Source organism: Phyllostomus discolor, chromosome 6, assembly GCF_004126475.2.
Source record: "Phyllostomus discolor isolate MPI-MPIP mPhyDis1 chromosome 6, mPhyDis1.pri.v3, whole genome shotgun sequence".
NCBI lineage: Eukaryota > Metazoa > Chordata > Mammalia > Chiroptera > Phyllostomidae > Phyllostomus > Phyllostomus discolor.
The window spans coordinates 135,864,860-136,153,217 of NC_040908.2; the positions used below are offsets into that span (position 1 = coordinate 135,864,860).

At 40.7% G+C, this 288,358-nt stretch overlaps 8 protein-coding genes, 1 long non-coding RNA gene, 1 other non-coding gene and 3 pseudogenes across 31 annotated transcripts; 7 read left to right on the top strand and 6 right to left on the bottom strand.

Annotated features, from left to right (window-relative positions):
* Positions 1 to 5,374: 5,374 nt before the first annotated feature.
* Positions 5,375 to 42,942, bottom strand: HPS5 (HPS5 biogenesis of lysosomal organelles complex 2 subunit 2). 6 transcript variants are annotated; one of them, XM_028514323.2, is made up of 23 exons: positions 42,567 to 42,942; positions 37,170 to 37,333; positions 35,374 to 35,484; positions 35,139 to 35,203; positions 34,493 to 34,685; positions 33,051 to 33,184; positions 29,054 to 29,266; positions 28,667 to 28,738; positions 24,458 to 24,546; positions 22,978 to 23,156; positions 22,457 to 22,615; positions 21,707 to 21,893; positions 20,911 to 21,034; positions 19,902 to 20,051; positions 18,411 to 18,488; positions 17,539 to 18,116; positions 15,253 to 15,373; positions 14,864 to 15,019; positions 14,007 to 14,126; positions 12,613 to 12,726; positions 10,912 to 11,018; positions 8,520 to 8,790; positions 5,375 to 6,169 (listed from the first exon to the last, which is right to left on the bottom strand). In XM_028514323.2, the coding sequence occupies exons 2-23, from the start codon at positions 37,275 to 37,277 to the stop codon at positions 6,109 to 6,111; spliced, it is 3,390 nt and encodes a 1,129-aa protein (XP_028370124.1). In that variant the 5' UTR covers positions 37,278 to 37,333; positions 42,567 to 42,942; the 3' UTR covers positions 5,375 to 6,108. The 6 variants fall into 6 exon arrangements, with proteins under 6 accessions (XP_028370124.1, XP_035885007.1, XP_035885005.1 ...); XM_036029114.1 differs by having other exon boundaries at positions 20,911 to 21,013; positions 21,713 to 21,893; positions 42,567 to 42,669; XM_036029112.1 differs by having other exon boundaries at positions 21,713 to 21,893; positions 42,567 to 42,669.
* An 89-nt stretch (positions 42,943 to 43,031) lies between these two features.
* Positions 43,032 to 79,064, top strand: GTF2H1 (general transcription factor IIH subunit 1). Its single transcript, XM_036029119.1, is given in 18 exon segments — positions 43,032 to 43,170; positions 51,473 to 51,641; positions 54,444 to 54,467; positions 54,470 to 54,549; positions 54,551 to 54,632; positions 56,154 to 56,251; positions 56,253 to 56,324; positions 57,390 to 57,483; positions 59,103 to 59,252; positions 59,714 to 59,793; positions 65,965 to 66,092; positions 66,204 to 66,291; positions 68,185 to 68,273; positions 68,614 to 68,731; positions 72,297 to 72,387; positions 72,842 to 72,957; positions 76,133 to 76,225; positions 77,976 to 79,064. Coding segments are annotated over 17 exon segments (1,644 nt in total). The 5' UTR covers positions 43,032 to 43,170; positions 51,473 to 51,487; the 3' UTR covers positions 78,063 to 79,064.
* A 6,298-nt stretch (positions 79,065 to 85,362) lies between these two features.
* Positions 85,363 to 85,469, top strand: LOC114501098. The gene has a single exon (XR_003684871.1). It is a non-coding gene; the product is annotated as a U6 spliceosomal RNA (small nuclear RNA).
* A 6,526-nt stretch (positions 85,470 to 91,995) lies between these two features.
* LDHA (lactate dehydrogenase A) lies at positions 91,996 to 103,557 on the top strand. 2 transcript variants are annotated; one of them, XM_036029121.1, is made up of 8 exons: positions 91,996 to 92,110; positions 94,172 to 94,318; positions 96,840 to 96,957; positions 97,964 to 98,137; positions 99,362 to 99,535; positions 100,223 to 100,340; positions 102,150 to 102,273; positions 102,851 to 103,557. In XM_036029121.1, the coding sequence occupies exons 2-8, from the start codon at positions 94,193 to 94,195 to the stop codon at positions 103,013 to 103,015; spliced, it is 999 nt and encodes a 332-aa protein (XP_035885014.1). In that variant the 5' UTR covers positions 91,996 to 92,110; positions 94,172 to 94,192; the 3' UTR covers positions 103,016 to 103,557. The 2 variants fall into 2 exon arrangements, with proteins under 2 accessions (XP_035885014.1, XP_028371510.1); XM_028515709.2 differs by lacking the exon at positions 91,996 to 92,110 and adding an exon at positions 93,646 to 93,953.
* LOC114500966 lies at positions 98,538 to 99,354 on the bottom strand (annotated as a pseudogene).
* On the top strand, positions 100,479 to 101,274 carry LOC114500968 (annotated as a pseudogene).
* A 4,564-nt stretch (positions 103,558 to 108,121) lies between the features above and the next one.
* LOC114499746 (L-lactate dehydrogenase C chain) lies at positions 108,122 to 146,075 on the top strand. Its single transcript, XM_028516186.2, has 8 exons — positions 108,122 to 108,367; positions 108,641 to 108,775; positions 120,025 to 120,142; positions 124,181 to 124,354; positions 129,357 to 129,530; positions 138,099 to 138,216; positions 142,426 to 142,549; positions 145,025 to 146,075. Exons 2-8 carry the CDS (start codon positions 108,650 to 108,652, stop codon positions 145,187 to 145,189), a joined length of 999 nt encoding a protein of 332 aa, XP_028371987.1. The 5' UTR covers positions 108,122 to 108,367; positions 108,641 to 108,649; the 3' UTR covers positions 145,190 to 146,075.
* A 16,831-nt stretch (positions 146,076 to 162,906) lies between these two features.
* TSG101 (tumor susceptibility 101) lies at positions 162,907 to 203,515 on the bottom strand. Of its 2 annotated transcripts, XM_036029126.1 has the most exons (10): positions 203,351 to 203,514; positions 194,270 to 194,354; positions 192,346 to 192,415; positions 189,814 to 189,976; positions 187,174 to 187,300; positions 183,374 to 183,440; positions 180,194 to 180,285; positions 165,998 to 166,200; positions 164,467 to 164,706; positions 162,907 to 163,245 (listed from the first exon to the last, which is right to left on the bottom strand). In XM_036029126.1, exons 1-10 carry the CDS (start codon positions 203,390 to 203,392, stop codon positions 163,156 to 163,158), a joined length of 1,179 nt encoding a protein of 392 aa, XP_035885019.1. In that variant the 5' UTR covers positions 203,393 to 203,514; the 3' UTR covers positions 162,907 to 163,155. The 2 variants fall into 2 exon arrangements, with proteins under 2 accessions (XP_035885019.1, XP_035885020.1); XM_036029127.1 differs by lacking the exons at positions 180,194 to 180,285; positions 183,374 to 183,440 and having other exon boundaries at positions 203,351 to 203,515.
* LOC118501309 lies at positions 174,612 to 180,176 on the bottom strand. The gene is made up of 2 exons (XR_004903943.1): positions 179,323 to 180,176; positions 174,612 to 176,524 (listed from the first exon to the last, which is right to left on the bottom strand). It is a non-coding gene; the product is annotated as an uncharacterized LOC118501309 (long non-coding RNA).
* LOC118501021 lies at positions 196,721 to 197,669 on the top strand (annotated as a pseudogene).
* A 2,396-nt stretch (positions 203,516 to 205,911) lies between the features above and the next one.
* UEVLD (UEV and lactate/malate dehyrogenase domains) lies at positions 205,912 to 254,898 on the bottom strand. Of its 5 annotated transcripts, XM_028517579.2 has the most exons (12): positions 254,755 to 254,897; positions 246,004 to 246,088; positions 244,487 to 244,552; positions 236,132 to 236,295; positions 233,447 to 233,582; positions 232,424 to 232,542; positions 228,757 to 228,859; positions 218,633 to 218,803; positions 217,471 to 217,644; positions 210,799 to 210,862; positions 208,541 to 208,664; positions 205,912 to 207,754 (listed from the first exon to the last, which is right to left on the bottom strand). In XM_028517579.2, exons 1-12 carry the CDS (start codon positions 254,794 to 254,796, stop codon positions 207,587 to 207,589), a joined length of 1,416 nt encoding a protein of 471 aa, XP_028373380.1. In that variant the 5' UTR covers positions 254,797 to 254,897; the 3' UTR covers positions 205,912 to 207,586. The 5 variants fall into 5 exon arrangements, 4 of the variants coding, with proteins under 4 accessions (XP_028373380.1, XP_035885016.1, XP_035885018.1 ...); XM_036029123.1 differs by lacking the exon at positions 208,541 to 208,664; XM_036029125.1 differs by lacking the exon at positions 236,132 to 236,295 and having other exon boundaries at positions 254,755 to 254,814.
* A 43-nt stretch (positions 254,899 to 254,941) lies between these two features.
* SPTY2D1OS (SPTY2D1 opposite strand) lies at positions 254,942 to 279,394 on the top strand. 10 transcript variants are annotated; one of them, XR_004903937.1, is made up of 5 exons: positions 258,775 to 259,287; positions 259,710 to 259,798; positions 261,478 to 261,515; positions 262,178 to 262,275; positions 278,654 to 279,394. XR_004903937.1 is itself a non-coding variant. In XM_036029129.1 (4 exons), exons 1-2 carry the CDS (start codon positions 259,219 to 259,221, stop codon positions 259,800 to 259,802), a joined length of 162 nt encoding a protein of 53 aa, XP_035885022.1. In that variant the 5' UTR covers positions 258,775 to 259,218; the 3' UTR covers positions 259,803 to 259,810; positions 261,478 to 261,515; positions 262,178 to 262,558. The 10 variants fall into 10 exon arrangements, 4 of the variants coding, with proteins under 4 accessions (XP_035885022.1, XP_028372858.1, XP_035885023.1 ...); XR_004903938.1 differs by lacking the exons at positions 258,775 to 259,287; positions 278,654 to 279,394 and adding an exon at positions 254,985 to 255,260 and having other exon boundaries at positions 262,178 to 262,192; XM_036029129.1 differs by lacking the exon at positions 278,654 to 279,394 and having other exon boundaries at positions 259,710 to 259,810; positions 262,178 to 262,558.
* On the bottom strand, positions 266,256 to 285,676 carry SPTY2D1 (SPT2 chromatin protein domain containing 1). 2 transcript variants are annotated; one of them, XM_028514561.2, is made up of 6 exons: positions 285,469 to 285,676; positions 274,349 to 274,463; positions 272,078 to 273,580; positions 270,392 to 270,560; positions 268,815 to 268,892; positions 266,256 to 267,860 (listed from the first exon to the last, which is right to left on the bottom strand). In XM_028514561.2, exons 3-6 carry the CDS (start codon positions 273,501 to 273,503, stop codon positions 267,767 to 267,769), a joined length of 1,767 nt encoding a protein of 588 aa, XP_028370362.1. In that variant the 5' UTR covers positions 273,504 to 273,580; positions 274,349 to 274,463; positions 285,469 to 285,676; the 3' UTR covers positions 266,256 to 267,766. The 2 variants fall into 2 exon arrangements, with proteins under 2 accessions (XP_028370362.1, XP_028370360.1); XM_028514559.2 differs by lacking the exon at positions 285,469 to 285,676 and adding an exon at positions 284,956 to 285,286.
* Between the last annotated feature and the right edge of the window lie 2,682 nt (positions 285,677 to 288,358).

A 288,358-nucleotide genomic window follows, 5' to 3' on the forward strand; every position in this document is an offset into this window, starting at 1 on the left:
GGCACCACCTGGGACCCTGTCCGGAATGCAACATCTCGGGCTCCACCTCAGATGCACTGTGGCAGCCAGGGCCAGTTACAGAACGTGTGGGCACCAGGGCAAAGTAAAGATGTGGGGACCTCTGCTCGGATATGACTAAAAATGCCAAGATGCTGACAGCAGGGCATTAAGCCAAGCACAGGGCTCAGCCACACTGGGGGCTCTGCATGGCGCACGGGCCTCAGGCCCTGAAACAGGCCCTTCACTAGAAGCTCCACGGCCTGAGAACTAAGAACACTTCGACCATGTCCCTAAAGCCAGGCTTTGCCTGCTAATCTGAGATACAAGTGGGCCTAGGGCACAAGGGGAATACAGAACCTGAATATGCAGGCTGAATCAGAGTCATCCATCAGGAACGATGTATTACTTGGCCGAGACGGAAGCCACAACCCAGGAAAACAGCCTCTACTTAGCACAGGGCTGTGCCAAGTCCCTGTTTTTCTCAGCCCCTGGAAGAACCACCCAGTGGGAATTCCCCAGGCCTCACTGTCCCGTTTGGCCCACAGACCGGGGTGGACCGTTTGTCCCACAGACCGGGGTGAACTGGAAACTCTGGGCGTGTCACCTCAGCACAGCAGCTCGGCGTTGAAAGTCCGTGCTGTTCTTCAGCAAGTTGCCTGGTGTCCAGATTTCTTCTAATCAAAGGGTGGGAAGGGCGGGTTGTGGCTCTGACCTCACTCTGAAGTTACTGTTCCTGACTGGCGTAAAGATTTCAGCCCCCTGTTCTGCCACAGAAGGGTTAAGAGAGTAGATTTTATGTGATCTGTATTTTACAATTTAAAAAAATCCTTGACATACAGAAGCTGAAGGCTCAGACCCTGGCAGAATTTCAGCAGGCGGGCACAGGGGCAAAGGACACATCAGGGTTGAGCAGGGCCACAACCAGAGGGCCAGGTGCAGGGTGGGTCCAGGAGCAGTTAACCCCAGGCGAGAGGCAACTGTGGGCTCTGAAACTGAGAAACTGCATTGGGGAACAGGTCAGGAGGGCCTCAAGTGCCAAGCTCCAGCACTGGGGTTTCCTCTGGAGGCAGAGGGAGCTGCTGAAGGTTTCCTGTTGGGAAGAGGCTGGGCCTCAAGAGGACAAGGATTTTCACAGTCAATCTCTCATCAACAGAGTCTCACTTCCCATGAGACCAAGACCAGCACTCTTCCTTGGGCTCCTCGGTTTATCTATAAATGAGGGTAACTCTCTGAACCTACACCTAGGAACAACACGGGGCTGGGAGGCAGGGTGCAGCAGGTTTAGTTCCTAGGTGTGCGGGCACCAGGTCTGGGCAGGATCCCTGACACCCGTAGTTTTCAGAAGCTCCTACGGTGATGCTGACGTGTAGCAGTCTGTGAAGCAGCTGACTGCATGATGCCTACAGCTGCTTACATATTTACGTGTGAGACTGCCACATGTTCATGTGCTGAGACTGCCAGGGGAAGGCAGCTCTTAGAAGGGAAGATAATACTACTGTAGCTGTCTAGGTAGGAAGTGACGGGAATGTGGGTGGTAACGACAGAAAACGGAAAAAAATGACCAGTAGAAACCACCACCACCACCACCACCACCACGTACCATTGAGAGGGTTTACAGAGTAATTGGCAGTGTTAAAAAACAGAATCATGCCCTGGCAGGGTGGCTCTTTTGACTGGAGCAGCATCCCGCACACTGAAAAGCTTGCAGGTTCGATCCCCGGTTGCAATGTGTACAGGAGGTAACCGATCTATGTTTCTCATGTCAATGTTTCTCTCTCTCACTCCCCACCCCCATCGTCTCTCTCTACAATCAGAGGATAAACATATCCTCAGGTGAGGATTTTAGAAAATAATGCAACATTTAAATGAGTTGTGAGTGGACCAGGACGTCCTTTTTAGGGGAAGAGATCAAGAAGGGTTTGTAGGATTCGGATGGTGTTGACCAGAAAATTCCAGACTAGTTGATTAACATTACATTTCTGGGAAGAGCTGAAAGTAAAATTTGGTCAGTTTTTACATCTAAGTTTGGTATCATGTGCTTTTAGCACGAGCGATGCCATGTTGAGCCTGCAGTTTTCTCTTTAACAGTTCCCCTCTTTTGACTGGACTCTCAGCTTCACGAACAGATATGGTCAAAATGAAGGCGTTAGCGCTACTCTCAGCTACCACTCGGCAGCTCCACTGACCCTGGCTGTGCCTTGATGTTTGCTGCATCTCTGTGACATGGGCTTGTGGCTTTGCCTTTAACAGCAGTGAGGGTTTGGAAGAAGGACGAGGCAAGGATGACTGCAAGTGTTGAGCCTTGACCAGGGCAGTGACAAATTTCATACATGCAAGAAACGTACTAACTTCAGTTTTTGTCTTCCCACTTTCACTGAATCACGTAAAACAATGTGCATGGGTCTGATCACTACTGGGTAAAAATAAAACCAAGATATTCTAGTCTTTCGAACAACAGCCAACATCTATCGCCCACCCAGCATGACACGGCGCTATGCCCTGGAGTTCAGTCTCCTGTGATGGTCACCAAGAGGCAGCTCCGTCCTCGCTCTTCCTCTGTGCCAGTCACTGAGCCATGTGCTTCACATTCATGATCTCATTCATTCCTCACGACACCTTCAGTGGGCGCTCGTGTGATCCCCATCTGATAGATGAAGAAACTGAAACCTGGAGAAACAAAGTAACTTCCCCAAGTCTGGTTAAGGAAAAGACAGCGCAGACACGCAAAGCCAGACAATCAGCCTCAGGACCCAAGTTCTCCCAGACGATGCTGCCCTGCTGTCCTGTTAAACAACGGTAACGTGTATAAATGAGAGCAAAAGAGGGCAACCATGAATCACAGCCTGTCTTGCTTTCCTAGGGCAGTCATAGATACAAGCTGTATTTGAAAACACTGCTGAGTATCCAAGTAGACTTCAAATTTTAAAATTTAGCTGAAGCTTGTTTTGTTTGCTTGTTTGTTTGCCTTGGAAAATGAATTCTGATGACATGATATTTTTAAATGCTAGAAATTTCTCTCTCTACCCTTCTGGTAACTGGGGGTTGCTGTAACATGCCCCAGAAACAGCTGCTGGGAAGTGACTGCCCCACTGGGCCGGGTCAGGCTGTGTCCTTCTTCTGAGGTGTCCCTCGGGGCGGCGTTTGGGACAGTCTCTGTGTAAGGACAGAAGCTGACACTGGGGGGCAGGCTGTCGCTCTCCACCTTGGTCCAGACTCACATTCAACACAATCCATAATCTAGCTGATGTTACAGGGAAGGTGTGATGTTGCGATCTGTAAGGAGAAATGTATATTTGGTCTTGGTTCCAGCATCTGAAATTGAGCTCCTAAAACCCTCGAAATCTCCGAGGCCATGAGTGAGGAAGAGGCTGCTTTTTTGTGTTAATGAAGTGACTTTGGACTGCAGCTAGACTGGGGGCTGGCTGCCAACCACTGGAATTGAGGGCTGCAGCTTTCAGCCCCGCCCTGCCCCGTACCCCACCTTCAGAGACCAGAGAGGGGCTGGAGACTGATTAATCTCCAGTGGCCAAATGATTTCATCAGTCGTGCCTGTGTAATTAAGCCTTCATAAAAACCTAAAAGGACGGGGTTCCAAGCTTCTGGCTTGGTGAAGTGTGGAGATTCAGGGAGCATGGAGCTCAGCCAGGGCATGGGAGCCCCTCGCACTTCCCCCACACCTTGTCCTCTGCATCTCTTCCCTCTGGCTGCTCCTCATGCTATCTTTTCACAAGAAACTGCTAATCTAGCACGTACAATGTCTCTATGAGCTCTGTGAGCCACTGCAGCAAACTAATGAAACCAAGGAGGGAGCTGTGGGAAGGAGCCACTGTTTCATGCCAGTCAGAAGCACAGTTAACAACCTGGACTTGCGACTGGGGTCGAAGTGCATGGCAGACTTACGGAACTAAGCACTGGCTAGAGAAATTCTGAGATATCAAAAGTAAATTACAGTTGGCCCCGCCGTGAGTGAAAAAGACCACTGGAGTTGCTCAGTTAAGAGCTGTAAGCAGAGACTAACCAAAGACCTCTCACATTCCTGAATGTGCACTGAAACTTCAATCAACTTCCTGCCGGACCACCAGATGCCAGCACACCACTGCTGTGCACGGCCGATCCAGCAGAAGCACACGGTTCTTCCCGACGGACTATGCACCTACCCAGAACTGCCCACACTTTACCTTTTCCCACCCCCGTTTGCAGTAGCCAATGTAAATTCTTTCAAAACAGCTTGCATCTTCCTTCCCCAAACCATTCTATAAAAAGGCTACAGATAGCCCTGGCTGGTGTAGCTTAGTGGATTGAGTGACATCCTGAGGACCAAAGGGTTGCCAGTTTGATTCCCAGTAAGGGCATATGCCTGGGTTGCCAGCCAGGCGCCCTGGGAGGCATGTGAGAGGCAACCACACACTGATGTTTCTCTCCCTCTCTTTCCCATCTCTCTAAAAATAAATAAATAAAATATTTTTTTAAAAGCCTACAAAGAAGAATGTTCACCTCCATCCCACCCTTGTGCCGGTGGCTTAGACTGTATATCCCAGGGCCTGGTCCTTTTTCTGACTAGCAAATGGCTCAATAACCGGCCCCCCACTTTTTTTTCCTTTCAGAAAAGCTTTTGGCTGTGAAGGTTTTGGTTTAACATCCCTTAATCAAGTAGATAGTGTAAGAATTCATTTGAATCGGACACCCAAGCTGGTGGAGAATTGCGTAGGATGGAGAAATCACACACATACACACACACACCACCACCACCACAGCCACGGCCACCGCACAGTGCTGACCAGCCTCGTCAGGTTTCCCAAAATTCTAACAAGTGTTGTGAACCCTCCTTTCTCTAACAATTTTTAACCCATCAGGTTATATAACATATACAAACGTCATGTGAAAGTATGACAGCAATTTCTGTCTATAGATATCTGGCTGTGTAATAAATAGAAAAAAAAAATCATTCAATGTAGCCAACACTTTGCTTACTCTACACCGAGTCTCCCCTACTCCGCCCTGCAAGTTGCTCACAATAAACTCTGTGTCTGTATGCTATTCAAATAAAAACTTTGATCATATTTTACATGCCATGTAAATGTAAGGGAGCCTGAAAAACAGCAATCTAGTACTTGGCTTAAATAATACAAGCACTGCCCTGACCGGTGTGGCTCAGTTGGTTGGGCACGGTCCGACAAAGCGAAAGGTGGCCAGTCTGATTCCCCATCAGGGCACATACCTGGGATGCGGGTTCGGTGCCCAGTTGAGGGCACATATGAGAGGCGACCGATCAATGTTTCTCTCTCACATCAATGTTTCCCTCCCTCTCGTTCTCCTTCCCCCCTTTCTAAAAATAAATAAATAAAATCTTTAAAAATTAATAATAATACAAGCACTTGCTTCAATCTTTATTAGTACTTAGACTTCCTTTATTGTAACTTTTAAAAATAATTTCTGAAAGTGCATGATGTCTTTGAACTGCTCTCTGTTCAGGAAAGATTAGAGATAAAACACTTCTGGTAATGAATTAGTCAGTTGGATATGGGTTCAGGTTAGAAAATGTCAAACACGGGAAAAAAATATGTATTTAAATTAGCTCAATTTACACATGGGGCTATTTCATTTAAATATCTAAATTCAGTCTTCTGTGTTTTACTCATTTGAGGTGTTAATTCCATTACACCTGGTCATATTTCAGTAATTTCTCAATTGTCCCAGACAAGATATAAAAAGAATTCAACTCCTGATAGTGTAATGTCAGTTACATTATCTGTCTCCATGTGGCCGCAATGAGAAACTTCTGCTCCCCTGGCCCCCCAACAAGGAAGAGGTGACACTGCTGGTCAGAGTCAGGACTCAGAGCTGTGAACACTCACATTCTGAAGCCAGAACACTTCGTGGCAGTAAACAAGGGCTGATTCCTTTCCAAGGTCACCTTTGGTAGAGAAACACTGAGGCCACAGAGAAGCCACGAATGCAGAGGTTACAGACACCAGGCAAAGTATTCCCAAGAAGGTGGCAAGGTTTTCGGGCAGTGCCGTCCCTTCAATTACACACACATTCAGGACATTCAGGAGCATGATTCCGTTTTCCTCAAAATGTCAGGACATCCTGTTCGATCTTCTTCCACTAGGCCTGCTGAGACCAGAGAAACCGATCACACTTTTCAAGCATGCTTTGGATCAAGGCTCTGAAATTCCAAAAAAAAGAAACAAGTAAATTTAGTTCTCATTGTTCATTCTTTACCAAAAAACCTTTTGAAACCACAAATAATTAGAGGAGTCAAAAAGCTGACTGACTCTGTAACAGGGAATGAAAACTTTATACTACTCTGACTTACCATGACATGGAATTAGAATAAATAAGATGTACTAACACTGATAAAAAGAACTCACATACTGACAGTTTCTTTGAAAGCATACTGCAAGTGCGAGCAGTTCCAGTCCCTGTTTGTACAAGAAAGGGCTGTGACCATGACTTTGGGTGATGCAGGGAACCCAACTGCAGGAATCTGAGGGGCACTGACCAGCTCCAGGAGGCTGATGTTAAAGATCCATACCAGGACCAGCAAGGACACTGCCTGCATTCCCACAGCCTCTCCCCTACCTCTCTGTTCCCCTTGCCCCTCTCCCTCCCTATGAAAACCCCCGGCCCCCACTGAGATGTTAAGATGGGTGTTGAGATGAGAGCCCCTCTTCTTCCCGGTTGCCAGCACCTGAATATAACCACTTTTACATCAGCACCTGCTTCTCAAGTATTGGCTTTCAAAGCAGCGGGCAGCCAGACCTGTGTTCGTTGGGTTACAAGTCTATGCAAAAGACACAATCAACCCTGGCTAGGTGGCTCAGTTGGTTGGAGCACCATCCTGTACACCAAAAGGTTGTGGGTTTGACCCCCAGTTGGGACACATATGAGACGCAGCTGATTGATGTTTCTCTCTCAAATCCTCTCTCTCAAACCCCTCTCTGTAAAAATCAATTAAAAAAAAAATCCTTGGGTAAGGACTGAAAAATGATAATTTTAAAATTAAAAAGTAAAAATTATATATATTTTAAAAATGTAGCCTGGCTTGTGTGGCTCAGTAGACTGAGCGCTGGCCTGCGAAACGAAAGGTCACAGGTTCGATTCCCAATTGGGCACATGCCTGGGTTGTGAGCCAGGTCCCCAGTTGGGGGTGTGCAAGAGTGTTTCTCTCTTACATCAATGTTTCTCTCCCTCTCTTTCTCCTTCCCTTCCCCTCTCTAAAAATAAATAAATAAATAATTAAATAAATAAAATCTAAAAAAAAAATAAAAAACAGAGTGAACATGCATACTGTCCTACAGAATAAGAGAAAATATTTGCAAATCATTTATCTGATTATGGGTGAACATACGAGTATATAAAGAACTCATACAATAACACTACTACCAACAAAAAGTCTGACTGAAAATTGGCAAAAAGATTTGAATAGTTATTTCTCCCAGATGATATACAAATGGCCAACAAGCATATTAAAACGATGCTCAGCATCACCAATCATTGGAGAAATGCAACTAAGAACCACAATGAGATACCACTTAACACCCATTAGGATAATTATCATAAAAAAAACACCAAACACACAACAAAAAATTAGTGATGTGGGGAAATTAGAATTCTCATGCACTGTTGGTATGGAAATAAAATGGTATAATCTCTGTGGAAAGCAGTATACTAGTTCCTCAAAAAATTAGAAATGAAATTACCATACGCTCCAGCAATTCCACTTTTGGGTACATATTCCCCAAAGAACTGAGAGTAGGGTCTCACAGAGACATCTGCACGGCCACGTTCACAGGAGCATTACCCACAACAGACATGAGGTGGAAGCACCCCAAGTGTCCACTGACCGATGGATGGATAAACAAAGGACACATGTAGTGGGACACTATTCAGCCTAAAAAGGAAGGAAATTTTGACACGTGGGACAATATGGATAAACCTTGTGCCCATTACGCTAAGTGAAACAAACCAGTCACAAAAAGGCAAATACTTGATGATTCCACCTCAATGAGGTACAGAGAATACTCAAAATCACAAAGACGTAGTAGAACGCTGGTCGCCCAGGGCTGGGTGGAGGGGACATGAGGAGCTGTTGTTTCACGGGCAGGGGGTTTGGCAAGAGGAAAGAGCCCTGGAACCGGGCTGCACAATGACATGGGCACACATAGCACTTCTGAAACAAGCACCTAAAAATGGTTAAGATGGTTCATTTAATGCTATCTGTACTTTACCAGAACATGACTGAGACAATTAGGTATTTGGTACCAATAATATTCTTCAAGAACTGAGTACATCTCAGGTTTGGGTATTCATTCACATTAATCCAAACAGTGTCTTGCTCATGACTGTGAAAAAATATTTCTTTAGCTGCTTCTCTCAATCGACAGGTGAGTCTCAGTCCTCTCAACCGTGAGGGGCTGGGACCAGATGATCTCTCTAGTCCCGTCCACCTCGAAAATCTTGGGGTTCTACACTTCCCAGGTGCCTATGGAGAGGGCGTGACAAACAGTTACTACCTCTGCCTTTTCTCGGCGATCCTTAGGATGTCGCAGGTTCTGGTGAACCTCTCTGACAGCTCGAGGGTCAGACCACATTCCTGCAGCAGTGACCAGGCCCGATCTGGACCCATGGCCTTAGCTAAGAGCAGTGCCACATTCTCCACGTTGACGGGGGAAGGCCCATCACTGAAGCTCCCATTTGCTGCCTTCTGGGGCACTGGCTTTGTGTTCTTGTTCTGCACAAGGTGAAGGAGAAGCTTCCATTCCTCCGCGGTCTCTGGGACCCAGCCTGCACAGACAAACACAGAAACGCTGGCTCTGACTGCTCTTGGCACTCTGCCTGCATACAGGAGACAGTCTAAACAGTTTGTGAAAACATTTCCCAGGGAAACATACAAATATTATTAGAGCATATAATCTCACCACCTGACACCAAGTTGGTTTTCTGTACATCTGCTGAATAAATAGTTCGTGATAAGGAAACACCATAAAATTAACCTCCGTATTTCACTGACTTAGTAATATTCACCCAGGGCATATTCATTCTATGCTGCCCACTGGATATGCAATAAGGAACTCTTGTGAAACTTATAGTAAAGGAGATAGAATTTAGACGAATGCACAAACGTACTGTACTTATATAGTTACAAGTGCTGTAAAAGATCAAAGAACAGTTAGAATGGTAGGTGTCTCTGGAGAATCTGAGAAGGGTGCTGTGATGAAGTAACACTGAAGCAGAGAGCTGAAGGAGGAGAGGCGAGCTCAGACAGGGGGCATGGGCATGTGGCCCACACACGTGCAGACTTGGGGTGGGGAGTGTCAGGAATGGAGGGTGAAGGAGCCTGCATTTCTGGCAAAGGAAACATAGAGATATACTGACACAGGAATAAACCTGAAATCTGGGAACACCAAAACAGGCCTATAGTGCACAAATGCCGTAGTGAGTAGTGAGAATGAGAGGACAAGGCCAGGCCTCAGGGGTCTACCTTAAGAACGTGGATTTGATTCTGAGTTCAGTATAAGGGGTTTCAAAGAGCGTGCCACATGATCTAATTCTTGTTTAAAAGAATCACTTTGGCAACTGTAAGTAAAATAGATTAAAGAATGGGCAAGAATGGAAGCCAGATGACCAATTACGAGGGTAAGGCAGTAGTCTAAACAAGTAGCCAGGACCAGACTGATGGTGGAGTAAACGAAAGCCAAGAGATAGAAGATACGTATTTGGCAGTAAAATCAATAAAACTTGGAGTGATTAATATGAGTTAGGAGAGAAAAGTATCAAGAAAAGGCTCCATTTAATACACTAAGGACAAAAACAGCTATTATTATTTTACATTAACAAAATATCAAGAGTACTTTTATCTGGGCAGGGAGGATATTTTCTTTATACTTCCTGAATTTTGTATTTTTTCCTATAATAAACATCATGTCACTTCTTTTAAAATATAAATCATTTATATTTTAGTTCTTCTGGTTATTGTTCAGAAGTGCATGCACGTCTCTAGCTCTAGTCCTATAGAACCACCTGGCCCTCTGGTTCACTGCTGAAGCGAAGTTGATCTCAGTGTTTTTTGCTATAGCTGTGACATCTGAAGCTAACCCTTGCCAGTCAACCAGCCTCTTTGCTCTGTTCTTACGTTCCCGTCCCACGCAAGCAGGGCTGGAAAAGACCGCAGGTCACACTGTAGGACGAAGCGGCCTAAGGTCCTGCTGGGGCGTCTCTGCCCTGAGACACATAAAGCAGACCAAAGCCATCTCTCTGAGTGCAGGACGGACTCTCAGACTTCAGGTACCAGTGTGTCCAAGTCCTGGCCTCCCAATGGCCATGTAATCTCTGTTAGATTGATAAAAACTAAATGTTTTTTATAAGTACCTAAATAGTGGTAAAAGCTCAGGGGAATCAGATGGCTACTCCACTTTAAGTTCATCTGAATGATCTCCAACTTTTGGCTACATAAAAAATCAACATGACACAGAGAAAAGTTGACCACAAGCTTTGGAGACAGTCAATCGGGGGTCTCAACACCAGCTCCACCAGCTGTATGATTTTGGGAACTTACATAACTATCCTTTCTCTGGGCCTTAGTTATAACTTCTGTAGAATAAAAGTAACAATAACTACCAAGGGTTTGTTATCTCATGTAAACAGCAATCGGAAAAACACCTAGTACAGAGCCTAACACGTAACAGGCACTCATTAAATAGAAAACTTGCCTGTAGTTAATGCCTGGTTATGATTTTATAATTACCAAGTGGTACAGATTAAAAAAAAAGAAGACTCTACAACTTTGACAGCTATTCTAGAATTATATACATAGTCATTGACATGTTCACCAAATTTCTTTACTGAAAGGTCTGAAGTGACTTCTAAAACACTACAACCCACAGTAACCAACTGGTGTTTACGCACCATTGTCCCCTTCCATCAGGCTCATGTCATTCAAACACACGATGTTGGCGAAGGCTTCCCTTCTCCTCTCCAGCTCCAAACAGAGAGTGAGGTATCCAGGCCAGAAACTTTAAAGACACCAAAGTTGAAGAAAGGAATAAAAGGCAGTGAATTTATTTGGAGCTGTGCTATCCATTACAGTAGACACCAGATACATGTGGCCATCTCAATTTAAATTAAAGGAAATAAAATTTAAAAGTAAGTTCTTTGGCTGACCAATCCACATTTCAAGTGTTTGGTGGCCACATGGGGCTAACGGCTATCATGTTGGACAGTGCAGTAGAATATTTATTTCCATTATCACAGAAAGTTCTGTTAGACAGTCCTGACCTGGAGTGTTAAAGAAAAAAGAATAAAGGCTAGTGATAAACACTGACATTCAAGGTCAAGCACCAATTATGATATATATATAAGCTTATGAAGTTTGTAAACGTAAATATTGAATCCATATTTCTCTCCCAAATATGAAAGTTCTCCTTGACTCTCCTTCCTCCTTCATTTGCCATATCCAGTTTCATAAGGCCCACTGCCATTTCCTTCAAAATGTCCCTTGGATGAGGTCCTTTTGCTGCCCTACTAAGCACCAATTCAGTCAAGAATGAATTACCACAGCAGCTTCCTACCTGGCCTTCCCGTCTCCAACCTTTCTCCTGTATGACACCAAAAATGATCTCCAGAAAGCTCCATTATTATCGCGTCATTTTCGTACCAAAAAGTCTAAAGGGTCTCTACTGATGACTAAATTCTTCTGACCAGCTTTCAAGGTCTTCCATATCTCAACACCCCACCACCTGGCTAGTCTCACCCTCATTATCAACCAATAAACACATACCAAGTCCCTGCCATTATGAGGGCAAGGGAAGAAACAGGTCTCTATCTCCAAAAGATTAATAATCCAGGCGGAGCCATTAAACAGCGGTGCCGGGCAATACATAACTGACTACTATGTAGTATAGGTAAAAAGCAACGTCAGCCCTGGCTGGTGTGGCTCAGTGGATTGAGCACCGGCCTGTGAACCAAAGGGCCGCTGCTTTGATTCTGAGTCAGGGCACATGCCTGGGTTGCAGGCCAGGTGCCCAGTAGGGGGCATGTGAGAGGCACCTACATATTGATGTTGCTCTTCCTCTCTTTCTCCCTCCCTTCCCTTCTCTAAAAATAAATAAATAAATAAAATCTTTTTAAAAAGTTTAAAAAACAATTAAAAAGAAAAAGCAATGTCTGTTTTCATGCCGTTATTCTTATTTCTTTCACCTTACCTACCTTCCTCCGACTCATTTTAAATACAAATCCCATCCAGCCTTCAGGGCTTATTTCTAAAAAGCCTTACCTCCTCCCTGAGTCCTTCACCAGCAATTCTATTGAGCATCATCCCTATTCGGACAACCCAAAGCTATTATGACTCACATAAGAGTCTAGTGCTTAGTTAAATACCACCTGCATTCCTGGGGTTAGCAACTAAGCAGAAGGGGAGAGAGGAAATTAGCAAGGGCCAGTGTCTTCCACAAAAAGAAAAAATATGCACAAATTTAAAAGGAAAAATTTGTGTACTATCACTTAACACAAAAAGATACTTTCCCATAACAAAGAGAATTCACAAATGATCCAGTACAGTAACTGAAATGATTCTAATCTTAACTTCAGCTTCTCAGAAAATTCTCTTACCCATGAGACCTGCAGATGTCCGTCATTTTCTCTTTGGTTGTAAAATCTGCAGGCAGTTTGATTAGATGAAGGATCAGCTGATGATAACCCCAGGAAAACAAGTGTGAATGAGGCCTGTGAAATGAAAAACTCCATACATTAGACAGCAAATAAATTCTACAAAATGCTTACTAGTCATCTAATAGCTAAGAACAGAGTTTAACTAGATTTGTTCCATTATTACATTTTTCAAAGATTTCCACTTCGTTTTTGAAAAATTAAAAACAACTGTTTTTCCTGTAACAAATACCTGTTTATTTTTATTATTATTTCTTTAATCCTCACCCAAGGATATACTTACTGATTTTATTATTATTTTTTTATCCTAACCCAAGGACATGTCTATTGAGTTTAGAGAGAAGAGAAGGGAAAAAGAGAAGGGACACATCGATATGAAAGAGAAACATAAATTGGTTGCCTCTCACACACGCCCTTACTGGGGACTGAACCTGAAACCTAAGCATGTGCTCTGACCAGGAATTGAACCTACGACCTTTTGGTTTGTGGAACGACAATCCATCAAATTGAGCCACACCAGCCACGACTACTTATTGATTTTGGAGAGAGGGGAAGTGGGGGAAGAGAGGGAGAAACATCAAAAGACCGATCAGTTGCCTCCTGTGTGCGCCTGACTGGGGCCTGAACCCCCAACCTGGGCATGCACCCTGAGTGGGAATCAAACCCACAAACCTTTAGATGTATGGGATGATGCTCTAATTGAGTCACCTGGCCAGGGCAATATCTGTTTATTTCTTTAAACAAGACACTTTAGTTAATCAAAATCAAAAGAAAGTGGCCTCTACTTCCATCATTCACAGAAAGCCATTGTATGCCCTTCTGGACCGCTGTCTGAGCATGCAAGATAGGCATTTGGGGGTTCTAAAGGCTCTCCTGGAGGAAAACACAAGAATCCTTTCTGATACATTTTAAGTATCAATGTGTATTTTGGAGAGCTTTTTGTGATTTCTATTTTTTTTAATCCTAAATCAGGTTATTTGTAGGAAGAAAAAGCACACACATACACATACAATTTTTTCCCTTCCAACAATTATCATGGGCTCTTAAAAGTGGGTCCATGCAAGAGCTTAAAAGGGGATCAGTTTATATTCTGAAATCATATGCAAAATTTTGCATGGATGTGCATTTTTCTGAGAGAAATCATCAGGTTTCAAGCTATAGGATCTGTAACTCAAAAACTGTTCAGAACCATCAAGAACTATACTTAATCTCATTACTACCGAGACTTGGCTCAGTAGCTTCCAGACCTGTTCCTGAAACCAGCCTAGAGTGCTGTGTGTGAATAAAGCAGTCCCATTCCAAAGGAACAGCACAACTTCGAAAGGGGACTTCCATACCTGGGGTTTCCTTCCTCATCCATAGTGCTTGTGCTTGGGGGAGCATCATGGGACACTGCCAAAAGCAGCCAATCCAATCTTACAGACTCTCGTTGTAGAAGGGACTCCAGGAAGGAGGGCCTAAGAGAAAGTAGGGAGAAAAATCACCAATCCCTATGCTAAGAAAGGAAACATAAAATGTGGGAATGTGAAAATGTTACTGAGAGATCAGTTTAGTGAATGAAATAACTTAAAAATCTTCCTGCTACAAAATGTCTAGAAAAGCTGGTGAAAATCTAACAGCCTTTTAAATGAACAGTTGATCCCCATGATAATAAGGAAAATACTAAAGGGCCAAAAATAAAAAGAGAAATAAGAGCCAGTATGGCAAATGGGAAGCAATCAGAGGAGGGGAGAATAGCCAGTCTCAATACCCAGGTGCCATGTGGAGATAGGAAATGCGGCCTCTGTCTAAAAAAAGGCAAAGAGCTAGAACTGAAACCCACCTGTAAAAAGCTAGGCTATCATCAATAAAAATGGTGGCAATAAACTCACTGGCAGAGACAACAAGGAGGCTTATCTGTCTTAGCCTGGACCCTGAAGCAGGGGTTTAATTTTATACTGATGATCCGAAAACCCGAGAGGAAGAAAGAGCAGAAGGGAAGAGGAGTGTGGTATATGCGCATTTATGGTGTGTATTTTGAACCCTCAAAGGATGCACACAACTGCCCAAATCCTCCTCTTCTGTAGGAGACTAGATACCTCAATTCTGTGGCAGTTGAGAGTAAAAATGGTACAACTGCTCGTACAAAAAAAAAACAAAACACAGTGCCCTATGGGGAGAAAGGGGAATTGGCAAATCTTCTTCGCCTTCTCACCGTTGATCTTCAGGCCTTGACTTCACCAGACTGTCTAAGTAGGCCAAAAACCGTGCAGGATGCTGATGACAAAGCTGCATCACATCCGAAGGTGAAATAGATGGGTAAAACTTGATTAAGGATCGAAGGGCAGATTCCCCGAACTTCTCATACAATCTGCATTTAGAAATAAAACATATTAATCTCTGACTTCAATGAGGTGTTATCAGTTGGTTACGTTATCAAAGTACTTATTAGAAATAAAAATAAATATACTAACAGGCAACTGACCAACATGCAACTGAGTCAAAGTTTAGAAACTAAGACAAAAAAAAAAAAAAAGAAAAGAAAGCAAACCACCCCACATGTGCTTTATTTAGTTCATATAAACGACATATACAACAACTTACCGGGTAGCATAAGCAATCAACAAAGGACTGTCAAAAGGGACTGAGTCATCCACAAACTTTAATCTGGTTGGTAGGTCTCCTTCTTCCATCTCCAAGTATGTAGGACTGGAACTTGCCATTTCTGAAAGATAAAACATACGCTTTTTCCTTCATTCAGAGCTGTAAACAACATTCAATTCATGAACACATTCGTTCAACAACCACACTCACGTACTGCTGTGTGGAAGGCCCAATGATTGTTAAGCATTTTAGAAGAAGAAAAAAAGAACAAGATACAACCTCTACTTTTAAAAAACCTTAAAATCAAATTGGAAGGCAGAGCATACTGCAAGTTTTAAACAAGACAAAGTAACAAATAACAAATTTGTAAGTGAAAAAAGAATGTATATATATAGTTTGTTCCAAAAGATAGAATAGGAGCACTGGGGTTTCTCCTAGAATCAGTAATATAAAATGTATTTTAACCTCTGATTATCCACTTTTGGTAATGAATGAAAAATGTGCTTAAAGTCTAAATCAATTATTAGACACACGGCATCTTTTATTCAAGCAGAATGTTGAGTTAGGGACATGTGCCTCTTTACAAACCTGGGCCCACGCAGTTGGAAAGGGCATGCGTGGTCTCTGGGGTATGAGAGCTGGTTTCCATATGAGGACAACAAAGAGTGTGAACTTCAATCAAGTGTGAAGGAGAAACCTTGCAGGCAAGAAGGGGCTGGAAAGAAGTATCTGCAGTCATGAAAGGCAAGGACCTACATCAAGAATACTCTATCCAGCAAAGCTTTCATTTAGAATGGAAGGGCAGATAAAGTGTTTCCCAGATAAGGCCGGCCTAAAGGAGTTCATCATCACCAAGCCCTTCTTATATGAAAAGTTAAAGGGACTTATCTAAGAAAAAGAAGATGATCAAAAATATGAACAGTAAAATGACAACCAACTCACAACTATCAACAACTGAACCTAAAAAAAAAAATGAACTAAACTAGAACAAGAACAAAATCACAGAAATGGAGATCACATGGAGGGTTATCAGTGGGCAGGGGAAGTGGGGAGAATGGGGAAAAAGTTACAGGGAATAAGAAGCATAAGTGGTAGGTACAAAATAGAACAGGGGAGGTTAAGAACAGTATAGAAAATGGAGAAGCCAAAGAACTTATATGTACGACCCATGGACATGAACTAAGGGGGGGGAAATGCTGGTGAGAGAGGGGAATAAAGGGGAGAAAAAAATGGGACAACTGTAATAGCATAATCAATAAAATATATTTTTTATAAAAAAGAATTCTTACCAGTGGAGTATGAAGAGAAGAGATATGAGCCACTACCAGGGCAGGCCTATGTGAGTCCTATATGCCCCTCCCATATGCTTTCCCCAGGACTAACAACCCAGGCTCAACCACTAACCCAAAGAAGGACGGAACTCAGAAAAATGGAGGGAACTCGGAACTCTGGATTCCCACATGGAGGAGAGCTGCCCACTGACCTGAAACATCTGTCTTAGACTAGTATATGAGCAGAAAGCAAACTTCTGTAATATCTGACTTAGTATTTCATGAGATATTGCAGCAGTATAGCCTATTTAACTATTATAATTTCTCTGTGTGTGTTTCCTCACTTGTTAAATGAAATAATACCATCTACTCTGAAGACTATTGTAAGGATAAAATGAAACAAATGCCTGTAAAGTGTTTAGCATAAAATGTGGCAGACAGTAAGTACTCAATACGTGGTAAGTATTATTTCAGTATTAGTAAGTTACTAGGGATTTTCTCATTTTTATATATCTGCAGTTACAAAAATCTTACTTTAACCCCAACTTCTCCAACACTGCTATGTCATTTTCTGAATATGCCTGAGAGAAAGAAAACTAATTTCTTCTAATACAGCTGTAAATCACACCAATACTTGAAGAGCTATTAAAAAGTTAAGTGGAGCCCTGGCCGATGTGGCTCAGTGGATCAAGGGTCGGCCTGTGAACCAAAGGGTTCCCGGGTCAATTCCCAGTCAGGGCACATGCCTGGGTTGCAGGCCAAGTTCCCAGTAGGGGGCACGCAAGAGGCAACCACACTTTGATGTTTCTCTCCCTCTCTTTCTCCTTCCTTTCCCCTCTAAAAATAAATAAATAAAATCTTAAAACAAAATTGAGTGGAAAAAAATACAAAAAGGACAGAATAGAAGTTGACCAGAACAGAAGTGATTTTCTACTTAATTCTCATATTTTAAACTCAAAAATGCCAAGGTGCTCTATACCAACTTCTATCTTTGTTAAGGCAATCTAATTATTACCTTTCAATCCTTCAATAAAAGTATCCCAAACACAAGGAGTGTTAGTGTAACTAAGCTTGATACTCTCCTTTGCCCTCTTCAAGTCCAGGAGAAAGAAGTACTTCTTTAGGAACTGACAAGCCAGAATTTCAGGAGAGCACAGTTGCAAAGTGTTGTCCATGTGTCCATTTGTGCTTTTGGTCTCAGAATTCAGTACATTCAGTTCCAAACACAATGTTGTCAATTCAGCCAGGTCCTTCCGGAGACCATCTGCTATACTGCATGGGGAACATACTCGAAAAAGGTCATCCAAGGGCTCCCTCAGACTGTTTGCAGATTCACATGCCATTTGAGCAAAGGTTTCTTCATTGCCTAAAGAGTCCCCTTTTTCTTTTTCATTATCTTCATCTAATATTCCATTTTTTGACTCTTCAAACAATACCACATCCTCATTTGATGTCATGGATGAGCTGCCAGTGTCTGAAACGTCTGAGAAGTCTTGCGTGGCAAATGTTTTTTCTAACTGTGGAAGCCACTCCTGTAAAACCATTCTCAGAGACTTGGGTTCAAATAAAACCAGTGGGTCCTGCAGCTTGGTCCTACACAAGACAGACAAGTATAAAATTTGTTTCCTGTGTCTTTTTTAAACAAATTATGTCATGCTAAATAAACCTAACAAATGCAACATGCTTATCCAGAATAAAATGCTACTTTTCTACTCCTTAACAATTATTTTAGCAATAAGACAATACAAAAAACATCAACTGTGTACTAATTCTTGAATTTCAATTCCAGATGAGACTACCTCTGCCCCACATTGTCTCAGGACTACTAGCGATGATCTCAAAGTCATTTCCAATCACTATAAAACTTCCTCACTCATAAATACTCACATTGCTTCTGCTGTTGCTATTTTGAGCTCTTGGAGTTTATCTTCTTCTGGAGGTTGACTAGCTACTTCTTTTTTTTCTCTAGAGAAGTGTGAAAAGAGTTAGAGAGGATTACAGCTTCCTTAGACAAATGTTTCTAAGTGCTTACTAGCTGACAGGTATTACACTTAATGTTACATGACATGAACGGATGAGTCAACAAAAATGGTCAGTGGCCTCAAGATGAGTAAGCTCAACTCAGAAAGCATGGCATGCAAGCAACTACAATATACATGAGAATAAGGTGAATGCTCAAGAGCAACACAAGCACTGTGCTACGAAAGCACAAAAAAAAAGGGAGTAACTGTTCTGACTAGGCAGTCAATGGAGGCTTTCGCGAGGAGGTGGTATTTGTGTCAGGAAAAATGGGGGAGAAATACGGCGAGTACAAGAAACAACACATAGAAAGCTAGTGAGGTGTACACACCAGCTCCCTGACGGCTGGAATTTAGAGTGGTTAGAAGGATGTAGTTAAAAATGAGGCTGGAAGTCTGGCTGGTGTGGCTCAGTAGACTGAGTACCCGCCTGCCAACCGAAAGGTCACCAGTTCGATTTCCAATCAGGCCACATGCCTGGGCTGCAGGTTGAGTCCCTAGTTGGGCGTGAGTGAGAGGCAACCAAGTGATGCATCTCTTGCACATCGATGTTTCTCTCCCTCCCTTCCTCCCGCTCCCTCTAAAAATAAATAAATAAAATACTTTTAAAAAATGAGGCTGGAAAAGTGAGCTAAGGTCAGATTAAGAGCTGTCTTAAATGCCATAACAATATCTGCTATGTTTTTCCTATAAATATATGGATTCACTAAGTTATTCTGAGGATAACACACCTACTTCATCTGACCATCCAGATACACTGGGCCTATGGGCCTCTCTCTCAATCCTGAATGAGTGCTGGAGCTTGCTTGCCTATAATGCTCAGACCCCCTGAACCATAAGATAAGGCACAGACCAGATGGAGAAGACATTCCACACTGTGCCAGAACATCATACGAAGTATACATTGTAAGAAGGCACATAAGAAGTACATCATAAGAAGGCACAAGGTAAGCCATCAACACCAATACTCCCAAGTCATTGGCCAGAAAACATTAATGACTCACCCAAAGTCACGTATTAGTCAGAACAGAGCCAAGACAAGGCCTAGATCCTCGGCCATCTTACTCTGAATTTAATACTCCTCCTCTAACATCCCAAAAGACTGAAGAGATTTAGTGGGGAGGAGGTTGTGCAGGAGACAGATGGAAGAGGCACTATATGAAAACTCTGTTATAACAGATTTGGTTTGTGTGGATGTAATTTTCCAACACTTAATTCACTGTATTCCCAGTGTGTGAGCCACATAAACAATCGACAGTGAACAGAGTCGCACAGGTGCCTTCTCTAACGGCCTATGGCTGTCTGCAAACAGACAGATGAGGCCTCTAGAATTTACACAGGTTCATACACAGGAGCTTACTCAGTGTCCTCCTCCTTTGGGCAGGTGACTGAGCTCACGTCTTCTTCACATGGCTGCTCATTGCCCCTGGGTTCCTGTCTCACCTTCAGATCAGGGCTTGTGTGAAGGGTGCCAATCTTCTCAGTAGTTTTACGCACAAAGCTAGAAACACTGGAAGTCAAATACCAAAAAACTAATTTGAAAAAAACCTTATTACTGACAAAAATGGAAAATTCAGTACCTAGTTCTCCATGTTCCTATTAGTCCCAGGAAGGCCACTTGAATTTAGTAAAAAGAAAGACTCTGCTTACAGCAACTTCCCTAACCAACTACATAGTTCACATACAGTCCACAGAAAATTTACAAAATTATAAGGATTCACTGCATTTACTAAACTGCCTTGATTAGGTGCTAAGAAAAAGGCTTCCACTCTAGTTGTGTCTGCAATGTTTATGTCAACTTAGGCAAAGCAGGCCATGGGACCACCTGCCCCCAGCCTGGCCAGAGAATTTCTTCATGAAACTCAGCTGCCAACTAGCCACAACATATCCTTCTTAATAAGCAAAATCTGTATCCAGTGAGACAGATAAGCAGTTAAGCAGCTGTACAAGGTCTTCTCTCTCTGAGTCAAATGCCAATCCTGGTCCCATGGAGTAACTAGAAAGACTTCTGAAGTCTCCAATTCTGAGCCTAAACTGAGAAAGGATCAAGAAATGACCAATGATATATGGAAACTGCCTCTATGAGGAATGAGGAAAAAATCAGATTTTTAAACTTTTGCTGTCTGTGGGTTAAAAAACGCATCTGGAACAACTCAAATATCCACCTACTCAAACAAAGAGGGAAGCTAAATTCCCCAAGATGGTGATAAGTTAACAGCTCCATACAACAAACAGGTGATATGAGAAATAACCTAGAGACTTTCTTTTTTCTCATTTAAAATGTTTTTCCATTCTCAGCACAAAAGTACCTATGGTGACAAGTGAAGTAAAACCGGAATGGGATTAAATGGCAAGACTGTTTAGTTTACCTTTCCTTGACAGCCTGAAGAGACACAAGAGGAGATGGAGAGCGAAATGATAATGGAATGCCGAAGGGGAGGAAAGTTTCATTCCTATCTGTCTCAAACGTCACTGGAACATGAGAAACATTGTCTGATGAATGGAATAGGGGGAAAGAAAAAAAATCAAATCACATGGGAGTTTTTTAATCTTTAAAGAAATTCTGAAATAAATAAACCAAAGGAAATGAAGGATTCAATGCTCAAATCACAACTGACCCAGATACAAATGAGCAGAACACAGGTTTGTAAGATGCATGGGATGGTCCACAGGTAAAACACTCAGGCAGGTACATTCATTTTCCTACTAACCCTGAATCCCCGTAAGTCAAAAAGGAAGTTTAGAGTCTCTACTAATATCTCCTCAACAGTTCGGTCACGGGAATGCTCAAACATCAAAAAGTGTACGCAACGGCCCCAAAACTGTAGTAATTTTTCATTCCTGATGGAAAACAATTTGGTTAGTCAGAATAAAATTGTCCTACTCTTTTGGTTAATAATCTCCTTTCTTAACCTTGCCAGCATTTTGATGTATGATTAAAATAATCAGGTACTTTACCAATGTTAGCCTAAACCTGAGAGGAAAAAAATTAAACACAAATCCATTTTTCTACTGGTGAGCAGATCTATAGGTCTGAATGGAATGTCTATCAACATAATTATTTACACTTTATAGAAAATTCTATGCACAAGATAAGCCTGGCAAATAAAAATGGTAGAAAGTAAGTGCTTCACACCTGCAACCAATAAAAGACATACTCATCACCTTCACTTCCATGTGAGCCGCAGCACTGATCTGGCTGGTCCTCTTCTTGCTGTGAGGTGAATTCTCTAAGTCTCTCGTCTTCTGAGAGAGTTTGGCTGTGAAGGGAGCAAGAGTCTTCATCTGACTGACTGCCTCTTCTACTACTAATGACACGATAAATACCAGAGTCCAAGATGCTGAAACTTTCCTAAAAATAAAAAGAATTCCAAAAAAAATCAAAGCAAAACTTTCCTTTATAACGCAATATAGCTTTTTAAGAGAAAAATCAATGGTAAAAGCAGCAAATCAATAACAACAACTATGGCTAATTAGGACAAGGTCACAGCTCCTGGCAGCTGGGCTACTCCCCCATGCTGGTGGCATCCTGCTACCACATTTCTCTGGCTCCTCCCCATAAAGCCTGCCAGTGAGAATGGGGGTTGAACGAGGAGTTGAGTTGTGCTGAGACTCAAATTAAGAATCTGAAATCACATATTCGGAGCAACTTAACTTGTGCTGGAGGCTCCATGAGGTGCATTTGCAAACACAACTTAATTAAAAATGACAAAAAAAAATGTGGCTCCAAGACAAAGCGTAAGGGAGGCTACATGGGCTGCCCAACAGCTGAAAAAAAGCCCTCCTGGGCCCCTCCCCCCCAAAAAATATACTAAACAGAAAGGAAGACAAGTTTTGGGGTCCTAGAGGTGAGTGTAACCTAGTGCAGAAAATCTTACTGTATAGAAAAACCCTTTTAAAAGTGAGAATACCTACATGGGATGAGATGGAGCTTCTCCTACTACTGCAATCTGAATCCAACGGTTCAAATTTTAGGATCAATTCTTCCAGTTGAGAAATCAAATCACTATTGGTTGTGAGGTCCAGCTGAGATTTCAAATGCTCCAACTTATCTACAGTCAAAGATTTTCTTCCCTAATAAAATAAAATTTTAAAAAGTTTAACAAACTAGTGAAAGACTTAATGAGAATTACCTTAGGGATTAAGAAATTAATTAGAAATTACCATATGCACAATCACCCCGCTTAAAACAAGGTCTGAAAGTCAAATCAATTTGTGGGTAAACTTGGTATTTTTTTTTAATGGAAAGTATACCCTTTTTCTTACCCTCCACCCACACCTGGATTTATTTGTCACGCTTCCTTTGGGAATTCACTGCTGCTGCTTCTTCTGTAGGCCACAGAGAAAAAGCTAGTAAAGCCAACCAGTTTTAAAGCATAGTCTTGCAAGCCAGGATGGTTTTAACAACCCGGATAAACATGCAAGCTCTGACGTACCCTGCCCGCAATGATGGAATTTTGGAAAAGACAGCAAGTGCGAGCAGCCAGGTTCCACAGCCCCCTCCTCAGCAGGCGTTCCACGCAACGTTCCACAGACACGAGGGACAGATGTGAGATTTTCCCGCTTGGGTGCAAACAGAACAGCTCGTTCTTGCAGACAGCCACATCCTGAATATCTGCAAAAACCGCAGGGGCGAACGCACAGTGTTGACCAAACGTTCCTTTTCCATTTTCGCAAGGGATGAAGTTATTCTAGTAAATTCACCATTTATATAGGTTTGGCTTGACTCAACTTTATCTTTTCATATTTGCATTTCGACAAAGAAATCATATTTTAGACACTATTCTAAAAGGAACAAGAATAAAAGATACAAAGAAAGAAACACATCTCTCAGATCTAAAAATCTTACATTTAAAATGCTAATTTCTGTGAAAAAGATTTGGGACTTTAAAAGAGGGAGCGCTCTACATTAGAGACCAGAGTGGGATACTTCTGAGAGTTACAATCTAATGTCAATGAATGGATTTTAACATCGTGTGTCAATCAACAGTTTATGGAAAAACGGAACATTATAAAAGTATCTCAAGGTAGGATATCTTGAAAGGATTTTACAAACTAGTCTGATATCACTTATATGTGGAATCTAAAAAGACAGTCTCAGAAACAGCAGAATGGTGATTTCCAGGGACTGGGGATGTGGGGGAATTGGGGTAACATGTGCAATCAGAAGATGAATAAATTCTAGAGATCTAATGCACAGCATCATGATTATAGCCAACAATACAGTGTTATACACTCCAAAGTTGCTAAGGGTCTAGACCTGAAATGTTCTCACCACAGAAGGTGGTAATCATATTGCAATATATAAAAATATCAAATAAATATTTTGTATAACCTTAAACTTACTCAATGTATATGTCAACTTTAAAAAAAAAACCCAAAAGAAAGACAAACTATTTTTCATGGGACACCCTGGTTGGCATGGCTCAGTGGATTGAGTGCCGGCCTGTGAGCCTGGGGTTGCCAGTTTGATTCCCAGTCAGGGCACATGCCTAGGTTGTGGGCTGGGTCCCTGGTGAGGGGTGTGCAAGAGGCAACTACACATTGATGTTTCTTTCTCCCTTCCTTTCCCCTCTCTAAAAATAAATGAATAAAATCTTAAAAGAAAAAAAAATTCATGCTAAGTAGAGAGAAAAAAATTTACCCATTCAGTCCTTAGCAGTGTTTACTAATACTTAGGAATAAATAAAAACTCTATTTAAAAGTTTAAAAAGCATGAAAAACTAAATAACTAAACACAAATTCACAAATGTATGTTTGTGAACTACCTCACAAAGGGAAACATCTATGATGTTGATGTTTAAAAGAAATGTCACCTCGTTCTATTTTTCTACATTTTATACGAGAGAATCCTCCTATAAAATCCAAACTTTCACAAGCATGAGATTATAAGTTATGTAAGAAAAATGTAATTACCTTTGACTTCACTCCAAAGGAGAACTTGAACACTCTGAGGAATGAAAATATAAATTCCTCTTTCTGTCCAAGTTGACACACAATGCTCACTGCAAGGGAAACAGGACGGAGTCAAGAGAATTCCAGTGTGCTCAGATACAGAACTTTATAACTCCCTGAATTCAAACATTAGCTACCAAAGTAAAATCAGCCTGCAGAAAGAAAATCAGTCAATCAAGTCCAAAACCTCTTCTCTGTCTATAACATACCACTAAAAACGAACAAACAATACATACATTATATGATGCCAAACTGGGAAATATATACGTGCTAAATATCTTCTAGACAAAGAAATGGCTGGTATCTTTCCTGATGTCTGTTAAAGCTGCTAAACTTCCTGTGTGGTACAACGGGGGTACATTTAAAACAAAGACTAAACATAATGTCTCATCACCAATCATTGCCACTCTTAGGGATGGTAACATTTTGACGTCCTTAGTTGTGTGTGAACAAGGAAAGGACCTTTATTAAAGACTCTACTTATATTATCTAACCATGTAGCAACTCATCAAAGCAGATGTGTTACCCCTACTTAAAACAAAACAAAACAACAACAACAACAAGAACTAATGAGCCCTGGCTGGTGCGGCTGAGTAGATTGAGCACTGGCCTGCAAACCAAAAGGTTGCTGGTTCAATTCCCAGTCAGTGTTTTGATGCCTGGGTTGCGGGCCAGGTCCCACACTGGGGGCATGAAAGGGGCAACTTATCAATGTTTCTCTCTCTTTCTCTCCCTTCCTTCCCCTTCTCTAAAACTAAATAAAATCTTTAAAAAAAAACCCAAAACCACAACAATGACAAAAACACACAGAAACATGAAAATATATGCCCAAGTCCATTCAGCAAAAGAGTCAGAATTTATACCAAGAATCATCTGGCTCCAAAACCTAGACTTTTTTTCTCTCTGTGTCATAAAACCTACTTTTTCTTCCCACCTTTATCCTGACTAGCCCATCTACTGTTATCTGGAATCCTGACTATTCCACATAGCTGCATTCTCAAAAAGTCATAGGTTTCCTAAGTGCCAAACCCAATACCCTTCCTCATTTCCCTTCTTGTTCCCCAAGTAGGAGCCACCCGCTGGCTGCTCCTTCCTTCCTGAATCTCGCCCCTTGGACACTGCACTTTCCCGGTCCACCTTCCTCCCCAGCTCCAGCCACGGTACTCTTCATCCCTGCTCATCTCTTTCTATACTCCTTGGCTCACATATCTCTCTTACTCTCTCAAAGTTGCTACTACTTTTTGTGTACACTGGCAATCTAGGCTTCTTACCCCTCACCAGGGAGGTCCCCAGCTTAAAATGTTCTATTCTAACCACCTCTCAAGGATCAGCAGAAGCTGTACTCCCCTCGGAAACCCCTCTCTGATGGCTCACAGCAATCGCTCTTCCATACCCAGCCTGTCTCTTGCCAACCCTGCTCACATGGCACTTAATCATGTACTGCACTGTCACGCTCTTATTTTTTATTGTTGTTAAACTTTTTGCAAAAATAAACCACATCTTTTCAACAAAATATAATCTTGAGAACATGGGTTTTTTTATGCACTCAAGAGTACTAAAAACGGTACCACGTAGTAACGAAACTAAGAGTGATATTTAACACAAATATTAAACACTTTGCCAATGTAAGACCAGACCACATGAAAAAGTAATCTATGCCACAAAGATGGAAGAAATGGTCAGAATCCTAGTCCACGGAGTAAAATTGGAAGGCTATCTTCAGAAGTCAAAGGAGAAAAAATGAGAGGCCAGAGGATCCCTGAGTAAAGAGATACAGGATCATGATTTTGATACTCAACTTGATATTCAGCTTGGAAAGATTCCTTAGGAATAGCAACCTAGATTAGACGGGGAGGATAGGGGTACAGAATAGATAAGAGCTGATACTTTGTAATTTCTATATCCCTCATCCCCTTTCCCCTTCACTGATAACAACAGACTGGGACATAAGCCTAACACATTGTTGAAGAAGGGAAAGTATATTAGTGTACCCAAAAAGAAACAAAGTATGTCAGTTTGCTTTCTTGTGGGATCTGTGGGTGTAACAGTAAAGGTTACCAGGAGACACAAGTGTACAAGTAGGAGATGATAAACAGAAACAAAAGCCCTCCTACTCATGGTTTCTCCAATCTCTGTTGAATTCTTGGTTTTATTTTTAAGATTTTATTTATTTATTTTTAGACAGAGGGAAGGGAGAGAAAGAGAAGGAGAGAAACATAAATGTGTGGTTGCCTCTTACATACCTCCCACCAGGGACCTGGCCCACAACCCAGGCATGTGCCCTGATGGGGAATGGAACCAGCGACCCTTTGGTTCACAGACCGGTGCTCAATCCACTGAGCCACACCAGCCAGAGCTGAACTCTTTTTTTTTATTTTTAATTCTTTTTTTAAATATTATATTTATTTTCAGTGAGAAGAGAAGGGAGGGAGAAAGAGGGAGAGAGAAACACCACAATGTGTTATCTCTCACACACCTCTCACTGGGGACCTGGCCTGTAACCCAGGCACGTGCCCTGACTGGAAATCAAACTGGTGACCTTTCGGTTCACAAGCTGACGCTCAATTCACTGAGCCACACCAGCCAGGGCTTTTGAATTCTTTAATTTAGCTCTTTTTTGACAGCCTTTTGTGTGTGCCTAGCAGTGCACCCACAGTAAAGAACTGACAAGCTGGTGCTGGGATGGGCGTTGGTGGTACAGTGAAACAGAGCGGATAGTGAAGGAATGAACACGGTGTGACCACAGCGCACAGCAATGACTGCCCAGTCTCAGCCGCATCAGGAGTCAGCAAAGGCTTCAAAGTGGCATTCATTATTGCTTATGCTGAGAAGTAGGCAGAGCCAGATCACGAAGGGTTTTGTTTGCTATGGCAGAACCTGTAATGGGAGCTCTAAACAGCTTTAACTCAAAGGAATAATCACTCTACCAGGAGAAGCAAGCAGACTGTGGCCTCACCGTGAGAAAACATACTTTTGGGTAAGGGATCTCCCCACACCCCACACATCACACTACAGTCACAAATATTTATTAAGTGTCTCTATACGCCAGGCACTACACCAAGCACTGAGAATAAAACAGTGAATAAAACGGACGTGTCGCCCTTGCAGAATTTACAGTCTGAGAGAGGAATAAATACTGCATGAATATGTAATTTATACTGTAGAAAATGCCATGAAGAAAATGTTTAGTATGCTTTATCTAATTATGGGAAAAACATAGCTATCTTTCTCCAGTAACTTTCAGGATGCATTACAGGTTTATTAAAGTGTCATATTGTTTACAATTGACTTTTAAATACTTCAGTTTAGATGCTGAGAGATACATATACATTAGTTAGGGGCAATTAGGTAACATTTCAAGTGTTGAAAAAAAATGACACTCTAAGAGCAGTTAGTTAGCCTTTGAAAAATCCCAATCATCCTCTGAATCTGCATTAGAGATCTTATGCATTAGCCTAAGGGATATTAGAAATAACTTTCCATTGTTGAAATTAAGTGGAACTCCAGACACATAGATTGGCTGGAAACCATACTGACACCTGCTGCTTGCTGAACAAGGTATAAGAATTGGCAAGACCAGCACCCCGTGTTGCCACTTAATAGTGGACTTTTGCATTGAATCAAACTGAGAGGGCTAACTGAACCCTGACACTAAAATATGGCTGTCTGAATCTACCTCAGGCAGATCTTTCATGCAAGGCACTTGTCAGAGTAGCTAGAGACAGATAGCCGAAATTTCACCATGCTTACAAGAGCAAGTTCTGTAACTACTTTTGCCCCTGCCTGCTAAGAAACATCCATGTCTGGCAGACTTCAGACTGAGACTTGCTTTCACTGTAACATTCCACCAGCTAGGGGCAGTTATGAACGAACCATTACCTATAACTCTCAACTCTGCCGAAGTTCCCCAGCAATTCTAAACTGTCCAGTTAGTTTAGGTCAGCTCAAAACGGGAAACAAAGCATATTTCTATGACCTTTTCATTCCTCTTATATACAATATACAGAACACTGCACATAGCACAATCTTTTCCTAATTTTCTAAAAATAATTTAATATAAAAACAATCTTGAAAAGATAACTCCCCTTGAACAAGAAACAAAGAGAAAAAGTTGTGTGTGTGTGTATGTGTGTGCGTACGTGTGTTTAAGGATCAAAGAGAGAAACTTACCTCAGATGCAAAAGTTTGGGAAAAGACAAAGACTGGGAGGATCCAACCGTATGATCATACTGAGGTTCTGATCTAGTAAGTAAAGACATGTGTTAATGATTTCATCACAACATAACAGTATGCTTTTCCCTGTAGAGGAAAATCTTTGCCTCCAAACAAACCCAAAAGCCTAACTGCATCTGCCCTTACTCAATTTCCTTTAAATCATATGAAAGATAATTGATGGAATATTTTTTGGAGTCTCTGAATCTTTTAATAAAAATCTTACTTTGTTATTAAAAGACTTAATAAAATCTTTAACACATACAGAATATAAGAGACTTCAACTCAACCCCTCCATGTAAGTTCCTCAAACACTCCCTACCAGCCATACGAATCACATCTTACCTTACAGTAATCACAGGGAGAGGTGGCGACGAGAGGAGTTTCTTAAACTGATGTGTACTTATGACTTCCCCATCGAAGTTCACTTCCCACATCCTAGAGCCAGGGCGGGCACAATATATGAGGGGTTGCTGGCCCGTAGAACATCTTCCAGGGAAGAAACAAGCTCCGTATTCTCCATCTCTCTCCTTGTTTCCAATTTTCCAAAATTTTTCTCTAATACCAAAAAAGGAAGAGAAAGGATGTTTACTTACAAAAAAGTCAAACACAATGGCACTACAGATCAGCATGGCCATGGCAATCCCTCCCACAAAGTCCTCTCTCTATTCCTATCAGCAGCATACTACTGCGCAGGACAACACAACAGGAAGGTCAAACAGGGTTCTAGCTCTGATTTGCCTCAGACTCTTTCTGTGACAGGAAGCAAATCATTTCACATTAATTCATTATCCACACAGAGAGGCTCAGAATTGATCTGAATGCCCCTTTCAAAACTAAAAAATGAGTGCCTGACGTCATTTCATACATCTGTAAATGCCACTGATTACTTCCCAAATCACCTTCTTTGGCCACTCCACCGAACAGCTAATCTACATCTCCAGCTCTGTCTCCAAGCCACTCCTCTGCCACAAACGCCCAATAAACTACTCACTCTTTCCTCAAAATGCTAAGTCCTTCTGAAACTGTACCTTGGAACACTCTGTTCCTTTATGATTACATGAGCTAGATATATAAAAGCTTAGCACACTGCCTGGGAACATGCACGGTGATAATGATGATGTCTCTTCCTAAAAACTCCCTTTCTCTCTCTTCACAACAGAGCTCCATCGTTCTTCCTCTGAGAGTTCCCTGACTCCCGCAAGCTGACTTACGTGCTTCCCTGCTATATTTTCATAGCACCTTCCACATTATACATGGTGATTGTGTCTATTTGAACAGATTATGACTTTCTCCAAAACGAAGGCCATTTCTCCTTCCTCTTTACTTGAATTCTCAGCATACAGCACAGCATCTGGCCCACAGAAAGTACTCAATACAAGGTAGTGCTCTATTCACCCAAACCTTTTTTTTTTTTAGCTGCAGAGTTGTTGGCTTTGTCATTGGACGAATACACTCAAACCCTTTTATTGGAGAACGATCTAATATACTCTCTAGTGAATTTACTATGGGACCTTAGATAATTCAATAAATAAGCCTGTGCTATTTCCTTCATGAATAAAATATAACATCAGCTTTACTCTCAGAACGTGAATGTGAAAGTGCTTTAAAATGTGCAATATAGAAAGTTACGGTTTTACTACTTACATTCCTTATTTGGGAAATAAAATACATTCCTTGCTTATTTTATACCCTCTGTGATGCTTAACACAGTGATAAGGATCCAGAGTAGAATAAATGTTTGCTGAGTGAACAAATACAGTCAACTCATTTGTTTACTCATTAATCTTGTTTTACCCATTTCAAACAATTCGTGACAGGCACGAGGCTAAGCACTTCATACTCATTACCTTAGTTAATCCTGAAAACTATCTCTACAATCTGGAAGCAGGAGCTGATGTCTGGTAAGGTTTAAAAAGTGGCAGAACCGGAACTCGAAGGCACGCTGTCAGGCTCCATTACCCAGCATTCCCTCCACTACACCACAGCTCTTTGTTTCTGTTTGCTCTGCTCCTTCCCAGGACCCACCTTGAGCATTAACAGTACTGAGAGAAACTAGACAGTAGCTGGCAGGAGAAGCAAATTCGAATCTATCATTCCTATTAGCTACTAGGAGCCTCAGTTAAAAAAAAATAAATAAAGTTTGCTGGGAGGGAATATAGATTAATGTAAATAAAAAATTTTAAACATGAATAAGTTTTTTAAATTATGGTACTAACCATGCCCCCCCCAAACTGAATTCTAGCTTATAGAAAGTGGACATTTATAAAATACGCTATTTTAGTGACTAGGTCTATGTTATTCTCATAACCAACTCTAGCCACACTCCTGTGAAATGGGAAAATAATGATTCACAACTCTACTACAGGGGGAAAAAGGAAAGCTCCACTAATTTGGCTCTTAATTCTTAAAGGCCTTTCAGATATATCATTTTATCAAATCCTTAAAGCAACCCTAATAGGGAGTTTTCGGTTCACTATTCTGATCACTTATTAGAATTCCAGCCAAATTTCTGAATTGGGCCATTTGGTAAACTTAAAAAACCTACAGGTAAAAAACAGTTAAGAACTTTGGGAAAACAACAAATATTTTACCAAAATCTCAAGGGTGGGGTTAATGGCCAAAGGTTCAACGTCAAATGATGTATTAGAGGTACGTGAGGTTACACGTAGGACACAGAATCAATACAGAAAGGTTCTAGCCTCTTCCCAGCCAGGCCTAGGCTTTCTGGTCTACAAGCATGAAAGGGCGACACCAGATGATGTCCGGTTCTAGAAGTCTAACTTCATCGCTGAACTATAATCTGAAATAACTCAGAAGAAAGTGCATCATCCTTCCCATAACTGTGTGTAAACTGACCACTTGTATCTCGAAGCCTTGCCTCTCTGCTGTCCAGCTAGGTTCTCTGGCACCAGACACCTGCCACCTGCTATAACTGGCCTCCTTCCCAGGTGCCTTTCCCATCCAGAGGGAAAACAAAAACAAAGCATATCCCTCCTCATCCTTTCCTCTACCATCCCTGACAGTCAGCACACATTTCTTCAGACCTTTTGGAATAGTCTCATGCTTTCCCGAACAACAATCTCCTGAGATACATGAAGCCGTGGAAATAAACTTTTCAAGCCTGGATAGTTCTAAGGGCATCAATGTCCAAACCCTGATTTTTCTATATGTACACTTTCTCAGAATGGTCTGAGACCCCATTCACTTAATCAGTGTGACATTTAAGGCTGTCACGCTCAGTGTGGTGCGACTTTTAACAACTGGATCTCCCACAGCTTCTCTACTGAAGCCAGGCTGGCAGGTTCTGGAATATGCTGATGTCTTTCTCACTTTCCCTCACAGGGCTGTCCCTTCCTGCTAGAATATCACTCCTGCACCTCGCCCTCCAAACTTCAGCTGCCAATAATCCTCATCAAAATTACTGCTGCTGGCTAATGGATTCATGGGGGTTCATTAAACATTTCTTTTCACTTGTGTATGTTCAAAATTCTCCCAAAAATATTTTTAAAAGAGGGAAGGTCCTGAGGAATATGGGGTAGGGTGAAGCCAGTGAAAATTTCCCTGCAGTGAGAACAGTGGAGAAACTTTAGCACAGTGATGCATAACATTCATGTAAGATGTTTCCATTCTGTTCTGGTATTTCACAGCTACCTCTAATATACTCCCTTGCCATTCACTGGACCTTTGGCTCTGCCCTTGAGATTTTGGTAGAATATTTGGCAGCTTCACAATTTCTTCAATATTCTTCATCTAATTTTACCCTTTAGTAAAATTTCATTAAATACACAACAAGTTTAGCCCTGGCTGGTGTGGCTCTGTGGATTAAGCACTGGCCTGCAGACTGAAGGGTCGCCGGTTTGATTCCTGGTCAGGGCACATGCCTGGGTTGCAGGCCAGGTACCCAGTTGGTGGTGTGTAAAGCAACTGATTGATGTATCTCTCGCACATGTTTCTCTCCTTCTCTTTCTCCCTCCTTTCCCCTCTCTCTAAAATATAAATAAAACCTTTAAAAATAAATAAATACACAAGAAATTGAAACAAGAACAAATCCAATTACGGAAGACTTTCTGATTCCCCACATTAAAACAGGCCTTTGTTTGGCCTTCTTTCATGGCACTCAGACCATGTTTCATGTAGAGCTAATAGAATTTGTATTAGCCACCCACTGGAGTATCTCAGTATCCCTATCTCTTCTCTACTCTCTACCGTTGGCTTGCACACAGCTGGCTCCTTATTAATATCTAAATAATTAAATTGAGGAGTTTGGGCTACATGAATTCTAAGTCCCTTCCAATTCTAAAATTCTGTACATCCTACGACCCACGGTTGGTCGATGTACCTCTCAGTGTCACACAAGAAGGATCGAGTGAGTGAAGATATAAGTAGTCTTCCGTCCAAATAATCTAACTGGACAACACAGGAGTCAACTGTTGTTATTGTCTGAACAGGAAACATCACAAAGGTAGCAGCTGCCTAAAAGCGACATGAGAAGGAAACAAAGTTTATTGATCATCCCATATACACATAATCTCCTCTTCTTTACCTTTTAAATGAAAATACCCTGGATAGCAAAATAAAAACTTTTAACGGGCCAAAACTAAATTTTGTCTATTGGGATATCAAAGCTATGTGAAATAATTTGGTATACAATTGCAGAAGTGAAGTCTTTTTTTATTCTTGTATTATTATTTATTAATTATTATGTTTTCTCTCTTTTTTTAACTGTTGTTCATGTACAGTTGTCTCCATTCTCCCCCTACCCCACCTCCACCCCAACCATCCCCACCTCCAACCCTCAATCCTGCCCCCCATTGGCTTTGTCCACGTGTCCTTTATACATGTTCCTTGATGACCCTTCCCCCCTATTATCCCCTCCCACCTCCCAGAAGTGAATTCTTAAGGCTCTGTTTGTGATGATGTAATTCTAGAGGTTGGAATAAAAATGATGAACCAAGTTTTCAAATATGGAAAGGAATTTTTCACCTGTGAAAAATACTTCTCCCTTTGGAAGAAAGACAAATTAGGGCTAACTGTATTCTGGATCAAAACTATAAGGAATCAAGTGATAACTCTGATGGGTCATCATGACCGAACAAGATCTGTTAATTAAAATAAAGTAATTTACCAATGCTAGTAGGAGATTCTCTTTTCTGCCAGGATCCTACATGGAAATAAGCCAACGAAAGACAAGTTCCCCACTTCCAACATAATAATAATCTTTGGAGGAGAGAGGCATTGCGAAGCTGGCCTAATGACAGACTGGAGCACGCTGGTAGGGTAACCAGAACTCAACCCTTCTATTCCAACAGTGACTGATGGGAAGCCTGGGACCCTGCACAGCGGAGCACAATCCAGGAGGTGCCTTTAAGATTCCATTTACAGTAAGCTACAACATCATCAGAGAAAATATACCTCGACCATGAATTTCTTCTACCCTTACAAAGGAGCCTGGGCATCTGCTGCCACTTCTGTTTGGCATTTTATTCACACAGCTAATAAACAGGTATCTTTCTTAATAGACTAGTATTAAAGGATGCTTTATTTAAGTTAGCCATACAGGTGAATTACGGAGTGCTATGGACAAAGGGTAAATTACTGAAGTTAGCTCACAGAAGCCATTCTGCAACAGCATCAAACAAGTCTCCTCAAAATTAATATTCTGGACTCCAGATCAGTGTCCCAGGAAATTCAATAGATGAAAATTGTGCCCTTTATTTGAAATTCTGTGAGATAACACCCTTTATCTTGCCCACATACAAAAAGAACTGGACTGGTTCTCACCTTTGCTTGTTTAGAAGTGTTGAGTTTGATGGCCGAAACTTTCCCCATATGATCACCTACAAAAACTCTAAGAACCGCTGTATCCCAACAAAGAGCTGTGACTCTTCGGCCCTTGTGTTCTGAAGACACATAAATTCGTTCTGGTTTCCCACGACGCTCTTGATTTAATTCCCAAACAACTACAACACCTTGACTGCAAGAATTGAGTTACAGAAGCAAATTTTTGGCAATGGTGAAAAAGGTATACTTTAGTTGCATCACAGTATCAATTATACTAAATATATATGTATACTTGTTCTTTAAAAACAGGAAATACAAAGTCAAGGTATTAATTTCCTTAAATTAGTCCTCTAATCCAGCATGACAGGATTTAGATGCTCTACATTATCCGTCCCCTTTCTCCTTTAAGCCCAGTGAAATGTTGTTGCCACATACTGGCATTCCCCACAAACACTAGGGTGACCAACTATGCCTCCAGGTTTGCTAGGGACTGAGAAGTTTCCCAGCACACAGCACTTTCCGTGCTAAAACCGGGAACAGTCTTAGGCACATTAGGAGGGTCAGTCACCCTAACAAACACACAGCTACATTTGTTAACTTAAAATGCACTTGGACAAGATCAGATAGTTTTAAGACAATTTCTTACCTGGTAGCCACAGCAACATAATCGTCATCATGTGGACAACAGGCAACCTGAGAAATCGCACCTTCCTAGAGGACAAAAAGAAACATTTTAGGCAGTTTCTCAAAAATGGTATATTTTTCCTTTTAAATGTCAAGTTTTACATTTTTCTTTTATTCCAAATGATTACTTATAGTGGAGGAACTGGCACTGGTGAGATACTGCAAGTGGTATACGACGGGGCTACCCCCAATCTTACCCTGTGGGAAAGAAAAAGCCTGTGCTTCCAGCCTTCTTTCTGAATGAGGTTGAGACCTCCGCCCGAACTGCCCAAAGCCAGCCATTTCCGAGACACAGCTATGCTCGTGCACTAAAAATGTGGAAACAGACAAATGTGAGATCACCAATCATTTAATCAAATGAACTGTCCACTGGAGAAAAACACTGAGGATCTGTGTACCAGGTTCCTCCCCCACCCCACCCCTGCCCAAATGGACACCACGCAATGTCACCTGGGCTCTCATTCTCGCATACTGAAAAATACAGAAGAAAGAACATTTGGACTTTAAATTGTTAACTGAATCTTAAAATGGATCGATAGGCTCGATTATATAAATGAGTAATCTTCTTTGGTCAAAGCCAGTTACTAAACCATTCATCTTCTGTGTAGTTTAGCTTGGTCATTACAATGCTGACCATGATGATGGAGGATCAAGTAAGTCTCCATGGGATAAAACCACCACTCTGATCATCTGCTCACTTAAATAATTTTTCGTTTATGTAATCAGCACAAAGCACCCAAAGCTTTCAGAGCAGGCGAGACTGCAGAGGACATGGACGAAGGTCACTGTACCATGTCTCACTACACCCTCGACCCTATGATTCCTCTCCTCAGCCACCAGAGACAGCAGTGGCCACACTGTGGCCCCGTGGTAAAATATGTTGGTTGGCTGACAAACAGATATTCCCAAACCTCTTCACTCTCGCTGCATCTTACCACAGAAGCTAGAAAACCTAAGTATTCACTTACCCAGTTTCTCTTGAAGTTATAGGGAGCTATGTGGCTTGAATCCAGCTAATAAAACTAAGATGATAGGGCTTCTTGGATAGCTCTACCTTCCCAGATAAAAGGCAGAGTCTGAAAAAAAGAAAGCCTTTACCTTTGACCCCTTTTTCTTGCTTGCAATACTAATGGACACACTTATGGACCAAGATTGGAGTCAGGACACATATCTTACAGCTCTAACTAAAAACCAACATGTGGATGGTGGCAGAACAGGAAGATGGAGGGCCTGGGTCCTCAGGGCTATCAGTGCACAACACACTAAACCCAGAAACACTAACCTCCGACAAGGTTAATAACACCTTTAATACTTATGCCATTATTGGTAAGGTATTGAATAACTTGCAGCTAAAAAAATACCTGACATCGACCTCCATAATTGTTCATATTACTTTGCCTATTACTTCCTATTCTCCCTTTGCTCAGAGGCTAGAATGGTACTTTGGGTGAGAGCAAAAGCATAAAAATTAAATTATTTTGAAAATGGTAATGAGACTTGTTCTTCACTACGTCATCCCTGAGTTTATCAAAAGAACTCAGGATCTGAGGGAAGCACGTACAGATAACGTTCACAGAGCTGATAATTTTTGCTGTTCCCTAAAACAGATTATCCCACAAACTCCTTGTTTTGGAATGAAGTTGGTTTAATAGCAGAGGTTCATGTTGCTCAAAATGCAATGTTGCTCAAAACTCATTTATACTGTTTTATCTTCAAATATATTACTTTCTGAGAAAAGACAGAAAAATTACTGGGGAGAAAAAATCAGCAATCAATATCATGGTTTTCAAGGAAATGAGAATTCAAATAGTTCAAAAAACAAATCAAGAAAGAGCTATGGACATGTTACTTCTCTGTAAGGCACAGGTAATAACCAAGGTTCCATAAAACATAAAGGACTAAAGGGCTGGGGGAACATGTACTAGAGAGCACGCATGCATGAATATGAGTGTGAATATGAATATGAAACTGATAGAAGGATCAAGAAATTCACCTTTAGACGACTCGAGTCCAGCCTCAGGGCTGAAAGTAATGGATCCAGAGATTCAAACTCTGCAAGAACATGGGTGTAGGGCTCCGGTATCACTGGCACAGAAGTCATTTAGCTGGAAAGCTGAAACTATGTTGACTGATAGGCACAGTATTCCTGCATTAAACCTGCAAAAATATAATTTAAGAAGCTCACCAGTCATTCAACATGCATTTAGTGAGTATGTGGAAAACATAGGGGATCGTGAGAGAGGGACAGGGACCCCTCCTCTGGAGGTGCTCAGAATCTAGGCTGAAGAAAACATGCACAGGTAACATGCAGACCTCAGCTTGTACTGCATCATTCCCTGACTAAACTTCCCGCAGAATCAAACCAGACTCTCCAAGCCCTCCATAATCCTATCCCGCTCTATTTAGCTAACAGTGTAAGTAGAATAGGCACTGCAAGATATTTAAGAGGAAAATTGGTCAAACTCCTCTATGGTAAAATACCAGCCCCAGCTTAATTTCTTTAAGTTGTAAATCTTCTTCTGTCATTAAGTGTCTCTTATTAAAGGCCAATTTTCTGTAAAGACCCCTAACTATAAACCCTCATAAACAAATTCAATGGCTGTCAGCCAACAATTTAATACTGCGTAAAAGGAATACACCTCTGGATCTTGCTCCTGCCTATCAGGGGCTCGGTGAGTATCTGCTGAATGAATAAATGCACCTACTAAGTAAGTGAGAAGTAAAGTGCAGGTAATTAGAACTTGAAGAGGAATAAGAGCTACAATAAGAGACCTGATAGGAGGGTAGCCAAGTGCCAAATACCCAATGAAGACTTTGTAAACTAACACGAGAGTTCTTCACTGTCCAGCAACTCTCAAGTATATAGTTTTGTCAAATTGCACCAATTTCAAAAAAAGGAAATTAAGGAAAACTTAAGAAAATTCTGCCCATTAACTTTCCTCAATCCTTTGTTACCTGCCAAATTAAAAGAAAATACTACAAAAAATAAAAAATAATTGCTTATACTTATTTTTTCATTATTTATGCTTTGTTTTTTTTTCCAGAAACACATGAAATCACTCATTCACTTACTTAACAAATGTGTGCCTAGCGCCAACTATGTGCCAGGCATTGTTCTAGGTCCCAGAGGTAACAACAGAGAATAAAATAAAGTCCTAACATTCATGGAGCATAACTTCTAGTGGCAAAACACATATAAACTGAAGATATTGGGTTGGCCAAAAAGTTCATTTGGTTTTTTACATAAGATGGCTCTAGTAGCACTTACTTGTCTTTAACTTCAATCACAATTTCGTTAGATTCTATTGTGACAGCAGTCATATCAGCATACGTTTTTTAAAAACTTATCAAAATTGGTGAATTTTTGTGTAGCCATTTTAATATTGAAGATGGACAAAAATAAACGACATTTTCAGCATATTATGCTTTATTATTTCAAGAAAAGTAAAAATGCAACTGAAACAAAAAAAACATTTGTGCAGTGTACTGAGAAGGTGCTGTGCATGATGGAATGTGTCAAAAGTGGTCTGCAAAGTTTCCTACTGTGCTGGAGATTTCTCACTGGACAAAGCTCCACAATCGGGTAAACCAGTTAAAAACGATAGCAATCAAATCGAGACATTAATTGAGAACAATCAACATTATACCACCCAGAAGATAGCTGACATACTCAAAATATCCAAATCAATGAAGTTATTGGTGAAAATGAAAAATGTATCTTTTTATTTTATGGAATAAACCATCCAGATTTTTTGGCCACCCCAATATTTGTATTGCATACACATAATATAGTCTTATTTTCTAGTAGTAAGTACCTAGTACCTGCTAGTAATACTGTTCTTACTACAACTTTACCTCTGCAAGAATAATGTTCTGAAAAATGAAAAATCTTTAGGAGTTGTATACAAGCATACTTCAAAGACATTGCAAGTTTGGTTCACAATAAAATGAATGCAGTAATAAAACGAGTCATAATCTCTTTGCTGATGGAAGGTCTTGCCTACAATTTGTTAAAGAAAAAAAAAACGCAACATCTGTGGAGCACAATAAAGCAACGTGCAATAAAATGAGGTATGCCTGTACTTCAAATATTTGAGAATTCCTGACCTAAGAAAAATCTAATTTTTTTCCACTAGTTCATTTTATTGAGTACCTACTAAAATATGAGGCACAATGGAAACAAGAAAAAGTACTAGCAGAAATCAATCACTTTAAATTCAAGTAGGGAAAAAAAAGAAGAAATCGCACACACACACTCCCTATAAGGAAAACATAAGCAAGGTCCTATTTTGGAACTTAGAAGGACAAAGAGTTCCAAGGAATCGTGGAAAACTTCCTAAGAGAAGCAGCACTGGAGCTAAGCAGGCTTTTATCAGAAGAAGGGTGAGTGGAGCAGGTTGGGCAGCAAGAAGCAACTATACAGATGATATATTTGGAGAATAAAAGTTTGGTATTTGGTTGAATCACACAATTCTAACACTGGAATAAAAAAAATAAAGCTAGAACAGTAATTCGAGCACAAGTTATAAAACAATGAATCTCACACCAAAGAAGCTGAACACATGTTTATCTGGTGGGCAACAGAAAGGCACTGATGGATTTGGTGCTGGGTGACCACATAATTTCTGTGAAGTCCTGTGGGCAGATACATGAAAACAGGGTACTTGGTAAGGAAGTAAAGATAAGGCGTTTTTAATTACTAAAGATATCTGGTGGAAATGACAAAACTCTCTGACTTTTTGGCCAGACAAAACTCAAAACAGGTTTGTAAATACTAGTAAAAGAGTCTCTAAAATGAAAGGAACTGAAGATACAAGAAAAATATAAAACCACAGCATAAGATCCTAAAGAAAAAAATGAATGACACCAAGACCACAGTGTCTATCTCTTCCACTCGCGATCTTAAACTCTGAAGTTGATAAGTCATTTGCCCTCAATCTCAGTGAATATGTCCTGGAAATTATGGTTTAAGGGGGTAAGAAACCCAGTTTTTTCTTAAGATTTAATGCCTATGGAAAAGAAACAGCATAAGCAATGTCAGTTCTCAAGAGATGTTACTGGGTGATACTGTTAAGCCCACTCCAAATGAATACTTTCTTTGTGCTTACCCTCTCCCCGAAATGACTCCTTTCCCTCCACATCTACTTATCCAAATGTGCTTAGCCTTCAAGACCAATAAAAGTCCCACTTCCCAAAATTCTCAAGGTGGAAGACAACTCAAAGATAGTTCAGTGCATATATAATATATCCACCTAATTCAGAAGTTAGTTTTACCTAGGATCTCTGAAAATTTTCAGCAGTGAAAAGGAAGTACTTCCTGTGTTGAGGCTGCCCATTCCACTTCTCCACAGCTGTTACAAGGTTCTTTTTTTTTTATTTTTTTAAATTAATTTTAAAGAGAGAAGAAGGGGGAGAGGGGGAGTGAGAAAAGCATCTATTTGTTGGTCCACTTATTTATGCATTCACTGACTGCTTCTTGTATGTGCCCTGACCAGGGACCAGACAGACAACTTTGAGGTATGGGGACAACACCCTAACCAACTAAACTATGTGGCCAGGGCCATGAAGTCCTTTTGAAAATACTGGGTTGAAACCTGATCATTTAGAGCTTTTATTAAGTATTCCTAACTGCGGATTCTACAGTTTCAGGGAATAAGTTTACTCTTTACAAAACAACCCTTAAGTATCTGAAGTGTCATCAGGTCTTCTAAAAATTTAACACTGCCAATTTTTCAATCATTCCTGACATGGAAATTTCCCAGTTCTGGTCAACTTTCTACACAGGTCGTCATTCACCTGAAAATGTGTTGCCTAAAATGAACACAATACTCCTTAACTAGTTGGATAACACAGAACAGAGTAGAAATACTAACCTCCCTCATCTGGACACTAAATTTCTATATTACTACCTAAAATAGCATCAGATGTGTATTTAAAATGGCCACATCACACTTTGATTCAACAGAGCAAGTGGTCAACTAAAACTCAAAGAAATTTTCACATTAAATGGCCAGTACCTAAAACTCAAACTGACAGCTATTCATCAACGATGCATATAAAAAGTACCCACAAATTTTAAATCTCTGTACAAACAAGAACAGCAAACTGTTGATAACTGTTAAAGTTGTGTACATGAGAGATCATTATATTATCCTATTTTTACGTTTGAAATTTTCCACAAGCTTTTCAATATGTACTTAAAAAAAAACCCCTCTACACAAACCTTCAACTGCGACCCTTCTAGCATAATCTATGCCTCATCCCTATTTCTCCAGTTTCATCTTCCTCCTTATCCTTTCTCCTATTCTCCAACTACACAGAGCTATCTTTTGTTCCTTTCACTCTATAAACTTTCTGTGTCTCCATGATTTTAATACATGCTTCTTGAATCTTCCTGCATCTAACAATATCCTACCTTCCTGCAAATCTACGTTTAAATATTTCTTCCGTTAATTCTGTCCCATCTCTAGCCTAGCAAAAAATAAGCAACAGAAGGTGGCCCTGGAAGGTGTGGCTCAGTGCATTGAGCGCCAGCCTGTTAACCCAAAGGTCCTGGTTCGATTCCCAGTCAGAACACATGCCTTGGTTGCAGGCCGGGTCTCTGGTTGGGAAAATGAAACAGGCAGTCAGCTGATGTTTCTCTCTTACATTGATGTTTCTCTCCCTCTCCTTCTCCCTCCCTTCCACTGTCTCTGAAAAAAGTAAATAAAATCTTAAAAAAAATAAAAGAAAGAACAGAAGGTGGTCATAAATGCTCACCTAAGTCTAAGAAAAAAATTACTAAGGGGTTAGCTTGCCCAAGGTCAGAGGTCTTAAAAGACAGAGTTGAGACTATAATCCACTTCCCCATAGTCCAAATCTAATCCTTTCCATTTCCCCGCATTACTTGGTGGTAACAACTGCGTAGTAGGATCAAGGAAAGGTTTTCTTATCGCCCTAGTCCTGTACACATTTTACTAATGGGCCCGTGTTTGTTGCTCACACCAAATGCAAATCAAAGCATTCTCTTTTCGCACGGCAGAACAAGGCGAAAGGAAGTAAAAATTAAAAGTTAGTATGTGAAGGGAAAGTAGATTAGATCTTTCTAACCCAAGAAATAGTCATCAGAGAACTCTCCACCTCGGAGAAATGGCCACTACACTCATTCATGCATGCAATATGCATTGTACATTCAGAGGAAGACAGTCCCTGCTTACAATCTCCGCGTCGAATGGAACTAGTAACTTTAACTGCTAAACTTTAATGCTGTATTAGTAAGTCTAAGGGAATTGAGTAGCGATAACCAATTTCCAGCGCTAGGTCCCAGTCCCAATCCACCAACTCCACGCCAGTAACCCCCAATTTCCACAGGGTCACACGATCTCTCCTGGCAGTGCGCCAAGACACTCACCGAGCACCTAGAAGCACACCGGAGTTGGTCTCTGCTCTCGCTCCTCCCCCCCTTGGCTTACGTCATCCCGGAGCGCCGGGGACAACTGTATTAACGGTACTTCCTTGTCACGTGATGGGTTACGCCCCTGCTTGTGCGTGGTCCCACCCCCTCAGGCCGCCGTCGCAATTACGCTCTCTGCGGCCTGCAGTTCTCGGGCCGCTGCCGGCAGACGACAAAACGTCGGTCAGGAGCTAAGGCGCTATAGGGCAAAAGGGTGAGCCATCCAGGATCCCAGGACCCTTCACCGCTTGAAGCCGGCAAGAGGAACTGAAACAGGCGGGAACCGGCGGGGAAGGGAGGGATCTAGCGGAAGGTGTCATGGCGGCCGTGCTCTGGGATCACGTGCCCCGAGGGCCTGCTTTGGTACTTCCGGTCACGTGCCCTCAGAGTTCTCGCAGCCAGCGATGGAGGCGAGACCCCCCAGTAACAGAGGCGGTGGCGGAGGCGGCGGAGGCTACTGGGTTTCAGCCTCTTCCCGGCAGCGTCTCTGAGAAGCGCAGAGGATCTCCATCCGACCCAGCCCACTTACTTATTGCCCGCCTAGGGCCGTAGCTCCCACCTGGTAAGTTTAGACCGAAGAATGGGGATGGCTGAGTAAGTGAATTGCTGACAGGCCCGGGGGCCGCAGGACGGCGCCGATTCTGCCCCTTTTACTTGTGTCCCTGTCGTCCTCCTTTCCTACAACTCTCAAGCCTGCCTTCTGGGGAGCCCGTTATTCTGAAACGGGGAAGAGGCTACTCTTAATCTGCTTGCCTGTAGGAAGCCTACCCCTCTGCCGAGAGCGGAGACCAGAAGATTTACCCAAAGCCAGGATTAGACTTGGTTCCGGAGAGTGAAGGACATGGAGGCCTCTCCCTTGCAAAGGAGCCCTTCCCCTTAGAAAATGTGCTGTTGAGTCTTTCGGTTTCTGTAAGAGAGAAAGCGTTCACCTCAGCGTCTGCACGCTTTTTGCTTTACCTGTCAATCCTACCGCTCTTAAAACCTTAATACGAGTGTTAATCCGCACATTGCCTCTCCTAGTTTTGGACTGTGTCCAATTTAATCATCTTAAAAATAGACCACCAACACATGGAATATATAATTATTGACTAAGAAGGTGTATCCTGTTGACTCTTAAATGCCCGTTTTAGGGTCTGTAAAATTGTAGAAGAAATTTAAACAAAAAAAAAAAACCTTTTGCCCATTAGAAGACCCAATTCTAAAACACACAAAAACGAAGTGCTTTGAAATAACCCTTTCATTAAGTATAGACTCCATAAAGGAGTGAAACAGTTCCTCACCATGAATTCTTACCAGAAATCCTAATATATAAAGCAAAGTCAAAACTCGGAACAAATGAAATGTAACTGTCACAGCAGAAAAGATGACCTCCAGTATTAGGCCTGTGGCTTACAGAAGGACTGGGCTGTAGAGGGAACTTTGTACCTTTAGCAAACCTAAATCCCTCATTTGGGAAGGAGAGAGAGATAACTTGGGGCTAGTAAACCTGTTCTGCTACCCTCACTAGACGAACATTTAGCACTAACAGATTGATGTGATAGTCTCTCCTGGGTGGTATTAAATGATTGATGTGATAGTCTCTCCTAGGTGGTATTAAATGCATATGGTAGTGCAAATATAAAAAGAACAATAATCCACGCAAATGCAAAGACAGCTTTTGAAAAAGGCTAGGAAGATTAGTGCAAAGAGAAAGGCATCAGTTAAAAGTGATGAACAAAATGATGGGCTCCAGTCAGTTATGCCTGCTTCCTGTATGTACTGCCCTAGAGGCTTACAACTTCTCCCTACTGGTCTGTCTTTACACCTTTCAGCCCTGCTTTTCTGTGCTGCTGGGCTCCCCCACCACCACCACCACCACCAGCAGAATGTTATTTAGTGTCCTTAGCATTTTGACCACTCTGCCTCCTGGATACTGCTGCAAGAGGTAGCTTTGTGCCCTTCCCCCTTTTTCTTTTTCCTGTCTTCTCTAGGCATTGTTAGACGTCCAATAGACCCTCATTTCCCCATTTTGATTACCAGCTGATTGTCCTCTCAATTTTGGTATTGTACTCTTTTCAGCATGCGGTATTTGAGTTAACACGAGCATGGTTTTCCCTCTGTCTTGCATTCTGCTATTGCATTCTCCTCCCCCTTCCCCTTCCTTACACTGTTGAAAGATTTTTTAAAAAGTGCTTTGCCTTAAATTGCTACATTAGTTATTCTCTCAATATTTTCCTTGTCTGACTATCCTTAAAACTGTAGTACAGTTTGGTCACTTTTTACATACTTCCAAGGTCTTATTCCCTGTAATGTCGAATTATTTTAAAAAATTTTAGGTTACCTAATGGCAAGCAGCATTCCGAAACTCCCATTTTGTATGCTGGCAGATACAATAAGCTCTTCTTTTAGCCAGTGATGAGGTGTTTATATTTCACTTGTTACTTCCCCCCCGCCCCAGCTCCATTTACATTGGACATTGGAAAAGGGGATGTAGGTGATGGAAATGCAGAGATTTGATAGTTTTAAAGATTTCTGCTGAATAGTTTCAAATCCTTCCTATTCCTCTTCCCTTACAAGCTGGTTACTGGAATTTATGAGGAATGGTACTCAGATCTGTGAGTAGAAAACTAGTGATTCCTGGAATTTAGCCACTGGTGGATGTGCAAAGGTTTCTTGTCTTACCAACATTATATCCTTTTAAAAACAAATATCTTATTTAAATAGGTGTCACAGATATTTCTTGAACCCTTCCTGTACCCCAGAATAGGCTTCTGGGTGCCATATTGCACTGAACACAACACATGCTATCTCTGCCCTTCTTTATGAAACTTGCAGTCCATCAGGGGAATCTGACATTAGAAAAATTACTTTAAAAATTAATTGGAGTTGTGATAAGTGCTATAATGAGAAGAATAGGAGAACTGACCTAATAACTTTGAAGCTAAGAGTAGGAAAAAATTAGTAAAAATTAGTTAATGGGAAGGGAGGAGAATGTGCCAAGGCTCAGAGCGAGGCATACACACTTAGCTTCAGGCAAGTAACTATTTACTTGTGAATGAATTAATGTCTTCATCAGAGGATCCTGCTATTTAAAGAAGTCTTGTGGCAGATTATTTCATTAAGTAAATAAGCTTTTAAGTAAAGCCTGATCTTCATCAAGCCAATTTGCTTAAGTGTAACTACACAGAATTTTTTTGTAAACTAAATATTCTGTGGCTCTCAACAGAGGTGTACTGGGAAGAAGTTTTTGCTACCCAAGGAACCACCTTCAAGAAAAATCTAGAAATCGAAGTTATTGTTGGATACCCATACTGGTTCTATTAAACTTTCTAAAACTGGTCCTAGTACAATGAATAGAGTTGCTATAGATGACCAGGGAAATTTGCCAAGCAAGGTAGCCGTGAGATAGTTGACTAGTCATACCCAATGTTCAATAACTTATCTCAGACTTATTGTTAAAGTAACTCCTGAATGGATTTTCACATGAATGGTTTTACATACTTCATGCAGGGTAGGGCAAAAGTAGTTTAAATTGTGAGTATGCAAAACACAGTTTATTCTTATATTAGTACTTACTAATTACTGTACTGATTTACATATGAACAACTGTAATCCTACTTTTGTCCCACCCTGTACATAAGAGGCTTTGTTTTTCCCAGTTGATTCAAAGTAGCTAATAAAGTCTGTTCTGTCAGTCTCATTGATTCTCCACTTTACAGTTTCTCTGTGTTCACTGTCATCTTTTACGTAGTACAGATCTTTAAAACTTTAATAATCGTGTTTATTAAAATATTAGAAAGTTAATACTAAAGTATTTAATGGTTCCGTAGATGTTATAAAATTTCCTTTATAAGTTTTTAAAGTTAAATAAAAAGTTATATACATATATTACAGACTTTGAAAATTGTTTTAATTCTTACCCATACCAACACCCCTGACACTTTTCCATTTTACCTGTATTATAAACTTGTGGTTTGATAAGGAATAAACTCAAACATTTTTAATAACTATTTTTCTCATTACAAAACATTTATTTATTGTACATAATCCAGAAAACATAAGGAACATTCAAATCGTCTATAATCCTGTCACTTTAGGTAACTACTATTAAATTGGGTATGCATCCCTCCAATCATATGTATATATTCACAGAATAGCATAGTGGAATTCCAAGGTCAGGCTGACCCAGATTCAAACCCAGTTCTTCTACTTCTTGATGTTTTAGAAAAGCACCTTGATTTCTCAGACCCAGTTTCCTTTGTCCGCAGAATGGAACTAATGATAGAACCTACCTCAAGATTGTCAATCAGGAACTGAATGAGGTAACACCTATAAAGAATTTAGCTCAATGCCTGGCACATGATATTAAGAATTCAGTAAATTTTAGATAAGAGTTTAAAATTTAAGTGTATGGAATCAAACTTCAAACTCTTCAAGGGGCGAATACCCTCCAAACAACATCTTAGGAAGACATAAAAAAAATCGGTTAAATTTAACAATGGCGTCCATCCTGCAGCCCAGGATGGCTATGAATGTGGCCCAACACAAAAATCATAAATTTACTTAAAATGTCATGAGATTTTGTGTGTGATTACATGTCACAATATATTTACATGTGTCCCAAGACAACTCTTCCAATGTGGCCCAGAAAGGCCAAAAGGTTGGACACCCCTGGCCATTCAAAGATAGTATTATATATTGAGAATTCTAACCCTTTATTATACATGATATATAGATACCCAAACTGTGGAGATTATAAAACAACATGGGGAAATATTTTCATTGGTAAATGAAAAACAAGGTAATTAACTGGGATGTATTTAAAGACTCCATTTGTAAGGTGGGTATAGATAAGGTACACACAATTTAAAATTACGAAAATTGATGTTAAGGTTGTGAGATTATGGAATATTTAAAATCCCATTTTACTGAACTCTTTAGGCTCCATCCCAACATTTACAAAGGCTCACATGGTATAGACTATCTCCACCTGCATGGCTCAACTGCACCTCACATTCATGTGTCCAGAACTTAATTCCTTGTCTTCACTTTCAAACTGGTTCTTCCTTATTTCCATAATTGGCACCACTTTACTCATGTCAGCGAGGTATGAGCAAGCATCTGACACCCTCTTCAGTATTTACAGTGTCTATTATCCTGCTGCTTCAGTATTTCTCATATTGCCCAGAAATTAATTTCATAAAGCCCAAATCACATCCCTATTGAAAAGTCTATAGAGGTTTTCTGCTGCATAGGGTGGCATTCTTCACTACGTGCCTCCAGCTTAATCATCATCTTACATCCACTGATCCCCATGATGATCTTGATGCTACATCCAGAGCAGGCAGCTAACCATTCCCAGAGATTCTCAAGCCTTTGCCCCAAACCACTCCTGTTGCCTATAATGCCTATTTTCCTTTCTCTGCCAAAATCTGCATTCATTCAAGACCCTATTCATAACCAACTTAATGTATTAAAAAGAATAAACTGATACATGTAATATATGGTGAATTTAAAAAACATTAAATGAAAAACCAAATACAAAAGAATACATACTGCATGTTTATATGAAGTCCTAGAACAGACAAAACTAATACATGGTGATAGAAATCAAAATAATTGCTGGAGGGTGAAGGGAACTGACTGGAAAGGAACATGAGGGAATTTTCAGGAGTGATGGAAATGCTGTATGTCTTATTTGGGGTAATGATGTATGGGTTGTACACACTGTATCAAATGGAACACCTAAGACTATTTTGTTGGCTTGTTGATTATACCGGTTTTTTTAATCGAGGTAATCAACTTCAGAGAAATTAAGATTTCACTTTTTTCTTTTAACTTGTATTTTTTCATTTCTAAATCACTGCTTGAGTGAATAAAAAATATTAGTATTTTAATCCAATGGTATTTTTCATTACTCCAAAGAGTTGATGGTTTAAGAAGTAATTTGTTTTTATTTTTCAAATATTTTTATCAAGAATTGCTGATTTGTATGCCTGCCAGTCTTCTTAATGCTTACTTTCCCATTACATCCAAATATAAGTTACCAATTTTTTTAAATAGCTAATGGCAGATCCAATATTTCATTGTTTCTATTTGTTTTCATTTTCAGTTAAAATGTTTCCCTAAAGCTTCACTTGTTTGTTCAAGGCAAATTTAATTCTGAGATGACACCTAGATATGCTAACCTCTCTAGAATTATACTTTATTTCTGAAGAAGTTTTAAAATTATATTTTGAATTGTTCCTTTAGGAATGGAAACTAGTCATAACTTCAGAAATGGCATATATGTGGCATCTTTTCTACCTCTTTCCCCATCCCAGCCCATAGTAGACATCCCATCAATCATGGCATCTTTCCTGTTGAGCCCAGACAGCCTCAAAGTCCTTTTCATCCACGTATTCCAGAAATAAATGCTCAAGCCTCTGGCCTTTGGGTTGGACATTTGAGATTCCCAGGATTTAGGAGAAGGGTCACAGTGTGGGTGGGGGTGTCAGGCTGTTTTCTAGGTAACAAATTGGCCATATATGCCCAGATATGGAGAGCAGTCGAAGACATTTGATTGTTAAAAGATGGGGGAAGGGCATCTGAAGTCCTAAGTATTAAATTCTCCCAGTTTGGTGTTGTGGCAGCTGGGGAGAACCCTACAGGAACAGCAGCTCAGGCTCCTCTCTGGAGGAGGACTGAATTATTATTCAGTCCCCCCCCCCCAAAGAATTATTTGGCCAGAGTGTCAATAGTACTAAGAAACTTCACAAACCACTTTTGATACTGTTAATCAGTCACAGCACCTTCTCCATACACTACACAAATCTTTTTTATGTTTCAATTGTGTTTTTATCTTTATTGAAGTAAGAAAGCATAATATGCCAGAAATGTTGTGTATCTGCCTCCATCTTCAATATTAAAATGGCTGAGCAAAAATTCACCAATTTTGATGTTTTTTTAATGCATGCTGATGTGCAGCTGTTACAATGTGAAATTGTTTCTAATGAGGTTAAAGGCAACTAAGCACTACTAGAGCCACCAAATGAAAAAAACTAAATAAACTTTTTGTCTAATCTAATACAATAAAAAACAAAGCAGAACTAGGAGAACCAACAGGAGATAAAGTAGAAAACAGCAAATGACAAGAATTTTTACACTAAAACATGCTGAAGTTATTTGGTTTTTGGCAGAAGAGTTGATATTGTACATTACTGTGAAATGACATCTCCATTAAAATACATGTTAGTTAACTAATGAGTATTGTTACAGGAAGTTTCCACTGTAGAAATCATTTTTTATTTAAACCTCAAATGGTGACTTGTGATTGTGAAATTGACAACACTTGGAAGCATTCTTGCTATCACATAATTGATGACATGCTTTGAGAGTTTCGTCACATGTTGGCACACCAGTGTTCTATGAACCTTCTATAAAAGAACATTTTAAAGTAAATATATTTTACTGTGAATATATTATAAATATATTTATTATAAAATATATGTACATTATATATTTGCAAAAATGTACTGTGAACTTGTAGGGTGCTTTTCAGCAGTGTTTCTACAGTGTAAGTAGATCATGGAAATAAAATTACTTATTCAATATTGCTATTACTGCATAACATTAACATTTGAACACGTCTGACAAATACCCTCTTTGCCATGTGATATTTAAATAGTATGTATTACCACTTAGGGAGTGCTTTCTTTTGTCTTCCTGGTGCTTGGTGCATACATTATCTCTGATCCTCAACCTAGTAAAGCAGGTATTAGTGGCCTCATTTCATAAGAAATTAATTTATCCAAGTTTACACAGCTAGTGAGCAGTGAATTTTGGGCTTAACTAAGGACAATTGAACTTCAAAACCATCACACTAAGCCATCCATCCACTAATCAAAACTTAGGAACTGCAGTTAGCATCTCTTCCAGGTGCTCTACTGTGGCCGTTGAGATCCTCTGATTACCTGGTTGCTTGTATCACTGCGCTTATTTATGCCTTTCTTATGAAACTGCATTGTTTGCTGGAGATATGGATCTGTAAGGAGTTGCCAGATGTAGCAAATAGAAATGCAGGAAACCCAGTTAACTTTGAATTTTAGATAAACAACGTAGTGGCTTAGTATATGCAATATTTGGGACATAGTTACACTAAAAATTTGTTTATCTGAAATTCAAATTTACCTAAGCATCTTATATTTTATCTGACAACCCTACTTCTCTACCCAGCTGCTGTCTTAATGCTTTGCATATAGTAAGAAAATCAACAAGGTTGTAGTCAGGAGTATAATCTTTGACTATTATAATCCAAAATGCAATGCTGTTATCTGTAACATTTTGAACAATAAAAAGAAATTTTCTAAAAAACTGAGTTTCATTTTCAAGCATACTGGAAGAGACCTAGACTGGGGATTAGGGAATGTGGGTATAGTTTCAGCTCTGGGAGTGGTTCTTGGGCAGCCACACAAACCCTGCAGCCCCTAGTTATTTCAACTAGTTAAAACAGTTTGAACTAAATATTTACAGGGTCCTTTGTAATTCTGAAGTTACACAATTCTAAATATAGATTACATAAAAGACCACGTATTTGTAGTCAAGTCGTGCAGTTAAGATTTAAGGATAGAACAGGAAAATAAAAATAAGTCGAAATACTCTGATTAGCACATATGGGAATGGTTTAAACACTGCCAGATGTTAAAGGCTGTGTTATGTAAATGCATACCTATAGTATGAGAAAAATGAAGTTTGGCTTTAAAAAATGCCATACAACTTTATCTTCAAATTTGAATGAGGGAAGAGACTTTTCCTCCCTCATTATTTAGGTTTTGAATTTGGAGGGGACTCTAGAAGTCAGTAATTCTGACCCTAACCAAGATGTGAAATCTTTTTGTCTCTAGTAGCACCTTGTAGCCATCATGGCAACTTCATCTGAAGAAGTTTTGCTGATAGTAAAGAAGGTGCGTCAGAAGAAGCAGGATGGAGCTCTATACCTCATGGCAGAAAGAATTGCTTGGGCACCTGAAGGCAAAGACAGATTTACAATCAGCCATATGTATGGAGATATTAAATGTAAGTCATATTTGTTGGTAATTTTAGAAGTTGCTTATAAAAATCTGTGAGTTTTTAATTGTAATGTCCGAAAAAATGAACCATACAAAAATAATTACAAAGCGGGACCAGCTAGTCCCACTTATATTACTGAATATGTGTAATTCTATAATAGCCTTTGCCACTTAATAGCGTATGTAGATATATAAATCTCCCTCATGTAAAGACCTCTCTGTATACCTTCTTTTAAGAGTTGCATAGTAGTCCACTGAATGGATGTACAGTTACGTATTTAACCAGTCCTCTGTAGAAGGTCATTTAGGAAGTGTCCAGAATTTTGTTATTGCAAACAGTGTTGTAATACCGATCTGTGTGCTAATACCTTTGTGAGGTGGTACATACAGAATACATCCGTGCAGTGAATTTACTGGTTCAGATGGCTCATGCATTTAAAGTGTTGATGAGGGATACCAGATTGCCCTTTAATAAAATTATATCATTTAAGCAAGTTATCTAATTAATTTTTAGTTAGGTGGCCATCATCTGTTGAGAAGATAATTCAGTTTTATACTGAATGTAGATGGGAGAAATACAAAGCATTTTTTAATGATTTTCAAATATGATGGCAAAATTCAAAACCATTTCTCTTTCCGAATTTGCAAGATTAACTCTGAAACATTACCCAAAGTGTTTGGTACTCTTGCTCAATAGTAATTAAGTTTAAAAGCACTAAGCAAATTCTGAGACTTAGAACCTTTGCTCTGAAAGGGAGTTCTGCAGTTCACCTCGCTGAAGGTCTTGAGTGTGAGAGATTCCAGGGGAGTCTGAGCAACATAGTCCTTGACAAATTGTGGTTATCTTAACTGTGACCATTAATACAGATTTTAGTATTTTCCTGGATATAAGATTCTTCTCCTGGATAAAATTATGTGTAGATTTCAAGGAACATGACATTTTGAAAAATAGATAATTCTCAACCTGCAAGTGCTCAATTTATAAATGTCCTTGGTGTATGAATAGTTGCCCAAAGACTTAACCTCTACTTGCTGCTGGAAATGGTCAAGATCTTCCTCTTTCTCCACTGAAATAACTTAGAATCTTACATTTTCAACAAAAAAATATTATTTATAATCTATCATAATTCAGTACTGCCTAAGCTATTATGTCATTTTCCCCACTATCCTGGTAACATTACCTTCCTTTAAAACTTCGTTTTTGTTTAAAAATAAAAGCTTTACAAAGTTCCTGATAATAGTCCTACAGACTAATATTTATTCTACAATAGACTCATAAATTAGTAACTTCCTCTGTTAGTCTGGAGCCCTAAATATCTGAAAACACACTCATTGTGATATCCTCTTAATATACCTGCCCTTGCCAGTATGGCAATGCACTAAAAGGTTGGGGGTTTGATTCCCAGTCAGACATATACCTCGGTTGTGGGTTCAGTCCCCAGTCAGGGAGCCAGTCGATGTTTCTCACGTTGATGTAATGTTTCTCTACTTCTCTTTCTCCTTCCCTTCCCCTCTCTCTAAAATAAGTAATAAAATCTTAATAAAAGAAAAAAACTTCAGAAGTAGGCCTCTCAGAGGCAAGAGCTAACTAAGCTAGAGCAAGGATAAAGTGGTGACTAAGAAAAGAAACCTAGGAGTGTTTTGTAGGAATGGGATAATAATGGAACAGCTGCTTGGCAGTGTAAAGCGTTCCACATCGCTGCTTTTGGCAGTAAGGTACTCCATCTAAACTGTTGGTGTGGAAGCAGCATCTTCATGGAAAAAAGTTGGTTTGGGCTGAGAGTTCTAGACAGCACGTCCACACTACCATGAGTTACCCCTTTAACGGGACAAAGCCCCTCCAAAAGATAAGCACCTCTCTTGAGAATACAGGTTCTCTGTTGTGTAGTATATATTGCCAGTCCCAGTCCCGATTTTCTATGAAAATCTTCAAAGTCACAGAAAAATATAAAGAATGCTACAATGTATACCTATATGACATCCCACCTAAGTAGTACAGTTACTGTTTTGCCATATTTGCTTTATTTTGTGTGTATACTTTGACTGCTTATATTATCACACCACAAAAATTTTAATATTCAGACGATTTTATATTCCCCCAGTTGTCCCAGTAATGTATCTTAGAGTTGTCATTTTTTTAAACGAGCGTACAGTCTGCATTCATGTATGTAATTGTAGTTCTTTAGTCTTTTCTTTAAGAGTGTAGGTTTATAGAATATTATACATTCTGATTGTGTTTGATAGTCTCTTAATATATAGGTGCTGGTGTTTACTTCCTATTCTGTCACCTCAGAAAGCCTACTGTATCAACTTGTCCTGCTCTTAATGAGACTAATTTGATCACTTGGTTAAAGTGGTGGCACCAAATCTCTCAAATGTAAAATTACGTATCTTCCTTTGCAACTAAGTAAGCAAGCCATCGGCTGTGTTTTGGAGTTTTTTTTGAGTCATGATGAATTATGTTGTTTGAAAGCAGCTGTTCATTTTTATTTTTATTAATGATAATGTTGATTGAAGATGGCTGTTCAGAGTATATTTGGGACTCCTTGCTGACTATTTAGAAAGCTTGAAAGATATCTGCCCCCTGTGAATGGAAACAAAAGCCCTTTATTATCTGGAGGTGGAGGCCGTGGGTGAGAAGTGCCATAACATAAAGAACACTAATGGAGGAAGCAGAGTGTTAGCAGTGATTTGTAGAACCATGCTATAGATTATTAAGAAGAGTGCATTTCTGCAAAGTAAGTACCTATGGATGGCAGTTTCCACAGTGTGCGTGTCCTCATCTGATTAACCTCATATTTCTTTTTAGGCCAGAAAATCAGTCCAGAAGGAAAGCAAAAATTCAGCTTCAGCTGGTCCTACATGCAGGGGACACAACTAACTTCCATTTTTCCAATGAAAGCACAGCAGTCAAGGGAGCGAGATGCAGTGAAAGACCTTCTTCAGCAGCTGCTTCCCAAATTCAAGAAGAAAGCAAATAAAGAACTTGAAGAGAAAACAGGTGAAGGAGGAAAAGAATAGCATAGCCTTTTGAAGAGATACTAGGTTCTCTGCAGTCTTGTAGACTAATAGCTTGCTATTTCTCATCCCGAAAATACAAGCTGTGGTATCATTACCTCTGTGTATGGTTTTCAGCTTCAGCATCTTACGAACTATGAAGCATTGAGCAAATGAGAATGTATAATTTTGCCAGTCCCAGTCCCAATTTTACTATGAAATCTTCAAAATTACAGAAAAATTTAAAGAATGGTACAATATATACCTATATAATATATCTCACCTAAATAGTAGTTATGATTTTGCCATATTTGCTTTATTTTGTGTTACAGTATTTTGCTTTTTTGCTGTGTATAATGTGCTCCTATGTATAATGCAACACCCATGTTTGTGACCCAGACTTCAGGAAGAAAAACTTTTGTTTCAGTTTCTTAATTCAATTTTTATTTGTTATATTTAGAAACAAAAACTGATTATTGTATGCCAGAGTATTGTTTTGCATACAGATATCATTGTTGCTTTCTAGAGTACACTTTTAATGAATAAGCATAAATAAAAAAAATTTAAAAATGTATATAGATACGGAATTAGTAATACCCATGAATAAGGTATATCCTTATCTTTCCTTTAAAAATTTGGGCAAGAAAATAGGCATTATATGTGGTAAAATACTGTAAATTAACTGCCTTGAGCCTTAACATCTGATAAGGAACAGAACTGAGACCAGAAGGTGCTAATATGTCCCTTAATTCCTTTTCCCAGTTCTCTGTCACAGAGATATTGAACTATCAGAAGTATGTTTGCACCCTGGCTGGTGTGGCTCTGAGTTGAGCACCAGCCTGCAAGACCAAAAGGTCGTCAGTTTGATTCCCATTCAGGGCACATGCCTGGGTTGCAGATTGATGTTTCTCTCCCTCTCTTTTCTCCCTCCCTTCCTCTCTCTTTGAAAATAAATAAAATCTTTAAAAAGAAGAAGTATGCTTGTGAATAAGAAACCTGAAGTAAGTTATAGTGTTAAAAACTTGAGAAAACATGTAAAGCGGTGAGAATTTCTGGTAAGATGAATTCTACCACCAGTATCTTTCAGGTGATCTGTGCTTATGGATCCAAGTGCTTATCACCATGAAAAATTAGTTGCTAGAAAATCTCAAGCATACTTCCTCTCTTCTCCATTCACCTTTATTTGTGAAAAAGAATAGAGTGCAATACAAGTACAGATACAGTGACCTTTTTATTACTGGGATACAGAGATAGATGAGTGGGACCAAATTCATACCCTCAAAGAATTTAGTCTTGCTTCTTCAGACTTGCATTTATCTCCAGTTTATTTGTTCCTCCGAAAATGTGGGGTTATTTTGGTTTTATTGTTTGTACTTTCAGTTACTAACAAATGATGTCTGTTGCTCAATCATCAAAAAATGAAAGTTGTGTGTTTTGGTATTTCATGTTGTTAAAATCTTTAAAATGTTACCTAAATGGTGTTTTGTTCTAGGAAGTTCAATGTATTCAATATGTTCTATCCCCAGAATGCTGCAAGAAGATCCTGTTTTGTTTCAGCTTTATAAAGACCTTGTTGTGAGTCAAGTGATAAGTGCTGAGGAATTCTGGGCCAATCGTTTAAAATGTAAACTCAACAGAGAGTTCTTCCACATCCAATCATAAGCAGGATGTTGGCATTTCTGCAGCTTTTCTGGTATGTGACCCTTTAGATTCCTGAAGGGGGTGGGGGTTAAAGAAAACCCTGATTGTGTATATAACAATGCCATTTCTTTTAAAGTTTAGTATTTCCTTAAAGTAAATTAATAGACACTTCGGTATTCATGGTATTCTTCTAAAGTATTTTTAAGTACATGCAGTATTTTTTTTTAATTTATATTTTCTCTAGTTATTTTTCTTGGTTTCTGGACTAGAGCCTAGCATGCTGGACACCAAATGGTCTTTTGAAAGAGAATCTTCTAGCAATTGGACTAATACTTATTTCCCCTAGTTCTTTTAAATTTAGGGCTTTCTGCTACCTTTCTTTTTGGTTGCTATACAATACAAAGGTAAATGTATAATGACTGTCATATTATAGAAAAAATAAGATTTGTAATATGTGTCTTAGAGAAAAAGTTGGAGTACCTTACCCGTGGTATCAGAGAATGGGATGGTGGAACCAAAGCAATAGTTATAGATTTTACAAAAATTTGAGTACTGATTATGTGTCTGTCATCTTTCTGTGTGCTTGGTAATGAATTAATGATATCATTCTTAAAGAAACCAGTCAGATGATACTTCCATATTTAGTGAGAAAGGTGTGTTTTAGTTTTATGACTGTACAAGTTTATGTTAAAGCTCCCATAGCTCTCTGTTGTTGGCCACACATGAACAGGTCTGTTTGACCAGGTAGGATTTTCAAGGAAGCAGATTTTATAGGTCACTCTGATTACATGAAACCAGGCCAGGCTTCTTTGTCTCTGCAAAGTAGGTGAGGGACTTACCTCTGTCCCTAATTCATTCAGAAAATCTTTTTTCCTACCTTGTCCAGTGTCTGTTGCATGCTTAAACATCTTCCTCCCATATTTTAACAAATACAGGGTTGGCAAAAAGTAGGATTACTGTGGTAGTAGTACAAACAAATAATAGTACAAGAGTAAACTCTGTTTCACATACTCACAACTGTAAACCTACTTTTTTTCACTCCTGTATATATACATGTATATGTACGTGTACATATGTATATGTATACATGTATATGTATATATGGTTTTTATTTTAGGCTGATGTCCGGCCCCAAACAGATGGATGTAATGGTTTGAGATACAATTTAACCTCTGATATCATTGAGTCCATATTTAGAACCTATCCAGCAGGTAAGAAGAATCAGTTCTTTCAGATAATCAAAATATTTGTTCGGATAAATTCAGTGTTATATCAATGAAAAACAAAAGGTTTAAGTTTTATTCCTTATCAAGTGCAACAAAATACGTGAAGTACATTTTCTAGCCTCTGACATGTGGTAGACATTAGGTTTTAGTATAAATTGTGCTGTCATCAATTCATTGATATAATGACTTTCCCATTCTTCTCATCAGTGATTCTTAAACTTTATGTATCCTTAGCTGTACCTGAAAAAGATCTCATCATCTATAGGCATCAATAGATGAGTTCTCCAGAGCACTAACTCAAATCGTCCTTCATGTTCCCTCTAACAGTAACCTTCCTCACAAAGTTCCCCTTGCCATTCTAAAAGTATAAATGTTTTGATCTCAGCCTTAATGGTTTATGATGTACAGCCAAGGTTGAGAGCTACTGCTTTAGTCATTTTTCTGACCAACCAGTGCTCTTTTAAACCAGTTCTTTCTCCCCACTTCCTCATTCCTGCCCCTGCCTCTACCACAGGACTTCGTTCAAGCATCACCTCATTGCCGCCTCTGTAAAATCCTGACTTCTTTGGACAGATATGAGCTTCTTCCCGTTTCTTTCTGTGGGGCCTTGTGTCTGCCTCAAAGAGTTACCACATTGTAATGTAATTATTTACATACCTTTCTGATAATAATGTAATTGTATAGTGTTTAGGTGTGCCAGACACCATTCTAAAGCCTTTAGATATATAAACTCATTTAGTCATCAAAAAATACCCCATGAAGTAAATACTATTGTTACCCCATATTAGAGTAAGTGTCATACCTAGAATTTTAAACCCAAGCTCTCTGACTCAAGAGGCCATGCTCATAATAACCTCTTTTCTCACTGAACTATGAGCTTCTAGAGTGCTAAACTGATAGTACAGTGGGTGTTGAGGTCTTTATTTCCCTAGCACCTAACACAGTGCCTTAGATTGGAAACGCACATGCTATATATAGATAATCAAAGAAAATCCCTGGACAGGTAGCTCAGTTGGTTAGAGTATTGTCCTGATACACCAAGGTTGTAGGTTTGATCCCCAATCACGGCACATGTAAGAATCAACCAGTGAGCCCTGGTTGGTATAACTCAGTGGATTGAGTGCCTCAGAACCAAAGGGTTTCTGGTTCAATTCCCAGTCAGGGCACATGCCTAGGTAGCAGGCTGGGTCCCCAGTGGGGAGGGCACACGTGAGGGAACCACATGTTGATGTTTCTCTCCCTCTCTTTCTCCCTCTTTTCCCCTCCCTCTAAAAATAAAAATGAATATAGTCTAAAAAGAAAAAGAATCAACCAGTGAATGCATAAATAAGTGGAACAATAAATCAATGTGTCCCCTCTTTCTCTCTGAAATCAATATTTTTTTAAAAAATGTGTTAAGATTCTTAAAAAGCTAGCGCCTCACCTAACCTCTCAAGTTATATTTCATATTTATAATTAGATTATTGTATACAGAATATAAAGTTGAGAATATGAAGTTTATTTACAATCTAGTTTTTGCTACTAGTCTATATTTCAAATAATTTGAGGTTTTAAGAAGTGGAAATGTGGTGTGTAACTATTATGGTTTTTCTTCCATTCCACAGTAAAAATGAAATATGCAGAAAATGTTCCACACAGCATGACAGAAAAGGAATTCTGGACACGTTTTTTTCAGTCCCATTATTTTCACAGGGACCGGCTGAATACAGGGTCAAAGGACCTCTTTGCAGAATGTGCCAAAATAGATGAAAAAGGTAACTTTATATCTGATACATTCTACCATTTAATTTGCTCTTCTCATTAGTTCTGTTAATGTGTTTTAATTTCTGGAAAGGTAAGACCTTTTGGAGGGGAGGGGTACATTTATTAAAGCTGGGGGTAGTGGAAACAAGGGCTTAGGTTAGAAAAAGCCACAGGAGAGAGCCCAGGCAAGGCTGCTTTGGCTCTCTAGAAATGTTTAGTACAGAAATGCGCTGAGATGGGGTTGTTTTGGCCAACTGGGAAGTCAGAGAAAAGGGGGCCTTTGGAGACATGTTCAGAGGGTTAGTACTGGACAAGCTCCAGCTGCCCATTGGTCCCCTGGTTGCAAGTCTCATGGGGTCCCTGAGAGTTTGGAGATGCACGCCTGAGAGGGGAAGGCTCAGGGTGCTCCTGGGAAGGGGAGCGTGCCAAGAAAACTAAAAGTTGATCGAGTTTTATTTCATTTATTTTCTAGGGTTAAAAACAATGGTTTCATTAGGAGTGAAAAACCCATTACTTGATTTGACAGCTTTGGAAGATAAACCATTAGATGAGGTAAGTAATAGTAAAGGATTTACAAGAGAAAACAGTCTTTTCCTAGTCTTCAACATTTTTATAGTTCTAATTTGCCTTTAGTGAGGAAGTTCTAATTGTGAGAATATAAATCAAACAAAATAATGTTGTGTGGAGTTACTTATCACAAGCGCTTTTCAGTAGTACTGTTCACAATTAAAATTGCCTTGGAAAACAAATTCCTATATGAGTTGCTAAAGCTTTTTAAAAAGAATTTCCTAGCTCTCCCATCAATAGTTCTCCAGGTAATAATGAAGGCTTAACATGTTGATGAGTCTGGCTTAATGCTCTAGCTAATGTTAATCTCTACAAATGTGGATAAATATTAGTAGACAAGGAAAACATAAACATTTGTTGACTGCTATTATTTACCTACCGTGAGTGAGCCCTATACTCCACGCTACCTCTAATCTGTTTCAACAGCCAGACCATCAAGTATGAGCTACCTACCTTAACATTATGGCTCTAGACTTAAATGTTTATCAGTCATGGAGAAAGAGGTGACACCTTCTGATAATGAAGGGGAATTCCATCCCTGCCTGCCCTTCCCTCCCTCCCTCCCTCCCTCTCCCTCTCTCTCTCTCTCTCTCTCATAAAAGAAACCTACCTTCCTTGGTTATTTTTACACTCTTACATTTTGGTTTTCTTCCCCTTTTCTGGCTCCTTTTCTGCTGGTTGTGTACAGATGCTCATACCTTCTTTATTATTCTGTTTTGTTTTTTCCCCTTTTCTGAGGCTTTATGATTTTTATTTTTCTAATTATATCTTATTGATTATGCTATTATAGTTGTCCTGATTTTTCCCCTTTGCCCCTCTCCACCCAGCACCTGCCACTCCCTCAGGCAATCCCCCACCATTGTTCATGTGCATGGGTCATGTGTATAAGTTCTTTGGCTACTTCACTTCCTATACTGCACCACTTTACATCCACATAGCTATTCTATAACTACCTATTTGTACTTCTTAAACCCCTCACCTCTACACCCACTCCTCCATACCCCATTCCCATCTGGAAACCATCAAAACGCTCTCTATCTATGATTCTGTCTCTATTCTTCTTGTTTCCTTAGTTTGTTTTTAGGATTCAGTTGTTGATAGATAGGTACTTTTTGCCATTTATTGTTCATAGTTTTGATGTTTTTCTTAAATAAGTCCCTTTAACATGGTTTGGTGATGATGAACTCCTTTGGTTTTTCCTTGTCTGGGAAGCTCTTTATTTGCCCTTCACTCCTAAATGACGTATGTCTTTGCTGAGTAGAGTGATCTTGGCTGTAGGTCCCTGCTTTTGATAACTTTGAATATTTCTTGCCAATCCTTTCTAGCCTGCAAAGTTTCTTTTGATAAATCAGCTGATGGTCTTATGGGAACTCCCCTGCAGATAACTAACTTCCTTTGTCTTACTGCTTTTAAGATTCTTTCTTTATCTTTAGCCTTTGGCATTTTAATTATAATGTGTCTTGGAGTGGGCCTTTTGCATCCATCTTGTTTGGGACTCTGCTTCCTGGACTTGCATTTCTATTCCCTTCACCAAATTAGGGAAGTTTTCTTTCAGATAGATTTCCAGTCTCTTTCTCTTCTTCTGGCACGCCTGTGATATGAATGTGGACCTCTTGAAGTTGTCCCAGAGGCTGCTTACACTATCCTTCTTGTTCCGAATGATTGTTTTGATTCTCGGCTTCATCCACTCTACCGTTGATTTTCTATAAATTGTTTACTGCTGTTAGTGTATACTTTGTTTCTGACTGGATCTTCTTTATGCTATCGAGGTCCTCACATAGTTCTTTGAGCATCCTTATAACCAGTGTTTTGACTGGCATCTGATAGATCGTTTATCTCCCTTTCATTTAGCTCTTTTTCTGGAGTTTTGATCTGTTCTTCCATTTGGGCCATGCGTTTTATCTCCTCATTTTGGCAGCTTTCCTGTTTTTGTTTCTATGTATTAGGTAGAGCTGCTTGGCCTCTGTGCCTTGGTAGTGTTGCCTAATGTAGTAGGTGTCACATAGGGTACAGTTGCACAGCCTCCTCTGTCTCCAAAGCTGGGTACTTGACATGTGCCCTCTGTGTGGGCTCAGTATAACCTCCTGTTGTAGTTGAGCCTTGGTTGCTATTGGCAGATCAATAGAGATTTACCCAGGCCAGTCAGTTGCAAGGACTGGCTGTGACCACTTACCACCAACCTCCAACTCTGTGTAGGATTCAGCTGAGCTGGGTCAGGATGGTGGTGCTTCAACCATGGTCTGTAGTTGTCCACTGGGTGTGCTGGCCCTGGGGTTTCTCGGGTGGTACAAGCCAAGGTCAGCCCCCACCTGTTCCTTGCTGGGGGCAACCATGCCTGAGCTGTAAAACAATCTGAGATGGCTGCTACTTGTGCTGGGCTTGGAGATTCCCAGATGAGGCCAAGCTATGAATCCAGGCTGGCTACTGCTGATGCCAGGGCTGATGCCAGGGCTGATGCCAGGCCTGCTGCTCACTTGAGGCCAGCTGTTGCCTGTTTGAGAGGATTTAGGAAGTTGTGAGGGGTGAGCTAAGACCAGCCATTCATATGGAAAGGCAGCTTCGGAGGGCCCATAAGTTGGGTGGGGCATAGTCTCTGGGGATCTCCAAGGTGGGTCACAACAGTGTTAGCCAGGTTGATGGAGTCTCAGATATGGCACCAGCTTGTAAGCTCTGTAGTGGGAGGGTTTAGAAAAGGGACAATAGCTTCTGCTTGCCTTGATGCCAGACACTTCACTTTCTCCCTGTACACCACCCATGCCTTTCAAGCTGCTATCCCAGTGCTGGGATACCCCTCAGAGGGAGTGAATCGGTCTAAGTGCATGTGTGAGTTCTTTAAGAGAAACTGCTTGGGGCTCCAGCAGTTTCTTCCACCCTCTCAATCCCCACTGGTTTTTGCAGCCAGAAGTTGTGGGGACTTATGTTCCTGACACTGGAAACCTGAGCCATGGGGCCTGGGACTCCTCAGTCCCAAGTTATCCCTCCCAAACTTCTATTCATCACACATGGGTAAGGGACCAGTCTATTCCGTGTCTGCTGCAGTCCTGCCAGTCTGGATGGATGTGGTTTCTTTAATTCCTTAGTTGTCAGACTTCATTGAACTCAATTTCTGATGGTTGTGAATGATTGCTCTATATTTTAGTTGTAATTTTGATGTGGTTGTGCAAAGAGGTTGTACCATGTCTGCCTATGCCACCATCTTGACTGGAAGTCCCTCTTCCCCCTGCCCCCCTCAACTTTCCTCTAATTTTAGTATATTTACTCTCCAGGTGAGAAAACCAGTGTTAAAATTGTGTCGCACAGTCTAGATTATATATTTTTAAAAATTACTTTTGGTCCCAGGTAAGTCATTTCCATGATGAAATTCAGGTTTTTCTTGGTGATTCTCAGCACTCAGTGACTTCCTTGATGAATTTCAACATATTACAGATAGAACCCTCTTAATCATCCTGAGAGAATAAAATTTAGAGAAGCTTAGAGATTGTAGCTTACTTAATGTGATGAGAAAAAAGATTTTGTGCTTTTTTAAAAAATAAAAGTATGGTATATTGTTACATGTATATGTGTAACTTTCTTCTTCACTTTGCCGATTTCCAGTATCAGTCCATGCTAAATATGCCATAATTGTCAAGTTCATAGACTTTAAAACAAATTACTTGGCTTAGACTCCTTAATCATTCTTTTTTTAACACTGCTAAATCCAGTTTTCCTATAAAATGAGGTTAATAGCACTGACCATGGAAAGGTGTAGGAGAATTAGGAAGATGTTTAAGGGAACAAAAGGTTTTGTAGTACTAATGCACAACACGATCAGCAGTACTGTGTTACATATTTCAAAGTTGCTAAGAAACTAGATTGTAATTGTTCTCACCACAAGCAAAGAAATGATAATTATGTGACAGTGATAGAGGTGTTAGCCTCAGTGAAAATCATATTGCAGTATTTAAATGTATCTAATCAGGCCCTGGCCAGGTAGCTCAGTTGGTTAGAGTGTCATCCCGAGACATCAAGTTTGCGGTTAGATCCCTAGTCAGGGCACGTACAAGACTCAGTCTGTGAATGCATAACTAAGTGGAACGACAAATCTTAGTGTCTGCCTGCCTGTCTCTGTCTCTCTCACTGTATCTGTTAACTATTATTTTCATTTTTTTAGTGCCTGCATCTTATTCAATTGTATGGATGTATAAGTGATCCATCCCCTTAAAAGAAATGTTGGTTGATTCATTTCATTTTTTCCTTTGGTTGTGTGTCTTCCCTTATCATCCTCTAGTCGTTGTAACTGTCCCAGGATACTGTCTTGGGCCTCCTTCTAAATGCATTCTCTGTATTCCATTGCCTTAAATACTAAATATACAATAACTAATACCAAATAGTGCTGGTCTGTCTAATCCCAGAACTCCAAAATCATTCAATTGCCTACTTGATATCTTCACCTAGATACTTCACAGACACCTAAACATAACATGTCCAAGATGGAACCTTTGATTTCCATCATCACAAACCTGTTTCTTCCTGGGTCTTCCTTATCTCAATAAAAGAACATTACCATGAATTCATTTGCTCAAGCCAAAACCTAGGAGTTTCCTTGATTCCTCCCTGCCCTTCACCTCCAGCAGATCTGTCTTCATCTCTTTATCTCCACAGATACTTACACCCTCTTGCTTTTAGGCTGCCGCCATCTGTGGCTTGATTGTTTGCTTTAGCCTCCCAATTGTTCCAATTTCTGCTTTGTTCCCTACAGGTCATTTCTCTCTTGTCAGTAAGAGTTAAAAATCAGATCATAACATTCCTCTACATAAAATTCTTAAATGGCTTCTTATTGAACTGAGAATAAAATCAAAACTCTTGCAAGGCCTTTCTTGATTTGGCCTCTGCCTACTTCTGCCTCAGTCTGGGCTACTTCCACTCATCAATGCTCCAGACACAATGGCCTTCAAAACTATCCCAAGCTTTTTCTACCTCAGGGTCTTTACTTCTTCTTCTAGTTTTTCCAACTAGCTTCTACCCATCTTTTAGATACCTGTTCTAATGTCACTTTTGCAGAGAGACTTTTTCTAACCTCCCAATCTAAAGTAGCTCCCCCTCCCAATCCAGTTACTACCTCATCTCTTTCTCTTTATTTTCTCTATGACATTTGTCATTTACAAAAGTGATCTTGTTTTACTTGTCAATTGTCAGCCTTATATTTCACCAATGTCTGGCCCACTTTTCATTGCAGTTATACTTAGCTACATATAACTCATGACACATTGTGTATTTCATTATATCTTTAAGTAGTTTGCCCATCATGGAATGTTGTCTCCATGTCTGCCTTGCAATATGGTACTCCACAAAACTTTTCAAACTACCCCTCCTCTCCTCCAGTGGGCTTGACCACTTGCTCATAGCACCTGTCAGTCTTAACTGTGTGTATTGGCTTGTTACAGCCTAGCATCCCACTAACTAGTATTTTGGCTCCTTTGGCACAAGGTCTTGTCAACTTTGTAACTACAGGGCCAAACCATAGCATGCACTCAGTATACATTTGAAAATATCCCATTTAATTCTCCAAATAACCCATTTTATAGAGGTTGCCTAGACTAACATCATAAAACTGATAAAGCCAGAAATTGAATTCATATCTATCTGACTTCAAAAGTTAATGCTTTTTTTCCCACTGTATTCTGTTCTTTAATATTTTGCTAACTAGGTCCAAAATTACTCTTCAAGAAATGCAGAGCTCATGTTAATATTTTTTAAAGGTTTTATTTATTTATTTTTAGAAAGAGGGGAAGGGAATTCGAAAGAGAGGGAGAGAAACATCAGTGTGTGGTTGCCTCTCCTGTGCCCCCACTGGGGACCTGGCCTGCAACCCAGGCACGTGCCCTGACTGGGAATCAAACTGGCGACCCCTTGGTTTGCAGCCCGCACTTAATCCACTGAGCTACACTGGCCAGGACTAAAGTTAAAATTTTTTGATGATGGTAAAAAGAGTTAGTGGCATTTCTTAATTTTTTTATGTGTATAATTTCACTTTTAATGTTTCACTATAAAGATACAGTAGTGCTCAGACTTAGTAAAATCCCATCATCCAGAAAATTTTTTCAGTTAAACATGTATCTTAACAGATAAAATCAGAACTTTATTTTGATTTTTAATCTACTAAATTGTTTCTTATAGGGTTATGGCATTTCCTCTGTGCCATCCACTTCTAATTCTAAATCCGTCAAGGAGAACAGTAATGCTGCCATCATCAAGAGATTTAACCACCACAGTGCCATGGTCCTGGCAGCAGGTCTCAGGAAACAGTTAAGTACACACACAAGGTGCAGTGCCTGGGCTTTCCAGGACAGCCAGGATGAGCTGCGGTGGTGTTCTGCCCATGATCCTTAACATGCATTTCTTTTCCTTGTTTTTAGAGAAGCACAAAATGAACAAAATGGTGAGCCCAGCAGCGTTGATGGAAATTCCAGAGATGCAGACTGCTTTCAGCCAGCAGTCAAAAGGGTATGGGTAAAAAGTTGGGAATATTTAAGGCTCAGATTTCTCCAGATACCTTATGTAATTGTTAGTATTTTATGTTGATTCTTGATTATTTCAAATGACTCGGTACTTCTGACCACATTAAACATTTGGCTTAAATTCTAGAACATTTTAAAAAGTACTTCCTCAGTTTTGTCTTGCCAGTCAACCTTCCATGGACTCAAGTCTTTTAACTATTTTTATTATGGTTTTTCTCCGCCTTCACATGCACACATATGCACATATTGATGTATAGTCCTGTTTTCCAGGGGAAAGTATTCAACAGTGAAAGAAAGAAAAACTGAAGGTTTGTGTATAATGATTTTAAAAGATAGGATTTGGCCCTCATATTAAACCTAGCATTTCTTTTCTTTCTTTTTTTTTTTTTTTTAAAGATTTTACTTATTTATTTTTAGAGTGGAAGGGAGGAAGAAAGAAAAAGGACAGAAACATAGATGTGTGGTTGCCTCTTACACACCCCCAGTTGGGGACCTGACCAGCAACCCAGGTATGTGCCCTGCCTGGGAATCGAACCGTTGACTCTTTGGTTCACAGGCCGGCACTCAGTCCACTGAGCCACACCAGCCAGGGCTAAACCTAGCATTTCACAGCTACACAGGTCTTTTCATTAAATATTGAAGAAATTGCCTTGGCCAGGTAGCTCATTTGGTTAGAGTGTTGTCCCAGTAGGTCAAGGTTGTGGATTTGATCCCTGGTCAGGGCACATGCAAGAATCAACCAGCAGCCCTGGCTGATGTGGCTCAATGAATTGAGTGCTAGCCTGTGAACAGAGGGGTCATTTTTTCAATTCCTAGTCAGGGCACATGCCTGGGTTGTGGGCCAGGTCCCTAGTGGGGAGGTACATGAGAGGGAACCACACATTGATGTTTCCCTCTTTCTCCCACCCCTCCCCTCTCCCTAAAAATAAATAAATAAAAATCTTTTTTAAAAAAATCAATGAGTACATAAATAAATAGGACAACAAATCTGTTTCTCTTTCTCAAATCAATTTTTTTAAAATTGAAGAAATTGCACTGACTGGTGTAGTGCAGTTGATTGGAGAAAAGAGATCAAGAAGACCAAAATAAAAATTTCAGAAGTACCTGGTTGGTTATCTCTTTTGGTTAAAGCATCATCCCAGTATACCAAGGTTGCAGTCAGGGCACATACAAGAATCAACCAGTGAGTGTGTAAGTGAGCGGAACAACAAATCAGTGTTTCTCTCTCCCCTTTCCTCCCCCTCCCTCCCTTCTCTTTTCTCTTAAAAAAAAATAAAATAAAGAAAGAAAGACATAAAGAGTTCAAAGTAACCCAGGTACATGGAGGATTAAGAGTATGATAAACATGGCATTTCAGAGTCAGTGTGAAAAGACAGATTATTCTACAAATGGTGTTAAGATGCCTGATAAATAATTCAGTAAAAAAGCTCAGATTCCCTACTTTACTCATTATTCTAAAATAAATTCCAAGTGGATCAAAGATTTAAGCGAAAATTAATCCACAGATGAAGCAAAAAGGGAATAATTTTTTTTAAACCATAGAAAAGTATTTATAACACATACAATAAAATTAGTTTTTTATTTATTTGGTGGGGGGGAGTAGAAAAATATACATTTTTACCTATCAGATTGTCAAAAATTAAAAGTTTAATAGTAATTACAGTGTAGGAAAACAGGTATTCTCTGTAATTGATTGCCGAGAAAATGGGCTTAACATCTGTAGAGCAGTCATCTCTAGGAAATGCAGCTCATGGGGGGAAGACTTCATAATTTACCCTCTGTGCAGTTTTCCTTTTTAGTCATATGTATTACTTTTAGTCATATTCATTACTTTTATAAGGGACAGTTATATTAAAAGGTGTTGTATTAATAATTATAGGCGAAGTTACAAGAGTCCATTGAATATGAAGACTTGGGAAAAAATAATTCCATAAAAACGATTGCACTAAACCTCAAGAAATCAGATAGGTAAGTTTGGTTGATACAGCACAAGTTATTGCAGAATATATTCTGCTAGAATAGCATTCAAGTTTAGTCAGTTTGTTACCATAACAGTACAGTATTTTTATTCCTTAGAAAGGTACTTTGTGCACCTCGGGAAAAGATCCTAAATGATCAAAGCCAAGAAAATAAATACTGTCTCTCTCTGCTTTTTGCATCTTATTGCCCTTATGTGAAGTAAATCATTTTATTGAAATCTCTCTATCTTTTTTGCTTTGTAGAAAATGTATTGAGACTGCTAAAATATATGGAAAACAAATACTGAGCAACTTTATTCTGTGTAATTTCTTTCTTTGCTAACTTTCAGGTATTATCATGGTCCGACCCCCATCCAGTCACTACAGTATGCGACAAGTCAGGACATTATTAATTCTTTTCAAAGTATTAGACAAGAAATGGAAGCTTATACACCCAAATTAACTCAGGTGGGTAACTTGTAGTGTTTGAAAACCAGAATTCCCACACACAATTACTTCCTCATTTTATGCACACAGCCAAATTGAACTATATAACTAATATTTCATTGCATTTAAAAACATAATTTTGCTAAATTTTTAAAATCGAGAGGTAGGGAGGGAAGGCATTTGGCATATTCAAGAATTATCTGAAGATAAGATGATAATGAAAAATAATGAGTTTTATGGTTGCTAGAATTTCCCTCCATACATGTACACAGTTTTATTGTTAAAATCTTTCCAAATTCTTCTGGCTGTCACTCTCTAGATAATCTGCATGGCCTCACAGCCCACTATTCTTCATTTTTCCCTGTCCTTATTTATCCTTTAGTTGATCTTCAATTTCTGTCAGTTTTTCAGTATTTCTTAATCACGTTGGTTTAAGCGAAACCTGATCAGTTTTTTACACTGCCACTGCAAGTTATCTTTCTAAAAACATAAATATGAACTTACCACTCTGCAGCCTGAAAACCTTCACTGCCCCCACTTTGTTGCCACAGTAATTATCTGAATGCCCCTGTCTGGCATGTCAGACCCTTTTCAGTCTGGCCTAACCCACACCCACATCTTCAGTCCCAGCTCCAGCCATATCTCCACCATCCCCTTCCACACATAACGAAGAGTCCTGTACTCCAGCCAAACACACTAAACTACCCAGAGTTGTTTAATCATATTGTCATCATGCTTCCTATGCTTTTTTTGCTCTTGCTTTTCTCTCTTCTTAGAATGCCCTTAGCCTGTTCTGTCCATGGTGAATTAATAATAATTATTCAAGACTCAGCTCGGATTTCATTGCCTCTATAAAGCAATCCTGAACATGCCCAGTAATGAGTTTTTTCCATTTCTGTTTTTATAAATATGGAGGCACTGACTTCATACCTGTATTATAGTGCTTATCACATATTGGCACTTACATTTACTCTTTATTTTGAAGTAATCTCAGATTTACAGAAAGATGAAAATGTTTTCTGACCAATTTTGAGAGTAGATCCCTTTACTCCTAAATATTTGTGTGTATTTCCTAAAACAGGACATTCGTACAAATAATACAATGAAGTTATAGAACAGTAAGTTAACAATTAATAAAGTATATCTAACCTAAGAACTTACAGAAATTTGCCAGTTGTACCACTAAAGTCCCTTACAGCAAAAGAAAACTCCTTGGTCCAGCATCTAAGTCAGGTTCATGAGTTGCATTTAGTTCTCATGTCTCTTTAGTCTTCTTCATGGAAGAGACAAAATGGAATCATGTCTCAGTTGATTGGGCATCATCCTGCAAAGCCCAAGGTCACTGGTTCAATTCCCAGTCAGGACAAATCCTGGGTTGCAGGGTTGGTCCTCAGTTGGGTCAGGGCATGTGTGAGAGGCAAGCAATAAATGTTTTTCTTTTGCATTGATGTTTCTCTCACACTTCTGTCTCCCTCCCTTCCCCACTCTCTGAAAATTAAAAAAAAAATAAAATGGAATAGTTTTTCAGTCTTTCTTTCCCTTCATGACCTTGATATTTGGAGAGTACAAACTAGTTTATTGTAGAATGCCCTCAAATTGAGTTTCCCTAATGTTGCCTTAAAATTGGATTCATGTTATGTATTCTTGGCAGGAATACCACAGAAGTGATGTATAAGTGATATGTTATCCTCACATCAGGAGGCACATACTTATTTGTCCTAACTTGTTATATTAACTTGGATCACTTCGTTAGGTTAATATCTGCCTAGTTTCTCTACCAAAAAGTTACAATTTTCCCCTTTGCAGTTAGTATCTTGTGGGAAGATACTTTAAGGCTATGTAAATATTTTATTTCTTTTCAAACTTCCGCCCACTAGTTTTTTTAGAATCCATTGATGATTCTTGCTGAAAACAAGTATTACCATGCTGGTGGCTAAAGGATGATTTTCTAATTCTATTATCCATTCTACATTTATCAGTTGGCATTCTGCTAAAAGGAAGAGTTTCCTTCCCTTCTGTATTTACTTATATCAACATAGATCCGTGGATTCTTACATTACTCTGTGGGTTATAAATTGTTCCTTTCTTTTTAACTAAGGTATAATTTACATATAATAAAATTCACCTTTTTTACAGCTCTCGTTGTCTCTTGTTCTGCATTTTAATAAACATACACAGTTGTATAACCACCAGCACAATCAAGATAAAAAAGTTTTGTTGTCCCCAAAATGTACCCAGGCCCCTGTAGTCAGACCCTTCCCAAGCCTTTCAGACTGGCTTCTATATTGGTCTGGTAATGTCCTTATCAGTTTTTGAGCACCTCCTTACTTTCCGGCACAATGAGATACATGTTCCAGATTCATCTTACACTTTCCCTGCCCCAGCCACAAAATCTTCCTTGTATTACCAAGTAGATTCAGAAACCAAGATCCCAGTGTTGGGTGGGGTGTCAGTGCTGTTGGGTTGTCATTTGATAGTGGTGTTAGAGCTAGGAAATGCCAGTACTCACATACATGTACACACAGTAGATTGGGGCTTATTTGACTACTATTCCTTCTAGACTGTAATTGCCCAAATCTGGCCCTTGGGCCCAAGTAGACCCACCTAACTTTACACTCTCATCAGTCATATTAAGTATGTAAGTAAGATTGTCCTCACATCAACCTTTCCACACTCCCCTGTACCCCAAAGATGTGCTGTTATCTGAATATGTGCATTGAGTCTGAAGGCCCAAGAAATCTGTCCTCATGTGTGTGTACCTGAGTACAGCCAGGAGCTAGTCAACGAGCTCAGTCAGCAATTACAGAAGATTGTGGTTACAATGTGTTACAAGTTTTTGACGAAATAGGAGTAAAGTGCACTCCCATGTCCCTTTGACTCGTGGTTGTCACGTGCTGTACACTACACCAAGCTTAAAAATTTGTTTCTAATCAAGCCAATTTATATGTGGATTCATACTTACTACAACTCCATTGAAAAACTTGAGATGCACTAACCCTGCACTTGGGCCATTCAACAGACGATTTGTTCCTCGCTATAGCCACAGCACCTAGCACTTATAGGCACCCATTGAATGGATAGGTGAGTTATGTCCCTAAATGTGGATACTGACACAGTGAGGAATATGTTCTTTCCTCTTTTAGCTCAGTGTATTTACTTCTTTAAAAATGACAAATGATGTATTTCTACTCTGTTGGGTGTATTGTTTTTTCCCAGCTGCCAGCAAGTATATGATTAACATGTTTTACTTAGTTCCTTTCTTTAAACTCGGTTTTACTTTCAAGGGTAAGAGTTCACAAGTTAAGTTGAATTGATGCTCAAGAAAAGGCTTGACTAGGCAAAAGATCACATGAGTTTTGAGGTACCTGTAAACTTGCGTCCTATTCCTAGAAGATTGGTAGTTATTCTCTTTCTACACAGACTGTGTTTCTAGCCTCATGGAAAGCAGTTCACTCTGGTGAACTTGCTATAAACTGCGTATTTATACAGTAATAAAGACTTACTGGACATTTTGCTGTAAAGCTGACGTGTTATCTAAGAAAGATGTCCAAAAAAGAGAAAAACCACTTTTTGTGTTTCCTTTCAGGTTCTTTCAAGTAGTGCCGCCAGTAGTGCCATCACAGCACTGTCACCCGGAGGAGCACTTATGCAGGGAGGGACACAGCAAGCCATAAACCGTATGTGCTGGGCTACCTTCTGTCGCTATCCCTTTACTTAAGTAAGCTCTTAAGTTGAGAGGAGGCTAAAGTTTTGTTGGCTTTGCTTTGGAACATTTCTGGGGGTTTTGTTTGTTTTCGTGCATCTAGATCCTGATGTCTGGACAATAACTTAGGTTTCAGAATTATCTTAATATTACCATGGCATGTTAGTGGTCTCTCTGTATCCTAAAAGCTTTCTTTTTTTCTCACCCAGCTCTTAGAATGAAGAGCAACCTTAAAAGTTTTTCCAAAATCCCAAAGGAATTTAAATTCTGTGATCTGTCAGCAATTATATTAGTAACTTACCTCAGAAGAGCACATCCTGGTTTGGCATCAGCAAAGAGTTAATGTGAAAATTTCTTCTCTGAGTGGTCCTTTCAGAAACTGTCCATACTAGAAAAGAACTTTTATCCTATGGATCTTTCTTTTGCAGAGATGGTGCCAAATGATATTCAGTCTGAATTGAAACACCTGTATGTGGCTGTTGGAGAACTACTTCGGCACTTCTGGTCCTGCTTTCCTGTTAATACACCATTCCTAGAAGAAAAGGTCAGAACCAGTTCCAAACACAGCCAGCTATTAACAGTGGTGTGGCTTGATGGAGTATTATTTTGAAATTGGAAAATTGTATTAAGTGTTTGCCATGTGCTAGACATGTGATCACTACTTTGCATACATTATTTAAACCTCACAGCATCCTGATGAAGGTAGGTATTGATACCAATTTTAAAGTTTAAGAAACTTGAGTGTAGACCAGTTCCATAACATGTGATCATACATCTTAAAATTTGTATTTACATCTAAGCCACTGGAATGATAAAAGAACAGAGACCCAAAAGAAGTCACATCAGTAAAATTTTTCAGTGTGTCTTTTTTTTTTTTTTTTTTTTTTTTTTTTTTTTTTTTTTTTTAGATTTTATTTATTTATTGTTAGAAGGGAAGGCAGGGAGAAAGAGAAGGAAAGAAACTATCAGTGTATGGTGCCTCTCGCGCACCCCCTACTGGGGACCTGGCCCAGCAACCCAGGCATGTGCTCTGACTGGGACTCAAACCAGTAACTTTTTGGTTCACAGGCCAGTGCTCAGTCCACTGAGCCATACCAGCCAGGGCTAAAATTTTTTATTTGGTACATAATTTAGGGGTAGTTAAATCTAAACCGAGATTGACAACAGATACAGCAATAGCTCTTTAACACTAAAACCCCTTTAACCAATTAAAGGCTAGTTGCCATATAGAAAAGTATTTGAAGCATCATCCCATGCACCAAGAGGCTGTGGGTTTGGTCCCCAGTTGGAGAGCATATGGAAGGCAACCAGTTGACGGTTCTCTCTCATCCTCCCTCACTCTGTAAAATCAGTGAAACATATCCTCAGGTGAGGATTAGAAATAATTATAGTAATAATAGCTTTGCTGTATAACTTGCTCTTATAATCAATTTTTAAGAGAAAGATAAATGTCCCATTAAAAAAACAATAGGCAGCCCTAACTGATGTGGCTCAGTTGATTGGGCATGATCCTGCAAATAGAAAGGTTGCCAGTTTCATTCCTAGTCAGGGCACTGGCCTGAGTTGCCCGTTTGGGGACATGCCAGAGACAACCGATCAATGTTTCTCTCTCACTTCGATGTTTTTCTCCCTCTCTCCCCCATCCCCTCTCTCTAAAAATAAATAAAATCTTTTTTAAGAAATAATAGGCAACAGAATTTTTTCAATTTAATGATTTTTTAAGGAGGGAGGGAGGAAGAAAGAGAGAAACATCAATTTGTTCCACTTATTTATGCATTCATTATTTGCTTCTTGTATGTGCCTTGACTGGGGATCAAACCCACAGCCTTGGCATATCAAGACAACACTGTAACCAACTCAGCTACCCGGCCAGGGCAACAAATGATTTTTAACAGGCATCTGACTAAAGAATGCAAGTGGCCCAATAAACCTAAGGAGGAAATTTTCATACTCACTAGTATTCAAGTAAATTATCTTTAAAGATACAGTGAAAGAACATTTTTACCTATAATCTGCAAATGAACAAAAAACTTAAAATGATCAGTGTTGGCTGAGTTACTAAGAGTTCTTTCTTTCACTACTACTAGTACTGCCTTTTTAAAAATGCCTTTACCCAGAAATTCAACATTTAGAAATTTAATTTAATTAAGAATGTGTATAGATATTTAGCCATAGAGATGTTCCTCTACCACTGTCTATAAAAGAAAATGTGGAACTAACCTAAATATCTACCAGAAGGTGATTGGTTAAAGAAGCATTTGTTATGCTCATACATTGAAATACTATACATCTATTTTAAATGATGACTAGGGTGAGTTTTTAATGACTGATAGATATTCATATTAAAATAAATGAAATTTTAAAACAGTATATACAGTGTATTTTCTACATCTATGCTTTTTTTTTTTCTTTTTGCACTTGTGAGAATTTAATAAATTCCCATCCGTGTGGCTTCAAGCTACCAGCACACAAGCCCCACCAACAATCTTAATCTTCTCCTCAGCTCTTCTGCTAAAAAAATTTATCCTTCAGCCCTGGCTGGTATGGCTCAGTGGATTGAGCACTGGCCTGCAAACCAAGGGTCACCAGTTCTCTCCCAGTCAGGGCACATGCCTGGGTTGCAACCCAGGTCCCCAGTGGGGTGCACAAGAGGCAACCACACATTCATGTTTTTCTTCCTCTGTTTCTCCCTTGCTTACCCCTCTCTCTAAAAATAAATAAAATCTTAAAACAGAAAAAAAAAAAAAGAACTCATCCTTCACAATGGCAGGCTGCTTTGGGAGCTTTCCCTTCCCCAGAACTTTGTAGTAGCCCAATCGCACTACATCAATAATGGGAGCAGCTCCAGTCTTGTTTTTGGCAGCGTTGACCTGTGTCTGCTCACTGTCCAAGGTCCGCAGTTTATCCAGGGTGATAGTGGGGCAGAGGCTCTGGTTCCTCTTAAGTGGTGGTGCCTCATACCAACTTTCCCAAAGTAAACTGGGTGATATTTGTTGTTGATCCTGTGATGATGCAAGCCCCCAGCATTTTTTTGGCCTTCTGGGTGCTCCCTGTGTTTGGCGATGCTGCCGTGGCCGTGGCTCAAATGGCCCCAACGTTTCCCTGTCTTCCTCAGTCTGGATGGCGTGTTGGTGGCCAAAATGCAAGAGAGAAGCCTCCACAAAGTCTCCTATATCTGTGCATTTACACACACGAACAAAAAATGTTGAAAAGGATATGAGTTATGGACCAAAGTGTTAATGGTCTGTGAATGTTGGGATGTAAAAAGAACTTTTTTTTTTAGATTTTATTTATTTATTTTTAGAGAAGGGGAAAAGGAGAAAGGGAGGGAGAGAAACATAGATGTGAGAAACATCCATCGGTTGCCTCTTGTAAATGCCCCAGCCAGTGATTGAACTTGGAACCAGGCATGTGCCCTGACCAGGAATTGAACCAGCGACCATTAGCTTTGCAGAACAATGCCCAGCCAACTGAGCCACACCAGTTAGGGCAATTGAGTATGTTTTTATTTTCTACCTTTTGCATTTTCTTAATTTTTCTGCAGCAGCCATTGTTTTAGGGATAGATTTTATTTTAATCTAATTACATTAGATATTGCTTCTCTGCCTGGTGGAGCCAATTAATCAAAAAATAAATGAATAACCTTCCTATGTGTATTTTGATTTCTGTAGACACTTTGAAATTTCTCTGTAATTTATTATTTCTCTCACCTTTTTTAGGTAGTGAAAATGAAAAGTAATTTGGAACGATTCCAAGTCACAAAGCTCTGCCCATTCCAAGAAAAAATTCGAAGACAGTATTTAAGCACAAACGTAAGGCAACAGTCTGATTTTGACCTGGTTTTCTGTGTAGCAAAGTGATTAAATTAACTTTGTTTTCCTGTGAACGAATAGATACATTGTTTTTTTCCTCCTGTTCAGAGTGTTGTTTTTAACTGTAAAATAATAAATATCTGTGTGCCCACCAGTCACGGTAAGAAATAGAATGTTTCCAGGACCCACAGGTATTTCTTGAGGGTCCCTGTCCAGTTCCCTACCCCTCCCTCACTTTCCCAGGACCATGACCAATAATCACCTCCGTGCTTTTCTTTAGAGATTTGCAACCCATGTGTGTGTTCCTTAAAAATATTTATTTTGAAAACGTGAGTAGTAAGCACAAACCTAACAATGTAAAGAAAGGAAGACTTGCCCTTCTGTGGTAGTAGATTGAACAGTTCCTGGGTTATGGTCTGTCTGAAGCTTCCCAGATTGTTTACATCAGGGTGGGCAGTCGATAGGGTACTGAGAGAAAAGTGTCCCTTTATGCCCAGCGTGTTTAGCTTTATTTTTATGCAAGGCTAGAGCAATCACAAGACTTTTTCTGTATGTGTCATGCAAATCCTCTCAGAGATGATGGGAAAAAATAGTATATACAAACTTAGGATTCAGTATTTCAGTAAGGTAGAGTTTTACAGTTGAAAGCTGAAAAATCTTCGTAAGATTATACTCAAATGTTCTAAGTGGGTTTTCTCAAAATATAACAGTATTATAAACAGAAAAGTGGCTTGAAGTGTCTTCCTGCAGCGGTGCAAGGATGATTTTTATATAGTTTCTCAACAAAACCAAAACACACACACACACACTCATAACAATGACAGGTGTAAATCAGGGTGATTTTTTTTTTAAACTCTACCTCAGATTGAATGAGTCATTGACACGGTGAAAGGATTTAGGACTTCCTGATTTCCATCCCTATGCTGCCGGAATCACCCGTGGAGACTTACAAGACTTTTACTTGCAGCCACATAAACACTGTCTGCCTCCAAGGAAACAGATATTCCAAAGGCACTCTACCTCAGGGGTCTTTATTAGCTTAGACCAGTGTGGTCCTATTGACTTTCAGTTATGTCCATGGTGAGGGCAAATTTTTTTCTACTCAGAAGATACAGTGCTGACCTAAGTAAGATGTGGCATACCATTGTGTGAAGCATTCAGACGATTTAGATTTTTTGTGACCCACTGAATGATACTGGCATCCTGAAGTGTTGGAGCTGGAAAGGCCATAGAGGACGTAGAGGAGTGCTTCACAAGATAGGCTGTGCGGCACGGTTAGCTGCGGGAGCTTTGGAAAATCAAAGGTTCCTGGGTTTCCTCACAGACCTGCTGTATCAGAATCTTCAGGGGATGTAGGCACTTTCCCAGTGTTCTGCAAGGTAATGTGGGTACCACCATCCTGGCCTTAGCCAACAGACTGATGTTCAAGTCTAGAAACCACCAGTTTAACTATTCATGTCCCTCATTTGACAGAAGAAACTGAGGCCTAGAGCACAGTTAGGACTCTCATGTTGTGCCATAACTGGTGATGACGGCATCACAGCCTCTACTGTACCCCACCATCTCTCTGACCTTTCTGTACAAAATGCGTCTGATAACACCTTCACAGGGGCTTGCACGTTGCCTTATTGGGGAAATACAAGTGAGCTTGGAAACTACACTGTCAAGTACATGCCAGATCTGAACTAGAAGCATTAAGTTCCCCAGCCTTTGCCCAGTTGTTGTTTAAGTGTCTTGCTATGTTTTTCAGTTGGTAAGTCACATAGAAGAGATGCTCCAGACAGCCTACAACAAGCTCCACACGTGGCAGTCACGGCGTCTGCTGAAGAAAACGTGAAGTGTCTGTGGCTCGCAGGTTGTGTGAAACCGAGAACCGTGGCCTGCAGTGTCTCTGGAAACCTGGCCTGAAGACATGCAGATGATCACCCACAAGTGACAAGAAACATCTGCACCACGCCAACTTTCGGAGCTGATGCTTTTGTACTTGCACATTGTGAACTGAAAGGAAAGGGACTGATTAAACTAATAGCTGGGGAGGTAAATTAAGGCAGAACCAAAATGAGCTAAGTTGCAAATATATATATATATATATGAATATATTTTTAAAAGACACTGTTTACTGCAGTTACTCAGGAACTGCTTTGATTCATATTAAGCTGCTGCTTTCGGAAATTTAAAAAAAAAAAACACTTTTTAAAAGGGTGCATTGATAAAATCTGAGGTTTTTGTTGTTTTCTGTGTAAATTTTTTTTCTAAGTTTATGGCACAGGGTACACCTTAAGTATTTCTCCTCCATCCTCTACTTGGATCCTCAAGTTTTAGTGAATTCTAATTGTACCTTACATCAGCAAGCTAAAGAGACTGCTTTAAAGTAAGCCAGAGGGAGACTGTTGCTCAACCATCAGGAAACAGTTGTGCTCAGAAGACATCATGGTCCTGTGTTTCCTACGGAAATAAGAAACAATAAATATTGCACTGAATGTGGTTTGGAGTCCCTAAACGATAAAGAGGGAACATAATTTGCAGAAAGTCGTGTGGGGGTTTTATGCAGAATTTTGTCAGAAGACAATGGTGCTGCATGTTTTTTTTTTTTGAGTGCAAATGTACATTGCTAAGTTTTTTTTAAGATGGCATGTGCTTTGAAAGAAGGAAATTGCATTTTTAAGAGTTTAAAATAATCTTATGAGTGAGAAATATAAGAAATTTTATTTTCACCTCTTTAGAAAAAAAATAAAAGATGTTTCTCATATCTCCTTTTCTGCAGTATCTGACTGTTACTATCCTTGGCGATTTGATAATCATTGCATAGTGACTGAAAAGCCTAAGCAAAAAAAAAAAATCGTTCTTATGTCCTTGTTTATGGAATTCGTGCTGTGCCATATTTTGTTCCTAATAGGATCAACTGTTTAAGACTTTAGATGTCTTGTATTAAAAGTTACAGAAAAAAGTAAAACTTTTTATAGCTGCTCTTTTATCTGTAACACATCTTGTGGTTTCTCCTTATGTGTGATTTACTTGAGTGGACTGCTCAGAGCTACTCGTCCTTTTTTAAAGCCATTATATTAGCTGCTTGTCTTTCAGATAACAGCCACAGTAAGTCACGGCCCGTTCAGACTTTTCAACTGGCAAAGGAAAGAACGTCACTTTCCTCATTTCTCTTTCAGATCAGTGTAGTATGGTGTGTGACCCTTTACACCTTACAGTTTTACAGAGTGCTCTTCCAGTGCGTTACCACCACAGCCACTCAAAGGAATGGCGATAGAGCAGATAGAAGAATGAAGTAGCAGGGTATGTCTCTTGGCAAAGGTAGATGTAAAGAACTAAAATGCTTTTTTAAATATGCTGTTAAAGGTTAAGTGATAGATATAATGGAGCCTGAAAAAAGGAAACTTGGGGAACTGAGTAGGTTTCACTAAAGAGGTAACATTTTACTTAAGCCTTGAAGACGGAATAGGGAAAACGATGAAGGTATGAAGGCTCTGGAAGACTCCAGTGTGTGAGGAAAATAGTTTTAAATTGATGGCTTTGTATGTGAAGGTCAGAGACTCAGACCTTACCCATTAGGCATAAGGGATCCTTTCAGAAAATTGCTCAAAGTGTTTTTTCTGAAGATTTTTTTTTGTTTTGATATTTTTAGATAAAAAGTTCAGCTGTTGGGCCAAAACCTAAAAGGCTTTTGCAGCAATATAGACTGGAAACTAGGTCCAAATTAGAATTCTGGTAAAAAGAAGGGTACCGAGTAAAGACATTCCTAAGGTATGTGACCAGGTCTTAAAGAATGAGGACTTAAGAGGGTTTATACCAGAGGTAGTTCAGTTTTATGTCTAGCTTGCATTTGAAATATTTAGTCCTTGGAGCCCTTTAAAAATGACCTTTGACAGCCATTTAGACCTACTGTGGCCTTGCCTTCCCACTGTGGAAACCATAGCTGCTGGTGAGGGCTGCTCCAAGCCAGCCCTGCAGCAAGCACCTCTCCTGCTATCCCACTTGGTCCTCACCGCAGCCCGTGCATCAGGTGGGTGCTGCAGAGTATGAATGTTTAGACAGTGATTTATCTAAATTCACACAAGCTTCTGTTTTCACTGATGGATAAGATGCTTGTGAGGTCAGAAGCTTTTATTCCACAGCTCGTGTTCCCATTGTCTAGTTTGCTTGTTTTGACTGCCCTGTAGGTCTCCTGCTTCTGTTTCTATTCTGTGCTGCTTTTATGGCAAAGCACATTTTGGGGTTAGTCTTCCAAGTGGGTCCCATTAGCCCAGAAAGCTGCAAAATGTAATGTAATGAAGCCATATTCTGCCTTAGGAAAATGCATGTGGCCTAAAAAGAAGCATAAAATCAGTAGTGCCATTCTTTAGACTTATAATGCGAAATGAGTAGAATACCCTATAACTACCACAGTCTGGAAAGCCACAAAAATGCCTCAACATCTGTACCTAGGAAGGTAGCCCACTCATTCAGACTAAGGGTTTAATCCAGAAAGTGACTTCCTGTTGGTGCATATACCACCTGGAGCCAGCAGTGGCCCTGAGATGGAAAGCTGCCCATTTTAAACTTAGGTTTGCTGTCTCTAGTGTCAAGACTTGCATGGGATTCCTCAGTGCATTACCTCTGCCCTTTCCCAGTTTAGCTTCTTTAAGACTCAGCTGTTCTCCCAGCTCCTGAGGCCAGGGGAATCTTTGGTATTCTCAGCTCAAATTGTCCAGAGCTGGAGTATTGCCTAGAACCTGGTTCGGGACTGATCGGCCTTAAGTTTGTAGTCCGTATCCTTGATTGTGCATTAAAGGCACAGAGAAGACTTGGGAATTCAAACTTTGTAACCACAGAACTCTGATGTTTGGTTTTTTTTTAGTCTCACAGAATTAATCCCTAATACGTGTGACAGAGGTAGAATCGCACCTGTTGAAGTGCAGCCAGAGACAGGTCCTCCCACCCCGCTAGCGATACAGTGTGAAAAACCAAAACCGTCTCTCGACACCTGGTAACCTGCGTTTAATGGGAGGGCACTGAAGTGGAAGGTGAAAAACACCGATCGGGCCTGTTCCCTGAACACATATGCCTCACTGCAGCTGTCTGGACATGTCATGGCTGCCTCTGCAACCTGTGAGGAAAAGAATCCATGCAAGGGGCAGAGACCAGCCAGTGTGCAGCAACGGCCAGGCAGCACAGCCAGCTTACGGTAGCCAGAAACATGTGTGCTTTACATCATGGACTAGAGACGCCATAGGAAACTAGAAAACTGGTAGCCTCTCCCTGACCAGCCCAGTTGTGTATATAATTGACTGTAGTACTAAGTAATAAGGCATTTCTATTAAAAAAAAAAAAGATAAGGCAGGCATTATATGCAGGTTCCAGAGCAGCCCTCACCTAAGGAATGAGTCGGGCTAGGCCTATGTGCAAGGCCAAGAATTCCACAAACCAATTACAGTCTGAAATAGATGGAACAAACTGTCAAAACAGTAACTATAACTCCCCTCTTCCCTCAGCTTGTTTCCTGAGAGAGGATACAGTTTGTTGAGCAATTCCCCTATGCCAAGTCATGTTGTTGGCATTAAACCTATTAGGTGGGTACTACGATTTTTTCTACTTTCCAGATACAGAAGGCTTAGAAAGTCACTTGCCCACGAACACACAGGTAGTAGGAGCAGAGTCAGGGTTGGAAATCAAGTCTGCCTGGCCCCCAAACCTGAGGTTCCCACTGAGACCCCTCATTCTGAACAGCTGTCAGTTTGCTGCAACACAGAGGAATGCAGTGCAGATGGAGCTCAGCTATCTACCCTCCCCCCCCACCTTGTCCCTGAGACATGAGAGCATCTCTCCAAGTGGTGGGGGCTGAAGGGGCCTGTCTATATCCTGAAAGGCCTCGCCAGAAAGGTGAAAAGATAGGGTCTCCTTAGAGGAGGGGTCACTCTGGGCTTTGTGTTCCCCACTCCTCCACCCCCAAAACTTAACAAAATGTCACAGAAACAGGCTGGCAGGAGCTGCCCCAGATGGTCACTTCGCCCCAGGCACATTCCTGCTGCGCAGCTCAGTGAGGGAGCAGCCTCCATGCAGAGGCCTTGTGTAAACCTCATTGATTTTTTTGCTTCATTAGGTCAGTGAGAGTCTGTGGCTCCCACAGAGAGGCCTCATCAGCAAGGTCTAGCAATTTCCTGGAGAATCTGTAGGGGCAGTAGCTGCTCTCGGTCTCCAAGCTGGGAGCCTACCCAGATGCCACCGGGGTTTCATGAAGCCTGGCTACAGCCCATCTGGCTGCGTGGCTCTGGATGGGTGCCTTTACCTTCCTAAGACTCAGTTCCTGTTCCTATAAAATGGGCATAACGATGTTCCCTAGTCCACAGGGTAGTTGCAAGGATTAAATTAAATAATGCAAGAGTGCTGGCTACATATTAAATATTCTGTAAACATGAGAATGATTGTTATTGCCATTCTCGCAAAGCCTAGACCCACAAAGTTTGGGGTTCCAGCACTGACCAAGAAGCACCCTTCCGCAATTACTAATAATTTCAAAACAGCTCAAGTCTTTGGCTTGCCCTTGGCAAAGTGAGAGCTGTGAGTACAGCAATGCCTACAGCAGTATCTACCAAAACTCCTTTCCTCTCTAATCCACTTTCATCCATCTGCAGAAGTCAGAGGCACCTCTTTGAAAAATCGCTCACCCGACCCTGGCTGGCGTGGCTCAGTGGATCAAGTGCCAGCCTGTGAACCAAAAGGTCGCTGGTTTGATTCCTGGTCAGGGCACATGCCTGGGTCGCAAGCCAGGTCCCCAGCTGGGGGCACGTGAGAGGCAATCAAGACATATCTCTCACAAATCAATGTTTCTCTCCCTCTCTTCCTCTCTCTTCCCTCTCTCTAAAAAATAAATAAAATTAAAATCTCCCACCCCTACTACCTCCGCAATTACCTGGAGATGTTTTCTTCTTTATTATGTAGATTAACAGCCTGTGGACCCAAAGCCTTCTCCCCACCTACCATTCCACTTATTTTTCCCCCATCAGGCATTCTCCATTCTGTATCACAAAAGCTCAAAGAACAAACTTAAGCAAAGACCAAATTCCCCATAGAGATTGGGAAAGTTGGACAGTATAAAAAAAACAAACACCTAGAGAGCAGGCTGTGACACTTCACCCAGTACAGTATTTTTACAGTCAAAGTTCAGGCTCACTCCAGTCCTTTGCCACAAAGCCCAAGCGCTGTCGCTGTCGTTGGAAGCAGAGCAGTGCCCAGAAGGCTGAGAAGGGGTGGGAGGAACCAGGAGCAGCTCCGCCTCGCATTCTGTTTCCTTTAGCTACTGGATAGGGACTCTCTCAAGGGACCTTCCTGGCTTTGAGTTGTGGCAGTGAGGTCAGCTCCATCTCTGCTCCTGGGGTGCCCTGCCAGCCCCCTGCCTCCCTTAGGAGAGCACACAAGGGAGCAGGTCTGTCCACTGTGTCGCTCTGGAGTCTTTGACTCCATATTGATCAATAGCACCCCCTGGTTGAGAGTCGGCCAGCTCCTCAACTGCCCCAGGAGCCACTTTATGGGATGAGGGGATGGGAGTGGCAAGGAACTGGGATTATTGCATAATCAATGCAGTCTGTCTTCTGCACTACCAACATCCCCTCGTTTACCAACTCGAGGGAGAACAAAGTCTGAAGCCAACTAACACACTGAGATTTTCAACTTTCACCTATTGCCCTGAGGAGATTTTAACACTGAAGCCTGACAACGTGTCCCCACGATCAATAACAGGTGGGAGGCAGGGGGCAGCCTCCAAAGGCGGGCCTTCCCAGTCTGCCCCGTTTCAGGACCCTTCTCAAAGAACCCCTGCTGGGTCTGAAGTCTCCCAGGGCAACCCAGCTGGGCTGCCTCCTTAGGCTATTCCCAAGTTTCAGGGGTTGACAGTGGAGTGTGATGGGGCTGCAGCCCTCCTGGAGGCTGCAAGGCAGTCCTGGTACTGGCTCTGGATCTTTGTCCAAGGCAGGAAGTTGTGGCCCTTGGTTACCATGGAGATGCTGGCACAGCCAGTGCCCATCTGTGGTTGACAAGCAGCCTCCCTTAAGAAAGGGGGAAGTTGCTTGAGAACTCGCTGAGCTTGGGGTGGGGATAGTCTGTGACATCATGAGCCTGCCACTGAGGGGGCTGGAGAGGACAGGAGGCTGGGAGCTCTGGGAGAACAGTGCTCCACTGCCGTGGCCTCCTGCCAGTCTTGGAGCTTTAATGGCTGGGGTATGGCTTCCTGCAGAATGAAACCTTGCTGCCAAGCTGCCAGCCCTAACAAGGGCTGTTAAGAGAGGCTCTGATACAGTGGAAAAACCCCAGGAGTAAGAGCCGGAAGTGATAGCCACACCCATAGGATAGAGCCCAGCCTGGTGGAGAAGGTGTCTGGTGTAGAGGAGAAAGCACTGGACTAGATGGGAGGGCCCAGTGCCTTAGTCACCAACTCTGAAACACTAAGGTAGTCAGAGCACGTCCACTCTCCAAGCCCTGGTTCCCCGCTGTGAGAACAATGTTTGCTCCCTGGGCTGAGTCGCTGAGAGCCCCCCACACCCACTTCCTGCAGTGTAAGCAGGTGTGAGGGGCAGGTGGTCTCTCTCTGATTCAGTGGGTAAGGGAGGGCCAAGGCTGTGAGGGCCTCTCCTAGGCTTTTATCCCTTCTGTGGCTAAAACCAGAGGATGAGCTAAGTTAAAATGTCCTTTGAGAGGGCCTGACTCTGCAAGTGTGTTTGTGCAAAGGGCAGAGCTTGGCCCTGCGTGCATGTGGGCTGTACAAGGCCAGCAGAGCAAGCGCCAGGGAGAGGGAGGAAGGCTGGGTAGGACCCTGGAGCAGCCCTGCGGGCAGGTGAGCTCCTGGGCCTTCCTGCAGCTCTGGGTGAGGGGCTTGAGGATATCCAATACATTTGCCCTTTGATATCCAGGGAGCAAAGGGCAAACTGCTTTCCCAGCTGTGAAGCACCTCAGGAAAGGCAGAGAGGCAGAGTGGTGCAGGGGAAGAAAAACTGATCTGGGGGTTTTAAACCCACCTGGCAGCTTTCCAGCTGTGCGGCCTGAATCAATTACATTGTTTAAGGTTTGGTAGTCTCATGGGTAAACTGGAGTACAAATTCCTATTCTGCTTTCCTCTTAGTTAAGGTGAAAATTCTTAGAAAAGAATAGATTTGGCTGCCACTTTGGCAGCACATAGACTAAAACTGGACCATCGCAGAGAAGATTAGCATAGTCCCTGTGCAAGGATGATATGCAAATGTGTGACGCGTTCCATACTTTTTAAAGGGGGTCAAATATACGGAGATAGAAGATTTGACTTTGGGCTGTGGCAAATAATGCAAGATTCAGATGATGTATCATAGAATGTACACTTGAAACCTACCCAAATTTGTTAACCAGTGTTGCTCAAATTTTAAAAATGGACATTAAAGCCACCATAAAAAATAAAATAAAGCCACCACAGCCCTGTCCAAGTAGCTCAGTGGGTTAGAGTGTCATTTCCATATGCCAAGGTTGCAGGTTCAATCTCTGGTCAGGGCACATATAACAAGCAATTAATGAATACATAAATGAGTGGAATGACAAATTGATGGATTTTTTTCTCCCTTCTTCTCTCTATAAAATCAATAAATAAATTTTTAAAATTAAAATAAAATAAAAAGCCACCTAAGCTGTGCATAAATGAAGGACCCAGTGAGCTTTATCTAGATGCAGGGGGGACCCTTCTCCATGTCTGCACTGGCCCCAACACAGCCTGTATTGGGGCCCTCCTGTATTACAGGGGACCTTTCCCTCACCTGCCTTCCAGTACCCAAGAAAAATGAGGTAGGGTTGCCTTTTCAGACCAAACAGGGAAGAGAGCCTCCTTCTCCAGCAGAACCTGCTTTGTGAGGAGTGACTCTGTACAGCAGTTTAAACAAAACCCCCCAGGGCTGTCCTGGCAGGGTGGCTCAGTTGGTGGAGCATCATCCCGCACACCATCCTAGGTCGTGGCACATATGGGTGCCACAGGTGCCAGGGTGCAAATGGAAAGCAACTGGTTGTGATTGGTTGTCTATCGCACGTCCCCAATCCGGACCTGGACCCAGCCTTGGCTTGCAACCCAGGCGTGTGCGTTGACTGGCAATCAAACCAGCGACTTTGGGTGTTGTAGGCTGGCACTCAATCCATGGAGCCACACCAGCCAGGGCTGATGTTGCTTTCTCTCTCCCTTCCTCTCTCTCTAAAAATCAATAAACATATCCTCGGGCGAGGATTTAAAAAAAAAACGACCCAGGGCCCATCATCCACATTTCTGAAGGAGCCCTGCAGTCAGCAGCTGCACAGGAAGACCTCCGTTCCTCCCCACACTCCCGCCCCGGGGAATCACACGCAGTCTCCTCTGGCCGCATTCCCACTTGTACTTGCTTTGATCTTCTTGGAATTTTATAGGAAATTACCCTCCTTCTTTTTTGAGCTAGGACTTGGGATGCAGTTCTCCATTTGGTAAGGTTTGATGGTTTAAAACTATTTACACAGGAATCAGAGAGATGGATTTCTGTTAGCAGTAATCAGCTTTCAAAATCCTGTGAGACTGTTTTTAAATAAATTCTGCCCCCACAGTGCCTCGGGAATTTCGGATCCAGTTTGGAACCAATATAGGGGACAAGAGAATGCTAGGCGTGGATTCCCTGTTCCCGTGGGTGGGGCTGGTTTTCCCTCCTTGACTGCTTGTCTGTGTCCCAGGAGCATCCCTAATCATTGCCCAAAATGGGGTGGGGGGCAGCGTTGCCTCCGAGTCCTCCTGAGCTACTGTGAAAAATGAAGGGGTGTGTATGGAAGCCTGGCTCACTAACTCGAAGCCTCCCTGGATGCTGGAAGTGGAAGACAGAGACACTCTGATGTTCACCGTCAAGGATGCTGAGGCTACAGAGGGAATGTGGCCTCTACAAGGTCACTTAAAGGTCTATGGCAAAGCCAGAGCAAGAACCCCGGTCCCCTTACCCTCTGGTCAGTGTCTCCACTCCGCCAGGCTGCTCACTCATCTTTGCTAAGCTACGCCTGTCACTGTCCTCGCCGCCTAAGGCAGCAGAGAGAAAGGCTGTCGTAGCTTCTGGTGGTCCTCCTCTGCTGTAACTAGGCAAGGGACACTTTCTGTCACATTGTCTGGCTTGAAGAAGCCTCGGGACTCCGTCTGTGGCACTGATTTGCGGCACCCTCAGTTTGGAAGCCCCTTAGATTCTGGTGACGGTCTTTGCCTTGGAATCTATCAAAGTGATGGGAAGCTTGAGGCCTAACTCCCTGGCAGAGAAAGATGGAGCAAAAGGGACACAGATATTATCTCTTTCCTGGGGTAGGAAGTGGCTAGAAGAATATCTCAGTCCATATGGATGGCTAGAACAAAGTGCCGCAGGCTGGATAGCTTGTAAAGGACAGAAACGTATTTCCCACGGTTCTGAAGGCTGGGAAGACTAAGACCAAGGAGCAAGCAGGTGTCTGGTGAGGGCCCACTTCCAAGTTCATAGATAGTGATCTTTCCGCTGTGTCTTCGCGTGGCAGGAGAGGTGAGGAATCTCTCTGGGGCCTCCTCCTTTATAAGGAAGTTCCACCCTCATGACCTAATCACCTCCTAATGGCCTCACCTCTAAAACCATCATATTAGGGATTAGGTTTAAACATATGAATTTGAGGGACACAAACATTCTGTCTACAGCAAAGGGAATCTAGACTTTCTGAGGGTGTGTCCACCCCTCTGCCTGCTGGCCGCATGCCGCCCAGGATGGCTGTGAATGTGGCCCAACACAAAATCATAAATTTATTTAAAACCTTCTTTTTTGCTCATCAGTTTTCATTAGCGTTTGTGTATTTAATGTGTGGCCCAACACAACTCTTCTTCTAGTGTGTCCCAGAGATGCCAAAAGGTTGGACAGCCCTGTAAGGTCATGTGAGGAATGAACTCTGGAGGGAATGACAGTCCAAGACAAAAAGGGAAACAGAGGCAGCTTCTAGTACCTGAGGGTAAGCCCAGGCTGGAGGAGGAAAAGGAGGGGGGTGAGGAGTTGGGGCGGAGGTGGGGAAGGCACCAGGAGAATCTGGGGAGTTGGGTGGAGTCTTTGGCTTCCCCGCCCACTGTGTGAGGGATGGATGGGGTTGGGGGGATGACAGTACTTCCTCCAGGACCCAGGGGAGGCGCCTGTTGTCTTGCCAGAGAGAGAACCTCTGCTTTAGCACGTACACAGCAGGCCCTGCTGGCCAGGGAAGGACACCAATGAGGCCATCTGTACCCTGGGCCCTGAGACTCAGCAAAGCCATCAGCTTTGCAACCATGAAGAAGGTGAAAACGTCAGGCTGTCAGTGAGTGTTTGGAGGGGCTGTGGGGCTGTGTTGATGTGTCAGAGCAGTGCATATTCTATGCCCATGTGGAGCTGTATATGCTCTGAACTTCTTGTCATGTATTATTAAAAACCAGGTGACCCCTTCCCCACGATCTCTCAGCCACCTTGCTTTCACCCTCTCCCTCTCCATTCTTCAAAAACGTCAGTGACTTCCACTGACCACCAAAAAACAAAACCCCCAATCTTCTTATCCTGGCATTTAAGGCTAAAGGTTTACCAGACACATCTTGAATTTCCTGCCTCTACCTGTTTACTCACGCTATGTTCTCTACTTTCTCATCACCGGGTCTTCCCCAGTTGAGATCCTTTTCTAGGCTGAGCTCAGATGCTACCTCTTCCAAGAAGCCTTCTCTGACATCTCCAGCTGAGGGCCCCTCTGCTGAATGCTGGCGATTTTTCTACCACTTTTGTGGCAGCGTACATTCTATCTTGCATTTTAATTATCAGGGGGGATGCTGTTTGTCTCAACCACTAAATGTTAAGTCTTTGAAGGCTTATGTATTTATTTTTATTTGGTTGCTGCCCCCAATCAGGGATCTGGCCAGCAACCCAGAAATGTGCCAAATCTGACAAAGAATCAAACTGGTGACCTGTTGGTCTGCGGGCTGGCGTTCAATCCACTGAGCCACACGAGTCAGGGCTGAAGGCTTATTCATTTGTCTTACTCATTTTGTGTTCCCAGCACCTAGCACATTGCCTTTTACATAGCAGGCACGCCATTCAACATACATTTATTAAACAAATAAATGTAAAAAGCTGGGGATATAGAGACAAATAAGAAAGTTTCTGTCTATTAGGAGCTTATAGTCTAGTGTGAGAAAGAGATGAACAGCAATAAGAATGAATTTAACATAAAGCTCAAGGAATAGTCCTTGAGCTATGAAGATGTGGGTTTTGGGTGGGCAGAGATGTTGGCAAGGGGGAGAACATTCAGGTTGAAGTCACGGCCTAGGTGGATGTACATGGCACACTTGGGCAACGTGGTAAGTAGCCTTGGGACCGACATACAGGAAGCATGAAGGCAAATAGGAGATAAGGCCAGAGAAGGTAGGTGGGCACTGGATCATGGAGGCCTTGTGAGCCTTTGCAAGGAATTCGGGTTTTATTCTGGAATAAGGTGGAATGAGGGGCCAGTGAATGGCCTTGAGCAGGAGTGTTAACAAGTACATAGTGGGTGGAGGAATGACTCAGCACTGTGCTTTGGGTGGACACCATTCTTTGGCCAGGTCTGTTTTAGGAAAATTTTGTGTTGGGTGCTGAGGAGCACCCATTCTCTAAGGCCGGGATACCCCGGTCAAACCACCTCTTCGTGAGATTTTCTCTTTTAAAGAGGTCACCCCCTAAGAACACTTAATCGGGTTAAGAAATCTGTTTTACCCTCTGAAAGAGTGTTTCCTGACCCTTTCCATGGTCCCTCCCTTTGCTTTGGTTTTAGTACGGAAATTCTTCTGTTTGGATCGTATTAGCCAGGGTTCTTCCAAGAAACTGTGTGTGTGTGTGTGTGTGTGTGTACATGTGTCGAGATTTAATGTAAAGAATTGGCTCATGTGATGATTCTTGGCTCATGTGATTTGAGGCCTAGAAGTCCCACGATCTGTCATTTGCAAGACGGAGACTCAGGAAAGCAGATGGTATCAGTTCCCACCTGGTGATGGGAAATGGTCAATCTCTCAGTTCAAGCAGACAGTCAGAGACACTCACTGATATCCACCGCCTCTCACTGACAACTGAACTTTCTGAGCCTGGGGCTAGCCTGAGCCCCCTACATAAGTCCTGGACCTTTGTGGAGTGGGGGGGTGAGAGAGAGCATCATACAGAGAAAAAAAAATCATAGGCTTTGGAGTGAAGTCAGCCCAGGGTTAAAGTGCCTGCTGAAATCTCTTATTAGTTGTATGACCTTGGCAAAGTCATTAATCTCTCTTAGCCTAGGTTTCCTTATCTGAAAAACAAAACAAAACAAAACAAAAAAACAAAAACCAGTGGGGATAATTATGCCTATTCCAAAGAATTAAAGTGCAGATGAGCATGGGAATTGCCTAGCTTGCTGCCTGACACATAGGAGGTGCTCGGTCCATACTTGTTTTATTCATATTTGCAGTTAAATAGATGCTATTGTTAAATAGATGCAATAGATGCTATTGCATAAGAAAGGAGACTCTGTGCTTTGAAGTGAGCTATTGTTACGTGCCTTAATTTAGGGGACAGCAAACCCCTTGCCTAGATTACCTTCAGAGGTCATCCCAGAGCCCTCCTGGCGAGTGGTTTTACCTGCGTCCTTAGCCTAACTTCCACTCCGAGTTCTGCCCTCCTCCTCTCAGGAGCTTTGGTCATGTTTGGTAAGCAGGCAGGCAGGGGCCCAGGCCTAACTGAATGAGGACATTGTTGCAAACACTGAGGAACCACAGACACTGTTGTAATCTTCCTTGACCCCAGGAACCCGGGAGAACCTGTGGCTGGTCCTCACCCCTGCTGGCTGTGTGTTTTAGGTGAGAGCCTAGGTTTCTGGGCCTTCTGGAGTGATGTGAAAATTGTTAGAACATGCTAGAGAGATGCCCTGCTTTTCTGGAGCTGAGGTTAGAGTTTTCCCTTTAAAACCAAGAAACTCACAACTATGGAGCTTTCTGGGAGCTGGGTGCTAAGGTTATGGTGCCCTGGGTGCAGGGAGGAAGTAGACCCATCTATGCCCTGGAGACTCACTGTCAGGTAGGAGAGCAGACACACACCTCTAATGCAAGAGGGTTTGAAGGATGCACAGACCAGTGAGGTGGACGCACGTAGGAGGTACCAACTCTGTGGGTGTAGTAGAGAACCAGGAGACTGGTAGTTTCAAGAGGAGATGGAGGAGGAAGGCTTGGAATGGAGGTAAAAATAACATGTTAACAAAAACAGAATACCCCTGACAGTTGAGTGTGGCTGGGCACTAGGTGCTGGGCAGGGCGGAGCAGTGGGGACAGCAGACTGGAGCTACTGAGGCCTCACTTTGAACTGGGACTTGGAAGGTTTTGCAAGAGGAAGAAACGCAGCGTCAAATTGGTAGGTCACTGGTCTTAGGTAAGGACAGACTGACCCTGTGCTAGGCACTTCTAACAAATAGTTGTTGAGTGATTATTTCCTGCCAGGTGTTCTGGGCAATGAGAAATAGCGGTGAAGATTCAAATCAAGCCTTTTCTGAGGGTAATCACCACATTTCACGCAAGAGGAATTTGAGGGTCGGTCTGACCCCAGCTGGTGGCTCCCTCAAGCGCTTTTGTGGGGAGAGGGCACAGTGGCTCCGGGCGGCTCCCAGCGCACGCGGTTAGGTCCGCCCGTGGGTCGCCTTGTTGCGCGCGCTGCCTGGGCCTCTGCACTGCCCTGCCCTGCTGGGAGCCCGCCCCCAGCCCGACCCACACGTGGGATCCCGCACGTCCGCCCCACTCCCCCCCTCTGACGTCAGCCCCACCCTTCTATTTAAGGCCCCTCCCGTGCGACTTCGGAGTACCGGAGCCGCTGCCGCCAAGTCCGGATCCAGCGCCGCGCGCCACCGACGCCCGTCTGCCGTGCACATTCAGTACGGTAGGGCCCGGCGCTCTCTGCCAGGCAGTCCCTACTCCCTGGGGGTGTAGGCGCTGCTTCCTAGAGCCCTAGTCTGGAGACCTGGGTGGTGTCCCCCGACCGGTCTGGGCGCGGAGCCGGCTGCGCTCTGCTTTTGCTCTTAGTGGGCACCATTGCCTCTGGCCGTGCTGGGGAACCGAGGAGGTGGCCCTTACCTCATCTGGGGTGGAAAGCCCAAGTGGGTGCATTAGGACAAGGAGAGGACGGGTCTGAGCGGTGGGGCATAGTTCTGGGCTGGAACTCGGCAAACGGCGCAGACCTCGAGGTCCGCTTCCCGGAGCTAGTGAAGCGGAAAAAGCCTGAGCAGCCTGGGCGGGTTCCTGGAAGCTAGAAAGCCGCTGAGCACCACATGCCCGGGTCGCATTTTAACCCTGGGACTCTCGAGAGGTGGGCGGCCTCTGCCCGCAGATTATAGACTGCTCTTTGTGCCAACTATATTTATTGAGTAGCTACTGGTGTATCTGTGAGGCGCTGCAAAGATGAAGCTGGAAGGGTGTTTCAGCCCTCCCGCATTTCAGACCGTCTGTCGAGATAAGAATCGTACGGAGCAGTCTCCTTCCGACTTATGGGGGAACCTAAAGCTGGGAGAGGGTTAAGGCATCTCTAAGATCACAATTAGTGGTGGCAGAGCTGGGGAGTAGACCCTCTTTCTGCAGAGTCCCTTCTTCTACACGTGTCCCCACATTGAAGGGAGCCCAGGAGTCCCGCGCTTAGGTTTTGGTGAAACCAGGTGTCCGCAGGAAGAACGCCCTTCCCCCTGCTAGGCTGCAGAAACCTTACAAGGATGTCTAGAAATAGCGGCGATTTGTAAGGAGAGACCCGATTCCAGCTTGGTGACCCTGGGCTCCTTGCCTGTGAGCCCTCTCGGATATTTTTGCCCACTGGAGCGCTGTCAAGACTAGATCCAGGGCGTGCAGTGCAGGGTTGGATTAACAGTCGAAGGTTCGTTCCCTCCCCAGCTCTGGAAATCGAGGGTTCCGCCAAGTATTAAGATCCCAGGCCTCAGGCCTCTGAAGCTGTTTCTGCACTTCCTGTACTGACAAAATTTCCCCAAACTGGGCCTCACGCCTTTGCAATAAGGATCGCAGCAGAAGCCACACCAGGCACCTCCCTCCGGGTCGGTTAATCGTCCCTGGCATAGCGACTTAAAGCCTGGCTCTGGCCCTGCGCCAGGCCAGGGAGGCTGCCATCCGGGCTTCACGTGGCTCGCGTCTCCTTGGGAGCATTAGTTAAGTCTAAAGTGTGGCTCCGAGATATTTGCCTCCGACCTCACTGGCAGGTTAGGTACTAATGCATTCCGCTCTCGGGCGGGGCCAGTATCCACCCCTGCAACCGGTGACCTCTAGACCACTCGCGTCCACTCCCAGCGCTCTGAAATGCGCATGCGCGCGAGTTTCGCGGGACGGCGGGTGGGGGAGGGGCCGGCGGTGGTGTCTCGTCTTCCGGGTCTGGGCGGGCCTTGAAACCCCAGGGCTCGGGGGACGCAGCAGTTGGTCTGGTTTTCCGCTGCTGCGGGCGCTGGTGGGGGGAGGGGGGGGAGAGTTGAGTGAGCGCGCATGAGCAGTGGTCACGACGGGCTTTACTGCTTCATGGTTCGGCGGAGAGACAGTTAATGGCACTTTCTGCACGCACCTCTCTGGTCCTTACTTGAGGGCCTTGGCAGGAGCCCGGAGTAGACGGCTCACACTCGTCTTGTTTGAAGCGAGGCTGGCCCAGCCTGGGCTTAATAAAGCAAGATGAGCGAGCCCTCAGGAAGCTGTACTTACACCCACACGTCCATATTATTTTTCCATGCCAAGGTGAGGTTCTTCACTCCAAGACCTAGCCAGACCGCAGACCCTGGCATTAGGCCTCTCGGCTCGCCTTTGGCTGTGTTTAGGTTTTTTCCCCTCCCTCTTTTTAGTCGTCCCTTGTGATTTTTCATGGCAAATACCCCAGAAGAAATTGAAATAAGCTTTTTTCAGAATAACTTTTGGTTAATAAGTGTTAAAGAGGTTGTATGCTTTCCCCCCTACAGATTCCTTGTTCTAAGTCCAATATGGCAAGTCTCAAAGATCAGCTGATTGTGAATCTTCTTAAGGAAGAACTAACCCCCCAGAATAAGATTACAGTCGTTGGGGTTGGTGCTGTTGGCATGGCCTGTGCCATCAGCATCTTAATGAAGGTAAGTGAGAGACCATCACTCTGGAGGCCAAGGATACCTTGACCCCTCTGGTCCCTCTACTCCCTCCCTAGCAATTGCGTTATTACATTGCATATACAAATATTGAGGTTCATTCACAGAACTTTATATAAAACGAATTTTTGAAATATGATGCTATGCAAAAAAAAGTATCAGAACTAAAAAAAAATTAAAAAAATCAAAGTTCATTAGGCTGACAACCCAGTTTCTTAAATTCACTCTGCTGTATTAACATGCATGTTACCATGCATGTGTCTACCATGAGAGCATCCCTGCCTTTAAATAAACTAAAATTATTATTTTTTAAAATGATTTTATTTCATTGCCCTGACTGAGAATCGAACCTGTGACTTTTTACTTCTCAGCTGGCACTCAATCCACTGAGCCACATCAGCAATGGAACAAACTAAAATTATTTCAAAGTGATTTTTGAAGTGAAATAATATATACTGTGGTAAAATGAAAATCACATTAAGCCCTGGCCAGTGTGGCTGTTGGTTGAAGCATGGTCCCATACACTGAAAGGTTGCTGGTTCAACCCCCCATCAGGGCAGCACCAGGAGGCAACCAGTTGATCCCTCTCTCTCTCTCTCTGTCCTTCCCTCTTCCCTTTCTCCCCCCTCTAAAATCAATTAATAAAAATATTTTTAAAAAGAAAATTACATTGATTGTGGGAGAATCCTTTTTATTTTGTAAGTAAAGGGAATGGATGTTTTTATTTTTTAGAATTTGATTTTTTTGCCCTGGCTGGTGTGGCTCAGTGGATTGAGTGCTGGCCTGCAAACTAAAAGGTCACCAGTTCAATTCCTGGTCAGGGCACATGCCTGAGTTACAGGCCAGGTTTCCAGTTATGGGTATGTAAAGACAACCAATCAATGTTTCTCTCCCTCTTCTCCCTTCCCTTCTCTCTGAAAATAAATAAAAATTTAAAAAATAAAAAAAATTAATTTTTTTAAGTTTTTATTTTATTTTTCATTTTTATTCTTTTGAATGTGGGAAATCTTAGAGTCTTGCTTCCATACAAATCCCCATTGGGTCCCTTTTGGATAGCAATTTGGCTACCAATTATGGAACCTAAAGTTTAATTAGAAAAGAAGAACTTGTGCATGAAGAAAGAACACTTGTTAGTAGAATCAGGCCTGGTTTATATACAGCAAATTGAGGCAGCTTGCAATATCAAAATATTTTAAGTTCAGATTTGTGGTTTCTAGTGTAATGCAAGAGGTCAAGTGAAATGGTGAGTTCTGGGTTCTGAACAGAGAAGGACTCAAGTGAGAAGAGTCTGACCATAGAAATGAGCTCTACAGAAGTTGCAGAGCAACACTTAACTCTATCTGTTCTTAGGAAAGGCCACAAAATATACCCACTCTTATTTCATTCCCCTCTGAATCAGAAATTGGTACGTCTTTCCTATACCACCCATGGTCTTTTTGAGAAGCCCTCTAATTTAGGTGCAGGTAAGAGTAACTGCCCCACCACTCATTATATTGCAGATAATTTGGGGGTAGATCTGCAGCTCAGCTATACAACTTCTTTGGTTATGACGGTCCACATACCATTTGTACTAAACTATTATTATTGGTGCTCCTGGTCTGAGATGCAAACCTGCATAGGTTCAACTGAAAAGATATTTTTCACTAATACATTTTAAAATTTTGTATTCATTGATTATTAGAGAGAGAGAGAGAAAGATATCGATTTGTTGTTCCCCTTATTTATGCATTCATTGGTTGATTTCTATATGTATTCCTAACCAGGGATTGATGACATTCTAACTAACTGGGCTACCTGGCCAGGGCTTCACTAATATTTTGAAATGCACAAATCTATAAAATTGTCATTGTCATTAATATATGGAAATTTAACTAGAGAATGGTCCAAAATATCACTTTTTAATTCCAAGTCTTTTTTTTTTTTTTTTTTTAGATTATTTATTTATTTATTTTTAGAAAGGAAAGGGAGGGAGATAGAGAAACATCAATGTGCGGTTGCTGGGGGTTATGGCCTGCAACCAAGGCATGTACCCTGGCTGGGAATCGAACCTGGGACACTTTGGTTCTCAGCCCGTGCTCAATCCACTGAGCTACGCCAGCCAGGGCTAATTCCAAGTCTTAATACTGGTCCATATCACCTATTTAATGAATAACAACCTAAAATCGATATGTACAACTGAATTGGACAGAGAAACTCAAATTGGACATTATCCTAACTATTGCCAATCCAGTGTTCCATCTCCACATAGAGGTGGTTTGGCTGCTGCAGAGATTACAGCTGTGAGGAGAAAGGGTTGGGGAGAAGGTCAGTGCTTCTTACTATGTATAGATCATCTGTGCATCAGCTTTTAAGTGGGGGCCTGCTCCTATGCCAGAAATACGGAAATTTTGCAGGCCCATCTAAAACTTTGGAAGTAGGAATTTTTTTTGGTAGTTGAAAAAGTTTTATTTTTGAGATGTTTGTTTCCTTTGGAAGCAATTTTGATTTAACTAAAAACTTTGTCTTTTAGGACTTGGCAGATGAACTTGCTCTTGTTGATGTCATGGAAGACAAATTAAAGGGAGAGATGATGGATCTCCAACATGGCAGCCTTTTCCTAAGAACACCAAAAATTGTCTCTAGCAAAGGTTAATTTCAACACGTTTATACTGTAGTCCATGCTAGACCTAATTCTTTATCAGGCTCAAAATCCCAGCTCTTCAAATATTTCTTTTAAACAGGATGAAAGAGCCTTTGAACAATTTTGCGTTGGTACCTATTGATATCAAAGTCTCAATTTCTAGTAAATGGTTTAAATGGAAATCCAGCTTGGCCGTGATATGGAAAGCATATGAATTAGAATGTAATTAGAAAGCTTCTTAGGTCCATATTTAACTACATTGCTTCAAATACTTAAAATAAATACCAATCCTTTCTCTGTTTCCTTTCACACACCAACGTAATGGTGAGAGTAGGGTAACTGAGCCTGCTCAGCCGATATTCTTGGCTTGACCCTTTCACACTTAATGAGCATCAGCTAGGAACCCTGGGCATGGACCCAAATAGTATCTGTTTTGACACTTGAAAATCACGGACCATTTATCTGATAGGCGACTCTCTTCATTATCTTCATCCCTGGGTTAAATATCCTGTGCCATGGGGACCTAGGAGCAAGATATAGTTGATAAGTGTAAAGTTAGCTGCCTCTGCTTTTTTTTGATAAAGGCTTGTTGCTGGGCTGATACGACCACAATTAAGTATTTAAGTCAAAGTAGGAGGGTGGAAGAGTGTGAGCATTGAGCTCAGGTAGCAAAAAAAGATTTCAATGTATCTCATTTGATACAAGACTCAAGTTTTATTCCTTGCAGCTCCCTGCCCCCAGTTGTAGTTACATAAAGTCACAATGTGACGAAAACCAAAATACAAAGAAGGCATTGATGTACTTTTCCTTCATGTGAGTGGCCAGTGATAAAACTCCAAAACCTAAAGGACAGGAGTCTGGAGGGGGGTGGCATTAGGGACATTTTTCTGCCGGATACACAAGCCACGTAAAACTGTCCATTAAAAAAATTGTTTATGGGAAGAAATTTTCGCTGGCTAGAAAATGGAGATCTCTTAAAAGCCTTAATCTGATTATTGTTTTCTTGTGTCTAGACTATAATGTGACTGCAAACTCCAAGCTGGTTATTATCACAGCTGGGGCACGTCAACAGGAGGGAGAAAGCCGTCTTAATTTGGTCCAGCGTAACGTGAACATCTTTAAATTCATCATTCCTAATGTTGTAAAATACAGTCCCAACTGCAAATTGCTTGTGGTTTCTAATCCAGGTGAGGTTTTTAACTGCATAAAAATGAGCTGGAGTAAAACTAATAGTATATATTATATACATATTTATTTCTCATCTTTCATGTTCCTCCTGGAGTGGAGTTGTGTTTTTGTAAAATAGTTTAAAACACGAAAGGGGATACAGTGCCTCTGAATGTAGTTGAAACATTAAAATTAGTTACCTGTGCAAGAACATCTCAGATAAGGGATAAGTTTATGGATAATGTGTTATTCTCTTAATTGATGCAGTTTATTTTCATTAAACTACATCTCTTGGATACTTAATGTTTTGCTATATTAGACATATTGTAGAGGTTTCTACAATATCAACAAAAACATCGGCCATGATCATTATCAAGAAGGTCCATACAGAGGCATGTATCTTATTGGTCCTTGGAAAAGGGATGCAGGCAGCCCCTACCACCTGCTGAGGGTGTCACAGCCCCTCTCTCACTGTCCCATGGCCATTGATAGGGAGGTTTATGTGCTATTGGTGGGGGGTGGGGAGGGTTGCTCAGGGAGGCCTTGAGCTTGGGTCAGGCACTAAGGCGAGCCAGGTAGGCTGAGAGTAGGGGGAAGGAGCCCAGGCCCCCAGTGGCAAGGACCTGGTGATTCAGCAGCAAGCCCAGCAGGTTGTAGTCCTCGAAGGAGATCTGGTTGCTCACGATGAAGGCCTGGCCCCCCTGGTTCTGGGACAGGTCTCGAAAGACTTCAAGTGCTCAGACAGTTCCTTCACATAGCTCTCCTTGCCTACCTTGTAGTTGGTGGAGATGAGGGTGCTGTGATTGCAGCAGAGGTCCTCCATGCCATCATTCATAATACCATACCCACCAGGGCTGCTCCTCAGAGGTCCTTCCTGTGTAGCCCGAGGGGAGCAGCTCAGGTGCCGCAGGATGGCATTGGACTGGTAGAGGGTGAGGCCTCTGATCTGGAACTTGGGGAGCTGCCTATACAGGCAGGTGGCCTTCAGTGAGCCCTGTAACCAGGTCACCTTGGTCACCACCTCCTTCCAGCTCTGGCCCTGGTCAGCCAGCCGCGTGCGATGGCCTCGCTGCGCCCGTGAACAGGGAAGTAGAAGATGGTGCAGGGCGGCATGGTGGAGGTGTGGACAAAGGCGGTGGCGCTAGCAGCGGCTGAGCTCAGGCGGGCCTCCACCGGGTATCTTAAGTAGCCAGTCATTATCTAGTGGTTCACCTAGTGTCTTTGCCTACATGTTTGCTTCATAGTGGATGTCTTGACCTACGTGGCTTGGAAGATAAGTGGCTTTCCCAAAAACCGTGTTATCGGAAGTGGTTGCAACCTGGATTCAGCCCGGTTCCGATACCTAATGGGAGAAAGACTGGGAGTTCACCCATTAAGCTGTCATGGGTGGGTCCTTGGGGAGCATGGAGACTCGAGTGGTAAGCATAACTTATTTTTTCTTTCTTGTTTCCAAAAAGAGTATGTAAAAGTTGACAGTTTTATTAAATAAGGGCCTAAATCAAATATCCATTCATCAAGGTAGGATTGTTTCCAGAAATCTATTGTTTTAAGATTTTAGCCATTTTGTATGATATTTATCTGGCATGCAGGATGGGGAGTGAAATTCCTTTTACTTCTTACTGTGGAGATATTAATAGTTCTTAGGGTGACCTAAATCATTTGATATCTTAGTTGTTTGTACTTGACTTGCACTGTTCAGCCCTGAAAAGTTCAGCCAAGTCAAATGGATAGTGTGAAAAAATTCTATTATTTTCACAGTTGAAAGGTGTTATAATTTGTGCAGAGTTCTGTTCCCAATGCCAAGATAATTCCCTTCAGGATCTTGTATTATCTTTATATTCAAATATATATGGATTAACCATCTCAATAGGTTAGGAAAATGGGTTAGAATATTAGAATAGGCTAGGAATATGCGTAGGTGTGAATTCTTAGTTTTATAAAATTTAAACAAATGAATATCTGTAAATAAGGGCATTGGCAGTCTAGAGTATCTGCCAAAAGGAGGTAATCCTCCCCAGATAAAAGAGCATTAGAAACGTGGGTCACAATTACCAGTCTGCTGGCTGGGGCATGGAAACAAATGCATTTTGTGGTCTTTCTTTCAGTGCCTGTGTGGAGCGGAGTGAATGTTGCCGGAGTCTCCCTAAAGAGTCTGCACCCTGCCTTAGGCACTGATGCAGATAAGGAGCAGTGGAAAGAAGTTCACAAACAGGTGGTTGACAGGTAATATGGAAGATTAAGTTTCACTATTTTTATTTAAAAGATTAATAGTTGAATAGCATTTGCATTTGAGTACTTTTTGTTAGAGAGAAAGCTTGTTTTCTAAAGCCTTGTTAAAGATCATATTGTAAACTGAGGTAAAGGTATTGTTACTGTTTCTGGGGACGGTGTCTTCAGGCATTCACAGTGGTCCAGTGTTTGACATACCATCAGAGGCCATCCTATAATACAGCCTCTCAAAAAATAGGCTGTCCTGAACCCCTGGGAACAGAGTTGTTTACCTTATACTGAGAAGGCTGGGAAAGTACCGAAATCTGTGTGTGGCACCTGCCCAGGCCAACTTCACAGAGTTCATGCTCTGAGACCTGAAGTTCTGATGCAGTTGTCTAAGACAGAAGAGCCTGCCAGCAGGGCCTGTGGTGGGTGCCTGTGTCCTAGCTGTGACTGTGGCAGGATCAAGTGTGTTTTCCTTAGTAAAGAGCAGAAAATTGCTGTGAAAGTCTGGAAGGCATGCACAGAGTCAGCGAAATCTTAAATATGCAGCTTTTTTGAGTAATAAAAACAAGATACTGAAAATTATAGACATTTATCCATGCTATAGTCTACCTTTTGTGTAATTCCCAATTTATAGCCTGAGAAATCTTTTCGTGCTTATATTGTAAACTATTAAGATAGAAAAATTACATTAAGTCTACCCTATTTGAGATTCAGTCTTTTCTTCAACAGCATATATGATCCATTCATTTAGGAATAAGAAGTTTAAGTCCAAGATCTTTTTATATAGCTTTTAGAAATAGAAACACAGCTAGCTTTTTATTTAGATGATTATACAGTTTTAAGCAACGGCTACATTCATAATGGTATTAAAAATGTAGCCCTGGCTGGTGTAGCTCAGTGGGTTGAGCGTGGGCCTGCAAACCAAAGGGTCACTGGTTTGATTCCCAGTCAGGGCACATGTCTGGGTTGTGGGCCAGGTCCCCAGTAGGGGGTGTGCAAGAGGCAATGACACATTAATGTTTCTCTCCCTCTCTTTCTCCTTCCCTTACCCTCTCTCTAAAAATAAATCTTAAAAAAAAATTTTTTTAATGTAAATACTTATTAACTGTAGGTGAAATTGGAATGCTTTCTACCTGGTGGCATTATTTACTTATAAATCATACGATCATGCGTGGACCTCAGGTCTATAGAATCGAATAATGAATCATGATCAGTCTAGGCAAGGCACTCTTATATTTGTTTAATTAAATAAAACCTGTGAACCCACCACCCAACCCAAGAAACATTGGCAGTAGCTATCAACTAACTGTAGTGTTTGTTGGGTCAGAATTACTAGTCTGCTGGTGCTTATAAATGAGTAAATTCTGTGCTCCCCCATCTCCTCCTGTCCACCCCACCCCTACATACTTGAGATAATCACGAGTAAGCATGCTATATGTAATCTTGGATTTACTTTTTAAATTCAGTATTATATTTTAACGAGTCATCTATTTTGTTACATCTCACTGTGGTTATTTGTTTTGATAGCTATGTAATAGAGTATATGAGTAAATCGTAGTTTATTCTGTTGGAGAGCATTGGGCTTGTTGCTAGGTTTTTGTTATTACTGGTAATAGTGTTGCAAACATCCCTGTACATAATATCCTGGTATACATGGCAAGGTCTACTCTTCTTTGTATAATGCAACTTTGTGGCATTATTAACTATAAAGCATATGCTCAGTGAAAATTTTGTTTTTCTTTGTTTCTCCCACCTTACTTTTTCCTGCCCGTCCCTGTCATTTCCTGTCCTCTCCCACCCTTCCCCACCCTACAGTGCTTATGAGGTGATCAAACTGAAGGGCTACACATCCTGGGCCATTGGACTGTCTGTGGCAGATTTGGCAGAAAGTATAATGAAGAATCTTAGGCGGGTGCATCCCATTTCCACCATGATCAAGGTAGGCCTATGTAGTGGTATCTTGTACTTGAATGCCATTATTTCCTGTTTTATTTTCAATTTCTCCTGAGAAAGCAATTAGATTAAGTCTTCAATCATTGATTTAATAAATTAATGCATCTGCATATTTCTTTTTTGAAAAAAACATGGTTGAGCATTAGGATTAATATCCTCTAGCACTGTGTTCAGCACATAGATACTTGGTAACTTATTGACTAAAATAACTATTCAATTATGTTGAGATGGGTGGAAGACTATAAAAGAAACAGGTTTTTTTTTATTTTCCCACAGATTTTCCTGTGGGAAACCACACTCAAATTAGAGTTACCAAAGTGTTATGCAATAAAAATTAGAAAGTACTATGGATAATAGCAATAGTTTAGGTTTTCTTTTAGAATAGAAGTCTTGCTATTTTAGTTATTTTATTTTACACTATTCATTACATCCTAACTGAAAATCTGGAAAGGAATTTCTATGTATTAAGCTGTATCAAATAAGCTTCATAATGTAGAGAATGAAAGTTTTGGGAGACCCCAGAATGCATTGAAAAAACAAAATTTTTTTCATTTTGTCTTCAGGGTCTCTATGGAATAAAAGAAGACGTCTTCCTCAGTGTTCCTTGCATCTTGGGGCAGAATGGAATCTCAGATGTTGTGAAGGTGACTCTGACACCTGATGAAGAGGCCCGTTTGAAGAAGAGTGCAGATACACTGTGGGGGATCCAGAAAGAGCTGCAATTTTAAAGTCTTCTAATGTCGTACCACCTCACTGTCGAGGCTACAACAGGATTTTAGTTGGAGATTGTGCACATTGCCCCTTTTATCTGATCTGTGACTAAAAACACCAATTTCCTAAAGATAAAAATAGTCATGGTTCACCTGTATCTCTGTCCTGATGCTGGGTGGTACTTACCTTGCGTAGTCCTAACCTGGTCAGTGTGAAACAGTTCCACCTCTTCAAAGGCACCACTGCCAGCGTTGCACACACTGCAGTTGCCCGTCAAACTAGATGAGTGTCCACTGTGTGTTACGTAACTTGTGGTTCCTTTACCCAGTGTGCCTAGTCCTACTTTTTCTCTCCAGTCAATCACATCCTGGGATCCAGTGTATAAATCCAGTGTTGCATGTCTTGTGCATAACTTCTTAAGGATCTTATTTTGTGTACTATATGAATCAGATTAGTGTACCTTGCCATATAAGGTAAAAAGAAAGTCTACATGTAAATAATGCAGCCAACTATCCAAGTGTCATACCAACTAAAACACCAAATAAACCTTGAACAGTGACTACTCTTAATTTATTGAGATATAAAGTCAGCATCCATTACATTATTGGGAGCTGTTAGGTTATTTTTGGACAACTGCAATGATTTTTTTTAATACATTTGAAATTAAGGAGGGAACATAAGGAAGATTACAGGAGGGCGAGAGAAAGCAAAGCGGGGATCAGATTAAATGTACTTTTTTTTTTTTTTTTTTTTAATTTTCAGAAAGGAGGAAGAAAAACGAAAGAAACAGTTGGTTGCCTCTTGTACCCACCCAACCAGGGACCTGGCCCACAACCCAGGCATGTGCCCTGACTGGGCATTGAACTGGCAACCTTTTGGTTTGCAGGCCACCACTTAGTCCATTGGGCCACACCAGCCAAGGCTGCAATTGAATTTTTTTTAAAGGGTAGTATTCACTTTTTTTAAAGTTGTAATTACTGCTGAATTACTTTGCCCCAAATTATTATTCTTTATTGTTGGTACTATTTACTATTGGTCAGACTTCAGTTTAATATGAATTAATATATTAAGACTGTGACTAGATTGACTAGGTTATTTTAGTACCATTCCCATTATAATTAATTGTTTTAATATACAAAGCCCCAAGGTATTATTTATAAGATAACTTGGTAATAGTGCTAATCATAATTGATACCCTACAATTCATGTAGATAACATATTACTCACTAGTGTAAGATACATTATTTGCCAGCTGAACATAAGGAGTGGTACTTTGCCACTACAGGGGAACATAGGTGTTCCAGAACTTGTGCTCTCTAAAGGTCAGTAACATGGCACAGTAGTCCGTCCCCCTCATCCATGGGGGATGCATTCTAAGACTCCAGTGGATTCGTGAAACCACAGGCAGTACTAAACCCTTTATGTGCTTTTTTTTTTTCATATGTATGGGATATGATAAAGTTTATAGATTTAAGCAATGGGATTAATAAAACAGACTAAAAAGTTATGAATGTGGCATTAAGTCAAATAAGGGTTACTTGACACAACCACTATGATACAGTTCGTTTTTATTTTTTTAAAGATTTTATTTTTCTAGATGGTAAGGGAGGGAGAAAGAAAGAGAGAAACATCTGATCAGCTGCCTCTCAAACATGCCCCAACAGGACAGAACCCTCAACCCAGGCATGTGACCTGACCAGCAATCTCACCAGCAACCTTTGGTTTACAGGAGGACAGCCAACCAACTGAGCCACACCAGTCAGGGCTAGTTGATCTGATAACTGAGGTGACTGACTAAGCGAGTAATGGGTAGGCAGTGTGTACAGCATGGATAATCTGGACAAAGGGATGGTTCATGGCTCAGGAGGGATGGAGCAACATGATGCAAGATCTCATGTTACTTGGAATGGCGTGCAGTTTAAAACTTAGAAATTATTGCTGGAATTTTCCATTTAATATTTTCAGACTGGGTAACAAGCCATGGAAAGTGAAACTAGATAAATGGGGGGCTACTGTACTTAATAATTTTAAACCAAATGACCTGGTGGTTGTTTACACAAAATTTTTCTTTAGATTTCTTAAAATATTTCTGTAACTATGACCCTTATCCAGGCCTAAAAACTGTACTTCCAGAGGTTAACTAGAACAACTATGGTTATCACTTCTTGAGAATCTCTCCCAAAATGTCCTTCCTGAGAGCTAGGAAAGGGAAAGAATTATACTTCTTTGTTATGTGTCTTCAGTGTAAAGTGACAAGACTTACACTGTAAGCCTTGACAATTAACAATCACAGAATTTGCTTTCCTATAGGCTCTCAAAAACAGCTTTAAGATGAAACGTACCATAAAATTTACTCTTAAAGTATACAATTCTGAGGATCCACATAGTTGTGCACTATCACCAGTATCTAATCTTAGGACTTAAATTTCCCCATAAAGAAATGTGTACTTATTCCCAGAGCCTTTTAAGTTAAGCACATTTAGTCTTTTTAAAAAAAGATTTACATTATTAATTTCATATTACTTGATGCAATAAATTAGTCAACACCAACATGAGTGAAAAATAATGCTTAAGAGTAATCTTTGATAAATTTTCAGATTTAATCTTGTACAGCTTTCTTGCTTTCTGTCATAATCAGTATTCCAGGGACACCTTGAATCTTCCTGTCTCAAGCAAGGAATAGGCCAACTCTTCAAGGAGACCCAAGTCTTTTTAATGGAATATGATCTTATGTTAGTCTTAATACCCTGGGATGTGGAATAAGCAGGTCTTAGCCCCAACTCACAAAAGTTGTCAGTTAGTGATGAAAGCAAGTTAGAATGTTCAGAGCATGGTCCTCCTTCCATGTAGGCCTATATCTGTATATGTATGTGTATGTGTAGCTTTTTTTCCCTCACTAAAACCTATACTGAGAAAATTATCAGGACTTCTGAGCCACATTCTTTCAAATTGTTTTCTGAGGACCTACTATACTTTGGCAGGTGTTGGAATATGCCAGACGAATCTTGGCACTCCTGTATTTACATTGCTGTGGTACAGCAAAACAATAGGTTAGCTTGGATCACAGCCATCCGAGAACCCACTCTGCCAGAGAGGATGTCAAGCTCCTGCCAATGCCCTGCACCTTGGGCAGGTATGAATGAAGTCTTCAGTTAGAGCAGTGTGGTCACTACCAGCTGATATCTCCTTAAGCAAATAAGGGCATGAAGCAGGTGTAGAGCCTGAATTTGGGGGACATCCCTTTCAGCAGGATCTCCCTTTCAGCCTCATGGTAAACGAGGTGCAAGGGTAGAGTTGCTGTGGAAGGAAGCACACAAGTTATGTGGTAGTACAGGACCCACAGCGCCTGCCACTCCTGTCTACCACAGACACCTGCTTGGGGCTGGCAGTAGGTTGTTGAAGTGCCACAAGAAGAATAGGAGGTTTGTAGGGATGCTGTGGCAAGTTGACACATTGGTCAAGGAAAACTAAAGGAAGCAACGTTTATGCTCAAGATGGAAAATGAGCAATCAGCTTGGAAAAGGGCTGGGAAGAACTTTCCAATATAGGGAACAGCAAAGAGTCTTAAAAAAATTTTTTTTTAAATTGTATTTCTTTCCATTAGCATTTACCCCCTTATACTCCCCTCCCCACTGCAATCACCACCCTATTGTCCATGTCCATGTCCATCAAAAAGTCTTGTGCCAGCCCTGGCTGGTGTAGCTCAGTGGATTGAGCGCAGGCTGCAAACCAGTGTCACAGGTTCAATTCCTAGTCAGGGCACGTGCCTGGGTTGCAGGCCATGACCCCCAGCAACCGCACATTGATGTTTCTCTCTCTCTTTCTCCCTCCCTTCCCTCTCTAAAAATGAATAAATTTTAAAAATCTTTAAAAAAGGTCTTGTGCCAAGAAAAACATGGCAAAAGCTGGAGAGAGTGTGATGAGAATGTTTTCAGATGAAATTGCAGAGGTAGAAGGAGGCTAAATTTTGAATGTCTCTTAGGTTGTAAAAATTGGTTAATTTAAGTGGAATGGAAAACTATTGAAGGGTTTTGAGCAGGGTTATTGCATGATCTGAAGTACATTAAAAACATGCCAAAAATACAATAAAAAACAACAAAGGTTTTGATTCAGAAAATTACCCCTTAGATTTTGAAAAGGATTCAAATGCAAATGACAAAAAATGACAGAGGAGGTTGTGTCTCCTTGTGTGAGTTATGAATAAATTCTTTGCATAAATTAAAATACCCTTTGAAAATTAGACGTGGCCTTTCCTTTTCATTATTACTTTGTTTTTGCAACAGAAATCTGAACATTATTTCACCATTCGATCCTGAAATTAAGGAGCTTAATAATAAATTAAAAAACTCCTGCCAATGAATGTTTGGACAAGGGTGTGATAAGCACACTCAAACCGTATGTTCCACAAAATCAGGTTGGTCACTCCCAAGCCCACACTTCACTTAAATTGCTATCCTTGCTGTCCAGGCCGCCCCCCGTTTTTTTTTTTTTTTTTTTAAGATTTTATTTATTTGCTTTTTAGAGAGGGGAAGGGAGGGAGAAAGAGGGAAACATCAGTGTGTGGCTGCCTCTCCTGCACTCCCCACTGCGGACCTGGTCCACAACCCAGGCACGTGCCCTGAATGGGAATCAAACCGGCGACCCTTTGGTTTACAGGCTGGCACTCAGTTCACTGAACTACACCGGCCAGGGCTGGGTGGGCCCAGGTTCTTTTAGCAAGCCTTTGAACTACACTGACGGTCTTCCCAAATTAATTGCCAATCTTCGATCTCACCTCAAGAATTGGAAGCAATTCCCGCAAGATGTTGTTTTAAGCCAGCAAAACCCTAAGAGGCGCTTGCTCCCAAGAAGGATCTTTCTTTCCTATGGGCATCTGGACCCTGCCCCGACGGTTGTGGGTCTCCGAAGAAGCCATAGCCCTAAAGTCAGTCCCAAGCCTAGGCCGGCTGAAATAAACGAAACAACTCTCAAAAAAAAAAAAAAATAAATAAATAAACGAAACAACTCTCTAATTACCTCTCTTGCACACGCTTCGTGAACGTCCGTAATTCTTCACACAGACGTCTCGAGGCTGTAGCCACCGGTAGCCAATGATGTTGCTTACAGGCAGAGGCGTGAAGTGTCCTCCAATGCGCCTGCGCCCTGTAGCCCGGAGGCGGAGCCTGCAGGCTGACGTACAAGGGAGCGCGCAGGCGTGAGGGTTCAGAGCAAACCGTCGCTGGCCTTCGCACGTGGCCTGCTGTTGCTGTTTTTCCTGACGTTATGCCGTTGGTGTTCTTTTCTGGGGTTACTGTTTGAAGTATCTTCTTTAAAGGCTGTGTGTTATGCTTTCGGGGGGTCTCTACTGAGTTGCGCCAAGCAGAGCATTTGTGAGTATTCGGTAGAGGGGCCAAAGTGGAGGGTGAGGTAGGGAGAAATCAAAAAGCCGTTTGGTGCCCCAACTGCTTGCAACTGACAGACTGGCCCTTGCTCTACCGCTCCACACCCCTCGACCAGGCAAGTCTTTCTTTGGCCTCCCAGCAATCTCCGCTCCAGCTTTCTGCAAACTCAAGAGGTGTTCAGTGTGATGAAGCCCAACAGTATCTGTGAGAGTGATTTATTTAGGGAGTTCGATTCCGCTGAAATTGCATTCTCTCTCTCAGGTTCTCAAAATGTCAACGGTCAAGGAGCAGCTTATTGAGAATCTAATTAAGAAAGATAAAACCTCCCAGCGGAAGATCACCATTGTTGGAGTTGGTGCTGTAGGCATGGCTTGTGCTATTTGTATCTTAATGAAGGTAAACGATAAGCCTGTTTTGTGGCTGAAAGTCAAGTAAGCCCTTTTAGGTTTTGTTGGTGAGTTCAGGGTTGCAGGGCTAATCCTTCGATAGCAAATAGGTTTCCTCTCATGTGATTTTGACACAATTTTAAAAAACATTTATTTGGAGTTCACCATTGTTAGACTATTTTAAATTTACTTGTAGGCACATTGACTGGATTACTTTGTTAAATATTATAACATTTGATGTTGCAGTGATCCATGAATTACCTTCCTTGAGGAATAATGGGTGAAAATCACATTTTCCAATTGCACTTGAAATTTTTTTGAGAATTATTTATTTCTTATTGTATTTTCCCCATTACCGTTTATCCCTCTTATACCCCCCATCCCCCGCAGTCAGCACCCTGTCATGCATGTCCATGAGTTCCTTTTCCTTTTTGCTGGAACTCTCCACCCACTAACCAACCCACGTAGCAGTCATCCTTGTTCTCTATGAGTCTTTCTCTATTTGGCTTGTTAGTTCAGTTTATTCATTAGATTCTAAAAATTTTTTTAATTGTATAAGTATTACCTGCTCATTATAAAACAAAAAGTACCATATTTGATAAAATAACAGTGGAAGTTCTTTGATTTTTCTTTGCTTCTAGAGCACCTTTTCATGTGTTCATTGGCCATTTCTATATCTTCTTAGAAGCAATGTCTATTTAAATCCTTTCCTTATCTTAAAATCAAGTTATTTGTTGCAGTAGAGTTGCAGGATTTCTTTTTATATCTAGATAGTAACTACTGTTAGATACATTATTTCCAAATATATTCTCCCATTTCCTGGGTTTCCTTTTACTCTGTTGATTGTAGCCTTTGGTGCACAGAAGTTTTTTTATTTTAATGTAGTTCAATTTATTCTTTTTACTTTTGTTGCCTGTGCTTTTGACATCATAGCCAAAAATCATTGCCAAATTCAATGTCATGAAGCTTTTTCCTGTTTTTTTTTTTTTCCTTCTAAGAGTTTTATACTTTTAGGTCGTACATTTAGATCTTTCATACACTTTGAGTTAACTTTGTATATGGTGTAAAGTAAATGCTCCAGCTTCATCCTTTTGCATATAAATATACCATTTGTTGAAAAGACTGTCCCAGTTACATAGTCTTGGCATCCTTGTCAAAAATCATTTGACCCTACATGAGGGGGGACCCCCCAAAAACTCCAGAATTTATTTATTAAAAATTGTGTATTCTTACATGTTTAAACTTCAGTCACCTTCAGAGTACTCTCCATTTGATGCAAGATGTTTTTTTCCACTGCTCAAAATAGTTTTTGAACTTGTTGATTTTGATGCCTTTGGTGCTTCTGCCTTTTTTGTTTCACTGGAAGTCACCAGCAAAACCTTTTCCTTTGAGGACTTTTTTCATCCAGAGAAATTTAAAAAAAAGGTCGCTTGGGGTGAGATCATGTGAATAGGGAGGGTGGGGCACAGGGGTCATGACATTTTTGGTTAAAAATTGCTGAACACTCAGTACGTTGTGGGTGGTTGCACTCATAAATCACTCATCATGAAATGAGCAAACTGGTTGAAAGGGTCTTCAAAAAAATTCATTGAAGCCAAACACAACCTTTCACAATAATGTCAGTTGGTATACTGATACAGATGGGTTCCTAAAATACTCACCTAGCAGGGAAAGCCTATGCTACAAGAGGCTGGCCCTCAAGAAGATAATTTGCTTTTTTGGGGTTCCCCCTCATATGTTAGAGTTTATTTCTAGGCTCCCTATTTTGTTCCATTGCCTTACATGTCTATATTTCATTACCAAACAGTTTTGATCACTGTGGCTTTGCAATAAGTTTTGAAATCAGGAAGCATAAAACCTATAATTTTGTTACTTTGTAAGATTGGCTATTTGTAGTATCTTGAGATTCTACATAAATTTTAGAATGCATTCTTTTATTTCTTAAAATAATGCCATTGGGATTTTGATAGGAGTTACACTAAATCTGTAGATCACTTTGGGTAGTATTGACATCTAAACAATATTAAGTCTTTCGATCCATTAACTTGGGATTTCTTTCCATTAATTTGTGCGTATTTGTTTCAGTAATGTTTTGTAGTTTTCAGTGTACATGTCTTTTACCTCTCTAAATGTTTTACAGTTGTTATTTAATCTTTATAACAACCTTAGGAGGTAGGTTATGTTACCATGTCCACTTATAAATGAGAACACTGAAGCACAGATGTTAAGTAGCTTGCCCATGGTCAAATGCCTAGTAGGTTAAGGGGCCAATTCAAACCTTGGCAATCTCGAGGAAGACCTACTTAAAAGCTTTACTACATTATTTAGACGATTTTTGGAAACTTGCAAAGGGAGATGATAAGACGAAGGAAAACCAATTAAATTCCAGAACTGAAAGGCTCATGATTATTTGGAGATTTATATGATGAGAAGGAAAACCACCAGATTCTCTCCTGCCTCTCAGTCAACTAGGCAACCACCTCTCATATCCCAGCAGACATGGGGAAGCAGTTTACCCTTTGGAGAAATTGAATCTGACATGCTCTACTTGCAGGGAATTAGGGCAGGAAAGGACAGACATCTCATTGAGAATGGTAGAATTAATGGAAAGTCTGCACCTTAGACAATGAGGTAAGAACCCCCTTATTCCCACTGGGCTGCTAGAAGGCAGGCTGTCAGACTCAGATGGGGTATTGAAAAGAGAAGAAATTACAGGAACAATCAGGAGGTCTGGCAGTTGATTGACATTTCAGTAAGATACAAGAAAGAGCAGGCCCTAGGCAGATAGCCAGTTGGTTAGAGGATCATCCTGTTACACCAAGGTAGATGGTTTGATTCCTGGTCAGGGCATATACAAGAATCAACCAGTGAGTGAATGAATAAGTGGAACAACAAATCAGTATTTCTCTTTCTCTCATCAATAAATTAAAAATAAATTTAAAAAATAAAGAGCAGGAAGTAAATTATTCAGCAGGTTAAAAAAAATCCTAAAACTAAAAGACATGCTTTACAGATATAAAGAATTTACTATTCTGGTCAAGATGGCAGAATAGGTAAACATGGCTCACCTCCTTGCACACCCACATCACAATTACAACTAAAATATAGAACCATCAGAAACTTAGTTGAATGGGAGTCAGACAACTGTGAAATGAAAGAAAACACACCGTCCAGATTGATAGGAGAGGGGAGAGACACAGAACGGGTTGGTCCCACATCCACATGTGGTGGATAAAAATTTGGGAGGAATATTTTGGGAGTGAGGAGTCCCAGCCCCACAGCAGGTCCCCCAGCTCAGGGTTCCAGTGCCAGAAAGATAAGCCTCCATAACTTATGCATGCAAAAACTAGCAGGGATTGAGTCAGTGGAAGAAACTTCTGGAGCCCCAAGCAGAAGAACCACCCACGCACTTAATCAGACTCACTCCCTGTAGCAGCCTGTGGTCAGTTGTATACAAGGAACTGGTCAGCCAGTTGTATACAAGGAGATACCGAAGTGTCTGGCATCGAGGTGAGCAGAGGCCATTGTCCGTTTTATAAACCCTCTCCCAACAGAGGCAGCAAGCTGGTGCCATATCTGAGAATCCATCAACCTGCCTAGCATTATGTGACTTGCTTGAAGATCCCCAGAGTCTCCGCCCCACCCAATTTATGGGCCTACCCAAGCTGCTTTTCTGAATGAATGGCCAGTCTTGGCTTAATCCTCACAGCTTCCCAAGTCTTCTCAAACAAGCAGCAGCCAGCTTCAGTGAGCCTCCAGCCCCCATACCTCTTGCTTAGGGGCCAGAGACCCAGCACTAGCAGCAACCAGCCTAGATTCACAGCTTTACTTTACCTGGGAATCTCCAAGCCCAGCACGCGTAACAGCCGTCTCAGATTGTTTTAGAGCTCAGGCAGGGTGGCCCCCAGCAAAACACAGGTGGAGGTTGACCTTGGCCTGCAACACCCAGGAAACCCTAGAGCCTGTGCACCCAGGGAACAGCTATAGACCATATCAGAGTGCCACCACCCTGCCCCTGCACAGCTGATCCTCCACAGAGGGTGGTGATTGGTGATAAATGGTCACATCCAGTCCTTGCAGCCTGAGTAAATCCCTCCCACTGACCTGCCAACAGCAATCAAGGCCCAACTACAAGTGAAGGTTGTATTCAACTCACACAAAGGGTGCATCTTCAGTACCCAGATTGGGTGATTGGGGATGATGTGCCACTGGACCCTATGTAACACACCTACTGCTTAGGCCACACTACCAAGACACAGAGTCAAAGTAGATCTACCTAATACATAGAAACAAACACAAGGACGCTGTCAAAACGAGGAGACAAAGAAACATTGCCCAAATGAAAGAACAGATCAAAACTCCAGAAAAAGAGCTAAAAGAAATGGAGATAACAATCTATCGGATGCAGAACTCCAAACACTGGTTATAAGGATGCTCAAGGAACTTTGTGAGGACCTCAGCAGCATAAAAAAGATTCAGTCAGAAACAAAGGGTACACTAATGGAAATAAAGAACAATTTACAGGGAATCAACAGTAGAGTGGATGAACCCAAAAATCAAATCAATGATTTGGAATAAGGAAGCAAAAAACTATCAATCAAAACAAGAACAAAAAAGAATAAAAAAAATGAGGGTAGTATAAGCAGCCTCTGGGACAACTTCAAGAAGTCCAACATTTGCATCATAGGGGTGCCAGAGGAGAAGAGGAAGAGCAAGAAATCGGAAGTCTATTTGAAAAACTAATGAAATAAAACTTCCCTACTTTGGTGAAGGAAATAGACATGTCAGTCCAGGAAGCACAGAGAGTCCCAAACAAGATGGATTCAAAGAGGCTCACCCCAAGACACATCATAATTAAAATGCCAAAGATTAAAGAGAGATTCTTAAAAGCATCAAGAGAAAAGCCATTAGTCATCTACAGAGGAGTTCCCATAAGACTCTCAGCTGATTTCTCAAAAGAAAGTTTGCAGGCTACAAGGGATTGGCAATAAATATTCAAACTCATGAAAAGCAGGGACCTACAGCAAGATCAATGTACCCCACAAAGATATCATGTAGAATTGAAAAGCAGATAAAGAGCTTCCCAGATGTGAAAAAACTAAAGGAGTTCATTATCACCAAGCCATTTTATATGAGATATTAAAGGGACTTATTTAAGAAAAAGAAGATAAAAACCATGAACAATTAAATGGCAACAAATACATATCTATCAACAATTGAATCTAAAAAACAAACTAAGCAAACAAGAAGAACAGAGAATCATGGATTTGGAGAGCATTTTGATGGCTGCCAGATGGGAGGAGGGTATGGGGTAATGGGCAAAGAGGTGAGAAGATTAAGAAGTACAAACAGGTAGTTACAAAACAGCCATGGGGGTGTAAAATACAGTATAGGAAATGGAGTAGCCAAAGAATTTATATACATGACCCATGGACATGAACAATGGTTGGGGGATTGCCTGAGGGAGTGAGAGATGCTGGGTAGAGTGGAGCAAAGGTGGGAAAATTGGGACATCTGTAATAGCATAATCAAGAAAATATAATTAAAAAATAAAGAATTTACTGAGTGCTCAGGGTAAGGAGTCAAAAAAAAAAAAAAAAAGAAGAAGAAGCCTATTCTAAGGCACATTTGCATGACACTTCAGAACTCCAGTTGTGAGAAAGATCTGTTGTTGGAGCCCATTTATTTTTTACTAGAATTTATTGTATTCTGGCCCTGGCTGGCGTAGCTCAGTGGATTGAGCGTGGGCTGTGAACCACAGTGTCGCAGGTTTGATTCCCAGTCAGGGTACATGCCTGGGTTGCAGGCCATGACCTCCAGCAACCGCACATTGATGTTTCTCTCTCTCTCTCCCTCCCTTCCCTCTCTATAAATAAATAAATAAATAAATAAAATCTTAAAAAAAAAAGAATTTATTGTATTCTGGCCAATACCTGAGTGAGTGAAGCAGAGTAGTTCGGGACCTTGTTTTTAGGTCACATTGATGTGTATTGTGGGATAAATGGAAAGTGATAAAGGATATTCAAATATACATATTCATGTAGTCCATTGACCAAAAGGAACATATGAGCACCATGACACCTCTATATGTCATTAAAAGGTGGACTTTAAAAGTCCACATATAGTCCTTTTATAAGGATGTATAAAATTTTTAGGAGTGGCTAGCCATGCAGTATACTTCCTTGTCCTATACAGAGCAGAGCAACCATAGCTATTTTCCTCAGATTAATTTTTAGTCTCTTGTTCTCTGCCTTACTGTGATCTATCTGGGGCTCTCTGAAGAAAAGTTCCTAGGATGCTCATAACTGTTTTTTCTTTTTGATTGATTTTATAAAGAAAAAGAGGAAGGGAGAAAAAAAGAGAGGATGGCAGAATGGAAGAGGGGAAAGAGAGAGAGAGAAAGGAAAACATTGATTTGTTGTTCCACTTACCCATGCACTCATTGGTTGCTTCTTTTCTTTTTTTAACATTCACCCAAGGATATATTATTGATTTTAGAGAGAAGAAAGGAGAGAGAGAGAGAAAGAAAAAAACATCAATGTGGAGATAAACATTGATGGGTTGCCTCCTGTATGCTCCCTGACCCAGTATTGAATCCAAAACCTAGTTTGTGCCCTGACTAAGAATTGAACCCACAACCTTTTGATGTATAGGACAATGCTCCAAACAACTAAGCCATGTGGCCAGGACCATTGGTTGCTTCTTGTATGTGGCCTGCCCAGGATAAACCGCCAACCTTGTCGTATTGGGACGATGCTCTAACCAACTGAGCTAACTGTCCAGGGTCATAGCTATTTGTAGAAGATTCTGGCAAAACAAACCCAGGGTCTTTATTTAGAATTCTATTTGAAAAATGACTCTCATAGATGTAGTTAATTCTTTAAAAACAAACAAACAAACAAACAAACAAACAAACAACTTGTAGGAATTGAGTTGTCTTTGACAGTCAAGACTAATGTAGCTAGGAAGATTTTCTTAATAAGAGAATTGTCTGGTTACCTGTTGAGAATAGAGGTAAATCAAAGTGAAAATATAAGTTAAAAGTAGGCTGTGTTGGTTACTAAATTATTGTCACTGGTCTCCAAATCCAGCTTTCAAAACTCTGCTTTGTGATGCTAATGCTGGATCTCTGCTTAATCTTTTTCTCCTTGGTCAGTTGGTATCTTGTGGGTCCTCCCAATAGGGGCACTAGAGGGAAGTCGGAAGCTCAGTGGGGAGCAGTGACTTTCTTTTTTCTGTTGGCTTTTTGTTCTGGTCACAGTCATCTCAACTTCAGCCCCTTTGGCCCAATGGTAGAAGTTGGTTCTAGCCTCCAGTTTCTTTGAGAAGTCCAGCATTGTCCTCATCTTGCCCCATTTGTGGTGGCTGCAGCAGCTGCCAGATTTTGAGACTAGTATTCACCAGAATTCTGAGACTAGATCCTTGAAGCTCCTTTTTTAGTATACCTGTTTCTTAAGCCTTAGGGGTGGTAGTTTCAAGCCACAGATACTCTGAGTTACCACAGGTGATACCTTTTTGTTCTTTTAGCCCTCTAACATTTGTCTAAAAAATCCCCTATATTTTAAAATTAAATTCCTATATTAAATTCCTTCTGTTGAAATGCTTAGAGTAGTTTCTATTTGCCTGTTTCAGACCCAGACACAGACTGATATAAAAATGGATTTGTAAACATGATCTGTTTTTTTTTTCTTAATCAGTTAGCCAAAAGTCATATATGGTCATTCTGGATGAAACTCCTTATCCTCCTCCTATTCCTAACATATGACACATAATTTAGTAAATTTTAGAATTTACAGTTTTCAAATAAGACCAGATTGTACCTGATATGAGAAAAAAAATTAGTGAATAGGGACTTGGATCCCTTTTTGTTTTCTTTTTTTTTTTTAAGAGTCAACTTTTTTTTTTTTAGATTTTATTCATCCATTTTTAGGGAGGGAAGGGGTGGGAGGAGAGAGACAGAGAGAGAGAGAGAGAGAGAGAGAGAGAGAGAGAGAAACAGAGAAACAGAGAAACAGAGAAACATCAATGTGCGGTTGCTGGGGGTTATGGCCTGCAACCCAGGAATGTACCTTGGCTGGGAATCGAACATGGGACACTTTAGTTCCCAGCCCACGCTCAATCCACTGAGCTACACCAGCCAGGGCTGGATCCCTTTTTCTTATTGCTCAACTTTGGAATCTGGTCACTAGAATCTGAGGGAACACAGTCCTTGTATATAGTTTTATATCTGTTGAATGTGATGAAAACCACATTCAAATATCAATTCAAATGGCAGTAAGCAATAAAGAGAAGACTATATATTGTTCATATAATTGGAAACTCTAAAGCAGAGCTGGCTTCAGGTACCACTAGATTCTGGAATTCATGCATATCCATACACAGTATTTGTATATCTTTGTTTATATTTCCCTTATTGGCTGAATTCTGAGGCAGGTCTTTCTGTGTATGGTAAAGATGGCTATACAGTTCTTAGAGTCTGTTTTTTTATTTTTAAAATTTTTTCCATCACCATTTATTCCTCCATACCCCCTCCCAACTTCATCCCCCTCCCTGCAGTCACCCCACTGTTGTCCATTTCCATGGTTCTTAGAGTCTTATATCATTCTTAGAGCTATGATTACAAAGAAAAATGAGACTTAATTTCCCATCTTTAATTTTCAAACCTCATAGACATTTATTATGCCTGGGCTGGATGCCCATTTGTGAACTAATTTCTGTGGCCAGAGGAAGATAAAACAATTGGTTGGATCTGGTTATATGCCTATCTACTATTCTAGGTTGGAGAATTGACCTTAATGTGCATACTGACCCACGAGGAATTCATTTCCCATAGATGACTGCCTTTCTCTTTTGGCCATAAGGATTCATATGGAAAGTAACTTCAGTCAACTCAGAAATTAGGCATACAGGTTAAATATAATAAAATTCTTTGACAGAATTTCATAACTTTTCATTTGTTTTAAACTGTTATCTGAAGTACAAAAAACCAATTCTAAAAACAATTAACAAGTGTATGATGGCAAAACAATTAATACTTTTTGCTACATTCTGTTGTCTACCTTGACTTCTGATCATTCTAGGCATATTCAAAAATTGTCATTTAAAAATATATATATTTTATTGGTGATGCTATCACAGTTGTCCCAATTTTTCCCCCTTTGCTCTACTCCACTGGGTACTCACCTTTGTTCCAGCAATCCTCCCCCTTAGTTCATGTCCATGGGTCATGCATATTAAGTTCTTTGGCTTCTCCATTTCCTGTACTATTCTTAACATACCCCTGTCTATTTTCTGTCTACCAATTATGCTTCTTAATCCCTGCACCTTTTCTATCATTCTCCCCTCCCCACTCCCTGTTGATAATCCTCCAAATGGTCCCCATATCTATGATTCTGTTCCTGTTCTGGTTGTTTGCTTAGTTTTTTTTTTTTTTTTTTTTTTAGATTTAGTGTTGATAGTTGTTAATTTGTTGCCATTTTAATGTTTGTAGTTTTGATCCTCTTTTTCCTAAATAAGTCCCTTTAACATTTCATGTAATAATTAATATCTTGGTGATGATGAACTCCTTTGGCTTTACCATGTCTGGGAAGCACTTATCTGCCCTTCTATTCTAAATGATAGCTTTACTGGATAGAGTAATCTAGGTTGTATGTCTAGATTTTTCATCACTATGAATCTTGCTAGTCCTTTTTTGCCTGCAAAGTTTCTTTAGAGAAATCAGCTGACAGGCTTATCGGAACTACTTTGTAGGTAACTCTGCTTTTTTCTTGCTACTTTTAAGATTCTCTCTTTATCTTTAACCTTTGGCATCTTAATTATGATGTGTCTTGGTGTGGTCCTCTTTGGGTACAACTTGTTTCCTAGACTTGTATGTCTATTTCCTTCACCAGATTGGTTAGTTTTCTTTCATTATTTTTTCAAAAAGTTTTCAGTCTTGCTCTCCCTCTTCTCCTTCTGGCGAAGAGGAAGTTGATTTGGATGTTGGTACATTTGCAGATGTCTCAGAGCGTCCTTATACTTTCCTCATTTTTTTGAATTCCTTTTTCTTCCTGCTGTTCTGGTTGAGTGCTTATTTCTTCCTAATGTTCCAAATTGTTGATTTGAATCCCGTGTTCTTCCCTTCCACTGATGGTTCCCTGTAGATTGTTCTTTATTTTATTTAGTGTAACCTTCATTTCTTCCTTTATGTTGTTGCCATACTCAGTGAGTTCTTTGAGCATTTGGATCACCAGTGTTTTGAACTCTACATCTGATAGGTTGTTTATCTCTGTTTTATTTAGTTCTTTTTCTGTTTCTTTTTTCTCTCTTCTTTCATTTGGGCCCTATTTCTTTGTCTCCTCCATTAGGCAGCCTCCCTGTGTTTGTTTCTATATATTAGGTAGAGCTGCTTTGACTCCCTGTCTTAATAGTGTGGGCTATTGTAGAAAAGGCACCTGTAAATTGTGTGGGACAGAGTCTTAGGTATTTGCCAGGGTGGGGCAACACCTTCAGTGCTTTGGGGCTCTGTGTTGGGGAAGAGGGGACAATGCAACTCACTGCCTGGCTTCTGGTGGTTTGCTCAGCACTCACCTTGTTTCCAGTCACTTCATTCACTTCCTGTATGCTAGTAGTGCCCTTCCAGCTGTTGCCCTGGTGGTGAATCCCATAGTGGGTGGGTTTGCTTATGTTCTAAGTCTGTGCATGCCCTTTAAACGAGTCTCCTGAAAACCCAGCAGTGTATTCCACTGCCCAAACCCTCACTGGCTTTTACAGCCAGAGGTTGTGGGGATTTATCTGCCCAGCACTGGAACCTTGGGCTGTGTGGTTTGGCCTGGGGTTGGCATCACTTGGTCCCAAGGTATCCTTCCTGATTTTTACCCACCATATGTGACTGTGGGACCATCCAGCATGCTGCTGCCACCTCCCTGTGCTGCACCATGTCCCCATGCTTCTCCGCCTCTCCTACCTGTCTAGATGAAGTGGTTTCTTTAAATTCTTGGTTGTTGGACTTCCGTATAGCTCAATTTTCTGATGGTACTGGGTGTTGTTTTGCAATCTAGTTGTAATGCTTTCTATGGTTGGGTGAGGAAGGTAAGTGTGCCTACCTATGCCTCCATCTTGACCAGAAGTCTGAAATTATCATTTTTATATCATTTTGCTATTAAAAATATAACTCTCCTTTGATTATAAAATAGCCACACAAAAATTTTTCTCATCCTCCTAAAATGGCAATAGGAACATTTTCCAGAATATTTTATTCATAACTTTCATGTATTTTAGGATTTGACTGATGAACTTGCACTTATTGATGTCGCAGAGGACAGATTAAAGGGAGAAATGATGGATCTTCAGCACGGCAGTCTTTTCTTTCATACTCCAAAGATTGTCTCTGGAAAAGGTTAATTTTAATTTTATAAAGTTATTTTCAAAGTTTTAAATAATGAATTTTACCAAACTGATATCCATAAATATAGAATTAAAAATAGTACCATTGTCATTAGGACTTACAGTTTTAAAGATTAGTTTGTTTTTCTTTTAAAAAGAACATCCATTCTCATTGGACAAAGTTTACTGAATACAAAAATGCATAAAGAAAATTTAAAGTCTTTTCTAATAGTTTTGTTTTATTTTTTATTCATTTGTTTTTTTACATAACTGACATATTAATGCTTTTTATTTTTAATTTTTAATTTTATTTTATTCATTTTTATTGATTCTATAGAGAGGGGAAGGGAGGGAGAAAGAGAGGGAGAGAAACACTGATGTGAGAGAGGATGACTGGTTGCTTCCTGTACATGCCCTGACAGGACTGAACCTGTGACCCAGATGTTTGCCCCTGACTGGGAATTGAACCCAGAAATGAACGATCTTTTGGTTGGGTGGGACAACACTCAACCAACTGAACCACACTGGCCAGGGCTATAAATGCTTTTTCAACTTATCATTCCATCTTAGATTTTTCCATAGTATATGTAGTCTTGACTACTATTGATATATTTATCTATACTTTAAAAAAAATTTTTAGAGAGAGGGGAAGGGAAGGAGAAAGAGAGGGAGAGAAACATCAATGTGTGGTTGCCTCTCATGTGTTGTTCCCCCACTGGGGACCCAGCCTACAACCCAGGCATGTGCCCTAGACTGGGAATTGAACTGGCAACCCTCTGATTCACAGACCCACACTCAATCCACTGAGCTATGCCAGCCAGGGCTATTTATCTATACTTTTTAACCTGGTTTTCTATTTGTCCTTATAGAGGATCAGTTTTCAGGGTATAGTGTGAGAACAGGAAATAGAGATTAGCATTAGTATCACGTCTTGACCAACTAAGAAGCCTCGGAGAATTAGGCAAAATAATTAATTTATCATGGACTGAAGCGCATAGTACGCTGTTAGGTAATTTGATTCAACAGACATATTTTCTACTAAAAACCCTCTTATAAAACATTGAAATGGAATGTGGTTACTTAATTTAAAAATTCTGTTATAGCCCTGACTGGTGTGGCTTAGTGGCTTGGGCGTCATCCTGTCGACTGAAAGGTCGCTGGTTCGATTCCTGGTCAGGGCACATGCCTGGGTTGTAGGCCAGGTCTCCAGTTGGGGGCGTGAGAAAGGCAACCAATTGATGTTTCTCTCAGATCACATAGATGTTTCTGTCCTTCTCTTTCTGTCTCCCTTCCCTTTTCTCTAAAAATAAATAAAAAAATCTTAAAAAATGCTGTTGGAAACGAACATTGTAAACATTTCATATTGGCCTAAAACATGTAAACATACTTAGAAGTTCATTTGCTAAGTTTCTGATTGTAGAGCAAGGCCTTTGTGTATGACTTGGCCGATTGAAGTTTTGCAGTATCTTTTATAAAGCACACTAACAGTGATCACTTCAATGTCTTTAAAGTACTACAATTAATTTAAAGATAGTCATGAAGCAATTTAAACATGAAATTACTAAATTTTATGGTTTTCCGTCACTTTTATTTTTTTGCAGTTAAAAAGATAATTTTAAAACAATGTGCTTTTAATGTCTAAGACATTAAAATTAATGTTCATAGAAATAATTATTTTAAAATATTAAATTTTAAATATAAAGAGTTTAAGTATAACAAACATCAGTGCATCCAAGTGAAACATTACCAATTCACTTGATATGTTCTGTAACATCTGTTCGTATCTCAATCCTGAATGTATGTACAGTAGTTAACAGATCTCAAGTGCTTGGAACATAGAAGGTGCTAAAATATTTATGGAAGAAAGGTAGAAATGGGAGGTCAGAACCTGTTACTATGGATCTTGGGATCAAGGTAAGTGTTAACTATGAAAAAACAATGGGAAGATAACATAAGGCAGTATATATATGGACTATTTGAGAATTATAAGCAGTAAGTGCTATAAAAATTCAGTGAAATAAGAGAGTAGTATTTATTAATAATATGATTAGGGGATACCTAGCAGAGGAATTGTTATTTTTTAAAAGATTTTATTTATTTATTTATTTATTTATTTTTTGAGAGGGAAGGAAGGGAGAAAGAGAGAGAGAGAGAGAGAAACATCAATGTGTGGTTGCTGGGGGCCGTGGCCTGCAACCCAGGCATGTGTCCTGACTGGGAACTGAACCTGTGATGCTTTGGCTCGCAGCCCGCGCTCAATCCACCGAGTTATACCAGCCAGGGCAGGAATTGTTATTTAAAGAAATACTTGACTAATGATATAATAATAATTGCTAACATTTATTGAACATTTAATGTGTACAAGGCACTGTTCTGAATACTATGTATATTAAACTCACTGAATCATCTAAAGGAAGAACTATGATTAGCTTGATCTTGTCGATGAGGAACTGAGAGTCAGAGAACAGGCAAAATACTTTTTCTGGGGTCATACAGCTAGGAAGTGGCAAAGTCAAAATATAGGCAGTTGGACCTCAGTCTTTGCTCCAGACCATTATGGTTTACTGTCTCCTGAAGGACTGAGTTATACTTAAGTAGAAAAATAAGTAACAGGTAGGGAGATGGTAGCATTAACAAAACCAGGGCACCTGGAAAATTTAACATAAAAATAAGACACAGAGCTAGTAAAATGATTTGGAGGCAGATTATGAAGATTTGATAGTTTACTTTGGTATGCACTTTAATTGACTTACTAGGCACAATATTACAAATAATTTATCTGAACTGTGGAGAGATGACTTTGGAGAAGTTGCAAGGGTTTTTGTCTGTATATCCTCTAAAAATTGAGGTGGGGAGAAGGGAGGGAAAGGGGGATAGGGAAAGACAGAGACAGAGATTGAGAGATTACTTGGGGTTTCTCTGGTTAGGTAAGAGTTTATGGAAGGTTATCTCAAGCAAGATTTTTGAGCAAGAATGAGTTGACTGCAGAGAGAGAACTTCTATAAATCCTTTACACGATAGAAGGGAGAGATAGTCTTTAAGATTAATGTGAAACATGTTAGCCTAAGAAATGTTATCTTTTTACATTGTCTTTCTGATTAAAACTTTTACTGGGCCAGGGAAAACATATAAAGTGTTTACAGTTTGTGATTTGGATTAGGATAATGAGAATGATTATAAATGAAGATGTGATAGTATCTTTAAAATTGAACAAATGTCCTTTTCTTTTTTTCTTTTTTTTTAAAAAAGATTTTATTTATTTATTTTTAGAGAGGGAAGGGAGGGAGAAAGAGAGAGAGAGAAACATCAATGTGCGGTTGCTGGGGGCCATGGCCTGCAACCCAGGCATGTACCCTGGCTGGGAATCGAACCTGCGACACTTGAACAAATGTCCTTTTCAAAAGAGCATAAAACTAATTTTTAAAAATAGAGATGGGGATATAGAAGAGATTTTATCTAATTTAATTTTCAACATCCATATGATAAATAACTTCCAGGTATATAATGCTTTAAAACAAGCCCAGTATAGGATAGCGAGCATCACATATTGTCATTGTCTCTAATAGATGAAACAATTTTCCAGCTGGTCATTGGATTTAGAAGGCTATTTTTTATGTGAATCAAGAACTTGCGTGTGATCTCAAATCCAGTCTTTCATTTAGAAATAAATGCATTCTTATTCTTAGAATCTTGAAACAGCTACATAATTTTCTGAGTTCTGAGCTTCTGATACATAAGGTGTTTCTACAAAGCCAGAGAGATGACTTGCATTGTCTTGGGCCTTAATAACAAGTGACAGTGTGGGTTTAAAAGGATAGTAGATTGTGTTGTTATTTTTTTAAAAGCCATATGAAAATTGTAAGTTATAGTGACAAAACTTCCTTTGGGTTATTCAAAATAACATTACTACATGGAAAGTCTGTTCATTCCAGATGTCAGACATGAGGTATGAGTACTTTTATACTAAGGTCATACAATAGACTTTTAAAGAATTAAGGCACAGTGATTATGGCAAGCTTGATCCAAATACTGTCTTTTGTTTCCCTTTTAGATTACAGTGTATCTGCAAACTCCAAAATAATTATTATCACAGCAGGTGTGCGTCAAAAGGTGGGAGAAACACGTCTTGCCCTGGTTCAACGTAATGTGGATATCATGAAATCAGTCATTCCTGCCCTAGCCCGTCATAGTCCTGACTGTAAGATGCTTATTGTCTCAAATCCAGGTGAGTCTTTTCTCTTTAACTGCTTAAGGATGGTCTTTCCATACTATTCCTTCCTTTTTAAAACAACTTTATTGAGGTAAAATTTGTGTATAATAAACTGTACCCATTCAAAGTAAACAATACAATAAGTTTTTTTCCAGCTATTTGAAATATAATTGCCACATACATGGAAGTTTAAGGTGTACAGTGTGATGATGATTTGATACATTTACATTCTGGGAAATGATTACCGCAGTAGGGTTAGTTATTATCTCCATCACCTCACATGCAGTCATCCTTGGTATTCTTAGGGCATTTGGTACCCCACTAGATACCAGAATTTTTGGATGATCAAGTCCCATTTATAAAAGGGAGTAGGAGTTGCATATAACCTTTATTTGCATATAGACTACAGCAGGGTATGCCTACATGTTATTTCATATGCATGGAATCAGCATAGTGCTCAGTGTGTGGTAAATTCTAGTTTTGCTTTCAGAACTTCCTGGAATTGTTTTTCAAATATTTTTGGTTTGCATTTGGTTGGTTGAACCCACAGTTGTGAATACCATAGGTATGGAAGGTTCACATATATGACTGTAATTACCATTTCTTTATTATGGTGAGAACATGTAAGATTCACTATCTTAGCAGTGTTCAAATATATAATACAATATCGTTAACTATAGTCACCAGTGCCATGTATTAGATCCCTAGAACTTATTCTTCTGATATCTGAAAGTGTAAGTTTATTCTTGGCTGACGTCTCCTCATTATATCCCCTTCCCCAGCCCCTGGCAACCACCATTGTACTCTGTTTTTATGAGTTAGTGGTTTTTTTGTTGTTGTTTGTTTGTTTGTTTTAGATTTCACACACAAATGACATCATACAATGTCTTTCTCTGTCAGACTTATTTTACTTAGCATAATGCCTTCAAGGTCCATCCATGTTGTCACAAACAGCAGAATTTCCTTCTTTCTTGTAGCCAGATACTTCATTGTATATGTGTATACCATATTTTCTTTTTTTTTTTTAAACATTTTATTTATTTATTTTTATGGAGGGAAGGCAGGGAGATATATAGATAGAGAGAGAGAGAGAAACATCAATGTGCGGTTGCTGGGGGTTATGGCCTGCAACCCAGGAATGTACCCTGGCTGGGAATCGAACCTGGGACACTGGTTCCCAGCCCGTGCTCAATCCACTGAGCTACGCCTGCCAGGGCTCCATATTTTCTTTATCTATCCATCCATACACAGATACCTAGGTTGTTTCCTATCTTGGCTATTGTGAATGACACTGCAACGAACATGGGAGTTGAGCTGTCTCTCTGAGATACTGATTTCATTTCCTTTGGGTGTATACCCAGAAGTGTGATTGCTAGATCATATGGTAGTTCTATTTTGAGGAATTTTTTGAGGAAACTCAAAACTCTCTTTTGTAGTGGCTGTCCCAGTTTATGTTCCCACCAGTAGTACACAAGTGTCCCCTTTTCTCCACATCCTCACATATATTCCTGCCTGAATATTTTATGTTTTTGATGCCATAAAAAGAGTTGTTTTTTACATTTCATTTTCAGTTGCATATTGCTAGTATATAGAAATACTATTGGTTTTGTTTTTTTAATTATATTTTATTGATTATACTATTATGGTTGTCGTGATTTTTCTCCCTCTAATCCCTCCACCCAGTACCTCCCACTCCTTCAGGCAGTTCCCCCACCAATGTCCATGGGCCATGCATATGAGTTATTTGGCTACTCCATTTCCTATACTGTACTCTACATCCCCATGGCTATTCTGTGACTACCTATTTGTATTTCTTAAATGCCTCTCCTCTTCCACCCATGCTCCCTTACCCCACTCCCATCTGGCAACCATCAAAACACTCTATATTTATGATTCTGTCTCTGCTCTAGTTTGCTTAGTTTGTTTTTTAGATTCAATCATTAAAATTTTTTTATTGTTGTTCATCTACAGTTGTCCCCATTTTCCCCCATTGCTCTCCCCTGCCCTGCCTACCTACCCTTTCCCACACTCAGTCTTCCCCCTTATTGTCCTTGTCCATGGGTCCTTTATATACATGTTCCTTGACTTGACCCTTCCCCTTTTTTACCCCTGGTAACCTCTCTCCCCCATCCCCTCTGCTTACTGTCAGTTTGTTCTTTATTTCCAAGTCTCTGGTTCTATTTTGCTTGCTTGTTTGTTTTGTTGATTAATTTCCACTTATAGGTGAGATCATATGGTATTTATCTTGGTGATAGATATGTATTTATTGCCAGTAATTGTAATTGTTCATAGTTTTGATCTGTTTCTTAAGTAAGTCCCTGTAACATTTCATATAATAATGGTTTGGTGATGATGACCATCTTTAGTTTTTTCTTGTCTAGGAAGCTCTTTATCTGCCTTTCAATTCTAAATGATATCTTTGTGGGGTATATCAATCTTGGCTGTAGGTGCCTGCTTTTCATGCCTTTGAATATTTCTTGCCAATCTCTAGCCTGCAAAGTTTCTTTTGAGAAATCATCTGAGAGTCTTATGGGAACTCCCCTGTAGGTAACTAACTTATTTTCTCTTGCTGCTTTTAAAATTATTTCTTTATCTTTAACCTTTGGCATTTTAATTATGATGTGTCTTGGAGTGGGCCTCTGTGCATCCATCTTATTTGGGACTCTCTGTGCTTCCTGGACTTGCATGTCTATTTCCTTCACTAAATTAGGGAAGTTTTCTTTGATTATTTTTTCAAATAGATTTCTGATTTCTTGCTATTCTTCTTTGCTTCTGGTACCCCGATGATATAAATGTTGAACCTCTTTAAGTTGTCCCAGAGGCTGCTTATACCATCCTCCTTTTTTTGGATTCTTTTTTCTTCTTGTTGTTCCAATTGGTTGTTTTTTCCTACCTTATATTCCAAATCATTGATTTGATTCTTGATTTTATCCACTCTACTGTTGATTCCCTGTAAATTGTTCTTTATTTCCATTAGTATATCCTTCATTTTTGAGTGGATTTTTTTTTATGCTGCTGAGGTCCTCACAAAGTTCCTTGAGCATCCATATAACCAGTGTTTTGAGTTCTATATCTGATAGATTGCTTATCTCCCTTTCATTTAGCTTTTTCTGGAGTTGTGATCTGTTCTTTCATTTGGGCCATGTTTCTTTGTCTCTATTTTGACAGCCTCCCTGTGTTTGTTTCTGTGTATTAGGTAGAGCTGCTCTGACTCCCTGTCTTAGTAGTATGGCCTAATGTAGTAAGTGTCCTGTAGGGTCCAGTGGCATGACCTTCCCTGCCACCCAAGCTGGGTACTTGAGATATACCCTTGGTGTGAGCTAAGTACACCCTCCTCTTGTAGTTGAGCCTTGATTGCTGTTGGCAGGTTAATGGAAGGGATTTACCCAGGCCAGTCAGCTGCAAAGACTGGCTGTAACCACTGACCACCAACCTCTGCCTTTTGTGTAGGATCAGCTGTGCAGGAGCAGGGTGGTGGTACTCTGACATGGCCTGTAGTTGTCCACTGGGTACAATGGCTCTGGAGTTTCTGGGGTGATCTAGGCCAAGGTCAGCTCCCACCTGTGTTTTGCCTGGGGCCACTCAGCCTGAGCTATAAAAGCAATCTGAGATGGCTGTTACTTGTGCTCAGCTTAGAGATTCCTAGGCAAAGCCAAGATGTGACTCTAGGCTGGCTGCTGCTAGTGCCAGGCCTGAGGCTCACTGAGGCCAGTTGTTGCTTGTTTGAAAGGGTTTAGGAACTTTGGAAGCATGAGCCAAGATCAGCCATTCATTTAGAAAAGCAGCTAGGGTAGGCCTGTAAATTGAGTGGGGTGGAGTCTCTGGGGGGATCTCCAAGCATGTCAAACAGTGTTAGCCAGGTTGATGGAGTCTCAAATATGGCACCAGCTAGTTTTCTCTGTGGCTCTGTTGGGGGAGGGTTCAGTAAAGAGACAATGCCCTTGCTAGCCTTGATACCAGACACTAAAGTTCCTCACTGTATGCTACTGGTGCCTTTCAAACTGCTACCCCAGTGCTGGAGCTCAAAAGGAGTGGGTCTGAATAGGTGAGTTCATGTGTAGGTTCTTTAAGAGGAACTGCTTGGCGCTTCAGAAGTTTCTTCTCTCTACTCAATCCCTTTTGGTTTTTGCAGGCAGAGGTTGTGGGGAGTTATCTTCCTGGCACTGGAACCCTGGGCTGGGAGATCTGGTGTGGGACTGGGACTCCTCACTCCTGAGATACCCTTCCCAAATTTTTATCCACCTCATGTGGGTGTAGGACCAGCCCATACCATATCCACAATCCTCCTACCAGTCTGGATAAATGTGGTTTAATTCCATAGTTGTCAGACTTACAATCAACTCTATTTCTGATGGTTCTGAGTGATGATTGTTCTATATTTTAGTTGCAGTTTTGATGTGGTTGTACAAAGAGGTGAGCCATGTCTGTCTACGTCACCATTTTGACTGGACGTCCTAGCCACAACTTTCTTTAAATTTGGAACCATAAGTATCTCCCAGTCTTTGCTGGAGGGCTCTGTGCACGATGCAGTAAGCCTTCAACATTTGGCTAGCCAATTTACAAATTTGCCCTCTTCTTCCTGCTTGCACAGAGCCTCAAGGTCAGACAGACCTTAAGCTTAGGATCTTGTCATGTTTTTCCTGAGCTTGCACAGAGCTGCACACTGCCCTGGCTATGCATGTGGTCTTATTCTAGGTAGGAGATGCTGATAGCTTAGATGAGGCTGTGGTGATAGAGAGGAAAAATGTAGGCAATCTTAATGAGGTAAAATTAACTGACTGGTTATTAAATATGCACGTATATTATCTCAAAAGAGAATTTAAAAATTACAGTCAATAATTTAAACTTCTAAAACCTATGTGAGAGATTATGAATATTTCTTTGTTGATTTACTTCACCTTGAACTCAGTAATAAATCTGTATTTGAGTCCAAGATAATTGATTTATCTATTCAGAAAAACAAATGTAAAAGGAAGTTACTGTAAATTTTTTTCTAATAAGAAATTATTCTCCCTAGTGGATATTTTGACATACGTGGTCTGGAAACTAAGTGGCTTACCTGTCACAAGTGTAATCGGAAGTGGTTGTAATCTAGACTCTGCCCGTTTCCGTTACCTAATTGGAGACAAGTTGGGTGTCCATCCCACTAGTTGCCATGGTTGGATTATTGGGGAACATGGTGATTCTAGTGGTAAGTATAAATCTATTTGTATTATGTAGTTATACTTATCTGTAATGATGCTTATTTTCTTTAAAGCCTATTTTTTCTGATATTAATATAGCTGTGTAACTTTTGTTTTATTGTCATTTTCCTGGTATAGCTATCTTTTTCTATTCCATTATTTTTAGTCTTTTCGATCATTGATTTAATTACCACTCATAAAGTTGTACATAGAGCATATAGATGTTTTAAAAGTTAGTGTTTCTCTGCCCTAGCCAGTGGGTCTCAGTTGGTTGGAGCATCATCCCATAACCAAAAGGTTGCGGGTTCAATTCCCAGTCAGGGCACATACCTACATTGTGGGTGTGATCCTTGGTCCAAGTGTGGGCCCACACTATCCTTGGTCCAGACACATACAGCCCCAGCTCTGGGCACACATGATCCCTGTCCTGGGTGCCTACAGGAGGCAGTCAATCCATGCTTCTTTCTCACATTGTTTCCCTCTCTCCCTTCTCTCTCTGAAAGCAATGAAAAACAAATGTCCTTAGGTGAGGACAAAAAATAATAAAATAAAAAAATTAAAGTCAGTGAATGTTTCTTTTTTTTCTTTTTTTTAAAATATATTTTATTGATTATGCTATTACAGTTGTCCCATTTTCCCCCATTCACTCCCCTCCACCCTGTACACCCTCTCCCACCCTTATCCCCCCCTTTAGTTCATGTCCATGTGTCTTAACTTCTTTAGCTTCTACATTTCCCATACTATTCTTACCCTCCCCCTATCTATTTTCAACCTACATTCTATGCTACTTATTCTCTGTACCTTTTCCCCCTCTCTCCTCCTCCCACTCCCCTGTTGCTAACCCTCCATGTGATCTCCATTTCTGTGGTTCTGTTCCTGTTCTAGTTGTTTGCTTAGTTTCTTTTGGTTTTGCTTTAGGTGTGGTTGTTAATAATTGTGAGTTTGCTGTCCTTTTACTATACATGTTTTTTCTGTATCTTTTTTTCTTAGATAAGTCCCTTTAACATTTCATAAAATAAGGGCTTGGTGATGATGAACTCCTTTAACTTGACCTTGTCTGAGAAGCACTTTATCTGCCCTTCCATTCTAAATGAGAGCTTTGCTGGATAGAGCAATCTGGGATGTAGGTCCTTGTCTTTCATGACTTGGAATATTTCTTTCCAGCCCCTTCTTGCCTGTCAGGTCTCTTTTGAGAAATCAGCTGACAGTCTGATGGGAACTCCTTTGTAGGTGACTGTCCCCTTATCTCTTGCTGCTTCTAGGATTCTCTCCTTCATTTTCACCTTGACTAGTGTAATTATGATGTGCCTTGGTGTGTTTCTTCTTGGGTCCAACTTCTTTGGGGCCCTCTGAGTTTCCTGGATTTCCAGGAAGTCTATTTCCTTTGCCAGAATGAGGAAGTTCTCCTTTATTATTTGTTCAGATATGTGCTCAATCTGTTGCTTTTCCCCTTCCCCTTCTGGTACCCCTATAATTCAGATGTTGGAACATTTAAAGATGTCCTGGAGGTTCCTAAGCTTCTCCTAATTTTTTTGAATTCTTATTTTTTCATTCTTTCCTGCTTGATTGTTTTTTTCTTCCTTCTGGTCCACGCTGTTGTTTTGAGTCCCAGCTTCCTTCCCTTCACTTTTGGTTCTTCGTACATCTTCCTTCATCTCTTTTATGGTAACCTGCATTTTTCATCTAATTTGCACCCAAAATCAATCAATTCTGTGAGCTTCCTGATCACCACTGTTTTGAACTGTGCATCTGATAGATTGGCTATTTCTTGGTTGCTCAAAAGGATGAGTCCTGGGGGACTGATCTGTTCTTCTGTTGGACACATCTCTCTCTCTCTCTCTCTCCTTTTTTAATTTTTTTTTTCCGGGTCTGGTTGCTTCTGTTACGGTGAAGGACGGAGCCTTAGGTGTTCCCCTGGGCTGGGCACCCCAATCGCTAGATTGTGATGTTGTATGTGGGGGCGGGGGCGGGTGCCGGGGCAGGCTTGGGGACGGGCTCGGGGGTGGGAGGGAATAATGGTGGTAGCTCTGTTCTCCTGGGATCTCAGTCCCTTCTCTGGGTTCCTGGGTTGAGTGCTCTGCCCTGGTCCACAATGCTGCCTCACTGGGTCCACCAGCCGCTGCTTGCGTACTCAGGGTCTACCACTGCATCCCGGAAGGCTTACGCGCTCCTGGTTGCCTTATGCGCCCAGTTCTCCCCGATCTCCGCATGTCGCACCCCGTGCCCGGCTCCTCCTCTCCGCCCTTCCTACCAGTCTGGATGAACAGGTCTACTTCAACTTCTTGGCTGTCTGACTTCCATTCAGATAAATTCTCTGTCAGTTCTAGGTGTTAGTCTGGCTGTAAATTCTTGTTGTTCTAATCTTGGTTGTGCGTGGAGGTACGGTGCATCCACCTATGCCTCCATCTTGCCAGAAGTCTCGATGTGAATGTTTCTCTTATGAGTGTTTCTCCAGAGCACTTTCATTTATTGCTTTTTTAAAAAAATTTTTATTGACTTATTTTAGAGAGAAAGAGGGGGAGAGAGAGAGAGAAACATTAATTTGTCATTCCACTTATTCATACATTTATTGGTTGGTTCTTGTATGTACCCTAACAAGGGATCGAACCCACAACCTTGGCATATTGGGATGATGGTCCAACCAACTGAGCTACCCAGCCAGGGCTTGTTGTTATTTTTTAAAAGAACATTATTAAGGTGTGATTCATGTGCCATAAAATTCACCTATTTAAATTGTATGTTCACTGGTTTTTAGTATCTTCACAGATTTGTGCATGATCTAATTATAGAGCATTTTCATCACCCCAGAAACTTCTGCTCCTGAACTCACCCCCCACCCAAACTCCAAGCAAGCAGTAATTTACTTTTGACTCTGTAGATTTATTTCAGACTTTTCATATAAATAAATTTATGTAATATATCATTTAAACTGTTACTTAGGCCACACCAACCTTTTTCTTCTTTTAACTTAAATATTTAAGCTATGCAGCACAATTAGAACTATATACTTCTTACCATATTTTCTGTGTCATATGTGTAAATCTTCTTTCCACAGTGGCAATAAACCCATTGAAAACAGAGACCAGTAATTCAGTCATTCATTTGTTTATCCAAAGCATTTAATGAGCCCTTCTTGTTTTGTATTTTTTTTTACCACAGGGGTCATCGGATAATGAATACTTCTTCATTGACTTAGACAAGTACTTAATTTGACCTGTCAGCTTGTGTTACTGTCTTAACTCAGCTCTTTCTCCTGAAAGTCATTAAAGATACTTTTCCTAGATATGTTTAATTTCTCACATTTAATATTCTATTATTTTATTTGAAAACAAAGTAGTGTATTCTGATTGCTATTTATTTGAATATATAAGTATTCTGTTCAGTGAGATTTCTTTTGTTTCTTTTCTCTATTTCTGCTTTCTGTTGAATCAGTTAAACTTTCTTCAGTTTCCTCCATTACTTTGCATTATACACTCACTTTGTAAGTGGTAACCTATACATTTTTAGTTATCATACTTGACCTCAAAATAATTAGTGCCTTTATTGTTCTCTGGAATAATGCAAAGACCTTGGAATGCTTTAAGTTTGATCACCCTCTTTCTGTCATATATGCAAATATTAACCATTTTTCTAGTTCATCTTGTTTTTATAATCATTTTTGAGTAGACAATACTACCGTTTTTTAAAAAATACTTTATTTATTTTTTAGAGAGGGGGACAAGAGGTGAGAAGGACAGGAAGGGAAATGTTGATCAGTTGCCTCTCACACGCCCCCAACTGGGGGACCTGACCCACAATCCAGGCATGTGTCCTGACCAGGAATTGAACCAGCAACCTTTCAGTCCACAGGCTGCCCCCCAACCCACTGAGCAACACCAACCAGAGAAATACTACTGTTTTAATTTATCAATATATTTGCCAATTTTATTGCTTGCCTTTACTTTTTGCATCTAACGCCTTCATTTTTTTTCTTTCTGAAGTATATCCTGTCAGTGCTGTTTAAGTGAAAGTGTTTTAGCTTCACCTCATTCTTTTTTTAAAAGTTTTTTTTTAAAAGATTTTATTTATTTATTTTTAGGGAGGGAAGTCGGGGGAGAGAGAGAGAGAGAGAGAGAGAGAGGGAGAGAGAGAGAGAGGCACATCAATGTGCGGTTGCTGGGGGTTATGGCCTGCAACCCAGGAATGTACCCTAGCTGGGAATCAAACCTGGGATACTTTGGTTCCCAGCCCGCATTCAATCCACTGAGCTACGCCAGCCAGGGCTAAAAGTTTTTATTTATTGATTTTAGAGACAGGGAAGGAAGGAGGGAGAGAGAATTAGAGAGAAAGAGAAAAATTTTGATTTGTTGTTCCACTTTATTTGTGCATTCATTGGTTGATTTTGTATGTGCCCTGAACAGGGATTGAACCCAAATGTTGGAGTATTGGGTCAGTGCTCTAATTAACTGAGCTACCTGGCCAGGGACTTCACCTCATTCTTGAATGACAGTTTAATTGGATATGAGGTTCTAGGTTGACAGTTATTCCCCTCATCTCTTTGATTCTGTTGAGAAGTATGGTGCTAATTTGTTGTTCTTCACCCTCTTTGCTTGTAATTTTTTTAAAGATATCATTAACACCATTCAAGTTTTTTTTTAGATTTTATTTATTTATTTTTAGAGAGGAAGGGAGGGAAAAAGAGAGAGAGAGAGAGAAACATCAATGTGCGGTTGCTGGGGGTCATGGCCTGCAACCCAGGCGTGTACCCTGACTGGGAATCGAACCTGCGACACTTTGGTTCGCAGCCTGTGCTCAATCCACTGAGCTACACCAGCCAGGGCCTTTGCTTGTAATTTTTTATCTTTTTAACCATTCTTTTCTTTGTGGATTCTGTACTTGTAACTTACTTTAAAATGCTTCCTATTATCACATAATTATAAATAAATTCTACTACATATTTCTCTAACACATTATTTTATTTTTAATTTCCCTTTTTGTTCATTTGAAATGTATTTATATATATGGTATAAGGTAGTAATCTCAGTTCATTCAAAACTTAGTGAAATTAGCCCTGGCTGGTGTAGTTCAGTGGATTGAGCACAAGCATGTGGACTGAAAGTTCCACTCGTTCAATTCCCTATCAGGGCACATGCCTGCGTTGCAGGCCAGGTCCCCATTTGGGGGTGTGTGAGAGGCAACTGATAGATGTTTCTTTCACACATCGATGTTTCTCTCCCTCTCTTTTACCCTCCTCTCCCCTCACTCTAAAAATAAATCAATAAATCCTTTAAAAAGTTAATGAATTGAATTTGGATTTCCAGTCAAGATGGCAGCATAGGTAAACACAGCTCACTTCTTCACACAACCACATGAAAATTGCAACTAAACTGTAGAACAACCATCATCCAGAACCATCAGAAATAGGGCTGAATGGAAGTCTTACAACTACAGAGTTAAAGAAGAAACCACCTACTGAATTAAAGAAGCAAGCACATTAAAACATGCAGGTGGGGTGAAGACATGGAACACTCACTTGTGGCAGATAAAAATCAGGAATGATATCTCAGGAGAGAGTGGTCCTACCCCACACTATATTCCACAGCCCAGGGTTCCAGTGCCAGGAGCATAACTTCTGGCTATAAAACCCAGCAGGAATCAAGGCTGTAAAAGGCATAAACTTTTGGAGTCTCAGGCAGTTGTTTTTAAAGGGCCCATGCACAGACTTACTTAGACTTGTCCCTTCTGAGTTCCTGCAAGATGCAGCAGATTGGAAGGCATCAGAGACATATGAGGAGGAAATGAATTATCTGGCATCAGGGCGAGAGCTGGAGGGTAGCTCTTTCCTAGACAGAAATGCTGGCAGAGGCCATTTTTCCTTTTCTGAGCATTCCCCCAACAAAACCACAGAGCTGGCAGGCAGGCACCACATCTGAGACTCCATCAAGCTGGCTATCACTGTTTTCCCTACCCTGGTGATTTCCTGAGGCCTGCCCCACCCAACTTTAGGGCCCACCCAAGCTATTTCCAGTGGCTTTTCCATACAGATGGCTTGTCTTAGCCCATGCTTCAGAGTTCCCTAAATTCTCTCTTATAAACAGCATCTGTCTTATTGTGCCTGTACTTCTTGCTAAGTTGCCCCAAGCCTGCCATTAGCAGCAGCTGGCCTTGATTCACAAGGCCTTGCCTGGGCACGCCAATTCTGGCCAGCACAAGTGGTAGCCATCTCCAGATCACTGTAGCTTATGCTGTGAGACCTGGGACAGAACACAGTCTTGGACATACCAATAGCAGTCAAGGCTCTACTACATGAGGAGGGTATACATAGCCACGTGGTGGGCACACCATGAACACCCAGCTTAGGTAATAAAGGAGGTTGTGCCATTGAACCCTACAGGACACCTACTACATTAGGCCACTCTGCCAAGCCTGGGAGATGTAGCAGCTTTACCTAACACATACAAACAAACAGGGGGGCTGCCAAAATGAGGAGACAAACATGTTCTAAATGAAAGAACAAAAAAGTCCAAAAAAAGAACTAAATAAAATAGAGACAAGTTATCTACTAGATGTAGCATTCAAAACAGTGGTTATAAGGATGCTCATGGAAATTAGTGAGGACTTCAACAAAATAAAAACATCCAATAAAAAATGAAGGATACACTAGTTGAAGTAAAGAACAATTACAGGGAATCAAGAAGAATGGATAAAGCCGAGAATCAAATCAGTGATTTGGAATATAAGAAAGCAAAACACAACCAATCAGAACAGCAAGAAGAAAAAAAGAATCTAAAAAAAAGTAGAGCTTATGTAAGGAGCCTATGGGACAACATCTAATGCACTATTATTCATATCACTTGGGTGCTAGAAGAAGAGAGAAAGTAAGAAATGGGAAACCTTTGAAAAAATAATGACAACTTGATTAAAGAAATAGATGTACAAGTCCAGGATCAAAGAAAGTCCCAAACAAGATGAACCTAAAGTGTCTCACACCAAGACACATCATAATTAAAATTTTTTATTTCTTTTTTTTTTGGTTGGGGACCACTCTGTGTGGTTTTGGAGACCGTAGCCCCATGAGAGAAAGCCCTGAAAGGGGCTAGTAAGTCCCCCTGGAAAACCTGGTAATACAGGTGGCAGATATGACCCAACTGTAACACAGAGGGTTCCTGTGGAAATCAGGCCTGATAAATACATTGTATCCTTTGAAGCTTGTTCTGCTTTGTTTTGTATAACCCTGGTGATATAAACCAGATGTTTAAGTTCAAGGCATAAGGAGTAAACTCCTTATCTCATGAAACACATCTTCAAGACCCTCTGGTGCCAGCATGACTAACAGACCCTGACCTATGGCAGATCTCTGTGTTCCTTTAATTGTTATCTATAGATAATACCTGTTTTTGTATGGCTATAGCCTTTTGACATTGATTGATGAGCTATGCATGTATGCTGTATACCCCTACACATACCATTCCCAATAAAAGCCATTTGGGAGAAGGTCTCAGGGCGTTCTCCACTAGAGGGAATCACCACCCCCTTTCCCGCTGGAACAAGAAGTTGGTGTCCAGGATGACTGACTTCTCATCAGCGGTGGCTGGGAGAAGCTCTGTGGAATGGTGTTCTTCCCACATACTTTTAGAGAGAGGAAGGGAGTGACAGAGAGAGGGAGAGAAACATTCTCCCTGTGTGTGAAAGAAATATCAACCAGTTGCCTCTCATACACCCCAGACTGGGGACCTGACCCACAACCCAGGAATGTTCCCTGACCGGGAATTGAACTGGCGATCTTTGGCATGCTGGCTGGCACTCAATCCACTGAGTCACACCAACCAGTGTCATCATAGTTAAAATGCCAAAGGTTAAAGACAAAGAATCTTAAAAGCAGCAAGAGAAAAGCAGTTAGTTACCTACAAGGAAGCCCTCATAAGACTGAAAGCTGGTTTCTCAAAAGAAACTTTGCAGGCTAGAAAGGAGTGGCAAGAACTATTCAAACTTACTGAGAGCAAAAAACTACAACCAAGATTTTTCTACCCAGCAAAGGTATCATTTAGAATTGAAGGACAGATAAAGAGCTTCTCAGACAAGAAAAAGCTAAAAGAGTTAATCACCACCAAACCCATATTATATGAAATGTTAAAGGATATTCTTTAAGATAAACATGAAAAATAAAATGGCAAAAATACATATCTATCAACAATTGGTTCTAAAAAAACTAAATAAATAAGCAGAACAGAAACAGACTTATAGATGCAGAGAATATTTTGATAGTTGCCAAATGGGAGGAGGTCAGGGGTATAGGTGAAAAAGGTGAAGGGATTAAGAAGTACAAATTGGTTGTTATAGAATAGTCATGGGGATCAAAGTACAGCATAGGGAACAGAGTAACCAAAAAACATATATGCATGATCCATGGACCTGGACAACAGTATGGGGATTGCCTGAGGGAGTTGTGGGTTGGGGCTCAGTAGAGGGACGTAAAGGAGGACAATCTGGGACAACTGTAATTGCATAAACAATACAATATAATAAAAAATTACTAAACTCAAACAACTGATGCTCTACTAGAAATAAGAATTCATTCTGAGATATATTTCTTTCAGTGCCCTTATGGAGTGGGGTGAATGTTGCTGGTGTTGTTCTGAAGAGTTTAGACCCCCAATTAGGAACTGATTCAGAGCAGGACAATTGGAAAAATATCCATCAACAAGTTGTTCAGGGGTAAAGTATTCATACAGGTTCTTAATGCATTAATAATTAGACATAAGAACAAAGGTCACAAAAAATACATAGTTGATCTTTGCATTTTGTAAGAGAAATAACTCTAACCTTATGAAAATCCTTGAATTCAGACTTATATTATATGTAGCTTTATTTGGAGGGCATTTTTCACAAAGAAAATGTACTTTAAAAGAACTCATATGTGTTAGACTTAGAGGGTAATTTAGCAAGTGGTTATGAGCATGCACTTTGGAACCAGGTTGCCCAGGTGTGAATTCTGGCTTCACCATTTATTAGTGGTGTGATATTGGAAAGTTATTAAAAAATTTAAAAGCTCAGTTTGCAAGTTTTTAAAATGGGGCCAATAATAGAGCCCATCTTAGAGGACTGCTATGAAGAGTAATTGATTTAGTACATGTTAAATGCTTAGAGCAGCACCTAGAAGTTTGTTTATCAAGTGACCTGATGAAAAAAGAAAAAAGGTAAAGCTAATGCAGATGATCAGAAGTTAACTATGTTTACTTCAAATGAAGTGTCTGGCGGGCATACATTAGCTCTAACAGCATAAATGATTCTCTGTTATGCTTTAGCCAAGTTACATATTAATAAAAGTTACACAACTTTAAAATCACTTTTGGATATTCTAGACTGGAGCATTAAATTTACAAAAGCTCAAGTGTAATGTAGTGTGTATAGGATAACAACCCTACAGAAATGTATAAGAATTAGGGCAGAGACTAAAATATAGTGGAAAGTTATTTTGGATAAGTTTTTATTTTCTAAATGTCCTTGAGTTTAAAAAAAGTTATTTTCTGAACATAATATCACACAATCACTTTAATGGGTACAGTGTTTTAGTCTGGGATGGTAACAAAGTTCTGGAGAGGATGGTGGTAATAGTTGTATGACAGTGTTTGTGTATTTAATGCCATTGAATTATATACTTAAAATGGTTATAATGTCCAATTTTTAAAAATTATTGATTTGAGAGAGAGAAAGAGAGAGAGAGAGGGAGAGAGAGATGGGGGGGGAGTAGAGAAGTACAAGAAAAAAGAACATTGATTTACCATTCCACTTATTTATGCATTCATTGGTTGATTCTTCTATGTGCCCTGTCAGGGGATCAAACCCCCAATTTGGGCTCATTGGGATGATGCTATAACCAACTGAGCTACCCTGCAGGGCTAAAATGACCAGTTTTACCACAATTTTAAAAATAAGACAAAGTACATGGTTATCAATAGTGGTTTGAAGTTCAGACTGTCAAATTAAGGAGACATTACATGCTTTAATCTAGCATTAAGTTTATTAAACTTGATGAAAGGATGTAGACAGCCCTGGCTTGTGTAGCTCAATAGACTGAATGCTGGCCTGAGATGCAAAGGGTCACTGGTTCAATTCTCAGGGCACATGCCTGAGTTGCAGGCCAGTTCCCCAGTGGGGAACATGTGAGAGGCAACCACACATTAATGTTTTTCTCCCTCTATTTCTCCCTCCCTCCCTCTCTCTCTAAAAATAAATAGATAAAATACTTTTTAAAAAAGGATATGGACAGAAAACACAGTATTAGAGTATTATCATTTTATGGGACCACTGTTGGTTCCATACTGAACTGAAAAATTCCTATCCCCTAAAGACATCATAGCCTTGTAAGGTCATAGCACAAGACTATACATGTGTTTGTGGTGGTTCTGGTATAAACAAACCTACTGTACTGCCAGTCATATAAAAGTACAGCACATATAATTTTGTTTAGTACATAAAAAGTGATAATGATATAAATGACTGTGTAACTAGTTTATATATTTACTATACTATACCCTCTGTACTTATTTTTTTAAAAAGTATGGGACTTTCAGTAAATATGATGGCACAGGCAGACATGGCTCACCTCTTTGCACAACCACATCAAAATTACAACTAATATGTAGAAAAATGACCACTCAGAACTGTCAGAAATCAAGTTAAATGGAAGTCTGACAACTATGGAATAAAGAAACCACATCCATCCAGATTGAGTCAGCAAGCTTATGCCATATCTGAGACTCCATCAACCTGACTAATACTGTTTGGCCTTGGAGATCCCCAGAGACTTGACTCCATCCAACTTTGGGACCCACCCAAGCTGCTTTTTTATATGAATGGCTGGTTTTGGCTCATGCTTCACAACTCCTGAATCCTCTCAAACAAGCAACAACTGGCATCAGTGAGCCCCAGACCCAGCACTTGCAGTAGTTAGCCTAGAGTCACAGCTTGGCTTTACATAGGAATCTCCAAGGCTAGCACAAATAGCAGCCATCTCATTGCTTTATAGCTCAGGCAGGGTGGCCCTGGAAAGAAGACAGGTGAGGGCTGACTTTGGCCTGCACCACCTGAGAACTCCAGGGCCAGCACAGCAAGTGGACAACTATAGACCACACTGGAGCACCACCACCCTGCCCCTGCATAGCTGATCCTCCACAGAGGGCACAGGTTGGTGGTAAGTGGTCATATCCAGTCCTTGCAACTGACTAGCCTGGGTAAATTCCTACCATTAACCTGTCAACAGCACTCAATGCTCAACTACAAGAGGAGTGTGTACTCAGCCCATACAAAGGGTGCACCGCAAGTACCCAGCTTGAGTGATAGGGGCACTTGTAGGACATCTACATTAGGCTGTACTACTAAGACAGGGAGTCAGAGCAGCTCTACCTAATACACAGAAATAAATACAGGGAGGCTGCCAAAATGAGGAGACAAAGAAACATGGCCCAAGTGAAAGAATAGATCAAAACTCCAGAAAAAGAGCTTAATGAAAGGGAGATAAGCAATCTATCAGATGCAGAACTCAAAACACTGGTTATAAGGATGCTCAAGGAACTTAGTGAGGACCTCCACAGCCTCCCGGGGTTGGGGTCCAGTCAGTAATGAAGGATACACTAATGGAAATAAAGAACAGTTTACAGGGAATCAACAGTAGAATGGATGCAACCAAGAATCAAATCAATGATTTGGAACATAAGGAAGCAAAAAACCCCACAAAAAACCAAAAAGCAAAACAACAAAAACAACAACAAAACAACAAAAACAAAACAAAACAAAATACACAAAAAACAAACCAGTCAGAGCAACAAGAAGAAAAAAGAATCCAAAAAAGTGAGGATAGTATAAGCAGCCTCTGGGACAACTTCAATAAGTCCAACATTCACACCATAGGGGTGCCAAAAGGAGAGGAGAAACAGCAAGAAATTGGAAATCCATTTGAAAAAATAATGAAAGAAAACTTCTCCACTTTGGTGAAGGAAACAGGCATGCAATTCCAGGAACCACAGAGAGTCCCAAATAAGATGTATGCAAAGAGGCCCACTCCAAGACATATCATAAGTAAAATGCCAAAGGTTAAAGATAAAGAGAGATTCTTAAAAGCAGCAAGAGAAAAGCAGTTAGTCACCTACAGAGGAGTTCCCATAAGACTCTCAGCTGATTTCTCAAAAGAAACTTTGCAGGCTAGAGGAGATTGGCAAGAAATATTCAAAGGCATGAAAAGCAGGGACCTACAGCCAAGACTGCTTTAACCCAGCAAAGCTATCATTTAGAACTGAAGGGCGGATTAAGAGCTTCAAAGACAATAAGCAACTAAAACCACACCATTATGAAATGTTAAAGGGACTTGTTTAAGAAAAAAAGATCAAAACTATGAACAATAAAATGGCAAACAATACAAATTTGTCAACAATTGAATCTAAAAATCTAAGGGAACAACAAGAACAGAGACAGAATCATGGATATAGAGAGAATTTTGATGGTTGACAGATGATAAGGGGGTGTAGGGGAAATGGGTGAAGAGGTGGGGGGATAGAAGTACCAATAGGTAGTCACAGAATAGCCATGGGGATGTAAAGTACAATATAGGAAATAGAGTAGCCAGAGACCATATGCATGATTTATGGGCATGAACAATGGTGTGGGGATTGCCTGAAGGAGTGGGGGTTGCTGGGTGGAGAGGGGACAAAGGGGAAAAGATCAGGACAATTATAATAGCATAATCAATAAAATATAATGAAAAGAGAAACCTATATGGGTTATTTATAAATAATTTCTGGAGGAAACCTTTGAGAAAATGTTAATGGAGTAGCCTTGACATGTAGATTGCTTCAAAATGGATGCTTGAAATATATTTTCTAAGTTGACTCCTCATTAATTTGGTTTTCTTACTTTCTGCAACTGTAGTGGCTATGAGGTTCTCAGGCTGAAGGGGTACACTTCTTGGGCTATTGGCCTATCTGTGACTGATCTAGTAGGATCAATGGTGAAAAATCTTAGCAGAGTGCATTCAGTTTCCACTATGGCTAAGGTAGGCTTAAATTGATCTTTATTTATTGTCTTTAATACTTGTTGAGTTCTTACTATGTTCTGGGCATTATACAGGATATTGAGTATATAATTTTGAACAAAAAAACAGACCTTGACATCATATAAGTTAAAAAAATAATGACAAAGAAAACATAACAAAATATGCTAAGCACTATGATGAAAAAACTAAAAACTGCTAAGAGTATACAAGAAGAGATTTTAAGTGCTTTGGGAAGGAGGCATTTGTGGTGTTTTGAGAAGTCTTCCTGAGGAAGTAAAACGTTACCTAATCCAAGTAATGAGTAGTGGTTTTTTAAAGATTTTACTTATTTAGTGTTAAAGAGAGTGGAAGGGAGGGAGAAAGAGAGAGAATGAAACACTGATTTGTGAGAGACACATTGACTGGTTGCCTCTCACACACCCCCAACTGGAATCCTGGTCCATAATCCCAGGCATGTGTCCTGACTGGGAATTGAACTGGTGACCTTTTGATTCCCAGGCCTGCACTAAATCCACTGAGTCACACCAGCCAGAGCAAGTAGCAGTTAATTTGGAAAGCTGGACTAATATTCCAAGCAAGAGGGAACACATGTGCAAGAGTCTGAGGTAGATATAAGTAGAGAACACTTGAGGGTCTGAAAAAAACGTCAGTTGTTGAAATGCGGAGAAAGCAAAGGGAGCAAAGGGGGGTGCATGGTGAAGGGAAAAGCAAGCAGCGTCAGGCCACTGAAAGGAAGAGGGCAGGAGGGCATGGCAGCAGGTCATGGTCAGCATACAGGGCTGGGCCAGGCCCCAGGGGTCAGGGCCCTTGTTTTTAGCCCACCCAGAAGACCCCCAAATGGTAATGATGGGATGGACATGAATCATCCAGCTCTAGTCAGAGAATCCCCTTCTAGAAGGAAGAGTGACAGAGAAAGTAGACGGAAACAAATTCCCGGAACACAGACAGTGTTGCAGAGGGCTTCCTTCCCCTGCCACAGTGACCTTGTTGTTACCACCCTGGAAGCTCATGTTAAAACTTCAAAAGTTACACAGAGATGGCAACAGAATGACCGAGGAAAGGGAAAGGAAGGGAAGGTGAGTTTTAACTGGAGCTGGTGCCTGGCTGGGAATGGGATGTGGGCTGACAGTCTGGTGGGGCAGTGCCCTCTATGGCTAGGCCCCCACCAGAGTGGAATGAATGTGAGTACAGCCTGGCAGGGGGCCCTCAGAGGAGGACAGGTGGTTGGTCTGATGGAGCTCATGAGGTTGACTACACAGTGGCTGCCAAAATGAGGGAGCTGACTTCAGTGGAGGAGGTGGCTGGAGAGTCCCTCTGCGGGTGTCTAGAGCAAAACAGGAACAAGGGGTATATCCTGAGCTCCTGAGGAGAGCCCCAGAGATGGTGAGAGGGAAGCTTGGCTGAGAAGTGCCCCTGGGCTCTAAGCTATTGTGGGAAGCTGGGTGGCACCACTCTAGAGTCAGGGGCCTTCTCCCTTCCCTGAATGCTAGTGTCTGCTGTTTATAATCAGACCTGGAGAAAGAACAAGACCTCACTTCCTTCAGTCCTCTACTCAACCCCAAAGGGTGGGTTAGGGAAGAACAATAAGTGGAGAGAGGCAGGGAGAAATGAGGAGTCTACTGGGTCGTCTTATCTTCTAGGGCTAGTAGGAAGAGGGCAAGGCTTGTGTATGGGCATGCAGGCATTGTGTGGGTTGTGCAGGTTTTTGTAGACTGTCTCTGGCAGCTGCTTCTGTAGCCCTGGATTCAGGTGCAGGCATGGAGGGAACATTAAAGCTCTTAGCCAGAGATTCAGTAAGCCCAGGATAGGGCAGTGACTGTACCTATTTCTTGGGTCCTGTACATTATGGAAGGTTCAGGATAGAAGTGAGGTGAGGGCAATGGCTAGAGGCAGCCAGCAGGACGGGTACACTTCCACTGGCCATTGGTGCAGGCTCTGCTAGGCACGAGAGAGCACCCACACCCATAGGTTCTATTGGAGGCTTCACCTCTGGAGACTTACAAAGCCACCTGCAGCATCCATTGTCTAAACTCTGGTACTCCCTCATATAAAGGTCAATTTATACAAGACAGGGCCTTCTCCACCACTTCCTGCTTCCGAATCCACTGTTCTCTTGATATAGTTGATACCAAATATAGACTGCTTGATCTGACAGTTCTTTATCAGCTAAAATGACATCATGAATGACTGCATGGCATCCTTTCCCTTAGATGGAAGGATGGCCCAGCAAGAGGTAAAGTAGACAGTGCCTTTCTTGGTCACTTTGAGGCTCTGGCACATTTTCCATGTTGCTGAACACAAGTTCCAATGTCACAGAACATGATGCTCTTGGTGGTGTTGACAGTCACTTAGCCACCTCTGAGGGATTCTTGTTGTGCTTCATTGTCTCTCCAGTATACTCTTATTCTGCAGCTCTCTTCCATAGCTGCTTTTCCATATCAGGTTACTGAACAATAATCTAATTTTGCTTTTTAGGGCTTTTATGGAATACAAGAAGAAATTTTTCTCAGTATCCCTTGCATCTTGAGCCAAAATGGTATCTCCGATATTGTGAAACTTAACTTGAGTTCTGAGGAGGAGGCCCTTTTTAAGAAGAGTGCGGACACACTTTGGAATATCCAAAAAGACCTGGTATTTTAAAGCCTTTTAATGTTCCACTGTTTTATACAGCAGAAAATAACAAACTGTGTATTTTACATCTTGAAAGTATTTTCATTTAATCCAGAAAAAACGAAAGAAAACATTGAAGACCTATAGCATACTTCCAGTCTCTCAAGGCTAGTAAAGGAAATATTAAAGAGATTTCTCCTCTTTTATGAGTCTCTCATAGCTTTATTCTAATGATACCCAACTTGCACAAGAGGAAGAGCTGTATTCAGGTTTAGAAAAATAATATAACAATCCATTATAAGATAGAACTTAGGATTTTTCTCACAAAACAACAACCACTTTTTCTAGTACTGAAATTTCATCTTGTGCTTCCTTCCCTTAGGGACCCAACCTTTTCACTTTATATTGCTCCATTAGCTTCCTGCGTCTGTGTATCATCTTTACTAAGTACTTGTTTTTAAGACCATGTATAGCAGAAGAAATATAAAACTATAACTTTCTTTGGTGTAAAAAATTTAAATATCTTCAACCCTGCAAGTATTATACCAATTCATATAAATTTAAATTGTTGATTTGGTGTCTGTTGAAATACTACACAAGGATCTCAGACCATCAGACTTAAGTGAAAATATTGCATTGCGGAAAATAAGTAGAAGGAAATTTGTCCTGGTTTGTGTGATTAACCCAAACTAATATGAAACCTGGAACCACTGATTTTGAACTTTCAATTTGGATGTCTGGATTACATTCTTTCTAGTTCATTCAGCAAACTACTAATATTCTTGCTGTGTTATGGTTATAAGGCCAGTATGACAATTTCTGGCCTCAGGTATCTCAGTGAGTATTTAAGGTACCTCATCTTATTGATTATTAATGAATGCTTGACAATAGTCAGTTGGTAGCTCCCTCTTTGTGTCCAAGGTAGGAATGAATGTGATTCTTTTGATTTATATATACAAATATATATATATGTATATAACATATATTTCATTGATTATACAAAAAAATAAGGCAGCTATAGGAAATATCAATGGGACAAAAACCAAGAAATCAGGACCGAGGTAATTTACAAATTAGAGTAGACTGGTGGGAAGAATTGGAAGGCAGATGTGTAGTCCCTGAGGGCCTGTGTGGCTGCAGTGCAGGTGCACCCATTTGATGGAGTCACAGTTCATTCACACTGTTACTCTCGCTATCGTAATAGCCTTCATTCTAGTCATCTACTGAACATGATTAGTTTCCTGTTTTGTTCCTTTTCCTTTCTTAAAAAAAAAAAATACTTCCCTTCGATGCACAAAATGTGGGAAAGGGGAATCTTCTGTGGATTTTGGATTTTTAAAAAAGCCACTCTTGTCCTGACTGGTGTGGCTCAGTGGGCTGGGCATTGCCCCTCAAACCAAGGGGTCGTCAGTTCCACAGTTCCATTCAGGTCCCCAGTTGGGTGTATGCGGGGCGTAACCAATTGATGTTTCTCTCACACCTCAGTGTGTTTTTCCTTTTCTCCCTCCCTCCCTTTCCTTTTCCCTAACAATAAATAAAATCGCCCTGGCTGGCATGGCTCAGTGGATTGAGTGCGGGCCTACAAACCAAAGGGTCCTTGGTTCCATTCCCAGTAGGGCACATTCCTGGGTTGCAGGCCAGGTCCCCAGTAGGGAGTGTGTGAGAGACAACCACACATTGATGTTTCTGTCCCTCTCTTTCTCCCTCCCTTCTGCTCTGTCTAAAAATGAATAAACTCTTTTTTAAAAATCATGTTAAAAACAACAAAAATTTTTTAAAATAAAATCTGCCCTGGCTGGTGTGGCTCAGTGGATTGAGTGTCAGCTTGCAAACCAAAGGGTTGGCAGTTCCATTCCCAGTCAGGGTATATGCTTTGGGTGGTGGAACAGGTCCACAGTAGGGGGCACACCAGTGCAACCACACATTGATGTTTCTCTTCCTCTCTCCTCCCTTGCCCTCTGTCTAAAAATAAATAAATAAAATCTTTTAAAAAATCTTTTTAAACAAGCTCATCTTTGTACACCAAATTAAAAATCATTTTAGGAAATTCTCACAGAGATTGAAAAGCTGTAAATTACAGTTTCTACAGACAATTTTCTAGAAAGTACATCTGCTCTACATCATGTATTCTCAGTAGTGGTAATGTTATCCCCAAGAGGGTGAAAATTGTGTGTGTGTGTGTGTGTGTGTGTGTGTGAAAGAGAGAGAGAAAATCTTAGATATTATAGAGGTCTTAATTTCTGAAGCTCAACCCTACCTGACAAAAATCATAGTAGTTAATTTCACAATGGGGAGGGCATCAAATGACTAGGGGAAAATGTCTAAAAAAGCTCTTGAGGGAGAGATCATTTTTAAAAGGGTGAGAAACACTGTCCTGCATTTTAGAAAATAACTTGTCAGATGTGTGTTGTGTATCACAATTCACAGATTAGTTAGAAAACAGTTAACTAGGTAGACCGTGGCAGGAGAAGAGACGTGCATGTCTTGGTTTATTTCAGACTTGGGGATGAGAGGGGAATTTTGGATTCTACACTTAGATAATGAATTGATTTTTCCCTTCCATTTGTAGAAATTGTTATCAGCACTGTAATGATCAAATTCTTAGGGTTTCATATCTCATTTAAAAATCCCCATTGCATAGAAGATTTAAAAATTTTTATTTATTCTACTTCAGCTCACATTTGTTGGTGGGAAATCGTAGCCCTGATTTCTACAGAACTAGTGAAGAATTCCCAGTCAGGCGTTAAAAGCCCACACTGGACACACCCAGACATGGTTTGGTTTGGTATAGCCGCACTGGGGCTCTTCGGCGGGTGGGTTCTAGGGAAGCAGCATTCCTTTTCCCAGCCGAGACCCCCTAATTCGATGTACCTGCCGCACCTCCTGCGACTGGAACCCTTGGAGCCTTTTCAAACACCTCAACCCGTCAACTGCGCACAGGTGACGGGCAGCACGCGCGGGCGCAGGGCCTCAGAGATCCCGGTCTCCGGCCTCGCGCCCGCACCAGGTGTGCGCATCCTCCACGAGGCCGAGGCTGCAGGGGCTGGGCGCGGCTTGCGCAGCCAACGACATCAACGGTGTACCCCCACGGACCTCAAGTAGCTTTCCTTCGTCCTCTGCCTCTGCCTCTCAAGTGAGCGGCCATGAGCTGGGCAGCGGGAGTTCTGCAGGCCAGCCGAAGAGTGGACACGGTGGGGGCTAATTTCTTTTGCCCAGGATGGCTCTGGGTCCCTTGCGGGTGGCACGTGCCCCACTCGAGGGATGCTGGCCCTTGTCCTGCAAGTGCGACCGGAGGTACCCCGTGCCTGGTTGTGTTTGGGCCTGGGCCTGTGACTCCGGCTCGGTTCTGGAGCTGACCGCTGGGGAAGGGGAGAACCAGGCTGCGAGGGGAGCAAGGGCCGTCCTGGCTGTAAGCTCATCTTCGGTGGGGTGGCCCCTTTTCCTTCCTTCGGTCCCTGCTGACTGCACACACTTTCCTCCTCCTCCTCCGTTTGCCTCGGGTGCTGGGCTGCTGGCCAGAAGCCCCCGGCTGTGACAGGCATCTTTGCCTTTCCCTGTTGTGTCCACAGCCCCTTCCCCGCCGGCGCCCAGGAGTCCTCTGCGGACCAGTCCCTACTCCAGACGTGGCTTTGCCGTTCTCCTCGCTTAGGTTTCCAACATGGCGGCCGTCAAGTGTGAATTTACTACGAATTTCACTTCAGAGGAGGCCGTTCATCACGATAAGATCTCCATTATAGGCATTGGGTCGGTTGGTATGGCCTGTGCAATCAACGTCTTATTAAAAGTAAGTTGTGCGCTTTGTGCCATAGGGTTAACCAAGGCCACCGCGTGGTTGTGCAGGTTGTGGCCAGTTCAAGGGTCGAGGGGGAGGCCTCTCTGGCCTAACCCGGAGGAACGGTGCCTTTTTTAATTGCTCCACCCAGAGTGGGCTTCTTTTTCCAGTGCTTATGATGGTATCATATGTGTTAAAAGCATCTGTGGGAAAGCTTGTCGACATTGACCACTCATTTGCTTGACTAAGAAACAAATACTAATTTAAGAAACTGGAGAAATAGGTGGCAGGAAAAAAGAGTGTACAGTCCCTCAGTTGTGGTGGCTGTCCTACTAGTACCAAACACAGTAGTCTTTTTCCTATAAAAATCTCTCTCCCATTCCTTAGTCTACAGCTTTATTTCCCTTTGTTCCTTATTCACATTGGGTTGATTTTAGTGTGTAGTCGTTCTTAGTATTGATGTGGTTGATAACATTAGCTTCCAGTTCAATGACTAGACACATAGCTAAAAAGATTCTGAATCCTTTCTAAGAATCTTACCTTCATCTGAACCCATAATGGTTTAGTAAATCAAAATAAACTATGAGCTATGTTTTGCTTTTTCAGTGAAGTACCTAGAAAGTTTTTTCAAGCAATAACCTTTAATCTTGGCATGATTTTTTTTATTTAAAGGACTGGCACTGGGTTTCATACCTAGATGACATGGGAGCCTTAAGGCACATCAGCTCTTGTCAACTGCTGCTCTTGGTAATCATACGAATTCTCCATGACTCATTTTTGTCCTACAAACTGGAATGCTTTGTCCTCAGCAGTGTTCTCAGTGCTGATGAATACTCATACATGGAAACCAGTGCATTTGTTTTCAACATCAATAATAATGATGATAACAGTATGCTTTATATACATTATCTAATATAATCCCCTGAAATGATCATTAGATATATTTTATAGAGGAGGAAAAAGACCGTCTCAAGTTTTATGAATAGACAAGTATACAGACACTGTGTACATATAATATTTATCATCTCTGTTTTGAGCAGCTTGTCTGAGAGGGATTGAGAGTCCTACCCCTCAAGATAATAGCTACAAACTCCTATAGCTTGAATTTTATGATGTTGCAAACCACAACATTGTATGTATCTTGGAAGATGTACATAATCTCTCTACAAAGATCCTGGTTAAGGTTTACATTAATCTCTCCCTCTCTTAGCTCTGATTCTGTAACTTTTTTGTTTAAGGAGATAATGAAATCTTAAAAGCGCCTTGCTGCTGAAGAAGGAATTCTCCCTAGAAATTGTTTAGTAATTTATTAGAAATATATGGTGCAAACCTATTAAAGAAACAGCAACATCTTTGAAAGTTACTGAATTATATACTATAATACATAAACTTCCCTGACTACAATGTGATATCCATGAATCATTTCATTCAGTGTTGTATCCAGAGTCTAGAACGGTGTCTGCTGGAATAGACACTTAGTATTAAAAAGACAGCGGGGGAGGATTGAACGTGGGAGGTGGGGGTGGGTAGGGCAGGGGAGGAATGGGGACAGCTGTAACTGCACAACAATAATTTTTTTTATTTATTTTATTTTATTTTATTTTATTATTATTATTTTTGCTTTTTTCTTTATCTTTTTAAATATATTTTATTATGCTATTACAGTTGTCCCAATTCCCCCTTCACTCCCCCCCACCCTGTGCCCCCTCTCCCACCCACCTTCCCCCTCTTTAGTCCATGTCCATATGTCATACTTATGAGTTCTTTAGCTTCTACATTTCCCGTACTATTCTTGCCCTCCCCCTATCTATTTTCAACCTACATTCTATGCTACTTATTCTCTATACCTTTTCCCCCTCTCTCCTCCTCCCACCCCTACTGCTAGCCCCCCCTTGTGCCCTCTATTTCTGTGGTTCTGTTCCTATTCTAGTTGTTTACTTAGTTTCTTTTGGTTTTGCTTTAGGTGTGGTTGTTAATAATTGTGAGTTTGCTGTCCTTTTACTATACATGTCTTTTCTTTATCTTCTTTTCTTAGATAAGTCGCTTTAGCATTTCATAAAGTAAGGGCTTGGTGATGATGAACTCCTTTAATTTGACCTTATCTGAAAAGCACTTTATCTTCTCTTCCATTCTAAATGAGAGCTTTGCTGGATAGAGCAATCTGGGATGTAGGTCCTTCCCTTTCATGACTTGGAATATTTCTTTCCAGCCCCTTCTTGCCTGTAAGGTCTCTTTGGAGAAATCAGCTGACAGTCTGATGGGAACTCCTTTGTAGGTGACTGTCCCCTTATCCCTTGCTGCTTCTAGGATTCTCTCCTTCGTTTTTACCTTGGCTAATGTAATTATGATGTGCCTTGGTGTGTTTCTTCTTGGGTCCAACTTCTTTGGGGCTCTCTGCGCTCCTTGGATTTCTTGGAAGACTGTTCCCTTTGCCAGTTTGGGGAAGTTCTCCTTTATTATTTGTTCAAATAACTTTTCCACTTGTTGGTCTTCCCCTTCTGGTACCCCTATAATTCGGATGTTGGAATGTTTAAAGGTGTCCTCGATGGTCTTAAGCTTTTCTTCGATTTTTTGAATTCTTATTTCATCATGCTCTCCTGCTTGGTTGATTCTATCTTCCTTCTGGTCCACTGTGTTGTTTTGAGACTCAGATTCCTTCCTTTCACAATTGGCTCTTCTCCGTGTGTCTTCCTGCATCCCTTTTATGGTAATCTGCATTTTTTCATGTAATTTGGATCCAAAATCCACCAGTTCCGTGAGCTTCCTGATCACCAGTGTTTTGAACTGTGCATCTGATAGATTGGCTATTTCTTGGTCACTCAAAAGGATGAGTCCTGGGGGTCTGATCTGTTCTGCTGGAAACATGTCTTATGTCTTTCCCTATTTCTCCTATTATTTTACTTATTTATTTATTTATTTTTTCTCTGGTCTGGTTGCTCTTGTTACCGTGGGGGGCGGAGCCTTAGGTGTTCACCGGTGCTGGGCGCCCCAGTCACTAGCTTGTGACGTTATATGTGGGGGCAGGGGCGGGAGCGGGGACAGGAGGGATCAATGGTGATCCTTCCGTTCTCCTGGAGTCAGACACTTCCCTGGGCTTCTGGGCCGTGAGCTCTGCCCTGGTCCCCTGTCGCTGCCCCACTGATTCCCCCAGCTGCCGCTCGCGTACTCAGGGATCACCGCTGCACCGCTGTGCTCCTGCGCCCCGGATGGCTGTCGTGCCGATTTTGCGCCAAATTTCCCCCGACCTATGCGTGCCTGCGACCCGCGCCAGCCCCACGCCCGCTCGCTCGGCTCGTTGTCCCCTACCAGTCTGGATGTACGGGTCTACTTCAACTTCTAGGCTGTCCGACTTCCATTTAGATAAATCCTCTGACAGTTCTGATATTATGACTGCAAATCATTGTTGTAAATTATTGTGGTTCTGTTCTTGGTTGTGTGAGGAGATACGGTGCGCCCACCTATTCCTCCATCTTGCCGGAAGTCCACAACAATAATTTTTTAAAAAAGAATCACTAAAAGTGAAATGCTAACATGAGAAAAGAAAAAAAAACACTGGGTAGAAAATATAATGGGTATTCTACCCATTTTAATTTTTATAAATAAGGAAAGAGGGCCCAGAGAGATTGAATTAGGATACATTTTTAATAGACAATTTTTTAGAACAGTTTTATTTAGATTTACAGAAAAATTGAAAAGGTAATACAGAGAGTTCTGTCTCTATTTCACATCCAGTTAATGTCACACCTTAGTACAGTATATTTGTCACAATGCATGAACAATATTAATACATTATCATTGGTTGAAGTCCAAAGTTTACTCAGATTTCCTTAGGTTTCACTTAATGTCCTTTTTGTGTTCTAGGTCCCCACCCCTGGGTCCCATGCTGCATTTAGTCGTCCTGTCTCCTTAGGCTTCTCTAGCTTGTGACAGGCCGTTAGACTTCCCTCATTTGTGACGACTCTGACAGTTTTGAGGAATACTGGGGGGGTATATCTCAGAGTGCCCTTCCACTAGAAAATTTTCCTTGTGTTTTTCTCACAGTTATACTGGGGTTATGGGTTTTGGGGAGGGAGACAGAAAGGTAAAGGGCTGTTTTCAGCACACATACCTGGAGTATGTATACAGTCAACATGCTCTCTCCTGGCTGACGTTGCCCGCAGTCATCTGGCCGAGGTCGGGTTAGGTTTCCCCACTGTGAGGTCACTCTTTTTTCCCCCTCCCCTGTCCATATTACACTCTTTGGAAGGAAGTCTCTATGTGCAGTCCACACTTAGAGTGGGGACTTATGCTCCCTCTCCTTGAGGGAGGTGTAGCTGCATAAATTATTTGGAATTCTTCTGCATGAGAGATTTGTCTTTCTCATTCTCTTTGTCTCATTCATTCATTCATTCATTCATTCCTCACCCGAGGACATGCTTAATGATTTTAGAGAGAGGGGAAGGGAGGGGGAGAGAGGGGAGGTGAGGGAGAAAGAGAAGGGAAACATCGATCAGCTGCCTCCTGTACTTGCGCCCAACCAGGGACTCGACCCACAACCTAGGTATATGCCCTGACCAGATATCAAACCTGTGACTTGAAGGTTTACAGGATGATGCTCTAACCAACTGAGCCACTCTGGCCAGTGCTGAGTCAGTCATTTATTAATATCAGTATGAACTCCTCGATTTTATTTTATATTTTGGGTTAAAATTCAGTACATATTTATCTTGTGTCTCAAATTGTTCCAGGTTGGACCATCGGGAGCTCTTTCAGTTGGCTATTGTGTCTCTTTGACTTACCCCATTAATGTCAGGTTTTGTTTCGAGTGCTTCCTTAGTTTCTGGCACTATAAGACGTTTCGGCTTCTTCATCTTGTATATTTTCTGCTCCCGTCTTAAATCAGCCTTTTCCCCAAGGAGCTCTGGTTCTTTTTATTGAGGAATTGTGTTGTAAACCAAGAGCTGGGTGCTAGGTTGTGCTCATTTTTACCAGGGTTACAGTACATTTTAAAGACAGTGTTTCAAAGCTAATGTTACCAATACTGCATACATTCTGTTCCATACTACTCCAAGCTCTGGAATAATTCAGAGTATCTAGAAAGCATTGTCATCTTGTTAAGCAACAGCCTTTTCCTTGTGATACAGTTTAGACTTCTAGGCTAATCATTCATAATCTAGTTTAAAATTTAAAGTACTTGGCCCTGGCTGGCGTAGCTCAGTGGATCGAGAGCAGGCTGCAAACCAAAGTGTCACAGGTTCGATTCCCAGTCAGGGCACATGCCTGGGTTGCAGGCCATGGCCCCCAGCAACTGCACATTGATGTTTCTCTCTCTCTCTCTCTCTCTCTCTCTCTCTCTCTCTCTCCTTCTCCCTCCTTTCCCTCTCTAAAAATAAATAAATAAAATCTTAAAAAAAAAATAAAACTTAAAGTACTTGGCTTTGGATTTCCATTGATTAGAATAAAGTAGAAAGATCCAACAATATAAGTTGGACATATACTTAAACTATAGATAGATGAATATTTATTTCTAAGTACTAGCACAAACTCATTTTTAGTGAAAAATTTAATACTATATAATAAAGATAAAAATATGTAGTTATTTAAAACATTTTTCAAAAGGTAATACATCCACATGGTTAAAAACTAGGGCATAAAAAGACGTACATGGGGAAGTCACACTGTCACCAGTTTCCATCCACCCTTCCTCCCAGCAGCTGCCTCAGGCTACCGTGTCAATTAGCTTCTTGTGTGGAATCTTCTAGTGTTTCTTTTGCAAATACAAATATATTATTTTCCCTTCTTTCTTACTATAAAGTAGTTTGCTAGAAATATATAGTATTGACTAGTTTTTGTAGGTAACATTGCTTGATTATAGAACCACAGTATAAAATTTTGGAGTTGGAAGGGGCCTTATTTTTTTAACCATTTTTCCAGAAAACTTGTATAGAGCTCCGCTGTGCCAGGCAGATGCGAACCCCCGGATGAGTGGAGATGTGTAAGACTGCCCATTTTCAGGGAGCTCACAGGCTGGTGAGAGACTCGTACGGAAACCCTGCTTTGCCGTTGGTCACTGTGCAGCCTCAGCTTAAACCGAGGAGATGTTCTCGGCCTTCAGAGACTGCTCTGGTGTTGTTTTCCTAATTAGGAGCCGAAATGGCCCTCTTGCTAACTTGTGTTTCTTCTTGTCTGACTTTTATGTCATAACGAGACGTTGAACATATTTACTCTGCCTTCTAATAAGAATTTTATTTTATTCTCCAATGAGTCAAGAGCCCCCCCCCCCCCCAACCCCCCTGCCAGCTGGGGGTTGGCTGGTGAACTGGCCTGGGTGGATGCTGAGGAAGGCAAGCTGATGGGTGAGACAGTGGAGCTGTAACATGCCAGCCCTTCCATGAAAATGCCAAATACTGTTTCTAGCAAAGGTTAATGTCATTAATTAAATACTATAAATATTCTAATACTACATGAGTATCTAAGAAAGCATGTCTTTGTTTCCCTTCATGAAGACTTCCCCAGCCTTAGGAAGCTGATTGCTCCTTACTCTGTACTCTCATAACATGTTCAGATTTCATTAGGTTGCACCGCATTTGTTTACGAGGTTTCTCACCGCACTGATAAGCTCCTAGGAGCAGTAGTAATAATTGTTATCACAATAATTATCATTAATTGTCTGCCTACTTTGTGCCAGACACTGAGCCAAGCACTTTCTATATATTATTTAATCCTCAGAGCAGCTGTGTTACAGATGATGCATCTGCAAACGAGATTAAATAAAAATGGTGGAGGAAGGATTTGAACCCAGTTCTACTTGACTCAAAAGCTGACGCCCAGCCATGGCTGGCGATCATGGACTGTACAGGGCGGTCCTCCCAATATTTCAAGTACCTGCCTGGCCCCATGCACAGTTATTACAGTATCATTGACTGCGCTCCGTGTGTTGTAGCTCCGATCTCTGTGACCATCCATAACTACCAGTTCCTGTCTCGTAATCCCTTCACTCTTTCGACCCAGCCCCGCAAACGTCCTCCCTCCTGTTGACTGTCAGTCTGTTCTCTGTATCTGTGACACTGTTTCTATTTTGCTTGTTTATTTTGTTCTTTAGATTCCACATATAAGTAAAACCATGTGGTGGTTGTCTTTTTTTGTCTGGCTTCACTTAGTGTAATATCCTCTAGGTCCATCCATGCTGTTGCAAAAAGTAAGATTTTATTCTTTTTTATGGCTGAGTAGTATTCCATTGTATATTGAACTTTACTGTTTAATCTTCTGACCTCCACTGCTTCAGGTTAGAGTGAGCTGTGTACTACCAAAGCAGGTCCTCTTGAATGCAATGTGTTTTCTCTTGCTGTTTCCAATATTTTCTTTGGCTTTTGATGTGTCTGAGAAGCTCTTTGATGTTATCTGATTTGGAGTTCCTTAAACTTCTTGGCTCTGTAGGTTACTGTGTTTCATATTTGGGAAGTTTCAGCCATTATTTCTTCAAATAATTCTTCTGCTTTCTCTCTGTTCCTTCTAGTTACTACAATGTGAATATGTTGGTGTGTTTAATGGTGTTCTACAAGTCTCTGTTCTTTAAAGTTTGTAGGTTGTAAAACATTTTCTATTAGACAAACCTATCATCTCCGAATAAGGAATTTTGCCTACTCTTAAGACCTTTATCTTTCTCTCGTCCTGCTGCAGTAGCTAGGATCTCTCCAGTGTGAAGTTAAATGGAAACAGTAGGTGTCCTTGTCTTCCTGACTGGAATGAAAATCCTAATTTTTCTTCATTATATAAGTTTGTTTTGGATTTTGATAGATACTTTTTGAGGTTAAGGAAGTTTCCTTCTTTTCCAGATTGTTGAGTTTATTTCTTAAAACTTTAAATGGGTTTGGAATTTTATTAGGATTTTAGAAAATTCAAACAATCATATCTTTTTCTTTAAATCTCATGAGGTTTTGAACCATCTTTGCACTTATGTATCATTATTTTTCAAAAACCCCACTTATTTTTGCTGGTGCTTTATGTAGTACTTGTACATCTGTGTAAGTAAGTGACATGGGTTTATTATTTTTCGTGCAGTTTTTGCTCAATTTTGGTATCAGGATTTTACTATCCCCACCAAAATCTTTTTTCCTACAATAAAGTAGATTGTGTAAGAATTCATTGTTCCTTGAAGTTTTGATAAAACTCATCTGTAAAAGTTTGAAATGGTGAAGGAATTTTTGATAGCTCATGTATTATGTTTATTCAAATTTTCCATTCCTAAGAGTTTTGGAAGTTTTCTAGAGTTGTCCATTTCATCCAAGATTTTAAGTGTACTGGCATGTTTCATATTTTATGACTTTTTAAACCTTTACTGTATCTGTAGTTACCTCTCCTGTTTTCTAATATTTGCTTGAGACGCAGCCCTTTAACCCCCTAGTCTCTTTCCCTAAGAATTACCTTTCTATTTTATTGATACTGCTTTCTTATCTTTCTTTACTTATCTTTACGCCTTTTTACACTATGATCAATAAGTCTGTCACTGATTTTTTTAAAAAAATGCATTAAAAACATACATTTACCAGTGAGTACCACAATTTTTGGTTTTGTGGTACTCTGTCATTTGGTTCTAAATATTTTGTTCTAAATATATTTGGTTCTATATCTATCTATCTATCTATCTATCTATCTATCTATCTATATAGAGAGCGCACCCGCGCGCTTTGAGACATGTAAAAGTTTGTTATTGTGGTTGATTCTAACTTGGCTAAATTGAATCAGAGAGATGTGGCTTACCTACCTTCTAGCTCTTTCAAGTCCGTTAAGGCTTCCTTTCTGACCTAATCAATGGGAAGTGTACATGTTTCTTATGTTTTGGGGAAAAAATGGACTATACTGGGCATGATGATCTTTGTATATTTATCCACTCACACTTACTTTGATGTTTAGTTTTACTAAATTTTACTAATTTTTAATTTTTCCTCATCTACATAAATTTCTGATAAAGCTATGCTGTAATTGTCCACTATATTATGAGTCAAATATACCTTGCAATTTCCAATTTCTTCATATATTTTGAGACTATAAGTTTATAATTATTAATATTATAGGATTATTTCATGTTATTTTGATTTATTCCCATTAATGCTTTTTTGTTGTTGAAATTCTATTTCATTTGCTATTACTATAGCTACACTGCCCTTGCTGTTTAAATAGTTCACATACCTAAAACATCAGACCATGCCAAAATTTTTTCCCTTGCCTGCTGAGACTAAGGCTTGATTATGTTTTGCCCGACAGTTATATTCTATCTTCACTTGTTTCTCTGTTCCCACTTCACTAAGCTGTGTGCTCTAAATGGGTTGCTGAGAATTATTTAAATGACTTGATAAGGGAATATTCATTTACTGTTTCTCAAATTTTTGATGGAGTTTAAAAAAACCTGTGTTTCTGCAAAACAGGCTATGCAAAGCAGCAATGAAAAAGTTTTAAATTATTTCTATGGATATAATATTGTTGGAATTGTGGCATATAGCTGGAGTTGGGTAGAGAACCATGCCCCACCCCCCAAAAAAAACCCTATCAGGTTTACCAGTTTTAATTTAGATAAATCTAAAAAAGCATTACTTCGGATGGGAATGTTTTATGACATGAATTTCTTTCTTCTCAGTGGGTATCTTTTTAAAAAATATATATTTTATTGATTATGCTATTACAGTTGTCCCATTTCCCCTCTTCACTCCCCTGTACCCTATACACCCTCTCCCACCCTTATCCCCCCCTTTAGTCATGTCCATGTGTCATAAGTTCTTTAGCTTCTACATTTCCCATACTATTCTTACCCTCCCCCTATCTATTTTCAACCTACATTCTATGCTACTTATTCTCTGTACCTTTTCCCCCTCTCTCCCCCTCCCACTCCCCTGTTGCTAACCCTCCATGTGATCTCCATTTCTGTGGTTCTGTTCCTGTTCTAGTTGTTTGCTTAGTTTCTTTTGGTTTTGCTTTAGGTGTGATTGTTAATAATTGTGAGTTTGCTGTCCTTTTACTATACATGTTTTTTCTGTATCTTCTTTTCTTAGATAAGTCCCTTTAACATTTCATAAAATAAGGGCTTGGTGTTGATGAACTCCTTTAACTTGACCTTGTCTGAGAAGCACTTTATCTGCCCTTCCATTCTAAATGAGAGCTTTGCTGTACAGAGCAATCTGGGATGTAGGTCCTTGTCTTTCATGACTTGGAATACTTTCCAGCCCCTTCTTGCCTGTAAGGTCCCTTTTGAGAAATCAGCTGACAGTCTGATGGGAACTCCTTTGTAGGTGACTGTCCCCTTATCTCTTGCTGCTTCTAGGATTCTCTCCTTCATTTTTACCTTGGCCAGTGTAATTATGATGTGCCTTGGTGTGTTTCTTCTTGGGTCCAACTTCTCTGGGGCTCTCTGAGCTTCCTGGATTTCCTGGAAGTCTATTTCCTTTGCCAGAGTGGGGAAGTTCTCCTTTATCATTTGTTCAAATACGTGTTCAATCTGTTGCTCTTCCTCTTCCCCTTCTGGTACCCCTATAATTCTGGTGTTGGAACATTTAAAGATGTCCTGGAGGTTCCTAAGCTTCTTGTTTTTTTGAATTCTTATTTCTTCATTCTTTTCTGTTTGTTTTTTTCTTCCTTCTGATCCACTCTATTGTTTTGAGTCCCAGTTTCCTTCCCATCACTGTTGGTTCTCTGTGCATCTTCCTTCATCTCTTTTATGGTAACCTGCATTTTTCATGTAATTTGCACCCAAAAAATCAACCAATTCTGTGAGTGTCCTGATCACCAGTGTTTTGAACTGTGCATCTGATAGATTGGCTATCTGTTGGTTGCTCAAAAGGATGAGCCCTGGGGCATTGCTCTGTTTTTCTGTTTGAGACATGGTTTTTTGTTTTTTTGGTTTTTTTTGGTCTGGTCGCTCCTGTTATGGTGAGGGACAGAGCCTTATGTGTTCACCGGGGCTGGGCACCCCAGTCACTAGATTGACATTGTATGTGGGGGCGGGGGCGGGAGGGAACAATAGCGGTAGCTCCTTTGTCCTGGGACCACAGTCCCTTCCCTGGGATCCTGGGTTGTGCGCTCTGCCCTGGTCCACAATCGCTGTCTCACTGGGTCCACCAGCTGCCACTTGCGTACTCAGGGTCGACCTGCTGCGATCTTGTGCACCCCGGATGCCTTAAGCGCCCACTGCTCTCTGCGCCATGACCTGTGCTGCAATCCACGCCCGGCAGCTTGTCTCCGCCCCTCCTACCGGTCTGGATGAACAGGTCTACTTCAACTTCTTGGTTGTCCGACTTCCATTTAGATAAATTCTCTTGTCAGTTCTGGGTGTTATTCTGCCTCTAAATTGTTGTTGTTCTAATCTTGGTTGTGCATGGAGGTACGGTGCGTCCACCTATGCCTCTATCTTGCCCGAAGTCCCCCTCAGTGGGTATCTTAACTCAGGTAGCCTAGAAGCTGAGTGCACCTCCTGACACCCTGCTGTAGGGAGTGGCTGTAACCTGGACACTGCCATTCCTGTTTCCTCTTTGGGCAGAGGCTTGGGATCTGCTCGGAAAGCTGCCGTGGGCTGATCCTTGGGGAGCATGGAGACTCCAGTGGTAAGCCTAAAAGCACCAGTGAGCCATTCATACCCTCTAATGTCTAGACTGTATTAATCATATAGCTATTTAATCATAAAGTAAAATAGCTCCTGGGCGGAGAGAAAGGACTTTGATTGCCCTTTAGGCTCTATTATTAGTGGGGTTTTTTTTGCAGTTATTACTTTTATAATAATCTACCAGAAATACAAATGTGAAAAAACTGAGTGTTACTATAATCCTATATGTGTGTGGTTAAAATAATTACAGCACTAAGTAACGTGATGTAGTTTACATTTAACTTGGACCAGTCTAGTTCAGTAAAGTGACATGAATTCCTCATATGAATTGAAAAAAAAAAAAATTAAAGCTCAGAGGAGGGGTGGTATGATCATAGCAGTCCTTTTTTCTTAGTTTCTTCTGGCTAGGAACCCTGGAAATCCACCTAATATAAGCCCTGGGTATGGAAAAAGATTTAAAGTGATAAAAGTTAAATCACATCAACAGTTGAAAGTTCAAAACTGTCACTCTCTTGTTTGCAGAAATCTCTGCCAAGGTCAGAGAATTATGGGCCCCACCCCTGGAGACTTCCATGCAGCAGATATGAGGTGGGCCTTGGACATCTGCATTTTTTGACAGTTCTGTTGAACAATCCAAGTTGAAAACCACTCAGGGCAATTGTAACGGGTTTCCTAAGGTTTAAAAAAAAAAAAATCCTGTTCTGTAATACCGGGCAGTAAAAAGATATATCTTGTTTCCTTTTTCTCACGTCCTGTGTGGAGTCCCTGCTGGGAACACTGCTGCGGTCCCTCTGAAGGCCCTGGGCTCAGACACAGGAACTGCCAAAGACCCTGCCTGAGCAGTGGGAGGGTGTTCACGGAGAAGTAGCTGCCAGGTGAGACGTTAGTTTGTTGTGTTTTCAGTGTCTTGGAAGTTAGTGAGTCCTTTATTCTGCCAGAAGGATGAGATTAGGTCCCTTAAATATGTTGTTACATTTCTCATGTTTTTTTTTCACAAGCACTTCATTTTTGTGTGATCACATTCATATTCTTAAGCAGCAAGATAGGGGTCTGTCCTCTCACTGCTGAGCATAACCGGCACTTGCTGTTGACTTATGATATATTCTTTTAAACTACCGCTGCATAGACTTTAGTGGTAGTGGTAAAACTGATTTCAGATTAATTTCTGGATCTCTGTGCTTACCCTCATAACTGTTTAAGTAACCAACCAAACCCTGTAAGAAATTTCTGGGAGAAATTATTGATGGGAACATTTCAGTTTTGTGACACTGTCAAATAGGTTCCCACACAACAGATGTTCAGTGACAAGTGTTTCTTTTAAACTTACGTTCATGATTTCTTCTAAATCTACAGTGGCTATGAGATGCTTAAAACAAAAGGATATACTTCTCGGGGTGTTGCCCTGTCTGTAACTGATATAACGGAAAGTATTTTGAAGAATCTTAGGAGAGTGCATACAGTTTCTACCATAAGTAAGGTAGCATGTTTACGTTTGCAAAGTTATTTAACATGAATATAACACAGAGGTAAAAGAACATTTATGAGGTACAATTTTTGAGGTTGATCTTGTGAAAGCACCTCTCTTCCTGAAACGTCTGTTGTTCATTGATGCTTAAGAGACAGAAACCCCGTGCTTGCTATGTGTCCAAAATAACTCTAAATGCCACTGAATTAAACCTTGAACTTGCTAGTTTTTATTTTGGTAATATTTACAAGTAGATTTTTATTTTTTAAGAAAAGATCTATAATGATGACTAAGTTGGTTATTCTTTTCTTGGGAGAACTATAGAGTAGGCTGCCTGGCTCCCTAAATAACTTAAAAAGAATCTCAAATTAGAACTTATGTTTCTTTTATAATTTCATGAACTTTCTAATTCTCTCATTCTAAGAGAGAAAATTCTATTAGAGGAGTTCTGTAGGACAATTGGTTCATTTGGTGGTCACAAACAGAACCACCTGCCAGGAAGACTGACTAGAAATAACAATAAAAGGGTACATTGTATCTTCCTCCTTAATTGCGGCCACACCGTCTGGCCTAGTTAAGATAGGTTCTTAGGTATACAGTGTGGCCTCTTGCCACTTTCTCCTTGATGAGAGCAGTCATGCTGCCACCAGGCCTAGACAGGAACAAATCTAGGCAGAGACTGCAGGCAGATGTCATCAGGACCTTTCATAGAAAAAGTCACTCAAATCCCTAAATTTCAATTCTTTCAAAATTGAGATGTCTATATATATATCCCATAAACACAATTCACTTTATATGCTATAAAATAAAGCTAGAATAAATAAAGCTAAATTTCAGCTTAACACGGGATATTACGCTTCGTTAGCTAAATTAAAAGTCAGGCATCTTCCATTAAGGTTTCATGGACTCTTCCTAAAGACGTTCAATAAAGAAGAGAGCCATTATGCAACAAATTTTATTTAGCATAGTCAGTCCGAACATTCAGCACAAAAAGTTTACAGAGGATAGAAAGTGCATTAATAAAAGCCAGTCTTTACCAAAAGAAAACAGAAAATATATTATTGATTCAAAATATTTTACACTTGAATGATAAACTGCAATAACTTATTCTGGGTACCTACTGATCAGAGAAAGGAAGAGAAGAAAAGAATGCTTAAGAAGAGCGCAATGTCCAGCTGGTGTCGGAGAGGTCAGTAGAGGTCACTGAGACCGGCAGTCTTTCTTGCTTTTTGCATTAGTGCCCTCAGCTGGAACTGTTTACGGGACAGAAGACGTACATGCTGGGAGGGGGGAAAGGTCAACAGTTTAGAATGGCTTTGGCGAGGCATGAAGTATCAGACAGTTTGTAACCTAGGTGGGACCTAAGAATTCTAAGAATTCATTATACCAACCTTCCTTTGAAACCAATACTTCATTACATGTGGCTTTTTAAACTCCACTAGATTTGTGCTGGTAGGCTGTATTAGTGAAAGCAGTCTTCTGAGACATTTACTTCTCTCTCTCTCTCTCTCTCTCTCTCACACACACACACACACACACACACACACATTCACTCACTCACTCTTACTTCACAAGAAAAGCACCATACTGCAGGATCTGGCTCAGGAATTTGAGCTACATCTGGAGATTATCAAGGTGCCAGGAAAACTTGTACCGTGACCTGAACAAAGTCACAGAAAACTGTAGTAACTGTGACTGTTCGTCCTCACTTGACCAGGAAGGGCAGGGATGAGCAATACAAGGCCAGCTTTTGTCCAGTGCTTAGCAAACAGCACACCTCACTTGCCCCCTCTCCACGTGGCTATGCCACCTAAGCAGGGGAGTGTCTAGAAAGGGAACCCGGCCATTCATGTGCTGCACACGGTCCAAGAGCGGCCTGGCCCCTCACTCCTAGTGGGAAAGGCAAGATGAGTGAGTGACCAACAGCAATGGACTGAGTACCCAAAGGGTGGCCACTGCTGTTCCTAAAACCGTGCTGCTTAAGACCCCACAGGGAGCAGCAGGTATGTCTGGCTCACAGGCTCTTTGCTTCATGTCTGGACAATAGCGTTAAGCCTGAAACCACCTTCATACAGAAGGGCTTTAGTACCAAGGCAGCCCAAAACTTGGCAGGGCTGTTTGATCTGGAAAAACAGGTCTAAAATTGTGTAGTGCTAAGAAAAATTATCAGAAAAACGATGGGGGGTGGGGGGGAATAGCCGGTGATCTCAGTTCAGATGGCATGACCTGAAAGAACCAACGGAAATCTGACTGTGCCTCCTGACCCACCCAGGCACACTAGGCAGCAAGACAAAAGAGATGCGGCCACTCAGTCCATCTTCCTCCCCTGCTCGGACAGTCCCACCCCTCTGCAGGTGAGGAGACACTGCTCACCTCCATCTCTCTCTCGCTCGCTCTCTTGGGAACCCCCACCCTACAGAGAAACCCGCTTGGTTTGTGGTTTTCAAGCTCAGTGCCTCTAAAAGCTCCAAAATCCTGGACAGCAGGTGAGGAAGACATACCTTTAGGAAGACATCCAGGTCTATGACTCCCCGCCTCAAGGCTTCTCCCAGGTAAAAGATAGTGTCTTCAATAGCGTTTTCCTCTGCGTACAGATTTAGGATCTGTTTATATAGTGGGGCTGTGGGAATGATGACTTCATCAATATCGTTGTTTTCAGACTGATTTTCCATTTTCTCCAGAGCAGAGCTGAGTTCTTCATCCTTCTTTCTCAAAAGTTCTATGTTCTTATCAACCTCAGCCTGAAACAGAACAGTCCATGCATGATGACTTCATACTAATTACACACCGTTATCTGCTTGTCAGGCATCTCCAAGTCAACCCCTCACAGAAATGATTTTGTAATAAAAAGAAAAGCAACATTTAACAACTGACGGATGAGATTAACGCTTCAGACGGCACGCTGGCCAAAGGCAGCGGGGAAGGTGTGACCTACCATAGCATGCTGAGCGAGCACAGGATGACGCTGGAGATACTCGAGTGAACACTTTCAGTGGCAGTGACGAGCTCGTCGCTGACCCCTGACAATGAAATTGTAAGCTAAACCTGCCCAGCCAGAGGTTCCGTACATGAAAATCACAGAAGTGATCTTTCTTTCAAACAAGTGGGCCTCTGCCACAGAAGAATAACTCTTCCCCAGTGTCCAGAGAATTCAACGCACAGACCCCTGAACACCTGAATACTAGTCGCCAGACATCATGGGTGGTAGCTGCAGGGTCCGAGTTGTATTGGGGTCACTTTCCTGAACATTTGAAAACAGCTGGCTACGGGGAAGCTCACTTCACACTGGAATCATTTTGTAAAAGTAACATGTGCATAACAAGTCCCTCTCCCCAAAGCCCTCACACACTCAATAACTCCTAACCCTTTCACCAAAAATGCACATTTACTGTAATAAGTTTTCCCTCACGGAATGAGAGCAGAGAGTGAAGCTGGCACTCCAATTACAAGTGCTGGTGCTTCTACTTCCCCGTGGAAGTCACAGGGCTGACTTATCTGACTCTTCAGGGCACAGCAGCCTGACAAAAAGTGTGAGAAAGCTTAAGAGCTAAAGGCTGCAAACACTACCTCTACGTGTAGCTCGTAAGTCACCCGCATACTTTGGATCATTAAACTAGACGGGCTCGATGAGGATACTTTAAATATAGCTCACACGACATTTGGAAACAAAAAAAGACTGACCCTGAAGTCTGCAGATTTTTACCAGGGCTGGGCGCTCTCTGAAATTCTTATTTCCTGGTAATGGCAAAGCAAGTACTCAAAGACCAGTCCTTCTTTGGGTCAAAACCTCATCCCCTAGGTGAAAGTGCAGGCAAAATGTTCTAAAGACCAACCGCCTACCCAAGATCAAGAACAGGCTCCATTTTAAACAAAGCTGTAGAGAAACAATATTCAAATGCTTGAAAGGACATGGACAATTTACTGAACCCTGACCATATCCCACACTGTCCAGTGTGACAAGGTAACAGAATACTCTGTCTACCCTGCCTACAATTCACTGTAAATACGGCAACTACTCAGTAAGTTACTTACTACTTCTTGATCTAAACGCGTAACCATCTCTTCCAGTTTCTGGTGACCTTTTTTCAGGTCCTCCTCTGTTCGTTTCAAGGCATTGAGCTCTGCCTGCGCACGGTCCATCTCCTCCTTCATCCGCCACCTCAGTTTGTCACTGACTGCAGAGATGAGAGAAGCCCGGATGGTGTCCTCACTGATTGTGCCATCCCTACTGGGACCTGCAGGAGAAAAAGGCAAAAACACTAATTTCCCAAGCTTTTATTTTTTCATAGGAACCTTCAAAAACAGGATAAAGGAGAGGCCTTCATTTGAGATGGCGGTATAGGTAAACATGGCTCACCTCCTCACATCAAAATTACAACTAAACTACAGAACTGCCATCATTCAGGGTGTCAGGAATCGAGCTGAATGGAAGTCCTACAACTACAGAATTAAAGAAACTACATCCGGGCTGGTAGGAGGGGAGGAGACGTGGAACAAGCTGGTCCCATGCCCACAAGTGGTGGATTAAAATTGGGAGCAATATCTCAGGAGCAAGGGGTCCCAGGCCCATACCAGGGTTCCAGTGGCCAGGAAAATAAGACCCTAGAACTTCTTGCAGAAGAAAACAGCGGGGACTGAGGCTGTGGAAGACAGAAACTGCTAGAGTCTCAGGCAGTTCGTCTTAAAGGGCTTGTGCACAGACTTACTTGAACTCACTCCCTCTGAGCTCCAAAGTGGGGGTAGCAGATTGAAAGGCATCAGAGACATGCAGGGAGAAACTGAACTGTCCAGTATCAGGGCGACAGCTGGGGGGGACAGCTTTCTCCCAGACAAAAGTGCTGGCAGAGGCCATTGTTCCTTTTCTGAACGCCCCTCCCTACCCCCACCAGAGCCACAGAGCCTCCAGGCGGGTGGCATATCTGAGACCCATCAACCTGGTTACCACTGTTTGCCCCATCCTGGCGATTCTTTGAGGCTCCACCCCAACCAGCTTTCAGGGCCCACCCAAGCTATTTCCAGAGGCTTTTCCATACCAATGGCTTGTCTTCGCTCATGCTTCAGATCTTCCCAATTCTCTCAAACAAATAGCATCTGGCCTCAGCATGCCCCACCCTTATTGCTAAGTGGCTCCAGACCTAGCACTGGCAGCAAACAGCTGGCCTTGGTTCACAGTTTGGACTCATTTGGACCTCCAAGCCCACCACAAATTGGTCTGTAGCTTATTTGGGTGGTCCTGGACAGAGCAAAGGGGGTAGCTGACCTTGACCTGTACCTCCCAGGAGGCCCCAGAGGCTATGCATCCAGTGGACAGCTACAGACCACTTCAGAGCATCACCCTCCAACCACCTCCGTAAGTGACACACTCAAGGGCCAGACTCAGCGGGCACCAGAGCCCTGCTGAAGAAGTCCTGCTCTGTGGGGTGGGCCCTGCACAGCGGATACTCCATGGTGGTCAGTGGTCACTGCCAGTCATTGCAGCTTACTGGCCTGAATAAATCCCTCCCATTGACCTGCCAACAGCAATCAAGTTTTGGCTGCAGGAGGAGGGTATACACAGCCCCACATGGTGGGTGCGCCTCGAGTGCCCAGCTTAGGTGATATGAAAGGCTGTGCCACTGGACCCTATGGGACACTTACTAGGTTAGTCCACTCTACCAAGCCAGGTAGTCACAGCAGCTCTACCTGATACATGGAAACAAACACAAGGAGGCTGCCAAAGTGAGGAGACAAAGAAGCATGGCCCAAATGAAGGAACAGAGCAGAAATCCGGAGGGAGAACTAAACAAAATGGAGACAAGTCATCTGCTGGATGCAGAGTTAAAACACTGGTTATATGGATGCTCAGTGAACTCAGAACTTCAACAGCATAAAAAAGGGAACGGAAACCATAAAAGAGAAGTAGTCAGAAATGAAGGATATACGAACAGAAATGAAGAATAATTTACAGGGAATCAAAACAAGAGAGGATAGAACTGAGAATCAAATCAGGGATTTAGAATATAAGGAAATGAAAAACACCCAATCAGAAGAAGAAGAAAAAAAGAATTTAAAAAATGAGGGTAGTGTAAGGAGCATCTGGGACAACTTCAAGTGTGCCAGTGTTCACTCACATCATGAGGGTGCTGGAAGGAGAAGAGAGAGCATGAAACTGGAAACCTATCTGAAAAAATACTGACAGAAAACTTCCCTAACCTGGTGAAGGAAGTAGACATACAAGTCCAGGAAGCACCAAACAAGAGTCCCGAACAAGATGAACCCTTAAGAGGCCGACACCAAGACCCTTAATAATTAAAATGCCAAAGGTTAAAGACAAGAGAGAATCTTAAAAGCAGCCAAGAGAAAAGCAGTTCGTTACCTACAGGTGAGTTCTCTAAGACTGTCAGTTGATTTCTCAAAAGAAATTTTGCAGACTACAAGGGACTGGCCAAGATACATTCAAAGTGATGAAAGGTAAAGACCTACAACCAAAAGTACTCTATCCAACAAAGCTATCATTTAGAATCAATGGAGAAATAAAGAACTTCTGAGACAAGAAAAAGCTAAAGAAGTTCATTATCACCAAAACATTATTATAATGAAATGTTAAAGGGTCTTCTCTAAGAAGATTAAAAAATAGGAACAATAGCCCTGGTTGGTGTAGCTCAATAGATTGAGTGCCGGACTGCGAACTAAAGGGTCATTAGTTCGATTACCACTCAGGGCACATGCCTGGGTTGTGGGCCAGTGCGGGGGGCACATGAGAGGCAACCACACACTGCTGTTTCTCTCCCTCTCTTTCTCTTTCCCTTCCCCGCTCTCTATATAAAAATCTTTTTTAAAAATATAAACAATAAAATGGTAATAAACACATATCTGTTAATAATTGAATCAAAAAACAAAATAAACAAGCAGAACAGAAACAGACTTATAGATACAGAGAATGTTTTGATGGTTGCCAGATAGCAGGGGGTCAAGATGAGGAGTGCAAAAGGTGAAAGGATTACAAAATACAAATAGGCTAGGGACCAAAGTACAGCATAGGGACTATAGTAGCCAAAGAACATATATGCATGACACATGCACACGACAATGGTGTGGGGACTGCCTGAGGGAGTGGGGGTGGGGACCAAGTGGAGGGGGGGCAAAATGGGAAAAATTGGGACAACTGTAATAGCAAAAACAATATAATAAAAAAACAAAAACAGGACAAAGTATGAGCTGACATTCTCAAAGTGGGAGGAAAGGAAAATTATGTGTTAAATGTCATAATTTCATGCAAAATTATAAAATCTGAGTTGATTCAGAAATACTTCCCCTTTAAGAGATTATTATTTTTTTTTTTTTTAAAGATTTTATTTATTTATTTTTAGAGAGGGAAGGGAGGGAGATAGATAGAGAGAGAGAGAGAGAGAGAGAGAAACATCAATGTGCGGTTGCTGGGGTTTATGGCCTGCAACCCAGGCATGTACCCTGGCTGGGAATCGAACCTGGGACACTTTGGTTCCCAGCCCGCGCTCAATCCACTGAGCTACGCCAGCCAGGAAGAGATTATTAATTCATATTTTTACCTACTCTATCTACTTACTGCCTCAACAATTAGCTATTTTATCAATGAAGCAGAAGCTATGTCCCTACAGAGTACAATTCCTAAATCTCCAATAAGTGAAATGACAAATTTATACCAAGGAAAAACATTTGATTTAGGCCAACTCCATTCTCAGGCTTTGTCGCAAAGCTGAAGGAGACAGGAACCCACTGCAGGCCCGTGAGAGGACTGAGAACAGGAGGTTTCCCTAAACCAACGTACAGGTTCGTAAGGCATTGCTTCTGCCAGGTTCTTCTCCTGTACTCTTTACCAGATGAACAAAAGAGAATGACATCCCATAACCTCAGCAACTGATAAACTTCTGTTTATTCTCAGATTCTTTTCTAAATGACTTTTCCTAACTAGTGTCTTAATGTCCTTGCACATTTCAGATCAAATAAATGTATCCCCAGATATTTTCTTCAGAAGGTCCTTCCTTTAAGTATGGATTCTCTTTATGACTACCAATGTTCTTCACTTAGGGTCCCCAGCCAGCAAATGTATAAATGGTATTTTGACTTTCAGTTATGTTTGATGATAGAATACTATGTGGGGAATTACTGTAAGTATATGTAACCTTTATTGTCCACAATGAATAAAGACTGACTTCAGACTAACAAAGTATTCTTCCACTCTGAGCTAAATATTTATCACCTTGACACTGAGTTCCACTCATCAGGGAAAAAGGCCCTTTAGTCTGCTTGCAGAACGTGCCCAAACTCTCACCACTCACGTCCCCACCCGTTATAGCCACATCCTGGCCCCGAGGTGCAGACTGGAAGAGGGAACTGTGCAGCCGGACCGCACACAACCAGCTCCAGAGTGCTCATCAGGGCAGCCCTGTGTGACCACGGCTCTTGCCACTCATTCCAGAAGCTGGTCTACGCCCGGCTTACTCTGAGTGAGCTTTTCTGGGCCTTTGCGAATGACATTTGGTGTTCTCAGGTGTCACAGGTTTGAAAAAGAAGAGTCTGAAGTTTTGCCTTTTTTCGGGAGGGAGGGGGTGTCCCCCTTCCTCTTGTTTTCACCACAGAAGAACTGTTTGTTTGTTTGAATTTTTCTGACTTGGAAAATTAGTCCAGACGGTGTCTCACGTGGTCAGGTTTTCCCGAGGAGTGTCCTTCGTCAGTCTGTCTGAAGGACACTGCTTAGGCACAGGAAGAGCCCAAGAGCAGATTCACAGCGTTCACCAGTTCTGCCTACAAGGGCGTCCCTCTTTCTGCTAGAAAGCTCTTGCTGAGGAGAGCACAAACAGTAGCCAACCCACTACAGGGTTCAGACAGAGGCGATTCATACTCTGGTTGATTATTAACATACAAATCCATATAGCATGTCCTTCCAGAATTCACTTCTGACCTTACCGAAGAATTTCAGCTTAGTTCATATTTCTGAGAAACAAAAGTATTACTTCACACAACATGTGCTCTGGAGGTCAGAGTTGGAAAGCAAGAGGCCAGTTTCATTTCCCCAGTGAAAACCAAGGTCTTGTTTTTCACATCCCTGGCTTCTTAACACCTAACTTTTCCACTGTTCTCATGCATTTACTAGCTACTGCACCACCTCTAGACCCATTCCACTCGATTTCTTTGTACTTTCCTCTCTGACACCTCTTTATTCCTGTCCCCGCCTTTAGACACTAAGATGACTAGCAACCTTCCTGAATTCACCAACCCGTATCTCCACTCATCTGTTCTCGCACCTTTGACCTCCTCCTACCACTCCTGTTCCCAGCCAGCTCGTTTGGGAGCCCCATCCCCGCCCATCTCTGACAGCCCTGCACGCACGTGACTGCCTGTCACGATGGCCTCTCTCGCATTCTGTCAGATCATCAGAACTCTGAAAGCCTCACCTACCACAACCAAACCAAAATCCTCGATGCTTCTGAATCTTTCTAAACGCCCTAAGCCCTCTGTTACCATCTTCCCACAAAGGCAACAACAACAACAACAAATCCTCAGAACATCTTCAAAGAAGACCGAAACCATCAGATGGGAGTCTTCCACTCTTTTTTCTCCCTTGGAACAAGAATCCAGACCCCTTTAATTATGTGCCTGATTCCTCACACTTCAAAAGTATGAAACTTTCTCAGCAAGACAACCTGCCTCTTCCAGGTCCCCTACAAGGACCAGAGGCTTTTAAGCTTTCATCTGCCCATCTTCCTACTTTGAATGAGTCTAAGCCCAGGCACTGCTTTTCTACTTTGCTTTTATTCTGATTCTCTGGTTAAGCTCTGTTCTTGGCTAAGGAAAGGCCCACACGTTCACCTCTTTTCCTAACCCCAAACCTCGGGGGATCTTTGCCTCTGAGTTCCCGCCTAGGTTTAGCCACCATCACTCTAATCCACGCACATTCCAATGCCTGTGATGGCGCTCCTCTAGTTGGTGAATACTGGCTTTTAGGAGGGAAAGAAAAATCTTGCTCTTTTAAGAGAGCAAAAAGGCTAATTTCTACAAGAGTTTAGAGTTTTGTGCCCAAAGGGTGCTTTACAAAATAATGGCTAGTGAAGACATTATCCCATCAAGTCCCTGTTTTGTAAGAATGCATTAAAGAATTTTAAAACTTGTTTCTAAAACAGCTTATTATATCCTACATGACTTGTATGTTCCTGTGAGACAGGACACCCCTCCCAGAGGCTGGGGACCCCAGTGATGTGCATATGGTGAGGCACTCGGTGTGTCAGTCACACGCCGCAGCTGAAGTGTTCCATTCATCTGTGCAGACGTTACCGGAACTAATAAAGGCCTAAGGGTCTCTTTAAAGCTAGCCTGGATTTTTCACGCACACATCAACAAACTTTGTTAAAATTATTACATAAAAAGTGGATTAAGTTATACTTAGGTCCCCAGTTTCAAAAACACAGTTCTCTTGTAAATATGTTAAGGCAAATGCTACCATACAACACCAACTAAGTCCTTTCAAATAAGTCTCCAGCGGAAGCCATTAACACTCAAAACGGGACCCAAGCTGAGGCAGCAGTTGCCTGGCTTTCTATAAAGGTCACAGTTCATCTGAGGAGGCTAGAAATGCCAAAAAGACCTAGTCCTTTCCTCTGTCACACATGGGCCTTATTACACAGCCCATCTGAGTACTTTAAATCCATCACTTCTAAAAAGAAGTAAGATCTGAAATGTGAATACCAAAAAAGAAAACCCACATTAAAATTCAAAATTCAATGAACCCTGACTCTTTAAGAAATTGTTTATATAAACAACACAAAATGTGGTAGAAGATTTTCATCTTCTGGATCACTTCTCTAACAAAACAATTTTTTTTCTTAAACATCTTAAACTAAATTTTAATATGATTCATACCTGCTCGAGTGACCCTTGATCAGGACTCTGGCAAACTGGCCTATCTTAAAAGTCCCCCCACACTGACCTTTACCCACGCGGGAGTCAGATTTCGCAGGATCAGCAGCCATCGAAAAGGCAGCACAGACTCTGAGAAACAGTCCTAAGCAAAACTTCACTTAAATGTGAGGATCTGAGCACTAAACTTAATGCTTAAGAATTAAGATAGTTTTCTTTAGGCAAATCAATACTCTGCCAATGGATGTGATAGTTCAATGGATAATTTAGGCTGGTATCTTCAAAGTGCATCATGCCATGTCTGATTTAAAACACTCTTTCAACACTTAAGAGAATTAGTTTTATTTATCTTTTAATAGCATATACTAATGATCACTACTTCATATAACTCAAATACAAGTTAGCCAGAGAGTAACTTTTCTGCTTCACCTCTAATCAGCAAAAGTGAATCCCTTGTCCAGCATTTTTACTTGGGATCTTACTTGGTCAGACCTACATTAAGGTTTGGCCTGGCATTTATGCTACAGAGCAAACTATGGAGGCTAAGCAATCACAAGCAGTAGCTTACTGTATCAAACCTATGTGGGTCACTAGACCAAGCCCTTATTGCCTTTTATAATGAAAACAAAACAAAAAATATGGGTCAATCTATGAAGTAGGAGGGGCATTTCACACAACTATACAGGCAAAGGCATTCTGATTCATGCTATTAGGCGCAAACCAAGCACATTCATTAAGCTGCTGACAAAAGGTTTTTACTTATAGTCTATGAATATGTGAGCTTCTAATACTGCTGCCAGGCTCGGTGCAGGCTTTCAAAGAAAGCAGGGGAGCCCTCAATTTATCTTTTTAAACACTATCAGAATTTAAAAATTCTTTAGGTAAGCCCTAGAAAGTTTCTGTGACCACAAAAAAAAGTTTAAAGGAAGGCTTACACTTCTTGAAAATAAACACACACCACAAGGAAAAATTTAAATTAATTTACATAAAAAAAATCAAGTGGTCAAAAGTGGAGGGACCTTACTAACACAGGATACAAAAGTAGTAACTACTTCAAAAAAGAAATGATGCTACAAATCACTCAACTGTTGTAATCATGAACGATGAAAGGTACTACTGAACAGAGACCGATGAGCCTGAAAGACACTGAAATTCTAGCCCTTAAACATGGGTGAGAATCAAAGTCATTCCTTAAAATTACCTGTGAAAGAGAATCATTTAAGAATCCACAATGTACTGGAATAACAGAAAGCCAAAGGAATTCGCTTCTCTCTCCTTTCATTTGTTGATTAAAAATGACTAAAAATCCATTGCTAAATTATGTAAAGGCTTTTTTTAAAAAGCTTTCAACACTTTCTCACTATTGTTCTGGACTACTGTGGCAGGTAAGGTGTTAATGGTTAGCACACCAAGCCCTCAGCATACTTGCACTCATGACCTACTGACTGCCCGGGACAGGAAGGAAGTGCTCCGCACCCTGAAGGCGAGACAGGTGTCCCCAAAGGAGGTGGGAGAGACTGGAGAGCAGACAGATGCCCAGACCCACGCACCAGCAAGCGTGTGCCAGTCCGCCCACATGAGCCAGGCGCGCGGGGTACCATACCCTAGAAGGACACTTTTGTAGCCAGAGTCGCCAGTGCAGGACAACCAGAGAAGGGAGAACAGCACTAGGCGGTCAGGAGAACCTTGTCATGTTTACTAGCTTCTATCCTAAAAGGAATGTTTGTCACTCAATAGGAAGCTTTCTTATTTTTCTTCAGTGTTTTTTTTTTGCTAATTATTAAATACAGAACAATGAGTGGAAAATATAGAAATGATTCAGGATTTACAGGGGTTTCCACTCCAACATCTTAAAACAAGATTTTAGTAAAAGTAATGCAGGTTTTTAAAATGTCTGCTAATAATACCCTTCCAAACCTGTTTCTGATCCTTGTTTATGATTAAGAAACAGAATGTTATCATGGAATTATTAGTCTGAGGTTGAGATATATACTTAGGGTGGTCTTCCCAGAGAAATTCTGTATAAGGCACTGGCTTTATCTCTAGGGGTTGGCATTCTCACTTTTCTAATAAAGAATGAAGACCAGGTTGTCTCTTTGTGGGGTGTGTCATACCATATGACAACCCAATAATTAAAGCTGCACCTTTTAGTAATTTTAGACAAAACTGCATGAATTATATTAAACCCAAATATCATTCTACATTAAGATGGTACAGGTGTGTTACGGTGGACCTTGCTAAAGTAGAATTCTTTGTCCAAAATCATCACATGTGAGGGAATTCATATATCCTAGGTGCCAGGTTACAGGTGACAGAAGCAGCATCTTCCATTGAGTATTTATATATTTCCCCAAGTACCTTGCCTGATAGCTCCCAACCAATGACTGTCCTAAATAGATGACAAACCCCTGACCCCAAATCAGTGAACAAAAAAATAAAAGTGGGGATAAGCACTCATTCTTCAACGTCATCATTATTAAACTACAACAAACCGAAAACACACTGTATGCATAGAAAGGCCTAAGGTCTAGCCTTCAGAATTCCAAATCAACTCTAATACCCACCGCACACAGCCTCCTGAAATAGATGGACCTGCAAAGGAGAACTCTCGCACTGGGCCGAGACTGGGATTAAGGGACTGCCAGACGAGTAATCACTCCTGCTGGACAGGGTGGTGGTGGTGGTGGTGGGGAAGACACCGCCTGGTGTCTCACCTGGTACTCACGCCCGTCACTTTTTTAAGGATCCTGTACGTGAACCTAGTCAACTAAGATGAACACAGTCATGGACAGAGCAGTTTCTCTTTTGCTTCTCTAGTAAAAAACGAGAAAGGATCTTCATGTTAAAATCCAATACATATCATCAGTTAGATTTTATTTTTTTGCTGTGTGAATAGGTTTGTTTATTACTCACTGACTACCAAAGTAAGGATGAATCTATAAATTCAGTGTAACACTAACTTTTCTAGACAATGGAAGGAGTCCTCAAGAACCATAGTTTTGAAGAAATTAATTTATTTCTGTAAATGTACAATCCATTTTAAAAGCATGCTTTTTGTTAGTATACACTACATGGCTATTGCTAAAACTAAATGACACTGTTTTTGTTCTGTGCTTTAGAAATATAGTCAAAAAGTTAAATTTGATTTGGACCCTAATACATCTCCATATAGGAAATAAATCAAAGTCCCATGGCAGCAACAGAAATGCAATACCGTGGGGCAAGACCAGTAAGCTATTACCTCCCCAAGGACTTTATGCTGGTATTGGATGGGTTTAAAAAAAGAAAAGCTCCGAGCTAGCGCACCAGGGGGCCTGACACATGACTGTGGGGCACAACACAGGCCCTCAGACCAAAGAGGAGGGAGGCGCAGAAGGCGACGGGGCCAACCAGAGAGCAAACCCGACTACCCAACCCCACGAGAACCAACACTCACGCTGGCCGTTACCATCAGTTAACAGCTCTACCAAAGACATTCTGAAATGAGCCCTTGCAAGTGGGTGAATAGGCATACAAATGCCCACGTGGGATATGGGACAAACGACAGGATAGAGTCCTGCAGCGTCAGAAAGAAACCATGAACGAAGTACATAGCTCGAGTGTCAAGGAAAACAGTTTCCGATACTAAAGATTTATGAAGCACTTATGTTGGAAATACCAAAAAGATTTGTATGGAAAAATGTGGGCCTTATTCTTTTGACAGCATCTTTTAAAATAAATTAGCATTATTTCACATATATAAAACAAAACTTTCCATAAAGAAATGGGTTTATACTTGAACACAGGAAAAATTAGTTATTATACATCCCAAATGCATATATAAACCTTCATGGATTATGTGATTCGAAGAACTATTCCTCAAGATATGAACTAGCTCTATAATTTTTTTCAAGTACAAGAATCTTAATGACAGATCCAAAGTGTCCAAACAATGGATTCTATTCAGGGTCAAGTCCTAGGCCAGAAGTACCCTGTTATGTTACTCTCCTCCCCAGTTAACATTGAACTTTCCCAAACATTAATAAGTGAGCCAAGGTTGAAGACATCTGTACCATTCTCTGATAACAGAACTCCACTGAGATGACTGGAGACCCCGCACAAAGGAAGTATGGTGATAAAACACCCTCCTGACGATGAACTACATGAAGGGGCCCAATCATCTACTGGCGTTCTTCACACATACACTCGTAATACGTGGAGGTTTCATTAAGTGGCACCACAATTTTTGGGTACCATATTGGACCACACTATAGTAACATTCTTGAACATTTGCTAGATAAATCTTAACTCTTTCTTAATTTGGATTATAATATCTAACGACTTCGTCACTCCCAGATGACTGCCGTGTACGAAGGTGGAAATGAACTGATCCCCCCTCAGGCCACTCCTCCCTGTCCAATGGAGTTCGGCATTCTCCACGGGAATGCCCTGCTGGGACCCAAGCTCCTCGAGTGTCCATTTTTCAGCCCTGGAAACATGAATGACCACATTTCCATACCTGTCCCTGCTTTTCTTCTATCATCTGCTATGAAGAGAACATAAGCAAGTATTAATGTTGTCTTACAAATTTATTATTTATAAGATGCTAGTGGTCAAACACTTTTAAACGTTAAAATCAGAGTTCAAGTTCTCTTACAGTTTTCACAAGGTCATCTTGGTCAGAGTTATATGCCCAGTCCTAACAGAAATGTTTCACTCTAAAGAGACATATGCTTTGATCTGAAGAGACAAAAACTTAAGTTTTTAAGTTTAAAAAATTTATTTTTAATTTATTGATTTGAGAGAGAGAGAGAGAGAGAGAGAGAGAGAGAGAGAGAGAGGGAGAAACATCCATTTGCTGTTCTACTTACTTACGCACCCCCTGACTGATTCTTGTGTGTGCCCTGACCCGCAACCTTGGTGTAGTGGGATGATGCTCTCCCATCCCTGAGCTGCTCAGCCCGGGCAGGCTTTGAAATTTTTTGATATTTAAGTTTTATCCTCAGATATCAAGAAAAGTTTACATTCCTTCTGATGCCTCTGTTGATAAACAATGCGTGCAATGGACAAAATTTCATCCAAGTTCCCCAACCTTTCCTAATGATCTTCCAACAGAAAATGTTTCTGGTAGTCACTTGCAAAGATGACATCCAAAAAATACACCTTAAAATGACTTCGAGGGAGAACTTAAATAACACGAGCGAACTAAAACTGCACTACAACTGCCCAGACCCAACGGAAAAGCATCAACAGGTTTTTCATTATTCGGCGCTGCCACCGCTGCTTGCTCAATGCCCGCAGTGGGCTCGGATCTCAAGAAGGTGGTGCTAAGTCAGGTCAGGTAGAAAGCTGTCTGCCCACGTAGTACAGTAAAGAAGCTATAAAACGAGATGAGACGAAACAAAGTCTCTGATATCCTTTTAAACGCTGTTCAGAAACTACACTGAACGGAGTCAGGAAGACCCGTGTAAGCCCCGCAGCTGACACCCATCCTCGGCCGGCACCGCGCTCTCAGAAGAGGTGGCTGTAAGAATGCCGTCTCTACCACTTCATTTGTGAGTGGTTTTACTTCAATACCGTTGGAGATGTCAAAAAGCAACGCAGGCGCCAGCACCCCCCTCAACTATAAAAAGACGTACATTAGTTAACAGTGCCTTTAAATAGTTTTGTTTTCCATCTTCACATCAGAACCTATAAAGGGAAACTATCATTTTCCACCAAGTACCAGGATAAATAACCACATTCATTCTTTCCCACGGCCACAGTGGCAGAGAGCACAGCAGCACAAATCCTAATAACCCCCGACAGACAGAAAACGTCCACTATGTGTAAAGTGACATTCAAATGATACTTCAGTGTTCCTGCTTTGTTACATTTTTGAAGTCCAACAACGCTGTGCACACTGTACTACTGAAACATGATGAAAAATCAGTTGTAGGTAAGCACAAGGGTTAGAAAAATAATATGCATTAAAGGGTGTCCTAGGTTATCATAAAATAGTAATTTATTTCTAGTCTTTCTTTAAAAGTTACTCTTAAAAATACAATAAAATGTTAATTACTTTGTTAGCCTGTCCTAAAAACATAAACATGAGATCTGACTTTAAATACACCATTCTCCCACATCCCCATTTTGGGATGTATGGAAATCTATCTACTCTAAGCTCTAAAATGCTTCACACCCATTATTCTGAAGAGCTAACGCATCAAGGACCTGCAGGAACCGAGCCCCTCCACAAACCGAAGGGGCGGTGCCACCATCTCAGTGAGAAACTGGGTGACACACCAGCACTGTTCCCGTTTTACTAATGCCACCTGAACCAAAATGAAGAGCTGAACAAGGTTTAGTGTGCTCTGCTTACGGCTTTAACATCTCCCATCATTAGGTTTCTAACTGAATTATTTAAATTATAATGTAGAAAAAGAGCCGCATTAAAGATGAGAAAATAAAAAACAAACTATGCCACTAGAATCTCAACAACTGCAATGTGCCAATGACAAAAACACTGGAAGAAATGCTTTTGGGGGCAGGTATTTTACTTCATATTTCTGGGTGGTTATAACTTATCAGAAAATGTAACGGGAAAATAAACTTCACGAGATCCTACATTCACTGAGGTATTCAGCAGAATGTTTATCAACGAATGTCTATAACACATCAAACACTGTTCTGATGTTGGGGGGGTGTCTACTGCCGTTAGGGGTCGGTGGTGATGGCGGTAGCTGATCGGTCAGCGTAGGCCTGACTGCTCCATGCAGAGAAAACAGGCAGTGGATGAACCCTAAGACAGAGCAGCAGGAGGAGATGAGGTCGCATAAATAACGGGGAGGAACGCAGGATCACATAGGGCCTCGCAGGACTAAGAACCTGGGACTGAGCTGAGTGGGATGGGGAAACAATGAAAGGTTCTGAGCAGAGAACCAACGTGATTTGTTTAGTCTCACAGGATCACTTTTGCTGCTTTTATAAACAGGTGTAGGGAGCCAAGGACAGAAGCCGTGACACCTTTCAGAAGGCTTTTGAAGTAAATTACCATGAAGAGTTTTTCCTCTAAAAAAACAGAAGAGTTTGTCCTCTAAGGAATATTCTAACATTCCAATGTAAACAGAAAAAGCAGGTAGGAGGGTGGAGAGAGGGGAAAGCACAAGACTAATGGTGTTTAAGGATACAAATGTGGAATGAGTAGTAAATATAGACAATAATATTGCTACAATAGTAATATTACAACATATAGATGTATCAAAGCAACACGCTGAATACCTTAACTTACACAATGTTACTGGCCAAATTTATTCAATAAAAAAACGAAAAGCACTTTTCACAATAGGAGACTCAGACTTCCTTATGGGGAGAAATGCAGTCTGGAAGGCTACTTACCAACGGTGGTCACAGGAGGCTGGGAAGGGTACTGGGAACTTGTTGTGGCAGGGTATTGACCACCAGGTGGGTAAGGACAGCCCGGGTAACCACTAAAGACAAGACCGAAAACATTAAATACTAAGATGATCGATGCTACTGTCTTCGGATCCCCACTCAGGAAGTTAAGCTTCACATGTCATTCTTTGACCAGTTAATGACTATACAGTTTTAGAGCTACAGTCATCTATCTGCCTAGTCAAGCTAAGTTCTACAGAAATTCCCTTAATGACACTGGTTTTACTCTCACAGGGAATGGTTAAAATGCTCTTGCTTGACCGTGGTTCCCTGAGGGTCACCTTCACAGCAGCACAAAGCAACTAAGTATTTCTAAAGGGAGTTCCACAGAATCAGATCAGGAAGTAACAAGTATTTTGTAAGAGAACTCTTCCACTCTGGTTTCCTAGCATAGGGAAATGATACTATTTAGTTTTTGCTTGGGTTCACAGATGACCTTTGTGAATATCTGATCTGAAAAATACTCCTACTTAAATAAAGTTTTAACAATTTTCCACTCTCTTACGAGGTGGAAATTTTGTGTCATTCATGTATTCATATCAGAGTTGAAAGGAACTTTCCCTAGAAGTATTCTCCTCCCATCTCCTATTTAGCACTGTTCATAAACACCATGTACAACATCCCTGACAAATGGTCAGCATCACTACGCTTGTGCTTTGGAGCCATTTTACTGAGTAAAATGAGGTTCATTTAAACACAAGCACTGTGATACCATGACAGCCGACCTGGTGGCTAACGGGCAGTTAGCATATATGGCATGCAACACTGCACAAAGGGATGACTTGTGTCCTGGGCAAGGAGTGAGACCATGTAAGATTTAATCATGGTACAGGCAGCAGGCATTTGAAAACTTATGAATTGTTAATTTCTATGTTGCCATTTAATATTTTTGGATTGCAATTAACTGTGGGTAACTGAAACTTTGAAAAGTGAAACTGCAGATAAGGGGGGATTACTGTGATTAAAAAAAAATTATCATTAAAAAATTTTTTTTTAGATTTTATTTATTTCTTTAGAGAGAGAAGAAGGGAGGTAGAAAGAGAGGAAGAGAAACATCTGTGTGGTTGCCTCTCACATGGCCCCCACTGGGGACCTGGCCCACAACCCAGGCATATGCTCTGACTGGGAATCAAACCGGCAACCCTTTGGTTGGCAGCCTGTGCTCAATCCACTGAGCTACACCAGCCAGGGCTAAACATTTGTTAATTACAATTGACACGCATTATTATTAATTTCAGGTGTACACCCCAGTGATTAGAAATTACATAACTTACTGGTGATCATCCTGATATTTTTAAAGATTTTATTTAATTCTTTTTAGAGAGAGGGTAAGGGAAGGAGAAAAAGAGGGAGAGAAACATTGAGGTGTGGGAGAAACATCTATCTGTTGCATCTCACACGCCCCCAACCAGAGACCTGGCCTGCAACCCAGGTATGTGCCTTGACTGGGAATTGAACCAGTGACCTTTCGGTTTGTGGGAAGATTTATTAATTTTCCTTTAAGACAAAGGAAGAAGATAGAGATTCTGAAGCTATTCTGCCAAGACCTTTTATATACAGAAAGGTATCAATGGCGATATGAATACAGTTGCTCTTCCCAACTCATTAGCATGCTACAGTTTGAGATGAAAAGTTATGTTTCACAGGAAAAACCCCACCAAATCTTTGAACAATAGCTGCCTCAAAAAGGAACTTCTTACAAGCAAGCAACCTCACAAAACAGACTTTCATGGTTACATATGGTAAGTGAATAAGGGTTCCATCTCGGTCAGTATTTTCGGCCTTCACTTTTATTTACAAGTTTCTCTGCAATGGCTTTATTACTCAGAAGTCTATTTCCTTATTGTCCTTCTAACAACTATTCCCTACATGTCCAAAGTTCCTTCTTACTAGCAACTGTTAATAATAAAGGTTTGTAATTTCAGTTAGTAAATTCAAATAGGATTCCATTTCTAGAACTTAATAAGAAAGTTAAGAACCTCAAGAAATCTAAAACTCATAGCTTGCTGACATGTCAAAATCACAGGTATCTTCCTCTATTGTCCCTGACAGATGTTCATCTAGTCTCTGCTCATCTGTCCAATGTGACACAATACTCACTACCTTAAAACGCTAGTCTCTGAAATTAAGAAAGTCTCAGAAAAAGTAAGTTTGTTAAATTGAAGTTATAAGGTACTGCACATTATAGTATATTTGTAAATCCATATAAGGTGTTCAGGAAATGCGGCTGCATTTATCTGTGAGGGTTAGCCAATGATAAGAAGAGTTAGCAGGGTTAAAAATTTCTTGTTAATTATTAAAGTAGCTGAAAATCTCATATAGGCACCAGTATATGCCAGTCTTGCCCTTTCAGTCTCCCCAAAGTCCACCTTTTGAAATTACTCCTAGATTATCAATGGAACAAGTGCACATTTAAAACATGGGTTAAGAATTATTTCTCATCGCCCTGGCAGGGTGTGCTTGGGAGGCAACCACACACTGGTGTTTCTCTCCCTCTCTTCCTCCCTTCCTTCCCCTGTCTAAAGATAAATAAAATCTTTAAAAAAAGAATAATTTCTCATGATTTTCTACCATACATTATTCATAGACTGACTGCACTATTAAGTTAATTTACTAGTGTTGTGTCATTATCACATAAAGATTGGTAGGAGATATAGTCTATGAACTAAATGAATAAATATTATAGGGACAAGACTGACTCCATCATATGAACCACTAATTTGACCTCTACAATTTACAGAAAAGGTAATTTTTTAAAAAGGGCATTTAAATATTATTCTCCTGGTTGAATTCATTATAATTAGTATTCCATTAGCCTTTGAGCCACCAACACTGTTCCTTAAAGGTAAGCAGCAAGAATTTCAAGGCCCAAAAGCAATCAAGATCACTGTCATTAACCCATCCCTTTCCTCTCTGTACATGGGACAGGGCCGCATTTCTCCAGAATGGAAAAAACTCCCTTTGAGTTATGCACTTACATACCATAAATTCTAACAACAAACCTGGTCTTATCTTCCATTAAACTGAAACTAAATTTACTTTAATGCCCTAGTTAGCATCTGTTATTTTGACTCTAGATCAACAGAATTTCTAGCAATCATTCAAAAGATCCATTTTCATTACCTGGGATTGGAAGGGTATCCGGATGGGTATGCAGAGATCCCACTGGGCATGCCTGGCATGTAGGAAGCTGAAAATAAGTTGTAACAGTGTAAAATAATACGCATAGTCCTAGATACGTAGGCTATTACATGAGATATACATCACTGTCAAACCACAGCAAAACTTCATACAGTTAAAGAATATAAATGTCAGCACCAAACACTCCACCCATATTGGTTCTTCACTTCAAGCGCAATGCTCTGCAAATCACAGGATTCTCAGAGCATTAAACGTGAGTCATGACAACACATGTGACAATCCCAACAAGGACTAACTGGCAAATAGGTCAACCTGCTCAGCTCCGCAAGCTCTCAAGGAGTCTCCTACTTGGGACAGGAGCTGATTCAACTTGGAATTTGGAAGAAGGTGATTCTGCCCTCCTGTGGTCCAAAGTAGACTTCTTAGAAAGTGACCTCTTTATTATATCTAAGACATCTTCTGATATTTCTTTTCAGACTATGTTGACCAATTAGCACAGCTGGTTTTGTTGGCTTCACTGAGGACTTGAAAAGACTTCAAATTACTACGAGAAGTCCTAAACAAACTTCTTTCAGCTAGAGTGGTTACAACAAACTGAAACAAAAGCCTGTAAGTACTAGAGAAAGAGTGCTCCAATCCAGCAAGCTTAAAAAATGCGGTGTAATTTTTCCCAAAGAAAACATCAACGACAGCACCAGTCAGGGGTGCCAAGAGGCTAATTGACAGAGGAAGAAAAGAGGAGTTAATTTTGGCCTTAACTGGAAATGACTTCTTTGAAAATCAATTTATCCTCAATGAAATGTTTCTCATTGAATTTAACAATGAATTAGTCCTTAATCCAATCAACGTTTTAGTGCCTTCTATGTGACAGGCACTGGGAATTTGATGACAAAAAAGAAGACAGGAACTTTCTGGCCTCAAGTTGCTTCTAGTCTAGTCAGGGAGACAAGTAAGCGAACAGTGACAGCACAGAGTGGTAAGTGGGATGGCAGCAGGGCACGGAGCGCTGTGTGTGAGGTCCCATGGGAGGCCGCCAATCTAAACCTCGGGGGTGGGGTGAACAAACATGATCTAGTAGAGGAATGGTGTACAAAGGCTGGAAGGCAAGCGAGATGGAGCCTTCAAGAAATAAACCTTCAGAGCACAGAATGCAAGTAAGGTGGGAGATCTTCGAAGTCTTTACCAGAATGGCTGAGCATACATCTCCAAGTACCAGTGTACAAGCTTTCTTGTTAAGATGAATCTATTGATGTCAGGAGTACATTTTTTCTTAAGGGTAAGGAAGCTAAGATGATGTTCAATGCTATTTTAGAAGACAAAGAGCCCCCCAAAATGCCACACTTGCTAGGTAACACAAAATATCTTTTTTTCTGCCCTAGGGACAAAGCACAGCCTAACTTCATATCAAAAAATGAGGCTACTATTAAATGCCAGCAACATACATACAGTATTTTGTCACGTATAATGCACTCCCATGTGTAATGAGCACTCATGTTTTTGTGCACATTATACACACAATCATCACGCCTATTATTATACCCATGTATAATGCACATCCTTACATTTCCCCTCAAAAAAAAAAAAAAAACCTGGACAAAAAAGTGAGTTTTATACAAGCCAACACACGGTACCCAATTACTACCCCCATGCTAGATTCTCTCTCACACATCTAAAACTACCGCTTCATAGTTATAAGCAATTTTCTTTTTCTGAGGTTCTAAAAAGCTAACATTCTACCAAAGCCTTCAAATTTTAATTTTGGGAAACAACGTGTTATCTGGATCCAAGACTGGCAAGGAAACAGATAACGAAGTTAAGTAATTTTAGACCCAGAATCAAAAGCAATACAAATACACACAACACAGAAGGATTAAAGAAAAATGAATGTGAAGTGCTTAACTATATGTCAGTTACCATTCAATAAATGTTGATTACTACTGTTAGTTGTCAAAAAATGAGGTTTGAACATTACACTTTTTAAATGTGACTCATAGCTAGCTCAAAAGTCCTAAAACAGGTAAAACAGGAGGTCAGAATGTTCTGAGTAATGACCCTGACTGGTGTGGCTTGGTGGGTTGGGCATCGTTCCACAAACTAAGAGGTTGCTGGTTCGATTCCCTGTCAGGGCACATGCCTGGGTTGCAGGCCAGGTCCCTGGTTGGGGTTGTGCAAGGGGCAACTAATCAATGTTTCTCTCATGCATTGATGTTTCTCTCCCTCTCTCTCTCTCCCTCCCCCCCCTCTAAAAATAAATAAAAATCTTTACAAAAATATGTTTTGAGTAATAATAGTAATAATCGAAGTATATAATTTCTCAATTAAAAGATAATATTTAAGTATGTATCCAAATTTCTGAGCTATTCTTTGGTGTGTGTGGGGAATGGAATTCAGACTTTCATTGCTTTACAGTTATACCTAATAATAGTACTGTTTAAGTGTATAAAAAGTATTAAAACTGGAATGGATGGACAATAAGAAAGTCTTTTAGTGGTTTATTTACATTAGTTCTAGATGACTCAATGTGATTCACAGTGAGTACAAGACCCAGCCGCAGCGGAGACCTCCCCGGTGCGGCCTCTTTCCTGAACGCTGAGCTTCCACCAACGTCAGCATAAAGACGGAGGAAACTTAGGAAAAAACATTGCTCAGGAGACTGCCTACACTTCTGAAAAGGTTCCTACCGTAAGTGGTCACTGCTATGTTATTTGAGCAAATAAACATGAATGATAAGCTAGGAAATACTTGATATTTCAAACTTATATGAGCAAGATGATCTAATCTTGGGTACTGGAGTCACAGAATTTAAGATGAAAATTTTGGGTCCGAAAGAATACCTGGCATCTTTATTAAGAGTGGTACTGAATCCTAAAAACAAGCTTACTCTGGGAAGCAGGGAAGGAGAAGGAAATGGGTTCAGAAAATTCTTTCTGTTTAATTCCCATTCTCAGCTTATGAGTCAAGACATTCCTCAAGACAGAATGGATTAAAAAGGAAAAGGATAATTTTCAGAAGAAATATTAAAGCTCATATAATCTGACTTATAAATAAACCTGGTTAATTACAATCTTAAACAAAATTTGTAACAATAATCACAACTCAAAACAATGAAATCAATGCAGGTTTAGTTAAGTCAAAACAAGTAAGTACAACCAATTCTCAAATATCCGGGGTGATTGTGAAGTATCGGGAAGAATTATTTTCAAAAACCCAGAACAACCAAGACAATGTGCACCAGCTAGGGGAGAACTGGCACTGACCCCGTGGGCCCAACACCCCACCCCAGGTAAAGTCACGAATTGGCTGTACTGAGGAGACGAAGGCCGAGAGCTAGATGTCCAATTGTGTATACCCAGAATAGCTGAATGCGAACCATCTAGTTGACTTTGTTTGGATTCTTATCTATAACACTGATCCTGAAGTTGTAAAGGAAAGGAGAGGCCAGATTACCTTTCAAGTTATATCTACTTCCAAACCGATCAAATAAGGCTATTCCATGGCATGCATAATTTAAAAAAAAAATCTAGCTCTACTCCAGCATTCTTTCTCCCCGCTTCTGGAATCCGGCACACCCAGAGTTGCATTTCTACCCACTGACGAAAGCCCAAATGCCAGTCTTTGGTGGGAATCTGCACATGCAGATGTGGGGCCTCAGAACACCTCCAAAAAATCCACTAACTTGATAAGCTAAAAAGCAAAGTGAAGTCATTAAAAACACTTTGTTAATAAGGTTTGGTTTTCTTTTCTTCCTGTGAGTTTAAAAATCAAATCCCACTTCTACTTACTATTTGGTGGCCCTGTTGCCTGGTACGGTGGATAAGACGCTGACATCGTAGGTCGGGAGAAGACTGGAGGTTCATCTCCAAACACTACAATCATGACCTGAATAAGCCCCAGCAAGTCTGACTGTGGCTGAAAACAGAAGACAAATTTAAACAAGCTACAGATTTAATTTTCAGCAAAATGGAAAAGTTCGGCTATTTTTAAGAACCAGTTTTCAACTCAGCTTGATAATTTTCTTTACAGGACCGCAAACACAAAAATTTCACTTTATTAACTTAATAAAACTAAGTGATTATTTACTTATTTAGCTATTTATGTGGAACAAGTCTGCTGTTTCGTGTACAGTGCTCCCTGCTTACCCAATTGCAGTGCCACTCTGCAGTTTCAGTTACCTGTGGTCTGATGACAATAAATGGAAACCTCAAATGAACAATTCGTAAGTTTTAAATCGTGCATCATTCTGAGCAGTGTGAAGAAATGTCATGCCATTGAGCCCAACATGTTCACAAAATTAGCAAATACAGACAGAAACGAAAACTCCTGTTAGGATATAAATCAATTTGAAGGGAAACAGCATTTCTTATTCCACGAATATGGTTCTCTCTCCTTTGACTTAAATCTTCTGTGATGTCTTTGAATAAAATTTTCTCCACAATGGACTTTGTACATCTTTTGTAAGTCTTATTCCTAGGTTAATAGCACTAAAAAAAATACAAAGTATTCATTTACCAGTTCATTAATTCTTTATTGTGACTGAGTCTAATCTGCTACTAATCCCATCCCTTGAGTTCTTAATTTCTATTATTCTGTTTTCCAGTTCTAAGATTTCCAAGTCTGTGTCTGCACCTGGGGGTAGGTGCAGAACTAGGACACTCACTGGTCTTAGTTCTACTGCCTTTTCCCCTTCTTTTTTTTTTTTTTTTAAAGTTTTTATTTATTTTTAGAGAGAGAAGGGAGGGAGTTAGAGACAGAGAGACAGAGAGAGACAGAGAGACATCAATGTGTGGTTGCTGGGGGTTATGGCCTGCAACCCAGGAATGTACCCTGGCTGGGAATCAAACCTGCGACACTTCGGTTCGCAGCCTACGCTCAATCCACTGAGCTACGCCAGCCAGGGCCCTCCTTTTCCCCCTCTTTCTTGATGTATTTGTTAATTTTAAATTATATGCTGGTTACATTTTATGACAATTTATAGAGGGTTTATACATTATGTTCCTCCAGCAAGGGTTCACCTATCCTATGTCAGGCAGCTACTGTGAGAATCACCTCAACATAATCAGGGACTGAGCTTATTTAAGGTTGGGGGTTTTGTAGGCTCACCATACCTGACTTCTCACTCTTGGGATGTGTTCCTCCGGCGGCATCAACTAAGAGCCTAGGATGTTTACTACACCCTACACCCCCTCCGAGCTGGGGTTCCGAACTCCTAGAGCCTACTCATTTTGAGACTTGCGGAGAACGTGGCTGTTTTCAGAGGTTTTCTGCTCAGCTTTAAGCATCCAGTCTTTGAAGCTTAGGAATTCAGCATATCTTTTGTGGGGAAAACACAGATTATCTGGTTTATCTTTGTAACTTCCTTTTCTTCCAAATGTTGGCTCCTAAATTACTGGCTATACTGGCAGACAGAACAGCAACTGTTGTCTTTTCAGCTCTGTAAACTGCTAGAAACTCTGCAGGTTTCTTTGCTTCTTAGCTAAGGCCCTCTGCCCAGATCCTCAGCCTCTTACCCTGTAGTAAGAATCAGTAAGTACTCCCAGGGAAAACTGGCAGAATGCTGGCTTAGCTCTTGCAGTTCCCTTCACTAGAAGATCTTGAATGTTCAAGTCCTGATCGCCTCAATGGCTCTCCGAAGCCTTCCATGGCTGTTATTTGTACTTCGGCTTTTCTAGGTGTTCTGATAGGAACACTTGTCTGCCAGAGCTTTACCATGAGAGTCAGAAACAAAGGTTTCCTACCATTATTATTGCTTGATGGGAACACTTTGAGTAACGAGATGTGAACACTTTCACAAATACAAGCCATCAGTAAACTTTTTTTAAATGCACTGCCCACTACATGAATTCTATCTATACTTAAAGGTTCAACTTAAATAAAAGCGACTAAGCATATTCTGTACATTGCCAAGCTCTGGACTAACACAAGACATACAGTCATGTGCCACCTAACAATGGGGACACATTCTGAGAAATGGGTGGTTAGGCGATTCCAGCGTTGTGTGAGCATCACGGAGTGCACACACACAAACCCAGACGGCACAGCCTGCTGCTAGTACTCTACATGCTGTACTCTGAGAGCTCCAGCAGCGTGGTCAGTTTGTTTACACCAGCATGACCAAACATGTGAGTAACACACTGCGCTGTAATGTCAGGATGGCCACGACATCATCCTAACAGACAGGAATTTCCAGCTCCATTATACGCAGCTACCATCACATACGCAGTCTGCTGTTGGCCACGACGCTGTCAACTGTTACTGACCGCATTTGTCGTGGACGACCCTTCTCAGTTACCCAGCTCAGCGTAAGCGATCTTGTGTGAGCTCATCTCCTCCTCGGAATCCTCTTTGAGTGTTGACAAAACATAGATGACAGTGAACAAAATATATAAAATACAACGAATTCACAAAACACTGTTAATACTTACATGCTTCCACTCATGTAGATAAGGAAGATAGATCTTACCCGTTCGCGTCACATGCTTTCCTGTTTTAATGGTCATTGAACTAGTAGGCTTAAACAAAACAGATAGGGGGATTATACGGGTATGTGTCCAGCAGCCACAGTCAGTATTGGCAATATTATATATATTTACCTGAGAGAGAAGAAACTTCAGTTATTCTATTTTGATTCATTTTTCCACTAAGGCTTAGAAGGTAAGCAGAGACAACGTAAACAACACTTTTAAAAAATTGCAAACAAATATTTTAATATTTCAAAGTTCGTTTAAGATCAGTTTCTCAAATTTTCAGTTTGTAAAACACACCAGCAGGACTAAAGATTCACTGGTCACCACCCTGCTAGTGTGTGCTTGCTGCCTGTACGGGCACACTTCAGGAATTATCTTTCAACCAACCCACTCTTTGCTACTTGCCTCTTGTCATTTCAGTTAATAAGGTTCCCCAGGAAGGATTATACAAGGAAGACCATGGATTATGGTATCCTATCAGAAAGTGATACAGTTCCCTCCCAAAGCCAATCCAACTGTCAAACAGATGCTGGCTGGTGGCTACAACTTGACCAATATATATGGCATTTTCAGTGATAGTATTCAATCTATGATGTGATCTTTATGCTTTGTGAAACAGAACCTCTCCTCAGGTAAGAAATTGACTATATGTAGTCAAACTGAACAGGTGTCTCAAAGGATCCAACAGAGTAATACAGTGAACATAGTCGTAGCCTTTTCTTACTAAGCTCAAAGACATGTCCCAAGAAACCATATGAATCACCTAACATAAATTCGATACATTTCTCTTAGAACTGGTTTCACTTCATATAAATATATACATATAAATTTTATCTAAAGAAAGTACACAGTTGTGAAACTCTGGATTTATTTTTACTCAAAACTACTTCTACAATGAAAACAAGGACTCCAATAGAATTATCCTAATAAGAAAACATGAGTTATTTCCACCAACCCAGAATTCTTGCTTTGTGAAAATGAAGACTTCTCCCAAATTATTTGGGGTTTAAGAGCTATGCCATATGAAATATGGTGAGGGAAGAATTTAAATAAAAATTTTATATATATGAAATAAATATCCTTAATTATGTTTATCATAGTTTCCTGCCTCCTCTTCCCCCATCACCTATTTCCCTAACAGTTTAATTCCTAAAGGCCAAAGTCAGTAGTCCTGAATTTTGTTCAGTCATCCCTAATCTTATCATACATGCTTTATTCAGTGTTGATGTTCAAGTGCTGTTTCCCCCTGTCTGAAATGTCCATTCTATTATGAATGGTTGACTCATTCTTTAATACCAAGTTCAAATGTCATTTCCTCCATTATTATCCAACATGCTCTTATTCTTCTTGGTAATCTCACAAGCACCTTTATATTTATCATTCTATAGCAGTTATAGAATATTATAAATATCTATTTTTTAAGATTTTATTTATTGTTTTTAGAGAGGGGAAGGGAGGGAGAAAGAAAGGGAGAGAAACATCAATGTGTGGTTGCCCCTCACGCACCCCCACTGGGGACCTGGCCTGCAACCCAGGCATGTGCCCTGATTGGGAATCGAACCAGAGATCCTTTGATTCGCAGGCTGGCACTCAATCCACTGAGTCACATCAAGCTAGAGCTATGTATATCTATTCATTCCTCCCATTTCCCCTATTTGTGTAAGTCTTCCAGAGAAGGTACAATCCTTTATCTTTGTATATATAGCCTATCCCCTATGTCTCATGCATAGCGGGTACTACTATATAAAATTAATGACTAAGTTATAGAGGAACAAAGTCTTAGTAAGTCCCAAGAAATAATTCACAAACAGAGCTGTCCAAAAACAGAACAGTTGTTTATGAAATGGAAGTTCCCTTACCACTGTAAGTATTCCAGCAGAGGGTGGGCTAACTGGGCTAAGAGAGATTGTAATTATCCAGTATGAAATTATCACTGACATTACAACCTTAAATAACAGCTACTTTTGACATGTGTTTATTATATACCAGACTCTATACTAAGTCCTTTCTTTCCAAACAATGAACTCTTATTTTGAGTTACATACTATTATCCAAATGTTACAGATGCCCATGATCACAAACCTGATAGACCAGACAGGGAGAACTGAAATTATTCTCTACCCTGACTTAAAGCCTCTGTCTTAGCCACTACACTGTGCAGCTTCTCACTGTCAGAAAAGTCTGAATGGGGGTAAGAAGCAGAATTAGGAGGCATGTAAGATTCCTTTCTAGCTTTAAAATTCTCTGATTCTATGAAACTTCAAACTCTTCCAGCACAAGGAGGCACTTACTGATATATGCTGGTAGGTAGGGAGAAATGCTGAAAATATTAGGTGCTGCTGCCAAATAAAGTTCAATTCCAACAGAAGTAAAAATCTCTATATCATCATGAAAATCTTAAGAAATAGGCTTAAGTTACTTATAACTCTTGGCAACATATTATGTGTATCAAAATGCATCAATACTGGAAACATATATTACACACGACACTTACCTCTGTAAGGCACAGGAATTGTTCCAGTGAGGTTCATCAGTTCCCTGGAACTGCCATCATTAAAAACTGAAAGGAAAGAACAACGATTTAAACGTAAGCATTTTTATAGATATTCCCATTAGGTTATTCTTTCAGAAATGTTGGTTACACAACTCATCGGTATCCTTGAAACCATTTAACCTTATCCATTTTGTCCAAAAACAGAGTATCCTTTGTTGAGTCACTCAGTGGGATCAGTTTTTGAATGAGTAAAATGCTCTGAATTACTTGGGGAAAATGGGTGTGAGTGCTACAATCTCAGTAAATAAGAGCTGTTTTCCTAACTAACATGATTGTAAAATTACTTGAAAATAACTATCAACTGATACCATACTTCACATTCATCTAATACAATAAAACTGTAGATTTCCCATGTGTTTAGCCCCACTCACTGTCATTCTCAATCCTAATACAGCATAAACCACAGTTTTAAAAAGAAAAAAAGCAAAGTTTTCACAATCATACACACACACACACACACACACCTCTCAATACAAGTATTTCTCATACCATATCACACAAGTTTTCTAGATACAACCCACTGATTAATCAGGGCACACATCATTTGTATCAACGTGGGGAAAAGGCTGCAGTGTGAAGCGCAAGAACATGGTACTGCTGAGCTCAGTTCTTTTCCTTACTATCGATGATTACAAACCATGCTATAATTTATCCCGATTTTGTGCTTTTAAAAACCCCACAGTATTTAAATGTACGACTTTATTTACTTTAAAAGCATGTTGATAACCATGGTTTAGATGGATTTGGCCATATAAAGCTATGTAAGATTTTTTTTCAATGATGTTGGGATCTTTTTGATCAACAAACTTATTTTTTTTTTAGCATGCAGTAAAAACTATCACAATAAAATTCTAGCTCCACTTTCTCCCCCACTGAAGCCATTTTTAAATAAACTAACTCTGGTAATATGATGTGTTTTCTGTGGATCTAGATACCACAGTATGTGGTATGTGTATGGGAGGAAGAGCTGGAAGAGAACTCCTGGTTCTGTCTTTGTTGTTCAGGAAACCCAGGACTGACTGTCCCTCTGTTGTTGCCCACCTCTCCCGATGCTTTCACAGCCCTGGGGATACGTGGAATTTAGAGTGAGGGTTCTCAGCTACAATTTCTGCTCCTTATCCTCTGTGCCAAGGGCCTCACCATGGACAGGAGCCCATCACCCTGGCACATCCAGTGTGGGGACAAAAAGACTATTTAAAACAAGAACTTTAGGTACTGACATTACTTAAAACCGAGGTTTATTTCACCTCAATAATGAAACTGTCACCTACACTATAGAATTAAGGATCATATTTTAAAATGTTTCCCTCATCTACAAAGTAACAGCATATCATTTTGCTAAATATCTTTCTAAGACTATAAAGAGATGCAGGGGAGTAAGACACTACAATATAAGGGTATTCTCTCCCCTCTTTTTGAAGTGTAACATATTAGCACATTAAAGGCTCTGAGAAACATTGTAACATGGCTGCAGAGAAATCCACTGAATTTTGTTCAATTCACAAACTGCTCAAATTTAACAACAGAGCCCCCCACCGCTTCCCCGCCCCATCAATTCTTCACAGCTACAAATAATACTTTGGGAGATGATGAATTAAACTATCTTTAACATCCCCTTTAGGCCTAAATTTGCATAGCTCTATGTTACAGTACTTTCTAAAAACTTGTAACAACTACACACAAGATGTTATAATTAGATGCTGTCATTTTCTATCCCTCCAATACTTACATTAGGTGAAGATGGTTTAGTCCTACAATGGAAAAACCAACCATCTTAAAAGGGTAATGGGAAACCTACAATCATTAACAAGAGGAGTAAACTCAAAGTATAGTAATTGATATTTCATTATGTAAACTCACCATATGAATCCAATACAGGTTTGAGATCTTTGTATAACGCAATGACATTGATAGTTTCACGTACAGTTAGGTCTCTGTATTTGTACTGGAAAGGAAAATCATATGAAGAATTTAGTGTAAAACCAACGCACCTATTTTACTGCTAATAAGATTTTTTTAAAATCTTATTTTCATAATAGCACTCTTAAAAGTATAACGGTTCTGACTAATCACTAACATTAAAGCCTGAAACAATCTCAGTAACTTTCCCTCCTGCCACCTATTTAAATCCTTTGCTTAACTCCATTTGAGCTCTTCTTCCAACTTAAAAGGTCCTCCACCAAATCAAATCATCAGTCTCAAAAACCTATCATACATCTCTCTCCCTTTTCTTAATGAATCCTTTTCTAGAATTCCTTTTAGCCCTTTCCCCTTTCCTTCAAACTCCAGCACTTATTGTCAATACCAACTACTTTGCAATTTATCACTTGCTGTAGTGTATTTTCACATTTCTGTCTTGTACCACTCAACTCCAGAAAACTAGGAACCTGGGGGGTAGGGAAGGGCGGGAAGAAAGAAAGGAAAACTAGGAACCTGGCTTACATGCTCTTGGCAGGTTAGGAGATCAGAAGATGAGGACCCCCATCTGATCAAAACACTGTATACTGACGCTCACCAGCTGAGAAACTCCACCCAGGCACACAAAGCTTTCAATCAGCTTTCAGTGTTTCTCTCCTAAAAAGGAGCAGTTAGCTATTCAGAAAGACTCCAGAAGCATGTCAGAGACCAAAACAAACAGAAAAGAAACTAAGTAGTAACAGAAATAATTCAAGAAGCAGAAGAAAATTTCAAAAAGGATTAGGATCAATAACTTCAAAGAAAGAAGAAATGACACTGTATCCATGAAGCAAGTGAAACCGAGGGTTCTTCTGTCTTGGCTTAAATTCAGTTTTAAATCCTAGCCCTAAAAATCATACCACCCTCTCTATATGTATACCCGCTCAGAGACCTAGCTTTCCCCCCATAATCAGCAAGCTCCAAGGCAGCACAAGATAGTAGCCAGGGCCTGACTAATGATCACAAGGTCCTAGGTTATGTTTCAGGACCTGGGCTCAAAGATGGAAATGACCCCCTGGCTACTTTCCCATGAGATGCGACCAAGCAACTCTGGACTGGAAAAGAATTCAGAACTGTCCTCAACCTGAAGAAAAGATTTATCCTTACCTCACCTCTGACCAATCAGCTCCCAGCATGAACCCAAACCCCTAACCCAAAGTGTCTTTTGGTTGTGCTCTATATAATTTGTAACCAAACACCACTGGGAAGTTTGGACTTTTGAGCATTTGCTACCATTCTCCTGGGTGGCACCATTCATCAAAATAGCCAATATTTCTGCATGGCAATTCTCAGTGTTTAGTGTCTAGTTCCGCTAGTGCCCGGTAGATGAATTCTTTCTGTTCTGAGCGCAAGGAGACCCAGAGAAGAAAGGACTTGGACATAGAAAACGTAAGAGTAGAAACAAAATATTCAATAGAAGGATTTGGATGTAAATTCAAAGAAATCTCAGAGATTACCACAAAGATTGATAAAAAGAAAGAAATGTAAGGAAAAAATAGGGACCAAATCCAGGTCTATTTTAGCATTTCTTTACTTTAGCATTTTTTGCCCTCATCTATCTGAAGCACACCAGTTTCCCTATACTATGGGATCAGTACTATTAGCACACAAACATATTTTTATTGCTCCCATCTTATTCACACAAACCTGTCCCTAACCTTCCTCCCCCCCTCCCTGCAGCTACAGCCGCACTTCTCTCAGGCCCCCTTTATAGCAAGAATTCCTGAGGAGCTGCCTACCTTTGCTGACTTGGACTGCTGTTTCTAGTCTCTTTATTTATTTTTTAAGATTTTATTCATTTGTATTTATTATTTTGGGGGGGGGTAGGGAGAAAGAGGAGGAGACAAACATAAACGTGAGAGAGATAGATCAATTGGTTGCCTTTCACACAGGCCCTGACCAAGGACTGAACGTGCAACCCAGGCATGTTCCTTGACCAGGAACTGAACCAGCAACCTTTTACTTTGTGGAATGATGCCCAGTCAACCGAGCCACATGGGTCAGTGCTCTATTCTCTTTTTTTAAACCTTTTTTATTACAGAACATTTTAAAACACCCACAGGTAGACAAAATAGTATGAGCCCCCTGTTATCCTAACCCCAGCTTTAACAATAATCATTAGCCAATCTTATTTAATCTATAATCTCAATCACCTTTTCCTCCTCCTATATTATTTAGAAATAAATCATAGCATCATATCCTACTGCCCATAAATATTTTAGTATATTTCTTAAAAGAACATTAAAAACCCACACACTGAAGCAGCCATCTTGCTCTTGCTGTTGGGCTGGTGGGGGTGCAGGACCCTCCCTGCTTCGGGTTCACCAACAGCACAAATCAAGAAAAGTTAGCCAGATGTCAGGTAGGGACAGGGACAAGGGTATAGCTCGCAGAAGAAGGTGGTACACCTTCTGTACCACCTTCTGTATAGCTATTCTGTAATAGCTATAGCTGATGACAAAAAACTTCAGAGTTCTCAAAAACAAACAAACAAACAAACAAAACAACAAAAAACCTGGCTGTGCATAATACAGCTTGGTACTGAAGAGATAAACATAATTAAAGATCGTGGGACGGTTACTCACTTCAACAATCCCAAAGTCCAAGCTTCCCTTTCCACTAACACCTTTGTAATTGCCAGTCACCCAGAAGCCAAACCAATCCTGGAAACGCTTCCTGGAGTAGTAAGTCAGCTTGGTGCTGACAGCTTAGCACGTCTTAGGAAGTTAACTGTCCACCCTCAGCGAGTGTTGGACAGCAAACCGCCAAAACCAGGAGGCAACCGATGATGAGGGGGATGTTCCAGATCTTGTAGGAAATTTTGACAAGGAATCAAAGAATGAAGCTAACTAAAATCTTTTCTGGTTCTTGGAAGCTGGTATGGACTAGAACAAATCAGCTATGTGGTTCCAAAGTTTTACAGACGTGAAGAACATCAGCTGTTACTAGTTCAGTCATTTACTCTGCGCATTAATAATGCCATTTGGTCAGCATTTTTGGTCATCTGATTTTGCATTTTGCATGTCCTACCAGGGTCTACCCTTTTGGTCAAAATATGAAGTCCTGGTGCAGTCTGAGGGGTGTTTTGATTTTTGATTGTTCCGTTTTTTTTGTCTTGGGGTATTTGTGTGTGTTGTGTGTGTTTATGTATGCAGGTGGGTATGTGTGTATACAGGAAAAAGCAAATCGGAAACTATTCTATTTATCCTCTTCCTTCTCCAGCAGAAATAAACAAATCATTACATTAAAAAAACCCCCACAATACTATTATCTCACTCAAATAATCACTATTTCCTTAATGTTATCAAATTTGCAGACTCATGGTTTTTTTCCCTTTTTAAAAATTAAATTCATTGGGGTGACATGGTTAATAAGATCATAAAGGTGTCAAGTGTACATTTCTAGGATTCATGATCTGTATATTGCACTGTGTGCCCACTACGCACAGCCATATCATCTTCCGTCCCCATATACTTGACCCCCCTTTACCCTTTACTACCCACTACCCCCCTCTCCTGCTTCCCTCTGATAATCACCATGTTGTTGTCTGTGTTTATGAGATTTATAAAAAATTTTTAAATGTTTACTGATTTGAGAGAGAGGGAGGAAGAGAGGGAGGGGGAGGGGGGGAAGGGAAGGGGAGGGGAGAGGGGAAAGGAAGGGGGAGGAAGGAAGGGGAGGGGGGGGAGAGAGAGAGAGAGAGATAGGAGAGAGGAAACACTGAATGGTTGCCTCCCATACACACCCCAACCAGGGACTAATCCCACAACCTAGGTCTGTGCCCTGAGTGAGGATCCAAGCCCTAATACCTTGTGGTGTGCAGGAGGATACCAACCAACTGAGCCACACCAGCAAGGGCTGTCTATGAGTTTTTGTTTGTGTTTCTTGGTTATTCATTTATTCCTTTCAGCTTTATATCCCACAGATGAGTGAAATCATATGGTTCTTAACTTTTCTGTCTTGACTTTTTTCACTTAGCATGATATCCTCAAGATTCATCTATGTCACATTTTTCTTAGTTTGAATTAAGTCCAAATAAAACCCACACATTGTATTTTGTCAAAATGTCTTTTAGGCTCTTTAATCTAAAATTTTCTCTCCATTCCTCTTTTTTGATAACAGCTTTACTGAGATATAATTCACACATGTAAAGGGAATTATATAAAGTTCAATGGTTTTAGTGCAGAGCTGTGGCAGCTACCAGCACAATCAAGTTTACAACAATTTCATCAACCCAAAAGAGACCTGTGCCCTTTAGCAATTACCCTCATTCCACCTGCCCCACACCCCCACTCACCTAGACACCTGCCAGTCAACCCTCTGTTTCTATCAATTTGCTGATTCTGGACATGCCATACAAGTGGAATGATCCACTATGAGGCCATTTATGACTAGCTCTTTGCATTTTGCACATGTTTAAGGTACATCCCTGTGCCAGCATGTATCAGCACTTCATTCCTTTTATGGCTAACATGCCATTATTATTAAGTATACCACATTTTACTTCTCTGCTCATCAGATGACAGGCCCATTTCTATTTGTAGCACTTGGAATCTGTTAATGAAATTGGTTCCTTTGTCCTGTAAGGCTCCCACAGCTAGCACTTTGGCTAACTGCAATCGCCTTGGTGTAGTTTGATATATATGCTCCTGTGCCCTCTGTATTTCCTTGAATTAGTAGTTTGATCTAGAAATTACCATCTTTTTTCATGACTTCCCCCCTAAATTTTAGCTCCCACATCCTGCTGCGCCTTTTCCATCTCTTTGCTTGTTCTTTCCCTTCTCCCAATCTCTTAGTATTATTAGCCTCAGGCTCAGTCCTTGCTCCCCTTTAGCTACATTCGCTCCTTTGGTGAACACCCTCACAGCTCTGAATGCCATTTATATGCTGACAAGTCCCAAATTTTAAAATTCCAGTCTGAACCTCTTCCTGAAATCCAGACATGTATGTACAATTGCCAATTTGAGAGCCACACTGGGGTATGGAATAAATAGTAAAATTTAATATAATCAGAACTGAATTCCTTATCTTTCCCCAAATCTACCCCTTCCAAAGTCTTCCATATCAACATCCTTCCAGCTGCTCAAAACCAAAAACCTGGAAGTTATCCCTGATGCCTCTCTACTTTACATTTACAGTTGAAAATCCTGTTAGCTCTACCTTCAACAATATGCAGAATCTGATCACTTCTAACTACCTCCATAGGCCCCCATTATTGCAACAGCCTCGTATAGGTATCTCTGCCTCCCCTGTTAATCTCCTACAGTCTAGTCTTCCCATCACACTCCAAGTAAATGCCCAAGTCCTGACAAGGCCTGCAAGACCCTCCCAAGTCTCCCACGCCTTATGACCCACACTTTCTCCCTCGCCAACTCCAGGCCAGCCACCTTCACTTCCTTTGTTGTTCCTGTCATGCACAACAAGCTTCTGTCTCAGGCCATTTGCACTTGTTTTTCCTTCTTTCTGGAATGTTCTTATTTCAGAATGTTCCAGTTTCCACCCTCCCCTCTTTCAGGTCTCTGCTCAAACAGGCCTTCTCATAGGCCTAAGGTATCTACTCATAAAGGCCTTCCTTTACCCTTCTGTAAAACTGTGACCCAACTCATCTTCACCCCCTAGTGCTCTTCTATTATTTCCCTCCCCTGCTTTACTTTTCTCCAAAGCACGTATCGCCTTCCAACATACTACTTCATGTATTTATTGAGTTCCTTATTGTCTCTTATGAGAATTCAAATTCCAAAAGTGTACTTGTTTTGCCTGTGCCCTTCTGTATCCCTAAAACCTCAAGCAGTGTGAGGCACACAGCAATCTTTAATGTCAAGCTCTCTTTTACCTACGCAGTACTGACTCCACCTTTAGCAATGCTGCAGATACACTACGTCGAAGAGATAACTGCCTCTATGAAAAACTGAAAGTAGAAAGTTATTTTTTAAAGATGGACTTATGATAGAGAAGGATTTTAACCAAAAGTTATATTTAAGTTGGCAAACTAAGACAATGTTCCAAAGGAAAAATGATCTGTAATAATATGTAAAAATATAATGTTATATGTCACTTATGCCATAAAATAAATAAATACACGACAAACAAACAAAAAAAACAAGACGCAAGTCAAGGCAGGTGGCCCAAAGTGCCAGGATGGGCGTGGTGGTCTCACAACCAAGAATAAAGGACCATCACCCTAGGAATGTGTCTGTGGTCCAGGCCAGCAATCCCTACACTGAACCACACCCAAATGAAAGAATAACACCTAAAGCTAACCCTCCACCAAGAGGACAAAATTTCACATATTGCTTCTAACGGCTGGATATTTACACGCTGGAGAGAAAAGATGCTGATACTCAGAACTGACATCATCACTTGTAGGAGGCTCAGTTTTTCAGATGTTGGTCCAAGAACCAAAAGATGGGTAGAATGCTCTGTCCCACCTCTTCCCTAATCCTTTTGCTCTTGGCATCAAAAGAAGTTGAAGAGAGAGAAAGACAACTTCCTCTACAAGAAGCCTGGGAATCTTAATTATGGTTTTTAAATTCAAAACCAGTATTTGCCCCTGGCTGGTGTGGCTCAGAGGATTGAGCACTGGCCTGTGAACTGAAAAGTCACTGGTTCAATGCCCAGTCAGGGTACATGCCTGGGTTTGCGACCAGGTTCCCTTGTTGGGGGCTTGAGAGAGGAAACCGATCGATGTGTCTCTCCCACACTGATGTCCCCCTCCCTCTCTGTCTCCCTCCCTTCCCCTCTCTCAAAAAATAAATAAATAAAATCTAAAGAAAAGTATTCAAAACCAATATTTGAATATTCTTATCTTTATATATAAATACTTAATACTATGCTATCAATTAAAGATCAGAAATGGCATGGACAGATACTCTTCAGTCACACAGTTTATGAACAATACACTGTTTTTTAAAAAGTGATGCATGTATATAAATGTTATAACATAGATCTGGGCCACAATCTCCAGGGGCTCCCCAAAACTTTATCTACAATTAAGGATAACTACTTTATCAAGAGAAAATCAAAAGCCTAGAAGATACTAGACAACCAAGAGAAGCAGTATTTGAAAGCTGTCCCTTTCTCTAGAGGTTATGTTCTTTTAATCAAAGACTATGGACTAGAAAATTTTTTTCAAAGAAACAAGTTATACATAATAGTGTGTTTTATTAACATTGAAGTGTTCACATTACTTCAGTTTCTATCATTCTTGCTTTGACAAACATCCAAAGCTGACCCAGTGAACCACAGGAGATCCAATTCTCGAAGACTTCACATGTATCTTACTCTAATTAGGCCTAGTAAACTCAGGGGGGAGAAAACCCACCCAGTTCACTCTGGTATCAAGTGCCACATTTGAAGTAATTATGAAAACAGTTCACAGCTTTAATAGACAAAATATCTACCTGTTTTTTAAAAATGAAAAAAATACACCAGTCCCCAAACTATGAAGATTATAAATTAAGTTCGAAGCAAACAATTCACATTATATGAAGCATACAATCAAGGACAGTTATTCTTACGGCTAATAGACATGAAAAGATGCTCAGTGTCTCTAATCATCAGAGAAATGCAAATTAAAAACCACACTGAGATATCACCTTATGCCTGACAGTATGGCTACCATCAATAAATGTACAAATGACAAGTGTCTGCAAGGACATGGAGGGAAGGGGAAGCCTCGGCACTACTGGTAGGAATGCAGACCAGTGCAGCCACTGTGGAAAACTGGAGGTCCCCCAAAAATTAAAAAATGGAACTGCCTTATGACCCAGCAATTCCACTGCTAGGTATGTATCTGAACAATCCCAAGACACTAATTTGAAAAAACATAAGCACCCCTATGTTCACTGCAGCATTATCCACAATATCCAAGATACAGAAGCAGCCCAAGTGCCATCAGTAGATGAACGGATAAAAAAGAGGTGGCGCATATATGTGATGGAATATTACTTGGCCATTAAAAAGAACGGAACCATACCATTCGTGACACATGGATAGACCTAGAGGGTATTATGCTAGGAGAAATTAGTCAGAGAAGACAAATACTATATGATTTCATTTTCATGTGGAATCTAAAGAACAAAATAAATGAACAAATAAAATGTAAACAGACTCATGGATACAGAGAACAGGCTGATTGTTGTGAGAGTGAGGGGAGTTGGGGGGCTGGGTTGAACAAGGTGAAAGAGCACAAATGGGTAGTCACAGAATAGTCACAGGGATGTATGGCATAGAGAACAAAATATCAGTCAGTAATATTGTAATGACTCTGTATAATTGTCCAACCACTATGCTGTGCACCTGAAGCTAACAGAAAACAATACGGAATGTGAACTGTAATTGAAAAAGTGAAATTAAAAAAATAGTTACTCTTAGCAAATCAAAGTCCCTGAAATGGTAATGCAATTCTATTTATTTTACCGAGGTGGTGCGGGTATTGGTATTTTGGATTCTCTAGACGTCTTTTATTTAAAATCGAGCCTTATCAACCAACAGTTACTCATCTCCCCGGGTCAGGTATTGAGCTGTGTGAGGAATACAAAACTGAAAAAGACACACTCTCTGGGGGCCCGGGAGGGAAGGACGAAGACTGGCGGATCCCTTCTGGTGTGGAGGTCTGCCCCCAACCGAGAATTAAGTACGGACCTTCCCTTTGTGTTTATAAAATGAAAACGAAACCGAAAACTATATTGCCCCACAGACTGCTCCAAACTCAACCGGGAGAGAGTAGGGCTGGCGGCAGGTGGCGGACGGCCTCCGCTCCATGCCTTTGTTGGCTGTCGCCGCCCCCGACCTTCCCTGGACCTGTATTGGGGTTCTGGCACTAGGCGACAAGGATCCGGGGGCTAGGGGGCGCAAAGGCATCTGAGGGCCACACTGGGGTTCCCGGCCCGCCGGGGAGGCTCGTAGGACTGCGTCGGGCCCGGCCCGTCCGGGCAGGGAAAGGGGCGGTGGGCGGGCCGGGTGGCGAACGCGTCGAGGCCTCACCTTGGACACCATTTTCTTGAGCTGGCTCTCCGACACCGCCATGGCGGCCACCTTGCGGCTTCTGTCCCCGTAGGCAGGGGGGTCAGCCGCTCCGGGGCTGCCCCAGGCCGCCCCACACAGCAGCACACCGACTCGCCAGCCCCCCACCCCCCCGCCTCTAACAACAGGAAGTCGGCCGCCACGACAGACATTCCGCTTCCTTTACGTCACTTCCGAGGTAATCCCTGAAGCCGGGTTGGTTCCCACCCACCCGAGGCTCAGGTGTTGTCTGGTCCCAGTGATGAGGGCGGTGTGTTCCGACGGTGGAAACACTGGGCTGGGACAAGATCGTCAGGTGTTCACAGTTGCTCTTTGACTCGGGGAGCAGGTGCAGGGAGAGGAAAAATGTACTGAGGTCTCGCCAATGAGCTTGAATGACTGATTCATCAAATGGGAGGGCACTGGACTGGGAGTCAGGAAACTGCCACTGACGTGGGCCTTGTGATATTAGCAGGCAGGTGCACGTTTAGCTCTGGCTGTAGTTTTTAACAATTCTAAGATGAGAGGCTAGCATGAGATGATGCCCAGGGTCTCTCTGATTATCAGGGCTTTTGTTTGAAGCTTAAAAGTGCTTAATACGTTAACGAGGGAAAACTGCAGAGCACTGATTTCACAGAAAGCATGGCAGTCATTTCTTCTCCAGGAAACCTTCCCCCTGAGTCAGAACTTCCGGTCTGTACCCAGGCACAAATGAGGACACAGGCTGCATTCTACCTCGCACTATATTTGTGTCCAAGTCTAACTCTTTGAGGGCAGGCTCATCTTCAGATGCTCATTGCCGTGTGCACAAGAGAACTTGATCCTAATTGAATTTCTACCACCAATAAGAGTTCTTCATAGTCATTTATGAAGAACTAGTCATGTTGGTCATTGCACATCACCACCCGTTTTAAGTACAATGTCGTTAAACGTGCTGTAAAACTTGGTTTTGATGATGTATGATAATTTGGGTGATTTTAGCCTAGTGCTAATGAGGAACAGGCTGTAGTATTAATTCCCTTCTAAACTGGCACCTCGGTGAAGGTCACATACACAAGAGGGCATAACTGACACCACATGGAAGCATTATTACAAACTGTTGCACGCACACGCCAACAATAAAAATTATTCCAACAGGTATAATTTTTTTTGAATACACACGTTAGTAAAGCACACAGCTCCAGTCAAACAAAACTGCATGGCAGTCTATCTTGCCACTGTACCTCTTTTATGTCTTTAAAAGCAATGTGGTTTTCTTTTCTTTCAACTTTTTTTATTGTTGTTAAGTACAATTGTCTCCAATGTGGTTTTCAAATTGTTCTGAGGGCCACAGCTTACTCAGGAGTACCTTCACTTGGAGCAACCTTGCTTTTATCAATTGAGGGAGTACAGGTAATATATTGTTTTTAAAGTTTTCTTGCTAAAAAGTAATCTTTTTAAAGTTTGAGAACAACAAAATCCAGTCTCTTCATTTTGCATTGAAGATACTTAAAACAAAAAAACTAAATGTCTTGGGAACCACAGAATTATATGAAAGAATCTTCCTCCTCAACTTGAATAAATTTCCTTCCACTCAATAAATTAGGAATCTCCTGATTTTAAAGTCAATGTTTATTTTATTCACTGTTTTTACAATGTAAAACTGGAAAAATAAAATATTTATTTCTGCTACAATATCAAAGAATCACTTCAATTCAAGCTTCACTAAAAATCATAACAAGGGATATTACATGATTTTGGGAAAAATAAAAGTGAAATTTAATAGCAGCATCATGAATGTCAATTATCACCAAATCATAGTGAGGTGGTGGTGGTACTGCTTCTTGACTTTTATATGGAATGTAGACAACATGATTGATAATATTCAACACTTGAGGAGCTATCTGATACAAGGAACTATCTGATACAAGGAACTATTTGATAGAATTACTTCTATATCGTGGGCTTCTGTAGGGCAAGAGCTGTTACTCCTCCTTGGATACTCAGATTCTAACACAGTACTTTAAATAACAGATGTTCAGTAAGTGTTTGTTGTACTAACATGTTTCTTTTTATAATTAATGTATCGAATTCTTGGCAATTCATCTATAATACAATGTCTTGTAGTCAGGTTATTGTCTAAGAGCATATTAATATAAATTATCTAATTTCTTATTAGATATCTGACATTAAAAAAGGCTAGTTGTGTTTTCAAAAAACATAAGAATTGTTCTTCCAGTTTTACTTGCCTACATCATGCAAATAGGCAATGAGTATACATTTTTAGAGTAATACGGAAATAATCTTTCCATTTAGTGAACTTACACAGAAGTAATGCTCATTTCTTCAAGTGTCTAAGGTTTTATACTAGTTAATTCTGGTGGGAATCCTTCCAAGCATATGAAATACTTTCCTGCTTTCTTTTTTTTTTAGATTTATTTATTTTTAGAGAGAGAGGAAGGGAGGGAGAAAGAGAGGGAGAGAAACATAAATGTGTGGTTGCCTTTCATATGTCCCCTACTGGGGACCTGTCTTACAACCCAGGCATGTGCCCTGGGTTGTCCAAACATAGGACACAATATAATTTCACCTTTCCTGAATGATTTAAGCTCGTCATTACAAGCATCTGTTATTATACTAAATTAACCTTAGTCTGACTGTTTCCTCTCTGTCTAGGTTCCTATCTCTCTGACCAGGTATGGATTGACTTATGATATGCTTTCAAAGCACCTGGACTTCTTCACAGTACTTACTACATTTTCAATTGCACATTTATTTGTGAGATTTGATTATTATGTCTTCCATACTACATTATAAGGAACATAGGGCTTGTACCTAGTCCAGGTTTGCTCACCACTATATCTACAGTACCTAAAATGCAGTGCCTACTGCACAGTCAGCTGGCAGTCAATACTACCTGAGTGACCAAATAAATACACACCTACCTCCGTGCATACCCCTCTCTGCTACTTGCTGAGGGAAAGTCTGGGAAGTCAGGGAATTAATCTTTCTAAAAACTATGTTGGAAAAAAGTCAGCTCCTACTCGAGAATGGAAGAGTACAGAACCCCAGCTTTACTCTGATGGTGACTATTTTTGCTTTTAGACCTTTTCCCTCTTCTAATACTTAAAAAAGGTAGAAGTTATGTGATAAGCACCCTTTAACCATGAGACCTTGGTCACTAAAGCTCAATTCCCTGCTCTACAAAATGATAATGATAATAGTCCCTACCTCGATGGACTACTGTTGAAGATTCAGTAAAATAATAAAGTGCTCATCACACTGCCTGAAATATAAGAAGTGCTGGTGTTAGCTGTCACTGTTAGTTGCACACCACCTTAGTGATAATAGGCTATCTTTTGCACGTGAACATACTGCCGTCCACCCAGCATCAAAGTGGATGGACTCCCATCATTTCTTTGGGAGTCACTGAAGGATCTGCTCAGAATAATCAGTCCATCCAGCCTCTCCCCCTCATATTTCAGCTTTAAAGTAAACTGCTTGGCTCTTGTTCACCATCAAAATGCACATTTCTCTATGATTCTACTAATATTACAGTGAGTTTATGATATATTAGAGATCTGATATAGCCCAGAAAGAGATTATAGAAAATTTCAAAGAGGACAGTCCCACTAGAAGTTAAACTATACTTTGTCTTCATATGTTTAAAAATTTTTCATTTTCCCCTTTACTATTTTAAAGTACATGTAAATTCTTTTCCATACTTTGGTAGCTAATTAATCGAAGAGGGAAAACAAAATGCTTTACTACCATTACTGTCAACTGTATTTTAAGGAAGAAACAATACCTTAAACTGTGGATCCTTTGCACACCTAGCACAGATTTCCTAAATCCACAATGGGCCTTCAGCTCATCATGTTTACTGTAACTGTCAAGGAGTAACTGTCTTCTAAAAATGTATTACTTTCAAAATATTCCCGAAGTGCTGAACATGCCTTTAGTTGAGGATACGGAGTTTTACGTGATGTAACTGCAGGTCATGCTTATCTCTGCTCCAGGTTGAAAGAACACAGATATCCCAAGAACAACAAAGAAAACTGGATTTTCCTCCCTCCTTATCTAACTCTTTAAGAATTCAAATTACAAGACTAACCAAGAAACCACCTACCTTGACCAAGCAGTTTGTAAAAGTAAGTAATAAAATACAGAAGTTCTCAACCCTATATGTGTTGGCAAAACTAAATGACCTTTCCTTTCAGGTAACTCTGAACTTGAGGCTCAGAGCTTTAGCTGCTGCTGGAGATCGTGGAGCGAAGATGCGCTGCCTTGGAGCTTCTCAGTCACCCCGTCTTCTTTCCCTGAGCTTCTGATGACTTCAGATACCCCACTGGTTCCCAGGATGCAAGGCAAACTTAAAAACACTTCACTATTTATATCATAATATCCCTGAAATGAATAAAATTAGATTATAATACAGCTGAATCACTGCAAAGAAGTTACTATCATAGATATGGTTACTTTCTTGCTTTTATAGCCCTAGTACCAAGTGATACAGTTGAACTTTTAAAAAAAATTGTTCATTTATTTTCTGAACTCAAGCTATTGTTTCAGAAATTGTTTGTGAGACAGGAGGGACTTGGTCAGAGACGTGCCCTCCGTGGGAAGGGAGGTAGCCCCCTGCAATATGGGGAGCAGGATGGGGGCTGAGCTGTCAGAGCAGATTCCCAGGGAGGGGCACCGACTGGGCCCTGGGTGCAGTCAAATACAGTAATCTGTTTTACATTTTCCTTTCCATGTTTTATTTCTCCTGGTATTCCTAAGTTTTCCAGAACATTTGGTTAAGCATTTGTGCCTGGTCTTAGCTGTGCTTTAGGGACTTCATGCTTGGAAGTGGTAAGGACACCCTGAACTGGAGAGTGCAGACTGATGACCAGTGCGGTCTGCGGTGACCTGGCTGGCGGAGGTGGTAAATGACAACCGCGAGCTGTTTATGGAATATGCGAATGCTTCTTGGGGATTCCCTAGAATTACATGAGGGGAGGAGAAACATGACAGGAGTCCAGAATTCCCACAGCCAAGTGGGACAGGGCTTAGACCGAACTGTCTCTTCCCCAGTGTTACTCTAAAAGCTGGTGATATTGAGGACACTCGGTTATAGTGTGAATAGCACCTTTCTGGTTTTATACTAGTAACAAAAATTTAAAAATATGAGAGAATGAGAATAGGAATTACCTTTGCTAAGACTGATACAGAATGCACTTTCTTTTTATCATTTATAAGACTGTCAACCAGGTCAGCTACTGATAGTCCAACAGACCAGGATCTTTGACCTTTTTCCCTCAATAATTCCACGGCTCTAGGTTACAAAAACAACAAAAAACAAAAGACCTCAGAAAATGAACAAAATACACATTTAGTTTTACCTTCTAGTTAAGGTATTAATTACATATTTTTATAATGAGAAATAAGAGCTATAGAGTAATTGTTAGGAAAACCTACAGATAAACTAATGATTAAGGTTTTTCTTAAAATGTCAAATAGGCAGTTCACAGAGGGAAATACAAATGGCCAAATAACATAAAAAGATGCTCACCACCACCACTACTATTTAACTAGATATGAGTTAAAACAATATACACCAGTTTTGCCTATCAAAATTGGCAAATATGTTAAAAATTGGTCACTACTTTTAGAGAAGCTACAAAGAAACAGGCATTCTCATAACTGCTGGTGAGAGTTACCTTTTAGGAGAAAGATTCGGCAACACCTGACCTAGAAATTTCCCTTCCAGGAATCTGTCCTGCAGCCATATTGCTCAAGTGTGCAAAGATAGAAAAAAAAAAAAAAAGTATGTTTGCCTTGCTTCAGACAGAAAGAATTCTGGAAACAGTTCACCCAAAGTGACTGGTTAGCCCTGCCTGGCTTGGCTCAGTGGGCTGGGCATCATCCTGTAGAGCCAGCCAACTGTCGCCGTTTGGGTTCCCAGTCAGGACACAGGCCTGGGTTGCGGTCAGGTCGCTGGTTGGAGGCGTGTGAAAGGCGACAGATCAGTGCTTTTCTCACCCATCGATGCCTCTCTCCCTCTTTCTCCCTCCCTTTCCTTCTCTCTAAAAATAAATACTAAATAAATTCTTTTTTAAAAAGTGACTGGTTAAATAAATAACTACCAAATGCAGTGCCATGTAGCTCTTGGGAAGGATGAAGTAGATTTATATGTACAATATGGAAAAAATGTCCAAGATTTATTACTAAGGAAACAGATCAAGTTACAGGATAATATGAATGGCATAAATCTATTATTATAAAAATAATTTAAAAAACGATGTTTACAGAAGCATTGAAAAAAGATTTGAACATATGGGCATTTAAACTGTTAAAAGTGATAGCTTCTAGAGAATGGAATTATCCCAGCTTTTCACTTTCTATTTTATAGATATCTACAGTAGAGTTTTATAATAGTATACATTCTTTTGTAACTAATAAAAATGATATAAATTTAAAAATCATGTTTGAATTTCTTCCTTTTAAAAGCTGTAAAGAATATATAAAGAATTGGGTTAAAATGGATTATACAACACACTATTCTTCTCAATAAAAGAATATTCTTTCCAGTTGTTATATTCTGAAAACCATAAGCTGAAGGGTTCTTTTGGGAAAGGATTTATTTATTTATAGAGTGAAGGGATGGGAAGCAGAAAGAGAGAGAAACACCAATGTACAAGAGAATCATTGATCAGAAACATTGACTGGTTTTGCCTCTCACATTCCCCCAACCAGGGACCTGGCCGGCATCCTGGGCATGTGCTCCACCTGGAAATGGACTGGTGACCTTTGGGTTTGTGGGACAATGTCCAACCTACTGAGCCATACCAGTCAGGGCCATATGCTGAAGGTTTAAAAAGCTATAAATCTCCACCACTTAGACTGCAGGAAAGCATGTCATTATGTGATGGTGAAATAAAAGATGGCATGAAAATATACAGAGAGCCCAACCTACAGACCCTGAAAGGCCTCTGAATAAAGCACGAGATACAAGGATCTGCGCATCACACTTTGGTTTTGCCTGAACTTATATGGCTTATCCGTTCCTGTTAGACTAATTTCTAAATGTATTTATGAATGGTTAACAAATACACATTCATTTTTAAGTGCTATGCAGAAATTCTCTTCTACATTTCAGGAAAGTTTCAATATCCTCAGATGTTCAGATATAGAAGTAGCAAATCTCTGCCTACAAATCAGGATACTGTTCTGCCCTTTAAGTGCCAACTATGTATCTTAAACAGAGTTTGCAAAGCACTCTTGGATCCACTTTCAGATACGAACTCAAAGAACAGAAAACACTGCCCACTCATACTTTCGGATTTGTCCGTACTAGCTAGTTCTGTCCACAGGAACCTCGTAAGCACATGCCATGTGAACAGCTCTTGTGTTAGCAATGAGGGCCATGAGTGTTAGTTGGAGAAATGCACAGTTCCACTCAGTGTTACCTGCCGGACAGCTGCACCTGAGCGTTATGACTCATTACTTCTTCTTGGCCACCCCATTTGGTCACTGGAAGTAAATGAAAAATTAATTATATTTTGTCAATAACTCTCACAGGATTAAGATGTGATAAATGATTGTGTGAAGTCAAGGGTAACCCCTTCTAGCAATAGCTATATTTTCCACTGTGTGTTATATTGACTGTGTGCAGTAGGAAAGACTTTGAGCGGGGATCCCCAAACCACATGATCCCCAAAGTCTACTTGCAGCCCACTCATCTGTCCCCTCTCATTAACAATAGTTATACCAGGGCCATTTGAACGTAGAAAGCTTTCTTTCCTTAGCAGGCTATGAATAATCGGACCTGAAGTACTGCAAACACATGACATTTGATCAGCTGGGAAACGCACAGACTAATGTCTTTCACTAGGTGAGGAGTAATTTGGTCACCTACTCTGGGCTAGATTTCCACAGTGGTTAAGACAGGCGAGGTCCTGTTTGCTGAGAGCATCTTTGGTGTTACCCATTTCCTCTACTACACTAATTATAAAAACAATAAAAAATTCAAAGCTGAGCATGTGAACTCAATATTTATATCACATTTTAATATTGAATTGAAAATCATCATTTTTATTTTTTCAAATGAAGTTAAATTTATTTTTTATAGTTGTATAAAGTAATTTATTTAGTTTAGTTTTTTAAAAATTATTTTATTGTTGTTCAATTACAGTTGTCTGCATTTACCCCCCATCACTCCCCTCAACCCCAGCCAAACCTCCCTCCCTCCCTTGCTGCCACCCTCCCCCTTGGTTTTGTCCATATGTCCTTTATAGTAGTTCCTGAAAACCCCTCCCTCCATTGGCCCCTCCCCCCTCCCTCTGGCTATTGTGCTAAATTTCAATGTCTCTGGTTATATTTTGTTTGCTTTTTTCTTTTGTTGATTATGTTCCAGTTAAAGGTGAGATCATATGGTATTTGTCCCTCACTGTCTGGCTTGTTTCACTTAGTATAATGCTCTCCAGTTCCATCCTTGCTGTCACAAAGGGTAGGAGCTCCTTCTTTCTTTCTGCTGTGTAGAATTTCATTGTGTAACTGTACCACAGTTTTTTGATCCACTCATTTACTGATGGGCACTTAGGTTGCTTCCAGCACTTAGCTATTGTAAAGTGTGCTGCTATAAACATTGGGGTGCAGAGGTTCTTTTGAATTGGTGTTTCAGGGCTCTTAGGATATAATCCCAGGAGTGGAATTGCTGGGTCAAATGGCAGTTCCATTTTTAGTTTTCTGAGGAAATTCCATACTGTTTTCCAGTGGCTGCATCAGTCTGCACTCCCACCAACAGTGCACTAGGGTTCCCTTTTCTCCACAACCTCTCCAGCACTTGTTTGTTGATTTGTTTATGATGGCCATTCTGATGTGTATGAAGTAGTATCTCATTGTGGTTTTAATTTGCATCTCTCTGACGGTTAGTGATGCTGAGCATGCTTTCCTATGTCTCTGGGCCCTCTGTATGTCCTCCTTAGAGAAGTGTCTGTTCAAGTCTTTTGCCCATCTTTTAATTGGGTTGTTTGTCTTCTTAGAGTGGAGTCGTGTGAGTTCTTTATATATTTTGGAGATCAAACCGTTGTCCAAGGTATCACTGGCAAATATGTTTTCCCATATAGTTGGTTCTCTTTTGATTTTAATGCTGTTTTCTTTAGCCACACAGAAGCTGTCTAATTTGATGAGGTCCCATTTGTTTATTCTTTCCTTTATGTCCCTTGCTTTAGGGGACAGATCAGAAAGCCAACATTTTTAAACCTTTCTAATATTCACCTGTTTCTCATCTCTGTGAAGACATTCTTTGATACAAATCTTCATTTGAGTAAGCAAGACAAAAACACACTCAGATATATAAGACTGTCTTATGTTTAAAATACGAGTCTCTAAACTGCATTCAAAATTAGGCCATTTAGAGACGTGTCAGTAACAAAGACCATCATGTGTATCCAGATGCCTCCCTTCCTCCAACTGACTGTAAGCTTCTGGGAGGCAGGGACCATTTGTTCATCTTGTGTGTCCTCTCACACATGTTCGTTACCATGGTAAAGAATTCTCAGGAGAACCCTTGCCAGTGTGGCTCAGGTGGTTGGAGCATCTTCCTGTACATCAAAAGGCCGGGGGTTCGATTCCCAGCCAGGGCACATACTTAGGCTGTAGGTTCACTCTTGGTTGGGGTGTGTGCAGGAGGCAACAGATCAATGTTTCTGCTTCTCTCTCTCTCCCTCTCCCCCCTTCTAAAACATGTTTATGTTTAATATGTTTAAACATATTTATGTTTATATGTTCAATAAACTTTTTTTTTTTAAAAGAATGCTCAGGAGATAATACAGAACTGACCTCACACACAATCCATAATTATATTTTGCAACAAAAGAGGAAGACATACTTGCATTAATTAAGTTGAAAAACACAGAAAGCAAAAATTGTTTTTTGAAAAATATAAATAAATGTGGACAGATTGAGGGACTTTAAAAACTGTTTTACTTGAACAGAAGGATTATACATGACTTATTTTCCAGAAAAATATTGGTACATTATTAATATATTCACAGTGTATAGGAAATTGCAGGAAAATGTTAAATGAAATACAGCCATTATATACCTTGGAAAGACGAATAAAGGGGCAAGGTAGGTACAAAAAAAGACAAAGGGCACAATATCTAGAAATAATTAATTGTGAGTATTACTACCATTGTATATTACACACTGATCAAATTCTTAATCTTTCCTCTCTGAGTCATGAGAAAAGAACACTTGGAAAGAGGAAGAAAGTTTCACTATTTTCAAATGTCCAAATGTTCAAATTTGCTTGTGACAGTCATTAGAATTTTAAATTAAGTTTAGCTGGACTTAATTATTTCATTTTTTGTTCATTTACTGCCCAGCCCTTCGAACTTCCTAAATGCAAATCCATCCTAGTTTAAGGAGCCCTTTCAAATATTATATCTAATATTGATCCTAATCTTTCTGGTTTTACTTCTCAAGAACAATAACCCTCGGAACCCCAAATTTTAATAAAAAACAACCATGGAATAGCATTTTTCCATCACATATAACACCTACCCCTTCCATAAGGTTGATACCCAAAGCAGACAACCGAACACTCTGTGCTGAGGTCCAGCCTTGGATTTCTAAAACTCCACTGGAAAGAGTGATCTGCAGTTCACATGCGATTTCAGTATCACAGCTGAAAACAGCAGCTCCAAAGTACATGTTTTGCTGACTGTCTAATTTGGTGGGGCATAATATGAATGACTTTTGGTCACAAGACGGTGTCAAGATCATTCATTCTTTTGAAACTGAAATGAATCTGAATCTGAAATTCATTCATCTCAAGATCATTCATTTCATTCATTTATTGAGACCATTCCAAGGAACTTACAGTCTTGGTGGGGTGAACAGACAGGTAAATATGCAGTTATAATATAGCGTGATAATGTTTATAATAGAGGCATGAACTTACTTAACCTGGAGAATTCAGGAAGGCTTCCTGGGAGAGGTGGCACTCAAGCCTAGTCTTGAAGGGCAAGCAGGAGTTAGTCAAGTGAGTGAATGTTCAGGGAAAGGAAGCATCAGGTGCAAAGGCAAGGAGGCATGAGAGTGCACGAGCCATTCAGGAAACTGCAAGGTGACCATCTGACTAGCACAGATCGCCTGGCAGAAGGGCAGAAGATGAAGCTGGGGAAGGAAGCAGGAAACAGATCCTAAAGGGTCTTGTATGTCATGTGACTATAGTTGTCATTTGTCTCTGAAATACTTGGAGAGAATAATTTTACTTACACACCTACTATTCTTATGTTTCCAAACCCTAATGTTGCTTTACTTCAGAGTCTAGTTTTACATGTCCTGTCCATTTTCACCACCGTCTTGCTGATGACTGTAGTGACAGCTACCACTTACTGAGCATGGACTCAGTGCCAGACCCTGTACTAAGTACGGTAGGTAAATTGTCTCATTAAGTCACAGCAAGCAAAAGCACAGCTTTGGAGCGGATCAGGGTTTAAACTCCAGTTTCGCCCTTACTAGATGCCCTTGCAAGCAAATTAGTTTTAAGCTTTCTCATCTATTAATTTGGAAAACCACCACCCCCTTCTCAGGGTAAGACATGCAAACCATTTAATACACATAATAGCCACTCAATAGAAAATAATAATTATAATTGCTATTGTTGTAGCACTTAAAAATATAATCAGCTCGTATCTACACATGAAACCAGCAGAGGGAGCCTCTAATCCATTTCTGGCTTCAAGGCCAACCTAAGCATACCTATCCCCAGACATAACTTATCTGTGAAACAAAGCAGAAGACAGGATGAAAAACGATCTGGCAGTGGTATCTAGACGGAAGACAGGGAGATGGGCTGGGCAGGGCATAGTCAGCTTCGGTGGCATCGGTAATGTTCTTAATAATTGAGTGTGTATTCATGAATGTATATTCTATTATTATGTTTTAAAACATACATATACATTATATGTGTCAAATTTTACATATTTTTACATGTGTCGAATATTACATATTATACTTAGTAACCCCAATTCACATGCACCTACAGCCCTCTATTCTAGTTCCCATTCTCAGGACAGAATTACCACATCCTTCCTTGTGCTTTCATCCTTCTTCCCTTGGACCTGTCTCTAATCTGCCTAAAGACAGCACTGGGTTCTTATTCATCAAAATAGCTCTAATAGCAGCCAACACAGTGTTGTAGATTTAGTTATTGTCACATCAGCCTTTATTTTCTCTGTACAATTTGTGATATTAATGCAACCATATTGTGAAATGTTCTAACTCACTTGAAAATTGTCACTTATTTGGGGGATTGGTTAAATAAATTTTGGTATATCCAGTAGTTAAAAAGAATGACATATATATACATACATACATGTATATGTATACATATATATATATATAGCAATCATTTTCGAGTCATAGCAATAAGTAATAGAGCAAGGTAAAGAATAACATATGATGTAAATTTCATACATGCACCTGTCTATTCACAAAACATTTCTCTAAGATTACATCAGAAACAGGTAACCGTGATTGCTTTGAGAGAAAGGGAACTGGGTGTCTGGCACAGAAGAGACATTTTTTCACTGTATATCTTTTTGTATGATTTAATTTTTTTACAATGTGAACGTATGACTTTTTCAACTAGAAGAACAGCTTAATAACTTACACTTTTAATAAGGAGAAGGTGCACATACAACAAAATTCAAACTGGATCAGGATAGACAGCAGTTTCACAAAAGAATAAACATCATGAGACAATAAATGGTTAATCACCATGTAGCTAACAATAACTTTAAGCTGCAAGGAATGAAAAAAATCACTGTGGAGTTGATGTGATCAGGAAAAACTTCAGAGTGTAAATAAGGGGGTCCTGATAGAGAGCTTGAAGGATGAGGTTTAAAAACGCTGCAAGGGAGGGAGAAAGGATTATGGAGGAGGGAAATGCGGTGAGCTAGGGTCCCTGTGGCTGAAGCAAAGTTCTGGGTTGGGGCTAGGAAGCATGGGACCTGGGTTTTAGTCCTTCTTTGACTGGCAAAGCTACAGGCTCCCCAGGAGCCTCTACTCTTACCATCCTGCACCCACTTCTGGCTCCCTAAAACAAAGTATAATTGATGATCCCTTGGGTCCCTACCAGCTCTTCAATGACATGACTACCTCCATATCTGTAATTGGGAAAGAAAATCAGGGCTATATTTTGGGACTCCTTGAATGCCAAGCAAAGGAATTTAATGGTTTGGTCAGAAGAAGCCAGTGAAATTTTTTGAAAAGAGGAATATGATTTAGGAAGATTGAATTAATATTTGAAAGCATATAGTAAACACTGTGTAAGTTTTGGCTAGTATCATTATTAATTTGATCGACTAGGGGGCAACGAGAAAACTAACTGGGAGATTTGCAATAATCAGACAAGCCAAAGATTGACATGGACCAGAACTCGAATAGAGTAGCAAGTAAAATTCAGGTCTCAGGTTTGTTTAAACCCCTAAACATCCATTACTCAATGCATCTGCTCCAAGTTCTTGTTCACTACCCTTATCAAGGGTCCTACTGATTAGTGGTTAATCTCAGGGGGCATTTTGAACCTGAAGAGTATTTCTGCTTGAATTACATTGTCAGGTTTTGTAAAGATTTATTCTATAGCCTGACTCTGGCAGTGAACTTTCTAGGTAACCAGCACAGATTTAATGCAGATTTAAAATACTTTTGTATTTCATTAAAATAATTTTCTTAAAAACTACACAAATACTACATATCCATAATGACAAAATTAGGAAACACAGAAAAATATAAATTTTTAAAAATTACCTCTAACCCAGTCTTAAACAGCTGTTAACATTTGACATCAAAGCATATAGAAAGCTTTAAATTTTAAGAAAGTTTTGAGGAAATACAAAACCTGACGAAGGAGTCTTGCCTAATTATAAATGTACAGAAGAGTAAATATAGTTAGAATAACAAGTTTGAGGTCTCGATTGACGACACAGGGCATGTAATAAAGAAGGCACTCAAATGTGGAACAAAAACCAACTAAACTCCATGATTCTTGAGTCCCCAGATGTGTCTGAATATTATGGCTGTTAGTGACAGGTTATCAATAGAACTAACAAAAACGTATTTCTTACCTTTGTCTTCTCCCTGCTCACCAATAACCCATACTGGTTTTCCTGATGTTTGTGCCTTCAAAACATTTGTAATAATATACTGTAATCTCTGTGAATCCAGATTGCATCCAGTTCCAATCACTCGAGTTGCAGGAAATGCACTCAGCTTCCATGTCACATAGGTCATGACCTCCACTAAATATTGCACACAAGAGGAACATGTAAAGATTTTTAAAAATATACTTCTAGCTTAGTTCATAAACAAATATTTATTATTTTACTAAGTATATTAGAACTTGTATGCACTCTTCTTGGGTCCTAAATGCACTATAAGGCATAATGTACTTTTAATGTATATTAAAAACATGAATGAGGTTCCAGCATGATTTAACATAACTCTGCTGTTAAATAGAAATTGTTGAGTGGAAAATAATTTCCTAGAATCATTAAGCAAGAAGGATAAAATCCGGGTACAGAAAACCAGAAGATAATTTTTTTCCACTGGTCAAGTTCTCTTTAACATCTATCTTAGGCTAAGTTTCTATCTTTAAATTAAAATATTGACTCACATACCACCACTATGCAGTATAGGGACAAAAACACAACTGCTTTCTTCTTACATGCCAAAGGATGTAAGGAATTAAAGAGATCAGTGTCCCTCAACCAATTACTATAGGAAAACAAGTGAATGCATACCATACTCTTATATTGAGAACATTAAAAAAATGTGATCACCAATTTGAGTCCAGTACCACACCTAATTCTTTGAAAATATTTATTTTTTAGATAAAACACTTTAAACAATTTAAAATACAAAATGTTAAAAATCGGCATGCTCACTAACATTTTACGATGCTTCAGAATTAACAAAAGATCTTTCACTTAAGTCACTGCATTCTTCTCTTGGGAGTTTATTTTCTCACTGAAGAAAGCATGGCTAACAACCTGGAACATAGTAATAGTAGTACTACATTAAAAATTGTGATTTGTAACCTTTTAGTTAATGCCAGCCATAAGAAGTCACTGGACGACAGGATATGGAAATACTATACTGTTCCTTGTAAGAGCAATTTAACCGAATACCCTAGTCGTCCCTTTATAATCTAGTTTTATGACTTTTATCAGTAATGGCAATTCTACTGATGCACTGGACCATCAAATGCATTTAAAATGAAACCTTTACCTGGCTGAGATGCAACAAGCAGGACACTGTTTGGACTATAATGTCCCAGAGCTGGGACAAGGGCTCTGAACATATCCACATTTCTCTGCACCACATCAAGGTAGGACTGAGAATTTCCTAAAGAGTTAACTGTGAAGATGACCACCTTGGAATGAGCAGAGGCAGAGGGATCTAAATGAATAAAAAGAAACAGCCTGAGGTCAAGATAGAGGCTTTTTGTTTGCTTGCTTGTTTTTATAGAGGGAGGGGAAGGGAGAGAGATTGAGAGGGAGAAAAACACCGATATATGAGAGACATTGTTGGGAACCGCCCTGCCTCGTATCAGAAGCTATAACCCCCACCAAGGCTAAGGCTGAGGGAACGACCTTGGACCATAAGCCACCAAGGAGACAAAAGCTTATCTCCCTGGCAGGAGCACCACTTCTGCTCCTTTTACTTCACCCTGCCTGGCCCCAGTGCTTGGTCAGTTAGCTGATGACGGGTAAGATCCCCCAAGCGGGGAACGATCTAAGACAGACATGATCACGTGGGAGGCCCCCAAGGAAGGATTTCAGGGGCTACAGCAAAAGGGGGTAATTGACCCTTGCCCCTCGGCTTTGACATAGCCTGAGTCCTCATTGTCTGTGAGAGAATCTCCTAATCTCTTGGCTGCCCTACTTCCCTTGTTCCACCTAAGCCTGAAACAATGACTGAGGGTGGTGCAGCCCTGTGCTGGAAAGGGCGGGTTCCTGGGTGATCAGGCCTAAGAAAGAGTATGTAAAGTCCTGTGAAACCTGCTTTGTTTAGAATGCTCTTAATTAACTGATAAGGGTCCAAGGAAGAAGTAAGTTTGTTCCTCAAAAGTTTTACGGCTCTTTAGCTATCTGACCCTGACTCAAAATAGGCCCTCAGAGTTCCTTGTTATTTGATCCTCACTTCCTAGCAATGAGTAATGAGCTTTACCTGAATTCCTGTGTAAATGAACCCAGTAAAAGCCATTAAGGAAAAGGCTCTTGGTCCTTCTCCTGTGAGAGATTGGCGACCTTTCCTCCCCAAGCAGATTATGTCTTGGTAGGCTTATTCTCATCCATGGCGGACAGGGGGTGGGGGGGGGCTCTGTGGACAAAGCTCCCCAACAAGACATCAATTGGTTGCCACTCACATGCCCCCAACCAGAGACCTGGCCTGCAATCGAACCAGTGACTTTTCGATTCACAAGCTGGCATTCAATCCACTGAGCCATATCATCCAGGGCTCAAGATATAGGTTTTATTCAAGTTCAAGTTCATAAGAAGGTTTTTCTTTTCTTCAAGTAGAGAGCTGTTAGGCATACTTGACCCCAGTTAATCTTATCTCCATAGGAAGGATACCTAGTGCTGAGGTTTGCCATCAGAAGGAGAATTAAGAGCAAGAGTGTATCCCAAAGCGGGAAAGAGAGCAATAAAAATAAACCAAATAAATTACAGGATCCAGAACCCACAAAAGGAATTTGTTTTGATGCAATTCACAATTTTATTAGGGAAAATAAATAATATACTAAGGCAAAATGAACTTACAATCAATTATATCACTCATTTCTAAACTCTGAGCTCAGGAGTCCTAGAGTTCTTAAACGTGACTCAGAGGCCAGCTGGGAGGCCTGCGAGTAAGTGAGAAAGAGGCCGGTAGGCACGGCTCCAGGCCACTTACTTTAACTTCAAGCAGAGTAGTTCTGCTCACATCTGTTTTATTTATTGAGGATTCTACTCCAAAGAGGAAAAAGGGGGTTTGAATAATCTTTAAATCAAGATAAAAGGTCTTGGCTTACACTTTTTACTGACTTTCTTTTACTAAAGCCCACTATCCTTGGTTTTGGGTTCTTCTTTCAATGGGACGTAATGCATAAGCAACTGTTAGGACTTCGGAAAAGCTGTTTCCTGGGGCTTCCTGCCACGATCCTCAAACGTACATGTGCTATTTTACAGCATTACTCTCTGTCTTACAGTAAGTACATGTCAAATCAGTAGCCAGACATTGTCAACATCAGAAACAACAGAACTATAAGAAGGCAAGTAGAAGGCATCAGTTCAACCTTTGTAAATGAATATTAGCATCCCAGGGAGACAACGAGTAGATGCCAGGGTTTACAGTCTTAATTAAGCCTCTAAGGCCATCTTCCTAAACAAGTTTCAGAAGGAAACACATGTGCACTGTGTCCCCTGGGAAATGCACCACCCAATTTCAGTTCTTAACCTCACATAATTGTGGCATGGTAGCTCTGAAAACTGACTCATGGATTTTAATTACGGTTCTTCATGAGCCCTCTTAAGCAATTCCTGTGTTGTAGAGCTCAGAATAGGATCTGGTGATGAGTCAAAATCTCAAGAATTGGAAGACAGCAGAACTGGAAGTTAAGACTTCCATACCAATTTCATGTGCCAGGTAATGTTCCAAGAGCCTTCCATACATTGACTCATTCAATCTAAGAGACAACACACTATAGGGTCAACATCATCTGCATCTGACAGAGAATTATGTAACTTGTACAAAGTCGTAGACCTAGTAAGTAGCAGAGCCAGAATTTCAAGCCCAGGCAGCCTGGCTTCAGAGTGTGCTTAACCCTCATAAAGTAAAGGAAATTGACACCTGGAAAAATTAGGTGGCTTGTCCATATTATTAAATACCAGTGAGTGGTTCAACTTCTGACCCTATAATTTGGCCCAATCTACCTTGCCAGGATCATTTCTTTTCTTTTCCCCTTCTAGCTTCTTCTGCTTTGAATGATGAAAATGCCTTTATCCTCAGGTTTGATTTATGAGTAAACAGAGTAGAAGCTTTCTAATATTTCAAAGTGCAAGAAAGGCATCCTACTCCATACTATTTCCTCTCAAGCTCCCAATTTCTTTATTTTTTTTAGCTTCACCTGAGGACATGCTTATTGATTTTAGAGAGAGGAAGGTATAAACATCAATCTGTTGCTGCGCACGCCTCAGCCGGTGACTGAACCTGCAACTGAGGAATATGCCCTGACCAAGAATTGAACCCTCAACCTTTTTCAGTTTGTGGGACGACACTCCAACCACCTGAGCCACACTGACCAGGGAGCTCCCAAGTTCCTTCATTTCTCCACAGGCCTGCAGTGATGCCAGGCATCTGTAATTTAAAAAAGCATATCAGGAGATTGTGACACAAGTTATCAATCCATAAACCATGTTTTAAGAATCGCTGGCACGCTGGCCTGGTGGCTCCGTTGGGAGTGTCATCCCGTACACTAAAAAGGTCGAGGGTTTGATCCCCAGTTGGGTGTGTCGGGGCGCATGTGGGAAGCAACTAATCCATGGTTCTCTCTCACATCAATGTTTTCTCCCCACACACACGATCTTCTTCTCACTCTAGAAAAAATCAATAAAAACCTTTTTTATCCTTACCTTGGGTAAAGATAAAAAAAAAAGAACTGTCTATTGAGCAAATTTTACTTAGCTCCATTCATCAGCAAGAACTCACTTTTAAATGTACAACTATCAAACACTTTTTCTCCATGCACACACATGCATATACCTGCACAACAAACATTTATGCTTGTATATGCAGAGAGTATTCTGGAGTAAAACATAAGAAATTGCTAACAAACATATGTTTGAAACCCTGGCTCAGCCGCTTACTGACTCTGTGACCTAAGCCACAATCTCTCCGAGCCATCTACAAAATAAACTATGCGAAGTAATAAAGTGCGAATATACGTACAGTATCTAACACATGTTATTGATACTCTAAAATAATGGCAGCTATTATTATTAAGGAATGGGAGATAAGCATAATAATGTATTCAGCCAGAAAATGACATGATAAAAATAATATCATAGGAGAATTAGTCTATTAGCTATGTTTAAGATCAAATAAAAGTAATAGAAAGAAAACAAGAACCCTCATACACTGTTGGTGAGAGCATAAATAGGCACAACTTAGTAATGCAAATTTAAAAAACACGTACCTTTTGACCCAGTGATTCTACTTTACCCCATTAGTTAGAGAAGTACACGAAGATCTGTGCATTACAATGTTCTCTGAAGCATTTTTGTAATCACAAAAATACAAATGTCTACCAATAAGAGACAGACATCCATATAAAGCTGTTCAAAGACATAGAGCTATTTAGATCTATATATGCTATTATAATGATCTTGAAAAGGATACTATTAATTGACCGATAACTTAAACACAGAATTGCACCTGGCCTAGCAATTCTACCTGTGGGTATATACCTAAAAGAACTGAAAACAGGTGTTCAGCCAAAAAATTATACATGAATGTTCAACTCAGAACTTTTCATAATAGCAGGATTCAATCCGAATGTCCATCAACTGATAAATGGATAAATAAAATGTTATATGTCCACACCATAGAGTATTATTTAGCCATAGAAAGTAATGATGTACTGATACATGCTAAGTATGAATGAGCCTTGGAAACTTTATGCTGGGTGAAAGAACCAGACACAAATTACCACCAATGCCGCACGACGGTGATAGTGTCTTTCTCTGTCTGACTTATTTCACTCAGCACAAGGCCCTCTAGGTCCATCCATGTTGCTAACGGAACCACAAATCTGCAGAAATAATTTATTTACCCAGTTGGACTACTTTTAAGGATCTTTGCAGTGCATCTTTTTTATAAAATGTATTTCAGTGCAAAAAGAAATGTCACCACAGTGAACTTTGTGTTATATGCTTTTTAGTATGGGTTTAAAGAAGGGGGATACAGGAAGCTAATCAACAAAACAAACAAGCAAGCAAAATATAACCAAAGACTGAAATTGAGAACAGGCTGACAGTGACCAGAGGGGAGAGGGAAGGGAATTTCAGGGGAAAAGGGGAAGGGTTTGCAGGAACAAGTATAAAGGTCACATGGACAAAAACAAGGCAGGGGTGGAAATGGGACGGAGGTGGGGAGGGCTAGGGGGATGGGCTGGGATGGGGTAAAAGGCAGAAAACTGTACTTGAACAACAATTAAAATAAAATTAAATTAAAAATTGATATAAAAAAAGAAGGGCAATAAAAGTATTAAGTTCAAAAACAAATGCAAAACCAGTTTTCCTAGTCTGACTCCTGAAATAACTACTTTTAACACTTCCTTTGAATTTCTCCAAATTTAGTCTATGCATACAAAAGCCTAACTGTTTGTGTGTATTTATACCAGGTGTGGCAAAAATAGGTTTACACTTGTTCATATGAAAACTAATACAATAATAAACAAATAATGATACACGAGTAAGCCGTGTTTTGTGTACTTACAAATGTAAACCTACTTTCGCCCCAACCTGTATAGTATATTTGCATGCTCACGTGTACATACTGGGTTGGCCAAAAGATACATTTTTCGTTTTCATCAATAACTTTATTGAACAATATATTCACCCTTTTGTTCTAGTATCTTCTGCCACCCTTCAAGCAACTTCATCATTCCATCTTCCCAAAACTCTTCATCTGTGTCATCACTAAAAGTCCACTGTGCTGTCCACTGTGCCGCAAAGCCCGCTTCTTTATCTTTCTGAGTGAGGTGCTGTTCTAGGTGCCTTTTGCAGTCTTCCAGGGAATTTAACTTTTTTCTATTAATAGAATTTTGTAAAGATGGGAATAAATGGAAATGCGAAGGTGCAATGTCTGGTGAATATGGCAGATAAATCAGAACTTCCCAGCCAAGCTGGAACAGTTTTTGCCTGGTCATCCAAGGAATATGCAGTCTTGCGTTATCCTGATGAAATACTATGCATTTTGTGTTGACTAATTCTAGATGCTTTTCGTCAAGTGCTGCTTTCAGTGGGTCTAACTGGGAGCAGTATTAGTTGGAATTAATTGTTTGGTTTTCTGGAAGGAGCTCATAATAGAGGGCACCCTTCCAATCCCACCATATACACAACATCAGCTTTTTTGGATGAAGACTGGCCTTTGGTGTGGTTAGTGGTGGTTCGTATTACATGCCTCACGATCTCTTCTATTGCACATTATTGTAAACTATCCACTTTTCATCGCCCACCACAATTTGTTTAAAAAACAGAACATTTTCATTATGTTTAAGTAGAGAATCGCATGCAGAAATACAGCCAAGAAGGTTTTTCTCCCCCACTTAACTTATGTGGAATCCAAACATCAAAGCGATTAATAAGTTATATTATATATGTAAGCGGGTGCAAATGATTTTCAATGCTTGATTTCGGTATTTTGAATATGTCAGCTATCTCCTGCATGGTATAACGTTGAGTGCTCTCAAGTAATGTCTCTATTTGATCACTATCAACTTCAAGTGGTCTACCTGACTGTGGAGCATCGTCTAGTGAGAAATCTCTAGCACAAAACTTCGCAAACCATTTTTGACACATTTGATCAGTCACAGCACCTTCTCCATACACTGAACAAATCTTTTTTTGTGTGTTTCAGTGCCTTTTTACCTTTCTTGAAATAATAAATCATAATATGCCAAATATGTTGCTTATTTTCTTCCATCTTCAGTATTAAAATGGCTACACAAAAATTCACCAACTTTGATAAGTTTTTTTTTTAATTGTATGCTGATATGAGAGCTGTCGCAATACAATCTAACCAAATTGTTTCTAATGAAGTTAAGTCAAGTAAGCGCTCCTAGAGCCATCTTATGGAAAAAACCAAATGAACTTTTTGGCCAACCCAATATGTATATCCCTCCCCCAAATGTTTTAGCAGCTATTAAAAAAAAATCTAAATGAAGCAAAGTACAACCTGCGATGATCAGCTGCAATCATCAATACCTGTTATGATGGGACATTACTAAAATTTCCCTTGAGTTCAATTTCCCAAAATTATTACTGCACTTCTCCATATGGTAGAATATATTCATAAAATGTTAGTTAATATTATATTTAAAATTATTTCATGCCATAGGAATTAAATTAAGTATTATCTGGAACGTGCAACCGAAATTAACAAGGACAATATGAAACCTGCCCCAAGACAGTAGACAGTGTGCATTCATTCAACATTCCCTATGTGGTGGCAAGCACCATGACCTACATATCTACTCCAAGGATTCTATTCTTTCAATGACCAGAAACAAGTCACTGATGGTTAATAAGACAGATGAAGAAACAATTTCCATATGTACTAAATGGCTCACAACCTCTAGGGTCTGTGTACTCAACTGTGCCCAAGGGGTGATTTGGAATTGTTACCAGGTCCCTTAAGAACTTCAGTACCTGAAATAACAGGCAGGAGAGAATATCCAGCCCCACCCCCCACCCCCAGGGATCTTCTAGATGAGGGCTATAAAAGGCTCTTTAAAGTAACTATTATTGTACTGTCTCTAGAGAAAGGAAATGAACTCACTGTGCCCTACAGGGATCTAGAGGCTTGCTAGAACTATTTCACCCAATTTTATAAACCAGAAGTATCATTTCAACTTCTCTGACGTTCTGTTGTTCTTAGTACATTTAGGCTTGCAAAGCCATTCTGTCCCAACACGGTATTTGGAAAGTATGGTGAATGGATACAGGGCACCCAAGTAAGGAAACGCAAGGGAAAGTCAAACAACTACATGTTACAACCTGACTTCTGCTGTAACCTGGTTTTGGAAGGTTAAAGTAAACACTTTCTAGTGTTTAGAGTACTTAGAGTAAACACTTTCTAGTTCAATGGTCTTCCAAAATTTTTGATCATGCATCTCTGGTAATAAAATATTTTAAGCCCATATCACCAAATGTAGCATTTACCTACATATTTATGTCTGCATTGATATGTCATATACATGATAAAATATATTGAAACTTTTTTTTTTAAAGATTTTATTTATTTTTTAGAGAGGGAAGGGGGGGAGAGAGAGAGAGAGAGAGAGAGAAAGAAACATCAATGTGCGGTTGCTGGGGGTTATGGCCTGCAACCCAGGAATGTACCCTGGCTGGGAATCGAACCTGGGACACTTTGGTTCCCAGCCCGCGCTCAATCCACTGAGCTACGCCAGCCAGGGTGCCGAAACTTTTAAAAATATGAGATAAATTACTTTTTTACATTACAATTTTATTTATTGACATAAAAGCCCTTTTTGTTATTAAAATTTATTTTAACAATATATTTTTAATGAAAGTAATGCAAATTAGATTTTTTAAAAGATTCTTGGTTTAACACTTTTGCTATATACCAAGGAGTAGGTATTATTCCCACTTTTAAGATCATAAAACTAAACTTTCAGAGATTATATAATCTGACAAATGTCAGAGTTGTAATGTGGCAGACCTAGGATGCAAACCCCATCTTTCTAACTCTAAAACCAGTGTCCGTAACCAATATATTATGAAAAAGCAAGCAACCAGAGAAAATAAATCTATACTAAGATGAGATACACAGAAAGAAACAATTTCCTCATGTCCTAAATGGCCTCACGACTTCTAGGGCTCATGCACCAAACAGTCCCCTAAAGTGATTTGAAAAAGACAAGAATATATCCTTCTGACCAACCTGAATATCATTTGCTTATCTGACTCTGGTTAACATAAACAGTTGTAGACTCTGTAAGACTCTGGTTAAGTCACTTAACTTTTTTTTAATCTTAGTTTCTAAACATGTAAATTCAGGGATTTGGACTAGGTGACCTTTTTTTTTTTTAAGGATTTTTTGGGGAGGGAGACAGACACAGAGAAACATAGGTTTGTTGTTCCACTTATTTACCCATTCATTGGTTCATCCTTGTATGTGCCCTGACCCGGGATCAAACCCGCACCCTTGGCATGTCAGGACCACACTCTAACCCACTGAGCTGGCCTGGACTAGGTGATCTTTAAGGTACTTTCAGCATTAAGATTCTAGTACTCCAGGCAGAGCACAGGTGATTTTTAGGGCAGAAACTGTTACCAGACGGGGCCTATGCCCAGAGTGGGTCTGCCTCAGGCTGGCCTGTAGTATATGGGTTCTTGACTTCATGCAGGAAAGATTTCACAACACAAGTCCAGGTGGTTTTGACCATACATTTATTACAGCCGGGGACAGTGACACAATGGAAGGTCTCAGGGCAGAAGCAACAGGAGACAGCCTACACAGTGCTCTGCTTTGACTCCCTAGAAACATTACAGGAAAGGAGTGAGCCTAGGCGGGGCTGCTGTTAGCTCATGGGGAAGTCAGAGAAAAAGGGGGCCTTGGAGACAGGACCAGGGCATGAGCCTGGGATGAGCTCCAGCTGCCCACTGCCCCCCTGGTTGCAAGTCTTGTGGAGACCCTTGGAGTTTAGGAGGAAGTAAAACTTTCACACCTAAGAAGGGGTATGGGCATGCTGTATAGCAAGTCCATACTTACATCTTTCGTTTTGAGAGTTTTCTCTCTTCTGCAGGTGAGAATCTTAGGGAAGAGTTTCAGCAGAATATGCATCAGCTTTCCAGGTTTGTTTTTAACATGCTGATGTATCAAAATGAGCATATAGGACAGTCTGAGATTATTCTTTGGTTTGCTTCACTGTTTTACTTTTCTCTTGGGTCTGTCTGGCTCTACTCGGGGTTTTGTTATTTGTTCCCCTGACTTTATCCATCCCTGGGTTTGGCTGGCACAAATGGCATGACTGGGTCTCTGTTCTCTATTCCCCAAACCAGAGTCATCCAAGCTGTGTACTGTCTGGGTAGGGAGGAGAGGTAGAGGCCACTTTGCTCTCAAGTGTCCTTGGTTAGGCCCAGGGAAGATAAGGTCTTGCGATTCACCAGCTGGCTGTAAGTTGTTCAACCTGTTTGGCCTTGTTTAATTTTCTTTTCTCGGTTTCCGTATTCCATTTGCTCAGAAATTTTCCAAGCTTTTACAAGGAAAAACAACTCTCTAAGATACAATAATGGTCAATACATGTCATTATAGATCTGTCCTCATCCATAGAAGGTAGAACATCAAGAGTGAATCCTAAGTAAACTACGGACTTTGAATGAGAATGATGTTTCCAGGTAGGTTCACCAATTGTACCACTTAGGTAGGGGATTCCCTACCATTGTTACAATGGGGAAGGCTATGCATGTGTGGGAGCAGGAGGTACATATGGGAAATTTCTGTACCTTCTCCTCGATATGGCTCTGAATCTAAAACTGCTCTAAAAAAAATAAAGTCTATTAAAATTCTAGGACTTAAATACAAGAGTAAATAAGGCATACAAGTTTTAAGCAGAAAAACCAGACCTTTGCTGATCTCCACATTAGGCAGGTTGAAGATATTAAGGTCCATCATCCCTCCCTTCGTCCCTTCTGAGAGGTCTAAGAGGACGAGTCTGTCTGCAAGGCCCTGCACAGTAAGAAACAGAAGAGCATTACACTGGCCATGTCCAGTTACTTGATTTAAATTCATGCAGAAGTGAGGGCTACGAGAGAATACACAGGGCTCATGTGCTCATTATGAAGCAAAAGTAATGCAATAACAATAAAAGGGACATGCAAGCAAGAAATTACTGTGAACTTGAATAACGTGGTCCCTCAGGTGTCACTGAAAACTCGGATCTAGCAGGGCTTACATCAGAAGTCACAGATGGCAGGTTTCCTTTGATGGGACAAGTAATAAAGATGATTTGGTTCATTCAATATGTTTGTTATTGTTATTGAGTTTATGTTTTCATTTTGATGTTAAAATTTACATTCTGAAAGAACTTCGAGTGGTCTTTTTAGTCTCTTTTGGCATCTCATTCCTAGCATGAAAGTGAACACAACTTACCAACATTCTCTTAAAGAAACAAAGGATAACCCTGGCTGCTATGGCTCAGTTGGTTGGAGCATCGTCCCACACAACAAAAGGCTAGGGGTTTGATTCCCAGTCAGGACACATACCTAGGTTGTGGGTTTGATCCCCAGTTGGGGTATGTATGGAGGCAACCAGTTGATGTTTTTCTCTCACTCTCTTTCTCCCTTCCTCTCTCTCTAAAAAAAATCAGTAAGCATATGAAAAAAGAAAAAGGGATAATAGCCAGAAATCTAAAATAAAATCCAGTTATCATGCAGCACTCTGCCCAGAGAGCTCATGGAAGTGATCTCCACCTGCTGGTAGATGGCTCTTTGGGTGCCAGGATGGGCTGGCTGTAAATGACAACATGGGATACCCTAAAAGTCAGATTACCTTTGTGGAAGGTTATGGAAGGTCTTCCAAAGTACTAAGGGATCTAAGGCTCTCTCCTGTCTTAGAGTACAGGAGCAAGAACACCAAGGGATCTACCAGACTATTGGGAAGAAAGTGTAGAAGTTAGGAAAATAACCCAGCAAGACTACTTATTAGCTTTGTAATGCTGGGCAAGTCACTGAACTTGACCTTACTTCATGGGTTGTGAGGATTAATTATGTGACACAGGCTTGGCAGAGAGCAGTCCTCTAAATTATACCTATTAATTGTATTATTGTTAGTCACTTGTAAGAAAAATGCAAAGAAAACTGAATTACCATTTGTCATTTATCAGACATTCAAAGATCCAAAAGTTTAACAACAATAAAAAACAGGTATTTTCACACACTATGGGTATGAGAATAAACTGACATAGAGATACTTTGAAAATTTCTATCAAAATTTTAAAACACAGTAACTCCTTTAATCCATCAATTTCATTTATGCAAATTATCCTACAACTCTATTAGTACGTGTAGGATGCTGATACAAGATGTATAAGTATACAGATATTCAGAAGAATAGAGGGAGCATTTGAAATCTTGAGCCTAGCATATGTCATTGGCTTGGATCAAATAAACTCAGACAAACAAAACAAAACAAAGCCCAAACAACCTAAACGCCCACTGCTAACAACAGTAATAATGAAGCAGTATAATATAGTGGTTTGAAGCAGAGCTTCTCAAGCTAAAGGGTCATATTGAGTAGGTCAGTGAAGCACATGGATCACCAGGGATTTCTTAAATGCAGATTTGCTACTGTAACTCTGGACTGGGGCCTGAGATTATGCACTTCTAGAAAGATCTCAGGTTATGTCAATGCTGCTGGTCTGAAAGCCACACATCGAGTAGGAAGGATCTAGAATATAGATTCTAGAAATAGATTGCCTATCTTCAAATGCTGGCTCCATTTATTAACAGTGTGACTTTGGGCAGTTGGGTAACCTTCCTATATCCTGGTTACCTCATTTGTAAAAGGTCAGTAATGATGGTATCTGAGCAGCAGGGATGCTGTAAAAATGAGTCAGGTGTTTGGATGAGTGCCCGGCACCTGGTTAAGCATTCAGTAAAGGTCAGTTACTGCTGTACTGCCACTAGTACATACTGTTGTCGCTATTATGGCTACTATTGTACTATCTGAGTATTGTTGCTCTACTTGAATATTGTACCTTGTCTTGAAATAGTAATGTTTAAAAGGAAAAATGGGAAAAAATTGCCATCTAGACAGCTCACAAGGAAATACTAACAGTGAGACTCTTCTGACAGCTAAAGAAACATAACTTTAAAGAGCTTTCTGTACTTAACAAAAACAAAGAAAATTGATGAAACTCAGTATTGAGTTAGAGATGTCAAAATTCTGGCTGATGTGCACATTTTTATTAGTAGCATAAATTAGTTCTTCCTTTCTAAAGAGCAGTCCTGCAATATGTAATAAGTGTCATAAAAACCATCCATGCCCTCTGATTTACTAGTATTACTTCTGAGATTATGTACACCCAAAAAAAATTCAGATGAGAAAATAAGCAGCTTGTAAAGCAGTGTTTACAGAAGCATTCTATTGAGTAACAAGAGAACTGAAAACAATTCCAATCCAATTAAGAGGGAATAGTCTATTCAGGTGGAGGGTGGAGGACATGAAATATAAATATGCCAAAGGTTAACAATACTTGTATTGTTCTCAACAGCCAGATTTAAAATTTTCTAGCTCCCTGGATACAATTTAATTATTTGCTGAAGTAGAACCTAGCGCCAAGACATATGTAAGTCTTAAATGGAAGAAATCAGAAAGCAAGGAAAGGGGAAATTTTAGTTGGTAAACAATCAAAGTGTAATAGACTAGAAAATCAAATGATAGGCACCAAATAAATATATAAAGGGACAGCTATTCTATTCTGGACTATATTCCTCAAATGACATAGACGCACTGTTACCAAGATACTGGGCCCTGGAGGGGCATTTGAATCACTCTGGAAGGGGGATTTAAGTGCCTTTCTGAAAATAATTTATACAGAAAATATACAGTAAAAAGGACTTATGAAAAATAAATCTCAAACTATTAATTCAGGAATTACAATCTTAAAGAAAGTAATTATATGAAAAAAAATCACCTTAAAAATTCTATTTAAGAGTTTTAGAAAGAGCTAAAATTAAGTTATTAAATAAGAGTTTCATTAAAGCAGCATGACTCAGCCCTGACTGGTACGGCTCAGTGGGATGGGCATCGTGCTGCAAACCTCAAGTTCTCAGGTTCAATTCCCAGTCAGGGCACGTGCCTGGGTTGTGGGCCAGGTCCCTACTCAGAGGAGTGCAAGAGGCAACCCATCAATGTTTCTCTGGCACACAGACGTTTCTCTCCCCCTCCTTCTCCATCCCTTCCCCTTGCTCTAAAAGTAAATAAGTAAATAAAATATTTTTAAAAATAAGCAGCATGACTCAGAAAATATGACTAAGTCAGGTGAATGCCAAGTTGAGGTTTCCCTTGAATTCGTGTGATAAGCCCATTATTCAGATCACTTTCAAAGCCTATTCCATGACTAACTGAATGAGAGCTTTTGGCTTTTGTCAACTAAGTAAATATATTTTAAGGCAAAAAGAGATTTTCCCAAATGACAAAATTAAGCCATCATTTCTTGTATACTAACCATAAACTACCCCAAAGTGCAGCAATATGATAAATGTATTTATAGCCACCATGCTTACATACCTTTGCTGAGATTGCTAATGTGCAGGCAACTCCTAGTTCTCCACCTCCAACCACGGTAATTTTCTTTACTGTTTTGTTCTCATAATTTGCCCAGTTCTTTGAATTTATGTCTGAGACACCTAGAAAGAAAAAGGTGAATGAACATGACTATTTAAAAATAGTATAAAAAATCTTTTAGCATCTTTTAAAAAAACACACCAAGCTTCAATAACTTGGACAGAACACGTGGTGCTCATCAGTAACAGGCACTCAAAATACTTGCTGAACAAATGAAATGCTAGAACGATAGGAATCTGATATTAAATGTTCTGCTAAATGATATATAAGACATATATAAGACTGAAAAAAAAACCCCAGAATTTTCATAATTCTAAAAAACATTCTGATTCTTACTGTTCTGGTCTAAAATGTAAAAAATATTTAACACTTTACAAAATTTTACAAGCATGGGTATTTTGCTTTATACTCAATGGAAACACTGAGAATTATGGGATTTTCTGGTCCCATACATTGAAATGAGGCAATAAACCAGAAAAACATACAATGAAAATGGTTTAGGATCATTAATACGGGATTGGCAAAAGCAGGTTTACAGCTGTGAGGACACGAAAACAGCTCATTCTTGTATTATTATTTATTACAGTATAATTTGTCTCCTTTATTATTATTATTAATATTATTAGTATTATTATTAGTTTGTATCCTTACTTATGATTTATCTTTTAGGTAATGATGGCTGATAATTTAACTTACTTTTGCCCACCCCTGTATATATCAAGTGATTCTGAACAAAACACAAAATTGTTTCATCTGTCAGTACAGGAGTAATCTTCCACATTTTAAGAAACCATATTCACTGGAATTGTATGCTAAAACTTACCCTATGATAAAAGGACAGGGATTTTTGATTCAACAGAGAGATGTGTGTGTATGTATTTATTTATAAGAATAAAGTAGCATAGAATAGAGGCTGTTAGTGAGACATTGTAACCTCATAACCCTCTGATTAACAAAAACACAAACCTTCAGTGATCTTTGCAATATAGGCTAGCAAGTCCACCTGCCGTGCCTCGTCAGACGGGGAGAAAGAATACAGGGGAAGTTCCTCTTGAAACTTGGTGATCATTTCTTTAATTAATCCTACAATGACAGATTTAGGCTGCAGAATACACACAAAGGGAAGAGTTATGCAAAAATTTCGCTCACGAGTACTACCCTGTTAACCTACACCTTGTTTTGGTTAGCCAAGACAAAGTACTTTGTTACACTCTCATTTTGTGAAAAGTACCACGGAAATTAGTTGATACCTTCAACTATTTTAATACTTTCATTTAGAAAGTTACTTAAATCTTTTAACTGAAGAACGAAGAAAGGAATGTTACACCCACATCTCCGAAATGTGGGGAAACAACGTGAATGTGCTTACTTGCAGAGTACCTAGGTGGCCGTCCTCAGACCCGAAATTAGCCCTGAGCAGTATTATCTCAGCTGGTCCTGTTGCTTTCCATTTAACTGGCTGAGCAACCTTACTGAAATTCATTTAACCTAGCTTAGCTCCAGTGCTATCAGCAATATAATGTGAATAACAAATCCCAAGGGGCTGTTACGAGAAGCAAATGAGCCGATGCACGCAAACTATATGCTCTGAGTGTAAAATCGATGTTTATTACTGTTAGGAATATCAAGTAGCTTTTTCACTGTAAAAAGTGCTTCAATTCTCAGTGTCTGGGTTTCATTATTTATAAGTCAAGAGGATGAGGCCATTAGCATCGAACCCCTTTAAAGACTAAGCAGATAACATAATGTGTGAAGGTGTTATGGATAAGAAAATTTGGGGAGATGCAAAATTTATTGTGGCAGATTGGAAACAGTACATGTATAGGCATTCAAATTCATATTGAGAATAAAACAAAAAAGAAAATAATAAAGCAAAACTTTTGTGCCATTCCAACAAAATTCTATAGACCCAACACAGCACACTGACCCTACTGGGGAAAATGTCTGTGATCCTTGGCCTAGACAACCTCTAGATTCTTTCTGGCTCCAAAATTCTATATAATTATAATTCCAACTGTACAAGAGTATGTGGCACTTAAAATTACTAGTAATCTTAAATAGGGTAATTTAAATAATGTAATGTCATCTTAAAACCAGTTTTAGCTTATAATAGAGAAGCTCGGAATAGTGAAATGAAATCAACACTGTCTGAGCTGAAATAAAGCACAACCTCAACTAGATTATGTACTGTCCCTGAGTATTTATTAACAAGCAAACAAATAACACTGTGAAAAGAGATGCCCAAGAAAATCAGAAAGAGGCAACAGGAACTATGGATCCCCACAATGGGGTACAGATGTCAAAATATCTTTTGAGGATAGTTTTAAAAAAAGAAAAGGAAAAAAGAAGGTAATATGAATGAAGGAGAGAGGAATTCAAAAAGGAGAAACATACATGATTGATAAATATATGAATATGAAAAATTTAAATTTCTCAGTCATCGAAAGAACTAAACATTAAGATTAAGACATCATTTTTGGCCTTCCAGTGGACTAATTTTTAGCAAGACCCCATCATAATATTTAACTGAAAATCTTATTTAAGTCACCAACTATTACAAATAATGTACAAGTTCACACAACAGTTGATAAACAGTCAATATTTTTCTACCTAAACTCCACTACTGACAAATTGGTGTTAATTCTTTCTCTTACTGTTTCTTTTTTCCTTCTTTTTAAAGGTTTTATATATATGAAAATAAAAACCATAAAAAAAGTAAAACATGTCCACAATTGCACACCTTTCCATGGGACGCATACAAAATAAGTGATGACCCTGATGCCATCCGTGGCAGCAGCCACACTGGACTCTCAGACAGCCCTGTGCCCGTGTTCTACAACTTCCTGGGCACGTACACACATGTTATTATAAATTAGCCTTTCATAAAGGTTTTAATTACTTATAAAAATGAGAGCATTTTAAAGTAAATGTAAAGAGATAGGCAAAGTCTATTTGGTTTGAATAATACCTTCTGTTAGAGTAAGGGTGCTATAGAACAGGTGCTTGTCTGCACTGATTTCTACTGATGGGAGATGTGCAACATTCCGTCTACTTTCTGGAGGCCAGTTTGGCAACAGATAAGGATAGCCTTCAAAATATTTATAACCTTTGATCCAATGACTGCATTCCTAGAGATTTATCAATGCTCAATATAATGGCAGATGAAAAATGCAGAATACAAAGTTGCATAATGTGAGGATTTGTAAAACAAGTAAATTACAGTTACATACATCACATGAGTGAATTTTAAAAATTTAATTAAAACAAAGCAAGTAACAGAAAATTATATGATTCAATTTATTAAAGGTCACAGAGAGGCAAAACTACAAATAAATACATACATATTACCTAAGAATCTTTAATAGAGAGGGAATGGGAAATAATGCCCAACATCTTGCTAGTAGCTTTACATGTGCTTTATCAAGCCAGTTGGCTCCTAGGCTTGGAGACAGCAGCCCCAGGCAGGCTGTTGTCATCAGGGTCCTGGGGCTCCGGTGACCCCTGGGGGCTCAATTTCTAGTTATTTTTAAAGGCCATATGAAGCATATAGTTGAAAGAAAATTCAGTAACTTGTTACTTTGATCCACTAGAAACAAATATAAATATTCAGAAAAATAAGAACTTTTAAAAGAAAACCCAAATTGATCTTACATGGCTCCAGTTTTGGAGGTAGGGCAAGTATATTCTGCCTTGAGCATCCACATGTTTTCCAACTGAGATTTCCATATTTTCAGTTGGCTTTAAGAAGCAAATGGGGGGAGCAAAAGGGTGAGAATCCAAAATCCACAAACGAATTGGTATGTTATATGTATTACCTATTTGAGACAAAATAAACACACTTCAAACAATAATAAGGCACATGCATTTACCTATGGCATAGCTAGGTAGCATTTTAAGATGCATAGTCAAGTTTATATATAACGGATTTATGTAAATCAAGGCCTATTTTCCCCACTTCATCTACAATAACATTGGAAATATGTTCCCATTAAGTCACCAGCATAGTACTTGAGGAAATTTAATTAAGACATCCAATTCAATTCAATGAATATTGACAGGACCTGCTGTGCCAGGAGTTTGAGATATACCATCTTCTCTGCATAATCTTCTTTGTCCACCCGAGCAGAACTACTGTACCTTTCTTGAATAGTCGTGGACCCTTATATGTATGTGCATTTTTTAGGAGGCAGGGGGTGAGACTGGCTCTGCTCCAGCTGGTGGGGAAGCACCTCCAAGAGGAAATGGCGAAAGGGAGGAAGGGGGAAAAAAGAAAAAGAAAAAAAAAAGGAAGGGGAAGGGGGAAAAGTAAGAGAAAGTGAGACAGAGGCACTGCTGCCTGGACCCTTATATTTTTATACTTCTGCATTTGTTTACAATTGTTTCTTCTTTTACACTGTAAACTTCCTCTTAAGAGAGAATTACGTATTACTCATTTCTATATCCCCTGCACCAAATATAGTTAGTGCCTGACATACTGGCTGCTCGATAAAAGTTTCTTATATAATTAAGAATGACTGAATTAATACACAAATAAAAAATAAATGAATAAGATGCATTTGATACTGGCCCTCAAGTTGCTCGCTACTAGCAGGTACTGTAACATACAAACTAGTTTTGCTACGAAGACTTAGAGCTGAAACTAACCCTAACAGTTGTCGCCTTGCCCAGGGGTCCGTCCATCTCAGTGCGCTGCAATGGGAACTCGCCTGCACGCTCCTTTGCTTGTAATCACGCACGTCACGCCTGCTGAGAGCCAACATCTGGCTGCCCCAGCAGCCAGGGAGCCCAAAACTAAACGTAATAAAAGTACAAAAACTAAACTTAAACTAAAAATCTCATCAATCACTTTGGCTCTTTTCTTGTAGCTCCTGATACTTATTCCTGCTTTCATAGTCTTATTGCATATGTCTTTCACTGTACTTAAGAACATGGTGGTTTAGAAGCCGGAATGCATAGGTTTCACACATTACTAGCTGTATGATTTCAGGGAACTTAACTTCTCTGCATCTCAATTCCTTCCTCAATAAAATGGGAATAATAGCGCCTACCTCACAGAGTTATTGTGAAGATGATTAGTTAATGTAGGTAAGTAAAGTGCTTAGAACAGTATACGACTGGTAAGTACCATGAAAGGTTGGCAATGTTTGCATTTTGCACATAGGCCGGGTATAAAATGTTCTCTTTTCCACTGCAACCCTTTTCTCACTGAGAAAATCCTCCTTCCACTGAGAGTTACTTTTTTCATCTTGCTTACTTACTCTTCCTTGAAGCACAATAATACTCAGCAGTGTCTGCAAATTAGAAATATCTAAGGAACTTCGAAACATACCAATATCCAGGCCACTCCCCCAAAGTTTCTGATTCAATGGGATGGGGTGTGGACATAATTTTAAAAAAGCTTCTCATGGCCCTGGCTAATGTGGCTCAGTTGGTTGGAGCGTTGCCCTATAACTGAGGTTGCAGGTCCATTTCCCAGTCAGGGCACATACCTAGGTTGTGGGTTCAGTCCCTGGTCCAGGTGCGTAAGGGAGGCAACCAATAGATGTCTCTCTCACACCAATGTTTCTCTCCTTCTCTCTCTCCTTGCCCCCCTCTCTCTCTTGAGCTTTCTCTTATATTTCTGTTTATACATTTCTTTACTGAATTCCTTGCTCTTTTTAAAAAAACATTGCTTTAGCCCTAGTTGGTGTGGCTCAGAGGACTGAGTGCTGGCCTACAAACCAAAAGGCTGCCAGTTCAATGCCCAGTCAGGGAACATGCCTGGATTGTGGGCTAGGTCCCCAGTTGGGTAGATGCGAGAGGGAACCTATTGATGTTATCTCTCACACAGTGATGTTTCTTTCCTTCTCTTTCTCCCCTCCTTCCTTTCTCTCTAAAGAATAAATAAAATCTTTAAAAATATAAATAATCATTGACTAACCTGTTTTTCTGTCATGTTAAATTTAAATGCAGCTTAAACTTTGCCCAGAGAATGGCGAGGGTTTACTGACTAATCTTTTCTCAAGATGTTTTTCCTCATTTTCCACTTTTTCTTCTTTTTTTACCTCCTCTTGTTCCTCTTCTGGTTTCTCTTTTATAATCCTTTTCCTTTTTTCCTCTTTATCTCCTTCCCCTTCTCTCCACTTTTTATTTTTCCTTATTTTGTCTTCACTATGATTCCTATTTGATTGCTCTGGATTTTTAGCCACCAGGCAAAACTGGTTGTTTCTGTAGAGCAAGATCTGAAGTATCAGAAGCTTTCAAAGTATCAAGAGCTCTCTTCATCTTGAATACGTTTCTTCTCATGGCTTCCAAGACATCACGCTTTCCTGAGTTTCCATCTATACTAACAGCTGCTCCTTCAGTTTTCTTTGTTTCTTCTCCTCCTTACTTCTCCCCAACCTTGGTCCTACTGAATCCCTCAAGACTCTATAATCCTTCTCTACTTTTGTCTAAGTACTTTTTAAAAAGATTTTATTTATCTTTTTTTAGAGAGGGGAAGGGAGAGAGAAAGAGAGGGAGAGAAACATCAGTATGTGGTTGCCTCTTGTGCACCCCTTACTGGGGATCTGGCCCACAACCCAGGCATGTGCCCTGTCTGGGAATTGAACCAGTGACCCTTTGGTTCACAAGCCAACACTCAATCCATTCAGCCATACCAGCCAGGGGTGTCTAACTATTTAAAGGATGTTTTTACTGAGGTATGTCACCACAGTTAGTCAACATCCATCACCATACACAGTGTCTAAATATTTATAATATAGGTATAGGTATAGATAGGTATAGCTATTGATCTGTATATAACTTTATGATTATAAAGTCATATGATCATAGTACCACAAAGTGACCATTTATATTAGTCCATTTGATAAAGAAAGATAATAAATTCTGACAGTCTCATCAGCAAGAAATAACTAGTGTGCATCATGAGTTGATGTAAAATCTAGTCAAAAGCAAAGGGAAAGCCCTGGCTAGGTGGCCCACTTGGTTGGAGCATCATCCCATACACCAAAAGGTGGGTTCAATTCTAGGTTAGGGCGCACACCTATGTTGTCAGTTCAATCCCCAGTTGGGATGTATATGGGAGCCAACCGATTCATGTGTCTCTCTCCCTAAAATCAATGTACATATAGTTGAATGATAATTTTTAAAGAAGCAAAGGGAAAAACCCAAGTTGGCCTTCACAGAGCCTTGCTGCAATAGAGCCAGAGGAGATGTTTTGTGTACCAGGTTGGGTGGAGGCTATCTCTGGAACTTCTGTGGGTGAACGGGAGGCCCTAAGCCATGGCGGCAGATAGAGGTGCAGCTTTCTGCATCTCTGCCCTTTGGCCTGTGTCCACACAGGGGTCTCCCCCCAAGCACACTGTCTGCAGGCCTTTGTGTCTCATCATTCTATATGAACAAATGAGGAGGCTGTGGGTCTTGAGGAAGGGCAGCTGGGCTCTCACACAGTATTTTCTCTTGATGCTGAGTAAGTTTTCTTTTTTAAACTGATCACTTGGAAAAAAAATTGCCTCGGTTGTCTGTGGTTTTCATGCCCTTTCCCTCCCCCTTTGTGAGTGGGATAACTAATTGTTGCCGCCTTCGTAAAGAATCTAAGTGGCCCAGGAAGGGTGGGTGAAGGCAGTCAACCAGAAGGACCACAGGATCCTTATTACTGCAGTTTGACTTCAGATAACTAGTTGAGCTTTGATAAGAATAATCTGGTTGGGAATCTCCAAGCCCAGCACAAGTAAGAGCCATCTCGGATTGCTCTCTAGCTCAAGCAGGGTAGCTAGCCCTAGGCAAAATATAGGTGGGGCTGACCTTGGCCTGCACCACCCAAGGAAGTCCAGGGCCAGCACACCCAGTGGAAAACTATAGACCACGCTGGAATAACACCACCCAGCCCCTGAATAGCTGATCTTCCATGGAGGGTGGAGGTTGGTGGTAAGTGGTCGCAGCCAATTGTTGCAGCTGACTGGCCTTGGTAAATCTCTCTCATTGATCTGCAAACAGCAATCAAGGCTCAATTACAAGAGGACCACATGAAGGGTTAACTGGAGTACCCAGCTTAGTGATAGAGGAAGCTGTGCAACTGGACCCTACAGGACACCCACTACATTAGGCCATGCTACCAAGACAGAGAGTCATAACAGCTCTTCCTAATACATAGAAACAAATACAGGGAGGCTGCCAAAATGAGGAGACAAGATGCATGGCCCAAATGAAAGAACAGATCAAAACTCCAGAAAGAGAGCTAAATGAAGGGAGATAAGCAATCTAGCAGATGCGGATTTCAAAACAATGCTTATAGGGATGCTCAAGGAACTTAGTGAAGACCTCAGCAACATAAAAAAGATTCTGTCAGAAACAAAGGATACACTAATTGAAACAAAGAACAATGTGCAGGGAAACAACAGTGGAGTTGATGAAGCCGAGAATCAAATCACTGATTTAGAACACAAGGAAGCCCAAAACAACCAATCAGAACAACAAGAAGAAAAAAGAATCCAAAAAAAAGGATAGTACAAGCAGCCTCTGGGACATCTTCAAGATGTCCAACATTTGCATCACAGGGGTATGCCTGAATGAGAAGAGAAAGAGGAAGAAATTGGAAATCTATTTGAAAAAAATAATGAAAGACAACTTTCTTAATTTGGTGAAGGAAGCAGACATGCAAGCCCAGGAAACACAGAGTCCCGAACAAAGATGCAAAGAGGCCCAGTCCAAGACACATCATAATTAAAATGCCAAAGGTTAAAGACAAAGAGAGAATCTTAAAAGCAGCAAGAGAAAGTAAATTAGTTACTTAGAGGGGAGTTCCCATAAGGCTGTCAGCTGATTTATCAAAAGAAACTTTGCAGGCAAGAAGGGACTGGCAAGAAATATTCAAAGTCATGAAAAGCAGGGACCTACAGCCAATATTGATGTACACCGCAAAGGTATCACTTAGAATGGATAAAGGGTGGATAAAGAGCTTCCCAGACAAGAAACAACTGAAGGAGTTCATCACCACCAAACCACTATTATATGAAATGTTAAAGGGGTTTACTTAAGAAAAAGAAGATTGAAATTATGAACGATAAAATAGCAATAAATATATACCCATCAACAAATTAATCTAAAAAACAAACTAAGCAAAGAAGAACAACAGAGACAGAATCATGGATACAGAGTGTTTTTATGATTGCCAGATGGGAAGGATTTTAGGGGAATGGGTGAAGAGGTGAGGGGATTAAGAAGTACAAATAGGTAGTTACAGAATAGCCACGGGGATGTAAAGTACAGTACAGGAAATGGAGTATCCAAAGAACTTTACCCATGACCCATGAACAGGAACAATGGTCGGGGGAATTTCCTAAGGGAGTGGGGGTGCTGGGTGGAGGGGGGAAAAGAGGAAAAACTGATACAACTGTAACAGCATAAGGAATCAAGTCCTTCTTCCAGGTATCCAGTTTTACCAAAATGAATCCTCCTTCAGTTAACGGATCAAATGGATGAATTCTGGCCCTCTCAAATTTACCCCAATTAGAGTGGGTATTTGGTCTGAGTATTAAGGTTCACTGTAGAGTCCTACCCTAAATGCAGGAGAACAGAAGAACAGAACCTGGGTAGCTGGGCTTGATTCTAGCAGTCACAACCTGTCCCTGCTCCAGGGGGCTACCCTGAGGGCAGAGAGAGATGGAAACGGGGAGTTGAAGGACTATTAGGGTGCCGGGGAGATTTGATTTAGTCTGGTTTTCCAGAAGAATGAGAAGGAAATTATCAATCGAGGGTTCTATGCTAGACAGAAGATTTGCAAATGCTAACACATTCCTATGTGAGGCACATCACCATTTGTCAGTTGAATATGTGTATTTTAAGCAGTAAGATTCAGCTGGTCAGACTTTCTGGGCAGTCTTGGTGACGCATTTCCTGTGCTATGATTGTTCTGAAGACAGATTGTTCTGTGATTGTTCTGAAGACTGTGACATGCCCAGATAAAATATCAATCCCAAAAATTCTTAAAAAAAAAAAAAGCGAAGGGAAAAAAGTGTGCTGCCAATAAAAAGGTATTGCAGGTACCTACTGTCACTACCTTGAGAAACCCTGCCAGCATAAGAACCAATGACGCAAATCCATGGCAGTAGGAGAGTTGGAATGCCAATGAAATGCACCTTACTGATGGTATTAAGATAACTTGTGTGCCCTCTTGTTACTTCCCCACACTGTTCTAAAAACTGAAATGCTTCTAAGCAATGATTCATTTAAATGCATAAGCTCCTCTGTTACTATGCACCTTCCCTTGAAATGATTGGGATGGGCAAGAACTGTGAAATCAATCAGTCAGTCAGTCACTGGGTTGGGTAGGAATTCCCTCTCTCATTCTAGCATCTAACCATAAAACATGCAGAGCACAAGTAATGGGGAACAGGTCTGAGTCAAGTTCTCCAGGCAGCCAGAAAATAGTCTGACCGCTTGATAGCAGAGGAGCATGAAAGGAGAATAAAAACAAACTTTATGTGTGTTCTGCCTACCTCCCTGCAAATTCTGCAGAGTGTCCATTGCTACCTACTTTTATCTCCAACCACAGTCCTATGTGTAAAAACCAAACTAAATTCATCTGCATTTCCTGTGCCAAAGGAGGTGTCATGGGGGGACACAGAGGCAGAATAAAACATGAGTGTGCTTCTGACAATAAGTCATTACAGAGAGGTAGAAATTAAGGAAGGTTTCTAATAATCTAGGAACTACCATAATGAAGCACCTACTTTGAAAAAGTCCTCCAACATATAGCTTCTTGGTGTCTTTTGGACAAAGTAATCTCATTACGTAGTGTTCCGCCCTTTTTAAGAGATAGTAAACTGCACCATTCTCTTCTCATTTGGCTTCCGGATGCTCCTCAGTCCCTGTGCAGTGCACCTCCTCCTTCAAGTGCCCAGTAGTTCCATGTACTCCTCAGTCCTTCAGTCAGTGATAAGGCAGGGCAGTCACTCAACTGCTCACCGACTGTCTTCTAGAAGCACAGCACTGTCTGGCAGTGATTTGGGGTGTTATCCCTCCTGGGATTCTTTGCACATTTAAAGAGGAATACATTTCTAATGGTGAAATTTCAGGCACCACTTAAGAGAACTATATTAGAACCAGCATTTCACTGGTATTCTTCAACTCACACCATATAAGCAATCTCCTGTGATATCTATCTTAAAAGTTAGTCCTCTTAGACATTGGAGGAACTAGGTCTGGACAAATAGGAAGAGTAATGTATAGGGCAGGGGTGTCAAACTCATTTTCACCGGGGGCCACATCAGCCTTGTAGTTGCCTTCAAAGGGCCGAAATAATTTTAGGACTGTATAAATGTAACTACTCCTTAACTGTTAAGGAGCTGAAATTAAATTTGGCCCTTTGAAGGCAACCAAGGGGCTGATGTGGCCCCCAGTGAAAATGAGTTTGACACCCCTGGTAGAGGGAATCAGTGATTTATTTATTTTCTTTTTGGGAAAACATTTAGCTGTTTTAACCTGTCGGGTCACTGAAAATGTGTTGCTTTCTTTGAGCTTTAATGACCCTTATGTTTTAATTTTTCCTACTGGGAGTTTGAAGTTCTGGCCTGAGACCAGATGTGCAGTCTTAGGTAAATCACCTGACCAGGCTTAGACTCAGTTCCATCTGTAGAATGGGGATGACACTACATCACATAGAGGGGAAGAGGGGGACACCCTCCACTGAGGTGATGAAGACAAAGGTGGGGATTCCTGCAGTCTGCGATGGAAAACAGAGACAACTCTCCACCGGAGCAGCCCTACATCTGTCTTGCTCTCCTCTGAACCCCGGCACTGAGTAGAGTAGTAGGCACATAGTTGACATCTAATAAATATTTATTGAATTGAATTCAATTTGTTGATATTAATTTAGACTTTCCTTGACTGGGACAGTTGTCTGCTACATTCAGTAAGGTTCTGTATAGACCATATACATGTCAAAACACTTTGAGAATCAAATATAAGTTCTTACTAAACTGTTCTTTTAGAAAATTCCCACAATTTTTCAACTTCCACACTTACCCTGATATATCACAGGAATAGTACCAGTGAAATTCAGCAAGTCTTTCTGGGAATCATCTTTGAAAACTGAAAGAAAAAAAAAGTCTAAAACGTGCTATCAGAAGTAGGAAGTGCATTCCAGTCGGGTCACCAGAAGTCAAAGCTGACGCAATAGCAGGTAACATACACACGCACATACGCATATACAGATGCACAACATTTCTAAATACCACAATCCGGGCATCAGTGAAGAGGCTGACAAAGGGAATTACTGAATGTTTTTTTCTTAGAAGGCAGAGAGAGTAGGTGAAAAAACACAGGACTTTGATACTGAAATCCCAAGTTCTAGGTCCACCTTCCCCACTCAGAGGCATGTGACTTTTGGTTACTTTAATCTCTTTGACCTTCAGTTTGATCATCCATAAAATAAAGAGGGTAATACTGCATAATTAGGTTGTTGCAAAGGTCTATTGAGATAATGTAAAAAAAAGTAAAGGATTATAAAGTGTGGGGACATTATCAAATAATTGTTACATGTAACAACTCAGTTACAATCATGTTCAGAAATCAGATTATAACTTTTATAATCAGAAAAAAATGTTAGCTTTATTTTTTAAAGTGACCTTTTAGAAGGATCAATAATGATCTTCTTTCATTTCTCTAACTCCATTATTCTTAATCTTTATTCAATCTTCACATCCCTGAAATTTAACTTGCCCACCAATAACTGGGACACATTGGGGAAGAGCTAATGCCCTAAACTCTGAATGGAACGCAGGAAAGACTACCTTTGGCCTCGAACTATCACACTGCCTTGAAACTGTGTTCCTTTTAGAACCTCAGTAACTATACTATGCAGTGGAAGAAAAAAGTTCCAAGTGGATTTGCTGATCCATCAGGAAGAGAAACGAGGAAACCAAGCTGACAGAAAACTCAGGTCCGAGATGGTACAGAAGTACAGATGTTTGCCTTGAGATGGGAAACTGTCCTCTATTATAGTAGTAGGACTAACCTAACCACATGGGTCCTTCACAGCAGAGGACGTTTCTAGCTGTGGAGAGAGGGAGATTTGGCCACAGGAGGAGAGCTGGAGAGATGTAACACTGATCGCTGTGAAGACGAAGGAGATCTGGGGCCAAAGAATGGGGGCGACCTTTAGAAAGTGACAAAGGCGAGGAGATGGGCTCTCCCCCAGAGCCTTCAGAAAGGGACAGAGACCTGCCAGCACCTGGATTTGCAGCCCAAACTCCTATCCTACTGAGACCTGTGCTGGATTTCTGGCCTGCAGAATTGTAAGACAGTAAATATGTGTTGCTTTAAGCCATGGAATTTGTGCTAATTTGTCATGGTAGCAACAGAAAATTAATACAAGGTAAATCGTATTAACTTAAATTGCCTCAGAGGTCACAGGTCACAAAGTGTAGTTCAAAATCAGGGGCTAAAACAGAGAAATGAGAAACTATAATTTCGTAGCTCTCTAGAAACAAATGATTAACAGTTTATATAATGTAGCAAAAACTAGAGAATATGATGCTTACCATAGGTGTCCATGGAATATCTGAAATGTGGGAAAAACATGTTTACATTCTTTAGTTCTTCCACAGTTAGATCCCTGAACTTGTACTGAAAAGAGAAAAATGAAGATGGAATAAGAATAAATCTACAGGCAACAGAACAATTACAATTAACATTTAACTTAACACTATGTAGTAGGCTCTGGGCTCTGAATTTTATGAACATAAATTGTATTTGACTTAATCATTTTAATAGCAACCCCATGAAGATGAAAATGAATGCTAGAGGACACCAAGCTAAGCAGGGAGATTCAAACCTAGGACCTGGGCCTTTAATCATACGGTCTCCACACTGCCTCCCACTGCTTCCTGAAGGCTTAAGAAGTAAGGCAGTCTGTATCTATCAATCCTGTCTCCATTGTTCAAGATCCAACTCTGACTCTTGAATATCTCACTCATTCACTTGAGACACCTTGAATTTCCCTTCCAATCCTCCTGGTTCTGCACCTTGGGTTTCAGAGGGCGAACAGAAAGCATGCAAGTGTTTGCAGTCAGGCTGAGGGAAGTGTCTCCTCATCATCCAGATGCACTCCTAGGAAGACTACCTTGGTTGCTCCATGGGCAAAATCATTTAATTTCTTTTTTTTAATTATTTTTTTAAAAAGACTTTATTTATTTTTTAGAGAGAGGAGAAAGGAAGGAGAAAGAAAGGGAGAGAAACATGAAAATGTGGTTGCCTCTCACACGTCCCCTACTGGGGACCTGGCCCGCAACCCAGGCGTGTGCCCCGAGTGGGAATTCAACCAACAACCTTTGGTTGGCAGGTCAGCAGCACTCAATCCACTAAACCACACCAGCCAGGGCTAGGTCATTTAATTTCTCTGAACTGATTTTCTCCTCTGCAAAGAGAATACTCACCTCGTAGACTTGTACTGAGGACTAAATAAAAGCAAAAAAAAGTATGTTAAGAGTCTATTGCCATTCCAAAAATGAATTTGAGGAAACAATTACATTTATAATGGTATCAAAAAGAATAAAGTACTTCAGAACAAATTTTAAAAGATGCAAAATTTAAGACTCTAAGAACTTAAAAAACATTGTTGAAAGAAATTAAAGTAGGTATACATAAAGATATCCCTTGTTAATTGATCAGAAGACTTAATATTAAGATGACAATGTTCCCTAACAGATTTAATAATCAACAATCCTTATCAAAACCTCAGCTGGCATTTTTTATTTGTTTGCAAAAATTTTAAAAACTGTTCTTAAACTCATATAGAAACTCAAGGCATCCAAAACAGCCAAAATAATCTTTAAAAATGACAAAAAATTGGAAGAGTCATACTATAATAAAAATACAGGCTATACTTTTAAAAAGACAGACAATAACAAGTATGGGAGAGGATGAAGAGAATCCAGAACCCTCACATACATACACCACTGCCAGTGGTAAAACGGTGCAGCTGCTTTGGAAAACAGTCTGCATTTACTGAAAAGATTAAACACAGAGTTACCATTCACCCCAGCAACTTCACTTCCAAGGGATATACCCAAGAAAAATGAAAACACAAAGCCCACACGAAGACTTGTGTACAACTGTTCACAGTAGCATTATTCATACAGCCAAAAAGTGAAAATAATCCAAATGTCTAGCAACTGATGAATGGATAAAATGTGATATATCCATAAAATGGAGTATTCAGTCATAAAAATAAAGAACTGACTGATACATACTACCTCACGGATGGGCCTTGAAAACACGCTAAGTAAAAGAAACCAAACACAACAGGCCGCACGTTGTATGATTTACATGAAATACCCAGAACAGGCAAATCCATAGAAACAGAGAGTACATTAGTGGGTGCTCAGGGCTGGCAGAGACTGGGAGAGAATGGGGAATGACTGCTAACAGATCCTGTTTCCTCTCTCTGAGCCTCAGATTTTTTTATCTGCAAAAGAGAGAGGGCTCTACTGCATACCAACGTCAACAGATGTTTAGGAGGACCTCATGATTAACATATATAAAAGTAAGGTATTAAACAAAATATGTACACAAAAAAGTATACATATCAGAAACGATGCCACAACAGAAAGCATATCTAAGTTACAAGAAGGCCTCTGGGGAAAGCTATCTACAATTCACCTTCGAGTCTAGAATGCTACAGAAAATTACAGGGAAGATACAGGTAAGGTCACTTTAAGATGGGAAAGAATTTGGCACAAGGAAAAGCCTATGATTATTAACCATTTGAGGACAGGAATTATCTCTTCATCTCTGTATCTCCCCACAGCACGGCAGCACAGGTTATGCCCTTAATAAAGGCAGTCTGGTTGATGGGAGTTAACAAAGAGGCAGGTTGGCATGAGTACAGTGGATACAGAAGGCAATTGTGCTCCACAGGACTGAGCGTCAAAACTAAGAACTGATTAGTATTAACTACAGCAGAGTGAAATGAGCCCTGGATTCAGTGTCCCTGATTCAGGATAAACAAGGTGAATGAAATTATCCCAATTCCAAACACTACACAGATGTACAAAAGGCTGCTTTGTTGTCACCTGGAATGTACATTTATTTTTTTAAAAAGCAATTTTTGTTTTGTTTTCTACTTAATATTATAAGCTGTTTTCTACATCTTTAACATCTGGTGAAAATGTGATTATTAATAGCTAAAGAGCCCTGGCTGCTGTGGCCCAGTGGATTGAGTGCTGATCTTTGAACCAAAGGGTTGCTGGTTTGATTCCCAGTCTAGGGCACCTGCCTGGGTTGCTGGCCAGGTCCCCAGTAGGGGGTACACAAGAGGCAACCACACACTGATGTTTCTCTCCCTCTCTTTCTCCCTCCCTTCCCCTCTCTCTAAACAAACAAACAAAATATTTTTAAAAATAGCTAAAGAGATAACTATATACCAGTACTGAATGAATTACAAAACTGCTATAAAAGTTTGGCCAAAGAGGGCAAAAGCTCTTCTTTAAGGCTTGAAAACCCAAGTCACTATGACAAGTTAAGTATGTAATTTGTCTTCTTGACATCCAAAGAAGAAAAGGTCTATTTTATGTCCTTAAAAAAATATTCAGGTCATTTTCACTATATGAAACAGAGATAGCTTCTTAGTGTAATATTAAGACATATTCCATTATTCCTCCTGTATCACCTAAGAGAAATCTGCATAATATTCTCTAAGGAAATGTGCCTCAGATAATGTGATACACTTAAAAACTGCAGGCATTGTCACTAAAGAGACGAAATGGCCCACGAGATTCTAAAACTAAAGCAATTACATTGTCATAAAAATTAGTTAAGACTGAAAAATTGATATTACTAAAATCTTTACTGTATCTGATATACTACAGTATGTTTATTTAGTAATCTGATATTTATGAGTATTAAGAATACTCTTATGACATTGTTCAAATATAGGGAACATTGAGGAATACTTTGTGGCATCATTTCATAAAAAATATTTAGCAGAAAGTAATCTTCCAGATCAAGCCCAATCTTATATTATGAGCGAGCAAATCTAGGTTACTTGTCCAAGGTAACAGCCAGGGGAGCAGAAAATAGGAATTAGGGAACCAGATAAACTTTTAAAATATATTTTATTGATTATGCTATTACAGTTGTCCCATTTTCCCTTTATTTCCCTCTACCCTGCACACCCTCTCCCACCTGCATTCCCTTTAGTTCATGTTCATATATAAGTTCTTTGGCCTCTACATTTCCCATACTATTCTTAACCTCCCCCTGTCTATTTTCTACCTACCATTTATGCTACTTATTCTCTGTACCTTTTCCCTCTCTCTCCCCATCCCACTCCACCACTGATAACCCTCCATATGATCTCTATTTCTGTGGTTCTGTTCCTGTTCCAGTTGTTTGCTTTGTTTGTTTTTGTTTTAGGTTTGGTTGTTAATAATTGTGAGTTTGCTGTCATTTTACTATATGTATTTTTTATCTTCTGTTTTTTAGATAAGTCCTTTTAACATTTCATATAATAAGGGTTTCATGATGATGAACTCCTTGAACTTGACCTTATCTGAGAAGCACTTTATCTGCCCTTCCATTCTAAATGAAAGCTTTGCTGGATAGAGTAATCTTGGATGCAGGTCATTGCCTTTCATGACTTTGAATACTTCTTTCCAGTCCCTTCTTGCTTGCAAGGTTTCTTTTGAGAAATCAGCTGACAGTCTTATAAGCACTCCTTTGGAGGTTACTGTTTCCTTTTCTCTTGCTGCTTTTAAAATTCTCTCCTTACCTTTAATCTTCTAAACTAATTACATTAGCTAATGTAATTATGATGTGCCTTGGTGTGTTCCTCCTTGGGTCCAACTTCTTTGGGACTCTCTTGAGCTTCCTGGGCTTCCTGGGAGTCTATTTCCTTTGCCAGATTGGGGAAGTTCTCCATTATTTGATCAAATAAGTTTTCAATTTGTTGCTTTTCCTCTTCTCCTTCTGGTACCCCTATAATTTGGATATTGGAACGTTTCAAGATGCCCTGGAGGTTCCTAAGCCTCTCCTCGTTTTTTTTTGAATTCTTGTTTCCTCATTCTGTTCTGGTTGAATATTTCTTTCTTCCTTCTGGTCTATACCGTTGATCTGAGTCCCAGTATTCTTCCCGTCACTGTTGGTTCCCTATACATTTTCCTTTATTTCACTTAGCATAGCCTTCATTTTTTTCATCTAATTTGTGACCATATTCAGCTAAGTCTGTGAGCATCCTGATTACCAGTGTTTTGAACTGTGCATCTGATAGGTTGGCTATCTGTTTGTCATCTAGTTGTCTTTTTTCTGGAGCTTTGATCTTTTCTTTCATTTGGGCCATTTCTTGTCTCAGCGTGCCTGTTGTGTAGTAAGGGGTGAAGCCTTAGGTTTCCCCAGGGTGGGGCAACCCACATTGCAGCATTGTGACACTGTATATGGGGAGGGGTCTGAGAGGGAACAATTGTGCTTGCTCGGCTCTCTGCCGGATTTCAGCCACTTCCCCTGCTCCCCACAAGCAAATTGAGCCCTTCCGGTGCTGATTTCTGGGTGGGTGTGTCTCTCCAATGAACTCTCCTGTGAGGCTGGGGGTTTCTCCCCCTGCAACCTCAACCCCCACAGGTGTTTTCAGTCAGAAGCTTTGAGGCTTTATTTCCCGGTACTGAAACCCTGGGTTGCGTGGTCTGTCTCATTCCCAGTTGTTCCTCCTGGTTTATCTGCGTGCAAATGTGGGACCGCCTGCTCCACCAGCTGTTACCTCTTCCACCCCGGTCCTTCAGCTACCACCTGGCGTAGAGTCATCTCTACCCACCCTACCGGTCTGGATGAATATTTCTCCTTTAACTCCTTGGTTGTCTGGCTTCCATACAGTTTGATTTGCTGTCAGTTCGGGGGGTTTTTTGTTTTTAAATTTGTTGTTGTCCTTCTTTTGGCTGTACAAGGAGACACAGTGTGTCTACCTATGCCTCCATCTTGGCCAGAAGTCCAGGAATCAGATAATTTTTTAAAACTTAATATTTAATACAAACTACATAGTATATACAAATATACACATACTGACACACACACATTTGAAGAATAATAAACACCCACATACCGACCCACCCGCAGATAATCTAGAACAGCACTAATGAAACTTGCTGCCATGATGGAAAAGATCTGTGTGCTGTCCAATACAACAGCCACCTGCACAAGTGGCTACTGACTCTTGAAGTGTGGCACATGTGACTCAAACTAAATTTTTAGTTTTATCTAATTTTAACGATTCAGTAGCCGCAGCGGCTAGAGGCTACGGCATGGCACCGCCCAGACCTTTCCGTTGCCGTTGCAGCCATCTCAGTGCTCCTCTTCGGCCCCTTCCCGCCGCCTCCCTTGAACTGAATCGTGTGTTCACACCCCTTGGCTTTTGCCCTCCGCAGTTTTATCACCTCTGGAACCCTAAGCAACATAGTTCGTTGTTTAATTTTTGTTTAGTTTTGTTTCTTGAGTTTATCAAAATATAATTTGTATATAACCTGATTTTTTTCACTCAAAATAATATTCTAAGATTCATTGGTATTGTTGCCCGTGGTAGCTCATTCATTTCCACTGCCGCGTGTGTGAATGTTGTATATACACATGTTTTCCATGTGTGAACATTCAACAAATTATCCTTCCTTTCTGTCACTGCACAATTGGGGTGTTTCTAATTTTTAGTTATAAATAACTTCTACAAATATCTCTTGCTTCATGTATTCTGAATTCTCTCTGGTATCTACCCAGAGGTAAATGGGACATAAAACACGCATGATCAAATCAATAAAATAGGGCCAAACTATCCTAAAATGGTTAAATAACCATTTAACCACCAGCAGTGCTAAAAATTCCAATTCATCCACATCCTCCACATCATTTGAAATCATCTTAATTTGTGCCAGCCTAGTAAGGGAAAATGGTGTTTTACCATGGCCTTAATTTGCTTCTCCAGTTACCAACAGATTGAACAAACATTCATTTCCCTGTTTTTTTTTTATTTTTTTAAAAAAATGGTTACTCATGGCTTCTGTCCAATTTTCTATTCATTTTATTGATTTGTAAGCATGCTGGTTTATGTATTCTGGATATCAATACTTTGTCAGTTATATATTACAAAATTCTTCCCTAAGGTTGTATTTTGACCCTTCACTCTCTTCATGCTGTCTTTTGATATCTAGAAGTTCTTAATTTGAATGCAGTCAAATTTATCAGTCTGAGTATTTTGTCTTATTTTTTTAAAATGTCTATATACTCTGAATTCACAGATTCTCCCCTACATTTACCTCTATATGTTTTAAAGCTTGTCATTTATAATTTAAATCTTTAATACGAGAAAAATTTTAAGTTTGGTAAAAGGTCAGAATCTACTTTTATTTTTTCCCATATGAATAATTATTCGTCTCTGTATCCTCCTTGCCGTAGTTATCTGCAGCACGTCTTGTGTTTCATATTGCAGTTCCAAATATGTGTGGATATGGTTCTAAGTCTTCTCTCTTGTTTCACTGGTTCACTTATCTGTCCTACACCAACAGCACACTAAATCTTAATTACCAGTCTTGGCATCTGGTAGAGCAAGTTCCCACACCTACTCTTCTATAAGAATGTCAAGAATTTTGGCCTTCTATTCTTCCAAATGAATTTTAGAACCAGCTTGAAAAGTTCCCAAAATAACCTCTTAGAATTTTTATTGGAATTGTATTGACTCTAAAGGTCAATTTGGAGAAAACTGACTTCTTCATATACATGAAGTTGGAATACTTACTTAGGTTGAAATATTTAATATGTTTTATTTGTTTTCAGTAAAAATTTTCACATTCTCCATACAGTTGCTTGATTTTAATGTATTGTTCATAGATTTTTTGGCACTACAGTTGTTTCTAGATATTAAATTACTATATTATTTGCCTAGTACAAGGGCTAAGGAACTTCATAAATATTGGCAAGACTGATTTGTTTCTAACTGGTTTCTTTAATTTACACATCCAGCAAATATTAAGTGCCTACGTGCCAGACACTGATGATAAAAAAAAGACAATACCTCTATAAGTCTATTCCTTTGAGAAAAATCACTCTTTTGTCTTTTTCCTTCATTCCAGGTCCACCAAAATTCAGTTATTTTTCTACCATCAATCTGAACAATTCTTGCCACTGGACAATACATTGTGTTCCCTTATTTAAAAACTTGGTAGAGTGTTTTTTTTTTAATTTCATGTTTGAAGAGAAAATAGAAAGCGTGTAACTCTAAGCATGATGACTGCCATTTTTACAAGATCTACACCTATTACAGTAGATAAAATCATTCAAATCGCTCATATATATATAAACAATTTCATTCACAAGGCTTAAAATCTCGCACAGGAGTACAACCTGCCCCAACAAATAAAGACACCGGCAAATCCAACAACAACAAAAGGCACAAAGGGATGGTTTTCACATGAGGGAAGTCTTAAGAAACATAAGAATCACTTAACTAGAAAACTGGTGAAAAGGGGGGGGGCGGGGGGAATGCCTCAGACAATACACTGGTGAGGAATCAGAGAGCCAGGACTGACCCAGAAACTGGCGATAGTCAAGCCCCAGAAACATAGGTCAGACTCCTCGGTCAGCCCTCCCACTTAACCGTTCAACATTAAGTGGACCCCCTTCAAGCCCTGCCCTCATCTCTAAGTCTGCTCAGGTCTTTTCATTCACTGCAGTTATTTAGCACCTCCCTTTTTGACAGGCCTAGAGCTAGGTGAAGCCCCGTGTTGGGCACCAACTAGTTCAGAAGCATGCGTAAGGTAATAATGAGTAAATCAATAATTACTCCATAATGTGATAATCGATATTTCTGAAAGCAAGGGGAGGGATGAGAGTGAGTGATTCTATCTTCTAGGGAATGACATCTGAGTTGGGATCATACACAGGCTGAGCACTGCAAGTGGAAAAAAAATGGGACAGGCCATTTTAGCAGAGAGAAGGAGTGGTGAAAGGGACGGGGAGTGCTGGGAACTGTTGGAGGCCAAGGGAAGCTGGAGGCAAAGGAAGTTCTCACACCGGGTGGAGACTGGACCTCGGAGCTGGAGCTGCGTAGTGGTTGGGGGACCTCCGAGTTGCGGGTGGAGCCAGAGCCCCGAACTCGGGAGAGAGAGGCCAGTGGCTTCCCCCGGGCCCTTCTCCGCAGCCCCCTTCAGGCCAACACCCCTTCGCTCCAAACGGGAATACGCCCCGAGGAGGCAGCCCCGCTAGGTGGGTACGCTCCGGAGACCCCGGGTCCCCAGACCCGACTTGGCGGGCTGCCGCACCTTGCAAAGCAGCCGTCTCAGACCTTCACAGTCGAATTCCATCTCCAGCCGGGTTCGAGCGTCAGGTTCCGCGTCAGGTTCCGCGACCCCAGCCCTTGGACCTTCTCTCGCACCTCGCACTGGCTCCTAGACGGCGGCCGCTGAGGACCAAACCTCCCCAGAGCTTCCAGGCCCCGCCCTTTCTCAGACTCGGGTGTCAACCCGCGTTCAACTCCCCAGTCTCAGCAGCGGCGGCTCTCGGTAGGCAGTCGAGTCATCGCTCCAGCGTGAACCCAGAGCACCATCAGAAAGGCGCTAGCGTAGGGAACTACGCTCCAGCTTGCTGGAAAGAAACTTGGGAGACATCTGTGGATCGGGGAATTGAAAGGACCTGAAGAGAAGCAGTAAAGGAGGTGGAAGCACCTCGCCCTGTTCTGGAAGAGAGTTTCAAGAAGGATGTGTTACGTTCAGCAGAGTATGAAGAAGGATCAAGACCGAATATTGTAGTTGGATTTAGGAAGAAAGAGGTAATGAAACTTCAAACCCAAAATTTTAGGGAGCTAGAAAAGGAAAACCGAGCCGGCAAGAGGATTGTCGGAGAAATGGGAGATGGGGACAGCATTGGGAGGATGATGCAGCATCGGGAGAGGGATTGCTTTTTTTTTTTTTTAAGGTGGGAGGTAGTGTCACAAGCTTGTTGGTGGTGGAGAGGGTAAAAAGCCAAGTGAGAAAAAGACTCTGAAAACAAGAGAGGGGGTAGATTGGTGGATACGGTCATCTAGAGAAGGCAGGTGAAGATATGCAATATGGTGGCTTTATTTGGTCTCCTTGACTTGTGAGTTACCTGCTTTGTATTCCTGGCTTGAACCATTGGGCCTAAAAACTCACAGGAGCTGGATACTTTAACCGTCAGGAGGTTGGGGAGGTGGTAGGGTGACTGTATCACTAGGAAGACCCAAAGTCAGGATCTGTTAGTCTGGCTCAATTAGAAGAAAGTGAAAGGCTGGATGGAGCGTTTATTCATTCATCAAACTTATGTTGAACATTGACGCGTTGCTAGGTATTTTTCTAGGTCTGATGATACAGAAGTGAACAAAATAAGCAAAAATGTCAGCTGTCCTAAGGCTGTCATTCTTTCATTAGTAGGGAGAGAGAAAACAATAAGTATAATAAATCAGTCAATTAGACTCCATGTTAGAAGGTAATTAAGTGTTATGGGAATAGATTTTTTAAAGACAGGGTAAGGAGATCAGTGTAGATCCCTTTGAGGTGAAACAGTAAGCATTTCATATACATAGAGGACATTCAAGGCAAATTCCTAAGTCCTAAGACAGGCATGAGCTTAGGGAATGCTTGAAACATCGAGGCCAGTGTAGCTGGAATAGAATGAAGTAAGAGGTAAGGAAGCAGAAGAAGCCTAAATCAGGAAATAAGAGAGAGCTACAGATGGTTTAAGGCAGTGATTCTTCCACTGCAGTCCCCAGACTTACAGCCTCAGCAGCACCTGGAACTTGTTAAAAAATACAGATTCTGAGACCCAACCTCAGACGTACAAAAACAAACTCTGGGGGTAGGGTCTAGCACTCTGTTTTAAGAAGCCTGGGCAAATCTAATGTGTGACAAAGTCTGACAACCACTGTGTGCATAGACAGTTGTGACTGGCTTGTCTATTCCCTTCAGCCAGAGACCAGCAGACACACACTCACACTTGAACAAGCTGAGTTGACTACTCCTTGTAGGGAGGGAATAGATATTGTAGACAAGCACTGAGATAGCTCAGTAAGAGTGTTGAACCTATTATAACAGGATATGGGCTTTGGGTGACTTGGGGGAGGATTTAAGGAAGCAAAGCTTCCCTCTGGGTTGGGTGCTGTCAGAAAGGATAATTCTATGATTGGGTATCTCTACATCTATAAGAAGGGCAAACTAGAGTGATGACAGAGTGGTGATTCGTAAAGAAGAAGCAGTCACTCACATTAGCAGAGAAAAGAGGATGTTTGTTATTTCATGGTCTCTACAGTGACCTTATTTTTGCCTGCTTAGACAAAATTATAAAGTGAACTTATTTTATCTCATTTTATCATGGTCTGAATGACCCATCTGATGTTGGTTTTCAGTGAGATTGTTACACCCACAGGAGAATCATGTAGCCTAGTTGTGAGTGCCAGGTCAGCCAACAACACTGAGACCTGGCTGGGTCAGACCAGTTCCAATGTCAGGGGCTGCTTTTTTCTTTGTTAGGCTTTTACTCAGAAAGAGGAAGCTGCTGGAGGGTTTTTTTTTTTTAATATATTTTATTGATTATGCTATTACAGTTGTCCCATAACCCCCCCTTCATTCCCCTCCACCCTGTACACCCCCTCCCACCCACATTTCCCCTCTTTAGTTCATGTCCATGTGTCTTAACTTCTTTAGCTTCTACATTTCCCATACTATTCTTGCCTTCTCCCTGTCTATTTTCTACCTACCATCTATGCTACTTATTCTCTGTACCTTTTCCCCCTCCTCCTCCGACTCCCCTGTTGCTAACCCTCCATGTGATCTCCATTTCTGTGTTTCTGTTCCTGTTCTAGTTGTTTGCTTAGTTTCTTTTTGTTTTTATTTTAGGTGTGGTTGTTAATAATTGTGAGTTTGCTGTCCTTTTACTATACATGTTTTTTCTTTATCTTCTTTTCTTAAATAAGTCCCTTTAACATTTCATAAAATAAGGGCTTGGTGATGATGAACTCCTTTAACTTGACCTTGTCTGAGAAGCACTTTATCTGCCCTTCCATTCTCAATGAAAGTTTTGCTGTATAGAGCAATCTTGGATGTAGGTCCTTGCCTTTCATGATTTGGAACACTTCTTTCCAGCCCCTTCTTGCCTGTAAGGTCTCTTTTGAGAAATCAGCTGACAGTCTGATGGGAATTCCTTTGTAGGTGACTGTCTCCTTATCTCTTGCTGCTTCTAGGATTCTCTCCTTCATTTTTACCTTGGCTAATGTAATTATGATGTGCCTTGGTGTGTTCCTCCTTGGGTCCAACTTCTTTGGGACTCTCTGAGCTTCCTGGACTTCCTGGAAGTCTATATCCTTTGCCAGATTGGGGAAGTTCTCCTTTATTATTTGTTCAAATAAGTTTTCCACTTGTTGCTCTTCTTCTTCCCCTTCTGGTACCCCTATAATTTGAATCTTGGAATGTTTCAAGGTGTCATTTTTTAAAATTCTTATATTTCTTCATTCTTTTCTGATTGTATGTTTTTTTCTTCCTTCTGATCCACTCCATTGATGTGAGACCCAGCTTTTATTCCATCACTATTGGTTCCCTGTGCATTTTTCTTCATTTCACTTATTGTAGCCTTCATTTTTTCATCTAATTTGTGATCAAAATCAACCAATTCTGTGAGCATCCTAATCACCAGTGCTTTGAACTGTGCATCTGGTAGGTTGGCTATCTCTTGGTTGCTTAAAAGTATTGGTTCTGGGGCTTTCATTTGTCTTCTGTTTGAGCCATCTTTTTTTTTTTTTTTTTTTTTTTGGTCTCGTTGCGTCTGTTATGTATGAGGGATAGAGCCTTAGGTGTTCACCAGGGCGGGGCATCCCAGTCACTGGGTTGTGACGCTGTATGTGAGGGCAGGGTCCGAAAGGGAGCAATGGCGCTTGCTCCTCTCTTCGTTGGACCTCAGTCCCTTCCACTGCTTTCCCCGAGCAAACTGGGCCCCTCTGGTGCCAATTCCCATGTTGGTGGGCTTGTGCACCCCGTGGGACTTTCCAACGACCTCTCCTGTGAGGCTGGGAGTCTCTCCCTGCACCTCAACCCCCACAGGTGTTTTCAATCAGTGCCCCAAAATTCTATTTCCCGGCACTGGGATCCTGGGTTAGATGCAGTGACTTGCTTCACAATCGCTGCTTCACTGGGTCTGCCAGTCACCACCCCTTGGCAGGGGTCTGCCAGCTGCTGCTGGCACACCCAGGATCCACCTGCTGTGGTCTTGCACGCCCCAGATGCCTTATATGCCCGGTCCCCATGTTCTCTACTCTCTGCACAGTGACCTGAGCCCGACTGCCCGACTCTGCCCCTCCTACCGGTCTGGATGAACGTGTCTATTTTATCTCCTTAGTTGTCCGACTTCCGTACAGCACAATTTTCTGTCAGTTCTGCTTGTTATTCTGTTTCTAAATTGTTGTTGTCATCCCTATCTTGGTTGTGCAAGGAGGCATAGTGTATCTACCTATGCCTCCATCTTGGCCAGAAGTCTGGAGGGTTTTGAACAGAAGAATTAACGTTATCTGATTTGGTGTGTGCGTGGGTCATGTGATCGATGATGTCACAATGCCCTACTAGACTCCAACCTCTCCACTAGGGAGTTGCAGATCCCTTAAAGCCAAGGACTGGAACTGACTTTTGAGAGCTCTGCCACCTGAGGGTTTCATGAGCATACTCCTTTACCAAGGTCTTGGTGAAGAGTCTTTCACTCTGCAATTGTGTCTTTAAAATTGTTTTATCATGATTGTGCTCGGCTGGATGCTTTTTGTTGGCTTTGCATGTTACATGGGCACATTTCCGGAGTTCATGGTAAGTAATGACTCTACATGTAAATTCACGGTAATCAGTCCTGGCTCAGGCTGACCCTCCCAGCTGGGGTTTCTGAGCAAGTGGGAAAGACAATTGAGGTTCACCACTAATGAGAGGTCAGGAAACAAAGTCAGTTTCCCAGGCCACTTCCCATCCCATTTGGACATCTTTAAGTCCCCCTCCCCCTAGGTTTATATAACATTACTTATTTCAAAGCATTATGGAATTTATAAGGGATCTGTTGGAGTTGTGCTTGACTTCTGGAGTTCAGGCCCAGTGGGTCAGTGGTTGCTGATCAAGAGAGGAAAGGTGGGCCTTGGAGGGTGGACTTTTCAGCAGTCCTTTCAGTCCCATACAGGGGCAGTTGCCTACTGGGCCAACAAGTAAAGCCATGTCTGCCTTTACATGTCTTTCTGACTCAGCCTCCAACTCTGAGGTGGAAAGACAGGTGGCCTGTTAAAGAGAGCAAGGCTCGACGGAGCAGCCAGCCTTTGGATGAAGATCTACAACTGTGAGTGATCAGGTCTGTTGGGCTGCTTCCCTCCCTTTCCTGAGAACTTGGGAGAACCCTGAAATCCCAGCGGAGAGTTTATATTCCTCTGGAAAATATAATAAGCTCTAGAAAGGGAAGTGATTAGAGATAGATGAAATGGAAATGATTGGAAAGAGAATGTGGGGAGCACTTCTGAGGACAGTTACCGTGCATTTGGGTTCAAGTCCTGACTTTGCAATTTACTAGCTATCTGACTTGGGTGAGTTTAATCTCTATGAAGTTCAGTTTCTTCATCGGTGTAGTGGAGTTATCTCAGTATCTTACTTTTTTTGTGTGTGAGGATTACATTTGGGAATTCATGTAAAGTATTTATTTAATGCAAAACTTAGCATTTGGTATGTGCTAACTTAACAACTAAGCAAAATCGTGAACCAGTCAACAAAGATTTACTTTGGCAACAACCTCAACTGTTTATCCAAGACCACACAGACCAACTGGTTTGTGAAGCTGGGATGTAAGCCGTAGATCTCTGAACTGAATAGCCTCTTCCATTCATCTCACTAGCCCAGCTTGCCTGTAACGAACATTAATAACAGTGTCCTATTGGCAAACTATCCCCTCTGGTTTCTCATATCCCACCCCATTTCATTCAGACCTCTTTTTTCAAAGGTGTCCCACAGTTAGAGAAACCTAACTCTGAGTCTTAGTAGTGTACTGACTACAGGAGCAGGTTTTCTGGGAAGCTACTCTGGAAGGCATGGGTATCAAATCCCAGCCCCAGATATGCTAAGAGCAAGGCACAATGGTGGTTCCTTTTTTTTTTTTTTCTCCTTCATCTGCCTCAGAATTCCTATGAGAGATGATTGGCACCACACAGTCAGACCTCTGGAGGGGCAGGGATGTGATGAGGTCCAGGGTTCTTGTTTCGCTGAGCCACTGCCGTGTTCCTGACCAAACCACTGAATCTATCCTGTGGTTCCTTTTCTCCAGCTGTGAAATGGGCATAACAGCCCACCTCCCTTCTCTTCCCTTGTGAGGGAAGTCGTGAGGAGGCTTACCTTGCATAAAAGTTTAGTTGTGCTATTTTGCAAAATGCAAGGTTTTTCTTCGAATAGTCAGACGACTGATAAAGTTGTTAATATAAAGTAATTGCTCATAGCATACATACCTAGCCACTAATCCCTCCAATTAATCCAGGGTATTTTTTTGTTTTGTGTTTTACATAGGAATTTTTCTTTTTGCATTCGATTGCATAAAGCCACTAGTCAGAATTTTGACAGGTGATGAGTTAATAAAGATCTGGTGCCAGCAGGATCCCAACCACAGAGCCCCAGAGAACAGGGCCCTTCTGGTAAGGGCTCCTTAGCTCCAACACACCTGGCATCCTGGGCAACCATCCACAGCTACTCGCTCTGACTGGCCCCCAAGGTCACAGGAGCTGATGTCACAATTGGTAGCTGACCGCTGCCCCCCAAAATGGCCATGGCAAGCCACTTCAGTTCAGACTAGACCACACAGCCCCTCAGCCAGGAGCTATCATGCTGGGTCATCCACCATCAGGCTTTGAATGAAGACAGCCCAGTTCCCAGCATTTAGGGAACAGAACACACCTTTCAGAACCCACTTTCCCCTGCTTGCACTGCCCACTGAGCCAGAGCCCGTAATGATTGTTGTCTTATGGATGCTTCTCATTGCAGGAACTATGTGGAAGGGGTATAAGTATCCCCCAGGAGGGGTAAGTGTGCCATAAGCTTTGTTCTCTATTCTGACTTCGAAATGTATTTCCTGAGATAATGAACTAAGCATCGAAATCCAACTGTAGTCACTTTAGAAACAAATGCCCTTTTCTTTGTTAACAAAGCTATGTAGCTTACCTACTTCTATTAATATTACTTTCTTAAGCTGGGAGAGTTACCTCAGTTTTTCATGTGATCTTTTATGTATATTTTCCTAAGAGTCTCTGTTCTTTTTTAGTTTCAAATAAACAGGGCAGAGTTAAAAAGATTTCTCAGGCCCAGGGTCAAAGCTATCTGACATGGATGACCTAGTCTGTTCTCTTGGACATTCTGTGTGCTCAGTGTTCACTACCACTGCTTAGCTCAGCCCACACCAGCAACCCACACTTAACTCTCCCTCAAGTAAATGCTGGTCTATATTGGTTCGGTGGCAAATGTCTCTATCCTCTCTCCTCCTGTTGGACCTTGTATATGTGTCCTTCCTCTGCCTCTTGTCAGCTCCCCTACTACTTAAGCCCCTCTGGCAACTGAGGTCAGAGGCATTAGGTGACAGAATTGGACACAGCTACCCCTGCCTGCTCTTGGTAAGGAGGGCAATACCCTTAGCCCACACCTAGCAAACACTAAGTGTGACCCTCCCGACATACTTTTTCCCCTTCAGACCCCGGTGGAAATAAGCAAAGATGATCCTGGTGAAGTAATGCAGCTCTGAAGCTCACCTGACCAGCTGTACAGCTCCTGTTGTTGGTTTCGCATAAAGTACTTGCACATTATTTTTGTCACATTTAATGTAAAAAGTTACTGCACCTTTTTAAGATGAAGACTTGGTATTCTGTGAGCTGGGAACAGGGAGGTGGAGGGTGGGGAGGGAGTCGGGGTGGGTAGGAATGACCGAGTCCCTAGTCCCTTTGTTTCAGAGTCCCTAAAACTGGTATTAAGACTAAGATACCAAGTTCAACTTGTCCTCTGTTCTGTATCCTCAAGGATAGAAATTCTCAGGATCTCTTTAGACCTATTTCCCAAATAATGTCTTTCTCCTGGATCCAGGGTGGAAAAAATGTTAAACATAGGAGTAACTTTAAGCCTATTCTTTGGGGTATTTCTCTGTGGCCTTCCCACAGCTACTATTAAGAACCCAAAGCTTATACCATGTGGGGGAAAGGCCTCATTTTTATATTGGGTGCTAGACACTAAATGCTGTATTATTTTAAACCTCACAATAACCTAAGCTGGGTTGTAGCCTCGTTTTACAAAATGGCTAAAATGAAGTTGCCAGTATTAACTTACCAACCCACACAGCTCTGAGTTGCAGTTAAGATCCAGGCCTTCTCCTTGGCATGCTGCTTTTTTTTTTTTTTTTTTTTTTTTTAAAGATTATATATATAGGCCCTGGCTGGCGTAGCTCAGTGGATTGAGTGTGGGCTGTAAACCAAAGTGTTGCAGGTTCGATTCCCAGTCAGGGTACATACCTGGGTTGCAGGCCATGACCCCCAGCAACTGCACATTGATGTTTCTCTCTCTCTTTCTCCCTCCCTTCCCTCTCTAAAAATAAATAAATAAAATCTTTTAAAAAATTATATGTACTTTTTTAAATTAAATTTAATTTTTTTTTAGACAGGAGAAGGGAGTTAAGAGGGAAACATGAATGTGTGGTTGCCTCATCACCCCCTACTGGGAACCTGGCCCACAACCCAGATGTGTGCCCTGACTGGGAACCAAACTGGTGACCCTTTGGTTTGTAGGCAAGCACTCAATCCACTGAGCAACACCAGCCAGGACTCCTTGGCATGATTTTATGTGCCAAAGAAAAGGGCCAACCAAGAGGCTGGGATATCTAAGATCTTGGCCGTCTCTTGGTTCAAGTATCTCCCTCACCTGTATAGCCAAGAAGTTGCCTGATTCTTTTAGCACTGACTGCTGCTAATACAGGCAGCATGTGTAGAAACGAAAGCCAACTGCTGAGTCCTCATTATGATGCAGTTTGAGTTTATGAGACCAAGGATGGAACGTAAGTATAAGATATATGCAACTAATTTGGGTGAGCCCTGGGTTATTCCTAATAAGCCTTCTAGTGGTTTAGAGCAGCGGTCCCCAACCTTTTTGGCACCAGAGACCGGTTTTGTGGAAGACAATTTTTCCATGGCCCAGGGTGCTGGGTGGAGGGGAGACACGAGGCAGAGGTCAGGCTGGGGAGGGGGTTGGGAGACAAGAGGAGCTCAGGGGGAATAGTAATGTGAGCCAGTTCATGGACCGGGAAGGGGGGAGGTTGGGGACCCCTGGCTTAGAGCTTTCTGACCTTAAAGGGGAAGAGGAGAGCGAGGGACAACTCTTAATGGGAGTAAATACAGTACTTAAAAGAAACTGTATGAAACTGTCCCCATTCTGTGGCTGCTTGGGGGTTACTGATAGTTTCATGTCCAGAAATGCACCCTTACCAGCAGACCTTCTGGTTATGGACACATGTTGATGACTATTTGGTACTTTTGCTAAACTATTTCCAAGTGGCTCTATGCACTGAACGGATTATCCTTTTTATTTTTTATGGAAATGTGATTCAAAATCCATAAGCAAAACTGTAATTTCTCAGTCTAGGATATTAGCATCTCTTGTATTTGACCTAGTCTCAACACATTTCATTAAGTGCCTGCATCCTCTGGCTGCATGGATGTGCCCATTCGCCTCCTGTATGGTAAACTGTAATTTCAGTCAAAAGGGATTACTTTCTTAATATATTCCTAAGGACTCATCTTCTCAGCCATCTTAGGCTGTTTTTATTACAGGGGATCAGAACCTGCTTTTCTTCATAAGAAGTGTACACCCCGTCTTCTTCTTCCCTCCAATTCAGAGTATACCTCCAAACAGTCTCCTAACCTGGGTGTCTCCTGTAAGCTGGTGGGAAGACAGGTGTCAGTGGTGGGAACTGGGCAGACGCGAGTGCCTGTGGGCGAGCAAACAGAGGCAAGTGTGTGAGGGGCAAACCCAGTCTCTGAAGCGTGATGCGTCTGCTGGGGGTTCTGGCTGGGAAAATGTGCAGGGTGATGACATAAGGAATATGGGTTTTGGTCAATAAGTGCAAACCAGGGAAAATACCAATAAAATATTTTTAATGCCTACAATTTCTTTATACATAAATTGTAAAACTTTCACCTGTATATGCAAAAGTAGATTCTCTTGCAGGTCAACAGCACCAGATTAACAAGCTAAACTGTAAATGTTTCTAAACTTGATTCATCCATTACGTAAAAGACATGGATTTAATAACTCCAAAGAAATCTATATCCCATTCTTCATTATACACTAAACACCTGAATATTTATCTCATCACATACACGCACAAAATAAATAGTCTGATATATCCAGCACATTGAAAATAAACCAACCAGTATCTCTTCATAGATTTATTCTCTTTCCAAATATGTTTTGGTCTCTTGCTACATCTCAGAAATGTACTAATAGCTGCTTTGAAGTTACAAAATACAAAAACAGTCAATTATTTCTTGGAGAAAATCTTGGGGATTACATTTAAAACATGAAATTTCGAGTTCCCATAGACTTTCTTTTTTGTTAACAGTCTTTGAACCTTTTCATGGTGCACAGGTAAGGCTGCCTATGACATGTGGTACCCTGGCCTCCAGATGGACATAACTGCATTTATAGTTTAGAGAAAATACTAAGAACAGTTCTGAAAGTAGCCTTACAAGAAAGTGCCCCTTGCTTTGTCATAGCAACATTAAAAGCAAGTGGGACTGTGCAATCAGAGGCATGAGTTTTATGAAAACTCCTTTCCTTTCACATCATCTGTTAGAGCACCACGCCCATGATCATGTAACATTATTACAATTGTGAAATAACATTACTACATTCGTGAATTAACATTACCCAATAAAAGGCACATCTTCAAATATTGACTTAGGAAAATCTGAAAAGGAACAGTAAAGGGTACATTAAAAATCATTCACTTAATTTGTAAACCTTGGCAAAATAACAGCCTACTCCAGTTTCTTGAGAGGTTTGTGAGCTTTTTGTAAGAGTGGCCGGGAATTGAAGAACAAAATGGAAGACAACATTTGGAAACAAGGCCAAAACTAATTTGAAAGACTCAATTTTTAAAAAATGAGCTATGGAGGTGCTTTTTTATTAATGTTGATGTGAAATAACAGCAAAACCAACATCTGCATCACAGAAGGAACGCACTCAGAAGTGACAGACACAGGACACGGCCTGACTCCTCTTACCAAGTTCTGCAACTTTTATCCAGCACGTTGGTGCCTTTCTGTACAAATTGCTGCTCAATATCACTGAGTAAAGTGCTAGTTAATTTAAGCCACCAAGAATCTTTCATTTGTAACAAGTACTTGATTGTAATTGCCAATATCAAAGAGTATAGAATATTGAAAAAAACATTCAAGAAAAAAACTTTTGAAGTGGGGGAAAAATAACCACGTTAAGTGACAGCAAAGAACTGTCACTTAACGGGACAGATAAAACAGGTTGTTCCCAACCTGTTTTATCACATGGAACCTCACACTACCCTTTCACCAACTTCACTGAAGGTATCTGAGACTGGTGAGAGGCAGTTAATAGGGTTTTCTGCCACAAGTCTAACAGTCCATGTGGAACATTAGAGTGTTATTCCTAGGGATAACCATATCTTTCATTGGATTCAACTTCAAAATTAAACCCTTGCACTTTCAAAGTTTGCAAGTCAATTCAAAGTGAGTCAGTTTTAAGGGACTGGGTCACACGGCTGACCCATAAAGGAAGGCAGATGATGGTCATTGTAATGCTCAAACTTGGAGAATAAAGAAAGCTTGATGGATAAAAAGGAATACACTAAAACAAGTTTTGGACCTACTGAAGAATACGGATTCTTTGTAGACCAACTTTTCTTACTTAATCCTCACCACCCAATGGCTTAAGTAGCTAAAACATTGTAGAGCTGTTCTATAAGCTTATGTCCCACTGTCCCCAACCCTCCACATTTAGAATCAAGGACAAATGCTCTCCATCGCCATCATCTCATTTTCTGTTGCTGACTTTCCTTGAGACTTGGCTTCTCTCCAGCCAGAGCCTAAGTCAGCCTGAGTGGAATTGCTTGGATTTGAGGCTTAAGAGATAGCAGGTCTATAGCTAGGACTTGAAGAAAGGTGGAACACAGCCCAGTAAAATAAACATCCTTCTCTACTTGGGGGGCAAACATTTCTTCACAGTGCATAGTTTGAAATAAAAGTGCAATATGGGCAAAAAGAGAAAGTGGTGCTCTTGATAGACAGGAATTTAGTTTTTGGTTTTTGCCATTACTTGCTAAGGAATTTTAAGATAAAACTGAAAAGTCATTAACATCAACGGACACAAGGGCACCTTGGATTCCGAAACATCTTTACAGTGGGGGATGTGGATGGGGAGGAGGGCAGCCTCACATGTCACTTGCTTATTCTTTTTTAAACTATTACTCTTCCAACTCTAATTTTTGAGTAAAATATTATTTTCTTCAATATAAAAATGAATTTTTAGATAAAAATCAGAAATGACATTGTCTATTTTACAATAAATCTGAAAGGAAAGCTTGAAAAAGAATACTCTTATACTAAATGGCCTAACTTGTATTTTAACTTGAGAATTTTTTGTTAATTGCCTAATCACCTAAATTAGCAAATAAGAATGCTCAGCATCCAATCCATGAATACAGAATACAATATAATTTATTCTACTTTTTACTTCAAAGTCACAGAGATGACTTCCATCTGATAATTATAAAGCCTACTCTACATTTTCAAGTTCTCAATCCAAACGCATAGATTAGTACAGGTCACTTTATTGCTGGCAACATTCAGGGAAGGGCCAGGTTCCTCATAAAAAGAAAATAAGTTTGGGAGCCGGCCATTGCCCCACTCACGCATCAGCAGAATTATGGAAGTCAAGAAGCAATCTTGGTTTCCTTTCGAACCTAGCAAAGGAACAGGGAAGATCGGCTGACTGTTGAGTAGCCCCACGCTAGAGTGCATAGCTCATCAGGAGCAAGGCCGGCACCTGCCGCATAAGAGCACTCACTGGGCAGGACGTCATCTGCATTACAGATTTCACCCTGGAAAGTATTTGAAAATACTTTATGCTCAAAATATACAGTATGCATTCCTTCTCCTTAGGACCCAAGTATAAATCTAAAATGATAAAGGGGCTTCTCCAGTCAGAAGGCAGGACTTCCTTGCAGCAGAGTGTCTCCAGAATTTCACAAAAATAAAAGCAGCAGCTAACGCCTTTTCAGCTTCTTGCCCTTTCGGCATTTAATTTCTTCTTCCTCACGTTTCATCTCCTCTAAGTCCTCTTGCATACCTAGTCTCAAACTGTCAAAAGAAAAAGAAAAGAAAGGTATTTGTCAATACACATGAAATTACTACTTTCTTTAAAAAGCAAGAATGAAATTTCAACGGAAAGTTCAGATGAACTGTATTATGCACTGAAAATGCCTCAAAGCCTTACCACTGAAAACAGATTAGCAGAAATATTTTTACCAGGAGCCACTGCCAGTGACTCAAATACAGTGGGGAAAAAGACCTCAGGTGCAACCTCAACACAAAATACCTTAATACTCCCATGAAATAATAAAATAGAAATGATCTCAACAGCATTTAAAAATAAAGAACAAGAAACATTTATACAAAAATAACATTCTGTGCTTGTGCCTTCCCAGCACTTTAGTTTGATACCTAGTTACAGGAGAGGGAAGATGAGAGGGAGAAAAAGGTTGAATATTCCGGGTTGAGACTAAGGCAAAGTATTTTACCAATTTACAAATAATTCACTTGTTACCTCTACCTAAGAAATTATCACTAGTTTGCTATCAGGTAGCCAGGCAGGAGTCAGAGGGAACCTAGTATCCCTCATCAGGGCCCTGAGGCCAGCAGCGCAGGGGAGCAGGACTGAGACGTGTCTGAAGTGGAAAGGGCATCAGGGCGGAGAACAGAAACAGGAACGCGCTGTTACGGGATCAGAGGAAGCCTCCAGCAGTTCTTGTGGGCCTACGTGGATGAGGCAGTGCTCAAGGCAACTTGTCCACATTGTCTTAACCCTCACAGTGCATCCGTCAGTAAAAGCAGTATGTTCTCATTTTACAAATAAGAAAACAAGATTTAGAAAGGCTAAGGAATCTGTCTAAAGCCCCACAGCAAATAAGGACTAGAATTCAGAATTGCGTGGCCCAAAGCCCCTACTCTCAACGGTGCAAATGAAGCAGCAAACAGGAAGGAGATGTAGGTCATATCTACACATGGGATAAAAATGTGATGTTTTGTGCTTACCTCCTCGCTTCTTCCTTCTGCTGCTCTTTCCAACTACTCTCCATGTAACGTAAGGCATAATCACTTTCATCTTTGTATCTGCAAAGAGGAAATCAAAATTGTTTTAAGATGAACAAAAACTCAATTTTTTAAAGGAACTAAATCCTGTTATGTTTAAAATCAGCACCTTTATAACTAAATCAAACACATTTAGGAGTACTCCTCCTTGCCTGGCCGGGAGTAGAGTGGGCAGAGGATGAGTAGAAGTGGATTTCTGAGACACATTAAATGAGCCCTTGTTACCCCCAGATTCCTGAATCTGATGCTGAGGAAGGTACCAACCCAACAATGCTGACTCTCAACTCACTTCTACTCATGTGATAATTTATAGTAAAACCCTAAAAGCACAATATATGTGAAAATTATTTTGTGTAAGTTTCATAGGAACTTCATGCTACCATGAGGGAGGAAAGGACTTTTAGAACATAGACCAAAGCACATAGATTAATAGTTTGACCAAGAACCTATAGCTCTAATAACACTACATAGATTTTTATTTTATTTTTTAAAAGTTACTAGTTTTGACAATTTTTAAAAAGATTTTATTTATTTTAGAGAGAGGGGAAGAGTGGGAGGAGGAGAGGGAGAGAAACATCGATGTGTAAGAGGAACACTCATTGGTGCTCTCGCATGCCAACAACCCAGGAATGTGCCCTGACCGGGAACTGAACCGGCGACCTTTCAGTTTGCAGGATGCCCAACCCAATGGGCCACACCAGTCAGGCCTAGTTTGGATTTTTAGATCTAATTTTTAGTCCAGTTCTTTCTTCTACTAAATGTCTTAAAAAAAAAAACCCACAAAAAGAACACTCCCCCCCAAAACCCCTTAGGGTTGCCATTGCATTCCTTTTCCATGGCTCTGAAGGAGGTAGCAATTGTTGACGGACAGACACTGACAAAGCCTTTCTTTCTACACAAACACTGCCTCCTTTAATCCTTCCAAATGCCATTTTATGTCAAATAATTTACTCCAGTTTACCTAGCTAGCAAGTGGTAGAACCTTCATTCAAACTGCAATCTTTCTTTAAATGCTTCTCAAACTTTAATGTGTGTATCACCTGGGAACCTTATAAAGCTGATTTGAATTCAGGAGATCTGATGTGAGGCCTGAGAACCTGCATTTCTAACAAGCTCCTAGATAATGTTAATGTTACTGGTCCCAGACTGCTGTCCGGGGACAACACTTAAGTGCAAAGTTTGTTACACCAAAGAAAAGCAGCTGCCAGATCAGACCAATTTTCAGCATAGCTCTGTGGGTGGCTTTTTGATTTCAAAGCCAATCTATTTCTACCACACCACGCTGCTTCACTCACACTGGCTATATATCTTATAAAGACAACTACTTGAAAAGGGACAATTTTGGGCTCTCATGCAAGGAACTACACAAATAATTCTGAGTTACATAATTCTCAGATATTAAATGCCAAAGAAGTAAATCTAAATCATACAAAGATTCCTAATTAAGAATTGTATTCAGTGCCTCTATTAGCTTGAGTTATTCAAAATAAAAAGTGTATCTAAATCTTCTTTAGCCTTACTTTTTTCGGTCATAGCCAAAGATTTCTCGAATGTGCTTGGATATTTCTTCCTGAGATTCTCCTTCATCTTCAATAAAATCTTCCATTTCAGAGTCATAGTCATCATCTTCCTCCTCTTCGTAGTCTCGCTGCCTTTTGTAAGCACTAGGAAAGGGAAGCCTTTGAGGACCTAAGAATAGAAAAGCCATTATTTATAAGAGCATTTAAATTTAAAATAGCCACCCCCCCAAAAAACCCCCTTAAAATAGTCCTAACGAAGTTCTACATAAAGTGAGATTCTGAGAGCTCATTCAGATGGTAGTCTCCAAAACCAGAGCCAGCAGGCTAGTGCACGGTGTGGAGCCTTCCTACCCCACCCCTGCTGCTTCATGATACCCACGAAGAACAGAATTCCAGCACACCCCAGGACTTGCTGAGAAGTGTCTGTTACATTTTCTAGCTTAGTGAAATTCTCCTGGATTAAAAGACTGGCAACTTTTTTTAAAAAACTTGCAAATAGCATAGGATCATTAACTTTTAATTTCACAAAGAAAAGACACCAAAGGTACTATTATCACAATAATTTCATTAAATTTTTTAAAAGTCCGATAAAGTAGGAGCTATTCTCAGAATTATGGATAATTATTTAAACTGAGTAAAGTCTGATGTTAGGAAAAACTCACTACATTATCCTTATTTTTGTCATTTTTCCAAAAGACTGATTAAAAGGTTTGCAAAAGACTGGCATTAATCAATAGGCCAACATCTGGGAACAACTGATTCTAGTCCTTGATTACAGACACTCCTGTTGTTCTATAACTTTAATGTGCAGGCCTGTCTCATTAGCTCAGAGCTTCTTTCTCAACTTCGGCATCACCGACACTTTGGGCCTGACATCTTTGTTAGGAGGAGGCTGCCCTGTGCACTGCAGGATAACAGTGGCATCCCTGCCTTCCATCTAGTAGATTCCAGTAGCATCCTCTGCCCCCAGACACACCAAATGTTTGCTGGGGATCAAAATCATCCTTGCTTGAGATCCAATATTCTAGCTTAATTAGGAAGTTAAAAGCATGGGTGAAAATCTTTTTTTTCTTTTTGTATTCTCCATGGTGCCTAAACAAATAATTATTACCATGGAGAAACTATGATCTAGCAGCCAGTAGGTGCCACTAACGATTCCTGTACGTTGGGATAGGAGATTCCCAAAGGTTTAGTGCCTAGGGCCTTAATGTTGCTCACTATAAGGAGCAGAAACACAAGGGTGGTCTTCAACAGTTCCTGGTACATACTGGGTACTAAACAAACATCTGATGAATAAGTAATGTACCAAAAGGCTTCAAAGCTTACAAATACACTCCAATACTTGAAGACTGGTCTCTTTAGTCTCATGAAAAGGTGAATCCATTCACTGAACCATATAAGGCACACTCTCTTTGTCTTACAAATCACAAAGCTGTGTTTATTAAACTTGGAGATATTACAGGGATAAACACCAAGGGTGCTAAATAAGTCTCTTTCTAAAGACTTTTCCAAGTCATGATCACTACAGGAACTCTTAGGCACAAAACAGACAAGACATCAGGATTCTAGCAACATAAGAAAACATTAAAGGGCATGTAGGATTACAGTGTCTCTGGTATATAAAAAAGTATGTTTTCCAATTTCCTAGTGGTAAACAGATACTCTCAGGGAGAGGGGCAATTTTACCTTGGGGAGATCTGTAGGCAGACAAGGAAGGCTTCATTCCATTCATCTGTCCATTGCTGGGCCGGCTAACGATATTCTTGGAAGAAATTGTTTCCGAGACAACAGTGCACCTGGGCTTCAAGGGGGGTCCTGAGCTACTAACTGTTCGCCCAGGTCCCAAGCTGCTCCCTGGTCTTCCAGGGCCTGAATTACCAACAGTCCGTCCAGCTGGAACTGAGCCACTTACTGAATGCCCAGGGCCACTGACTGAACGCCTGGTGGGCACTGAGCCACTCACTGGTCGTCGGAGGTCATGTGGAGTGTTCACATGATGCCGCCCAGGACCACCAGGGCTGACTACTGATCTCCCAGAGGCACCTGGGCCACTGATGGGTCGTCCAGGGCTACTTGTACCACTGACTGTCCGTCCAGAAGGATTTAAGTGACTGGCTGGCCTCTTGGTCCCAACAACCGATCGCTCAGGTCCGGAGCTGGAGCTGCCACTCTGGCGCCTGGGCACGGAGCCAGAACTAACTGTAGGCCGAGCAGTCCCTATGCTGGGCCGCCCAGGGGCTGAGCTGGAGCTGCTGCCTGGCTGCTTAACACCTGGACTCTTAGCCTTGTTATGTGGGGTGACCATGGGCCCAGGCCTGGAATGGCTAGGATGGGGAGGAGATTTTTTGGCTTTGTGCTCAGGAGCAGATTTCTGAGTCCCTTTAGCAGAAGTCTTTGGGACACCTGGTGAATACGTGTTCGAGTGGACCTTTCCAGCCCCATTGAAAACAGGTCTGTCATGGCCTGCACAAAGCGGGGGTTGGGAGCACTTGCCAGATTCCACTTTGGTCCTCTCTCCTGGCATGGATTTGGATGAAGACAAACCCAAGTGCTTCTCATTAGCAGTGCTGGGTCTGGATTTTTTCTCAGTGTGAGGAAGGCGAGCACCTTTGGAAGAAGGAAGTTTGTCCCCAGAAACTTTGCTAAGTTTTGTGCCCACACTTTCTTTCTGAGAGGGTGCCTTTTTGGTTGGAGGTAGTCTTGCATCTGCCTCAGGTTTCTTTTTCTTATGCTTTCGTTCAAGAAATTCTCGCTCCTTAAGTTCTTGTGCAGTCATAGGCCGCTCTTCCGTTTTCTTTACTACCTTGATTTCCACTGGTTCGTACTGCTTTTTCTCAGCCAGCTTCAGCAGATCAGTGAAGTTCATGAGTGGTGGGGCACTTTTAAGGGGGACCTTTGGTTTGCTTTCAACTTTGGGAGGTTCTTGCTCTTCCTCATACTCCTGCTCCGATGCTGCTTGATTGTATTCAAAGAATTCATCCTCTTCTTCCATCTCGTACTCTTGGTCTGTTCCCTGACCAGTGTGGCTTTCCATTGCCTGTCTCTTCTTGGGCTTTTCCTCAGCAGGAATCCCATTGTAACCATGGAAATTATCCTTCGTCCTCTTGGCCATAGCTCTTGCTTTCTTGTCATGTTTTAGCTCAATTCGCTTTTTCACTAGTTGTTCTTTTCTTCTTTTCTCCTCTAAGGCTAACGGGGACAAAAAAGAACACATTTCACCATCTCAAGATAACAGCCTGCTCATGTGAAATTAGCAGGTGGACAAAACATAAGCAACACTTAAGTTTGAAAACTATCCAGTCTGAAGACATCTAGGAATCAAATGAGGAAGTCACCTGAACAAGTATCAACTGAGTCATCTTAACATTATAAGTGGGTCACATACGGGTTTTTCTGTATGACTAAGCAAGTGAGAGACTTGGCTTTCAGCTTTAAATATAGAAAATAGTTCATACCGAATAAATATACCAAGTTAAGGGGACATTAGTACCCACTTAGCAGTTGTTACAATGACACAATGAATACTTAAAACCTATTTAATCGGTTTCCTTTTCATTTTCATGAAATGAAATTACTTCTTTAATTTACTGGTTCTCAAAAATTGCCTCTATTTCAATCTTTTAGCTAGCACTTTCAATAATAATTTTAAAATTAAAACACAAAATAGGTTAGAAGCAGATTCAGAACCAAGGTCAAGGAACAGAATTCTTATTGAGGTCACTATGGCCCATGAGAAGATAGGGTCACTATTCCCAAAAAGCTTTTATTTAAGAGGAAATAAAAGATAACATCCATGCAAATAATCAACATAACATAGGTAATTCTATGCAGCTGACTCATACACATATGCAACAAACCCGTCACCTGTTACATTATTATAAACATCCACTGGCAAGCACAAGCTAGCTGCGAAGGTGGAACATTTGAAAACCAAGAGCAAGGTGATAGATAACGTACCTTTTCGTCTGAGCTCCTCTTCCTTTCTTCTGAGAAAAGCTTGTACAGCTGCTGATTGGACACCCTTAACTTTTGGGTCTTTTTTGGGAGGACCCACTGCCAAACTATACCTTTTCTAAAAAAGAAACGAAAAACAACAGTAAAAGTTACAAGTAATTCAGCTTTAAGAAATATACTGTCTATTAGTGTATGGCACCTTGCCAGGCAATAGAGAGTGTTAAATGTTGACTGAAAAACCTAATCTGAATAATTGATATATAACCCACAGGAAAGCTTGGCCATAAAATTTCAGGTTAAATATGATTATGAAAGGCTATTTTTATGTACAGAGCTTCTCTGTAACTACCCAAATGATGCATAAATGAAAAATTCAGAGAAACATTACTTTCAGGCTATTATCCCAAAAAGGTACCTGGACTGGGGGTTAAAAAAAAAAATCAATCACCATTTAGAACAGACTGTTTTAAAATTCTGATTTAAAAGTCAGCCTTCGCCCTGATTGGTGTGGCTCAGTGGGATGGGTTTTTGTCCCAGAATCAAAATGTCACTGGTTCAATTCCCCATCAGGGCACGGGCCTGGTTTGCAGGCCAGGCTGGGGCTTGAGAGAGACAGCCAATCAATGTTTCTCTCCCTCGCCTTTTCCTTCCCTTCCCCTCTGGCTAAAAACAAACAAACAAACAAACAAACAAAATCTTAAACCGGAAAAAAAAAAAAAAAGCTGCCCTCTTCTCTAAGCATTTCAAAGTCCAATGTTTCAAACGAGCAGTAAAAATTACCACTCACAGCTGTGTTTGTTTCCGAGTGCCCTACTCCAGCTGATTTTCTACTCACAGCTACACACGTTATTCTGCTGACAACATGGAACACTGAGATTTTACTCTGACCACCCAAAAAGTACTAACATCCTGGCACAGATGGAATTTCTCTGGGCTTCACTTCTTATGTAACCACATCGAGAAATGACTAACACTAGAATATTGTTCATTTGAACTATGAAAAGACAAACATTTCCATTTTCTAAGTAATTATCATTAAAGAAGTATGATAAATAGAGCTAATAACTCAGACTGAGATGACTCATCTCCAGCACCATCCCACATTAAGTTTATGGGCTAGGAATAAAGATTTTTAAAGTGCCCTCCCTCTTTTGTCTTATTAGAGCGATGACATTTTTATCCATTTAACCTATTCCTGTACTAGTTAAAAAAAGAAACACTAACATCTGAGGAAAAAATTCAGCTACTCAGGAACCAAAAAGTGATTCCCAAAGTGTGTATGAAATTCCTGGAGGAAAGCCAAAGGATCCATGCTTACCGTATGGCTGCCAAACACAAGACATCTTGAAGCAGGCTGGAAGTTACAGCTAAGTCAGGCTACCAGCGAAGCAACTAGCCAAGGAAGCACACCCTAATCAACCTGAAAATCCTGCGTGATTACAATGTTGAGAACTGACACATCTCTGACAGACAGAAATCCCAAGAGAGCAGAGTTCTTTCCTAGTCCTCTTGGCTGAGTCATAATGAGATTCCTTCTTTTAAAAAATCCCTATATTTGTAAATTTAGTTGTAGACCCTTCCTGTACTGGATTGGGGCCCAACATGTAAAGGAGAAAAGGAGAGGTAAAAGAAGACTGAGGAGAAGGAGCACACTGCTTACCTGACTAGGTATATAAAATTGTCCTGGTTTACATGAACTTCAAACATAGACAAGAAGGTCACAGTTTCCTAACGGAAGGACCACCACAGAGTATGAATCAAGTTGCGTAAGACATACACAGATTTGTAAGCAGAGGTGCACATACTCACTCCACCAGAAGAGGAGTTGATTTTTTCTTGCCGAGACTTAAGACTTTCCTGTCCCTGCCAACTATATAGTCCATAGATTCACCTGCCAAATCAAAGCATGTTTCTCACAGAAAAATACCAATTAACACATTAGTGTTAATTACTTAAAATAGGATCGGTTTGTTACCTACATATTAAACAATAAGTACTTCTTAATTTGATTTCAGGACAGACACCTTTCTTCTTAACCTGGGACTTTAAGAGATAGGTAATGGGATTACGACTAGAAGAAAACCTATTAGAAGAAAACCTATTCTTTACTGAATACAGGCACCAGGAGGGAAAACAATGGCAGTGGGAACGACTTAACACAGTGTTTACCAAGCTTCGGTGATTCACATACTACTTTCACGATTCTCCTTTTCAGTGTACCACCTGTATTGTTATTTATTAATTTTAAGAAAATTTGTAGACCTGCCCTGCCGGGTTTGGCTCAGCTGGTTGAGTGCTGTCCTGCAAGGCAAAGGGTTGCAGGACAGCACTCTGCAACCCTTTGCAGCCTGATTGGCTGCCTCTTGCATGCCGACTGGATTCCAGGTCAGAGCACGTGCCTGGGTTGTAAGTTCTGTCCTGGTTAGGTGCATGCAAGAGGCAGCCAATCAATGCTGCTCTCTAACATTAATGTTTCTCTTCTTCTTTTTCTCCCTCCTATCCCCCCTCTAAAATAAATAAAATCTTTTAAATAAGAAAGAAAATTCGTAGACCTAACACCATGACTTACTATTTCAGCTTTACCTCCAATAATAGTATCTATGAAATGACCAGCTTAGATGGCTAGTTACATTTTTCTAAATCATATCAAAATATGTAACTACTTTTAAAAAACTATTAGAGTAAAAAGTATTGGTGCATCACCTAAAATCATGGTAGAGCCAGAGCTACCTGCACTGCACTTGAGGAAACACGAACTAAGAACATAAATACAGCAAAGGCAGAGCACAAGGAAGAAACAGGTGGGGGTGTTCAGGAACTCAGATTCACTCAGAAAGGAATTCCTGCCCTGGTTAGAGTGTCTTTGGTTCTGCTACGCGAAAGCTGCAGGTTCAATCTCCGGTCAGGGCACACACAGCCAACCAATGAATGCATAAGTAAGTAGAACAACAAACTGATGTTTCTTTCCCTCCCTCCCTCTCTCCCCTTTCTCTTTCTAAAATCAATAAATTAAAAAAATTCCAAAAGCTAGCACAAAACTGACCATCACAGCCATATAGTATAAAATTTCACTTTTTTCTTTTAAAGTTTTTATTAGAGAAAAAACCCACACTTTTTATAAGTTAATAGAAAAGTTAACACTGACTACAGAATAAAATTACTTCCCACCACTTAAAAAATTTATATACATCGTTGCCATTTTTTAAGTTCTACGATTTTGTTTTCACTCCAAAAATTAAAATGATACCCATGTTGAAACATTTAATGGTTACAGAAACTAATTATCTCAATTTTAATTAAGAGAAATATAATTTCTCAGTTCAAAGATGTTAGGAACCAACTTACAGAGCATTCTCCAAAAGGTATTCTCTTGGCCTTTGAAGGTGTCTATTTTCAAACTTAATAATACAGTCAAGTAAAAACTAATGCAGGTTTTCAAAATAAAAAAATCAAATATTTTTGTATAATCACTTATCTACTTAGTCATTTATTTATGGCCTACGCATTTTACCTTATTTTATGATAATTATCACTATGTAATGCTACCCTAGGTATGTGATTTCATTTACATGAAATATCCAGAACCGGTAAACTCACAGGGACAGAAAGTGTATTAGCGGTTGCCAGGAGATGGGGATGGGTGGGAAGTGACTGCTGAAAGGTAAGAGATTATTTTTGAGGATGACAAAAATGTTCTGGAACCAGATACTGGTGATGGTTGCAGAACTGTGAATATACTAAAACACCATGGGTGGGCTTTATGGTATGTGAATTACAATGGGGGACCTCTCCAAAAAACCTAGAATTATCTTCTGGAGGGCAGGCAGGCCCCTTGTAGTACAGGCTTCCCCTGCTAGGTGAGTGTTCTAGAACCCATCTATATCAGTGCACCAGCTGGTGGTGGTGTGACAGGCTGTGTTTGGCTTCAGTGAATTTTTTATTTGAAGATTCAACACATTTGCCCATTTCATGATGGGTGATTTACAAGTGCGCCTGCTCACACCTCACTGAGTGTTCAGCACATTTTGACCAAAAATGGCATGACCCCTGTGCTCCACCTTTGCCTGAGAGACTTTTTTTTGCCTCCCTGGATGAAAAAAGTCCTCAAAGGGAAATGTTTTGCTGATGTGGAAGAGGTGAAACAAAAGACAGCAGGAGCACCAAAAGGCATCAAAACAATGAGTTCAAGAACTGTTCTGAACAGTGGGAAAAAGTCTTGATAGGTGTATTACACCAAACGGAGAGTACTCTGAAACTGAAGTTTAAACGTTGAGAATAAATACACAATTTTTTATAAATAAATTCCAGGTTTACTTGGGTCCCCCCTTGTACATCTCAGTGAAAATGCTGCAGAAAGCCTCAGGCTGGGACTGCATTATATTCTATTTATATGGCAGAAGAACCATTTGGCACTTTCCCCTGCATCAGATGGTCACATTTAGCTCTTGCAGCAGCACATCAAGATGCACCCACCAACTCTGAATGTGATTCAAGGCACCAGGCTGCTTCATTGTTTGAGCTTCATGAAAAGCAGCTGGACAAGAGTCCCTTTCATTTTATTATACTTTAAGCCAACTCACTCATTCTGCTGGACTCCAATGAATGATCCACAACAGTGAAGCTTATGCCATTTAAACACACTATCAGAGATTTTGCCAAGATTTGTAATTCTAAAGCCAACAGACCTAGAAGACATTGAGTAATTTTAAAACATGTGTTCCTTGTGTTGAGACTACACTGCCAGAGTCATATTTAGAAAATTAGGGGGTTGGCGGGAGATGGAAGAGGTACAGGAGGGATAAATGGTGATGGAAAGAGTCTTGATTTGGGGTGGTGAACACACAATACAATGTACAGATGATGTGTTGTAGAACTGTGCACCTGAAACCTGTATAATTTTGTGAACCAGTGTCACCTCATAAATTCAATAAAGGAAATTTTTTTTAAAAAGAAGCGTTTTCTTTTGGAGCTTTCAGTCTGGAAACATGTGTTCACCAAATATGTTATGTTGTAATCAATAGTCAATCCCTTCTTGAAAGCTGTTCTTTACTCAGGAGATAACATATTGTTGTAATTGTAGAAGATATAAATTTCCTGATGGTTTTACATACATTAGAGATCTATTATTGGTTAGAATTAGGAGTTAAGAATATTCAAAGAATATATTCTTAACTTGAATAACCACACGATTTCTACAATCTCAAAACATCATAGTCAGGGAATGAATGCAGGCCTGGAAAACCAATGGTTTGCAACATGCATGTTCAGCTGGGTAGCTAAGAGGGTGAAAATAAAACAATCAGCAAGTTTGCTGTTCAAGATTGCTATTGCATTAAATGTACAATTTAGTATCACTGTGTTTATAATATATCTGATAATAGAATGCAATATCAGATAGGTACTTCAGAGCCTCTAGTCCAACCTGTATATTAGAAATGCCCCAGGTAGGACAACCACGCACTTCCAGTTTGTAGCAGACAGTCGTGAATCTGAATTTAGGTCTGATGCAGGTCCAAGAGTGTTACCACTACAACATGCCTCACTTCTAATTTAATTCCAATGCTTACATCTCTACCTCTAACTTCAATCTTTTCTTTCTCGTTTTTTTTAATGTTAAAGACTTTATTTAGTTATTTTTAGAGAGAGGGGAAGGGGCAAAAAGAAAGGGAGAGAAACATCAATTGTTTGCCTCTTGCATGCCCCCAACCTGGGATGTACCGATGGGAACAGAACCCACTAACTTTAGGTTTGCAGCACAACGCTCAACCCACTGAGTCACACTCGGCAGGGCTCTAACCTCAGTCTTAAAGGCCATTCCCTAATTTCCACCTGTCTCTCAGACAGTGCCATCACCTCAAACAGATCCACCACTGAGCTTTCTCTCATCTTCCTTCACCCTCAGGCCCTTTCTGTTAACCCTGCAAGCACTATCCCTGATAGGCTGAAAATTTCTCTACCAGTTTCAAATGCTGTGTAAATCTCTCTCCCATCAGACGTTACTATACACTGAGAAGTGTCATAAATAAAAACAATCGGGTTACTGCTTAAAGACTATTCTTAGCCTGGGGTTGGGGATAGGGAGCTGGGCAGGTTCAGTGGTTCAGGCTGTATAGATGACAACCTTCCTTTCCACCCTGCATCTAATACATTCTCCTCATTCAACAAAGGCTTGAGATTAAGAGCAAGAACTATGGAGCCAGTCTGCCGTGCCACTAGTTTGCTGTGTGGTTCTGGGCAAGTTTCTCCATCTCTCTGGGCCTCAGTTTCCTCATCTGTAAAACAACTTTCCTTATAGGGTTATTATAGTAATTAAATTAATATGTATATAAAGTGCTTAGATCAGTGCCTGGCACAGAGTAAGCACTATAAATATTAATTGCTTTTGCCATTATTATTCAGAAAGAGATAATCTAGGTAATGATGACAAAGGAAATAACAATGTCTGTGGGGGCAGTGGTTTCTAAAAGACCCTTTCTCTAAAATATTGGTTGGGAAATACTGCTCAATGCTAGAAATCCAAAGCTGTACCAGGCACGGGGTGAATCATCTTCAGATCCAAGAGTGGAGAGCAATCCAGTTATAAACGATTGTGTTGGGTTGGCCAAAAAGTCCGTTTAGTTTTTTCCGTAAAATAAAAGGCACATTTTTCATTTTCCCCAATAACTTCACTGATTTGGATATTTTGAGTATGTTGGGTATCCCCCGCTAATGCACGGGTGTCAAACTGATTTTCACCGGGTTTGTGAAATTTTCACCAGGTTCAACCGCAAGGCATCAGTCTTGCAGTTGCCTTCAAAGGGCCAAAATAATTTTAGGATTGTATAAACGTAACTACTCCTTAACTGTTAAGGAGGTGAAATTGTATCCAGCCCTTTGAAGGCAACTATGAGGCTGATGTGGCCCGCGGTGAAAATGAGTTTGACACCCCTGCGCTATTGGCTTCTAGTGGGCAGAGGCCAGGGGTGCTGCTAAACATCTCCCAATGCATAAGACAGCCCCACAGCAAAGAATTATTTGCCCAAAATGTCAATAGTACCAAGAAACTTTGCAAGCCACTTTTCACACATTCCATCAGTCATAGCATCTCCTCCATATACAAATCTTTGCTTTTCAGTTGCGTTTTTACTTTTCTTGAAATAATAAAGCATAATACACTGAAAATGTTGGGTATCTTCTTCCATCTTCAATATTAAAATGGCTACACAAAAAATTCACCAATTTTGATAATTTTTTTAATGCACACTGATATGACAGCTATCTCAATACAATCCAACAAAATTGTTTCAAGTGAAATTAAGACAACTAAGCACTACCAGAGCCATCATATGGGAAAAACTCAATGAACTTTTTGGCCAACTCAATAGATCGAGGGGTACAAAGTCACTACCTGTACAAACTTTTCTGTTGGCCCATACTGTTCTTTAAAGGGAAATACAACTATTGTAATAAACGGTAGGCTTCTTTGGAATATGTGGAGCTTTGGCACCTATCATTTTATATCCAGACTACTTCAAGAATTTACAATATCCATCTGTTTCCTGAAGACATCTGTAACTGCCATTCCAGTTAAAAGTTCCTGGGCTCTATTTTCAGTACCTATATTTTTCTCCTTAAGGGGCCACAGACCCCAAATCTTTATTTATAGTATCTGGTACCACAGAAAGGCTTCCCCTTTACTTTCAGTTTGAGGTTCACATCAGAGCTCTGGTATCTTGTTTGGGATAATTTTCACAGTCTCACTGTGATAAAGACCATGCACTACAAGGCATTAATTATAGCTACTTGAAACCTAGAAGAATCCATATTCTAAGCTATTCTATCTAAATAAAGACAACTGCTTTGTTTTTCCTAGAGGAAAGCAGGGAGAAAAATGTCTTTTCTCCTTTAAATATAAACAGAGTTAATGACAATGACTGGTTACATCACCTTGATCAGCTGTTACTCTGTACTCAGTTTTCCACTGGGAAACATAGCCGTGCCTAATATTTCTAGACATGATGCAATCCTTTCTATGTTTTAACAAAAACATTATAAAAATAACTAATTCTTTTAAAAAGAAACAACAGAAAGAAAGAAAGATGTTCCATTAGGGAAATGTTCATTGCTTCTCAAGCCAGATACAACAGACATCTCTTGGAAATAAAGCCCTGCAAAGAGGTCAAAGTGGCTGTACAGGTGTTTTAAATCTTAGCCTCCCTTGGATTTGACTCGCATCATCACCCACGATTTCTTGCGGTAGTGAAGGTCTGACACAGGAACCATGAAGACTAACTCGGAACATCAGGTCTGATAGGCGTCAAACGGAAGGTGGGGGAGAAGATGGCTGAAAAGGGAAAATGAACTATGCACTACAGAGGGATGGTGCTATTGCTGCCAATCACCGCAAACTCTGTCGTTCTCAGAATACCAATTAATCAGTAAAGTGAATGTCAAGCAGGGTGTATGTAGCTTGAAATGATGTTTCTTGACTTGGATGGTGGTTTATGAGGATACTTGTTTAATAAGAATCTCTATTACTCTGTACCGTGTGTTAAAATTTTTAAAAAAGGAAATAGGGCTTGGCAGACCCTTTAGGTGTATCAATTAGGCTTTATTTCTTTAAAAATATGAAAATGGCAAAATTTTAATATGTTAAATATGAGGTATAGGCATATAGGTATGTGTTAACATTCCACGTTTTACAAGTGTCCAAAAATTTAAAAATACATTATTTTTTAAGAATGTTATCTCTTTCTCCAGTCAACTTAAAAGGAAAAAGAATCCTGCAGAAAGAAAACATTTTCCTGGGCCTTATTATTATACATTGTTTGCACGGATAGTGTGCTCTAAAGGCTAGACTTTGAGCTGATGAAGAATATAACTTAGAATAATTAGATGAATCAAGTTGAAGCAAGATCATGGGTTAAATTTAACTAAAGTCTTCCTCTCGTCCTTAACAGCTTCTTTTGTAATGTACCGTCATGTGATATGAAATGATAAGGATTACAATGCTGCTAACTAAATCAACTCCTGGGCTTACTAACTTTTCAAGGGGTGGGCAGATAAAAGCATGCTTTCATAACATATATGCGTGTATTCATCTATTAAATTTTAAATGACCTCACCAATTTACCTGTTTTTCCTTTCTGCTTCCAGTCTTTGAAAGATCAATAGACAGATCAATAGATAATGTGCGCATTCTGAGATATACACATATTTTGAAATCTGCTTCTGCTCTAGGAATATCTGCTTTCCTCCCAGTAGCTATTGGTTTTTAGAGTAAGAAATTACTCTTTAATTCTTCCACAGAACATTCTTGGGCAACAAAGCTAGTATTATCGTCTATGTTTGACCTCCATTGAAGTTCAGGAATCTAGAATTAAATATGGACCTAATTCAAAGGTCCAATATTACCAGATTCAATACTGACCTGTCTAGGAAATTTACAGATGCAGAAAATTTTCAGTTTCAAAGGTTTAAGCCTAGAACTTCAATCTGCATAGCTTATGACTCATGGCCGAAGGGATTATTAAGAGTACTTGGGATGGAGATGGCTAGACAGATAATAAATTGATAGACATAAGTTTTATTTACCTGACATTTTACTATCTTCAGATCAATGTTTGCAAAAGGGTAAAAGAATGAGCCAGCATCAGAAGACAAGTACAGAAAAGAGAGAGAGAAAAAAAAACATTGCAATACACAAAATTCTAAGAAATGCAGACCGCAGTGAGAGAGCAATAAATTCCAGCTGAACTGATTCTAAGAGAGAGGTGTACGTGTTCTATATCTCATTGCTCAAACCGCAGGTATCACAAAGCAATTTTTCGGTTTACAGCTGTCCTGTGGGTACCGTCTGAGAATCCAGAAATGATTCGTTTATGCAAAACAGCTACAACCCCACAAACCTGGTACTCTCCACCTCTGTGAAGATTAGCGAATTGGCAAACATTACTTGAGCAAACGGAACCTGTATTTCAAACAAAGACAAATCTGGAAGGCCACAAGTAAAGGGAAGCTAAAACTAGCTCACCCATGCTGTTAGCCAAGGACTTCGTGGAATCCGCTCAATTTCTCTTCCCAACACAAAAGGTGATCCTTGGGAGATAATCATTTAACCACCCCGTTTGTTAAGTGGGTGGAGCCACAAATCAGGAGAACTTGTTCGGGAAATCACTAAATGTTTGATCCGAAAATCTGCAGAATATCAGCCAAAAGTATAGCAGGCCAAGTCTCTAAAACCCCTGATCTCCCAACATACATGCTTCCCCCTCAACCTCTGGGCAGAAGTTTATACTGAAGCCAGAAACTACTAGCGCCAATTCCACTGTGTGCCAGGCACGACTCCACTCATCAGCTCTCACTCAACTCCAGAACAACCAAACTGCAAAGTCCTTGTTGCAGGGGTAACTGAGCTAGCAAAACCCACTCGCTGGAAGGCTCTGCCTCGTCGCCAGCCCATCTTCACCCCGAGTTTCCAGAAGTCCCTGCCCAAGAAAAGTAAATAAAGGTGTTCAGGTCTTTCCCTCTTTCGGAGCCGAGAGGCGGATGCCTTAAGTTCTACCCGACGGATACACATTCAGAACTTAAAGATTAGGACCTCCTGCAGGGGCGTCCCTGTGGCTACTTACCGGCACATTGTTGACTCCTTGTGCTTTAGAAGCTATCATGAGAATTTCCCTGAAATCCATCTTGACCGAATCAGGCAGACCGGGCCAGGCTCTTGGAGCGGAGGGGAAGTGCGCCCTACCCAGGCGGCCGGCTGCAGCCAAGTAAACTGACTCGCCAGCCCCTTTCCCTACCCCGCCCCAGCACGACCACTTCCGGCGCCTTCCAATGCCGTCTAACCGCCCCTCTCCTCGGGCAGCCTGGATTCTTTCAGGTCTGTCGCTTACACTCCCGAATCCCTGGCGTAACTTCCTCTTTTAGGCTTGAGACACGTAGAAACGTGATACGTGGCTGATGACATCACCTCAGGGGGCGGGACTAAGCCCTTCAACGACGAAGGAGACGCGGCCTAGTAAAATGCGGGGTGTGGCTATGTCAGAGGGTTCCTTCCCTAGCGGCCCTGGCGCGTAGCCTTACAGTCTTGGTGCCCCTGGCGAGCTCGGTGTAGCAAAAGCGGGGGCGTGGTGGTTACCTACCAGGCCTGGGTTCGCTGGGTGTCACGGGTGGACGCTCAGGTCTGAAACGGCGGCGCCCGAACAGCAGAACCGACAGGTCTCGAGCAGGGGGATTTCAGTAACTGGTTTCTAGGCGCTCCCGAAGCTGCGCAGGCGCACACGACACCGACTTGTCCTGTCTTGGATACACATTATTCATAACGTCCTGGCACATGGTGTGTGTTCACCTCCTACACAGATGCACACATTCCAGGTTTAGCGGCACCCGCTTACCGCTTTTGCCCCATTTGGAGCAAATAAACTCCACATAGGGCAGTGTTTTGCTCAGTGGATACAGACAGAACCTGGCCATAGTTGGCACACTGATGAAACATACCTGTGTGCCCCGTATTCATGTTCACTGGGAGTCCAGTCCTCGTTTCCTTTTAAGAGTTATCCGAGTTGGGGGAAGCTGGTGAAGACAGGCATGTTTCTGTGGACCCTCTTGTATTTTGGTTTTAAGGGGAAATTTTGCTTTTTGTTTCCCTTGAGTTGTACTAATAATAACCATGAGAGCTCCAGTGCCTCACCATAAACATTGGGCGAAGCGCTTTTCATCAGTTATCTTGTGCACTCCTCACAACAACCTTGTGAATGGGCATAAGCAATGCCATACACTCATAGAAAAGGGAAGCTTTGTGTTCGTGGACTTGCCCAGAGCCAAACAGCTGGCAAAGGGCTAGGATCCCAGGCCTACTGGTTCTGAAGGCCTCGTCCTAAGTAATTTGATTCACACGTTTCCTGTTGCTGCCTTGCTGTCACTGCAGACACACACTTAAAAAAAAAAGTTATCTGAGCTCTACAAAGTTATCTCAACTCAGTAAAGTACACTATTAGGCGGACTAGGGGATGGGAGTGGGACCAGGCGGGAACTGATTGTAAATGGACTGGAGGGATCTTTCCGGTGTAATGGAAATACTCCACAACTGCATTGCAGTGATGATTGTGCTATAAATTTACTACAAGTCATTGAACACTTTAAACAAGTGAGTTTTACAGTAGATTATATCTAAGTAAAACTATTTAAAATATTAGCCAAAGCTTCTTGGTCTTACTCTTCCAACTGAAGTTCAATCTTGAGCTGTAGCCCTCACTACATTTCTGTATTTAAAGCTGCCAAAGCAACAGGCCAAGATTCAGTTTGTTTCAGGGCAGAACTGGAATTCTCAACTTTCGCATTCTCTCTGGGGAATCCAGCACAGCATAGCATACAGGTTGCCAATGCCTTTCATATACAGGCCCACCTGCTTTAGGTAGTTCACAGATGCAGGAGACCAACTCTACAAATATTTCACTCATGATTGTGAGTTACATAGAAACTTGGGTACAAAATATTGAAAAAACTAGCAGATCTCAGGTTCCTCATCTGTAAAAAATTAAAACTAAGATTCTTGTGTTTCCTTCCAGCAGTTTGCTATTACTCAATGGGTAGAGTCATCCTTCAATAGCTTCCCATTGTTCTCAGGATAAAAACCAAAATCTTAATCCTAACTATGGCCTTTAGGACTGCCATGATTTTCTCTGGCCCATTTCCTTAACAACAGCACCTTGACTCTTACATCCCCTTATGTGCCAAGCTCTCTTCCACTCCAGGGCCTTCCCATATACTCCCCTCTACCTGGTATGTTCCCTCTTATCTTTGCTAGGCCAGCTCCAACTTATCCTTCTGAATTACATAAGACTTTGGTGGGTGGTTATCTAGGTTCCAGCATGTTTTCCATTGGTTCCTAGGTATTGTATAACTGGGCAGGTGCTCAACCTCTCCCTGCACCTCAGTTTAATATATAAGATTAAAATAGCAATGATACAGTTAATGTAAAATAATGCACGCAAGCACTATAGATTAGTACTTAACTGTTAGGGGCTGAGTTGTGTGACCTTAAGATTCATATATTGAAGTCCTAACTACCCGGACTGTAGAGTGTGACCACGTTTGGAGATAAGGTCTTTAAAAAGATAATTAAGTCAAAATGAGGTCATTACAGTGGCTCCTAATCCAATTAGGATATCCTTAGAGGAAGACATATGAACGTAGGCAAGAGGGAAGACCATGTGAAGACAGAAAATGGATACCTACAAATCAAGGAGAAAGGCCGCAGAAAAAACCAACCTTGCCACCACCACCTGGATTTCATACTTCTAGTCTCCACCTGTGAGAAAATAAATTTCTGTTATTTAAGTGACCCAGTCTGTGGTGCTTTGTTATGGCAGCTCTAGCAATCTAATATACAGGCATATGGTGAATACTCAATAAAAATCAGGTATTATTTCTCCAGGAAGCTCTCTCTGAACTCTCTCGGGACTGCTTTTGTAAATTCTTACAGCCCCCAGTATATTTTCCTTTATAGAGCTTTTCACAGACACAATAGCTAACACACAAGGGGGGGACCCCCCAAAACCTTGAATTATCTTCTGGAGGGTGGGCCCCTTGTAGTACAGGCTTCCCCCACTGGTTAATGTTCTAGGAATCCATCTGTATCAGTGTACTGGCTGGCACTGTTGTGAAAGGCTGCGTTTGGCTTCAGTGAAAATTTTTTGAAGACTCAATGCATTTGCCTGTTTCATGATGGGTGATTTAGGAGCGTACCTGCCCACACTGCACTGAGTGTTTAACAGTTTTGGACCAAAAACAGCATGACCCCCATGCTCCACACTCCCTATGCACCAGATCTCACCCCAAGCAAATTTTTTTGTTTCTCGAGATGAAAAAAGTCCTCAAAGGGAAATGTTTTACCAATGTGGAAAAGGTGATACAAAAAAACAATGGAAGAACCAAAAGGCATCAAAATCGAAGAGTTCAAAAACTTTCAAGCAGTGGAAAAAAACGTCTTGGTAAGTGTACTGCATCGAATCGAGAGTCCTTTGAAGGTGC

Bases quoted from the DNA above. Each gene is read 5' to 3' on its own strand.
- TSG101 (XM_036029126.1), bottom strand. From the start codon at position 203,392: ATGGCGGTGTCGGAGAGCCAGCTCAAGAAAATGGTGTCCAAG. The intron at 187,301-189,813 runs GTAAGTATTAAC...TTCTGTTTTCAG, and splicing joins ATCTACATGAGTGGAAGCAT to CCACAGTCAGACTTGCTGGG. The intron at 180,286-183,373 runs GTAATGAAAATG...TCTTGTCTTTAG, and splicing joins GGATACCCTTCCAATCCCAG to TGGTTACCCGGGCTGTCCTT.
- SPTY2D1 (XM_028514559.2), bottom strand. From the start codon at position 285,015: ATGGATTTCAGGGAAATTCTCATGATAGCTTCTAAAGCACAAGGAGTC. The intron at 274,464-284,955 runs GTAAGTAGCCAC...TTTCTTTTTTAG, and splicing joins AAGGAGTCAACAATGTGCCG to AAAAGGTATAGTTTGGCAGT. The intron at 268,893-270,391 runs GTAAGGCTAAAG...TCCTCTTTGCAG, and splicing joins TTTGGCTATGACCGAAAAAA to ATACAAAGATGAAAGTGATT.
- HPS5 (XM_028514323.2), bottom strand. From the start codon at position 37,277: ATGACTTCTGTGCCAGTGATACCGGAGCCCTACACCCATGTTCTTGCA. The intron at 23,157-24,457 runs GTAATTACATTT...CGGTTTTTGCAG, and splicing joins CCTTTGGAGTGAAGTCAAAG to ATATTCAGGATGTGGCTGTC. The intron at 18,489-19,901 runs GTAAGCTCCTGT...ACACTTCTCTAG, and splicing joins CCAAAGGAGGAGGACACTGA to AGAAAAAAAAGAAGTAGCTA.
- UEVLD (XM_028517579.2), bottom strand. From the start codon at position 254,796: ATGGAATTCGACTGTGAAGGTCTGAGACGGCTGCTTTGCAAG. The intron at 217,645-218,632 runs GTAAAGGTTTCA...TGCAATATTTAG, and splicing joins GCTTGTTGCATCTCAGCCAG to TGGAGGTCATGACCTATGTG. The intron at 208,665-210,798 runs GTAACACTGAGT...TTTGTAACCTAG, and splicing joins CAGGTGCAGCTGTCCGGCAG to AGCCGTGGAATTATTGAGGG.
- LDHA (XM_028515709.2), top strand. From the start codon at position 93,891: ATGAGCGAGCCCTCAGGAAGCTGTACTTACACCCACACGTCCATATTA. The intron at 93,954-94,171 runs GTGAGGTTCTTC...TCCCCCCTACAG, and splicing joins TATTATTTTTCCATGCCAAG to ATTCCTTGTTCTAAGTCCAA. The intron at 99,536-100,222 runs GTAAGCATAACT...TCTTTCTTTCAG, and splicing joins GGAGCATGGAGACTCGAGTG to TGCCTGTGTGGAGCGGAGTG.
- LOC114499746 (XM_028516186.2), top strand. From the start codon at position 108,650: ATGTCAACGGTCAAGGAGCAGCTTATTGAGAATCTAATTAAGAAAGAT. The intron at 108,776-120,024 runs GTAAACGATAAG...CATGTATTTTAG, and splicing joins CTATTTGTATCTTAATGAAG to GATTTGACTGATGAACTTGC. The intron at 120,143-124,180 runs GTTAATTTTAAT...TTTCCCTTTTAG, and splicing joins AAAGATTGTCTCTGGAAAAG to ATTACAGTGTATCTGCAAAC.
- SPTY2D1OS (XM_028517057.2), top strand. From the start codon at position 259,219: ATGATTGTGCTCGGCTGGATGCTTTTTGTTGGCTTTGCATGTTACATG. The intron at 259,288-259,709 runs GTAAGTAATGAC...TTTCTGACTCAG, and splicing joins GCACATTTCCGGAGTTCATG to CCTCCAACTCTGAGGTGGAA. The intron at 259,799-261,477 runs GTGAGTGATCAG...TTCTCATTGCAG, and splicing joins TTGGATGAAGATCTACAACT to GAACTATGTGGAAGGGGTAT.